This window comes from Dama dama, chromosome 22, assembly GCF_033118175.1.
Source record: "Dama dama isolate Ldn47 chromosome 22, ASM3311817v1, whole genome shotgun sequence".
Classification (NCBI taxonomy): domain Eukaryota; kingdom Metazoa; phylum Chordata; class Mammalia; order Artiodactyla; family Cervidae; genus Dama; species Dama dama.
The window spans coordinates 22296514-22527817 of NC_083702.1; the positions used below are offsets into that span (position 1 = coordinate 22296514).

Here is a 231304-nt window from a genome sequence, read left to right on the forward strand (position 1 = left end):
TCGTGTCCGACTCTTTGAGACCCCGTGGACTGTAGCCTACCAGGATCCTCCCTCCATGGGATTCTCCAGGCAAGAGTACTGGAGTGGGTTGCCATAAATGATATCACTTATATGTAGAATCTAAGATGACAAAAATGAACCTACCTATGAAACAGAATCATGGACATAGAGAAAAGAATGGTGCTTGCCAAAGGGGAGGGAGTTTAGAGAGGGGTGGAGTGGGAGCTGTAGTTAGTGGATGTAAGTTGTTATATAAAGAATGGATAAACAAGAAGATCCTACTATACAGCATAGAGAAATATATTCAATATCCTATGATAAACAATAATGGAAAAGAACATTTTTTAAAAGAATATGTATGTATAACTGAATCACTTAGCTGTACAGCAGAAATACAACATTGTAAGCAATGAAAAAATACTGATTACAAACATTTGTTTCCATTTAACCACAAACCACTTAATGTTTGAACTCAACTACTGCCAAATAAAAAAAGCCAGCTTCCTCTCTTCCTATCAATCTGTAAAAGTAGCCTTAGTTTTCAATAGTTTTTTTTCATCCACCTTTCTGAGTTCTTAGATGAGACTCCTTATAATAAAGACATATCTATAAAAAAAAAAAAGTTTACTAACAAGTACTTCTTATGTATACATAGGAGATACCCAGAGAAAAATGGGTAACTTCCTAAGGTGGTTTAGAATTCAGGCTTAGATATCACTTTAATAGGGAAAGGGGAGTGAGGATGCAGTCTCTTAAGGGAGGGTACAGGATTATTAGGAAAGATGAATGGGACCTTAAGAGAAGAGATAGGAGATATGACAGTTTGTGACAAAGTTTGTTTGGCTAGTGGGCAGGAATCCCTTAGAAGAACTGGAGTAGCCATCATAGTCAACAAGAGTCCGAAATGCAGTACTTGGATGCAATCTCAAATACGACAGAATGATCTCTTGTTCATTTCCAAGGAAAACCATTCAATATCATGGTAATCCAAGTCTATGTCCCGACCAGTAACGCTGAAGAAGCTGAATGGTTTTATTAAGACCTACAAGACCTTCTACAACTAACACCCCCCAAAAAATGCCCTTTTCATTATAGGGGACTGGAATGCAAAAGTAGGATGTCAAGATTAACACCTGGAGTAACAGGTAAATTTGGCCTTGCAGTACAGAATGAAGCAGGGAAAAGGCTAATAGAGTTCTGCCAAGAGAATGCACTGGACATGGCAAACACCCTCTTCCAACAACACAAGAGAAGACTCTTCATATGGACATCACCAGATGGTCAACACTGAAATCAGACTGATTATATTCTTTGCAGCCAAAGATGTAGAAGCTCTATACAGTCAGCAAAAACAAGACTGGGAGCTGACTGTGGTTCAGATCATGAACTCCTCATTGCCAAATACAGACTTAAATTGAAGAAAGTGAGGAAAACCACTAGACCATTCAGGTATGACCTAAATCAAATCCTTACGACGATACAGTGGAAGTGAGAAATAGATTTAAGGGACTAGATCTGATAGACAGAGTGCTTGATGAACTATGGATGGAGGATCAAGACATTGTACAGGAGACAGGAATCAACACCATCCCCAAGAAAAAGAAATGCAAAAAAGTAAAATGGCTGTCTGAGGAGGTCTTACAAATAGCTGTGAAAAGAGAAGCGAAAAGCAAAGGAGAAAATGAAAGATATACTCATTTGAATGCATAGTTCCAAAGAATAGCAAGGAGAGATAAGAAAGCCTTCCTCAGTGATCAATGCAAAGAAATAGAGGGAAGCAATAGGATGGGAAAGACTAGAGATCTCTTCAAGAAAATTAGGGATACCAAGGGAACATTTCATGCAAACATGGGCTCAATAAAGGACAGAAATGGTATGGACTAACAGAAGCAGAAGATATTAAGAAGAGGTGGCAAGAATACACAGAACAAGTATATAAAAAAGATCTTCATGACTCAGATAATCACAATGGTGTGATCACTCACACTCACCTAGAGCAAAACATCCTGGAATGTGAAGTCAAGAGGGTCTTAGGAAGCATCACTACAAACAAAACTAGTGGAGGTGATGGAATTCCAGTTGAGCTATTTCAAATTCTAAAAGATGATGCTGTCAAAGTGCTGCACTCAATATGGCAGCAAATTTGGAAAACTCAGCAGTAGCCACAGGACTGGAAAAGGTCCATTTTCATTCCAATCGCAAAGAAAGGCAAAGCCAAAGAATGTCCAAATTACCGCACAATTGCACTCATCTCACACGCTAATAAAGTAATGCTCAAAATTCTCCAAGCCAGGCTTCAGCAATACATGAAACATGAACTTCCAGATGTTCAAGCCAGTTTTAGAAAACGCAGAGGAACCAGAGATCAAATTGCCAACATCTGCTGGAACATTGAAAAAGCAAGAGAGTTCCCGAAAATAATCTATTTCTGCTTTATTGACTATGCCAAAACCTTCGACTGTGTGGATCACAATAAACTGTGGAAAATTCTCAAGGAGATGGGAATACCAGACCAACTGACCTGCCTCTTGAGAAATCTGTATGCAGGTCAGGAAGCAACAGTTAGAGCTGGACATGAAAAAACAGACTGGTTCCAGAAAGGAAAAGGAGTATGTCAAAGCTGTATATTGTCACCCTGCTTATTTAGCTTATATGCAGAGTACATCACGAGAAATGCTGGAATGGAGGAAGCAGAAGCTGGAATCAAGATTGCTGGGAGAAATATCCATAACCTCAGATATGCAGATGACACCACCCTTATGGCAGAAAGTGAAGAAGAACTAAAGAGCCTCTTGATAAGAGGAGAGTGAAAAAGTTGGCTTAAACCTCAACATTCAGAAAACTAAGATCATGGCATCCAGTCCCATCACTTCATGGCAAATAGATTGGGAAACCGTGGAAACAGTGGCTGACTTTATTTTGGGGGGCTCTAAATTCACTGCAGGTGGTGATTGCAGCCAAGAAATTAAAAGACCCTTAGTCCTTGGAAGGAAAGTTATGACCAACCTAGACGGTCTACTAAAAAGCAGAGGTGTTACTTTGTCCACAAAGGTCTGTCTAGTCAAGGCTGTGGTTTTTCCACTAGTCATGTATGGATGTGAGAGTTGGACTATAAAGAAAGCTGAGTACTGAAGAATTGGTGCTTTTGAACTGTGGTGTTGGAGAAGACCCTTGAGAGTCCCTTGGACTGCAAGGAGATCCAACCAGTCCATCCTAAAGGAGATCAGTCCTGGGTGTTCATTGGAAGGACTGATGTGGAAACTGAAACTCCAATACTTTGGTCACCTGATGTGAAGAGCTGACTCATTGGAAAAGACCCTGATGCTGGGAAAGATTGAGGGCAGGAGGAGAAGGGGATGACAGAGGATGAGATGGTTGGATGGCATCACCGACTCAATGGACATGGGTTTGGGTAGACTCTGGGAGTTGGTGATGGACAGGGAGACCTGGCGTCCTGTGGTCCATGGGGTTGCAAAGAGCTGGACACGACTGAGAGACTGAACTGAACTCCTGTGATGTCAATCTTCCCTGGTTGATGAAACTCTAGGGGGAGGGAATTTATCATTTATGACAATTTTGTTCCTTTTAGATAATCTGTCTTTAGACAGATAATGGGAATTCAGAGACAACTTTTCTCTGAATTTGATATTTTTTTAAGGGCCTACTGATCAAAATAATCAAGATGCCAAAGTAGCATATTTTGCAGTGGTATATTCTGCTACCCTTCAGTATCATCATATCCTATTGGGCTCTGCATCAGGAAAAGCAATGTTCATTTTTAAAGAGAATTTGGAGGAGGAGAAGGGGTTGGCTCAGAGCCTACATCAGGATGTCTTCCATGAATTTACTAAAAACAAAAGCATTCTGAAGCACAAATTGTGAAACTGAGCTGGACCCTGTGGGGCCCTCCTGTTTCTTGCCTGCAGAATAAGGCTTCAGTCTCCGAAATTCCTAAAGTTCCTGCTAATTAGGGAAGTGGGGGAATGCAGAAATAAGATTCATGGACCTAACATTCCAGGTTCCTATGCAATATTGCTTTTTACAGCATCAGACTTTACTTACATCGCCAGTCACATCCACAACTTGGTGTTATTTTTGCTTTAGCTGCATCTCTTCACTCTCTGGAGTTATTTTTCCACTCATCTCCAGTAGCATATTGGGCACCTAAGACCTGGGGAGTTCCTCTTTTAGTGTCACATCTTTTTGCCGATTCATAGTGTTCATGGGGTTCTCGAGGCAAGAATGCTGAAGTGGTTTGCCATTCCCTTCTCCAGTGGACCACATTCTGTCAGAACTCTCTATGGTGACCTGTTCATCTTGGGTGGCCCTACACGGCATGGCTCATGGTTTCATTGAGTGAGACAAGGCTGTGGTCCACGTGGTCAGATTGGTTAGTTTCTGTGATTGAGGTTTTCAGTGTCTGCCCTCTCATGGAGAAGGATAAGAGGCTTAGGGAAGCTTCTGGATGGGAGAGACTGATTGAGGGGGAAACTGGGTCTTGTTCTGATGGACGGGGCCATGCTCAGTAAATCTTTAATCCAATTTTCTGTTGATAGGTGGGGCCACAGGACTGGAAAAGGTCAGTTTTCATTCCAATCCCAAAGAAAAGCAATGCCAAAGAATGCTCAAACTACAGCACAATTGCACTCATCTCACATGCTAGTAAAGTAATGCTCAAAATTCTCCAAGCCAGCCTCAATAGTACGTCAACCATGAACTTCCAGATGTTCAAGCTGGTTTTAGAAAAGGCAGAGGAACCAGAAATCAAACTGCCAACAACCGCTGGATCATCAAAAAAGCAAGAGAGTTCCAGAAGAATATCTACTTTGGCTTTATTGACAATGCCAAAGCCCTTGACTGTGTGGATCACAACAATCTGTGGAAAATTCTTAAAGAGATGGGAATACCAGACCACCTGACGTGACTCTTGAGAAATCTGTATGCAGGTCAGGAAGCAATGAGATCTGGACACGGAATAACAGACTGGTTCCAAATCGGAAAAGGAGTACGTCAAGAATGTATACTGTCACCCTGCTTATTTAACTTATATGCAGAGTACATCATGCAAAATGGCGGGCTGGATGAAGAACAAGCTGGAATCAAGATTGCTGGGAGAAATATCCATAACCTCAGATATGCAAATGACACCACTCTTATGGCAGAAAGTGAAGAAGAACTAAAGAGCCACTTGATGAAAGTGAAAGAGGAGGAGAGTAAAAAAGTTGGCTTAAAGCTCAACATTCAGAAAATTAAGATCATGGCATCTGGTCCCATCACTTCCTGGCAAATAGATGGGGAAACACTGGAAACAGTGGCTGACTTTATTTTTTTGGGCTCCAAAATCACTGTAGATGGTGATTGCAGCCATGAAATTAAAAGATCCTTGCTCCTTGGAAGAAAAGTTATGACCAACCTAGACAGCATATTAAAAAGCAAAGACATTACTTTGTCAACAAAGGTCCATCTAGTCAAAGCTATGGTTTTTCCAGTAGTCATGTATAGATGTGAGAGTTGGAGTATACAGAAAGCTGAGCACCGAAGAATTGATGCTTTTGAACTGTGGTGCTGGAGAAGACTCTTCAGAGTCCCTTGGACTGCAAGGAGATCCAAACAGTCCGTCCTAAAGGAAATCAGTCCTGAATATTCATTGGATGATGCTGAAGCTGAAACTCCCAACACTTTGGTCACCTGATGCGAAGAACTGCCTCATTTGAAAAGACCCTGATGGTGGGAAAGATTGAAGGCAGGAGGAGAGGGGAACGACAGAGGATGAGATGGTTGCATGGCATCACCAATTCAATGGACATGAGTTTGAGTAAGCTCCAGGAGTTAGTGATGGACAGGGAGGCCTGGCATGCTGCAGTCCATGGGGTCGCAAAGAGTCGGACACAACTGAGCAATTGAACTGCACTGAATCAGAACAAAGTCAAGTCCTTTGCAGTTCCTATCCCAAATGTTGCCTTTAAAACACCTTTCCTGAAAGCCACTGGGGAGTTTGGGTCTTTGAGCACAAACTGCCTATTCTTCTTGTTTGGCGCCCTGCAAATGAATGCTGTGCTTTCCTTTACCACAACCTGGTGTCAATAGATTGGCTGGGCTGTGCAGAGGATAGGCCAACTCAAATCTTCCTTATTTTGTTCCCAATTCCAGGTATTGTCAACATTGCACAAAGCAAAGCCTTTCTCAAACCTCTCTTCCAAAGTTGTATTTTATTTGAAATGCAAACAATAAAGGTGAGTTCTGTTCTGTCTGAAACACAGCATTCATTTATCGTAGCAAAGCACAACCGTTTTAATTTCTTGCTGAAAAGAAATGACACTTTTATTTTCCACTGTTTTATTATAAAAATCAACATTTCATTTGTTACAACTCAACTTATTGTAATAATCAAAAAGGGGATTTATACAAGGTATTTTTTATACAGTTTAAAATTAAAGCACTTATTTTACAAAAAGGGGGAAGTGAATAGTGGACAAGGGCTGACCAAATGTTGGTCATTAAAATATAATTACATCCTTGCAAAGCACCATCGTACCAAAGTCCATGAACAAGAAACACCAGCTGACTTTAAGACAATGACGAAGATTAAAGCTTAAAAAATTTAAAAACACAGAGGATAAAACATCTGAAAGCAGCACCAGATCCTTCACTTGCAAATAAGGCTAGTCCAGCTTAAGCATCTCAGTATCCTCTTTACTCTCATTAAAATGTTCTCAACTAATCCTAGATACTCAATTTCATGTAACCTTAATCAGATTTGTTTTCCTTTTAATATTCTTACTTAGGCATTAGTATTTAGTGAGATACATATAGAGATCTCTCTCTATATATATGTATATCTATATCTATATATATATATCTTTCTATATATCTATACCCCTGCCCTGCTTATATGTGATTTTAAAAAAATTATTTCTTAAAGAATGGACAGTTAAGCAAAGCAGACTGTATAATTCTTTGGTGTTAACTTTTGGACAAACCCGAAATAATGGGAAAATTAAAAGTTATTTTTTAATTAGGTCTGTATTCCACTTCTAAGTATAATACATCACTTTCTTTATAATTGTATCTGCAAAGTCATGACGATTTTTTTTTTCAGCAGTAACTTAAGAATGGTTTGAGAATCGTTATTAAAAAAAAGAAAGAACAACAATAAAGTCTACCTGAACTGAAGAAGGATGAGGTCAGTAATTTCATTCTAAATCATCTAGATAAACTGAAGAATCTTCCTCCCTCTCCATTCAGGTATAGTATTAGTTGAAAAAGAGGCAGAATCCAGTCAAATATCCCAAGTATATGGATTCACAATTTTAAAATCATGTTATGCGTTAGGGTCCAAAATCCTTTAAAACTTCTGAGAATTTCAAAAGCTAAAGTTGGAGCCCTACTGTAAAATGATGCAATTCCAGAAGTCGTAAGCTATACATATGCTACAGTACTTTGTAAAATTATCTGTTATTTCTCTGGGTTCACTTTAGGTGTAAAATAAGGAAAGGAGTACCAAACAAAATTAAATTTCTTTTTTTTTTTTTTCTTTTCTTTTTTTTTTGTAAATTTCTTAAGTTTAAGAATTCTGAGAATATATATTAAACAGTGCTTGATTATGAACTTCTTTAAGACTTGGTCCATGTCTACACTTAGTCTGTAGTCTCATTTATTGCTCAAACATTTGTCAGCCATCTGATAATCCCAAATTCATATCCACACTCCAGGCATACTACTCGTGCCACTATTCAGAATGAAGTACTGCACATACTGAAAGTATGACATACCTGGGAGGTACAAAAAGGCCAAGGTGTTTTTGTTTTTGTTTTTTTCTGAATCTTGTTAGATGTGTAATAGTAATAACCATCATGCTGCTTTTATGACATGCAAAATCAATGAACTAACAAGTTTTCCCCTGCAAGAGATAAAGCAATTTTAAAAGCTATACTTTTTAAGAATCTAGTCTAGGCACAAAACAACAGCAGCAGGCCTATCGCAGAAAGCTAGGCTTGCTTGCTGAAGGCAGGCCTTTCCTGTACCAAAAATAGTCTCTATACTATGATTACTGATATCAGGTCACATAAATATACACAGTTCATTAATAGGTTAGATAAGACACAGCTATTAAACCTACTGGCAGTATTACTCATTAATGAGCCTTTATGGCAAAACAAAAAAAAATTTCCCTGCCAAACTGACTGCAACCTAATGCAGACAGTGGCTATTTCTTTATCTTAGTATCAAATGAGTTGGTCTTACACAAATTATTGACTTTGGAATATTTTAAAATGATGAACAAAGTCAATCCTCTGCTCAAAGCCCCATCCCAATTAATGGTCTATATTAGATAAAAATGTACTGTAAAGTCTTGATTTCTAAATACGTATGAGTCCTTCAGAACAGCTGTTCTCAAACTGACTAAAGGGTCAGATATGTTTTGGTGGTACATCATAGTATTTTTGTATTAAAATTAAAATAATGATAATTTTCTGCTAAACATGTAATATCTCATGATATGCTAGATTTACAGCAAGTGTCAGATGCATAATAAAATTTCCCAAAAGAAAAATCACTATTGAGAAAATTCTACGCCTTAACCGTTTTTTTGTTCATTGTTAATAATGCCATTATCTGATATAAGCAGCAAAATTCTTTGGGCCAGTGTTCAAAAAACCAGAGCTCTGCAGGAGCCAAGTTCAAGGTTATAAAAGTTTAGAAGTACAAAAGACCACTTCAATGAAGAAAAGCTTACTGTAGTGCACACAAAGTATGCTATGCTAAAGTTCAATTCTCAGGTTATTTTAATCACATCACTAAGTGGGCTCATTTCAAGATATACAATCACAGCAAATACTACTATATTTAAGGAATACAATGAAATTTTATTCATTGCCCCTCAGCATGGCTAATACATCTAGCAATAATCCAAATTCAAAAATTCAAAATAATACAAATTCAAAATTGTTTTCTTTCTCCCCTGATTTTTGCTCACATGTTAATTTTTTATCTTCCAATTAAAGATCTTGTGTTTAATAAACAAGATGGTCTACTTTAAAGCTTAACTGTCCATACAACCTGAGGACCAATAAATCCATCCTGAATTTTGACCATTTTCTCAAACTGTACCTTTCAAATATTCCCCAAAATGTTAAGACTCCATCCCAAATATTGAGAAAGAGGATTCTGAGACTAAGCTGAACTGCCTTCAAATAATTTCAAACAAATTGGCACACAAATTAGTATTTTGCAAGAAGAGGCCATTGCCATCGCAGTACAAGCACTTGAACTGAGATTTAACAAGGCAATATTCTTCTTAGTTCATTATAGTGCAAGTGGGAAGCCCACCAGATAAAGATGCACATTAAAAAATGTAAACATCGAGAATTCTCATATTTTAATTGATACCCAGTTATTGCCAACCTTTCCATCTTCATGTGAGCATCAAGTGCCTCTGTGTGTCACATAATGCAACTTCAATTTCCATTCTGTTAGAACTTGAGCACTTTGTTCCGTCAACAGGAAGAGTTAACGCTCGTCTGACTGAAATGCAAGACACTGATGGATTACCATTTATTTATATGCAAAATCAAGTGCACCAGATTCATATAAGGTACCCCAATAACCGATGTGATATTCTGAAACCGCATTTTTTAATTTTTTAAAAAGACTACTTAGGTATTTTTAATTGATTAAAAAGTTAGTTCACCTCCACCAAAATTATAAATCCTTTCTTCCATTGTTTTCTCTCGGGCCCTGAAATCTAGACAGGGTGGCCTCAGCAAAACAGAATTTAAAAAAAAAAAAAAAATCATCATTCATTAAGTAACTGACCAACATCTGCTAAGGTAAAAATACATTAGTTTAAAAACACATTCAATTTTAGCAGAGAAACGCTGGAAACATGTAAAAAAGCAGGAAACTGACTTCTGGCAAGATGGCAGAGCAGTGCCAGCATCGTTTCACAGGTCAGCCCCGACAGCGGAAGCAGCAGCAGCCCCAGTATCACACGGGACAGGCAGAGCATGGAAGAGCCTTCCATTATCCCTCTCGACTCAAGTTCCAACAGCTGAAAAGTTCATAGTTTTCCTTCTCATGTAAGCCATATTGTTAAATTTGTTAAATCACCTTAATCCATAATGGAGTGAGACAGAAGACACGTAAAAATATATAAGAGGTGATTATAAGAGTAATTCATGGATAATTTGAAAACAATCTAATATTCACATTAGGTTAACAGAAAGATACTGTATTCAACTCACGCCACACATTAGAAAGAAGTTATGTGTGTAGAGGTCATTCTGAGAAAAATCAGCCTAAAGAACATGAAAATGTCACCAACAACTAATAAAGGGAAAACCTAATGATAACAAAAAAAATCCTCTTTTAAAATAGATTGTCTCTAACCGAAACATATTTAAAATGTTTTACTAGGAAAAAATATATATAAAAATGATTTCATACTGTGATATTATATGCTGAAAGTACTGCAAGGATATATGATTAATTTACAACAAAAACTTAATGGTTAAATTTGTAACTCTTAAACACTTTCTATGTGTGCTGTAAAAAGACACTGTATTGAGCATTAAAACAATCTTGGAATAAAGAGGAACAGTAACTTGTCTAACCTTTGATCCTTATGCGGACACAGCAGTCCAACTGAAGAGCCAAGCTGACTGGGGAACGGAGTTAGTAGAAATATTAAAATGAAACTTTTATTTAGCAAATTCTATTTAATCAATCCCCAGATTTTATGGTGAATAAATTATGGTACCTTGGCAAAATATAATGCTGCTAAGGGAGGAAGCAAGGTGAAATCACCCGTGACAGAGGGGTGACTTTTAAGTTAGGGACAGAAGACTTGCAAACAAAACGGCCCCATACCATCTTACCAGACAGCTCATCTCTCCCACAACAGCAGCACCCTGAATGAATTTTTAGAAATATCTATCTTCCTTGCTAAAATTATTGGACCCCTAGAGAAAACAAAGCCTTTTGTCCAAAATTAGTATTCTTTTCTTTTGCCTTTCATTTCTTAAACTTGTTGGCATTCAAATGGTAGTTAATGTGAAGGCCATTGGGCTCCTTCCAAGTACATATGGTTTGCTGCTGAAATGGACTTTAATTTCTTTTGCTTTTAAAAAAAAAATTTTTTTTGGTATCAATAAAGCCCCAGACATTCCTGGTCAGTGATGCCGTTTTTTTTAATTCCTGTTTCCTTTGTATTCAGTCACTTCACTGGGTTTAAGGCATGCTTTGTGTATTTAGTTTGCAAAAATAAAACTTTTAGTACAAATTTATTATTTATACAAATTTTTATGGCACAAGCAGCAAATCTGCTATTTTAAGAAAATATATAAATATCTTTTCCTTCTGTACAAATATCTCCAGTTTCCCCTCCCCCATTTATAATTTTAACTGTACACGGCCTGCCTCGTCCTTCACTGGTAGCTCCCTCCCCCCCTCCAGATCTCAGCCGAACTCGTATTTACACTTCTGTGTTGGAGGCAGTCAGAGGAGGAGGGCCCCCCCTCAGGAGGAGTCTGTACAAGGAGAAGGTGGCGGGGGGTAGAGGTGATGGGAGTAGCTCCTCTCCGTGTACGGAGAGGGCGGGCAGCTTTCATAGTTCTCTTCTGCTGACAAGTACTGGCTTCGGGGCGTGGGAGGTGGGGGCACAGGCTCTGAGTCATAGTTCAAGTCACTCGTGTAGCCCTTGGCCGTCGCCGCTGCGGTCATCCTCCGGCTAGGAGCATAGTCACTGTCACACACGTCTGTGCTGCAGGGCGTGGTGGGGGGCGCAAAGTGCCGGTAGCTGTACGGCCTGTAGCTGACACAGGGAAGAAAGCGGGAGAAGAGGAGTTAGTTTTACGCAAGAGTGGTTTCTCTATCCAAACACAGAGGCATTAAATGTGAACCTGACCTGGAAGACAACCAACTATGACAATCTAAACTGGCACCAACCAAGAGGCAATTTTCAACGGCAGGCTGAAGTAGGAAGACAGCACCATCTTGTGAACGATGAACCCATTCTAACCTCTGGATGTATGCTTATGTACTTAAGCTGGGCTTCCCTGGTGTCTCCACAGTAAAGAATCCGCCTGCAATGCAGGAGATGCGAGTTCGATCCCTGGGTTGGGAAGATCCCCTGGAGGAGGAAACAGCAACCCACTCTAGTATTCCTGTGTGGGAAATCCCATGGACAGAGGAGCCTGGCGGACTGCAGTCCATGGGATCATAAAGAGTCAGACTAGATTTAGTGACTAAAAAACAACATCTTTAAGTAACATTGTATCAATAAGAAGGAATTATTCAAAGTTGTATTTAACGGTCATCTTTGGAAAAATCTCTCATTTTGCATTTAGTCTGTATAGTGGACATCAATTTCTGCCTTTCCATGATCTGTGAGAATGTGTCTTTATGATTTTACATTACTCAAACATGTTAGTATTCCCTGAACATTCCTCAAACGCTCTATGATTTACCTGATGAATAATTTAATGATGACCGAAGACTTCATTACTCTCTTTACTTCATTCTCTCTTGTACAAATACTGTACAAGCCAGGCTGAAGTTTGGTAGACAGCCTAAGGAACATATCTATCCCATTACTAATACTATCAGTACAGGGAAATTACCGTGATTTGGGGGAAGGAGTGTCAATTTCCTATACTGTATGTAGACAAGCATGTTGTCATAAGAGCAGCTCTAACTGAACACCAAAATGACAAATTCCAGGTATCCATACAGAACCAGTGAGTTTTCCAAAACGTATTTCAGAGACCGAATTTATTTTTGTACACCCTTTAAACTATCTTTTCAAGCAATCTATAACTGTTAAGTTTGTAGCATGGCTAACTAAAGAAAAAGGCACACTGGAAAGAGAAATGTACTAGTAAAACTAAGAGCTGACTTAAAAAGTGTTGATTTTCCCATCATTTCTACTATAACTTCTTATACCATTTTATAGTCTAAGTATAGTAAAGCTGATCTTATTTCATATTTATCCCAATCAGGATTTATTTATATGCTTTCTCATCAAATAAAATGACTGCCAACAGTGGGGCAAGAGCAAGTGTAAAACTGAAGCAACAATTTATAAAACATCTAACGATGTGCCAGGTAACACACCTCAGGATACATGCCATTTGAGGCAAGCCCTCCGTATCAAAAGAAATGGCTATAAAAGACCAAAAGTTACATGACCTGCGAAGCAGGTTCTCAAGCACTTTTACTACCAGTGTTGACATGATGTCACAGTATTTTTTAGGTCTTATCTTTCTGTCCAATCAGGTGGTGAGCCTTGGTGAAATTTCTTGGCTCAACATTTAAAAGGCCCAATACTTCCATTTCCACAGGAGAGGAGGGGAAAAAAAAAAAACACACCAGCAGAGACAAAGGAAATAGATTAACAAAATGTATCAAGTTTTGCAAAGCTTCCCCCACCCCCAAGAAAATTTAAATGATAAAAAGTTTTACTCTGAAGTAAATTAACTGGGCTTAATTTGAGATGTGGGCAACAGTTAAATAAGAACTGTTTTTCAGAGACAGACATGGAGAACGAACAGCGTTGCTGGCGGAGGTAGGGGGTTGGAGAAATACAACACAGACCATGGGAGGGAGGTAGAGATGAGGAGTTTGACATGGACGTGCACACGCTGCTATATTTAAAATGGTTAACCAAGAACCTCCTGTATAGCCCAGGGAACTCTGCTCGATGTCCCGTGGCAGCCTGGATGGGAGGGAAGTTTGGGGGAGGGTGGGAACAGGTGTGTGCACGGCCGAGTCACTCTGCCGTGCACACGACACCATCACAACGTAACACTGCTAATCAGCTATAGCCCAAGACAAAGTTTCAAAGTTTTCATAAAAAGAACTGGTTTTGATGCAATTATGTTTACCTGAATCAAACAATGTTTAATTTAAAGAAATTGTTTAAAAGTAAAATTTTAGCTCTTTCCTTTTTTTTTCAATTTTCAGGTTTCTGCCTTTCTATTTTGACTTTTTAGAACAAACCCGGGGTAGGGAAAGCAACACTTTAATTAAAACATAAAAACCAATCAGTTCAGAGTCAAACCTATCTTACCCATGAAGTGACATGAGGATTCTGAATGAGATACTGTATAAACAGTTTCCACTTCATTTCTACACTTCTATAAGGTTATACATACATCAGGGCAATCGACTGGAATGCCAGGAAACACCTTATCAAGAAGACAATGGCCACTTGAGTGAGGCCAATAAACACCGGCACTAAGTGTCTGAAGAGAATCTAGGTTTTTGACTTTCTGTTGGCCTGTCCAATCAGACCAAAGAGTAAGGATGACACACTAGGACTGAACCTGTTCACTCTGCTTCACAGAGTCACAAATCAGCACAAAGGCATACTATCTCCCCCCTTCTGGAACACACTCCAGTTTATTTTACTGAGTCATGATTTATTCCATGCAACTATATGAGAAACCTTTCACTCCAGATTGTAATAACAACATATGTAAGCAAAAGCTGAACTTAAGCTTCTTTCAGCTTCTCTCAAATTCTATGCCCTTAATACTCCTGCTATTTTAGAGCTCTCCTAATTCTCCTGACCTCCGTCTCATACCAACATTCTACTGGAGACGATCAATCAAACCTAACCTCAGCAGTAACATACTCTGAAATCAAGTCATTTTGGGGGTAACTTTTCCTTAGAATACTGCCAAAACCTGGAGGCTCTATCTTAATACTAGAAAAGCCAGCCACAAAAAAACTTGCGGCTCTCTTTAAAAAATGTAGAGTTCCCTGAAGGCCTGAACAGACATTTTTCCGAAGAGGAAATGCAGATGGCCAATAGACACATGAAAAGATGCTTGATGTGGCTATTTATCAGCAAAGTGCAAATCAAAACCACAGTGAGTTATCACCTCACACCAGTCAGAACGACTATCACCAAAAAGAACACAAATAACAAGTGCTGGCAGGATGTGGAGAAAAGGGAATCCTTTTACACTGTTAGTGGGAATGCAAACTGATGCAGCCATTGTTTCTCAAAAAACTGAAACAGAACTATCATACGACCTGACAATTCCACTCTGGGGTATATATCCAGAAAACTGAAAACACTAATTTGAGAAGATACATACCCCCCAATATTTCCAGCAATATTATTTACAATTGCCAAGATATGGACACAGCCTAAGTGTCCATCAACACATGAATAAAGAAGATGTAGTGTATATATACACACATACACACACACACAATGGACTACACTCAGCCATGAAAAAGAGTGCAATTTTGCCATTTGCAACAACATAGATGGACTTGGAGGATACACTAAGTGAAATAACTCAGACAGAGAAAGCCATATACTGTGTGATATCAATTATAAGTGGAATCCAAAAAATACAACAAACCAGTGGAAATAACAAAAAGAGAAGCAGGCCCACAGACATAGAGAACAAACTAGTGACCACCACTGGAAAGAGGGAAGTGGGAAGGAGAAATCAAAGGGCAGGGGAATGAGGTATGAACTATTAGGTGTAAAATAAGCTACAAGGATATACTGTACAACATAGAATATTGTATAGCCAATATTATGTAATAACTACAGATGGAATAAAACCTCTAAAAATTGTGAATCACTATATTACATAACTGCAACTTACATAATATTGTGCATCAATGATATGTTAATTAAAGGAAGTCTAATGCCCTGAAAGAAAAGGGTTTGTGGTAGAGGCAATACCAGCATTACCCAGACAAGATGCCTCTTCTCTCTATAAGATACCTGTTTTCTCTTGGTGACCACCAGCTACGCAGCCAGGGCCACAGCAAAGTCACAACACAAACACTTCTTTCTAATAAATATGTGGACTTACACTGGAGGAGGATGTGTATTACCTGTAGGACCTGTGAGTGGAAGGGCTGTTTGAAGAATAACCGAATTCCATGGTGTAATGTGATCGCTCTGTGGCTGGGGATGGCGGAGGGTTCAAAATCTAAAAGGAAAGAAAATCAAATGACTGAAATAAGCATAGTCTATCCAGACAGAGACTATTAGCCTTTTCTCAACTTCTCTTCCTTCATCTCTGTTCATATTCCTCTTCATTTCCTCTTTTTCAAAGAATTAACCTAAAACAGTACTTTAGGACTGTGGCTCTCCATCCCTCAAGACACACTTAGGGGTAAGTAACACAAGGTGATGAGAAGGAAATCTGCAACCTAGAAGTTACTGGTTTAAGTGTAGCACAACTGGGTTCTGATTTTTAAAACTATAAATGTTTAGAGAAAGATTACTTACTTAGGAGAAATACCACATGTACTTCCTTCCTTTGGGAGGTCATAGAATGACGGTCCTGAGCCTCTCAGGAGGTACTATTCAATAGTTCTACTTTCACCTGGTATATGAAATTAACATCCAATACTTTCAAATATGCTGGTTGCTACACAGTCAATAAGCTGAGCACATTCTAAGTGCTCACATGGTGGTGGTAAATCCTTTGGGCCTTGTATGTCTAGATTCTATATTAAAACCTTTTTATACTACCATCACTAAGTACCCATATTTAATAAATAAGTTAAACATCTAAGATCTTATTTATCTCAGCATTCAAAGTGAACAGAGGAAAACAGGCTGCTTACTGCAGGGAAGTAAGTGCCTTTGGTGCTTGATGAACTACTTGACGATGCTCCTGTGACGTGGGCTCGGTCATAAGGGGGTCCACTGCTCCCCCCCATGATACTGAGGGAACTGATCATTGATTTACCACGAGACATTCCTAAAATGAAGGATAAATACTGAAGTTGAGTAAGATCTATAGAAGGCATGAAATCATTTTATTCAGTCCTAGAAATTACAAATATCAATAGTCAAATAGCTCCATTTTCAAACAATTTATGCCCTCTTTTCCCAATAATAATGAAAATACTTAATGGAAAAGGCAAACAAATGTTCTCTAGAAGTGGGCACTTCCATTGAGAGCTGGCCTATAACACAAGGCCAAGAATAGCTCCTGGCCCTTCCTACTCGCCAGAGGGGAAGCAGAGCTCTTCAAGACAAGAGGTTTTCAGTCTCTTAGAGGACCTGAGAAAAAAAGAACTGTGAAGAGCAGAAGTGCAAAGCAGGCTAGACAAAGCAATAGATCTGCTCAAAAGAAAAGTAAACCCATTGTTAACAGCATAAATTCAACGTATGGGAAATTATTTCTTTATCTACTGGATGCAAATGTTGTTGTAATCACAACCACAATGCTAAAGAAGAAATTCTATTTTTCACAAGTGACTTCCCAAATTCCACCTTTAACAAACTAGGTATGGCAACATGGAATCATTAACAATTTAAAAACCATCTATTTCCTTACAGCTAACATCCAGAGTAAGTTATTTTCACAGGGTTTTCGGCCTGTTATCTCTTTTTCCATATTCATTACAAGAAAGGCTTCTTTTCATTAAGGATACCAAAACACATTGAAAAGAAAGCTGTACTTCCCTAGAGGAAGTCTTCCCCAAGGACAGAACATCTGGCACCCTGGCCATGCCTGAATAAACCCTCCTCCCACAGTCTTCATGTAAGTTAAAGAAAACATAAGATGATGTATTCCTCCCTGCTATCAATCAGGCATTTCTAAATCTGCAGAAAAGGAAACCTCATCTGTTTTTTCAGCCTCCTGTAATTTCTGGGCTCCGTAGTACAGGTCTCTTGGTAGTGAACCAAAAGAACTGTGGTTTATGATTCTTTTCAACAAATGGCCAGTTGATTAACTTTAGTAGAGCACATCTAGAAATGCAGTGTGCATGCGTGCTAGGTCACTTCAGTCTCTTTGTGACCCCATGGACTGTAGCCCGCCAGGTTCCTCTGTCCATGGAATTTTCTAAGCAAGAATACTGGAGTGCATTGCCATGTTCTCCTCTAGATCATCCCGACCCAGGGATCGAACCCGTGTATCCTGTGTCTCCTGCACTGGCAGGCAGGTTCTTTACCACCAGCACCACCTGGGAAGCCCAGAAATGAAGTGTGCATGCAATAACTGTATGATATATTAATGTAAATGCTTGTATGTACATGTATTCATTTTGTATCCTTTGCCAACTTCTACCAAACCATACCTAAGGTCTTCTGTGTAAAAAGAAGGTGCTAAAAGTAAGTGAACATTTGTCCTTGTAACTGTTTAAACCCAAGATAGTCTATGTTGAAGTAGACTGTAGGCAGTATTCTGTTTTCATAATGGAAGCTTGGCAATCTTGCCAAGACTTGATTCTCAGTGGGTCAGTCCTGGCTCACCTGGAAGAGATCCTGACAAAGAACTGGGGTGTGGCACGTAACCAAGGGGCACGGAAGCTGGTCCATGAACTACATAGTCGTTAGTCATGGTTTCCCCATCGCCCTTCATCCGTGGACACAACATCCTCTGGCAGATAAAGTATATGGTTCCAGACACAAAGATGGTAACAATTACTCCAATAACAGAACCCACTGTATTGGTGGCCTGTGGTGCTGGCTCCTCAGTTGGATCTAAAATGGGAATGCAGTACAGTTACATAATGGAAAAACAGCTGCAGGTTCAAAACAGTAATGGAAAGAGGGTGTGCAAGCAGAATGTGAGCCTAATGAAGACAACTCATACACGTTTTGCCTTTTTATGAATACATACACCCCATGCCCCATGGATATGTAGACATATAAATGTCATTGTTAGGAATCAAAATGAATGACTCCTAGGTGAAAACAGACATAGGACAATACACTGGAAAGTATAACTGTAAATTGATAACAAAAATGTTAAATGAATTATAGATTAAAACATCATTAAGAAGTTTAAAAACACATATAGACAAAATCTATCCTACTTCATTCTGTATATCATAAAAATCAATATTATTTGGAGATGTCTAAGAAAAGTTTAGGGTCAAATGTTTTACCTGGAATGGTAAAGAAGCCAAAATCAGCTCTGAGCTTGATTTTAGGTCTGAAAAGTGACAATTATGCCTGGTGAAGAGAAATTAGACGCTACCGATGAGCATCAGCTCTCAGGCACAACATGCTGCTGCCTTAAGGGTGAGTCTAGTTGCCTGAGGGCAAGGAATGTAAGGTCTCTGGTACTGGAGTAGCTGAGGACTCAGAGAGAAAAGTCAGAGCATGAGAGGACCATGGCAGCAACCTTCATGGGATCCCCGAGCTATCTGAGACTTTAAAAGCAGGGCATCAACATGAGAGATAGGGGAAAATACAGCAAAAGGGCTCATCAAATGCAGAGCATTACTCTTCTATTGAGAAAGAAAATCCTTCCATTGAGAATAGTTAGACTGTATTTCACAACTGCATATCTCTTAAAACCTTTCTTTTGTTCCATCTCACCTCAAAACCTCCCATCAACATAGCTAAACTCATCTTATGATTAAATCTAAGAATTGAAAGAAAACAACATCACTAAGTTACATACCATGGAGGGGCTGTGGGTCACATATTATCACCTATGGGCTCTGAGGAAGAGAGGCAACCAGCCCATCTTTCTCATTTTTTTTCCCCCAGGGCTTTGGCATTCCTTCTAACACCAACTTTCAAGAAAGAATAGTTTATACTCACTGTCTTCAATTTTTTGTCTCTGGGTCACATTTTAACTCATTGAAAGTAGACTTCTGTCCTTACTACCACAATGAAACTAGTCTGGTAAAGGTTAAAGTTCTCCTATATGCCATAGTCAATACACTCTCCATCTCACTGACAACTCTGTACATTCAGTACTGCTGGCTCCTGTTTTCCCCTCAAAAATGTCTGATCCTTTCCTTCCAGGATACCACTCTCTTAGTTTGACCATCTCTGATTATTTGTTCTGTTTCCTCTTGTTGGCTTCATTCTCTTCCCTCTGCTTCAAGTACAGGTGCTTCCTAGAGTTCTGTTTACCTCCTGCCATCTTCCTTCTCTGCTTCCTCTCCCTCAGAGATTTCATCTACTGCCTCAGCTGTAATTATCAAGAATAAACTGAAAAGCCCATCTCTCTCTCTCTTGAGCTACAGACCTACAAGAGTTATTAACAGCTTTCTGAATAGCTTCAGTGGGACACCCAAGGGGGCAGCTTCAGTGCCACGTAATCCAAACTGATCTCACAGTCACCACCATTTGTCAACATTTCCTAGATTCCAGGGACAAGGCAGATCATGAATAAATAATGGCACCTGTGGCAAATTATAAGCATTTAAATTTATATTAAAAAATAATTAAAAACCTACATCAGCTGAACACAATATCCACAGTCATGATACACAATGATATTTTGGTTTTAAGTCTCTGTCATATAATCTCGTTTATGAGTGCAATCATTCAATGAGGTAACCTGTTAATTCAACCTAAACTTATCACCTCTAGGCTAGGTTACTAAACCCTTTTCATTCTACTTCTGAAATAACTTTGAAATCTATCCGCTCCCTCCTCTCCTTCAGTGCTGCTTCCCTTGATTTAGACACCCACCATCTTCTGCTGAACTACAAGTCTCTGAAGCATTTTAAAAGTACAGGCCGCAAGTCTTTAGTTGGTAAAAACAATTTAATGTGTCAAAACCAGCATTTTTAAACAGAAAACTTCAGAATGCATTCCACACAATACAGGTAAATACTGTTGCATGACTCATTTCTTTACATGTACATCCACATCTTTGTATTCTTCTCCATGTGGTCAAAGCATTTGAAAGCAACCAAGCTAACAGATTTCTTTGTCTATCATCTTATCACCTCCAATCCATCTACTTTACTACTTTCACAATTACATAGCCATGCCAGTCCTCCACTTCAGGTTTTTAATAGCTCTCCATTATTCTGGGGGCTTCCCTTGTGGCTCAGACAGTAAAGAATCTGCCTGCAATGCGGGACACCCAGGTTCGGTCCCTGGGTTGGGAAGATCCCCTGGAGAAGGGAACAGCAACCCACTCCAGTATTCTTGCCTGGAGAATCCCACAGACAGAGGAGCCTGGCGGGCGACCATCCACGGGGTTGCAAAGAGTCAGACACGACTGAGTGACTAACACAGTAACAACGACATTATTCTGGAATACTGTCTACAGACTCTTCAGAGGGAAAGCAAAGTCCTTTGTGATCTCACCTTTATGTGTATCAGCTTCTGCCGACCCCCCTCAGGACAGCAGCCTGTGTTACGGCAGTCCAGTTTACGGGTAATTTCTCAACGGTGCCCATTTCACTCTGGTTTTGGGCAGGACAAGAGAGTCCCTCTACCTAGAATGCAATCTCTCCACTTAACTGCATAAGTAATGCTATTCACTGATCAACACCCACCCAACCTTACCACATTTTTCTAAGATGTTTTCCTTGATGAATCCCATCTTCATTTCTAAAGATCTGACCATTCTCTTCTTTGTGCTACTCCTTATACAGATCTCTATTACAGCACATTTATCATTACTCATCACACTCCTTTATCAATAACACCTACTCTGATTTAAGCTGTATCATATACATTAAATCATTTAATCCTCTCACTATCACCATACTAAATATTATCTTCATTTTAAAGATGGAGAACTTGAGGTCTAACAAGAGCAAATAATTTACTGGCGGAGTTAAAATTCAAATCTACCTCTGCCTGACCTGAAAATCCCCCTTCCTGCCCTTCTCTGATCACAGAGGACTCTTGAGAAACCTGGCACAAGGGCGAGGTACCCTCAGCACATAGCAAGTGTTCAGCACAGGTTTGCTGAATAAATGGAAACAGATCCCAATAGTCTCAGTGAGGATCCCATTTGAATTTTGTAAAAACATCAGCTTGAAGTCTTTGTTACGATTAAAAGAGTTTTAAAATGAGCTCTGTCTAAATTCCACAAAATCAGTTTCAACAGGGGAGACCTAGCTTGTGCTGAATGCCATTTGTCAATATTTGACAAATGGAGTATTTGTCAACCAGGGATACATTTCATGTTAGCACATTAGTCAATAGTTGTGTACCTTGAAGAAACAACAGGCTATTTAGCCTAAGGTCTCTAGGCTCAGGGATATATATGTGGTGGCTCAAGTATTCTCAGGCTGTGTTTTAAGGAAGCTCTTAAAGTCACTGAGAGACTGGTAGAAAATTATGCAGGGAAAAAAAATGGGAATTTTTACACATGTGTTAACGTGCAGAAGGGGCTTCCCAGGTAGCTCAGTGGTAAAGAACCCACCTGCCAATGCAGGAGACGCAGGTTCAGTTCTTGGGTTGAGAAGATACCCTGGAGAAGGAAATGGCAACCCACTCCAGTATTCCTGCCTGGGAAATCTCATGGAAAGAGGAGCCTGGTGGGCTACAGTCCATGGGATTGCAAAAAAAGTCAGATATGACTTAAGTGACTAAACAACAAATGTTCAGAAACTCTTAAGTTTAGACCACTAATTTCCACATATCGAAACTGAGAGTTTCCTAACCTTAGCTTTTGCAAAATAATATTCTTCTGATGCTTTGCTAAATGTTTCTGTGAAGATTTCTGAACATAAGAAAACTATCTTTAAGAAATTATTAAATGTAAAATGTAAGAAATCTCAGGTACAAATAACTAACTTAATATCAATAACTTGCTTCTTAATAAGAAAGCACTGGTCGTAAGTGAACCTCACAAAGAAAGAAAAGGAAAAGAACATTAAAAATTCTCCCTTATCTGCCTGCAATGTGGGAGACCTGGGTTCGATCCCTGGGTCGCAAGATCCCCTGGAGAAGGGAAAGGCTACCCACTCCAGTATTCTGGCTTGGAGAATTCCATGGACTGTATAGTACATGGGGTCACCAAGAGTCGGGCATGACTGAGCAAGCTTCACTTTCACACTTTCAAGACTAATAAAGTTATTTTTAAAAATAAAATTCTCCCTTAAGAATAATACAAGGTTTTCATCATACTTACAACAATCCAGTTCATCTGATTTGTCACTGCAATCCAAATTATGATCACATTTCTTGTGTTTTCCAATGCACTGACCATTGGCACAGCGGAATTGATCAATTAAACAGAGTACTATGGGGGAAAAAAAATGTAAATAGTTTTCTTAGTTTCGCTATCGTGTCAAGTCTGGCAGAAGTCAAAGAGAGCTTTCCAGGCACACGTGAAAAATAAATCAGACTTTTAGAGAAAACTTACAAATAATTCTCTGGGGATTTCAACTGAGAGATAGAAAAGAGAAGAAAAAGCAATCTAGCAGGAAACTTCCTATTTTTGTCCTTTATATTAAATTCCATCTTTCACTAACAATTCTGTTAAGAATTAAAGAATTCTACATGCATTTCTAGACACTAAAAATTTCCAGAGAATATTTTTGTTGTGGTTGTTTTACACTCTGTTAAAAGTTAGTGGATGAGAAGAAAACATGAAATTACTTTATGTTGTTAATAAGTGTCACGTGTGTTTGCTTAGTCATCCAGTCATGTCCAACTTTTTGCGACCCCATGGACTGTACCCCACCATGCTCCACTGTCCATGGAATTCCCCAGGCAAGAATACTGGATTGGGTAGCTATTCCCTTCTCCAGGGGATCTTCCCGACCCAGGGATCAAACCCAAGTCTCCTTTACTGGCGGGTTCTTTGCCCGCTGAGCTTCCAGGGAAGCCCCATTCAGAGCTCGCTGCAAACAAGGACCATTTTTATATACTGAAGGGCTAATCTTTTGGTGTCATTTCTCAACTGCAAAGCTTATTAAGGTGTATAAATCTTATACACATTAAGTGAATTAAGACAATTTAGAACATGCTACTATGTTTAGAAATAATAAAGTCAAACACACTTGAAAAACCCAAATCTACCACTAAATGAGCCAAAGCAAAACTGGGAATTTCAAACAACTTAATTGAAAAAGGAAATCTGTAAGCAGGCCTAGGAATTGCAGATACCTTCACAGTTCTTCTCGTCTGACTTATCCTGGCAGTTCGCATCTCCGTTGCACCGCAGGGCACCATCGATACACTGTCCACTGGCGCACTGGAACTGGGACTCTGAGCACACAGGACAATTGAGTTCATCACTGTGGTCTTCACACTCAGTAAACCCATCACACCGCCAAGCCACAGGGATACAGTCAATTTCTCCCGTGAAACAAGTAAACTGCTGAGGAGAACATGTTGGGGGTTCTTCAAATGAATAGGGGGAGGGGAATGAAAAACACAAGCATAGTCACACAGAGGTACTGACATTTACACCTGAGTGAAGCCCATTTAATGATTAACATACACAAAACACTTTATAACAGATAAAATCTATAAATTATCTTACTGAATCAGAAAAGAGATACAATTTTTACACTACTTCACTGAGATTCACTAACTTAAAAAACTACAAGGCAAAAAGAAGTTTTCTTATATATTACAATTTAAGTAGGAGTACTGAATTTGCAATCTGTTATAATCTCACATATAACCCAGGAATTACCATTATAATCATCCACCTTCAAATATTTTAAAGTTATCTTAGAATTTGTAAATATTCCAGCCCTGAGGTTCTCAAAGAATGATCTACGAACCCCTGGGGGTTCCTGACCTGTGACCTCTTTCCAGGGAACTGACAGACATTATTTTACAATACTAACGTATCACTCGCCTTTCTCACTACACTTGCACTGATGCCACGGAAGGTAAAATGCTTGGCACCTTAGCAGACTCGGGGCAAGGGCCCCAAACTGTACCAGCAGTCACCACATTCTACATAGTCATATACCATACGTACACATGGCAGTGGGGGTGGGGCAGTTTCATTCAAGAATGTTCTTGATGAATCAGTAAAAACTAGTAATTACATTAAAATCAATTCTCTGAGTACACATCTCCTCAATGCTGTTTGACAAAATGGAAAACATGCACAAAGCTCAGGCTGCAAACCTCAGCATGAAGGTTCCCAAAGGGAAAAACATTCTGAGCTGTAAACACAACCCAAAACGTGACACCCTTTTAATGTGAAAGAACAAGTGGCGTATAAACTATTGATATTTGCACTTGGGCATTTTGTGGGAAGTTTTTAAAAAATGAACCAGTGAATTCAAACAATAGCAAACCATAATGTACTTTTGTGGCAAATTATACAACACTGGAACTTTCTATCAGAAATTGTAATTTTGGAAGACCTGTATCCAACACTGTTAGCTTGACAGATTCCTAGTACTTAAATATTCTTAACGATGAGATTGGTGGTAATGTTAATGTGATTGTTTTGATACTGTATAATGAAATGCATCAAAACCTGATGATATGGGAATTTCTGAATGGAATTCTAGTATTTCCAAATGACCAAAATGCATAAGGTTACAAAATAATGCATGGATAAAATACCCATTCCCGGTACAAAATAATTAATGGATTTCAATATAACAGATTATGAAAAAAGTGAACTGATATGTTTTCAAGTTCCACAATGCAACTAACCCTATAGAAAACTATCATATGTCAAGATTTGGTGTAGAATTCAATATGCATATATATAACTATTTGAAAAGGCTATTTAATTATAGCCCTCCATTTTCCAACTACGTTATCTTTGAGGCCAAAATTCTTCATACAGTTCTATGAAGCTACATACTACATACTACATACAAGAGACTGAATGCAGTAGACAAGAGAATCCAATTCAACACTAAAAAGGTTTTTTAAAATGTAAAAACAATGCTATAGTTCTCAATAAAATTATTTTGCTTTAGAAAATACCATCAATTTTCTTAACAGTTTTAACTTGAGAACATGTAATGCTTTATTATTATTATTTTTAACAAATATTTTTAAAAGTTCTTGGTTTCAAATCCTACCACATAGATAAATATAATCTACACAAACAAAAGCTCCCCTCAAAAATTTTTTAAAATGTAAAAACATGGTAAGACCAGTTTGAAAACACATTCAGAAGTACAAAATGAGATGATGGGGAGGTAACACAGGCTCAAATGAAAACACATCTTGAGAAGGTCAAGCAGAGAAATTCAGATTGTGTATTTCTCATTTGCCTTCACTGAAAAATCTGAGCTTCCCAGGTGGCATTAGTGGTTAAGAACCTGTCTGCCAATGTAGGAGGCATAAGAGATGTAGTTCTGATCCCTGGGACAGTAAGTTTCCCTGGAGGAGGGCATGGCAACCCACTCCAGTATTCTTGCCTGGAGAATCCCAGACAGAGGAACCTAGCAGGCTACACAGTTCATGGGGTCGCAAAGAGTCAGACATGACTGAGACGACTGGCATGCATGCATGTAAAATCAACATTAAATCACAAGAAAAATCTTGTGTATAAATTCAAGATTTAATGAATCCATAATTCACTGCAATTTCACTCTTAATAACAAAAACTGAAAACATTTAAAATGTCCCTGAACACAAGAAAAATAAAACTGTGGCTTATTTGTATTGATACAATGAAACACACCACACAGCAATAAAAAGAAAACCACAGACTCTGGCACTCCACTCACTATAAGGATGAATCTCAAAATATTACAGTAAGCAAGAGAATCCAGACATAGAGTACATACATCATGATTCCTTATGTAAAGTTCAAGAACAAGTAAAGCTAAACCATGGAGATGAAAATTACTCCAGGAAGAGAACTGGCTGCCAAGACACAGGGAACTATTCTTAATGACAATACTATATATTTTGATCTGGGTGGGCTTCCCTGAGAGCTCAGTTGGTAGAGAATCCACCTGCAATACAGGAGACCTTAGTTTGATTCCTGGTTTGGGAAGATCCACTGGAGAAGGGACAGGCTACACACCCCAGTATTCTGGCCTGGAGAATTCAATGGACTGTATAGTCCATGGAGTTGCAAAGAGTCAGACACGACTGAGCGACTTTCACTTTCTTTCACTTGAAATGGGTGCTGGTAACACCACTGTACACATCTGTTAAAGCCTACTGACTATTCAGTTAAAACATACATTAAAAAGAATCACTAAATATGAAAAAAAATACTGGTCTTTTAAAAGACACTTTCTAAATGAAAGGTGATATCACTGATTGAGTTTTATCTGTGTCTACATAAAACCATATTTTTCTAAGATTTGCCTTATTGGAGCAATAATCTAGCATTCTGATATGGAAACACTTGCTTTTTTTTTTAAATTATGGCCCTGGTGGCTCAGATAGTAAAGACTCTGCCGGCAATGCGGGAGACCCAGGTTCAATCCCTGGGTCAGGAAGATCCCCTGGAGAAGGGAATGGCTACCCACTCCAGTATTCTTGCCTGGGAAATCCCATGGACAGAGGAGCCTGGTGGGCTACGGTCCTTGTGGTCAGAAAGAGTGGGACACAACTCAGCAACTAACACACACTTTAAGCAACTAGATTCTGTTTTGGGGGCTTCCCTTATGGCTCAGCGGGTAAAGAATCCGCCTGCAATGCAGGAGACCAGGGTTTGATCCCTGAATCAGGAATATCATCTGGAGGAGGAAATGGCTACCCATCCCAGTATTCTTGCTTGAAAAAAATCTCATGGACAGGAGAGCTTGGCAGGCTACAATCCAAAGGGTCATAAAGAGTTGAACACAACTGAGCAATTAAGCACACACAAAATACATGTAATAAGTTTACCATTTTAACTATTTATAAATGTACAGATCAGTGCATTAAATATATTTACATCATTGTTTAATGCCTGCTATCGGGACAGATACTTTAAGAACCAGAGCTTAACTTTCCCTGTGCACAAAGCTGATCTCCCCAACTAAACTGCATTCTCTGTGTCAAAGATCTTTACATCTCCTGCGGTCCAGAGATCCTCATAGCCACTACTCAATACATGTTATTTTTTTTTTTTAAACTTGCAAGTTAGAAGAATAAAGTATTCTTATAATAACACCTTATCAATAATTTTTACATTTTGAGTGTAAACCCTCTCAATCTTTTTTTCACAGAGGTTTATTTTTTATGTAGTTCTCATCACATAATTAAAACACCATTTTAATATTTTTTTCCCACTTGAGCCAACTTTGGGCTACATTTTTACATCAGTTTATGATCATAATTTTTAACAGCTACATAAGCTCAGTTATTTTATTAAATCATTTTCCTATCATTAGAAATTATTTTTAAATCTCCACCACTGTAGAAAACAGTCTTTTTCCTTTGGTTGAATTCACATAGAACTAACCCCAGCAGGAGAATTTCCAAATTAAGAGAATAAATATTACAATGCATTTGATGCTACCATACTATGCTTTAACAAAGGGATACACCTTTGCTGTGGTCCCATGAGCAACTGAGCCAATTTCACTACATTACTACTACTCAGTAATATCTTAAAAAAAAATTTTTTTTTTCTTTTTTATTGGCTAGAAAAAGTAAGATAAACAATAGGCAATGGCTGATAGATCTGAACAGAAGACTATTCTTTCCACTGAATACATTCGCAACAATGACACATAAACTGACAAAATTCAGTGGATAAAGATTACAGGAGGTGGAATTAATTCTTGTTACCCTTTGAGGGTGGAAAAACTACTTTATTATTGAGAAATACACTCATTTATAGTTACAAGTTTCCCCACAAAAAGGGCTCTTCTGCCTTAGGACCAGGGTCAGGTTACACCTATCTCTTGTCATGGTGAATTCAATCTTAGAATACCCCAAAGTCTAGGATAGTGCAGATGTATGAAATACCAGGGACCAATCAAGTTAGGAGAAAGCAATTTCACTGTCAAAGAATGCTAGACTAAGTTCTGGAACATGTGATTGGCATTACACTTTTAGAAGAAAATAACAACATATTTACCTCCACATAACAGCTCATCTTGAAGAAGAACCAAGTGCATGGGGCAAGAACACCTTGTGGTACCATCTCCCTTCACAAGACAGATGTGTGAACAGCCTCCATTATCCTGAGCACAAGGGTGCTGTCCTGCGTGCAAAGAGGAAAGAGAAGAGAATGAGAGAGAGAAAAGAAAGGGAAAAGAATAGCAAGGGAGGGAGGGAGGAAGAAAAGCCCAGCCAAAATCAATCATTTATGAGTTACCAAGAAAATCAAATGCAAAATTCCTTTGGACTTTATTTCCACTGAATATAATTACTCACACCATCTCTACACAATCTACAAGTAAACAAGAACAATTTAAGACACAAAATATTTATATGTAGCCACTGTCTTTACATATTTATATATAAAATATTTTAAAGTAAAGTAAGGTAATGGTATAGCTCATGTTAATTTTTGTGAATAAGAAAAGCTGATTACTCAAAGTAAAAAAATTGCTGGGGAGAACGCTGAAACCTGGATCTTATTCTCTTTAAAATATAAAAATTCTTCTAAAGATTTTTAACTCAGAAATTCTACCTTTTTGAGAGACATGATGATTTTGCGCAAAAAGTGTATTCTAAGGAGGAATCTGCTAAAAATTAAGAGCTGTTAGAAGAAAAACCAAGTTCACATGAATTCAACCACTCAGAGACCATCAAAATTATTTGCTTGGTCAACCGCAAAAGAACTTGCAATGTTACAAATGCTTGATTTCTTCCTATTTGGGTTAAATTAAATAAATACACTGTCAGGCACATTTCAAAGTCCGTCTCATAAGTTATATTTAATGAAATCATTGCTTTGACTTTTCTACTTAGCTCACGTCAAAAGCAACTTGACAGCCATCATCCCAGAATACCAACATCAAATGTGGCCACCCATTTATTATCTGACTCTTGTCAGTAACACATCAGTCCTGCTTCAGCATGTGTTGACAAGAGGGAGGGAGTCAGCTATGCACAAAAGAGCAGATGTGTAATACTAGATAGATGTCCCAAAGCAGACATCAGTCCTTGTATCAGAATGGACAACCTACACAGAAGTGTTTCTCAACCTTTTAATTCCAAGACACTCTTGATAAACAATCTCCTTTTCTTTAATGTTTTTAGAAATTTTGAAAAATAAAGTTTTTCTAAATATAAACCATATTTAAGTGTTGAACTATAAAGAGATACTCCCCCTGAAATTCTGAAAATATCCATAGATTTTCTGCCATAAAAAGCTCATGTATCAACTGAATACTTAGCCATTACATCACGTCTACCTTATTTCTATTAAGTACTCAGCATGAATTACATGTTATAACATACAATGACAATTCTAACTATTAAATCTCAGATACCTCTAATTAACTTCTAAGTTCATGAACAGTGACAACACAAGAGAGACTTGAACAACCTATGGTGTTCTCATTCCTATTTCTTTCTTAAATATTCCAATTTGATTTGAAAACATTGTGCTGAGAAGTTCAGGGGTGAATACTTCTCTCATTAGGCCTCCATTTTAACATCTGCATTCCTGATATAATTGTGTAAGATCTACAGTAGTGATGGCTGGGAGGGTACATCTGATGACAGATATAACAGTATTATGTTAACAGAGTTAACTATTAATTACTATCAATATTAACTTATTAATAATGTTGATACTAAACACTATAATAAAGATATATATAAATAATATATTTATATATACATAAATTATAATAATGTTGATACTAAAATATTAATACTAACTCTAATATTAATACTATAAAGAGTTAATAGTATTATATTAACACATATTAACTAAGCCAAGATGACTAGTCATTTTCAAGTTTTCAATAATTTATGGCCACTTTCCTAAGCTGTGAGTTGACAAACTTAACTAAAAGGGGGGAAAAAAACAAGCACTTATTAAGCATAGTCTTCTCTAAGTTTATACGCTAATTTTTAGTTTGCTTTGTTTTTGCCAAAGAATAGGTTTATTTTCATGATAACTCTATTCATCATTATATAAATGTTAACTTCGGCTTCTGTTGAAACCATGAGGATGTCTGTGAAACAAAAGAAATATTAATACAGGCTTTACACCAGTATTCTTAAAACGTTGAAGGAGAGAAAGAGAAAACATGAAGAGCAAGTCCTTGCTGTTCCTGGGTGGGGAGATTTTTGAAAATGAGACACACCATTCCTTTCTCTAACTCTTGTTTTATAGGGAAAACATGTTTAAAATAAAAAAATTTCCAGGTGAGTCTAAGGTTTTAAAAACATGGAGACTTTTTAAAAATGGCAAAACTAGAAGTATATGAAAATCTTAAAATAGAAGACACACAACATCTTAATTTTTGTCACGTCTAATAACAAACATGAATCTTGTGACTAGCAATACACCATCAGTACTTACTATACTCCTGAAGATTCAGCTCCTTTACTGCGTGAATGTCGCTAAGCTGGGCAATTCGAGCCTGGACTTTGGTTCTACCCTCTCGACCTGTCATGTCAATTTTTTCAATCATTTGCTGCTGCTTATCGATCCAGTACAGCCAGTTTTCAAACACAGTCAGTCCCACAGGCTGTAGAATGTTGGTGTCTTCTAACACTATTCGGTTGGCCCCTTGGAAAGGAAAATGTTCAACAGAAATGATTCATGTGGTCAAGTAAAAAATTCAAGAGCTATAGACTGAAAACCCATTAGGATTCTAGAAGTACTGAGAAGGAAAATATGATAAGCTCTCTAGCAGAAAACTCAAAAATCTTTCTAAGATGAAAAGATATATACATACCAGATAACAGACTAGACATTTAAGTGCAATCAAGAGCAAATAAGTGTCCAACACACAGTAAATACTGGGTTCACAGAAACGTAGAAAAGAACTTCAGAGCCATTTTCAAAAATTTTTAAACCAGTCCATTTTTTTCCAATTAAATTTTATGAGGATCTCTAATACATAAAACATACAAAACAGTGCTTCTCTATATGAAGTAGTGGTGGTGGGCAGAGCATTCTGTGTTGTTGGCCACCCACACCTGGTGAGCACACTCAAGGCATCTGTGGAGAACAACAGCCTCACTCACTCAGCCACTCAGAACACTGGGAAAGACTCATACATTACCTGGTTTAAGCTTCGCCTCAAAATAAGTATTTCTAAAATACCCCAGACACAAAGCCATCCAGCTTCTGGAAAGGCAACCAACTCTGTTACTGAACTATGAGAAAGTTTTTTCACACCATATGTTGAAATCTGTGCCCCACTCCTCACCACCCCAACTGCTTCGCCCTCATTCAAATAGAAAACATATATCCATATATCTTCTTTGGAGAAATGTCTGTTTAGTTCTTTGGCCCATTTTTTGACTGCATCATTTATTTTCCTGGAATTGAGCTGCAGGAGCTGCTTGTATATTTTTGAGATTAATCCTTTGTCTGTTGCTTCGTTTGCTATTATTTTCTCCCATTCTGAGGGCTGTCTTTTCACCTTGCTTATAGTTTCTTTCATTGTGCAAAAGCTTTTAAGTTTAATTAGGTCCCATTTGTGTATTTTTGCTTTTATTTCCAATATTCTGGGAGGTGGTTCATAGAGGATCCTGCTGTGATTTATGTCGGAGAGTGTTTTGCCTATGTTCTCTTAAGACATACAGATGGCTAACAAACACATGAAAAGATGCTCAACATCACTCATTATCAGAGAAATGCAAATCAAAACCACAACGAGGTACCATTACACATCAGTCAGGATGGCTGCTATCCAAAAGTCTACAAGCAATAAATGCTGGAGAGGGTGTGGAGAAAGGCAACCCTCTTACACTGTTGGTGGGAATGCAAACCAGTACAGCCACTATGGAGAACAGTGTGGAGATTCCTTAAAAAACTGGAAATAGAACTGCCATATGACCCAGCAATCCCACTCCTGGGCATACACACCGAGGAAAGCAGATCTGAAAGAGACACGTGCACCCCAGTGTTCATCGCAGCACTGTTTATAATTGCCAGGACATGGAAGCAACCTAGATGCCCATCAGCAGACAAATGGATAAGAAAGCTGTGATACATATACACCATGGAATATTACTCAGCCATCAAAAAGAATTCATTTGAATCAGTTCTAATGAGATGGATGAAACTGGAGCCCATTATACAGAGTGAAGTAAGCCAGAAAGATAAAGACCAATACAGTATACTAATGCATATATATGGAATTTTAAAAGATGGTAACAATAACCCAATATGCAAAACAGAAAAAGAGACACAGATGTACAGAACAGACTTTTAGACTCTGTGGGAGAAGGCGAGGGTGGGATGTTCTGAGAGAACAGCATTGAAACAGTATATTATCAAGGGTGAAACAGACCACCAGCCCAGGTTGGATGCATGAGACAAGTGCTCAGGGCTGGTGCACTGGGAAGACCCAGAGGGATGCGATGGGGAGTGAGGTGGGAGGGGAAATCGGGATGGGGAACACATGTAAATCCATGGCTGATTCATGTCAATGTATGGCAAAAACCACTACAATATTGTAATTAGCCTCCAACTAATAAAAATAAATGGAAAAAAAAAAAAAAAGAAAACATATATCCATTCGTTCCCTCTTCCTCCTAATCATCCTTCAAATATCTATAGAACTTTTCCCTGGTTCTTAGTTGATGAGTTCAGTCAAAGAAAGATACTAGCTTAATACTTTGGAAACATCAGGGGAAGTTCCAGGAAAGAGCCAAGCATAAAGCTAAGCTTAATAAATGGAGAAAGGTGGGGAGGTACATATGAGAAGGCAGTAAGTCAACATTCCGATCCATGGTGAGTTAAACACAAGTCTACTTACACTCCCTCCTAAAAATCTACTAAAATGATAGTAAACAATGAAGGCATAAGTAAGCATAAGGAAATATAGGACATGAGAGTAGAAAAGCAATATAAAATTTACAAGCTGGATAAGAGACAAGCAACAGACCTAGATTAATCTCCTATGAACTTCCTTTCAAGTAGCTAGTAGAGGATGTGATCTCTCAGGAAAAGGAAAGAACCAAACAAATAGAAACTAGCAAACAGCAGGTTCAGCACCAAGAAGACCAGCAAGTACATGTCCAGGATAACAGTGAAAGGAGGCTGGCCTAGAGCAAGCCAATTCAGACTGACTGAAACAGAATGATAAAGAGGTATGACTCCAGTGAAACAGGAAAAAAAAAAAAGATAGATTGGTTGCTGAATCTGCATATATTGAAACAATATGTAAATTAGACAAAAATAATTTCAGAGAGGAAAAAAGCTGCAGAAAGAAATGAAGGTGATGGTTATATTTCCATACGCATAAATAACAAATAATTACGAACTTAAAAATTATGGTTTAATTTGTTTAAAAAAATCATAGTTTTTAAGTTGGATGGGATAATTTAGCTGGGTGGATGACAGAAAAGTTCATATGGGTATTTTAGTGATATATCATTTAAGACAGCAAACCCTCATCTTCCATCAAAAAAAGTCAAATTGTGATGTCTAAAATTTAAACATCAAGAAGCAGCTGTTTTAAATCAGTTATTTTAAAATGACTCTTGATTAAACCATCAGAGATGCCTCTAAGAGTAGGAACTAACAGGATGAAGGAGCAGAGAAGTAAACTTGGATTTTTTTTTACAGGTCAAGTGGAATCACTTGATTTCCACATTTACATGTATTATTTTGATAAAAATTAAAATTAAATTTAAAACAGCAGCAGAAAGAATGGTAAAAAAAAAAAAAGATGAGTTGGTGGTAGTGTAAGGATGGCCTCAACTGAACAACTGGAGAAAATGAGGAGAGGTCAACAGTGTTGCTAGAGGACCCAAGATCTACTCTAAGAGCAGTTAAAATACACCAGAACCAGCAATGAAAAGACATACTTATTCAGCAAACTAAAGCATATACTAAATCTACTCTAGTATAAACGACTCTAAGCAGAAAGATAACCCATGACAAAAGTATAGGATTATCTGTGAGTATATAAAAGGAAGGGGCGAAAAAAAGAAGAAAACCCTACCAACATTAAATCAACCTTTTTCAGAAAACAGGAAAAAAGGAAATGTTTCTTATTAAGCCAATGTAACTTTGATGGCAAAACTCCAACAAGTGCATTATATTGGTAAGAAAGGAAAACCATGGGGTAATCTTTCTCATGAACACAGATATAAACATCTTAAATAAAACATTACCAAATCAAATTCAGCAATATAAAAAAAGGATAATGTATCATGCCAAGTTTGATTTATTCCACCAAACTAACAAGAGTTCAGTTCAGTCGCTCAGTCGTGTCCAACTCTTTGTGACCCCATGGACTGCAGCATGCCAGGCTTCCCTCTCCATCACCAACTCCCGGAGCTTGCTCAAACTCATGTCCACAGAGTTGGGGATGCTATCCAACCACCTCGTCCTCTGTCATCCCCTTCTCCTCCTGCCCTCAACCTTTCCCAGCATCAGGGTCTTTTCCAAAGAGTCAGCTCTTCACATCACGTGGCCAAAGTATTGGAGTTTCAGCTTCAGTCCTTCCAATGAACAAAAAGGACTGATTTTCTTTAGGATGGACTGGTTGGATCTCATTGCAGTCCAAGGGACTCTCTAGAGTCTTCTCCAATACCACAGTTCAAAAGCATCAATTCTTCAGCACTCAGCTTTCTTTATAGCCCAACTCTCACATTTATACATGACTACTGGAAAAAATCATAGCTTTGACCAGACGAACCTTTGTTGGCAAAGTAATGTCTCCGCTTTTTAGTAAGTTGTCTAGGTTGGTCATAACTTTTCTTCCAAGAAGTAAGCATGTTTCATGGCTGCAGTCACCATCTGCAGTGATTTTGGAGCCCAGAAAAATAAAGTCTGTCACTATTTCCGTTGTTTCCCCATCTATTTGCCATGAAGTGATGGGACCAGATGCCATGATCTTAGTTTTCTGAATGTTGAGCTTTAAGCCAACTTTTTCACTTTCCTCTTTCACTTTCATCAAGAGGCTCTTCAGTTTTTCTTCACTTTCTGGCATACAGGGTGTCATCTCCATCTCTGAGGCTATTGATATTCCTCCTGGCAATCTTGATTCCAGCTTGTGCTTCATCCAGCCCATCATTTCACATGATGCACTCTGCATATAAATTAAATAAACAGGGTCACAATATACAGTCTTGACATACTCCTTTCCCAATTTGGAACCAGTCTGTTGTTCCATGTCCAGTTCTAACTGTTGCCTCTTGACCTGCATACAGATTTCTCAAGTGGCAGGTAAGGTGGTCTGGTATTCCCATCTCTTGAAGAATTTTCCAGTTTGTTGTGATTCACAGTTACAGGCTTTGGTGTAGTCAATAAAGCCGATGTTTTTCTGGAACTCTCTTGTTTTTTCTATGATCCAACAGATGTTGGCAATTTGATCCCTGGTTCCTCTGCCAAGAACAGAACTTTCTTAATCTGATTTTTAAAAGTTACCTACAGAAAAACCTTAGCAAAAACCTAATAATGAAGTATCGGATGCTTTATCCTCAAATCATGGAAAGCAAATACAAAATTAAACAAAAATACCTAGGGACTCTATTATTTTGTTCAATATTGTACTGGGGCGGGGGGGCGGGGAGTAGTCCCCAGTCAATGTAGTGAGGCAACAAGGAGAAAAGGACTGAAAAAGAGAAAAAACAACTTTCCTCATTTGTAGACAAATGATTCCATAACACAGAAAATTCTATTAATAACTTAGCAAGGCGGTTGGGAACAAACTCAATGTACTAGTGTAGGAGAGGAAAAGAAAAACTGTATTTCTGTATTTCAGCCACAGCCAGAAAATGAAATAGTACATATTTAGAATACTCTTTATCACTAGCATTCAGAAGCATTAAATACCAAAGAATAACTACAATGAAAGATAGGCAACCTCGACAGAGAAAATTACAAAACACTAAGGGAAATTAAGTTTTAAATACATGGAGATATATACCATGTTCATGGTTTAGAAGACTAATATTATAAAGATAACAATTTTTCCTAAACTGCTATAAACTTAAAGCAAGGCCACTCAGAATTCTACTAGGTTTTTTGTTTTTGGTGGAAACTCAGAGGCTGATTCTAAAATGTATATGGAAATGCAAAATGTCAACAACTGCCAAGATAATCTTTGGCAAGAAATATTAAGGTAATACTAATCAAGGTAAGAAATACTAAGGACATACACTGCTAGACAAATCTGCTATAAATTAAGACAATATAAAGACAAGGTGACCAAGGGAACATTAGGGTCCAGAAATAAACTCACACAAATATAATCACTTTATTTGCAACAAATGTAACAGGAAAGAAGAGTAGGGGAAGAATGGTCTTCTCAAAAGAGATGGTCCTGAATCAGTCACACAGGAAACAAAATTAAACCCCTGTCTCACATGGTACACAAGAATAAATTCCAAATGGATTAGAGATCTAAAATAAGATAAGTTAAACAAAAAAAATGTTAGGAAAAAACAAAAGAAAATATCTTTGTAACTAAGCAGTAGGCAAAGATTTCTTAAACATAACATAAAAAGCACAAATCATACAGGGAAAAATTAATAAGCTGTGCAACGCTAAAAATATAACTTATTTTCATCTAAAGACATCACTGGGAGAGTGAAAAGGTAAATCACAAGCAAAGATTTATAGAAAACATATCTTTCTCTATAGAGGCAAGTATAAAGATGTACCAAAAATCACTACAGATGACTTTTAAATGGAAAGATACATCACAGTCATAAATGAAAAGACTGAATTCTTTAACCACAACAATTCTCCCTGAATATGTATGTAATTTAATAATGCATTAATACATTGAATAAAGAATTTCTAGAAATCAGTAATAGAAAAATGGACAAAAACTAAGAACTGCAATTCACAGAAGAAACATGAGTGCCCAATAAATTAATTTCAATATCAAACAGAAAAATTTGTATTTTATTAATAATCAGATATACCTTTAAAACTATTGGATTGGTAAAAATTCAGAAGTCTAACAGTACCAAGTACTAAAGGAGAAACTCATATACTTCTAGAGAGGATTTTAAACCGATACAATCACGTTGGAGAGCAGTGTGAACAGACATATTCAAGTTGAATATATACATACCACATTACATAGCAATCCCACTACTAGGTTTAGACTACTGCTTTTAATGGCAAAAAATTGGAACAGCAGTTTAGACAGCAGAATAGAAATAGAGAAACTGTAGAATGATCATACAACGAAACCACTATTTAGCAAAATAACTAACATAGATTTGTGGATCAATAGGGATCATCTCTGAAAAAGGCAGGTGACAAAGAAATACATGAGACTATATTAAATTTAAAAAGTAAAAAAGCTTAAATTTGTATCAGTATACACAGTAAAAAATACAGACACACAGAGTAAACCATGCACGGCAAAAAAACACATCAAAAGTTGCCTCTTAAGAAAAAGGAAGGAAAACAGAATTGGGGAAGGAGACACAAGAGCTTCAAATTCTCCCTATGTCTTTTTTCAAGAGAGGAGGAAAGGAGGTTCAAAAGCAAGTATGGTCAAACACTAAGATTTGACTAAGTTGGATGGCAGAAACTCTGTACTTTCTATATGTTAGAACCATGTCATAATTAAGAGTGGAGAAATGAAAAAAAAAAATTTTAGAAAAAAAAAGCTAATTCATTAAAGTATCAATAATGTTAGTGTTTTGGATTTTCTTTTTTATTTTCTAAACTGTCTAAAGAACATGCATCACCTCTATTAAAAAAATTATAATAATCCTAACTGAAGAAAAAAGAGAAAAGGAAAAGTAGGGGAAAAAAATCCACTGACATATTAGTAAGGGCTAAAACATGGATATAAGTAACTATTAAACAAATGAGATGGGATATAAGAGATACAGGTGATCAGTTAAAGGAAAGAATATACTATGCAAGGTGTGTGCATGACAGTTTGGAATCAAAGAAGACATAATGGAAGGGAGTCTTTTGAACCTGAAGAGAGAACTTGTTTAGTTTTTGAAAAATTACAAATACATTGAAATATATAAAACTTTAAATGATACAGAAATACTCTTAACACATTAGCATGCTGAACTTTTAAACCTTTCTCAAGATATATTTGCTTGAGTATTTTTCAAGGAATACACAAACATATATGTTTACAATAGTATATACATATATTATATGTGTAATGTATATATGTATACACATGTATGTCTCTCTCTGTATAGGATATATTGCATTTTTGGAGGCAATCTGCCAGTGTATACAGTGTATGTGCATATGCATGTGTGTGTGTGTATAATATAGTTTTAAATTTTTTTTTTCCATTTATTTTTATTAGTTGGAGGTTAATTACTTTACAATATTGTAGTGGTTTTTACCATACACCGACACGAAACAGCCATGGATTTACATGTGTTCCCCATCCCGATCCCCACTCCCACCTCCCTCTCTAACCCATCCCTCTGGGTCTTCCCAGTGCACCAGCCCTGAGCACTTGTCTCATGCATCCAACCTGGGCTGGTGATGTTTCACCCTTGATAGTTACTTGTTTCAATACTGTTCTCTCAGAACATCCCACCCTCGCCTTCTCCCACAGAGTCCAAAAGTCTGTTCTGTACATCTGTGTCTCTTTTTCTGTTTTGCATATAGGGTTATCGTTACCATCTTTTTAAATTCCATATATATGCGTTAGTATACCGTATTGGTCTTTATCTTTCTGGCTTACTTCATTCTGTATAATGGGCTCCAGTTTCATCCATCTCATTAGAACTGATTCAAATGAATTCTTTTTAATGGCTGAGTAATATTCCATGGTGTATATGTACCACAGCTTCCTTATCCATTTGTCTGCTGATGGGCATCTAGGTTGCTTCCATGTCCTGGCAATTATAAACAGTGCTGCGATGAACACTGGGGTGCACGTGTCTCTTTCAGATCTGCTTTCCTCGGTGTGTATGCCCAGAAGTGGGATTGCTGGGTCATATGGCAGTTCTATTTCCAGTTTTTTAAGGAATCTCCACACTGTTCTCCATAGTGGCTGTACTAGTTTGCATTCCCACCAACAGTGTAAGAGGGTTGCCTTTCTCCACACCCTCTCCAGCATTTATTGCTTGTAGACTTTTGGATAGCAGCCATTCTGACTGGCGTGTAATGATACCTCATTGAGGTTTTGATTTGCATTTCTCTGATAATGAGTGATGTTGAGCATCTTTTCATGTGTCTGTTAGCCATCTGTAAGTCTTCTTTGGAGAAATGTCTGTTTAGATCTTTGGCCCATTTTTTGATTGGGTCATTTATTTTTCTGGAATTGAGCTGCAGGAGTTGCTTGTATATTTTTGAGATTAATCCTTTGTCTGTTTCTTCATTTGCTATTATTTTCGCCCATTCTGAAGGCTGTCTTTTCACCTTGCTTATAGTTTCCTTTGTTGTGCAAAAGCTTTTAAGTTTCATTTGTTTATTTTTGCTTTTATTTCCAATATTCTGGGAGGTGGGTCATAGAGGATCTTGCTGTGATTTATGTCAGAGTGTTTTGCCTATGTTTAATAAAACTGTGCTTAAATAAAACTAAATCTTAATAACATTACACAATTTTAAAAAATCATCCTTCTATGTCACTACACACCTCATCTACTGAATAATATTTCACACACTTAATATACTCAGATGTATTTTTTTGTACATATTACAAAGAATGCTCAGCAAATACATCCGTTGTCTGTAAGACAGCTCTCTGAAACGGAAGTGCACCAGCACATTTCCCTCTGAAAAGGTTCTACAAATTTCACTTCACAAAAGTATATGAGAGCATGCCACTTGTTACCTTTCTGGCCAATGCTAGGAATAATCAACTTTATATTTTATGGCTCTCATATAGTGTATTATTTTAATTTCATTTCCTTGATCATCATTAAGGCCACACAGAGTATTTGGACTTCAGAAACTGGGGGTATGGGAACAACTGTGATTGTAAACAGAGGATTACAGAGAAATGAAAAAGTACATTTGAAGATCAACAAATTATTTAATTTCATTAAAACACATCAGGAATGTTAAGATCATTTGCATTTAACGATGAGTTTGTGAAAGACAAATACCAACTGAAGCATTCAACCAGACTTTTTTCTTTGGGTTATGAGACTACCCTCGAGGGTTTTTCAGTATGGCAGTGACATGATTAGAAACCATGCTTTGGAAAATTAATTCAGGAAGAGTGTGTAAACTTCCAGGGAGGAGAAATCAACAGGGAGGAGACTAATCATAGGCTGGAATTCAGGCCAGAGATGATGAGAAGTAAAGTAGAGTGGAAGAATTAGAAGAAGAGAAGAGGTGCATTAGAAACATACTATTTACAGAGCCCAAATCAAGAAAATTGGCAAGTTTTTAGATAACAGATGGAAAAATCATGTTGATGGTTAAAGAAAAAGTGCTTCCCAACCTACTTGCTGCTGACTACTCTTAGTGAATAAAACTGTAAAGAAATGTGTACAATACAACAGAAGGAAAATACAAATGCTATCAGTGAATCATCTCAAATATTGAAACAGAAATAATATTTCTTGGGTACCTGAGAGATCACTGCTTTCAATTCGCCGGAGATCTGAATCAGCCCAGAAGAGTTTGCCTAATCTGCTATCAAGAGCTAAAGCAATTGGTTTACTTAAACCACTGAAAAAGAGGACTTCCCGTTCTGTTCCATCTAAAGCAGCTCGTTCAATTTTGGGAGACCTTTCCTGAAGATTGGTAAAATACATATACCTGGAAAGAAAGAGGAAACTCTAAGTTTACTAAAATAAGAAACCACACAAAATGAGAATATTTCTGTTAAGATAAAAGGAAGTAAAATAGTACTAAGTGTAATTTTTTAAGGTTTTAGAGTATATTTTAAAGATCATGGAATACATTTCTTAATTTCAAAAATAGTAACAAAGGTTGCACAGAATTTCTTAGGGAGTTAACTTCCAGGAATTAATAAAACAAAATGTTAGACACAGGCACACTTATGCTTTTGGAATAATATGATAAATAAAAGATAATAGCAGTAATCAGATTTGGACACAAACTTTTAAATTTCTTTTCTAGTCCATTTCATAACTGAAAATAAAGTCATATATGAACTATTTCTTATATTTAACTTCTTCAGTTCATCTCTTTCCTGTAGCTCTTCTGAAGTAAGCTACTTTCCTTGCTGAATTCCTTATCATTCATTCATATTAAATTAAGTACTATTAATTGAATGCAAAGCTCTGTATTAAAGACATACTAGTTCTTACCATAAAGGAACCTAAAGCCGAGAAAATATAAGCCTGAAAATAATCAAGTATAAGGTAAACTGGAAAGGACTAAAGAGGCACAGATATAGACTAGTGGGCATTTAAGAGAGGAGGACGTCACATTTGGAGGAGGGTGGCACAGGGGAGATCAAGGGGAAATTAGTGGAGGACGACTTAGTTCCAACAGTTCTGGAGGTATGGGTAGAAACAACAGATAAAGCAGTAGTGACTAAGGAAGGACATTCTAGGCAGAAAAACAGAGAAAGCAAGAATATAAATGGGATATATAGGAAAGCTGATGAGGGTTTGAGATTCCCTGTTGGTAACATACCCTTTTTCTGGGTTTACCACAATGGCTCGAGGTCTGTCTTGCTCGCCCTTTAACACCACTCCAATTGATCTCCCATCTAATCTCGTTACATTAATGACATTGGTGGCCTCACAAGTCCAATAGATGTAGCGGCTATAAATATCAATGCTGAGGTCATAGGGCTGGATTTCTAGGTTCTGATTCGGAACTGAGCTCACAACCACAGTAAAGCCCTAAGGAGAGAAAAAGAAACATACACAGAACATGAGACTCCAAGCCAGACAGCCCTGGGATTACTCACAATAATTACACGTATGTGGTCACACACCTGAGTGGAACTCCCAAGTCTCAAGGGACATTTCTTAGTGAACATTTCAAATGTTCCCTTGGTTATTATGACATAAAGCAGAAGAGAGACAGAGGCTGTTTTAGTTGCTCTAAGAACATGAGAGTGCATTGATCAGAGATGGGAATGAGAAGGTGGCAGCTGCTTCCTATAAACTAGACACAGCTGTGGCTAGAAGAACACTCTAGAAATGCTCTAAAGCAGTGGTGCTCAACCAGGAGCAATTCTGCATTTGCAAGTGCCCCTGGAGAAGGAAATGGCAACCCACTCCAGTATTCCTGTCTGGAGAATCCCATAGACAGAGGAGCCTGGCAGGCTACAGTCTAGTCTACGGGGTCGCAAGAGTCGGACACGACTTTTCAACTATACCACCACCTACCAGGGACACCGGTCAATGTCTGGAGACATTTTTGACTGCTAAACGTAAGGGAGTATAACTGGCTTTTAAAAGGGCAGAGGCCAGTGCACGCGTGCTAGTCACTCATGTCCAGCTCTTCGCAATCCTTTGGACTGTGGCCTGCCAGGCTCCTCAGCCCATGGGATTTTTCAGGCAAGAATACTAGAACGGGTTGCCATTTCCTTCACCAGGGGATCTACCCGACCCAGGGATGGAATCCGTGTCTCCTGCATTGCGGGTGGATTCTTCACCTGCTGAACTGTCGGGGAAGCCTTGCTAAACATTCTTTAGCCTTGCTAAAATATGATGTAAAGGTCAGACCTACCCCACACAGAATTATCCAACCAAAAGTATCAATAGTGCAGAAGTTGAGAATCTCTGTTCTAGAGACAACAGCAGTTAGTCAGGGTTACAAACCACATCTATCAGTCATGTCCTCTAATCCTCAAATCTAACCCCTCAAAACAATTATTAAAAAAAAAAACAAAAAACACCCCAGCAAAAAACAGGCATTGTTCATCTGTTTTATCTGAATGAATGGTATTTTATTTACTCAGCATCTCCAAGGTAACACTCCTTAAATGAGGCTGTCTCATTTATTTGCTACGTCCCTGGCTATATAACAACGGTTACAATCTCTATCAACTAGTTATCAGCCAATCAGTCCTGGCCTACACAGTGTACAGTGCATCTGTAACACACAGCTAAAACTATACCTTAAATGATCTCTCAGCAGACCTAAATACATTATCTCCTTGCTTATTTTTGTCAGATATAAAAAAAAATTAGCAATCTAATTTTCATACATTAAAAATCTAACTTAATATTAGTGCTACAAGGAAGATGACAAATAATTATTTACAGTGATCCTGGTATAATACTGCTTGGACACAGAAAGAAAGCAAAGAATTATGGACAGTGGTGTGTGACTCATGATTAGAATGTAAGCACAGATAAGATGTGTTGATAATATTTTCATTGCTATGCCACAGACACCAAGTAATATTTACAAAACAAAAACAAAACCAAAAACCATTAGATTAATAACAACATATCTTAGATGCTTTTAATTTTACTGAGATTGTGTTTTATGTTTCCCATTCTCTAAAACTTTTAAATAATAGTTACTAGTAAAAGAACTATTATTTATAGAGTACCTACTGTGTAATAGGTAATGGGCTATGTGCTTTACATTCCTTTTACCTAAAAATTCATAAGAATCCTAGTGAGTGACAGAGCTGAGATTAGAACCAACAGTCTATTTGCTTTCAAAGTTTCCAACACTCCATGTAAATGAAACAAAAAATATAATGGAATATAAATGGATATGGGTGGCACTGACAAAGTCATTCTAATATATGAGCAGAAGTTATTTTAATACAATACAATCTTCATTTCAATGGCATTAGCAAACAACTGTTTACTCAAAGATCATTTAGGAGGGAAAAAAAGCTGCCAGGTTCAGAATTCCAGTTTTACACACACACACACATACACACAAGCAGAGTCATGACATAAGCAAAATAGGATGGTTGGTTGGTCCAATAACCACAGAAGAACTGGATTTTGAACTGAGCCCTGGATTACCTGGCTGCCATCTTCTTGTGCTTTTCGGATCATGTTTTGTCGTGAGTCAATCCAATAGAGTTGCTTGTCCAGGGGGTCATAGTCAATGGCCCGGACATTCCGAAGGCTGTGGATAGGAAGGATGATGTCAGGGCTCTGCTGTTCATCAATCACCATGCGGTTGATGGCACTCTTCTGACTGAAGAGTAGGAAAGTAGTTGGAGCTTAAAGAGAGAAAAAAGCAAATATGAAACAGTTATCCTAAGTCTCGGATCACTGAAAGATTTGATCAGCCTGTTGTCTGTATCTCACAAAAAACAGACATGTATGCTGAAGACATATATGAGACAAAGCCCTTTGGAATGCCTCCAGAACTCTTAAAGGAAACACTGATCACACTCTGGTTACTAAACCAGTTATGAATTTACGCCATGACACAGCCAACTAGCCAGTTTTTCTCTGTCTTGTCCACAGTGGCATCATCACAGGACACCTATTTCAATGAAGCATTTTTTTTTTTTAAACAAGTATGCAGATGTCATTTATTTGGTCCGCAAGTATAGTTGTATTTGAGTTTTACAAAACATCAAATATAAATGACCTGAAACTGTAACAATACACAAAAATTGGCTTCTTACACAGACATACCAGGCAGTATAAGCTGAAAACTTGAGTAAATTAACAACTGTTTTACATTAATATACATAGTGCCAGTTAACATTTAAAAACAAGTTTCAATGCATAGCACTTGATACTTCTTTGAATCTGTTTCAGTAAGTTAAGAGTATGAAAATGGTTAGATCTAGGCTAAAAATAATTCTTCTTCTAACCAGAAATAAAGGCATAATATTTATAACCAGGTATCAACTTTACTAAACCACAATATTTTAAAACTGTTAAATGATACCTAAGGGTATTTACATTAAAAAGGCAACATGCATTGTGTTGTTTCATCTCATGGACTGGTTATGCACACACTTTGTTCAAAGGGTTTTAAAACTATATTCCTACTTTCAGTACAGCAGACTGCAATGTTTCTAATAGTTCTAGCAAAACGAATGCTTTCAAAGGGAGCAGAATCATCTTCAAGTCACTGGTGTCAATTTTTTCCCTTTGGAACAAAGGACATAACAAATAACCTGGTTCTGCCCAGAAGGCCTTAATGGAGTAAGAGGTTCCGTTCAGAGGCACTTCTGTTCAAACTAATGCTATAACCTCATCAAGCTCCTCTGCCTGCTCTATGCGTGACCTTTTCGCACTGACACTCTCTCACCTAGCTTCCTCTTGCAACTTCTTTCGTCTTCACTGATATCAGCATTATTTGAGGGACCTTCTTCATCCGAATCAACTATGAGCACATCATCTTGCTCTTGTGCTGTGGATGTAGAAGGTTGAGCTCCGTCGTCGCTGCCACTGGTTATGCTTTTGGCAGCATCTTCAGCTTGCTTGGGCCCCACTTTTTCTGGGGCATCACCAACAACTTCAAATTCAACATCCTTTCCTAGGTCTTCACTGTGAAGGACGTTGATCAATAAAGTGTAGTCCTGAAGGAATGCTTGAAGTCGGCTCCCATTTCTAATTCCAAATTCTGACAATTTCTTGTGATTATTAGCTTCTGTCTCTCCCTCTTCTGAAGATATTAGGATGATTCCTTTTCCATCTTCAATTTGGACATCAGGTGCTACCATAGCAAATTTTTCTTTCACAATCTTATCTTGTAAGGTGAGAACAGTAACTTTATGAACATTCAGCCGCACAGTCACCTCTGGCTTGCTGGCACATACATAACAGTTAGGGTTGGGAGCATCCAGCGCATAAGGCACAAGAAACTTCTTTCTTGGGTTTGCTTGTTTATTCAAAAAAATTGTTCTACACTCGTCTATTTTTCCTGATAAAATCTTCAGTCCTTCCAATACTATCAACCCAGCAATCACTGCATTAGTAGTAGCGATAGCAGAAATAATGTTCCCTGCCATTGATTTGATATCGAATCTGCTCTTGATATTCATACTGAAAATATGCATCCTGAGATTTGCAACAGAGGTGACAAAATCCATTGCAGATGGGGCATCCTTGTCCCATATGAGCTCAGCTCCATCCCCCTTTTCTGCTAAATGAACTCTCAAAGTCTCAATGCTTTTTGAAAAAAGACACTCATAGCTCTTGACATCTAGAACCTGCTGGTCTTTCAGACCTAACTGGGGTTCATTTTGTTGATCTGATGCACCGGTTTCTTCTCCTTGAGTTTGCACTTCAGCCCAATCCAATGGAACTGGAGGTTTCCTTTTCCGCCATAGTCTGTCCATCGTCAATCGATACCTGATATCATCTTTAAAAAGCTTGGTAAAAAGTTTAACTGGATCATATCCAGTTGATTTAGCCCATTCCTTGGTGGAAATACGTTTAATTTCACCATCTTCACTAGATGCTCTGGCTCTGGCTTCGGCTTCCATTGGTTCCCAGGAAGCTTCAGGGTCAGTTCTGTCAGGAGATACTACTTGATCAGCATCTTCTTCTCCAAACAACTGGTTGAACAAATATTTCACCCAGACAATGCAATGAATAGATTCTGAAGGTGTGTTATGAATTGTACAGCCAGGAGAAGTTCTCTGGGTTGGTTTGGGATGACATTCGTAACACTCGGTCACACCCTTTTTGATAATGGTTACTTGCCCAAGATAACCAGCAGTTCCACTCTCAATAAGAGGGACATCAGCTGCTAGACACATTCTATTAACATGGTTGCCGGCAGCTCTGTTATCTAAAGCATTCATAACCAATATAAATTGTCGAAAAAATTCCACATTATAGTCAGGGTTCATGATGCTGTCATGGTAGGCTATGATATTAGCTTTCAGGTAAAACTGCAGTACACTCTCTTTGGCAACCTGGGCCTTTGATCTTCCAGCATGTTTCTTTCGAAACAAAAACTGCCTGTTGAGGTTGCTGACATCAATAGTATCCAGATCAATCAGGTCGATGTGGGAGAAGCCAGTGAGCACGAGGTTTTTGAGGAGCTCGCAGCCGGTGCCGCCCGCCCCCACCACCAGGACCCGGCCCCCGGCCACGGCCTCAGCCAGCTCCCGGGGCAGCCCCCGTGATAGTGCCATGGCGGGATGACCACGAGCCGTGGCGGAGGCGGAGGCGGGCTCAATGAAGCATTTGACAAACAAAATTCCCCTGTCTACCAAGTAAATAATCCTAACTCCTCCATCACCTATCTTTGTGGGTGAAAGGAAGTCTGGGTCTCCATAGGTCAGAAAAGAGACTTCAAGATTGGTTTTAGTCTCAGTTCTCATATGATTTAGTCACTTGATCTTAACTACAACCTTCAACCTCCTTGGGTCAAAATTTACTCAACTAGAAGGTTATAGTTATGCTATCCTGCTCACTGAGTTGCTACAAGAATTTTATAACATAAGTAAAAATAAAAAGGTATTATGTCAATTGTACAATGTTGTTGTTTAGTCACGAAGTTATGCCTCTTTTACAACCTCAAGGACTGTACCCGCCAGGTTCCTCCCCATGGGAATTCTCCAGGCAAGAATACTGGAGTGGGTTGCAATTTCCTTCTCCAGAGGATCTTCCTGTTCCAGGGATTGGACCCACATCTCCTGCATTGGAAGTAGGATTCTTTACTACTGAGCCACCAGGGAAGCCCCAATTGTACAATACCTGAACAAAAAAACTATAAGGCATTATACGAAAGTCAAGTAAAAATAGCTTTTGTTTCTTATTATCAGTAGTGGCAATAATAAATGTGGTGTTAGTAGGAATGAAACAAACCCTCATGGGTTGTAGATATAGGCTTTGTTTTACATTGTGGGGATGGAATGGTTGCAAGGAGAGGGAACCATTAAAAAAAAAAAGTCACATGCTAAGTTGATGCCTGACGCCTATGAAAACAGGGAAATGCAGCCGAGACATTTCCCTGTCCCACGGACTAGGCCTCTGATTACTATGCAGTCATCTTTAATGGAGGAGAGTATCTAGAAAAGAACACCATCTGACAAAGCCACCAAAAACTTCAAAGTCTAACAGTCATTTTTAAAATCTTCATTAAAATAAATGAAAAAAATCCCCAAATTATACTCTCTTCTCTTGTTGCTCAGTCATCACCTAAATCCAGCAGAATTTTGTCCTTATCAGTGATATAAACATAAATGGACAAAACAGAACTCCTTGCTTTATCTCTCCCTAAACCCCATTCTTCACAGTGCCCTTACTTGTGGTTCCCAGGTTGATGTTACACCTACACCCAAATGTACATCAGCTTAAATCTTGAAGAAATCATGGCTTCTCATAAAGAAACTTGGTATTCACAACTCTGAAATTCTGCTTTAAGCTCACCACTGGCTGAAAGTCCATTACTAGCTTGGAAGATTTAGAAAATATTTCAATGACTCCACTGAACTCTCCATTATGTAGACTCCACAGCACACTGATTTAACAGCTTTTAGCAATTTTAGTAGAAGCAACACCTTACGTAGTAAGAATACATGTCACAACAGAATAGGTAACAAGTCTCCCATTTTTAAAAAAAAAAGAATTATTCTTTGGCAGTACTACTTCCTTGTAAATCAAGAAAATAGAAAAAAAAAAGGAAAAAAAGGGAAAAAAAAAGGTCCTGAATAGTAAGCTTCCAACAAGAGAGCATATTAAGACATACAATGAAACTCAGAAGAAAGACCCCACAGTTTTAGCTACCAAATTTTCCTGCTTGGGAAATAATCAATTAAATATATATTTGGTTCCTAGTTATGTTTCACTTTGTACTGTTTTTTTTTTTTTCTTTCTGAGTCAAATTTTAACCTTTAATAAGCTTTCACGATTAGGTGTTCTAGAAACATAGATGATGACAAAGCCAAATATGGCTCCAAATAAATACTCATTTCAAAAAGTCTATGGATGACATTAATTTCAGGTGGCTAAATATTTCCAGGAGAAAGCTGATGTTTCGAGTTATTTACAAAAGGGACGAAGAATATACAGTTTTGCAAGCCTAAACCCATGCTGATTTATGTGGCCTGGAACCACCATCCCCTCATCTCCTGCAAAAGGGTTTCCAGACGGTCCTGTCGGGCTGCCTCAGTGCTGTACTCCCACATGCAGGAGCTGGAGGAGGAGGTGTAAGCAGGCAGGAGCTTTTTAGCTCTCCTCTGAAGACACAAGTTTTCGCCTGATGCTTAAAGAAAGGTTCCACTCTGGAGTAAGAACACTGTAAGTGACAAGCCCAGGCCCACGTTGGACTGTGACATCTCTGAGCTATGCCAAAGGTCTCGAGTAGGGACTGAAATCCAGGCCACACCTAGGTAGCCAAGTCAAGAACCTGGGCAGCTGCATGTGCCCAGAGGAAACACCTTTTCTCAACCTGCACAAAGCTGCCAAAGAGGCCAACTGCTTCAGTACTGAACACAGGATTACACAATGTGGCCTCCTGCTTCCTCTCTGACTTAATTTCTTTACACTCTGTTCCAGAGACACTGGCCCCCAGGTGTTTGTCCAACATGCCAGACATGTTTCCCGCAGGGCCTCTGTATTTGCTGTTCCCCTCTGCTTGACAGGTCTTCTCCCAGAGAGCCAGCACAGCTCATTTCCTCACCTCCCTCAGTTCCTGACACAGTATCACTTTTATGCCAGGACTTCTCTCATGATCCTATTTAACATCAAGATCCTCCTACTCACCCTTTCCTGCTCATAATTTTCTCCATAACACTCATCTCCATCTACCTCATGATATAGTTTACTTATTTAGTTCAATATCTATCCTGATGGACTATAACCTCCAGAAGGGCAGGGATTAATATCTGTTTCATTCAGCGATACAGTTTTCATTGGCTCAAATAATGCCCAGTGTGAATTACCTGTTCAGTAAAAATTCACTGAAAAAATACATGAGTAAACAAATGAAGAAACAAGCATGAGATGACATCAGTAAGGAGAGCCCTATAGCCATGATTTTGAAAGAAAATAAAATTATTTCCAAGAACTGGGGGAAAAAAAGAAACAAGCATTTACTTAGAACCTCCAGCATGCCACACATCATACTAAATGTCTTCTAGTCCCCCAAATAATTCCACTTTACAGGTGAGCAAACAGAATAGTTAACTAATTTTTAAAGAAAGGTTAAGTAATTGTTCCCAGGTCACAAAGCTGCTGAATGGAAAAGCACCTGTTTTTCCAAATCCTGTCTTGCTTCTTCGTTCTTCTACTGAACAATTTCTTGAATGACTACTATTTACCCGAAAACTATTTTAGGCACCTTAGATATACATCAGTTAAAAAACAGGAAAAAAAACTGCTTCATGGAATTTATATTCCAATAAACAGACAGTAAGTAATAAACATAATAAAGACGCCATAGTATATAAGTAATGAATTACATAGTATACCGGAGAGTGATTAAGAGTCATGGGAAAAGAACTGTACCTAAGGGTACTGGCAACGTGAGACTGGGTGAAGGAGGACTTGCAACTTTAAATAGGTCAGATTAGGTCTCTCTGGGGAGGTCACGATTAAGTCAAGACATGAAGGTGAAGTATATGCATGCAAATATTCGCAGGAAAACATTCCCAGTAGAGGAACTATGCAGTACCACAGTCCTGAAGTAGGACTGGCACATGTGAAAAGAGCACTGAGGCTAGTGTGGCTGCCATGGAGAGACAGAGAGAGAGAACAGTAAAAGCTGAAGTCAGAGAAGCAAGGGAGTGGGGAGGCTGTGAAGGAACAGATCATGCAGGAACTTGTAGGTCATTAGAAGAATGAGGTTTTTACTCCTTGTGAAACAGAAGATTTTGAGCAGAGAAAGGCCATGATCTGATTTAGCTTTTGAAACACAGGTCCAGGAGTAAACAACACAACGTTAGAAAACTTTCTGAGGGTAAGTACTTTGTGTTAAACTTCTCTTGTAATCTTCTTTGGGATTTAATACACCTCTGCGCAAATATTAAATAATACACATTATAAAAAAAGAATACAAGGACAGGAAGCCTCTGGAAACACTGCTGATCATCTCAGAAATGGCCCAAGACAGACATCAGGGACACTCAGCAGTGATTTCTCATAGCCTTCATTTACCAACTAGAACATTCTGGTATAAACATCCCAAACAATGACCTCAAAAGACCTTTCCATATTCTTCTATCTCCATCCTCCATCACTTCTTACCCCTATTTTCTCCTTCCAAAGTCAAACTCCTTAAAAAAAAAAAAAATCTACATGACACACACACTATCATCCCCTTTCTGGGCTCCATTCACTTGTTGATCTATTTCCATCTTTTGCTATTACTTTCCTGAAATTACTTTCTTTCAGGATTACTAACAACCACCTCACCCAAATATCCAGTGGATAATTTAGGCTTCCCTTACTCAACCTCTCAGCAGCACTCACAACACAGACCTACTCTGAAACAATCTTCTCTCCCGCCTTCTGGGTCCTATCCTTTGGCCTCTCTGGCTGCTGCTCCGCAATGTCTACTGAGAACTTTCCCTCCTCAACCAGAGCTCCTGAGGTTACCAGACCCCTTCTTTTCTCCAGACCAGGAACTGGCAAACTATGGCCCACAGGGTACATCTGGCCTGCTGCCTGTTTTTGTAACCAAGTTTATCAGAATTGATCCAATTTTAAAAACATATCATCTGTGGCTGCTTTCACATCACAGTGGACAGGGCTGAAGAGGTGTGTCAGAGACTACAGGCTTCACGAAGCCTAAATATTCACTCTCTGTCTCATTAAAGAAAAAGTTTGCTGACCCCCAGGTATATATATTCTCCCTAAGTGCCCATTTTAAATACATGCTGGCATTTCTAAAATTTATGCCTCTAACTTCACTTCTTCTCTGAGCTAGAGATTCCTCTATCCAATTACCTATTTAATGTTTCTATTTCCCACAGGAAAATCAATATAAACCTGACTAAAATTACTTCTTAATTCTTCTTGAAAATTAATCTTTCCCATTTATTATCAACTGCTCAAATAAAAAATCTAGGCATCATCCTGCTTCCTCCCTCTTCTCCTTCTTCATATACAATCCATTGACAAGTTCGGTTCATTCAAAATACACCTTGAATCCATCAACATCTCTGCACAACTTCCATCACCCCAGTTCAAACTGACCTGCATTATCACAGCAGTCTGACTGACCGACCTGCTTCCACTTATTTTCCTCCTCAAATCCATTCTCCACAGCAATCAAATCATGCTATACTTTACTCAGTTTTCATAGCAATCCTACAAGGTAATTACTATTACTATTCCCACTGTCCAAATAAGAAAAATTAAAAGGCTTAAAAAATCTGTGACTTGCTTTAGTAAAACACAAACTAATGTGTGACAGAGACTGCAGATCATTCACCTATAAACTGAAGTTCCTTCTTTTTCAGAACTCAGCCTTGTGTGAGAACACGAAATCCTTGCCTAGGTGACTCCTATACTTTCAGGCACAGAATACAGTAATTTCAGTCATTCATTATATCCAATGTCCTACAGCAGTTGTTACCTTCTAACATAGTGAACCATACCCTATCTTTCTCCTATGAATCTACATTTCCTGATCTAATTCTCTATTTCTTCATCGTATCTACCAATTTCTAATTTGTTCTCATGTATTCAAAAGACATGGACCTTCACATACACGTGAGTCACAAATCAGGATTCCCCAAGCCAACAATGTTTTGTTATACACTGTGTCCTGGTGTTCCAAGCAGAGAGAGAGAGAGAGTGTGTGTGTGTGTGTCTTTGTGCATGTGAACCCAGACTCGTGGCCTGGTGTTCCAAGCAGACTGTGTGTGTGTGTGTGTGTGTGTGTGTGTGTGTGTCTTTGTGTGTGTGTACCCAGACTCGTGGCCTGGTGTTCCAAGCAGACTCTGTGTGTGTGTGTGTGTGTGTGTGTGTGTGTGTGTGTACCCAGACTCGGGGCCTGGTGTTCCAAGCAGACTCTGTGTGTGTGTGTGTGTGTGTGTGTGTGTGTGTGTGTACCCAGACTCGGGGCCTGGTGTTCCAAGCAGACTGTGTGTGTGTGTGTGTGTGTGTGTGTGTCTTTGTGTGTGTGTCTTTGTGCTTGTGTACCCAGACTCGTGGCCTGGTGTTCCAAGCAGACTGTGTGTGTGTGTGTGTGTGTGTGTCTTTGTGCTTGTGTACCCAGACTCGTGGCCTGGTGTTCCAAGCAGACTGTGTGTGTGTGTGTGTGTGTGTGTGTGTCTTTGTGTGTGTGTACCCAGACTCGTGGCCTGGTGTTCCAAGCAGACTGTGTGTGTGTGTGTGTGTGTGTGTGTGTGTGTCTTTGTGCGTGTGTACCCAGACTCGTGGCCTGGTGTTCCAAGAAGACTGTGTGTGTGTGTGTGTGTGTGTGTGTGTGTGTCTCTGTGCGTGTGTACCCAGACTCGTGGCCTGGTGTTCCAAGCAGACTGTGTGTGTGTGTGTGTGTGTGTGTCTTTGTGCGTGTGAACCCAGACTCGTGGCCTGGTGTTCCAAGAAGACTGTGTGTGTGTGTGTGTGTGTGTGTGTGTGTGTGTGTGTGTGTGTGTGTCTTTGTGCGTGTGAACCCAGACTCGTGGCCTGGTGTTCCAAGCAGACTGTGTGTGTGTGTGTCTTTGTGCGTGTGAACCCAGACTCGTGGCCTGGTGTTCCAAGCAGACTGTGTGTGTGTGTGTGTGTGTGTGTGTGTGTCTGTGTCTTTGTGTGTGTGTACCCAGACTCGTGGCCTGGTGTTCCAAGCAGACTCTGTGTGTGTGTGTGTGTGTGTGTGTGTGTGTGTGTGTACCCAGACTCGGGGCCTGGTGTTCCAAGCAGACTGTGTGTGTGTGTGTGTGTGTGTGTGTGTCTTTGTGTGTGTGTCTTTGTGCTTGTGTACCCAGACTCGTGGCCTGGTGTTCCAAGCAGACTGTGTGTGTGTGTGTGTGTGTGTGTCTTTGTGCTTGTGTACCCAGACTCGTGGCCTGGTGTTCCAAGCAGACTGTGTGTGTGTGTGTGTGTGTGTGTGTGTGTGTCTTTGTGTGTGTGTACCCAGACTCGTGGCCTGGTGTTCCAAGCAGACTGTGTGTGTGTGTGTGTGTGTGTGTGTACCCAGACTCGTGGCCTGGTGTTCCAAGCAGACTCTGTGTGTGTGTGTGTGTGTGTGTGTGTGTGTCTTTGTGCGTGTGTACCCAGACTCGTGGCCTGGTGTTCCAAGCAGACTGTGTGTGTGTGTGTGTGTGTGTCTTTGTGCGTGTGAACCCAGACTCGTGGCCTGGTGTTCCAAGCAGACTGTGTGTGTGTGTGTGTGTGTGTGTGTGTGTGTGTGTGTGTGTCTTTGTGTGTGTGTACCCAGACTCGTGGCCTGGTGTTCCAAGCAGACTCTGTGTGTGTGTCTGTGTGTGTCTTTGTGCGTGTGTACCCAGACTTGTGGCCTGGTGTTCCAAGCAGACTCTGTGTGTGTGTCTGTGTGTGTGTCTTTGTGCATGTGTACCCAGACTCGTGGCCTGGTGTTCCAAGCAGACTCTGTGTGTGTGTGTGTGTGTGTGTGTGTGTGTGTGTGTGTCTTTGTGCGTGTGTACCCAGACTCGTGGCCTGGTGTTCCAAGCAGACTCTGTGTGTGTGTGTGTGTGTGTCTTTGTGCGTGTGTACCCAGACTCGTGGCCTGGTGTTCCAAGCAGACTCTGTGTGTGTGTGTGTGTGTGTGTGTGTGTGTGTGTGTGTCTTTGTGCGTGTGTACCCAGACTCATGGCCTGGTGTTCCAAGCAGACTCTGTGTGTGTGTGTGTGTGTGTGTGTGTGTGTGTGTGTGTGTGAACCCAGACTCGTGGCCTGGTGTTCCAAGCAGACTGTGTGTGTGTGTGTGTGTGTGTCTTTGTGTGTGTGTACCCAGACTCGTGGCCTGGTGTTCCAAGCAGACTGTGTGTGTGTGTGTGTGTGTGTGTGTGTGTGTACCCAGACTCGTGGCCTGGTGTTCCAAGCAGACTGTGTGTGTGTGTGTGTGTGTGTGTGTGTGTGTGTGTCTTTGTGCGTGTGTACCCAGACTCGTGGCCTGGTGTTCCAAGAAGACTGTGTGTGTGTGTGTGTGTGTGTGTGTGTGTGTGTGTGTGTGTGTGTGTGTGTCTCTGTGCGTGTGTACCCAGACTCGTGGCCTGGTGTTCCAAGCAGACTGTGTGTGTGTGTGTGTCTTTGTGCGTGTGAACCCAGACTCGTGGCCTGGTGTTCCAAGAAGACTGTGTGTGTGTGTGTGTGTGTGTGTGTGTGTGTGTGTGTGTGTGTGTGTGTGTGTGTGTGTGTGTGTCTTTGTGCGTGTGAACCCAGACTCGTGGCCTGGTGTTCCAAGCAGACTGTGTGTGTGTGTGTGTGTGTGTGTGTCTTTGTGTGTGTGTACCCAGACTCGTGGCCTGGTGTTCCAAGCAGACTCTGTGTGTGTGTGTGTGTGTGTGTGTGTGTGTGTGTGTGTGTGTGTGTGTGTGTGTGTGTGTGTGTACCCAGACTCGGGGCCTGGTGTTCCAAGCAGACTGTGTGTGTGTGTGTGTGTGTGTGTGTGTCTTTGTGTGTGTGTCTTTGTGCTTGTGTACCCAGACTCGTGGCCTGGTGTTCCAAGCAGACTGTGTGTGTGTGTGTGTGTGTGTGTGTGTGTGTGTGTGTGTGTGTGTGTGTGTGTACCCAGACTCGTGGCCTGGTGTTCCAAGCAGACTGTGTGTGTGTGTGTGTGTGTGTGTGTGTGTCTTTGTGCGTGTGTACCCAGACTCGTGGCCTGGTGTTCCAAGCAGACTGTGTGTGTGTGTGTGTGTGTGTCTTTGTGCGTGTGAACCCAGACTCGTGGCCTGGTGTTCCAAGCAGACTGTGTGTGTGTGTGTGTGTGTGTGTGTGTGTGTCTTTGTGTGTGTGTACCCAGACTCGTGGCCTGGTGTTCCAAGCAGACTCTGTGTGTGTGTCTGTGTGTGTGTGTGTGTCTTTGTGCGTGTGTACCCAGACTTGTGGCCTGGTGTTCCAAGCAGACTCTGTGTGTGTGTCTGTGTGTGTGTCTTTGTGCATGTGTACCCAGACTCGTGGCCTGGTGTTCCAAGCAGACTCTGTGTGTGTGTGTGTGTGTGTGTGTGTGTGTGTGTGTGTCTTTGTGCGTGTGTACCCAGACTCGTGGCCTGGTGTTCCAAGCAGACTCTGTGTGTGTGTGTGTGTGTGTCTTTGTGCGTGTGTACCCAGACTCGTGGCTTGGTGTTCCAAGCAGACTCTGTGTGTGTGTGTGTGTGTGTGTGTGTCTTTGTGCGTGTGTACCCAGACTCATGGCCTGGTGTTCCAAGCAGACTCTGTGTGTGTGTGTGTGTGTGTGTGTGTGTGTGTGTGAACCCAGACTCGTGGCCTGGTGTTCCAAGCAGACTGTGTGTGTGTGTGTGTGTGTGTGTGTGTCTTTGTGTGTGTGTACCCAGACTCGTGGCCTGGTGTTCCAAGCAGACTCTGTGTGTGTGTGTCTGTGTGTCTTTGTGCGTGTGTACCCAGACTCGTGGCCTGGTGTTCCAAGCAGACTCTGTGTGTGTGTGTGTGTGTGTGTGTCTGTGCGTGTGTACCCAGACTCGTGGCCTGGTGTTCCAAGCAGACTCTGTGTGTGTGTGTGTGTGTGTGTGTGTGTGTGAACCCAGACTCGTGGCCTGGTGTTCCAAGCAGACTCTGTGTGTGTGTGTGTGTGTGTGTGTGTGTGTGAACCCAGACTCGTGGCCTGGTGTTCCAAGCAGACTGTGTGTGTGTGTGTGTGTGTGTGTGTGTGTGTGTGTCTTTGTGTGTGTGTACCCAGACTCGTGGCCTGGTGTTCCAAGCAGACTCTGTGTGTGTGTCTGTGTGTCTTTGTGCGTGTGTACCCAGACTCGTGGCCTGGTGTTCCAAGCAGACTCTGTGTGTGTGTGTGTGTGTGTGTGTCTGTGCGTGTGTACCCAGACTCGTGGCCTGGTGTTCCAAGCAGACTCTGTGTGTGTGTGTGTGTGTGTGTGTGTGTGTGTGTGAACCCAGACTCGTGGCCTGGTGTTCCAAGCAGACTCTGTGTGTGTGTGTGTGTGTGTGTGTGTGTGTGTCTTTGTGCGTGTGAACCCAGACTCGTGGCTAGATGAGACGAGCTGGTACCATTCGCTCGAATAAGGTGGCAACCACTCAGTGTGTTCGGAGCCTGTGCTCTCTAACTTGCCTCCCCATCTACTTGCTATTGTTTCATATCGGCTACATTTACGCATAAGCCTGGCCTCTTGCACACTTACATTTTTCATCTTTAGCCTATTCTGCGAATTTTGAAGGACAAGGAGATTGTATTTTGTAGAGTCTCTTTGTTGTACTATTTGTACTGCTCTTTCCTTCACCATGAATAAATATGAATTATGTCTAGCACACGTGCATGTTCTCTCAAAGAAGCTATGCAAATTTTGCTATTCATATTTAATCCCCAAGGATAAAATACTTACTTTTCCTATAATATCAATTTTTTCGTAACATCAACCAGTTATCACCGAACAAAAGTAACAAACACTTGCACTTTTTCACTTTTAATCCTTCCCTTTTATACAAACAAATGATCAACTCTGGACTTTGACAACTTCTCACTCTACAAAGAATATGAACTACAGTGTTTTCAAAAGTCTGCTTCTTCTTCTAACTTTAGTTTGCATTGAGGGGGGGAATGCAGCTTACCACTGCAAGTCCTGTTGTCAGCATTCAGAGAGTAGTGGGCAGGGCATCCACAAACGAAACCTCCGACTGGCACAGCCAAGCAGAGGTGGGAGCAGTGCCCGTTGCTGGAAGCACACTCGTTCCATCCTGCCTGCCGTGAGGAGTGAAACACGAGGATGTCCATCACATAATCCAAGTGGCCCTGAATGATGGTGCGGTTTTGGCCACTGGTTTTGTTGGCACGCTCAATGCTGCGTCGGCTCCAGTCCGTCCAGTAGATGTAATCTTGGTACTGAGTTAAGCCAAAAGGATGAGGCAAGTCATCTGCTATAACTTCACGGTTGAGTCCTATTTTCAGAAAGGCAGCAGACAGGGGAGATGAAGAAAGATGTAATATGTGAGAAAGTGAGAGTCTTGTTGGCAAAGAAAAAGAAAAGGTAACATTTAAAACATTACTTTTGTAAGCAATTTAAAGTAGAAGAATTCCTTCAAAAGCAATTCTTAAACCAGACAAGTCTCCTGAAATCAATCCATCTGCAGTCTGAACCCATACCTCAAACTAATATTTTTTTGTTCTAAAAAATCACTGAGTTTGTTTAAACTCCTGTAGATGGTCTATTTTGATTGTGGTCTCATTTTCCCTTCATAAAGGTCTACAGTTCAACTCTTTTTCCTTCCATAAAAAGATGGAAATGTATATATTGTATTTTACTGCTACAAAAAGTCACTTCAGAAATATCCAGGGAATTATAAATTCCATTATAAGCCCAACAGTAATGAAATTCCACCTATTAAAGAGATATGAATCCAAGTACTTGACCCACTATTAATAAATAGGATACAATGTGAGACAGAGGATGAACCTAGACATTCATATGAAGTTTTATAAACAGTATCATATCTAACCTATGGTAAACAGCAGCCACTGATTTTTGCACAGAAAGGATTATATACTATCTCTCTGAACAAAAAAAAGAATACAGCTTACCAAGCATATTTGAAGACTCTATTAAGTTGGTGTCCAGGTCTGTCCAATAAAGCCTCCTTTTAGCATAATCAATAGTTAGGCCGTTTGCTCGTCCCACATTTGGAACTAGTGTAGTACGTTCACTTCCATCCATGGCAGCTCTGTCTATCTTAGGTTTTCCACCCCATTCAGTCCAATACATAAATCTAAATTCAAATCAATGGATATTTAACATTTCACTTCTGATTATTTGAGAGAAAGGATCATATTCATGTACTGAAAGTTATAGTAACTAAGTAAATTTAAAGAAAATATACACTAAATCAAGGAAATTGGCAAAGCAAAATCATAGCTATTAATTTTTTTCAATTACATTGGCAGTCTCAACTAAATATTTTTTCTCATATCCTAAAAAGGAAGTGAGTCAGCTTTCCTTAGTGTTTCCAATGAATCTGTTCCATCCAAAACCTAGGAATTGGAAACAAACCCATGGTTTCCTTACTGCAGCACTTGCATTTATAAAACTAATATTCAAGAAGAAGATAGCAAAGGATTAAAGCGCTGGTCTCAGAATTTGACTCACTTCAGAACAAAATACGTGTATTTCTGAAGACAAGTAATTGGAGTTTCTAAATTTTTAAAACTTACTTTCTGATTTGTGTAAATCACTCTCCCAAAAACCAAGTTGCAGCAGTACATCAAAGGGACAACTTAACAACTGTGAACTGAAGTTTAAAAGGAGAGTTTGAAATGCATTTGGTCACACTGTCCGAGGTAACATACCACCGAATCACACACACCCCTCAGTGTGTCAGCTGAGCAATGAACACTACTACTACAGTCCCTGTGAATGTCCTCTTTCAGGTTTTTCACGTTAACTGGAGAGCAGCCGCACAGTACAGACTTTTGCAGATGAGGAGGACAAGGCCCTACAAGAAGTGTAACTGATCTGTCTAATGTCTTCAAGCCAGTCATATGGCAGAGCTCGAACTAGAAGGTAATTCTCAGCCAAATGCCTTTTGGACTGAACCAGCAGTGCTAGTTTCAAGACACTTTGAATACTGGCTCTAGGAAAGTTCTCCGCATGCCATGTCTCATCAACTACCCAAACGAGACATTCACTCATCAGTCCATGAGCTGATGGTTGACTTGGTAGCAATGTATAAACACACTTTTCTGAAAACTCAAGTTGCCTTGGGCTTTGTTTGCATTTGTACTTGTCAGCTAACAGGCACGAGTACATCCCAAGAGCCAAAGAGAAAACAACTGTGGGAGAAATATCACAGTTGCCAGCAGCCACATAAACTAGAGTTCTTCATCCCAACTACTAAATTTATCTGTCTGGTAACTAATACCTAGAGTAAAAATCACTATAGACCAATCACAACATGTCAGCATAGAGACGGTGCCTTTGGTATGACTTTCTAACTACATGGCCAGCAAGCTGACCATGGAACTGACTGATTCAGGGAAACAACTTTTCAATATGGCCATGGTCAATGTGCTCATATGTTTACAAGGTTAACTTCTGCTTTTTAAAATGGAGTTATTCTTCAAAATCCAGCTTTCTTACATGATGGGTTGTTGTTGTTGTTCAGTCGTCCAGTTGTGTCCAATTCTTTGTGACCCCATGGACTGCAGCACACCAGGCCTCCCAGTCCCTTACCATTTCCCAAAGTTTGCCCAAGTTCACGTTCAGTGCATCAGTGATGCCATCCAGCCATCTCATCCTCTGACACCCTCCTCTCCCTCTGCCCACAGTTTTTCCCAGCATCAGGGACTTTTCCAATGAGTCAGCTCTTCACATCAGATGACCAAAATACTGGAGCTTCAGCTTCAGCATCAGTCCTTTCAATGAGTATTCAAGGTTGATTTCCCTTAAGATTGACTGGTTTGATCTCCTTGCTCTCCAAGGGACTTTCAGGAGTCTTCTCCAGCACCACAGTTTGAAGGCATCAATTCTTTGGCATTTTGCCTTCTTTACAGTCCAGCTCTCACAACCATACATGACCACTGGGAAGACCGTAGCCTTGATTATACAGATCTTTTTTTAAAACTTGCTAAATCATGTAAGAAGGATCATCTATCCTTGAAAAACATGTCACGTTGTAAATAAATTTATCAGAAAGTTCACTGTTTAATATCAAAGTTTCTCCAAGTTTATAATAATAAGTAATTATCCATTTTTGAATTAATGAACATTCTAAAGTAGAGCTTTTTAATGTAGTTATTTCTTAGCACACATTATCTCAGTGGGTTTACTTTCACAGGTTTAGAATCTGGTATAACTTGGGAGAGAGTGCAAGCAAATAGACTTCATGACACCTTTCAAAAGGCTGTGTACTTAGCATATAAATACAATCATTAATATTTCATTACTAACCCATTTCACTAATTTTTAGTCACCCAATGCTAATAATGACAAAAGTAAAATTCAGCTAATTATTAATTCTAAATCAGTGAAATCTCAACTAATGATTTTAAGATAAAACCTATCTATGATTTACCTGTCAGCTTCCTAATAAGCATGATTTAAAGACATCAAGAATATAATCCATAACTAGGCCACACACAATACAGTTGCAAAGAATGCATATGAAAAGCTGCTTACCCTTCAGCGGGGTCCAACGCAAGAGCTCTGGGACTATCTAGGTCTTTCCACACCAAAACTTGTCGGTGCTGCCCATCCAACTTTGACACCTCAATTCGATTGGTTCCCGTGTCTGCCCAGTACAAGTTCTTCCCAAGCCAGTCTACAGCCATGCCTTCTGGATAATCTAAGCCAAATTCTACCACGTGTTCCAGGGCACTGCCATTCATAAAGGCTCTGCTGATGGTCTGCAGAAATAAGATTAATAACCATGTCACAGGGCTTAGATACAAAACCCTAAGGTTTTAGGGGAAGATACAGAAGAGCCAAAGGCACAATTTCTCGATACAATTTCACAGATTTTAAGAGCACAGTTAAAAAAAAAAAATGACGTCAACCTCCAATGAAAACAACTGCAACCTCAAGTTTCACTGTCAATTCCGGGAGAAATTTTTCAAAGTCTTAATAATCAGAAATTTATTCTAGGAAAACAGTGGAGTGACTATTCTTGTAAAACTTATTAGTAATCAAGTGAAAAAGATGTGACCAGAGTATTGTAGATTTTTAACTGGTAGTCAGTTGCCTGACTTCCAGCTTCCTGACTTCCAACCTGGTGGCGCAGATGGTAAAGAATCTGCCTGCATTGCAAGGGGCCCAGGTTCGGTCTCTGGGTTGGGAAGATCCCCCGAAGAAGGGAATAGCAACTCACTCCAATCTTCTTGCCTGGAGAATTCCATGGACAGAGGAGCCTGGCGGGCTACAGTCTATGGGGTTGCAAAGAGTCAGACATGACTGAGCAACTAACAAACACACAGCTTCCTAAAGGTGCTTGAGAGTATGCAAAGTGACTGCATCAACTGAGGAAGAGCTCAACAACCTGATACCTTATAAAACGCATCTGACACTAATCATATCATGACCACTGTAGCTATGAATCCCCTAAAAATTAAAACAGTCATAATTCAAGCTACTAATAATAGCTCCTACTTCATGGCAAAGTGCCATCCTAAGTGTTTGGTGTACATATATTTTCTCATTTAATGCTCACAAAAGCACTACAAGATAGGCATTCTCTCTGCTCTCAAGATGAGGAAACTCACAAGCCCACACAATAAAGCATTTATTTACTCACTCATTTAACAGATTTTACTGACCATCATTACAGTCTAACTCTGGCTCTAATACGATTTTTGCATATTAGACAAAGTTTTACATAAGCTATCTAAAACAGGTCCAAAAGAATCTGGAAGAAGGAAGAATTATGCTCTAGATTTTCTGGTCAAGAGCTCCTCCTTACTGACTCAGTAAGCTTGTCAATATTTATTCTAGGCATGGGAGGGGCGGGGGAGAGAAGGTATGCTATAATTCATAATTGGCATTTTCTACCTCAGTCAGGTGTCCAAAAAAATTTTTTTTAATAAACTAAGAGTCAAGTTTCTATAAGCCATTTATGTGAAGAATACAAGTGCTTACTCTCTAGCTGAGGAAAATGTCACTTATGTGTTCTAATAGAATGACACAGAGGAAGATTATGTCTTGCAGATTTAGAATACTCAAACTATCTTGCACTAAAAACACTAGAGATACTTAACAAAATATTGAATGGGCCTTCTCCTTGGCTTCCTTTAAAATGTTAAGGGTTTTTTGTTGAATTCTTGCCCATTAAGTAATGAAGGAAGCTGATAACAGCATGAAGACTCAGAAAATCTTGAAGTTCTCCCCACTAGTCCCCAGTTTTAATATTCCAATTCTTTGGCTAACCTTGAGTGATATGTCAGTCCAGTAAATCCGGTTGTCTGTCACGTCAAAATCCAAAGCAGAAGCTTCTTTGACACCAGTGAGTGGAATGGCCACGTTATTATTATTAGTTTCCAAAGAAATTCTCCTGATGTCTGCTCTTCGTGAAAACAGAAGGAAAGCCTCTGGGACAATGCAGGTCTTCATGTCACTGATGAGTTCAAAGCCAATGGGGCAGGCACAGCGAAGGCCCTGGGGTCTATAGAGGCAGAGATGGCTACATCCCCCATTATCCTCAGCGCAGGGGTTGGAACCTAAAATACAAATTCATTATAAAAGGACACACAATCGACATAATCAACACATTTTCAATTTAAATGACTAGGCATCTCCTTAACAAAGAACTAGGATTATATTTGTCCCCAAATCTAAAGTTTCAGTTCTAATCTCACAAACAAGCATTATGAGGATTAACAGGGAATAAAAGGCCAGGAAAACTGGTGCAGACCTGCAGTCCCAGCTATGCCAGAGGCTGAGCAGGATGGTTCCAGCCCAGGAGTTCTGACTGGAGCTGCACTAGGCTGACTGGGTGTCTGACTAAGTTGGTGGCAGTATGGTGATGTTCCAGGAGCAGTGAATTGGCCCAAGCTGAAAATGGAGCAGGTCAGGAAGCAACAGCTGGAACTGGACATGGAACAACAGACTGGTTCCAAATAGGAAAAGGAGTATGTCAAGGCTGTATATTGTCACCCTGCTTATTTAACTTATATGCAGAGTACATCATGAGAAAACGATGGGCTGGAGGAAGCACAAGCTGTAATCAAGACTGCCGGGAGAAATATCCATAACCTCAGATATGCAGATGACACTACCCTTATGGCAGAAAGGGAAGAAGAACTAAAGGGCCTCTTGATGAAAATGAAAAAGGAGAGTGAAAAAGTTGGCTTAAAGCTCAACATTCAGAAAACTAAGATTATGGCATCCGGTCCCATCACTTCAGGGCAAATAGATGGGGAAACAGTAGAAACAGTGGCTGACTTTATTTTTCTGGGCTCCAAAATCACTGCAGATGGTGACTGCAGCCTTGAAATTAAAAGATGCTTACTCCTTGGAAGGAAAGTTATGACCAACCTAGATAGCATATTAAAAAGGAGAGACAACACTTTGTCAACAAAGGTCCGTCTAGTCAACGCTATGGTTTTTCCAGTAGTCATGTATGGATGTGAGAGCTGGACTATAAAGAAAGCTGAGTGCCGAAGAATTGATGCTTTTGAACTGTGGTGTTGGAGATGACTCTTGAGATTCCCTTGGACTGCAAGGAGATCCAACCAGTCCATCCTAAAGGAGATCAGTCCTGGGTGTTCATTGGAAGGACTGATGTTGAAGCTGAAACTCCAATACTTCGGCCACCTGATGAGACAAGCTGACTCATCGGAAAAGACCTGATGCTGGGAAAGACTGAAGGCGGGAGAAAAAGGGGACGACAGAAGATGAGACGGTTGGATGGCATCACCGACTCAATAGACATGAGTTTGAGTAAACTCCAGGAGTTGGTGATGGACAGGGAAGCCTGGCGTGCTGCGGTTCATGGGGTTGCAGAGAGTCAGACACGACTGAGCGACTGAAGTGAAAACAGAGCAGGTCAAAACTCTTGTGCTGATCAACTGGGAATAAACGTATGACAAAATTACTTTCCTGTGTACCCAAAAGAAGCTTTAAGCAAACTGCATTATTCATACGATAGAAGTTCTTCTTTTGACAGAGTGTGTGGGTGTTAAGTTTAGCCCTTCAATTCAAACTATGCAGTCAGTATTGAACCAACATTTAAAGGTCCATCCCTGCCAATCGATCCAATGACTTGAGTTCTCATTTGTCCCTGGGTAAACACCTTTAAAGAAATTTCTTGATTCAAAAATTATTCATGGATACCTAGATGGTACCCAGCACTGGGTCATCCACAAGTATCACTGAACTTGGCGATATGCTGAAAACTGGTCTGGAGGTTTCAGGAACCAGAAGAAAGTGATTTGGAGTATTTTCTCCTGGGACATCTATCTGGGTTTGACCGTGGGAAGTGGAAGGAAGTTGACTGATATACCCTTGGAAAGAAGGTAATTGTCTAAAAACTGTTCACTGTCTTCCTTGACTTAGCCACTATGAAACACCATGGGCTATGAAGTAAAAGGCAACAAATTTTTAAGAAAAATGTAAAATGTACTTGTACCACAAAGAATATATTAACTTTGTGAGCTTCAACAAATTAAATAATCTCCTTAAAAAGAAAAAAAAAAAAAAAAAAGGGTCCATCTCTCATTACAGAAGGCTTAACAGACGATTTTTACATCCTATCAAAACATCAACAATTTACACTGCTGACTTTATAAGCTGCTAACCATATCTTTTCTCATTCCTGGTTCATCCTCTAAGAGTGCTGTGGAATTACCTACCAATGACTCGATGAACATTTGTGGCCTTCAGGCCCATGAGGTCAGGGAGCTGATCTATGATGACCTCCCGCTCTGCACTGCGTTTGTGCACTCTTTCGATGCTCCGCCTCTGCCAGTCAGTCCAGTAGACATAGTCACCCAACAAGGTAAACCCAAATATGTGGGGGATTTTGTCTTCCACGAGCACTCGTCTCCCAGTCCCATCGGTATTCATAACCTTCAAGTTTAAGTTTAAAGAGAAGGAAGAGGAAAAGATGTGTACTTATTCTTCATATATATGCAAAAAACAACAAAAACCAACCATGCTTTAATCAAAATCCAAAAGATTTTAGTTATTTCTATTACAATGCTTTCACAAAATGACAACATGCTGATTTAACAAGAATGATTTCAAAGACTCAATATAGGCTTATATTTAACTTCTATTTCTCCATTCTCTTATTAACCTTCCTTCTAAAAATTCTGACATTAGATTTAGTATGCATCTCCTATATTAAATGACCAAATAAAAATTAAAAGTACAATATTATCACCTTAAGTTTGCTCATCCATCTGTCTTCAAATTAGTGTACCTTTGCACACATTATACCAGTATATATTTTGTTTTATGACACATTTTATTTTATCCTGAAAGCTTTGCTTTTTTAATATCTAAGGAAACAGATTCAAATAAGGTCACACAGCTTGTAAATAGAATTGGTGTCTTTTTTAGGACTCCTTCTACTTAGTATATTTTTTATTTCATTGTTCGAAGATTTTTTTAAAACTACACGTTAACAGGGTTCTCAATAATCTCTCAGTCCTCTAAGGTTCTAATCACAAAACTGTCAGGTGGCTGACACTCTAGATACTCTCTCCACAACTAAGGTTCGAATAACTAGGCTGTATCTACAGTAACATGATTAAATTCACCCTGACACTTTCATTACAACAGAAGCAATTTCTCTAGAAGTGGCAAAGGCGTCTAACCTGTCTCTGACACTGCAGAAACACGTACTAATCTTCTGTTCTAAAAGACAGGAAGTCTTCCAAAGCACCAACTTTCAAGTTCCCAAATGAGAACATTTCTACCATTTAAAGTGGCCTGGGGGGAAAAAATAAAATAAAATAAAAATGAAATTAAAAAAATAAATAAAGTGGCCTGAGGGATCTCCCTGGTGGTCCTCTGGCTAAGATTACGATCTCCCAAATAAAGGCGACCTGGATTCAATCCCTGGTCAGGGAACTAAATTCCACATGCTTCAACTAAAAATCCCATTAGAAATAACAAAGACTCAGTGCAGCCAAATAAATAAATAAATAAATAAATATTTTATTTTAAAAAGTAGTCTGGGTGCCAGGCAAATCAGCCTTCAGAAATGTCATTCTGTGGCTAAAAACCTGTACATATAAACATCTGCCACCCACTCACCTAAAAAGAAGTATCAGGTATAATCTTAGGCAAGTACTAATTTTTTATCCATAAATTATATTCCATGTAAATCAATACTATGATGCCTAGATGGAATGACAAGCAAATACTATCTTTCTCTCTCCTCTCTAAAAATTTTAAAATACTTGCTGACCTTTCCAAAACAGCCAACTCTTTGAAATAAAATATTTAAAAACTGAGCAAAATTGTGCTATATCCTTATATCTTCAACTGCAAATATTGATTTATATCTGATGGAAGACAGATTATGTTAGTTAAATGTTCGTATCTGATACAACAGGACTTCTATTAATCCAACTGAATAAATCTGTCTTTAAACAGAATGTTTCTAAAAGTAAAAAAACATAGTTTAAAATAATTAACTACTACTCCAACCCCTAATATTAAACACTTTTTAAGGTTAATAATTTCTCCTTAATTTGAGACATGAGTTTAGATTTTTTTTATATTCACATTTTCCTGCAACAGACCATTCCTAGATATATTTCATTATGTCTACGGTTTATCCTGAAGTTATTTTGGTATTTAATAAAAGTAAAATGACTAAGTGGTCACTTTACTGAAGAGAGAACACAGGCTGATAATCTGTTTACCTATCTAACTAGAAAGTCATCTCAAGAAAACCAGGAACCTAATTCATTCACTTCCTATTACATCATTCATAGCTACCACTAGAGTCTGATGAAGAACTCAATAAATATTTTTAAAACAATTTTTAAAAGGAAAGCAGTTTCCTAAGACACTCAAGAAACCTTCTTAAAAATGGAAATGAAAATGTATAGAACAGTTCTCATCCTCAGACCCTAGTCTGGCCATGTGCATGAATAAACATTATCCTTGCTCAAATTTTAAATTCATATAAAAATGCACACTACCGTCTACTTTTGGAAAATGAACATATTCCTGATTCCCTCCTATAACCAGAGCTCCAAGAAAGAATTTCTGGCCCCATTTTACTACTTACTGCCTGGAAACTCTAATCAGGGTGAAAATCTTTCCTATATAGGATCTAATTTTAAAAAAGACTAGCATTTTGAAGGAAGGCTTATGCGTGTGTATTTAAAAGAAGTATATGTGAAATTTTATAGATTTTAATAAAGTATATTAGCATATTTTTTGTTGTTTAGTCACTAGTTGTATCTGACTCTTTGCAACCCTGCCAGGTTCCTCCGTCCATGGGATTATCCAGGCAAGAATACTGGAGTGGACTGCCATTTCCTTCTCCAAGGAATCCTCCCAACCCAGGGATCGAACCATGTCTCCTGCAATGGCAGGCAGATTCCTCACCGCTGAGCCACCAGGGAAGCCCTATTAAGATACTAAAAAACATAATTTAGAAGAATCTTTACTGTAGGTAGGAGAAGCTTATTTTAAAACTTGGTCTTTTTGCTTTCATCATAATATGGAGATTATCTCTTGACTCTGGTATCTTCCTCTACCCTCCTTGCAAGAATTTCCTCCCAATACTATTTCCTTCCTTACCAGTAGCTCCAATTTCTCCTTCTCTATAAAGTCCTTTTTTTTTTTTTGTCTTTAACACAACAGTTTCCACCATCTTAGAAAGACGTTTAAAAGCTGAAAGATTCCGTTTTTATTCTTTGACAGTGATCTGTAACCGCTGCCTCCACCTAACACCACTCAGTCCCTTCACTTCCTACAACCAGCTGACAACCTGTGCCTCAAAGTAGCTACTGAAAACGATCAATGACTACTTCCTTGTTTTTCTCAGCTTTTCTTAACGTTTGCCTCTTTTGACTGATTGAAACCCTAAACTGTGTTTTCATGGCCGGGATCTGATGTTACTTCTTTTTCTATACAAAGACTGCTTTCTATCTCTTCATTTCACTGGTTCCTCCTTCCTTTTTCAAACTTGGCTGGGTATTTTCCAAGATTTCCTGAGTTGTTCTCTGTAAAACATCCTTTAACAAGCCTATCAAGTCTTATGCCTTTACTATTACCTTCTGCAGAAAAATTACAAATATGGCAAGCTCTGGTCTAAGGTCTCATTAGTCTCTGCTGCAGTATTTCCAAAGGCATCTCCCAGAAAAGATACTGTTACCTCACCCAAAATGTCATATACGGAACAGGAAACCTATCTCCTCCATTAGGGGCAGGAGTTCATCATCCTATTAGATAGCATCTAACACAGACTGCTGAATAGTCTGTATTAAAGAACCCTAAAGTAATAGTTTCTTATAAGTGTACAGTACATTAAGACATGTTTGATTGTACTTTATTCCTAGATTCAGTATTATCTTGCATCAGCTATTTTACTTTTAATAAATTAACACTAATTTTGCTGATTACTATGCTCAAATACTGACCTTCCTGTTAAAATTTACTTGTTGATCTAAATGCATACACCAGTTGCCCAATACTGAACTTGTTTTTAAAAATAAAACCTAAATTTCTACTTCAAAAATACTACAGTATTAATCAACTCTCCTTTTTCAGTTATGTGTCCTGCAACATTCCTGATGGTTTATTTTAATAAATTAGCAATTTAAACACAAGATAGCTGATTAAATATGAATTCAGATAACAGGCAAAGAATAAAACTGAAAATCACAGTTAGAAATATAACAAAGAAACAATTCCAAAAGATTCTCCTGGTTCACAAAACCCAGCATTTTCTCTTTAGTATTTACTTTTCATTCTTTTGCTCTCTAAAAATCTCTTATGGGGAAATTCACTGGTGATCCAGAGGTTAGGACTCTGCTTCCACTTCAGGGGGCACAGGTTCGATACTTGGTTGGGGAACTAAGATCCCACGCATGCCTCATGATTCAGCCAAATGCAACAAAACAGAACATCTCTTATGATTATCTAACAATATTCTGGAAGAATTCAACAGATTTGGATTTTAAATATAAACTTTATCACTCATTAGATAAGGCAATTTCTCACACAAAAAACAGGAGAACATATCATGCTAAATTATTTAATGAATAAAGAATGTTTACTTATTAGCACGGTATCAGATGTGTAGTAGATGTTTACTAAATGCTGTTTTTCCCCTTCGTTGTTTTTAGTAAAATGCTTTAGTCCCTAAAAGTAAATAGCTACACTTAAATGACTACATTTAATTTAGCAAAATATAGCACTTCAAAATAAAAATTAATAAATAAATATAAAAGGTATGTGGAAATAAAAAACCAAACCATCACACACTTTTAAACAGAATAAAAGCAACACAGACCTTTCTGTATCCTGGCAACTGGTGGGAAACTGCAAGGCTGCAGCCTTATTCTCATTTGTAACGCCCATTTTTACTGTTTGCTTATGCAACTTAGATGCACATTAACTAAAACAGTAAGCACAAAGGAGCAAACAGTTGGACAATTTAGTTGGAATATACTTTTGCTGTTCTATCAGACCCTCACTTCAATCCCCAGAATCAATGACCATACTTACTAAATGCAAATCACATGAAAAACACGATGAATGCTGAGAAGTTTACAACAGGGCCCCTTCTAGCTAAGGGTTACAATCCAATTGAGGAGGTAATCTACATTTATATTAAAACCACACACATACACCCTTCTCTGGTCTACAGCTGATCAGAAAAAACTTGAGCAAGAAGTAGTGATTCAAATCCACCTTCAAGAATTAGAAGAATTTTGACAAAGAGAAAAAGAAAATGATTTTTCAGAATAGAAAAAGTACACACGTTAAGATGCAGTCCAGAATGTCTTGTTTGATTAAAAGAAGCGCTTTGAGGTAAAAAGAATACAAAAGGGACTCAAAGAGACAGCTTTAGGCAGATATCACCTGATAGCCAGATATGAAATTCCAGGTAAGAAAAACTATAGAAAACAAGAAACTTATGAAAGCCACCTTAAGGAGTATGACATAACACAGCTGTGTGTCAGGAAGACCTCATGTACCTCTATCACTGTGTCCTGACTGTGCCGAAGAGAACTATCTCAAGCGCAGACTTATGGTTAATAGGGCATTCCTAGTGGCTCAATAGTAAAGAATTTGCTTGCCAGTGCAGGAGACAAGGGTTCAATCCCTGGCCCAGAACCCCACATGCCACAGAGCCGCTAAGCCCATGCATCCCAACTCTGGAGCCTGTGCTTAGAGCCCGGGAGCCCCAACTACGGAGCCCATGTGCCCTAGAGCCCATGCTCCAGAAGAGAAGGCACCACAGTGAGAGGCCCGCGCACCGCACCTGGAGAGTAGGCCACGCTCATCACAACTAGAGAAACGCCTGCGCAGCAACAAAGACCCAGCTCAGCCCCCTCCCCCAAAATTAAGTATTATAGTTAACAAAATATTTTCAGTTTTCATGGGATGATAATGTGTCTGTGTGTGTGGGTCTGACTCTCTGCGATTCCATGGACTGCAGCCCACCAGGCTCCCCCATCCATGGGATTTCCCAGGCAACAAAACTGGAGTGGGTTGTCGTTTCCTTCTCCAGGGGCTTGTCCCCACCCAGGGATCAAACCCAAGTCTCCTGTATTGGCAGGCAGATTCCTTACCACTCTGCCACCTAGGAAACCACAGATAATAGAGGTCCAAAAAAATCCCTTTTCTGAAAGCCTTAGGGTTAATTAGCCCTGTTTCAGAATTCAGACTTTTTTCCTGAAATATAGAAAGGTTAACACAATGCATACTGCATATCACCTCTACCTGGGTCCGGGGCAACACTTCATTGCCAAGCATGATAATATTTTTGCTGAAAGACATACACATATTCCCACAAAGGGGCATAAACAGAGACTACAATTAGTCTTACACCGCTTCAAGTCAGGGTCGTTACCAACTGAATTAACAAAAACAACTTTCGGTTTAGAGAGCTTTTTAGATTTCAGAACTGCACATAAGGACTGCAGGTTAGGAGTGCTTTGCTGACCTTTACACTGATCCCCTGACAAAACCGGGGCTTAGATCAGTGTTAATGCTGCTCTAAGTGCAAGCAAGGGTCTCAGAAAAAAGAAAAAAAAACATGCAAAGGACATGCTTAAATGGTAAGGTAACTTTTAGCAACATCTGGCAAAACAACAACAAATGATAATCTTTAGAATAGCAGAGTCCAAGGACTGAAATACAGTTCCCTAAAAGCCACAGCTAAGGATTCTATATAGCTTTGCACACTGGAACATTAGTATCTTCTAGCTAGCTATTCCTTCTTCTCTCACTTGAAAGGCAAAACTAAAAGTCTTTTTTTTTTTTTTTTTGGGGGGGGGAGTAGTGGAGTAAATACAGTACACACTTAAAGCTAGATGTAGCATCTCAATTTCAAATTCAACGAGGTAACTAAGATATGCTAAAGACACTTTCAATGTAACTTTGTAAGAACACCTGTCCCCTTAACTATCTTCCCATTCTTGACTGCTACAGCTTTTTACAACAGAGTTGAGTCTAAAATAGTGCTGTCCGAACAAAGTATAACACAAGTCACAAATGTGAGTCCTGTGTAATTTAAAATTTTCTAGAAGCCAGATGTTTTTTAAGTTTAAAAATAGATATACTTAATTTATTCAAATATATCCAAAATATTTTTACTTCAAAATGTAATCTTTAGAACTGTACTGCTGAGATTTTAATACTAAGATTTACAGTCTTCTCAGTATGCATTTAACCTTTAAGCATCTCAATTCAGAGTAACTGCACTGTAGGTGCTCTGTGGACATATGTGGCCACTGACTACCACAGTGGGCTGTGCAGGATTAGAATTTAATGGTGGTGACTATACAGCCCACAACAAAGTTAATTTAATCCTGTTTTACATTGGACCTCCATCCCCTCTCAAACCTGCCTGCCACCTTCGAGGCTGCCCTAGACTCACAGGCTCGGTAGAACCACAAACAAATGTTTTCCATTTGAGCTTTCTTCCCTCCCCAGCTAAACTAAATTCTAATACAGGTTAAAATTACTTCAAAAAGTGGTTTCTCATGAAAAGAATGAACAAAACTCTACTTGTTTCATCTTTTATCACATTTGCAAGTTTACATTTCAAAGTACCAGCCGAGATTTGTTAAGAATAAGGACAAAGGCCTGATTTCATTTCTTTTTGCTTATCTCAAAATACAAGTATTAAAACCACATTTATATTAATAAGATCACTGCAGATGGTGATTGCAGCCGTGAAATTAAAAGACACTTACTCCTTGGAAGGAAAGTTATGACCAACCTAGACAGCATAGTAAAGAGCAGAGACATCACTTTGTCAACAAAGGTCCGTCCAGTCAATGTTATGGTTTTTCCAGTGGTCATGTACGGATGTGAGAGTTGGACTATAAAGAAAGCTGAGTGCTGAAGAACTGATGCTTTTGAACTGTGGTGTTGGAGATGACTCTTGAGAGTCCCTTGGACTGCAAGGAGATCCAATCAGCCCATCATAAAGGAGATCAGTCCTGGGTGTTCATTGGCAGGACTGATGTTGAAGCTGAAACTCCAATACTTCGGCCACCTGATGTGACGAGCTGACTCAATAGAAAAGACCCTGATGCTGGGAAAGATTGAGGGCAGGAGGAGAAGGGGACGACAGAGGATGAGATGGTTGGATGGCATCACCGACTCCATGGACATGGGTTTGGGTAGACTCTGGGAGTTGGTGATGGACAGGGAGGCCTGGTGTGCTGCAGTCCATGGGGTCGCAAAGAGTCGGACACAACTGAGCAACTGAACTGAACTGAACCTGCCATTACATTTATATCTGCCATCACCAAGGAGATGGGGCGAGCCTTGAGCTCTCACCAGGAGAAGCTGGGTGGTTCCCGAGTATCTTTACTCCACTTTACTATGTGCCTGAAATTTTCCATAAGTAAAAAAAAAAAAAGGAGAAAAAAAAAAAAAAATGGAGGTAAGATAATAGTCCAAGGGCATGTAAATAATGATAATAATATTATTAAAAAATGCTATCATTTTTGTTATTCATACGATGTAGGAAGCAATTTATAAGAATAGTCTGAAAAAAAAAAAAAAAAGAATAGTCTGAAGAGATTAAGGGATCGAAAGTTTAAACTAAACGTGGCTGTGGGACCTCACAGCTGAAGAACTATGTATTTCCCCTTACACGGAGTCTAAGGATTACTTTGTGAAATCTGTTTCCTTCCATTACTTTTGCAGAGTTGACACTTCTTAGCAAATTGGCTTCTACCCTAAACATTTCTTTTATCAACCACACAATCTCTCTTCTAGGCAAAAGCAACACAGTAAAACAAGAACATGTTGCTTTGTCTCAAAGAAAATTACTATTACATTCTCATACCCAAGGAGTAACAGTTTTGGACAGGTTACTAGGTTTGTAAATACCATTTTAAGCCTCTTTATGTTTAAAATAACAACCCAAATCCCGGTAAAAGACTGCTTGTACACTGTGAACCCAGAACAAATGCACCACTTTAGCCAATTCTAAAAGATTACCCTTATGCTTTAAAAGTTGAGCCAACACTAATTAAATCTTCTGGCAACTCTTGAGGTTGTGCTTCATCGTATTACCTCAGAGTGGTTTAATTAAACAGAAATTAGGCTTCTGTCACTCCTAAAATCTACCTCCAAATCTGAACCAGAGTCTCCAGTGGTTTCAGCTGCTTCAACCGCATTGTGGTACGGATTTAACATTCTGAGGCATTCCCAAATATTACAAACCACACTTAGAACACGGACTACAACAAGAAACAGATGTGGGTTAACCAGAACATTATCTTCACAGATAGGAGGTAATGGCAAACCTTCTGTAGACATGACATCCGTTTTTGAGCAGTTTCGTCAGCTCATTAAATGTCAACACAGGATTACCCATCTTGGAATGCAGCCAGTCTGCTACCAAACTTGCTGCTATGCAACTTCTCTTGACTAGACATGTTCAAGAAATAGATGACAACAGGACAATCAGGCACCCATCATGAAATGAACTGGGAATACTATCAAGTTCCAAAAGAAAATTCAAACAAACCATTCCTTTTATAAAAGCCCAGCCAATATTCAAAACAAGCAGTGAATTATTAGTTTATATATTACATATATAAATAATTATATATTGCATATATTAACATATAATTAATATATTTATAATTTTATATATATATATGACAAATAGGTATCATTGGGACTGATTCATATACTCCATAGGGTAAAAAGTATAATTTCACAGAAATGGCCTTTTTGGAAAACAGAAGACAGTATTTATTGATGGCAATAACATTTCAGTCATGCAGAATCTCACTGGAGTGAGAAGTGAAGAGAAATGCTTTGCACCCAGTAAGGGAAACAGAGGGATACTCTGCATCTGTTTAAGAGAGCAGTAAGAGCAAATCCAGTGCTGCATTTAAAGACTTTAACCTACTTCAAGACATTCTATGTCTGAGTAAATACAAGTGATTTTCAATACGGAAAAAGAAAGTGTCACACTTGCACTAGGTAGTTTTATAGTATTTTTACAAGAAGTCATGTTTAGAATACCAAACATTTGCAGTTACTACGCTCTTTTACAGACAAGAGCTACAAATTGCGATTGTGACCAAAGCATTCTAAAACAAGAATTACTCAGCAAAACTATAAAATTGAGAACAGATTTTCAACTGAAGGTATCGAAAATCAACCCCACCTTAGTCAATTTACTCAACTGCTTCATGAGACACCTCTGAGAACCCCACTGTCCTAGAACCTTTAATGACCCTACTGGGAGAACCATTAGCACATTAACAAGGGAATACTGATCCCTTTCCTCTCGCTCAAGAACAACTTATGTACACTCTATTTGGAGTCTTAGCATGGAAAATTGACTCTAACATCTTAGTAATTAAGGCAAATTACTCCAGTACCAATGAGCACGCCTCATGTCCGGATTCTGGTTTTAAATACTATTCATTAAAAAGAACCATGGCTCCTTGGCAGGGGAAATAAAAGAGAAAGCTGGACTATACCGTTGTTCCAAAAAGTGTTTTTAAAATGATGGGGACTCCTTACAAAAGTAAAATTAAATTCCCATATGATCCAGCAATCCTACTTCTGGTACAGATTGAAAAATGGGATCCCAAAGAGGTATTTGCACCTCATATTCATTGTGGCACGGTTATTCACAATAGCCCAGAGGTGGAACCAAATTAAATGGCCATCAAAAGATGAATGGTTAGAGAAAATGTAGTATATGCATAAAATGGAATATTATTCAGCCTAAAAAAAGATGGGAATCCTATCACATGACACAAACATGGATGAACCTTGAGGACATTATGCTACGTGAGATACAGCCAGTCACAAAAAGGTAATACCACATAATTCCACTTAGATGAGTTATCTAAAGTGATCAAATCCTGAGAATCAGAAAGTAAAATGGTGTTCGCCAGAAGTTGTTCAATAGGAATGGAGATTCAGTTTTGCAAGATAAAAAAGTTCGCAAGATCTTGAACAATAATGCACATATAATTAACACCACTGTATGTTTTAAAATGGTTAAGGTGGTAGCTTTTATGTTATGTGTTTTTCACCACAATTTAAAAAAAAAAAAGGACACATGTGAAAAGAATATGGAATCACCTTGATGGTACCCCTATTGCCAATTCTGGGATAATCTTTGCAACAATATAATGATGACAATGCAAGGTAACCTGTGGAATAAATTGAACATCCATGGGTTCATATATATAAAAATATGTATGTACAAATATACATGAATAATTGAATAAATAGGCAAGGGGACATCTCTTCCTTATGAGAGAATTCCAATTAATATAATAGGAATAATGGAAATGGTATAAATGTTCATTTCCTGGTGATCACTATTCTCTGAGTACGTAAAACAAATCTGGGTGAAAGTTTTACGACTCTTGCCAATTTTTTGTTGAAGTCTGAAATTACTTCAAAAAGAAAGAGGCAGCAGAACTCAACACAAAAAGTACCGTACAGGAAACTTGAATTCCATTCTTTTCTTTCTAAGTAGAAAGTTCTATGACCTTTGGCAAATAAAAAAAGCTAAGCAGAAAGCACCAAGCACTGCTCCATTTTAAGAAACAAAACCCGGGTTAGAAAAAATACATGTTTGCTTGAGTACAGGACCTATCCAGAAACCATCTGATGATAACATCTGAACTGTCTGAACATGGCTTTTTCCCCCAAAGATAATGATACTCTGAAAACACATGAAATACCGTTTCCTTACTATCTGCAGACTAATGAAATCCACTGTGACCCAGAAGAGTTTGGGGTTTTCGCCCCCATATTTTAAGAATAACACTGTAACTAACACAAAAATAGTATTATAAATCTCAACCAGACATAAAAGCCAATCAATCCAAAATCAAAAATGAATGAACAACAAAACTAAATAACTCTGAACAAGGACTAGATTAATAGCAAAGCCTCTAATTTCAATCCTACTTACTAACTACAAGCCTGGCAGATTTCAGAAGCTCAAAATAATAAATGAAATGACAAAACACTAGTCTACTGAAAATCTCAGCACAATAAAAGGGATTCTAACTCCTTCCCTGAGATTATTATTTTAGATCATATCTATCAAAAACAATCACAGTACAATGAATGAAGAGTTTGGGAACTCAAGAGTTCAACAAAAAAATTAACAGGGCCTGCATTATAACATTCTTAACATTTTAAAACTGAAAACTACATTTAAAGTGGGGGAAAAAAAGACTGAAGGTGAATCCTTTGCTCATTATGGATAACTTTAGGAATGACTATTACACAGAATCCTTAAATAGCTGGTGATAAGGTGAAAATACTTGTCATTGTTAACATGGTTCAATGTTTTGCAAATTCCCTCCCAAGAAGTCCCAAAATTGTGGTCCTTGCCATTTATATGACTGTTTACCCTTTCCAAATCTAATAACAATAAAAATAAAATCTCTGTGACCCCTTTAAAAGTATATATAATAGCTTCCAAGCTACAGGGAAATAACCGCCTGAAAAATGTTTTACATGGACTCTATTAACATCTACATGTTTGGCAAGCTTCAAACAACAGCTTTCAACATTTATTTAAACCCATCACATATGTTAATAATGAAGTAGTCTGCATAGAGGTCAGTGCAAAATCTAAATGAATAGCTTACCAGAAGTTAATATCAGTAAAACTGAGTTACAAAGATACTGAACCTCCAATATGCCAAGTTTTCTTTAGATGAGAGGAATTACAGGCACAGTATATAAGGAAAAATTTAAAGGAAAAAAAAAACAAGTCATGTCATCTGTGATATACATTCCTTCTTAGCAATTCTCCCATGATATGCATCCCATGATACTCTATGATATGCAATTAGTATAAAAAGCATCAGAAAACGTTAAAGCTGGAAGGAACGTCAAGATCATCAGGTTCAAATGATCTCAGTGGTCAAAATACAAAAATCAGCAATTATGTGAATTATCTATAGTCACCCCCAGTTAAATGGCAAAATCATGAGAACTAGGTCCAATATCACAAAATGATTCAATAAAGATCTAGAGATTACCTCCATAAGAACTAAAAACTGTTATAAATTGTAAAGAGGTTGACTTCTCTTCTCAAGAAAGTAGGACACAGAAAGTCAGCACTCCTACTTCGGGGGTAGAAAAACCAAAGGAACAAAACAGGTACTTCTAAAATAATCAGACTGTAACTAAAAACAGCTCCCCACATATTAAATGGCTGAATACTAAAACATGAGATGGAAACGTATAATACGATAATATTTAAAAAATGATACAAGTGCAAGTTCAAACTTGGTCCCTAAAATGCTTTCTAAGTACCAATGTGTATCAGATTATCCTAATTTACACAGATAAAATTATTATAACTCCAAAGCGAGGTAAATGCATCTTGCCTGGTGAGGCTCACGGGTTTGTTGTGGCAGTTCAGGAAAAGTATGATTACACCTATCATCAAGCAAGTTTCTCTCATCATAAATACGTGCAATAATTCTTTTAGAGCCAAAGTAGAGTGGATAATGAGATGACAGAGCTTATAATTGGATGATGTACTACTCTGCCTACTGCAGATTGCAGTAACAAGTTTAAAAATGTTGTTAGAACTGTACATCAACTTTCATATAGGTATGAAACAGATAACTTTCATACAGGAGCTTAAAGATGTATATAATCATTAAGATACATCCCAAACAGAAATAAGAAATATAATGGGAGAGCATCATGTTTACAACTCAATGAATACAGGCCCCAGATCCAGGTGTTCTGTTGAGCTGAGGAATCTAACAGTGGAATTTATCAGTATTTTTCTGTTATAATATGTCAAGAATACACAGGGGGAAAATATATATATTCACATACATATACTGTGGTAAAGTAGTAGGAATGGGCAAAGATTCAGATTATTTAAGTTCATTATCTTGAACCTTTCTCTAAAACTAAAAGTAAAATCAATTTTACGAGATAGTGTTATAAACTGGCAAAGATTTAAAAGGAAGAACTTGTTGGTACTTGTCACATACTCAGGAGTGCTTTACCTCAACAGATGAGATGATTACCCCAATAATGATTACATTATTATAATTTCTTAAGGAGGAATTAATCTTAGAAACAAACAATAAGGAAAACCATCATAAATGGGTCCTTGTGTGTTTCAACAGACTTTCACAATACTCAGGCTAAAGATGCCAGACAAAGAAATTACTTTAAAAAGAAATCTCAATACTTGGGAAACAGATTTCTTTATAAGAGTACTGATTAAACAGAGGAAGCTGTCATGAGAGGAAAATGTAGCCCTGCAATTTCAGGCTTAGACTATGAAACAGAACATTCACCAAAAGCCAAGTTTTCAGTACACATCCTACACAATAATACCCTCTTTATTCAAAAATTCCTTGGTACTCAAAGTTCTAATAATTTCTGTTTCTCTTTCCCAACAGAACTGTGCCAGGAATACCTAGATTTTGGAGAAACTATCTACGGATGCTGTATTCTCTAAAATAGGGAAATTTACAATAAAAGAGATTTGAAAAAAATTCTATATGTCTGACAAAGATCAGAAAATCTTTATCTCCACTAGCTCTTGCTGCATTTGTCAGCATAAGCTCTGAAATAAAAAGGGGAAAAAAAACAAATAACAAGTATATACTAAGAAAATTAATTGTGAGAAAATCTCAGAGATTTTAATACTAAAATCTCTATGATAGTATTACTATTTTCAATAAAACCAGTGATTGAAATCACATTAATAATGTCAAGTTAAACTGGTATGTAAAAATCATCCTCAAGAAAATACAAGCTAACAGTATATTCTTAGCTTTATATAAATATTTTAAACTTATAAATTATCTATGATATGTCTTCACTATTGGTAAGCAATACTGCAGGCCAATAGTGCTACAAATGCTTAACGCTTTTGGTGTTGAGAGTGGATCAAGAAACATGAAAATACTGTTAAGACACCATGTGCTTCTGCCTACTGTAAGGCCTTATAAAACAGAAATAAAGGCTTATTTAATGTCACCTACCAGAAAAAAGAAACAACCTTTCCGGCTAATGCGTTAGTATTTATTATCAGAAAGTATTTTAGTATTTATTATTTTAACACCTGAGTGGAGGGTAGAGGGGACTCCAGTGCAGACAAGTAAACTAGAAGCTTGTGTGTAAAAGGTGATGAAATGATTTCAGCATAATGAAGAAACATAAACAAGTACCTACAGTTAAGTGGCCCCTATCAGTTCACAAATATGAAAATCAGACATACACTCACAGAAACATTCTTATATTAAAGCACCAGTCAATACGATGATCATCTTTAAAAAAAAAAAAAAAGACATCATTAGCACTTCACTATACAGCATTGCTCTCTGTGGAAGTTGGTTGTAAATCTCAGGTAAACCTATTTATTTTTTCTTGCAACTCTGGACAACAAAAATGAAGTCTGAAACCCAAAGCTCCCTATTAATTTTCTCTGGTTTCCCCCAATCCTCAGACCTAGCTCCCCAACATATCCAGCATCTGGTTACATCACCACTTATCAAAAGAAGTGAGTGAGAACCTGATCTAAGTAATCTCCACTGAGGGAGCAGAGCGCATAACCGAATGAACACTTTGAGCTCTTCGCATAAGATCCACCCAAAACACAAGAGCTTACTATGCCTTACAGTGCTACATGACCATTTACCAAACCCCTATTTTTAATTCCCAAATGTACTGGAAACATACAACCCAGGTAAACTTGAAGTCTTCCAGAAGAGACAGGGCCACAACAACTGTAATTTAGTATTTTCTTATAGTCCCAGGAAAAAGCACCTTTCATTCTTGGGCATGACAAAAGAAGCGGGGAAGCTTTCTAAAGAGAAGGGGACTAGCAAGGAGCATGTGACATAGACTAGGTCAGATGAGCACTAAGAGTAAGTTGATTACTTGCTAGCCAGCAAGTAATCTAAGAAAAGAGAGCATTTTTTAAATTATGTATCTTCCCAAAAGTTTTGGTCGACCTACTATCAAGTAAGGCAAGAAGACAAGCTGGGGTCACAGCTGCTCCTATAATCACTACTTGTCTCAGAGTAGGAACCTAACAGTTTTTCTTCCTCCCTTATGCAAGACTGATTTAGATGGAGAGCTGTGCTCCTTCCTTAGCTTGTCATATATCAGCAGTTTTAGATTACAGTAGCAGCTCTATTTCCCAGATGAATCTGTAAAAAAAAAAAAAATTTTTTATACTATAATTATAATTCAAATTACAAATGCTTTGAATGCCCAATTTGGGAAACTTCATCAGAGTCTCCAGAGGAAAAAACAAGGGGAGGTCTTTGTGTGTAGGATTTGGTAGAAGCAGATATATCACCAACCCTAAACAATCTGTCAAAAAGAGAACAAAGAACAAACAGCAGTTGTGTTCCAATAAACCTGGAAGAAAGGTGAGTGCCAAAGAATTGATGCTTTTGAACTATGGGGTTGGAGAAGACTCTTAAGAATCCCTTGGACTGCAAGGAGGTCCAAACAGTTCATCCTAAAGAAACCAGTCCTGGATATTCATTGGAAGAACTGATGCTGAAGCTGAAACTCCAATACTTTGGCCACCTGATGTGAAGAGCTAACTCACTGGAAAAGACCCTGATGCTGGGAAAGATTGAGAGCAGGAGGAGAAGGGGATGACAGAGGATGAGATGGGTGGATGGCATCACCAACTCGACGGACATGAGTTTGAGTAAACTCCGGGAGATGATGATGGACAGGGAGGCCTGGCGTGCTGCAGTCCATGGGGTCACAAAGAGTCTGACACGACTGAGCAACTAAACTGAACTGACTGAAACCTGGAAGAAGAGAAGCAGATCTGAAAGGAAAGTTTAAGGATGACGGTACAAGTCAAGAAAGAAAAAAGAAGTGAGAAAGCAAATGACATCACATATATTAATACGTATACACAGCTCAAGAGGCCAGAATTAACCCTAATTTTTAGACCTACTGCATTTCCTACAAAATAAGAAAATAAATCCTGTAGAATATTCTATATTGTGCATTTTTATTCTTAAACACTGTCATTCAGAACCTCCATAAATTCCCATTTCTCTACCCAAATCTCTCCTCGACTTCTTGTGATTCCTAATAAATTTCTCTAAATAAAATGACCTAATGTAGATAAGACTTGAAAAATTCCTAGAAAGAAACCAATGTTTTATTTACAATCTAAACGGTCATAGCAAGCTAAGAAAGATAAGATCATATACAGAATTTTTTAAATCCCTATGAAATAAAAAATCACGTTCTCTTCTCTGATGTAAACTATGTGCTCCTGCCTTATGTGCAGACAGTCCTCTGGGACACACGGGCCACAACTGTTTTTCTAAGAGTAGTAACACATATACATTCATGGAGAGTCCAGGGCGGATCAACAATTGGCAATTCGTGAACTGGAGGGGAATGGTGTGTGATCTGTACCCCAGTGATGCTCACGGCCTGTCTGAAAAGTAAACTCACAACCTCTGTCTCAACAGCACTGCACTCCAGCTGCTAAAAATTCCAACACTAACGTGGATTTAGCGAGGGTGGGGGCAGTGAAACACTAACAACAGGGAAGACATTTGTACAGTCAAGTCTATGCAGTTTTCTATTAATGGAAACCAGCTGCAAGAGCAGAAGATGGTTTTCAGGATTTAAGCCCAGTGGAATACTAATAGGTTTTTTTTTTCTATTCCAAGATTCCAATCTGAAACAAGACCCTTTATCTCATTATTCCCTGAGAGTCCCTGTCACTCCCAAGAATTACCTTTCTAAAGTAACTGCTCTATAGCCCAAATTATCTATTACAAGATGCGTGTCATGGCTCTGAAGAGCCATTCAAACCTACTCCTTATATGAGAAATCATGTGATCTCCAAAGAAATACTGTGATCAAAACTCTGTTTTAACTGCGTGACCCACAAGACCTCTGGCAGAGCCCAATTTAAAGTTGTAGAATTCAGACTTCACATCCATTATCAGGGATTTTCACCCTTTACAAAACAAAGTAATAAAATATTCACATATGGTGGCTGTTTCCACCATAATTCTATTCTGACTGCCCCAACTTAGTTCTATGATTTAAATATTTTCTCTCAAGCCCTGGCTAATTAATTTTTCTCCCACACAGCTCATAAATCAATTGAAAAACTGTTTGCATGTAACCATCTTAATAGTTAATATATACCACCACCTTCCCCAACACCAACAAAAAGTATGTATGTATGCTCTGTTTTCCTGACAATGATTACCAGCGCTTCCAGTATCAAGCTTATTTAACATCTGATTTGTGCAAACTGCCCCTAGGAAATTCAGGCAGTGGTTTTACCCATAATGAGAAAAATCATTCACATAAGCTTTTAAGAATAGAAATAGATGAACACCTATTTCTCATGCAAGATTAACTCAGAAATCTTGTGGTGAGTTGGAAGAAAAGATGTTAATTCCTAGAATCCTAAAGGTTGATTAAAATACAAGACGCCTCTGGCATCCCATTGAAGAGACAAGTATATCTGGATCATATCACCATCAACTCAAAAACCGTTATAAAAGTGGTTTTAAAGTGAAAAAGCAAGAAACAAACCTCAATTTTGTCTGTTTTGGCATCTCCCCAGTATATTTTGCCTTCATCATAATCCAAGGCTAAACCATTGGGCCAACCAAGAGAAGTGTTAACCAATACGACTCGATCAGAACCATCCAAAGCTGCTCGCTCAATTTTCGGGATTTCTCCCCAGTCAGTCCAATACATGTACCTACAGAAGTATACAGAGTATGAGCTAAAAACGGATAATGAACTGTAAATTTCAGATATCCTAAAGGTGAGACCCAACCCTCTTTTACATTGGTTACCAGTTAACACCTACAGAAGGAAAAACAGGTTAAGACTTAAAACATACAAAGAGTCCATTTAAGACATTTATAATTGCAGTGTATAAACTTGTAAAAAATTTTTTTCAGATGAAACAGTGTTTTCTAGGAGTGATAATGAAAAATGCCTTCCAATAATGAGACTCTATGTTTAGATTTTTTCCCCCCAAGATATTTTGTGTTCCTTACCAGCAACAATCTTCTCTCTCTTGCTAGCTTATCATCTGACAGAAAAAGGTTATCCCAGTAGTAATATTCAGATGGAAAACAGATTTCCCCAAATAACTAACTCTTCTCGTACCGCTGATTCTTGTGGCTCCTGAGAGTTTAAGGGGCTCAAAGGCATTGGTATGCACTGAAGTGTAATAATTTGTCATTATGTTCACCCTCAGGATGACTCTCATAATAACAATTAATGTTGATGAGCATGTAGAAAGCTGTGTTTCCCTGGATCATGATCAGGGTGTAATAGCCAAAAAAAAAAAAAAGGAAGATAGACCAGGCATATAGCTGCATGTCCTGACCAAGTTTTAGAAATCAGGCCATTCATATATTTAGGTACATTTAAAAAGAAACATATTCTTTACCAAATCATCCTAGAAGTACTGAAAATGAGATGAAATTAAATTTTCTAGGGGAACAGAAAGAGTTCTGAAAACAAGTTCTCTCCATATTTTTCATGGTCATGATGCAACCTCGGCAAAATCTGCAGCCAACACCCAAAGTCAGCAAGTATGGACTTAATTTAGAAAGAAAACGTATTCAAAACATTCAAGGAAAAAAACTAGCAAGTCATTAACTTGAGGTTTTATTCCAATCACTATATTCTAAAAATGCACAGTCATTAAAGAACTATTTATTGGAAAGCAACGTATACTTCATGTTGTTTTTGTCAATGTTTTGGGTACCTGCAGAAATAGAAACCCCTGGCAAAATTTTCTGTCAGCAGAGCCTCTTACCCAACCATGGGATCTAGCACAATAGCCCGGGGTTCCTCTAAGTCCTCTGAAATCAAGATCTTCCTCATGGTCCCGTTGAGCCTCGTCACTTCTATCCGATCAGTGCCAGTGTCTGTCCAATAGAGATTTCGGGCAACCCAATCAACAGCAATACCATCAGGATGGGCAATTTGAGCAGTGACCACAAACTGACTGCCAGATCCATCTATGAAGGAGCGGCGGATGGCCCTCACTTCATCATCAGTCCAGTAGATATAGCCTTCCACGGGGTCATAATCTATGGCAATGGCATGGCGGATGTCTTCTAACTGTAGAACAATGTCAGTAAAATCTGGTGTATCCAAAGAAATGCGTCTCAAGTCTGTCCTTCGGGCTAAAAGCAGTAATTCAGTGGCACCTAGAACGACAAAGTGAAAAACAATGAAGAAAAAATGGAAACCCACAGGCCAAATTTAGTCTCTAAATAAAGAATGCAGAACTTCTTCAGGAACTGAAAAGCAAGGAGTATAAAAGGATACTAGGGTCTATTTAGGGTAGAATAGAAAGTAATGCAGTAAAACAGGAGTAGCTGGACTAAGCGGTCATGCTCTGTAATGGCTGAACTCTCCAAATCAACTTCTGATTCTCTGTCTGGCTTCATTCATTATATAGCCCCTGGAATTAAGAACAGCCACTTAAAGATGAAATGAATATAACTAAGTAATGACTAAGAAGCTAAGTAGCTAAACATTAGAGGAAGTATAGGATATAGGTCCTTTGTTCAAGAAGGATGTTTAAAAAGGTAAGGAATCCAGGACAAGGATCTTTTGTGATTAATGAGAATATTCTAAAACTGGATGGATTGTGATGGTTACACAACTTTGTAAATTGACTAAAAATCACTGAACTGTACACTTGAAAAGGCTAACTTTTATGATATGTAAATTACCTCAGTCAAGTTGTTTTAACAAAAAGAACTATAGGGCAACGTCTGACAGAACTGGGGACAAAAGAGGCTATGGAGGAGGAAACAGCAGCAGAAAAGAGAGGGAATGTGAGGGGAGGTAACCAAATAAATGTGACCCCGTGGGTAAAGGAGAGAGCTGTGCGCGTAACAGAACTGGATTCAAGCGGTTACACAAAGTCAGGCAAAATAGCTCATCTCTCTAAGCCTGACATCTTCACCGATATCTCATAGGGTTGCTGAGAGTCTTAGAGGAAATAAACACAAAACTCAGAAATGTACCAAATATATAAGTACTCAATAAATACTAGCTGATACATTATTTTCTAATAAACTCTTAAATTTTTATTTCACTGAGTTTTAAATCAGATGTATTTATGAAGTGTTTTAAACCCAAAACAGCAATCAATAAAAATACAGTTGAGAATGAGAACATTAACTCAATCTTGTTTGTTTTGATTTTAAATGCTCAAGTAAACCACTAGCAAAAAATCATCTAACATTATATAAAAGCTAATAAAAAGATAGCAAGCAAGTTGACATCTGAAAGAGTGAAAAAAGATTCCCAACCAAAGAAATGAGCCTGAAAGAAAATACTGATATTAAACTTCAAGCATTAATCTGGAATTATAGTAGAAAAAACTGAGGAGAGAAGAAGCTCTCAGCATCAGCTTTTTGACTCATGGATTAATTATAAATAAACCCTACCTTGGGGAGAATACAGCCCTAAATGCCACAGTGGGCACCAAGCAGGAGTAACTTTATACAGTTCACTGCCTCCGCTACCTACCAAAAGGAGCCAGCCACAAACTCTTCAAACAAAGAAGTCTTAGAAAGTGAAGCTGTTATTCTGGCAAGGTGATCGAAACAAAATAGTTAACTTAAGGCTGCTGCTGCTGCTAAGTCGCTTCAGTCGTGTCCGACTCTGTGCGACCCCATAGACGGCAGCCCATCAGGTGCCCGTCCCTGGGATTCTCCAGGCCAAGAATACTGGAGTGGGTTGCCATTTCCCCCTCCAATGCATGGAAGTGAAAAGTGAAAGTGAAGTCGCTCAGTCGTGGCCGACTCTTAGCGACCCCATGGACTGCAACCCACCAGGCTTCTCCATCCATGGGATTTTCCAAGCAAGAGTACTGGAGTGGGGTGCCACTGCCTTCTCCGAACTTAAGGCTACTACATGCCAAATGTATATCTGAAATTAAAATGCTCGTTAAACAGGTACATTTGCACTGCTCTAAGGCTGTCAACCTAGACAGCTTATTAAAAAGCAGAGACATTACTTTGTCAACAAAGGTCCATCTAGTCAAGGCTATGGTTTTTCCAGTGGTCATGTATGGATGTGAGAGTTGGACTATAATGAAAGCTGAGCGCCAAAGAATTGATGCTTTTGAACTGTGGTGTTGGAGAAGACTCTTGAGAGTCTCTTGGACTGCAAGGAGATCCAACCGGTCCATCCTAGAGGAGATCAGTCCTGGGTGTTCATTGGAAGGACTGATGCTGAAGCTGAAACTCCAATACTTTGGTCACCTCTTGCGAAGAGTTGACTCATTGGAAAAGACCCTGATGCTGGGAGGCATTGAGGGCAGGAGGAGAAGGGGACGACAGAGGATGTGAGATGGTTGGATGGCATCACTGACTCAATGGACATGGGTTTGGGTGGACTCCGGGAGTTGGTGATGGACAGGGAGGCCTGGCGTGCTGCAGTTCATGAGGTCACAGAGAGTCGTCGGACATGACTGAGCGACTGAACTGAACTGAAGGCTGTAAGCAGACCACTATGGCTAAAATAAATCCTCTATTTTAAAGTCAGGCTACATTTTTTAACATAAAAGCAACATCACAAAAACCTTTTGTTTTAAATTGAAACCAAATTATTGTTTGCCATGGAAACGTCTCACAAGAATCAGCCAGTTTCACCTCTGACTAGGAGGATAATTTATCAATGCCAAGTCATGACAAATATCCTGTACACCAACTCAATCCCATCTCTCTGACTCCCTGATCCCCCTTCCAGGAACTCTAACCCACTCCTAAATAAAGGCTTCTACTTTTCAGAGTTAGATAAAGAAGCCACTGCTAAATATAACAATTTTCTTACCAGGTCGTGCTGGTGGCTAGAGAACCAGATGGTGATCCATAGGGTTAAGAATGAAGAACAACATTCTCATTAAAAAGAAAAAGAGAACTGGCATTCTCCCAAACCAATGTTACCTTGAAATGTCCTAAATCAGAGCATTTCTCCAACATGCCCTCTCTCTACAGGGAACTGAGAGTAAGGAGAAGAGGCAGTGTGCTGGTTAAGTATAGCAACAGGCTGCTTTGAGCAGAACAATAAGGAATTCTTTTCTTCTTCTGAAGGCACTTCTCTGTTGTTAAAAGGTAATTAAAAATATCATTCAATCATTTTTCAGAAAATGTATCTATCCCATGATAGTCTTTATAATTAAAAGTTTAATAAACATCTTTTCCTTGCAGAGGTTCTTTATTTACAAATGCTACCTGTTAAAAATATATTCTTTATGAGAATATTCATTTCTGCAAGAATCAACTGTGATATTCATGACTTTGAGATCTGACAGAGAAGAGAAATAGCACCTATTTTTCCCCCAAAAAAGTGCATGTTATAAAAATAAGTGAAAAAAAAACAAAACAAACAAACAAAAAAACTTTATGTTAAAAATTCAGCTAAAATACTAAAATAATTTATAAAATAATATTCAAGAGATGCCATAAAACACAAAACACTCCCATTATATAAGCAACTGTGAAGACTGAGGGATTAAGTGACTAGTCTCCCAAAGCACTGTAACTTGCAGAGCTTATTACAGACAAATGAAATAAATCATATAGAGTCCCAATTGCTATCTAAAATTCTTCCTTCGTGGCAACCAACTTCTTACCATCTTTGCAGGTTTTTCCATTCTCCAGGAGTGTGACCCCAGTTGGGCAAGCACACTGATAAAAAGGCTTGACTGGAGACATCAAACACAAGTGGGAACAACCACCATTATCAATTCCACATGGATTTGTAGCTGTCAAATGTAAATCACACTGATTAATACCAACGATTATGGATGACCTCCCCCACTCTAGGTACACAAAGGTTAACGACCATACATGAGCACCTCTGATAAACCAAATTATTACCAAATGTCATCTGGGTGCTTGACGACCAGACCATCTGCAAGGAAGGGAATTAAACAGTGAAAAATCTACTTGGCATTCTGTATCCAAAGAGGAATACACAAGAAGTAAAGGAGACTGTCCCTGCCCCAAAAAAGCTTGCAATCTAGCCAGTAAGCCAAAATTCATGAACAGTAATAATGGAAAACAGTACAGAACAATGAAATTGAGATCGTGCACATTCAGACTGTAAATAAGTATAGAGTCAAATGGGAAGTAAATCACTAAAGGATTGAAGAACTGAAGAAAAGCTTCATGGTAGATACAGGACATGGCAGAAGCCTTGAAAGACCGGAAGGACAGATAGGAGGACATTCAAGTGTGGTAAAACCACATGAATGAAAGCTTGGAGGCTGTACACTGCGTGAGACAGTAAGGTGATCAGAGTAACTGAAGATTAAAGATTTGACTAACAACAATAAAAGCTGAAGAAGCACAGAGAAGGGAATGTCTGTGGTGGAGGCACTGAGAGTCAAGAAGAGCCACACTGTGGAAAGATTTACGTGGAAAAGGTAAGCATGATGGATTTTAAAAGGGGAAACTGAGAAGCAGAGATTAATTAGAAAATCTGAAGAAACAATAGAAGAGGATGGATATAAACAATACTCATAGAGAAAAATCAACATGGAAACAAAAAATATCAAAGACAAAAGGCAGTATCACAGATAACTGCAAATTCTCAAACAAGTGAAACATAAAGGATCAACAGTGTCATTAAAAAGCCGAGAGTAAAACATTTATACAAGTGACTAAACGTTCTTTTTTTTTTTTTTTTTACAAAAGAGTAACACAAACATTTTAAAACATTTTTATGAACTCATGATCACTGAATTCCAATATGACATATTCAATATTTGACTATTTCCCCGTAAATGGAAGGAGCTAATACAAAGTAATGCATAATCCAAAAGCCCTGCATTTTTGGTTCTGAATACACTCAGACACATGTCAGACATTTATTTACACACAAGTGCCAAACACTTAACATTCTCTTGCAAGAAACTGTTGTCAGCTGTCACAGTCCAAATCATTATGAAGGGTGACCAGAAACAGGAGAAAAAGGAGGGGGAGATATACACAGAAAAGGGGTAAGCAAGTACTTTACTGAAGCAACCTGAGGTATGTAAATGACCAGTTACATTAATAATTACATTAATTAATAATGAAGGTTTCCATTCAAGGAGAGTGTCTGTTTCTAAACATACAATGGATGAAATCACTCATTAGTGAGAAATAATATGAATACGAAATGTATTTGCACAGAATTTTAACATATGAGCTATCTCAATTTCTTTTTTTGTCTCTCTTCTCTACCTTCATAACCCTAGACTAAAACAAAGCGCTGAGGTGCTGTGCAGCGATAGATACTAAACTACAAATGGTTTAGACTACTGTCTACCTTGAATTTTGACATTTTCTCAATTTTTTATTCCTTCCCACTCTGAATACATCCTCTCTCTTCTTGCCCCCTCACTAAAGCCAAACATCAGAGTGCTACAAAGCTATTCCAACTTGCAATTTAAAAATCAAGATCACTTACCATTTGGCTGCCTCTGTTGGCTGAAGACATGTATATCCATGGGAGAGAAGATGTTAGAATGGATTTCACGCAGTCCCTCGCCAGTGTACTTGTTGCAAGCCAAAATGGAATGTGTATTCCAGTCAGTCCAGTACAATGTGTCCTCAAATAACGTCAGGGCAAAAGGATGTGGAAGGGAACCTTTAACCACCGCCTGCCTAGTAACCCAAAGAGAAAAGCGCAAACATTTCTAAATTTTCTTTTTTAATCAAAACTTTATCACTCCCATTGAAATGGTCTTGTAGTCCACATTAACACATATAAATCCTGGATAACACGTACCTTAAGGTCAAATATACCTATGAAAAATAGTCACAGAGTAAATTCAAACTTATTTGAATTCATGGTGTCCAAATTCCCCAACCAAGAATGGTTTCTAACTTGGCATCAGGCGCCAGCTAGCAAAGTGAACGCTAATGTACTAGCGCTGCTGTCAATTCCCATCTCACGTCCTTCCACATAATTCATGTCATCAGAAGGAGAAAGGCCGGCAAAATGACAAATCCCAGGGTGTAGATTGTCACTGGAAAGTAGTTTTAATTAGCAGTACGTTTCTCCCTTCTTCATGTGGAGGAACAAAGAATCTGAGCCTGTTTCTTTGGTCACTTTTTATGGCTTTCATAAATGAAAAGTAAAAACATGCACATGAGGCTAGAAAGTCATTCTGGGAGAGCTCTCTCTGCAAACCCCATATTAGCTTCAGCAAATGATCATCTTAGCTGGCTTTCTGCTGTATGGTTACTTCATCTCCACAAGCCAGGGGGCAAAGAGGAAGCCCAACCACTGGCAGAATGTGTTCAAGAGACAAAGCAGATCCCCAAATTTACAAGCAATCCTAACTATATGGAAGGAGAGGTAGAGAGCCTGACCAGTACTCAAGACACAGAACTTTGCAGTCTCATGGAGAGTTATATGAGTAGTAAATAAGAAAATTCTTGAATAATGAATAAATTACATTTAAGCCACAGTAATAAATCAAGAAAATAAATGCTTTGATATTTTCATAATACCAAATCTTAATATTTTCATAAATCACTCAGCGAGGAGAGAAAGAGGAAAATGTAAGCAATTAAAGAGAAATAAAGGATAACACACTCAAAGACAATCCAACTTTTAGGTCCGTAAGGTTATCTGATGATCTCTAATACCTAACAGACCACCTATACTAAATTAAAGAGCAGTAAGATCATTTTCATCTAAGCAGAATTAGCATGTGTTATTAATACATGGAATGGTTCTAGCCTAAGGTGCTTAAAATTTGAGCCAGATTTTTAAATAACTTTATTCAAGATTAGAATGCCTAGTTTCACAAACTTTCTATTTTAAAGCCTCACAACTATGCCACCCATCACCACAATTTTCTCCTCTCATTTTTCTTAATTCTGACTTCCCTAGCATATTACTTTCTCTCTCATTTCCCAATAACAACAGTCACAATGTCTACTTCCAAAGTGGTTTCTTTCACTTTTTAAATGAACAGCTTGATAACGTTTACTAAAATGACTGCTACTATGTGAGTGATATCATAGTTCAAGTTCAAATTTAAATAGGCCTGCATATTTTACACCTAAGTATCCCAAAATTCATTAAGGTAAAACATAAACAGAGAGAGTTCTGAGAAGCTGCCAAGAAAGTAAAGTAACATGATTGAGAAATATAAGTAATACTAAAGATGAAATTACTTAGGCTTTCATTAGACATCTTAAAGTATCAGAAATTACATAATCAGTTCTCTGAAAGACTTTGGGGAGGAAAAAAAAGTCTAAGTCCTTTGTATTTAAATAAAAAATTAAAATTCACTCTAATGAACTTAACACAGAAGAATAAACAGATAGCAATAGCCAAAATCGTTCTCTAAAAGATATACGCATTTTACAACCTGACTGAAAGCATTTATGTACTGATAAGAAATGAGCCTGGCGTGCTGTGGTCTGCTGGGTTGTAAAGAGTTGGACTTGACCCGGCAACTGAACAACAAGAAATGAGACAGAACTAAGTTCAAATGTCCCCCTGCACTTACAGTAACTTATTTCCACAAATTCTGTTTTCCTCACCTGTTATTAAAAAATGATAATCTAACCTGAATTACTGTGAAGATTAAATCATAATATATGAAAAAGCATTTAGGCATTATGCTTGGTACTTAATAAACATTTCATAAATGGCTCCTCAACTTTAGGATGTCTGTTTTCAATATTTTAGTATTTCTGATACAGGGATAATATTTTACAATTTTAGTAAACATTTCATGCGTTAGTTTTTGAGTCAATAAAAAGCTTACTAGAATCAAGTAAATACTAGACTTTGGCTTGTTTATATTCCCAGGATCTCACACAATACAGTATGTATGAATTAGTTAGATTTATCACTCAGTGAATGCCTGATAAAATGAAACATTTTTAATGAAATATGAAATTAACAAAAAGCACAGCTAAGATGGCTATCACTCATTGTCATATTCTTTGGTAATTTGTCTAGCCAATGGTAATCTGTTCCTGAAAGTACAGATTAGTGTACACTGTCTTCACCTGTCTTCCCTCTGGTTGGGATTACTCCCCTCGAAATTCAAGTGAAAAGAAGGAGTTGATCATGGATACTGAGAACAAACGTGGCAGGCAAGATTGAAGCCCGGTTCTTCAGTAGTGCGCCTCAACCGTAACAGGAATTAACAAGTGGATCACTACAATGGGCACCAAAAGAAAGAAACCAAGACCCCAAGTGATGTTGTGCTTCAGTGCTGGCAACCTCTAAGCATCGTCTCCTCCACTTGTCCATCATTTTCTTAAGAGTTCATTCTCACCAGTATCCCAAATACAGGTGTGCACTTGCTATCTATTTCAGATTCCACGGCTGACAGGTGCCTCTTTCAAATTCTGCACCAACCAGACTTGCCCTTTATAAAACACTTGTGCACTTGTATTCACTTTCTGTTTCTGGACCTCCTCCCAGAAAGTTGTCCTCTGCCCCTGACTCAGAACTCCCCATCTGTGTCGGAAACAAATCTACTTAATCACACCAAAGCGCTACTATGATAAATTCTGACATCTGAACCTAACCTTAGAGGAGAGTTTCTCCACATCACAGTGAGGTTTTCATAACACCTAAAAATATGACAACAGTGGGAGCAGCATAGTATTTGAAAAAATCTCTACAAGTCTTTGACAGGAAAACAGAACAACTAGGAGGGAAAACCAAAACCTCATGGACCACACCTACAACGAAGACAGGTAAGAAGGTATTACCACAAAACCCTAGACACAGAAAGGAAAACTACCAACAGCTGTAAGATCTGATTAGCATCAGCACTTCTGCAAGGGAAGTGCAGAAGGAAAAAAATAGGGCATTTGGCAGATCCAGGCCCAGGAGAACACACAAACAGATAGCAATGGAAAGCTTCACAAAACAATCTGCGAATAGCAGCTGACAAGGAATGGCTCTGGCCACTCGGAGAGGGAGTGAATACAAAGACTGGATGGATGGTATGGAGGGGACTGGCATACTAACAAGCAACTCTCTCACTGACCCAACAGAGCTCCCTTCCAGACAAAGGCCCCAATCTGACCATACACCACTGGGAACAGAATGAAAGTGAGGATGACAGTGCAAGAGAAATAATGGAAAATAAGGTGCAGAAGAAAGTGGCAGAAGGGAACAGAGCCAGGAGTTCTCACAAAGCAAGCTGCCAACTTTTCAAACACACATACTCAAGACTTCCGTGAAGTGAAAGAAGTTATGATAAATTCTAACTTCTTCAACAAGTTCCGGAAAAACAATTTCATGTAAAAATATAAAAATATAATAAGATCAAGTCTCATTTTAAAAGTTAATATTAAAGGGACCTCCCTGGAGGCCCAGTGGTTAAGACTTTGCACATCTAGTGGAGGGGGCACAGGTTCAATCACCGGTCAGGGAACTGACATCCCATAGGCCACAGATGTGGCTAAAGAAATAAAATAAAAAGTTAATATTAAAAACAAAAAAGAATAAAGAAAATAACATCCCTAAAGACAATACAAATATGCCAGAAAAACTGGCTCTAGAACAAATAGTTTATTTTACCACCTATTGCAAAAATATTTTAAATGCTCTAAAAGTAGTATACTAGTGATAACAAAAAATTAAAATTTAAAACCTCAAATTGAGGTGAAAGAACTAATGAAAGAGTCAGAAGTCACTTCAATGAATTCTAAACTAGAAATGACACAAGAGTGAATAAACAGAACAGATAAGGAAACAGAAACAGCTGGTGAAGAGAAAGAATTTTTTTTTTCGTGATTTTTCTGTTTTATTAAGAAATAATTAACATATTGGGTTAACCAAAAACTTCATTTGGGTTTTTCTGCAAGATGTTACAGAAAACATCTTATATATTATTATACATATTATATGTGTGTGCATATATGTTTATAAAAGGTTGTTAAACTGGGTAAAACTAAACAAGATTCAACTGTATGCTATCTACAAGAGACACACATACCCAAAGACCCAAATTTACTGAAAGCCAACAGTAGCCCTAAGTGAGATGAAGTGGTCTATCAGACAAAACATACTTTCAGACAAAAAAATATTACCAGAGATAAAGCAGCATGTTTTATAATGACAATCAAATCATCATGAAGATATAGCGATTATAAACATACACAATCAAAAACAGCCCCAAACAAATGAAGCAAAACCTGACAGAACTGAAGGAAAAAATAAGACAACAGTAACAGTCTGAGATCTCAAAATCCTATTCTCATTAAAAGGTAGGACAACTAAACAGAAAATCATCAAGGATATGGAACTTTGAACATTAGGACAAGTATCAATTCATTTTAAAAGACTGAAATCATACAAAGTATATTCTCCAAGATCCTGTTCAATGGCAAAAAAAAAAAAAGAAATCACTGCTTTTTCCCCAAAGATCAGGAACAAAGCAAGAATGTCTTCTATTCAGCAGAGGGTCTAGTGAGTATTATGAATTAAGACTAAAAGGCAACCAGATGGGAAAGGAAGAAATAAAACTGTCATTATTCACAGATGACATGATTCTGTATGCAGAGAACACTAAAGAATTTAAAAGAAAAAAAAAGCCTCAGACGTACTTAATTCAACAAGGTTGCAGCATACACAATCAATATACAGAAATAAATTTCTACAGACTAGCAGTGAAAAATACAAAAAGTGATACAGCCAACTAATATTTAGCAAGGGAACCAAGAACAGCCAATGGAGAAAAAGCAGTTTCTTTAATAAATGGTGCTGATTCATATCAATGTATGACAAAACCCACTGAAATGCTGTGAAATAATTAGCCTCCAACTAATAAAAAAATAAATAAATAAATGGTGCTGAGAAAAATGGCAAAATTGAAATTTATTAAATAATTTGCTCATAACACCATAAAAAAACACAAATATTTGGAAATGAATTAATAAAAGAGTGTAAGACATCATACATAAAGTGGATCACAGATCTAAATGTAAGGAATTAAAACAGTAAAACTCTTAGAAGAGAAAAGCATCAATCCTTGTGACTTTGGTTTAAGCAAAGATTTCTCAGTATTTCAAAAACACTTTTAACAACAACCAAAAAAAGCTAATAGATTGAACTTTTATTTCTAAATAATATATCCAATGAAGAACTCATATCTAGAATATATAAAATTCTTACAGCTCAATAATAAGAGAAATAACTGAATTTAACGGTGTGCAATTGACTTGACTAGGATCTTAATACTTAACTGAGCCTCATGTGAAGGAAGACCAAACTAAACTGTATTCAAGAAGATTATAGGCAAAACAGATTGAAGTAAAGTTATTAATGTATCTTCTGGAGTAGAGGCAAAAGAGAAGCATAAAAGAAACTGTAAACCACACTGGCAAAATCTGGTATTACTTTTTCCAAAGTAATCATTTTCTCCTAATTACATGAGGAATACATATATGTTCACTAGAAAAAAAAACTGGAAATAGAAATACAAAGTGTATCTTTCCATTCCTTTATTAGGTGCACATGTACAATGTGTACATGTATACACACAAATACAAGCGATTTCCAATGGTCAAGGCATGGAAAACTGGTTTCTGTTATAAAGAGCTAAGGCAGAACATGAAACCAACTAAGATAGAAAAGGAAACCAACTAACCAATGGAATTTACAATTAATAATTTGGTAAAAATTCATTGGCTCTAAATCACAGCCCCCAACAGGACAAAACAAAACAGCTGAGCCAAACAATTGACGTGCTGCACCAAACCATGAATAAAGAGCATTTACCACCCATCATTGTTGCATGTTAATAATGATTAATATGCCCTGAGGAAAAATGGTTAATTTATGTATTCTGAATGACTTCAATGCATCCTGTCATCTTATTTAAACAACATCTGACTGTAACTTTTTCTTTTTTTAACAAAAAATGAATTTCTGTAAATGCCCAGTATTTAGTGCATCATAATGACCTGTCTTCATTTCATAATGTATTGTAAAGATTTTCATCATATTATTAAATATTGGTTTCATATTTTTTATATTCATTTTAAAGGCTATAAAACACTTCACTAAAAAAAAAAAAAAAACACTTCACTGAATGTGCTATAATTAAAAAACCCATATTGCCAACATTATATATTAAATAAAGCATCTTTAAACATAAACATATATTTTAAAAATTATATAATCATCGGCTGACACAAATTTTTTGACCACAGTCTAGCGGGAACCTAATTCTGTATTTCTCCTGAGAGTGTGGTTCATTACTCACTGAATTGCAGTGTTCTGCTAACACCAAGAACTCTGCTGATACCATGATCCTGCTTATTCTCTGGCACCACTGAACTCATTCACAGCCAGCTTTAACTACACCTCTGATCTTTGCCTAACATGTTCAATCATGTCAAGTTGGGTTGCCATAAGGTGCGTGTCCTTTAGTGTCTGGTATATTCAGTATTTCCCAGAGGTGCTAAGAGAATCCAGATGAGGCCCATCTTCTACCCTATCCCACCTCCCTCTCACCAGCCTCACCTTCAGCCCTCCATCTCTAGAATTGTGGTTATTACTGTTTATGTGGGTAAATCTCTTCAATTTGCTTCTGTGGGAAGCAGATTCTTCACAAGATCAGTAGATGACCAACCATGCTGATCTGCCTGGGTCTGAGGGTGTTCCTGGAAGCCAGGCAAACGGGGATGGCTGATCAGGAGCAGCTCAGACTGGGACATCCCTCAGTCTTGAAGAAATTCTTCAACATATCTGGTATGTGGTTATCTCTGCCTAAGTCTCTAGCACTGATGCAAAATACCCCTATGTTTACAGTCCATGGCTTTAACAACCATTAACTTGATAATGGCTATAAATCTAAGTCTCCCTCAGAGACTACTCTGCCGAGCTGCAGGCTCATACATCCAAAGCGCCCCAGACTTCATCACCATAGTTTTCCATAAGCAACTCAAATGCAAATGCAAACATGTCCAAATTTGAATTCAATCTCATTCTCTTTCTACATCAAAAAAAAAAGGAAGGAAGGAAAAAGAATCTATCCTCCTTTCCTGAATCTTCTATCTCACTGAATGGCATTTCCATTGAATAAGCCATTCAAAGCAGAAACCTAGGAGCCATCATAAACACCATCAGGGACCCACAAGCGGTTTGACAGGATTGGGGCATAGCAGACAAGGGCGGAAGTGGTAAGAATATTGTCTAAAACAAGGTAAATAAATGAGATCATGTAAATTATAGTGACGAGATTGTACTTTTCTGGAGAATGATGATGACTAACTGGAAGACTTAAGGAAATGAAATCATTAGTTTTCATTCTCTACACAACTACCAAAAGTATTTCTAAAAGACAAATCCATCCATGTCAATCTGCAACTTGAAGACTTCCAATGACTCTCAACACCTACAGGCTAAAATTCAAATGCCTCATTTTAGAATACTAGACCCTGTGTGATCCGGCTCTTAGTCAATTCTCTACACTTGCCTCCAACCATCCCTCACATTTCCAACTGCAGCTGAACAGGAACACTGAAAAACCAAAGCGTTCTTTATAACTTTAATAACCATAACTTGAAAACCTGACTCTGGTCATTAGGAATTTAAAATTTTTCACAGAGCTTTTATATTCCTCCCAGTTTTTAAAGTTTATTATTTTTCTTCAGTGTCTGTCAAGGCCGATTAAAAGTGTGTATTTACATCCAAGATATCTATGTCACAAAGTCAACTAACCATATACAAGTACACTATCTTCTGAACCCTATTCTGTTCCACTGACATCTATCTATGCTCAGATTTAGTACCTCATTGTTTCAACTACTCTGGCTTTACAGGAAGCCCTGAAATCAAGTGCAAAGTCACAGTACCTGAAGTCAACAGTTTAAAGATCAGTCTTGGTGGTGGTGTACATTCTATGGGTCTGGACACATATACCTATCATTATACTACCATACAAGTTTTTTCACTGTCCTAAATTTAAATCCTCTGTGCCTATTCACGCCTTCACCCACCCTCTTTTCAGTCTCTCTTTTTAACTGAAATATTAATACAGCTGATTTACAATGTCTTGCTAGTTTCAGGTGTATAGCAAAGTGATTCAATTATATATATATGTAAGATATATGTATATATGCTCTTTTCAAGATTCTTTCCCACTATAAGTTATTACAAAATACTGAATACAGTTCCCTATGCTATATAGTAAGTCCTTGTTAGGTATCTATTTTACATACAGTAGTATGCATATTTTAATCCCAAACTCCTAATTTATCCCTCCTTTCCCCTTTAGTAACGTAAATTTCTTTTCTATGTCTGTTTTAATCTCTAAGTTCCCTTATCATCTTTGCAGTTTATCTATTCAACAACCCATATTATTTGACCTATGTCTGAATCTGCTGATGCATACCCACGGTGCAGGTCAAGGTTTCCCTGTCCTCTACTTTTCCCGCAAATTTCCTGCAAATTCCAAGGCTGATCAGACTTCTAATGAATTGATCCTTTTGGCAAGATAAAAGGGGCTGACACTCTTTTCTTCCATCAGGTGGCAAACAGGGTCTGTTCTTTTCCTTATCATGATGAAGCAGCCACTGATGTTCAATGCCTAGATTGAACAGTTCACAAAGTAATAAAATGCTGATATTCTAATTATTTCTCATTTACTAGCTGGAATAGCTTTTTTGTATCTACTAATTTGTTAGCTACTGGTAGATTCCTATAGAAAAGGGGGGATAAATTGCTTGATTCTTTCTCTTTATTACCAAGCTAATGAATTGGTTGGTTCCCTTTCATCCTCTGAAAGTAACTTACTTCTTTTTCTTAAAAAAAAAAAAAAAGAAAGAAAGAAAATCAGTATGAACTCAAGGATTTAAACAAACTTGGTGGGTTTCAATCAATCTCTGACCAGAGAGAGGCTTTTCAAGTTATTTCTCTGGGCTTTATGAAATGACGCTAATAGCCTATTAATAGCTTCCATGCTATCCACTATGACATAACGTCCCAGCTCAACTTGGATATTTCCTGTAAGAGACTTAGGGTTAACCTGAAAGGTATGATTTCTTTTAAGGTGGAACAGTTTTCCAAGAATACAATCTGGGTGGTTTTTTTTTTCCCCCAGTCCTCATCAGTGGTCATAAGAAATAAACATACATATTTGTGTGTATTTTTATAACTTACAATGACTAATGAGCTCACACCAGTATTCTCAATTAAAACTCAGAATTATCAATTTCTCTTAAACTCCATAATACTACATCTATACATCTTTTCTTCCATACGGAGAGTTCTACATATTCATGGGCAACTAAATTAATATATCCAAAAATTGCTCACTTATTTGATGCAAAATTAAAAACATTAATACTAATACACCAATGTAATCACCATAAAGAGTTAAAGAAAATCTCTGTATATAGTACCTGTAACTCTCACTCTGATTTTTATTTTACTCTATTTTTTCTTTTTCAGCTATGCTGCAAAGCCTACAGGATCTTAGTGTCCCAACCAAGAATCGAACTCATATCCCCTGCAGTAGAAGCTGTGGCACCTTAATTAACCAATGGATGGCAAAGGAAGTCCCTTCATTCCACTTTTTCAGAATGGTGCTTTATTTATGTTATCTAAACATACAGTCATTACATACCATACTCTGCATTTTAATCATCCTTTAATTTTCATACAAGTTAATTATATGTTTACTGCGCTTCACCAAGCCTTATTTTGTTATCTTGCTCATCACTGTGATTATCTAAAGCTCAGCCACTAGTCCATTTTCACAATGACTCAAGGAAATAGTATTTCTTGATTTCTTTCATGTTCATAACAGTCCATCTATAGCTTTGTATAAACAAAGTCAATTTTGCTGGGAGGAAAAAATCATTGGCTCACACTCTCTCTGAATATCTTTTAAAAATACTATTTCACTTAATTCTGACAGGGAGTGTTGCTGTGAGAAAGCCTAATGTGAATCTAATTTTCTTTTCCATTTAAAAAATCATTTATTTTACTCTTAAAGGCCCAGAAAATATTCTCCTTTTTCTACAGGGTAACTTTACTAAAATATATCTTGGTGCTGTTTGCTTTAACTTGTATTACCAAGTACATAATGTTCTCTTACCAATCTGTAGATTCGAATCTCCTTTTAAGAAACTTTTCCTGAATTACAGTTTCTCATATTTGTTCTCTTACTTTGCTTAGGTTATCTTCCTAACAGGGTTTTTTTTTATCTAGGTGTTTTTTCTTCTTTGCCTATCTTTGTCACTTTCTCTCAAATTCTTTTTATCTTTTTACATTTCTTTTTAGTCCTTAATTTTTTCCCCTTTTCAACTTCAATTTAAAATCTTTTCGGTTTAGTCACTCTTGTGTCCCTTCTAGTTTAGTTGGCTTTTCTGAAATTAGTTTTTTCTTTTATTTATAATTCTTTCCTCAGTTCTGGCATCTCATCTCTGAACTTACTCATTTTAATTTATGTTGGTCTTTGATATGTAATATTGGTGTCTCAATTAGTGATAGTGCATTTCAAAGTGGAGGTTTGATCTGTTCTGGGCTTCCCTGGTAGCACAGTTGGTAAAGAATCCGTCTGCAATGCAGGAGACCCCGGTTCCATTCCTGGGCCGGGAAGATCTGCTGGAGAAGGGACAGGCTATCCATTCCAGTATTCTTTGGTTTCCCTGGTGGCTCAGCTTCTAAAGAATCCACCAGCAATGTGGGAGACCTGGGTTCAATACCTGGGTTGGGAAGATCCCCTGGAGAAGGGAACTGCTACCTACTCAGGATTCTGGCCTGGAGAATTCCATGGACTGTTTAGTCCATGAGGTTACAAAGAGTTGGACACGACTGAGCACCTTTGGAACAACAGACTGGTTCCAAATAGGAAAAAGAGTACGTCAAGATTGTATATTGTCACCCCGCTTATTTAACTTATATACAGAGTACATCATGAGAAACATTGGGCTGGATGAAGCACACTGGAATCAAGGTTGCTGGGAGAAATATCAATAACCTCAGATATGCAGATGACACCACCCTTATGGCAGAAAACGAAGAGGAACTAAAGACCCTCCTGATGAAAATGAAAGAGGAGAATGAAAAAGTTGGCTTAAAACTCAACACTCAAAAAATTAAGATCAAGGCTTCCGGTTCCATCACTGCATGGCAAACAGATGGGGAAACAATGGAGACAGAGACTTTCTTTTTTAGAGCTCCAAAATCACTGCATGGTGACTGCAGCCATGAAATTAAAAGATGCTTGCTTCTTGAAAGAAAAGTTATGATCAACCTAGACAGCATATTAAAAAGGAGAGACATTACTTTGCCACCAAAGGTCCCTCTAGTCAAGGCTATGGTTTTTCCAGTGGTCATATATGGATGTGAGAGTTGGATTACAAAGAAAGCTGAGCTCCAAAGAATTGATACTTTCCAACTGTGGTGCTGGAGAAGACTCCTGAGAGTCCCTTGACTGCAGGGATATCCAACCAGTCAATCCTGAAGGAAATCAATCCTGAATATTCATTAGAAGGACTGATGCAGAAGCTAAAGCTCCAATACTTTGGCCACCTGATGCAAAGAACTGAGTCATCTGATAAGACTTTGATGCTGGGAAATATTGAAGGCAGGAGGAGAAGGGGACAATGGAGGATGAAATGGTTGGATTGCATCATCGACTCAATGGACATGAATCTGAGTAGGCTCTGGGAGTTGGTGATGGACAGGGAAGGCTTGCATGCTGCAGTCCATGGTGTCGCAGAGTTGGACACGACTGAGCAACTGAACTGAACTGAGCGCCTTTCACTTGATCTGTTCTATAATCATATTTTTCTGGCGAGTTTTCTACCTGAAAACATTATTCTGTTTTTCATTCCTTTTTTTCCCCAGCTTTACCAGGTATAATAGACAAACAAATCTGAATGATAAACTGTGCACAGTGATGATATGATACATATATGCAAGAATACTCACCCAGCTATTCATTGTATCTCACACACTGACAGGGGTTTCCTTTTCAGGGTTTTTTAAATGGGAACATCTATTCCCTCCAACTCCTTGACAGCCAGTTTTCTTTTGTTTCTATGAGTTTGTGACATTTTTTAAGATTCCACATACACGTGAAATCACACAATATTTCCCTTCCTTTATCTGGCTCATTTCACTGAGCTTTATGGCCTCAGAGTCATGCACGTGACCACAAACAGCAGGATGTCCTTTCTTCTCACGGCTGAACAATATTCTACTGAATGCGTATATACCACATCTTCTTTACCCATTCATCCACTGACAAGACATTTTGATTGTTTCATGTACTAGATACTGTGAATAATGCCACTATGAACATGGAAGTGCAGAGATTGCTTCAAGATTGTTTTCAATATCCTCTGGATAAGAATTCCAAAAGTGGGATTACTGGATCATATGGAAGTAATATTTTTAATTTTTTGAGGAGGCACCATACTGTTTGCTTGAGGTTTCAAACACATGCTCACAAAATCATAACCAATAACAATGTCAAGAAGATTATCTCTTGTTTCTTCTCTACAAAATTTTATGGTCTCAGATCTTATACTGAAGTCTTTAATTCATTTTTAGTTGATTTTGTGTGTGGTATAAGACAGGGATCTAGTTTCATCCTTTTGGGTGTGGATATCCAGTTTTCTCACACTATTTGCTGAAGGTACTACAGCAACTGTAATGAAGATACTACAGTAACTGTAACAAAGACATTAGTTTCCCCACTGAACATTCTTGGCTCCTCTGTCATAAACTGATTGACCAAATACGCATGGGTTTGCTTCTGGGCTCTCTACTCCATCCTGGTGATCTAGTGTCTGTCTTTATGCCAATACCATACCACTTTGAGTAATACAGTTTACAAATATAGTTTGAAGTTAGAAAGTGTAATGCCTCCAGCTTTATTCTTTCTCAAGATTCCTTTGGCTATTTGTGTTTTTTGCAGTTCCACACAAATTTTAGAATTGTTTGTTCTACTTCTGTGAAAAGTGCACTGGAACTTTGATATGGACTGCACTACATTTGTAGATGGATTTCCATAGTATGAATGTTTTAATAAATTAATTTTTCTAATCTGTGAGCATGAACTATCTTTCAATTTATTTATGTCTTCTTCAATATCTCTCATCAGCATCATAGTTCTCAGTGCATAGGTCTTTTACTTCCTTGGTTACACTTATTAGGTATTTTTTTTGTATGATACAATAAATAAGATTATTTTCTTAATTTCTCTGACAGTTTGTTATTAACATACAGAAATACAGGTGATTTTTGTATATTGATTTTGTATCCAGCAATGTAACTGAATCTGTTTATTACTTAGAACAGTTTTGTGGTGGAGTTTCCAGGATTTCCTATGTATAACATGAGACCATCTGCAAATAGTTTTACTTCTTCCTTTTTACTGAGATGCATTTTCTTTCTTTTCCTTGCCTAATTACTTTGGTTAGAACCTCTAGCATCATGCTGATTAAAAATGGCAAGAGTAAATATCCTTATCTTACTCTGACCTTAGATGAAAAACTTACAGTTTTCCATTTTTGAATATATTATTAGTTGTGGGTTTGTCATACATAGCTTTCACTGTTGAGGTATGTTCCCTCCATACCCACTTTGCTGAGAATCATGAATGGATGTTGAGTTTTATCAAATGCTTTTTCTGTAACTATTGAGATGATCACATGATTCTCATTCTTTATTTTGTTAATGTGCTGAATCACAGTAATTTGCATATACTGAACAATCCTTGTATCCACTTGATCGTGGAGTATGATCCTTTTAATGTGCTGCTGAATTCAGTTTGCTAGTTCTCAGTTGAGAACTTCTGCAGCTATATTCATTACAAATATTGGCCTGTAGTTTTCTTTTCTTGTAGGTTTCTTGTTTGGTTTTGGTATCAAGGTAATGCTAGCCACATAAAATGAGTTTTTAAGAATTCCCTCCTCTTCTGTTTTTCAGGAGACTTTGAGAAAGACTGGTAATAATTCTTTTTCAAATGTTTGGTAGAATTTGCCAATGAAGCCTTCTGGTCCTCTGCTTGTTTTGGGGAGGTTTTTGATTACTGATTTAATCTCCTTATAAATAATTGGTTTGTTCAAATATTCTATTTCCTCATGATTCAATCATGATCCCTTTCTTCTAAGCTGTTCAATTTGATGGCACATATTGTTGACAGTAGTCCCTTATGATCCTTTGTATTTATAGTTGTAATGTCTCCTCTTTCTGATTTTGTCTCCTCTCTTTCTTATTAAGTTGAGCTAAAGGTTTGTGTATTTTGTTTCTCTTCAAAAAACCAACTCTTGCTTTTTCACTGATCTTTCCTACTGTATTTTTAATCTTTATTTCATTTATTTCCACACTGATTTGTTATTCCCTTCTTTCTAGCAACTGTGGGCTTGGTTTGTCCTCCTTTATCTAGCTCTTTGAGGTTTAAAGTCAGGTTGTTTATTTGAGACTTTTCTTATTTCAAACGTAAGCATTTATCACTATGAACTTCTCACTTAGAAACGCATAAGTTTTGGTATGTTGTATTTCTATTTTCATTTGTCTCCAGATATTTTTTAATTTCCTTTGACAGCTTCCTTCAACCACAGGTTGTTTAAGAGAATCTTGTTTAATCCCCCATGTAATTTTGATTTTTCTAATTTTCTTTTGTTCTTAATTAAGGTATAATTGACATACAACATTAGTTTCAGGTTTACAGCATAATAATTTGATACTTGTATATAACTGTATAATGATTACAACAAGTCTAGTTAACAACCACGGCATACCCTGCTAACTTGAAAAGATACATGCATCCCTATGTTCACTCAACCTAATTCACAACAGGAACTGAAAAGGAAACAACCCGAGTGTCACTGATGGTGAGATGGATAAAGAAGATATGCTATATACATACAACAGAGTATTACTCAGCCATACAAAAGAATGAAGTATTGCGAGTTGTGACAACATGAATAGACTTTGAGGGCATCACGCTAAGTGAAATAAGAGAAACAGGAATACTGTATGATCTCACTTATATGTCGAATCTAAACAACAAACAAATGAACTAAAAACCAAGCTCACAGATACAGAGAACAGATTGGTGGTTGCCACAGGCAAGGTATGGAGGCTAGTGAAATGGCTAATGGGGGTCAAAAAGATACAAACTTCTAGGTATTAAAAAAAAAAAAAAGTTGAGTCCTGAGAATGTAATCCACAGCATTGCAAGTATAGTTAATAATACTGTCTTACATATTTCAAAGTTCAGTTCACTTCAGTCACTCAGTCATGTCTGACCCTTTGCGACCCCATGAACTGCAGCACGCCAGGCTTCCCTGTCCATCACCAACTCAGAGAGTCCACCCAAACCCATGTCCATTGAGTCAGTGATGCCATCCAACAATCACATCCTCTGTCATCCCCTTCTCCTCCTGCCCTCAATCTTTTTCAGCATCAGGGTCTTTTCAAATGAGTCAGCTCGTCGTATCAGGTGGCCAAAGTATTGGAGTTTCAGCTTCAGCATCAGTCCTTCCAATGAACACTCAGGACTGATCTCCTTTAGGATGGACTGGGTGGATATCCTTGCTGTCCAAGGGACTCTCAAGAGTCTTCTCCAACACCACAGTTCAAAACCATCAATTCTTCAGCGCTCAGCTTTCTTTATAGTCCAACTCTCACATCCATACATGACCACTGGAAAAACCATAGCCTTGTAACATTCTAAAGTTACTAAAACAGTAAGTCTTTAAGGTTCTCATCACAAGAAAAAAATAAAAATAGTGCAACTATCTACGGCAACAGATCTTTTCACTTTGACAGATTCTTTCAATTATCTAAGGCTTTCTGTTTCTGATGGGGTCTTAGAATGAGACCACTAGAAACCCAAATAATCTTCCAAACACAAGGACATCAAGGGTCCTTAAAAATATGAACATAACAACCTTGTAAATCAACTACTCTTCAATTAAAAAATTAATTAATTAAATTAAAAAATCTGAACATTATCTGAGTAGGAATTCCATGTTTATATATTATATCTTTGTCTTCTGTGGATACCAGGATACAGCGAACATGCAGGAGGTTTTCTCCTGATCTAGAGGTCAGCAAACCAGAGTCCACTGGCTCAAAAATGTTTTCCAGGAACAAAACCATGCCCATACCCTTAAGTATTCCATATACCTTCTTTCACACCACAACAGCAGAGGTAAATAGTTGCAACAGAGATATGGCCCACAAAGCATATAATGACCTGGCTCTTCACAGGAAAAACTGGCCAACCCTGTCCTGGTTTACAGGTTTATCAAATAAGCTTCCACAAACAGCTTGTAAGCTCTGTGGGCAATTCTGAAGGATGAACTCTTTGTCTTATTAGGAGTCTAGCACATTACAGAATGTTTAGTATCCCTCGCCCGCCAGGGAACTAAAATGCTAGCAATACTCCCAGTCTCTGTGTCAACCAAAATTCCCCGCACATTTCGAAACACTCTGGAAGAGAGTGGAAGTACTATCCCTGATTGAGAACCACTGAAGAACTAAATTAGCTCGAGTAAAGGAGGAGCAAATACAGTCCATAAATTCTAAATGCCACCAAGACAGATGAGAAATGTCATTCCCTTTTTAGAAAGTAAACTAAACATCTATTCTTCTTCCCTGTTGACACTTAAGCCAGAAATATGTTAACAACTTCTTGATAAAATTAGGCTTTATAATTTGATTACTCTATCATGGGGCTGACTTAAAAGTTTAAAAATAAATTTATAAGGCAATCTTACCGATTCGTTCCATCCAGATTTGATCTGTGAATGAAATTAAGTTTTGCATCTGCCCAATAAAGCTTCCGTTCCTCATAATCCAAAGTCAGTCCATTTGGCCAGTAAATTTCAGTGTTTATTATGACGAAGCGATCTGAACCATCCATTCCAGCACGTTCTATCTTTGGTACTTCTCCCCAATCTGTCCAGTACATGAACCTAAAAAAACATATGAAAAGTAAACCCATGACATAAGCAGGTTAACTACCAAGTATCTTACAATCATCACTACTGGATAAAGAAAGCGCTCTCAGAAACACTAAAACTGAAATTCCTAGAAATTGTTACTAAAATTTTAATCATCTTTTTCCTTCCATGATGGTAATAACTGATTCAAGTCCAGCATCATCCAGGACAAGAAAACCATGTGATCAAAGCTTTTAGGGAGAAAGGGTATTTACACTGTCTCAGTGTCAATCCTGAAAGATGATGCTGTGAAAGTGCTGCACTCAATATGCCAGCAAAGTTAGAAAACTCAGCAGTGGCCACAGGACGGGAAAAAGCCAGTTTTCATTCCAATCCCAAAGAAAGGCAATCCCAAAGAATGTTCAAACTACCGCACAACTGCACTCATCTCACACGTTAGTAAAGTAACGTTCAAAATTCTCCCAGCCAGGCTTCAACATTATGTGAACTGTGAACAAGTGTTCAAGAAAAGGTTGTTTTAGAAAAGGCAGAGGAACCAGAGATCTAACTGCCAACATCCATTGGATCACTGAAAAAGCAAGAGAGTTCCAAAGAAACATCTGCTTCTGCTTTACTGGCTATGCCAAAGCCTTTGACTGTGTGGACCACCACAAACTGTGGAAAGTTCTTCAAGAGATGGAAATACCTACCAGACCACTTGACCGGCCTCTTGAGAAACCTGTATGCAGGTCAGGAAGCAACAGTTAGAACTGGACATGGAACAACAGACTGGTTCCAAATAGGAAAAGGAGTAGTCAAGGCTGTATATTGTCAACCTGCTTATTTAACTTATATGCAGAGTATATCATGAGAAACTCTGGGCTGGAAGAAGGACAAGCTGGAATCAAGATTGCCAGGAGAAATATCAATAACTTCAGATATGCAGATGACACCACCCTTACAGCAGAAAGCGAAGAACTAAAGAGCCTCCTAATGAAAGTGAAAGAGGAGAGTGAAAAAGTTGGCTTAAAGCTCAACATTCAGAAAACTAAGATCATGGTATCTGTCCGACCATCACTTCATGGCAAATAGATGGGGAAACAGTAGAGACAATGACAGACTTTATTTTTCTGGGCTCCAAAATCACGGCAGATGGTGACTGTAGCCATGAAATTAAAAGACGCTTACACCTTGGAAGGAAAGTTATGACCAACCTAGACAGCATATTAAAAAGCAGAGACATCACTTTGCCAAGAAAGGTCCATCTAGTCAAGGCTATGGTTTTTCCAATAGTCATGTATGGATATAAGAGTTGAACTATAAGGAAAGCTGAGCGCCGAAGAACTGATGCTTTTGAACTGTGGTGTTGGAGAAGACTCTTGAAGAGTCCCTTGGACAGCAAGGAGATCCAACCAGTCCATCCTAAAGGAGATCAGTCCTGGGTGTTCATTGGAAGGACTGATGTTGAAGCTGAAATTCCAGTACTTTGGCCACCTGATGGGAAGAACTGACTCACTGGAAAAGACCCTGATGTTGGGAAAGATTAAAGGTGGAAGGAGAAGGGGATGACAGAGGATGTGATGGTTGGATGGCATCACTGACTCAATGGACGTGAGTATGAGTAAACTCCGGGAGTTGGTGATGGACAGGGAAGCCTGTTGTGCTGAAGTCCATGGGGTCGCAAAGAGTCAGACACGACTGAGCAAATGAACTGAAGGAAAACAAAATGGCAGACATAACTACATACAAGTAAATAACAAAAATAAAATGTAAATGGATTAAATATTCCATTCAAAAAAGTAATTGTAGAGGGTAAAGCCAACAGGTATTTGGGAAGAAAAAACTGACAGGATTTGGCTTGAGGAGGAATGAAGAGCAGGAACTAAAGAATGTTTCTAGGTCTCTTGTCAAAAAAGGGATGCCTTAAAAGAGGTAAATATTAATACACATTAAAATAAATACACAGCTATTAAAGTAAAAGATGTTTAGCCATATACCACCAAGCAGTATGATGTCATATTTGAGATATCACTGTTTAACAGAGAACTGTTCTTTTGTTTGAACTCTTCAATTATCAATCATATAATTTATAACTACAAGTCCTTTAAGTGTGGAAAAGTTGGATTATAAAAGATAATGTAGCGGTGATATAAAGCAGAGATTCCAGAGCTAGGGTGCTCAGTCCTGCCACTCCCAGACACATGATTTTGAGCAAGTTACTTCACCTTTCTGTCCCTCATATTCCTTATAACAGAAGGATTAAAAACAGATGCATGTCAAATGGTTTCAGCCAGAATTAAAGCAGTCAATATATGCAAAGCACTTATAAGCTCTATCTATGCTCTAGCTATTGTTTTTTACATCATAAATCTCTTGTTCATGGTTTCACTTTTGGAAAGAATAGCAAAGTTATTAACATAATCTTCATACTATCTGGCTCCTACCCATCTCTTCAGCTTTAATTAACACCACTCTACACTTCATATGGGCTTCCCAGGTGACGCAGTGGTAAAGAATACACCTGTCAATGCATGAGATGAAGGAGATGCAGCTTTGATCCCTGGGTGGCAAAGATTCCCTGGAGTAGGAAATGGCAACCCACTCCAGTATTCTTGCCTGGAAAATTCTATCGACAGACGAGCATGGTGGGCTATAGTCCATGAGGTTGCAAAGAGTCAGACAGACACACACACACACACACGCCCTTATTCATTATATGCCAGGTACCAGACTCCCTGGCAGTACAGGGCTTTCCCTTTACCTATTATCTTCTCTTTCAGAGCTCAACTGAAATCACGTTTTCTCTAACAGGCCTTCTTTAAATCACAAATCAGGTTACACTGTCCCATATGAGCTCTCAGAGCACCTTACATTCATAGCATTACAACTATACTTGATCATTTGCTTAATGTTTATTACCTCTAACTTACACATTTATGTTTTAGGCAATTTCTGGATTAAGAAAAAAAATTTTTTAAGTAAATGAGGAAAAAATTTTCCATTTGCTGATTTGGTAAAGTATTCCTTTTGCAGAGGCATACAAATACCTCTTTCTTAATAATGCTATTACATGAAAGAACTCTTGTCTACCACAGCCAGCAGAAAAGAAAACAACACATTAGAAGAATAAGCTGGCAGAGAAACTGACTAGCGATTTCCCATGATCACAGACTGAATCTGGGGGCAGTATTTCTTCATGTACTTTGACATGCTAATTTCATGCCTTAGAGCCAACTGTTCAAAGGTCATTCTATCAGTAAATATTTTAGTAATGTTCTAGCTAACAGCTCATCTCCGTTTATATCTCATAAAGTCAAACATAAGAAAGATAGAATGCAATTATCCTAAGAATTCAGATCTCTCACCATAAGAGTTTTAATAAGAAAGCAACCAGTCAATGACAAAATACTAAATCAACCCATGTATTATTTGTTCTTTTATTACTATACAATCCAGGTCCAAAGTCTTCCTATCCTAAATGTTTTGTCCTTCTTTAAACTGAAATATAACTGACACATAACATCATGTGAGTTTAAGATGTACAACATGTTGGCTTGATACTTATATACTGAAATATGACTACCATAGCGTTAGCTAACACATTTACCATTCCACATAATTACTTTCTTTTCTTCAGTGGGAACAATTAAGATCTCGTTGTTTATAATATAGTATTGTTGACTATAATCACTACATTGTGCATTAGATCTCAAGGACTTATTTATCTAATAGTTCTAGGTTTGTACCCTTAAACAACATATTCCCAACTGCTCCAACTCCCAGCTTCTGCTAACCACCAGTCTACGTTGTTTTTGTAAGTTTGGCTCTTTTAGATTCCACATGTAAGTGATGCTATATAATATTTGTCTTTCTCTGACCGACTTATCTCACTTAGCATAATGCCCTCCAGGCCCACCTATGTTTCCACACACGGCAGATTATTTTTTCTCAATGGTTAATATTCCATTGTGCATATATACTGCAACTTCTTTATCCATTCATCTACTGAAGAACATGTAGGTTGTTTCTGTATCTTAGCTATTGTGAATAACCTAACAATGAATTGAGGAGTACATACATCTCTTCAATTCCTGTTTTCATTTCCTTTGGGTATACAGCTAAGCTGTGAACAACAGAAATTGAAACTGCACAGGTCCACACACAAATTTTCTTTTCAACAATAAAATACTAGAGTACCACACAATCCAGTCAATTTTAAGAGAAATCAACCATGAATACTTGTTGGAAGGACTGACGCTGAAGCTCCAGTATTTTGGTCATCTGATGAGAACAGACAACTCATTGGAAAAGCCCCAGACGCTGAGGAAGACTGAAGGCAGAAGGAGAGGAGGGCGTCAGAGGATGAGATGGCTGGATGGCACCACCACTGCAACAGACTCTAATGAATGTGGGCAAACTTCGGGACCTGGTGAGGGACAGGGAGGCCTGGCGGGCTGCAGTCCACAGGGTCCCAAAGCATCAGACACAACCGGGTGACTGAACAGCAACCACAGGGACAACAACATAATCCATGGCAGGTTAAATCCACAAATGTAGCACCTCAGATACAGAGCTACCATGTACATACAAAGGGAAGACCGTAAGTTACAAGTGGATTTTCAACTGTACCGAGGGTCGGCACCCCTAACCCACATTGTTCAAACTCAACTATAGGACTGCCCTGGTGGTACAGTGGTAAGAATCCACCTGCCAGTGCAGGGGTCAAGGGTTCAATCCTGTTCCAGGAAGATTCCACATGCCATGGAGCAACTAAGCCCAAGCACCCTACAGTCTGTACGCCGCAGCTACTGAACCTGTGCACCTAGGGCCCCTACTCCACAACAAAAGAAGCCATAGCAATGAGAACCCCAAACACCAAGAGGAAGAACAGCCCCCACTTGCCAAAACTAGAGAAAGCCTGCATGCAGCAACAAAGACCCAACACAAACAAGATAAATTAAAAGTAATAATAAGCTCAACTGTATATCCAGAAGTAGAATTGCTGAATCATAAGGCAGTTGCATTTTTAATTTTTTAAAGACTTCCATACTGGTTTCCATAGGAACTAAACCAATTTACATGCCTAACAACAGTGTACAAGAATTCCCTTATCTCCACATCCTCAGCATCACTTACCTTTTGTCTTCTTGATAATAAACTTTCTAACAGGTGAGAGGTGATATCTCATTGTGGTTTTGCCTTGCATTTCCCTAATGATTAGCAATACGGAGCACCTTTTCATGTAGCTACTGGCCATTTAGGTTTATTTTCTTTTGAAAAATATCTATTTAGTTCCTCTGCCCATTTTTTTAAATGGACTGGTTTAAGTTGTATAAGTTCTTACTATATTTTGGATACTAACCCTTATCTAATATATGGCTTACAAATATTTTCTCCCACTCTGTAGGGCTTGGCAGGGGGACTATTTCCTTCACTGTGCAGAAACTTTAGTATGATGTTGTCCCACTTGCTGATTTTTGCTGTTGTTGCTTGTGCTGATCTAATTTTTTTCACTTTTACCTGTGAGATTTTTGACTGTTCTGGATCTCAATAAGGTGTAGGAAAAAGAGGCAGGTGGGAAGATAAACTGAATATCTATGTTTATCTTTTCCCAATCAGTTATTATCTCCATAAATTAAGTGCTTTGGCTAAGAAGTAGTCTTATGTATATGGACAACAACATAAAAATGGCAAAATAATATAGAAGCTTTCTTCAAAAAAAAAATTGAAATTTAAACTCTATATGTACCAAACTACACAATTTCTCAAACTTTCTTTAGTTCATCATTGTATATAGCATGTAACAACGCAGAAGCAGATTTACCATAAATGAAGCATAAGCAAACGCCAGGATCCCTCATGGAGGTTCATTACAGTACCTGCCTTTAATTTTGAACAGGCAGTCACTGCTTTGCAAGTGACTAAGGTTCCACCATAGATTAATTTCAGTTAAATAACATCACCCCACACACACACAACATGGTCAAATTTCAGTTATCATGATAACCACAAATTTCACTACCAGCCCCACAACTCACCGTGTAAATAACAGATGTGTTTCATGATCTGTCATCAATCCCACTCCTCTTTCAAAGCCTATGACTGGTCTCCACTGAACTGCTATTCAGCTCACACAGACAGCAAAGTGTACACTCCTGCTGTCTCTTTGTGCTGATAAACCTATGACAGTCTGTGAAAACATCATCAAAAGGAAACTGGCCAAGAAAGATGAAAGTGCAGCAAAGAAACGAAAAGTGATAAATATAGGAAATGAAATCTGAACTGAATATAAATGGAGCTAGAGAAGGAACAGTTGACAATGGGAATGTTGACACCACTGTCATTCAAGATGCTAGACAGATGCGCAGCCAGGAGAACTTAGTCAAAGCCAGCTTACCAACATAAAAGAGCAAAGTGGTTGTGCCCAAAAGGATAAACACATCCCAGAGTGATGCCACCAAAACTAACTCCACACTGAAGGAACTCTCTCAGATAACTCACAACACTGAAAACACAAAAGATTAAACATTTTGAAAGCTTGATCCAAACACAGAGAGGTATATTACAATTCACCAGGGCATAGAAAAGATGCTTGCTCTGTATAGTAAGTTATACAGTGAGAAGAGAATAGCATTCTCTGCTCAAACTATTTTTAATGATATTTCTAATATTTTAAATTATAGTATGTAAAGACATACTAGTTTTACTGTTTTTCTACTTCCCTATACATTTACATCAGACAGTAACAATATTTAATATTCTGATGAAAAATTTTAAAGTCACAAAAGAACTGTAATTTATATACTAATTAGTAAGACTGTTTTATGTAGTTTTGGCTTTGCATGGTGTTCCCCCCCCTTTTTTTTAAGAGATTTTTTTTTAATAACTTATTTTGGTCTCCCCTGCTAGGCTTCCCAGGCTTTTCTCTAGTTGCGGTGCACCAGCCTCTCACTGTTGTGGTTTCTCTTGTTACAGAGCACAAGCTCTAAGGAATGAGAGCTTCAGCAGCTACAGCACAGAGGCTCAGTAACTGTGGTTCCTGGGCTCAAGAGCACAGGTTTAGCTGTTCTGAGGCATGTGGGATCTTCCCGGACCAGGGATGGAACCCATGTCCCGTGCATTGGCAGATGTATTCTTTACCACTGAGCCACCAGGGAAGCCCAGTGTTGCAACTTTAGTGTTTGTCTCCATACAAAAAGCTTTTTTAAAAAATTAATCTTTGTTTCATTTTCATCAGTTCAGTTCAATGCAGTGGGATTAACAGTGAGCACTCAGTACAGTTCAGTTCAGTGCAGTCACTCAGTCGTGTCCAACTCTTTGCAACCGCATGGACTGCAACACGCCAGGTCTCGCTGTCCATCACCAACTCCTGGAGTTTACTCAAACTCATGTCCATTGAGTCGGTGATGCCATCCAACCATCTCGTCCTCTGTCATCCCCTTCTCCTTCTGCCTTCCATCTTTCCCAGCATCAGGGTCTTTCCAAATGAGTCAGTTCTTCCCACCAGGTGGCCAAAGTATTGGAGTTTCAGCTTCAACATCAGTCCTTCCAATGAACACCCAGGACTTATCTCCTTTAGGATGGACTGGTTGGATCTCTTTGCAGTCCAAGAAAATCTCAAGAGTCTTCTCCAACACCACAGTTCAAAACCATCAATTCTCCAGCGCTCAGCTTTCTTTATAGTCCAACTCTCACATTCATACATGACCACTGGAAAAACCACAGCCTTGACTAGACGGACCTTTGTTGACAAACCGATGTCTCTGCTTTTTAATATGCTGTCTATGTTGGTCATAACTTCCCTTCCAAGGAGTAAGCATCTTTTAATTTCATGGCTGCAGTCACCATCTGCAGTGATTTTGGAGCCCCAAAAATTAAAGTCAGCCACTGTTTTCCCATTTATTTGCCATGAAGTGATGGGACCAGATACCATGATCTTAGTTATCCTAATGTTAAGCTTTAAGCCAACTTTTTCACTCTCTTTCACTTTCATCAAGAGACTCTTTAGTTCTTCTTCACTTTCTGCCATAAGGGTGGTGTCATCTGCATATCTGAGGTTACTGATACTTCTCCCGGCAATCCTGATTCCAGCTTGTGCTTCGTCCAGTCCACAGTTTCTCATGATGTACTCTGCATATAAGTTAAATAAGCAGGGTGACAATATACAGCCTTGACTACTCCTTTTCCTATTTGGAACCAGTCTGTTGTTCCATGCCCAGTTTTAACTGTTGCTTCCTGACCTGCATACAGATTTCTCAAGAGGCAGGTAGGTGGTCTGGTATTCCCATCTCTTGAAGAATTTTCCACTGTTTGCGGTGATCCACAGAGTCAAAGGCTTTGGCATAGTCAATAAAGCAGAAATAGATGTTTTTCTGGAACTCTCTTGCTTTTTTAATAATCCAATGGATGTTGGCAATTAGATCTCTGGTTCCTCTGCCTTTTCTAAAACCAGCTTGAACATCTGGAAATTCACGGTTCACGTACTGTTGAAGCCTGGCTTGGAGACTTTTGAGCATTACTTTACTGACATGTGAGGAGAGTGCAACTGCACAGTAGTTTGAGCATTCTTTGGCATTGCCTTTCTTGGCGACTGGAATGAAAACTGACCTTTTCCAGTCCTGTGGCTACTGCTGAGTTTTCCAAATTTGCTGGCATATTGAGTGCAGCACTTTCACAGCATCATCTTTCAGGATTTGAAATAGCTCAACTGGAATTAAATCACCTCTACTGGCTTTGTTCGTAGTGATGCTTCTTAAGGCCCACTTGACTTCACATTCCAGGATGTCTGGCTCTAGGTGAGTGATCACACCATCATGATTAACTCGGTTGTGAAGATCTTTTTGCATAGTTGTTCTGTGTATTCTTGCCACCTCTGTCCTTTACTGAACCCATCTTTGCATGAAATGTTCCCTTGGTATCTCTAATTTTCTTGAAGAGATGTTTAGTCTTTCCCATTCTATTGTTTTCCTCTATTTCTTTGCACAGATCATCGAGGAAGGCTTTCTTATCTCTACTTGCTATTCTTTGGAATTCTGAATTAAAATAGGTGTATCGTTCCTTTTCTCCTTGGCTTTTCACTTCTCTTCACAGCTATTTTGAGACGTTCTCAGACAGCCATTTTGCTTTTCTGCATTTCTTTTTCTTGGGGATGGTCTTGATCGCTGTCTCCTGTACAATGTCTCAAACCTCAATCCATAGTTCATCAGGCTCTCTATCAGGTCTAGTCACTTAAATCTATTTGTCACTTCCACTGTACAATGGTAAGGGATGAGCACCTACCAAGTGACAAACACCTCTTGAGGGATGGTCCTGGCATTCAAGGAGTTCTCAGACTAGACAGTTTTCAAATATCATAGGGCTATAAGACAGCTAAGTGTGACCTCTCTACTCTGACAGCAACAGAAGAGTGGCCACGAGGCCAATCAAGAGGTAATGACACCTGAGCTGAGCCTTGAAGGAGAAGCAGGATGGATTATAAGAAATTAGAATGAAAAAACATACAGTGAAGCACAAATTTTATGTGAGAAGAACTACATGCATTCCAATACTACTACAACATAAAATGAAAAGTCTGAGGTCAGGGATGAAATCTACTCCAAGACCCTGAGCAAAGTGGTAAATGGAAAAAAGTATTACAAAAGCCCTCTTTCCACTGCCTTACACATGCTATTTTACTGTGAATAGTATTATGGTTCCAAATAAATTGAGGCATTATTTTGAGACCAATCACTCGGAGTTTAAAGAAAAATGAACTGCCTAGGTCAAATGTAAACATGACTTCATTAAAAGCCAAACAATGCTTATTACAGCTTTCCAGGTGAAGGAAGACACGAAAACTGGGAGACTAATAAAGCTTTCTCCAGTCAACATCACTGAATTCCTCCCACAAGAAAAGTTGATAAAAGAAATCATAGCACCACCAATTTCCAAAGATACAGTAAAACAAAACTTAAAATTTAGCTGCAAACACAAACACAGAAGGTCATCTAAGAAACTGTGCTTTCACCTTGGTGGTGGTGGTGGTGTAGTCGGCAAGTTGTGTATGACTCTTGCGACCCCATGGACTGTAGCCCACCAGGCTCCTCCGTCCTCCATATAGGGGATTTTCCAAGCAAGAATACTAGAGTGGGTTGCCATTTCATTCTCCAAGGGATCTTCCTGACCCAGGGGTCAAACCGGGGTCTCCTCCAGTGCAGGCAGATTCTTTACCAACTGAGCCACCAGGAAAGCCCCACCTTACATAAGACTAAATCTAAGGAGATGGCCAGACTTATGTTTTGTTTGTTCATCAGGTGTCAGTACCAACTAATCATCAAATATCCTCTATGTGAATGTACAGATCAATCAACATTAGTAATGTGGAAATATTCAAAGTGTTGAATAACTCTGTTGAATTGCACAGATTGCCCTGAATGAACTGTCTTTATTGTTGTTATTCAGTCGCTCAGTTGTATCCGACTCTTTGCGACCCCATGGACTGCAGCACACCAGGCTTCACCATCTCCCGGAGCTTGCTCACACTCATATCCATTTAGTCAATGATGCCTTCCAGCCATCTCATCCTCTGTTGTCCCCTTCTCTTCCTGCCTTCAATCTTTCCCAGCATCAAGGTCTTTTCAAATGAGTGAGCTCTTTGCATCAAGTGGCCAAAGTATTGGAATTTCAGCATCAGTCCTTCCAATGAATATTCAGGGTTGATTTCCTTTAGGATTGACTAGTTTGATCTCTTTGCAGTCCAAGCAACTCTCAAGAGTCTTCTCCAACACAATTCAAAAGCGTAAATTCTTCAGCAAGCAGCCTTCTTTATGGTCCAACTCTCACCTTCATATATGACTACTGGAAAAACCATAGCTTTGACTAGACGGGCCTTTGTGGGCAGAGTAATGTCTCTACTTTTTAATATGCTGTTGTGGTTGGTCATAGCGTTTCTTCCAAGGAGTAAGCGTCTTTTAATTTCATGGCTGCAGTCACCATCTGCAGTGATTTTGTAGCCCAAGAAAAGAAAGTATGTCACTGTTTCCAGTTTCCCCATCTATTTGCCATGAAGTGATGGGACTGGATAACACGATCTTAGTTTTGTGAATGTTGAGTTTTAAGCCAGCTTTTTCACTCTCCTCTTTCACTTTCATCAAGAGTTCCTCCTCACTTTCTGCTATAAAGGTGGTGTCATCTGCATATCTGAGGTTATTGATATTTCTCCCAGCAATCTTGATTCCAGCTTGTGCTTCACCCAGCCCAGCATTTCTCATGATGTACTCTGCATATAAATTAAATAAGCAGGGTGACAATATACAGCCTTGACGTACTCCTTTCCCAATTTTCAACCAGTCCATTATTCCACGTCCGATTCTAACTGCTGCTTCGTGATCTACATACAGGTTTCTCTGGAGGCAGGTAAGGTGGTCTGGTATTCCCATCTCTTTAAGAACTTTTCACAGTTTGTTGTGATCCACACAATCAAAGGTTTTAACATAGTCACTGAAGCAGAAGCTTTTCTGGAATTCTCTTGCTTTTTCTATGATCCAACAGATGTTAGCAATTTGATCTCTGGTTCCTCTACGTTTTCTAAATCCAGCTTAAATATCTGGGAGTTCTTTGTTCACATACTGTTGAAGCCTAGCTTGGAGAATTCTGAGTATTACTCTGCTAGCATGTGAAATCAGTGTAATTGTGTGGCAGTCTGAACATTCTTTAGCATTGCCCTTCTTTGGGATTGGAATGAAAACTGACCTTTACCAGTCCTGTGGCCACTGCTGAGTTTTCCAGATTTCCCGGGCAAGAATAGTAGAGTGGGTTGCTATTTTCTTTTCCGGGGGATGTTGCCGACCCGGGAACTGGCCCCACGTCTGCTGCACTGGCAGGCAGAGTCTTCACCACTGAGCCATGTGGGAGGCTCCCTGAAGTGCCTACCTGTGCGGATATTTGCTCTGATGAAAAAGCAGTGACGGGTAAAACTTCAGGGGGCAACAATTAACTGTACCAACAGTCACTGCATTTATTCTTCACCATATACAAAAGAAAAGCCAGTCTCAATGAATACTGGCATTGGTAAGGTAGACAATTATTAATTCCATTAAGTCTTCACCTTTGACTATGCATTTAATATTCTGTGTGACAAAATGCAATCTACAGAGAAAGGACTTCTGCTGTACATGAAAGGAGAATGGCTGTCTTGAGAAAAAGCACCTTGTCAACTGAGATAGATGTTTTCATGGAATGCAATTTCTCACTTTAAAAAAAATAATGATAAACCATGATTAATAAAACTTAGGTATCAGGCAGACACTTTTGTGGAAATAGATGAAATGACCTTGTCACTTCAATTTGTTGCCAGTAACAAAATCTGAGCTTTCTGCATTCAATCTGTTGCAGTACATTACATATATCTGACAAAGGACTTACGTCTACAATGTATGAAGAACCCCTAAAATTCAACAGAAGACAACCAACCAAATTAAAAACTGAGCAAAAGATCTGGATAGACAGATCAACAAGACATACAAATGGCAAAGAATCACACAAAAAAAGGAGTCAACATAATTATTCATCTCAAAAATGAAAATTTAAACTATAATGAGGTATCACTATGTATCTATCAAGATGGATAAACTTTAAAAAAATAGACAATACAAAGTACTAGCAAAGATGCAGAGCAACTGAAACTCTTATACACCGCTAGTGTTAATGCAAAATGATACATCCACTTTGGAAAACTGTTTCCTATGTTAAGTAAACATTCCCATAAGATCTAGTAACCCCATTCCTCTTTTCAAGAGAAATTAAATATGTATTCACACAAAAATCTGTATAATATTTATAGCAGATGTATTCAGTCACCAAAAATTACACAATGTTCTTCAAATGGGGATAGACAAACTGTGACACATTCGAACAATACTCTAAGCAATGAAAAGAAAACCACTGTAATAAAAATAAAATTAAAAAAGACATAAGGAAAACCATTTTAGCTGTTAGAAGTCAAAATAATGGTTATTTCTGGGGAAGGAATGGAACATGGGAGGCACTTCAAGAATGCTGGCATTGTACTGTTTTTTACCTATATGCTGCTCACATTGGTGTGATCACATTTATAAACTTAATTTGCTCTCTTAATATGATGTGTACATTTTCTGTATCTGTGTTATAATAAATGTTTATAGTTTTAGGGAAAAGAACCACCAACACACACAACAACATATATAAACTTCAAAAGAGAGAGTAGCTGGAGTCAAACACTAGAAGATACATGATTCCATTTATGTTACTTTCTAGAAAAAACAAAACTGTGTAGAGTCAGAAAACAAATCAGTGGTTGCCTAGAGCTGCAGGTAGAGGAAAAGGTTGATGACAAAAAGAAAAAATTTGGGGAGCTCATGAATTACTATTTTAATTATGTCAGTAATTACCCGAATGTAAGTGTGTGCCCTCAGCTGTGTCCGACTCTGAGACCCATGGACGGTAGCCCACCAGGTCCCTCTCTGTCCATGGAATTCTCCAGGCAAGAATACTGGAGTGGGTTGCCACTTCCTACTCCAGGGCATCTTCCCGACCCAGAGATGGAACCAGCATCTCTTGCATTGGCAGGGGGATTCTGAACCAATGGGGATCAACACCCAAATGTATACATTTGTCTAAATTCAGGAACAGCCACCAGAGAGCATAAATTTAACGTATACAAATTTTACTCTTTTTTAATGGGTAGAAGACTTCACTAAATACTTCACACAAGAAGATGCATGAATGGCCAGCTGGCACATAAAAAGATGCTCAATCTCAACCATCACGAAAGTAGAATAAGATTCCACTTCACAACCACTAAAATGGCTAACATTAAAAAGACCAAAAATTCCAAGTGTTGGGAAGGACGGAGCAAATGAAACTCTCATACACAACTAGTATAAACTTTGAAAACTAGTTTGGCAGTTTCTTAGAAAGTTAAATGCACACTTAACCCTATGAACCAGTAATTCTAGTTTTAGGTATTTACTCAAAAGAAATTAAAACATATCCACACAATGATCTCTACATATAAGTTCAAAGAAGTTTTATTCATAATAACCAAAAACTGGAAATAACACAAATGCCCATCAAGAGGATGATAAACCAACTCTGGCATATTCATACAACAGAACACTACTCGGCAATGTAAAAGACATAATCAACAATAAGGATGTCTTTTTAAAATTATGGTAAACAAAAGAATTCAGCCTCAAAAGAGTACCTACACAAGGACTCCATTATATCAAGTTCTAGATTCAGCAAAACTAACCTACAGTGATAGAAGTTAGAGCAGTCGTTGTGGCAGTAGGAGTAGGAATTCACTTGAAACAGACTCCGGCAGTTTTCTGGACTGATATGATAAAACAGTTTTGTTTGTTGTATTTTTTTTAAGGGGGTAATGGTAGATACACACATATAAGAAAACTCATCAAGCTTTAAATATTAATATATATATATTTTATACATAAATTTTATCTCAAAAATGTTGCTTAAAACACAAACAGGAAACAGACGATTTTTAGAGTTACGCAAAGATAACTTCTTCCCTACAGAAGCTTTTCCCAGCTTGTCCAGACAAAGCAGAGTTACTCTCTCACGTGTTCCTATAGCTTGTTTTGCTAAGTCAGAATGTTAACACTTACCATGGTTTGTAGATACACTATGAAGAACTCACATAGGCAGACCATAAGCAATTTGCACACAACCAAAATGCAGATAGCAAGTAAGCACTATTGTCCTTGTATAATTTACAGAGGTCTCACAACTGTCACTAAGCTTGTCTAAAGAAGCACTAAATTTATAAGAACTCAGTGTTTAGTTTATGACATAATAAAAAGTTGCCACAATGAACTACTCAGCTCAAGAAAAATTTTAGCAATAAATAAAATTATCTGCACGCCACTGCTCATTAAAACTAATAAATAATACTTCTATTACTTAACACTAAGAAATATATCTTGTCATGTTACTTCACAGATCACATTCATATAAAGGCTTCAATGAAACTGAGGCATTTGTCAAGTGAAAATTTGATAAAAATTTAGAATTTTTAAATGAAGCTTGCTGGTATTTTCATTTGTTCAAATGTTTCAAATTTAAAGTAATACATTTCATCTATAAATACTAAACACTTCCAGATGTAATTTGATTAACTTTTAAGTTAGAAACTCATTACAAACTTAATAGGGAAAGGGAAAGAGGAACAGCGGCAGAAAAAGACAATTTTATAAGTTACTAAGGTATTAATTTTTTTTAATGTATTGAGCATCTATTAGCTTATTGGCATCATGCCTGACATGGTAATACAAAAACAAGCAAGGGAAAACTATTGGTAAAATTATCCTTTTACAAAATCACTGCTGATTACATTCAGGTCCTAGCTAGAGGGAGAGGCAACTAGAGAAAGAGAAGGCACAGAACTTCTCAAATATTTCAAATGAGAACTGATGAAGATAAAAGTTGAGGGATGGATCCATGTGAGAGAAGAAAGATAAAGGACAGAGTAGGCTGGCAGTCCATATTGGTGTCATTCAACAAATATGCAATATAGACAGAGATTAGGAGGCAACGTATCAAGTTCAGATAAAGATGAAATAAGCACACTGACCTCACTGTTCTTCCTTCTATTAATATATTCAAAGAACAAGCAGAAAGAGTAACAAACAAACAACAAAAAGTGCAAAAATTAAGGAAGGGCTGGACTGAAAAAGCAAATAAAATAAAAAGTAGTTAAGTCATTGAAGTTGAACTATAGTATTAACAAGGCAAAAGAAACAATTAAGAGTTGCATACAAAACCAAGTGAACTCCAAAGTGTAAGAGTTAGGCCACCTTTTAAGGACACAATGTAATAGATATAAGGTAAAAATCTAACTATAAAGAGCCATGAGGGCCTCAAGAACATTCTTCTACTATAAAATCTGTTTTGAGAAAATTTCTAAAATCACATCCATAATTAATCACACGGGGACTAAAGCCAGTGAAAAAAATTCTGACCTAATGAGAGTGAAAATAAAAGGGGCATGCAGAATTCACACAGCCTTCGTCTTCATCCCTGAAGCAGTTCTGTTATACTTTGGTTAGGTAGCCATCTCTTTTCAGTGAAATTTTTACAGAGAATATATAGTATTTTTTTAAAGATTTTTTTTTTTAAAAGATTCTATTACTGAGGCACAGGAAAGAACATGGGTTCTATTAAACACAATCCTTGCTCTGAAAATATGTATGCATCATAATGGAATTCTGCATGTATAAACTGATTACCCTGGAGACAAATGATCCTCAGGCACCCAGTCTGGCTGACAAACTTAAGAGTGAGTGGACACAATACAAATAATATATTTAATTCAGAAATAACATCGATGTAACACTACTGGAAAATAAAGCTTATAAATCTGATTTAAATAACAGACCAAATCAATTTAATTCCCTACTCTTATCAAAGAAAATGTTAACTACAGCAATTCTACCAAACTGCTGTTATCCACACTCCTCTTTCTGAAGAAAACAAGGGGATGCATTTTGAGCTCCTTTAAATACAATAAAAATGATACATTAACGTCTGGAATGTAACCCTCCTCCTCCTAGACACTCACAAATATCCTGATTCTTCAGGACAGTTCAAATATCACCACACCTAAGTGAGAGCATTTCATGAGTTCCTCAAGCACACCCTCCTCTGTACTCCTCCAGCGCTGTGTACATTTCAAACACGTATGGTATTAGGATCGTTTTCACATTTCCTACCCCTCTATACTTCAGGGCTTTGTTTCATTCATAACTGTATCCCCTATCCTAAAGCCATCTAATATAACGGCAAGCATACTTATATCAGCACTCAAATGTCTAATAATGGTCTGCACTCCTCAGCTCTTGGACCATCTTGTATATGGGTCTCATTAGAGATGATATTCTTGAAAAATACAGGTAGGATTTTATTTTAATGAATACCATTATTCCTCTACTATGCTCCAGGAACAACAAGCTGTTTGTTATTCCTTGAATGTATAATGAATGGCATGACAAAAGTCTGGTACATAACGTTCCTACTGACTAAAAGCTATTAGTCATTTCCACACCTTGTCCCTCTTGGCCAACAACTGCTCACCTAGAAAGCACAACCTGAAATAGCCTCCTGAGTAACTGATTACTGTCTCCACTGTACAGATTCCCAAAGCAACACCTACACAGCTGTATTACACACATTACTTCTCTAAATTTAAAACTAGTCATACCTAATAAATCTATGTAATTAGTCTCGTCTCTGTGCACATTTTGTTACTAGGTCACCTCAGAGAGTGTATTGAAATATCTCATTGCTCAAACCTAAAAACTATACATATAGCTTCACTGACTGCTTTTTTAACGGCCTGGTGAAGAGAACAAAGGTAAAATTATTTCAGTCATGCCCTGTGAGGACTTCAACTACATGTCTGATGTACTATAGGAATCCCACAATTAAGTTTCTGGGAGAATCTTGCCCTTGCCCTTGAGTGCTCAGTTACCTTTCTAGCTCCCCTGACCTGCTTTTACTGAACTGCACTGTGCCCTGATGCTGGAAAACACTGAAGGCAGGAGGAGAAGGGGACGGATGACAGAGGATGAGATTGTTGGATGGCATCACCGACTCAATGGACACGAGTTTGAGCAAGCTCCGGGAGTTGGAGATGGACAGGGAAGCCTGGCATGCTGCAGTCCGTGGGGTCGCACAGAGTCAGACGTGACTGAGGGACTGAACTGACCTGACCTACTTTCACTAGACTGCACCGTGCACTGATGCTGCAGGACAAAGGCCACACAATGCGTCACTGGTGATACTACAAGGGTGCTGTTCACTCCTTTATCCAGCAGCTTCTTTATGAGGACTACTTGGGGGACAGAAACTGGTTTCAATAATATGAGTAAAGATGATTTCTCACTGAATGTTATTCCTCTTATAATCAGTAGTCTATTCTTTATATTGGCTTAGATAATTCCTAAGGCCTAGTCCACTTCCAAATTTTATATTTCTATTAAATTCTTATTCCTTTATATCTATCATCACACTCAATTCATTCTTTCAACATTAGAAAGGAAAATAAAGACAATATTCAAGGCATGGGACACATACAGACAAATCCTAGGACCATTCACTTACAAAATGTGCTAGCGTGGATAGTCAGCATCTAAACTACCCTCCTATGGCAGAAGAATCCTCACCTTATGAGGCAGAACCACTAACTGCAACTAAAGAAACTGAAAACACCAGCTACTTGCCTTCCAAACCTTCCTTGCAATTGGGACAGGTGCATGAGATCTGGGTTGACCTGTCAGACAAACCCAGGACAGGAGGAGGAAACAGCTGCAGGAGCACCAGGGACCACAGCCACCCATTCTGGTGAGGCTGTGGCTAAGAGCAAAGACTAGTTAAATCCAGTTTAAGCTAACTCATTCAGCTAACTCATCCAGGGGCTTCCCTCCTATTTCAGTTGGTAAAGAATCTGCCTGCAATGCAGGAGACCTGGGTTCGATTCCTGGGTTGGGAAGATCCCCTGGAGAAGGAAACGGCAACCCCCTCCAGTATTCTTGCCTGGAGAATCCCAAGGACAGAAGAGCCTGGCGGGCTACAGTCCATGAGGTCTCAAGAGTCGGACACAACTGAGCGACTAAACCACCACCACCATCCTTCTTTTATCCAATTTTTCAGGGGAACACTGGCATCAGTTTAAGGCGTACCTGTTGCCTCAGGTCAGAGAGAGAGTATAAAGAGTGGTGAGTATGCCATCCAACAGTGGAGCCTTCACCACACCAGGTATGTGCTATGATACATAGCTCCTGGATGCGGATTCCAAGCCTGGTTCTTACTACCATTTAGGAAATTCTATGAGTAACCCAGTATCTTCTTCAAAAAAACTTTCTCTGTTTAAATTAGAGAAACCTTCCATCTGTACCCTGAAACAGCTTAATGAAAACTGATGAAAAAGCAACAATTTGGAAAAGCCAACTTAACATTAAAACATGGTATATATGTCACCATAAATAATGCAACAATAAGGCAAAAGACAAAATTTAACTGAACTGTTTGCTTTATCTACATGTTTATAACTCCCAAAATCCAATAATCACCAATATATAATGACCATGAGATAATCAGTTCTTGAATATTCAGAAACCAGAACTGTATATTTAACAGTTCTTATATGTACATATAACATATAACAGTCATGCTATGGCCTGAATGTCCCCCCACCCTTTACAACCACATGTTAAAATCCGAACTCTCAAGGTAACGGTTATTAGGAGGTATGGCCTCTGGGGTGAAACCCTCATGAATGGAATTAATACTTTTATTTAAAAGGTCCCATCAAGTTCCCCTGCCCCCTCTACCATGTGCAGTCAGAGTGGAAAAAAAAAAAAAGAAGCCGACTAGGAAGCCGACTCTCACCTGACACCAACCCTGCCAGCACCTTGACCCTGGACTTCCCAGCCCCCAGAACCGTGAGAAATAAACTTCTGTTGTTTATAAGCCACCAGTTATGGTATATTGTTACAGAAGCCCAAACATACTAATACAAGTTATCTTGAGCACCATATTTCTTAGATTATGCACCCCCTTCCCCACACAGACACAACAATAATAAAAATAACAGTAACACGAATACCACTACCAACAACAGTAGCAGCAACAGCACGATATACCTAATGCATAAATTTTTAAACTCTGGTAGCATTTGAGAATGACCTGAAAAACTCATTAAAAATACAGACTAACTTGGGTTCCTCCAACAGAGATTCTGATTAAATTGGTCTGAGTTGGGGGCCAGGCATCAATATTGTCTAAAAGCGTCCAAAGCAATGTTAGTACACTCAGACGGGTTTGGAAACAGTGAAGAGGAATCTGGCTTTCCCATCCGCCTGTTTATCCATAGCGCCCTGTTCTCAGATAGGTGGCGTTGATATGTTTAATTCATTAACCAGCTGACCCTGAATATTAGCTAATAACTAGCCCCAGATGGTGCTCAACTCAAGCTGTGGAAGACTATTAACGGGAAACAAAATACCAAATTCCTTCCCACACAATAGCTTTCCATGTTTCTTTCAGAAGTTTTATAATTTAAGAACTGGGATTTTGAAAGTTCACAATTACTGTTTAAATTCTACTAAGAATAAATATACAAATATCTGTGAGGATAAAAAATGAGTTTTCAAATTTCTTCTAAAACTTTTCAAGCTTTTGGTATCCAGTTCTTTATATATACACTGGCAATTCTTCACTGGAGGTTTAAATTTGCTAATTCATTCAATATTACACACAACATGGTCTCTTTCTACTTATAAGATATGAAAAGTATGGAGGTTCCCAAAAAGTTTCTTAAAAACAGAAAACAGAGCTATCATATGATCCAGCAATCCCATTCTTGGGCATACATCCAGAGAAAAACACAGTCTGAGAAGATACATGTGCCCCCAGTGTTCATTTCAGCACTCATTACAACACCTAAAAGATGGAAGCAACCTAAATTTATTCATCACAGAGGACTAGATAAAGAAGATTTGGTACATATATACAATGGAATACTACTCAGCCATAAGAAAGAATGAAATAATGCCATTTGCAGCAACATAGATGAACTTGAAGATTATTATACTAAGTGAAGCAAGTCAGAGAAAGACAAATAGCATATGCTATTGCTTATATGTGGAATCTAAAACTAAAAAATAATACAAATGAACTTAGTCACAAAACAGAAACAGACTTAAGAACAAACTTATGGTTACCAGGGGGGAGAAACAGATTGGGACTTTAGGACTGACATGTACACACTGCTATTCTTTCTTTTTTGTGTGTGGGTTTTGTCATACATTGATATGAATAAGCCACAGATTTAGATGTATTCCCCATCCCGATCCCCCCTCCCACCTCCCTCTCCACCCGATTCCTCTGGGTCTTCCCAGTGCACCAGGCCCGAGCACTTGTCTCATGCATCCCACCTGGGCTGGTGATCTGTTTCACCATAGATAGTATACATGCTGTTCTTTTGAAACATCCCACCCTCACATTCTCCCACAGAGTTCAAAAGTCTGTTCTGTATTTCTGTGTCTCTTTTTCTGTTTTGCATATAGGGTTATCGTTACCATCTTTCTAAATTCCATATATATATGTTAGTATGCTGTAATGTTCTTTATCTTTCTGGCTTACTTCACTCTGTATAATGGGCTCCAGTTTCATCCATCTCATTAGGACTGATTCAAATGAATTCTTTTTAACGGCTGAGTAATATTCCATGGTGTATATGTACCACAGCTATTCTTAAAACAAATAACCAGCAAGGACCTACTGTATAGCACAGGAAACTCTGCTCAATATTTTGTTATAACCTAAATGGGAAAAGAACTTCAAAAAGAATAGACACACACATACATGTAAATGAATCACTTCGCTGCACACCTGAAATAACCCAACATTGTTAAGTCAACTATGCTCCAATATAAAATAATTTTAAATAAATAAAAAGTTGCCACACCTTAAACAAAACTGCATTGTGTTCAAAAAACATTTGGTAATTCTGAATTTGATATGCCCCAAAGCTAACCCCTTCTTTTATGTATGTGTGAAGGCATCATCAAAATTCTTTGACTAGATCAGAAACAATTTCTGTCCAAGAACCCAAGAATCAGAGTGAAACAGCATCGAGAGGATCTACAGCTGTCTGATACATGTCAGTTTTAGAGCTACCTGGCTACTACCTAGCGCTAAGAGTTACCTCCAACTTCACCTTGAGGTCAAGCAAGTCCAGAGAATAAACATCAAACCACCAAAAACACAACAGAAATATTTATCTAAAAAATAAAAATAAAACCCACCAAAACATGTATTTTAGATTTATTCTCCAGTTAGAAAAGGAACTAAGTAAAAAGATTATTATTTTAAATAGCTGCAAAATAATTTACAAAGTACTGCGTGAAAAATTAGTTAATAAACTCTACACAAATATTACTTAAAAAGACGAACAATATGTTTGATTAGGCAATTCATTAATCTACCAGAGGTGGAAAGCAGGTGAAAGAGAAAAAGGGTAAAATCATCTGAAAGCTACCAGAATAAACTTTTTCCTTAAATGAAATTAACTGAGAAAAGGAAAATGGCACTAGATTAGGAATTAATTTCTAATCCAAGTCTCGAATTTATTCAAATTAAAAAATTAAAATTAAAAATAAAAAATAATATGTATTTTAAAAGCTCTTGGTTGGAGCAGCTATTTATAGTCTCACTCTACTTCATATTCCCCAAAACAAGGAAGTGATGAATGATATACAGGAGGCAACCAGTACAGGGAGCAAACTGCACTGGTAATGTTCTATTGCTTAGCTGATATAGTAGGCACAGTGCTCATTATGTTATTTTTATCTTCTTGTATATATGAAATATGTGAATGGTTTATGAGGTTGGTACAAACATAACTGCAGTTTGAGATCATAAATTTTAAACAATCATTACCAGGGTCAAACAAATCTTAATTAACCAAAATAGGAACCATTACAGTCAACACAATCTTGCCGATAATAAGTAAGTTTGTTTATTCCTGCAGCATAAAAATTTGTGCTTTGGGATTCAATGAACTCTTGGAAAGCACTTTCTGCCTCCTGCTGACTGTGGAAGCACTTTTCCTGCAAAAAGCTGTCGACGTGCTTGAAGTGGTAGTCGGTTGGCAAGAGGTCACATGAATATGGCTGATGAGGCAAAAGTTCGTAGCCCAATTCATTCAACCTTTTGAAGCACTGGTTGTGTGACATGCACTCAGATGTTGTCAAGCATGCGTGCACGCGCACACACACACAGGTTGATGGGGAGGGAAATGGTAGGAATACATTACTGTATGGAGAGATAATTAATGAAGATGAAGATAATTCTGGATAATCTCTTTAGTGCTAAATACAAATGGGAAAAAATGGATTTGTAAAAGACAGGTCATCATAAAAAAATACATGGAAGAGTAAGGAAAACATACATCTACTTAAGAGTTCTAAAAGAAAATAATGGGAGAAAGGCAGTATTTGAAGAGAATTTCTAACAGTTAATGAAAGACATCAGCCCACAGAATCAAGAAACCCAACAAATTCCAAGCAGCAAAATAAGAAATAAAAATCTAGACAAACTATATGAAACTGTAATCTGTAAGAACAGATTATTTTTTAAAAGAAAAATTACAAACTATTTCAACAATAACGAAGAATGCCAATAAACAGTAGAATGCTGCCATCAACGTGGTAAAAAAAAAATAATAATCTACTGACTTGGAGTGAGGGCATATCAGACAGACCAAACCTGAAGAAAGCCAGCCACCAACATACCTTTACTAATGTAAATTCTAAAGATTCAGAAAAAATTATCTCAACTGAAGGCCTAATGTGCAAAATGACATGATAAATCTAAATGTTAACAATGTCTAGTGAGTTATAAACATGAAAGCAGAACTTAAATGCATGCTAATGACATTATATAAGACAGGAAGGTGAACAACAGAGATCAAGTGTACTAAGAATTCATAAGTATCAGTTCAGTTCAGTCGCTCAGTCCTGTCCGACTCTTTGCGACCCCATGAATCGCAGCATGCCAGGCCTCCCTGTCCATCACCAACTCTCGGAGTTTACTCAAACTCATGCCCATCGAGTCGGTGATGCCATCCAGCCATCTCATCCTCTGTCGTCCCCTTCTCCTCCTGCTCCCAATCCCTCCCAGCATCAGGGTCTTTTCCAATGAGTCAACACTTCTCATGAGGTGGCCAAAGTATTGGAGTTTCAGCTTCAGCATCAGTCCTTCCAATGAACACCCAGGACTGATCTCCTTTAGGATGGACTAGTTGGATCTCCTTGCAGTCCAAGGGACTCTCAAGAGTCTTCTCCAACACCATAGTTCATAAGTATATAAGTGAATAATTCCCAGAGTATCTTCAAAAAGAACAGAATGCGTACAATTGGCAAGAGAGTAGAGGGGGAATACTGAATGACAAAATGTAATCAATATGAAAGAAGCCACGGAAAAACAGAAAAAGAAACAGAAATGGACAGGACAAACAGAAAGTTCAAAATAACATATCAGACATTAACCCAAATACATTAGTAACTATAATAAGCATAAATGGACTAAAAGCTTCAGCAGAAGACAAACTGTAATGAACTTAAAAATCAAACCACAAGCTACATAATAAAGAAATACCAGGAAAACAAAGGCACAGAAAATTTAAAAGCAGGTAACTATTTATCAGGCAAAATGAACTGAAAGAAACTACATGTAGTTAACAGAACTAAACAAAATAGACCTTAAGTCAAAATGCATTAGTAATAAAGTCAGCCACTAAATAATAGTATGTAGTACATAAGAAAATACTACCTACACTAATCTACCTACACTTCAAAACAGCGTCAAAGCACACTTTTAAAAAGCAAAATAGGCAGATCTACAGATAGAAATAGTCAGATCAAGATTTTTAACACATTTCTCTCAGCAACAGATAAATCAATCATACCAGTCAGACAATTTCAACACAATTCAACACAACAAACATGCTTGCCTTAATGAATACACCCAGAACACTGCAGTCAAAAACTGTAGTACAATCTTTTCAAGCACACATGGACTATTTTAAAAGTCTAACCACACACTGGGCCATAACGCAAATCCTAAAAATTAGATGACTGATATACGTCACACAGGATGACTGCAATGTAATTAAGCAAGAAATAATAACTAAGGGGAAAAAAATTCATGTATGTCAGAAAATTTAAAATCACATTTCTAAAATAACAGAGTTCAAAGAGATAAATCTTAATGGGAACGATAACAAGATACTAAATTATCAGATGCAGACAATAAAACCCATGAGGTACAGGTAAAACAGCACTCGTGTGTGCTCAGTTGCTCAGTCGTGTACAACTCTTTGTGACTTCATGGACTGCAGCCCGTCAGGGTCCTCTGTCCATTGGATTATTCCAGCAAGAATACTGGAGTAAGTCGCTGTTTACTCCTCCAGAGGAGCCAGGGATCGAACCCATGTCTCCTGCGACTCCTGCATTGGTAGGCAGATTCTTTACCACTGAGCCACCCAGGAAGCCTTAATATAGCACTGACGATGTTTAAACTGGAAAAGCTGAAAGGATAAAAACAACTAAGCCAAAGAAAGTGTACGAAAAATAAAGAAGGGAGAAGAAATCCTTAAAGTTTAAGAAAAAACAAAAACAAAAAAGGAAAAGCACCACAGAGAAAAGTGAAAGGGAAAAAATGTGCTAAAAAAAACTGTGTCAAAATAAAAGTTTTAAAAACCTGAATAGAGCCTACTTGGAGAAGGCGATGGCACCCCACTCCAGTACTCTTGCCTGGAAAATCCCATGGACAGAGGAGCCTGGGAGGCTGCAGTCCATGGGATCGTGAAGAGTCGGACACAACTGAGTGGCTTCACTTTAACTTTCATGCATTGGAGAAGGACATGGCAACCCACTCCAGTGTTCTTGCCTGGAGAATCCCAGGGACGGGGGAGCCTGGTGGGCTGCCATCTATGGGGTCACACAGAGTCAGACACTGAAGCGACTTAGCAGCAGCAGCAGCATAGAGCCTACTAAGAGGGAGGTTCATCTTTTCCAGAGGGGGAGAAACAGGGAAAACAAAGCCCAAATATTTACTGGTAAATTCTATAAAAATTTGAAGGACCAAATAACTTAAAAATATGTCAGTGTACAGGAAAGGAAGACACCCCAAAACAGCAGAATAAACAGTCTTCTCAAGCACATACGGAATATTCAAAGACATGAGGCATACAACTAAAAAGAATTAAATTCATTGAAGTATATTCTCTGGCCACAATTATGTAGAATTGATCTCGGCAAGAGAAAGATTATCTACAGAAACATTAAAATTTCAAACTTAACCACTATACTCTTCTGAACACATGTAGGCAGTAAATTATTAACCTTGTCTTTGGCCCACAGCTACTGGCAGGTAACGTCTACACTGCTGGACTGTCCTGCCCGTAAGAGTGCTTTGGCTCACCTGGAGCCCTGGGCCAGCACAGACAGTCTATGCTAACAACGTGATTCATGCTGGGTGCTTTGGGCCACTCAGTATCAGCTCACTCTCTTGGAGGGGCTGGAGGAGACGAAAAGGTCAGTCAAGCAAGCAGTCTGCCCCAAGAAAAACTGCACTAGAAGCCTCAGGTGAGCTTCTCTCCTATGCATTACTCTGCGTGAGGTCACACAACTCCACTGAGAGAAGGCAACTGGAGGCTCTGTTCCTCTGGGTGACTTATTTGAATCCTTTCATTGAAATAAACCAGAACACGCATATTACAATTTCAAGTGATTCTACGAGTTATTCTAATTCTCCAGTGAATTACTGAACCTAAGAGTAGCCTTGAGGACTCCAAATTTGCATCTGGTATCAAAAGTGAGAGTTGCTTGGGGGACTTCCTCCAACTTCTCAGAATCAAAATAAAGGAAATTAGAAAATATTTATAATTTAATGCAACCAGAAACACATATCAAAATAATATGGTGCAACTAAACACGTTCAAAGTAAAAAAAACAAAAAAAAAAAAAAGAATAAAGTTTCTCAATTAATGACCTAGTCTTCTACCTTAAGGAACTAGAAAAAAATTAGAATTGAAGCATAAGGAAGGAAATAAAGATAACATAAATCAATGCAATTGAAAACAGAAAAAGAAAATCAATAAAACAAAAAACCAAGGCATTTGAAACTATCAGTAAACTTGATAAAACTTGAACTAACCAAGAAAAAAAAGCAACATTCCTACTAATGTCAGGAACAAAAGAACCATACAACACACCATATAAACATTAAACAGCTATCAGTTACAACTTAATTACCCCAAGTTTGACAAACTGAAGACACAAACTATGAAAACTCTCCTATGAACATTTAATATGCCTATTAAAGAAAAGAGCTTCATAATTTAAATTCTTACAGTAAAGAAAACTCAAAGACGGTCTAGATGGCTGAATTGTTGAATTCCACCACAGATTTCAAGACTAAATAATACCAATTTGACACAAATTTGCCCCAAAACAGGAGGGAAAAACAAATATCCAATGTATTTTATGAAGTCAGCATTACCCTGATCTCCAAATCTGAAAATTACTTTACAGGAGAAAAAAAACCTATAAACTAGAATCTGTCATGAAGACACACACAAAAAGGCTCAACAAAATTTTAGCAAATCAACCTAATATACAAGAAGGGTAACTGTCGTTGTTTACTAAGTTGTGTCCAACTCTTTTGTGACCCCGTGGCCTGAAGCCTGCCAGGCTCCTTTGTCCATGGAACTTCCCAGGCAAGAACATTGGAATGGGTTGCCATCTCCTCAAGGGGATCTTCCCAACCCAGGGATTGAACCTGATCCCCTGCACTGGTAGATGGATTCTTTACCACTAAGCCATCAGGGAAACCCCTATAAAAAGTTTCAAATCTCTAGACCCAGTATGTGAGTTGAGCAAGATCTCATAATAGAAAAGTTAATTTAAAAATCAATTTATTCTATACAAAAGCAATGAACAATTAGAAATTAAAATTTCTAAACAATATCATTTACAGTAGAATCATAAAACATAAAATTTTTTAGCAAAAATGTAACATTGTGTATGATCTATGTGCTGAAAACTACAAAATAGTGATAAAAAAATCAAAGACCTAAATAAAGACATCCATGTTCATGGATGGTGGTGGTGAATATGTCAATTCTCCCAAAACTAATTAGGGTTTACAATCAAAATCCCAGCAAGATTTAATTAGAGTTTGACAAGCTGATACTAATATTCATTCAAAATATCAAAGACTAGAGTTGCCACAACAATTCTGAAGATGAAAACAATCTTGGAGAACTCATAATAACTGCTTTCAAGACTTACTATCTTGACTACAGTATTCAAGAGAGCATGCTATTGACAAAACAATGGATGCAAAGATCAAATGAGCAGAGTCCAGAAATAGACTCACATATTTGGTTTCCAATAAAGATACAAAGACAGTTTAATGGAAGACAGTCTTTTCAACAAATGATGCTAGAACAACTGGATATTCACATGGCAAAAGATGTACTTCAATCGTACCACAAATCATATACAAAAGTTAAGTCAAAATGGGTCATAGAGTTAAATGCAAAATCTAAAACTTCTAGAAGAAAACACAGGAGAAAACTGTTGTGACCCTAGATTAGGCAAAGGTTTCCAAGACTGGGGGTGTGTGTGTGTGTGTCTGCATGTGCGTGCTCAGTCATGTCTGACTCTTTGCAACCCCGTGGACTACAGCCTACTAAGCTCCTCTATCCAAGGGATTTCCCAGGCAAGAATACTGGAGTAGGTTGCCATTTCCTCCTCCAGGGGATCTCCTCAACTCAGGATCAAACCCACGTATCCTGCACTAGCAGGCAGATTCTTTACCACTAGTGTCACCTGGAAAGCCTCTAAGACTTGGTACTGGAAGCCAAAAGCAATCCCTCAAAGGAAAAAAAACAAACAAACAAACACCCTGATAATCAAAATACAAAATGTATGCTCTTGCAAAGATGCTATTAAGACAGTAAAAAGACAAGCCACAGACTAGGAGAAAAGATTTATCAAATGTATCTGATAAAGGATGTGTATCAAGACTATGGATCAACAACTATCAAAACTCAACAATAATTAAGAAAAACAATATAAAACTTGGCAAAACATCTGACAGATATTTCACCAAAGATATACAGTTAAGTTCAGTTGCTCAGTCGTGTCTGACTCTTTGCGACCCCATGGACTGCAGCACAATAGGCCTCCCTGTCTATCACCAACTCCCAGAATTTACTCAAACTCATGTCCATTGAGATCGTGATGCCATCCAAACACCTCATCATCTGTCGTCCCCTTCTCCTTCTGCCTTCAATCTTTCCCAACATCAGGGTCTTTTCAAATGAGTCAGCTCTTTGCATCAGGTGGCCAAAGTATTGGGAGTTTCAGCTTCAACATTAGTCCTTCCAATGAACACCCAGGACTGATTTCCTTTAGGACGGACTGTTTGGATCTCCTTGCACCAAGGGACTCTCAGGAGTCTTCTCCAACACCACAGTTCAAAAGCATCAGTTCTTCGGGACTCAGCCTTCTTTTGGTCCAACTCTCACATCCATACATGACCACTAGAAAAACCATAGCCTTGACTAGACAGACCTTGATTGGCAAAGTAATGTCTCTGCTTTATAATATGCTGTCTAGGTTGGTCATAACCTTCCTTCCAAGGAGTAAGCGGCTTTTAATTTCATGGCTGCACTCACCATTTGCAGCGACTTTGGAGCCCCAAAAAATAAAGTTTGTTACTGTCTCCACTGTTTCCCCATCTATTTCCCATGAAGTGATGGGACCAGATGCCATGATCTTAGTTTTCTGAATGTTGAGCTTTAAGCCAACTTTTTCACTCTCCTCGTTCACTTTCATCAAGAGGCTCTTTAGTTCTTCTTCGCTTTCTGCCATAAGGGTGATGTTATCTGCATATCTGAGGTTATTGGTATTTCTCCCGCCAATCTTGATTCCAGCTCATGCTTCTCTCCAGCCCTGAGTTTCTCATGATGTACTCTGCATATAAGTTAAATAAGCAGAGTGGCAATATACAGCCTTGAGGTACTCCTTTCCCGATTTAGAACCAGTCTGTTGTTCCATGCCCAGTTCTAACTGTTGCTTCCTGACCTACATACAGATTTCTCAAGTGGCCGGTCAGGTGGTCTGGTATTCCCATCTCTTGAAGAATTTTCCACATTTTGTTGTGACCCACACAGTCAAAGGCTTTGGCACAGTCAATAAAGCAGAAGTAGATGCTTTTCTGTAACACTCTTGCTTTTTCGATGATCCAATGGATGTTGGCAATTTGATCCCAATCAAATTGGGCAATCTGGTTCCTCTGCCTTTTCTAAAACCAGCTTGAACATCTGGAAGTTCACATTTCTCATACTGTTGAAGCCTGGCTTGGAGAATTTTGAGCATTACTTTACTAGCGTGTGAGATGAGTGCAATTGTGCGGTAGTCTGAGCATTCTTTGGCACTGCCTTTCTTTGGGATTGGAATGAAAACTGACCTTTTCCAGTCCTGTGGCTACTGCTGAGTTTTCCAAATTTGCTGGCATATAGAGTGCAGCACTTTCACAGCATCATCTTTTAGAATTTGAAATAGCTCAACTGAAATTCCACCACCTCCACTAGCTTTGTTTGCAGTGATGCTTCCTAAGGCCCACTCAACTTCGTACTCCAGGATGTATGGCTCTAGGTGAGTGATCATACCATCGTGATTATCTGGGCATGAAGATCATTTTTGTATAGTTGTTGTGTGTATTCTTGCCACCTCTTTTAATATCTTCTGCTTCTGTTAGGTCCATACCATTTCTGTCCTTGATTGTGCCCATCTTGGCATGAAATGTTCCCTTGGTATCTCTAATTTTTTGAGGATATCTCTAGTCTTTCCCATTCTATTGTTTTCCTCTATTTGTTTGCATTGATCACTGAGGAAGGCTTTCTTATCTCTCCTTGTTATTCTTGCTAGCAAAGATATACAAGTAACATTAAACATATAAAGACAAGCTCACCATCATTAGCTATTAGAGAAATACAAATTAAAACAACAATGAGATCACAAAATACATATAAGAATAGCTCAGTTGGTAAAGAATCCACCTGCAATGCAGGAGACCCCGATTTGATTCCTGGGTCAGGAAGATCCGCTGGAGAAGAGATAGGCTACCCACTCCAGCATTCTTGGGCTTCCCTTGTGGCTCAGCTGGTAAAGAATTCGTCTGCAATGTGGGAGACCTGGGTTCAATCCCTGGGTTGGGAAGACCCCCTGGAGAAGGGAAAAGCTATCCACTCCATTATTATGGACTGGAGAATTCCATAGACTGTATAGTCCATGGAGACACAAAGAGTTGGACATGACTGAGCGACTTTCACTTCACAAAGGAAATTGACATTACAAATGCCAATGAGGCTGCAGAACAACTGAAACTTTCAAAGACTGCTAGTGGGAATAAAATACAATATAATCACTTCAGGAAATTTTCAATTTCTTATGAAGTTATTCACAGTTACCACAGAATCCAACAATCTGACTTCTAGGCATTACCCAAGAGGAGGAAGAGACATGAAAACTAATGTTCACACAAAAACCTGTACGTGAACGTTTACAATGGATTTGTAATTACCAAAACTGGAAACAACTCAAAAATCCTTGAACTGATTAATGGACAAACTAATAGATCAATACCACAGGCTACTACTCAGCTACAACAACAACAAAAACTACGGCTACTCACAACAACATAGATGAATCTCAAATGTATTATGCTGAGTCAAAGAAGCCAGTCTCAAAAATCTGTATCATTTTATTTACATCATTTCATTTACATGACAGTCTGGAAATGACAGAATAACAGGAACAGAGAACAAATCCGTAATTGCCAAGAGCTGAGGATGGGACGAGAAGGTAAGTACAAAGAGCACATGGAAATTTGAGGCGGGGAGCGGAGGTGCGGGATGATGTTCGAACATTTCTACATCTTGACTGTGGCAGTGATATGACAAAGACTCTAAACTCTAGCCGGCTCCGAGTCCTTTCTCAACTATGCCTGTTAAGGCTTATGTCTTTATGGCCGATAAAAACTTGCATAAAACGCTAACACAGTTACATGGCTGCATCCCTAGGATGCCCCAGCTCCTCTTAAAGCACCTGCCTGAAAACACTCAAAGCTGCCACAAGAATTTACTGTCTGTTCAGGCAAACACCTGAGCTTCTGTCTGGCAGGATGTGTGGGATGGGGAGAGCTTTTGATGAGCAGCAATTAACCAATCCAGGTAGTTTCACATGAACCAATAACAAAAAGCTCCTCTTCCAGTCTTTTGTTATTTATCAGTTCCCTGACTCCACTGAACCCCAATAATCCCTTCTCAACTGAATCATTCTTCCTTTAAAACCCCAAGTCACTGCTGTGCAAATCAAAGTCCAGCCCCATTCCCGCTGCAGTCTCTTCCATACGCAATGACGGATTACTGACTAAAATCTGTCCCTACGATTTTAACTAGGGTCCAGCTTTGTTCATATTGAACAGTACACAACTATATTCATTCGTTACAATTCCTAATACCATACAATAAAAATGAGAATTTTATTATATGTAACATTATATCCCTATTAAAATAAGAGAAACTTTTGTAAACAACAAAGAGCTTCCGAACCATCAGCAATAATTCACCTCAATAGTAGGTCAAAGAAAAACTGTATAATCATATGAAATGCTGAAAACTCATGACAAACACCAATGCTAGAACTTTTATTTCTATCAAGGTAAATGCATATGCCCTTTCTCTAAAACAAGAATAGCCAAACTATGGCCAAGGGTTCAAATCTAACCCACTTCTTTTTGTGTGGCCCCATGAGCCAAGAATGGTTTTTATATTTTTAAACGGTTGTTAAGAAAAAGAGAAAGAAAAGAGGAAGATGCAACAGAGACTGTGTGTGGCCCAAAAGACTAAAACGTTTACTAACTGGGCCTTTATAGAAAACATTTGCCCACCCCTTGCTCTAACGCCTTGTAAATGTGGTCCACAGACCAACAGCCTCAGCAAAATCTCAGGCTCCATCCAAAACTACTAAATCAGAATCTGTGCTGTAATAAGAGAATGAAACCACAGTATTATCTTTCCTTATATATGTATTTTTGCAACATCAGAAAATACATAGTAAAACATAGTAATAGGAGTACACACAACTCTAGAAAACACTAAGCAATATTCCTAGGATAAATCTATAAAGCATTTGGCAAAATGCTCCTTGGTTAATTTGGAAAAACCATCCATTAAATTTCAATCATATTGTGACTATTTTCTGAACCCAAAATTATAGCTGACACAGTCCAACACCAAGATAAAATATTTTAAATCATTCTTCCCAAAAATGTGGTTAAGTATTCATGCCATTAGCTAAGCATAAAAATTATAAAGACACTCCAAGGTTTTAAAGAAATATTTCCCCAGTCGTTTCATTCAAACCCCTCCTTTCATCAAAAGAAAAAACTGAACCTGAATTTTCCCAAATCTTTATATGCATGTTATAGCCATTTATCTCAGCCTCCCAGAATGACTGGGAAATGGCCATTCTACAGTCTTTCCACAAACTGTTTAACTGAAAATTACATGCAAGTATTAGCTCCATTCAAACACCGTTGCTGTGTTTCCCCCTAGGAATGACAGAGAGAGAAGGAAGGAGCATGTCACATGTATTTAACAATGATTCATATAAAATTACAAATACTGCAACATACAATCATAATTGTGATCAAGGGATTTGTATTTGTATCTATACAAATCCCCAAGAGATCATTCAAGAATATGGCAATAGTACTGGCAACACTTAGGTCTGGATTTAGGACTCTCTAATTCTGTAAGATGTGAAAAATCCCACAATACTTATTGAGGCAAACACCTAAAATATTAGCTACAATATACTTTTCAACTACTCCCACCTTGACTATAAAAAACCATTCATTCTAGGAATGAAATTTTTGCTTTTGATTGCTCTGAGGCTAATGAATCAAACTCATATATGATATATACTTGTATCAACATTGTTAAATATGAGCTCATGCTAATGTCTCCAATTCTAATCCATGACCACATGGATCACAGTAGCCTCCTTCCCTTGCTTGTCTGTAACCTCCGACTCCAACACTGAGAAACCTTATTCCCACCACCGACCACCTATCTTCCTGATTTGGTGAATTCTAGTATAGAATCAGAACTGTTAACTGTTCCTCTGTGGGAAGAAACATATTCAACCTGAGGACACTACTTAGGTGCAGTTCCTTTTGCCTTCAGTCTAACAGGTCCCGTGCATTTCCAAAGTTACTTAGGTGACTCCCTTTCCTTCCCCATTCTACTCAGATTTTTTTCATACATGTCTAATAGAATTAGATTTGTTTGGCTCCATCTGCATTTTAGCCTGGGATCCTCCTAACACCTACAAGGTTTTTTTTTTTTTTCTTTTCAATTTGCATACATCAAGGTTCACTTTCTGCTGTAGAGTTCTGACAAATTAACAGTGTGCTCTTTGACGATGCTTCTCATCTTCTATATACATACAACAGCTTACAATTTTACTACTTATTCTTCAGGCAAACACACAAATTTCCAGAGTCCTCTTTATTCTACTAAACAGAGTATAGGGTCTTCATGTTGCAGGCGTATCTCCATCCATATACCACTGTTTTCACTCTTGGAGGAGATATTTCAGAAAACTTAACTTTCAGATTACAAACAGTTGTCTGCTCATGATTAGGCTTCAAATGAAAATGTTACAGAGTTGTAAGAAAACAGATTTCATATCTTATTTTACAACCAAGTTCTGAGAGTTTCACTTAAGCCTCTATCATTAATAAATTAATGAAAACTTTAAAAGACAGTTATGAATTCCTTTCACTGCTTTCATTTCCACTTCGGTTTTCCTACATATAAACAGATGATATGGGTTCACTTCCTTAGTTCAGTCTCACTGTAAGGATTCTTAAACAAAGTCAGTCTACTCTAAAAAGTATGTTTACTGTAGATAAACAGTATGTAACAAAGCAAAGTTATCATCAGACCCATTATCAATGGCTTAGGGAACTAGACCAAGACTAAGAATATAAATAAGATATAAAAGCATATAGGTTCTATTCCTTGGATGCCTGCCCCAATCCAAATTAAAACTTCTGAACATGTCTGAAACTCATCTATCAAAATTAAGACTCTAGATTATATTATGTAACATTCTTCCAGTTAATAAATACTGTATTACTTAAGACTTATGTCTTTGGATTTTTAATACAAAAAAGCAAAGTCCTAACTTTCAATTTCTCGTACAGCATGTAAGAAGCTTAGAACTCATTACTCCATCCTAATGACAAGCAAAACCCTTAACAAACTGAAAAAAAAGTCAACAATTCTTAGATCCATCAGAGAACTGGGTTACAGAACAAACTGCTGATCCAAAAACTGGAGAGACAAGCAGATACAGAGACTAATAATTTAGCAGAGCAGAAACCCAAAAGCAGAAACCTACATGGGAACCAGAACCAAGGTAGTGAAATCTAAACTGTTAACTGATGAATTGCTAGAGGCTTGGTATAAACAAATCTCAAAGTTAAAAACTCCAGAGAACCAGTCATGAGGTGAACCTCACACTTTCGAGAGTTCTTTCTACAGTAACTCGACCAGATGCTCACTGTGAAGATAGAAGGGAAAAAAAACTCTCACCCTTCCAGCAATGGCAAAGACAAAAATAATAACTTTTGAACTACATCAGAGTATGCTATTCTTCTTAATAAGGCCTGTCCTCAAGAGAGACTATCCTAACCTATTGGGTGCTTCATCAGAGCCTTCCAAACCTGAGAGAAGGGGAAACCAAACTCAGCCCCCTCCAGCTATCCCACTGCTCCTAAGGGGATGAAAAACACCTGAGATGTATTTGTGGTGCTACCAGCCCAGCAACTAAAAAGACTCGCTAAAAGACTGAGACCTACTCACAGAACTATAGAACACATTCCCTCTCCTAACACTTCAACACATTACTAAACACTTATTTACTGCAGTTCTTTTTGCCCACTATATAATGTTCAGTTTTCAACAAAAAAATTTTAAGTCTTACTAAAAGGGGGGAAAAAAAATTGAACAGACAGAGCAAGCATCAGAACCAGACTTAGATATGACAGTTAATACTGGAATTAAAAGACCAGGAATTACAAACAACCATGATTAATATGCTAAGGACTCAAATGGAAAACACAGGCAACATGCAAGAACAGATGGATAATATAACCAGAAAGATTCTAAGAAATTCTAAGAAAGACCCAAAAAGAATCACTGGACATCAAAAACATTGTAACAGAAACAAAGTGTCTTCAATGGGCTCATTAGTAGACTGGACAGAGCTGAAGAAAGAATCTAAGAAATTCTAAGAAAGACTCAAAGAATCACTGGACATCAAAAACATTGTAACAGAAACAAAGTGTCTTCAATGGACTCATTAGTAGACTGGACAGAGCTGAAGAAGGAATCTCTGCTTTTGTGAAATGTCCACAGAAACTTCCAAACTAAAAAGCAAAGAAAGAAGAAAAAGACTGAGGGGGCTGGGGGGAATAGAACACAATATTCAAGAACTGTGGGACAACCACAAAAGGTATGCCATATGCAGGGCTTCCCTGGTGGCTCAGCTGGTAAAGAATCCACCTGCAATGCGGGATATCTGGGTTCGATCCCTGGGTTGGGAAGATCCCCTGGAGAAGGGAACAGCTACCCACTCCAGTATTCTGGCCTGGAGAATTCCATGGACTGTATAGTCCATGGAGTCACAAAGAGTTGAACCTGACTGGGCAACTTTCACCTTTCACTTTCATACCATATGCATAATGGGAATTCTAGGAAGAAAAGAAAAAGAACTATTTGAAACATATTCTAATTTGAAGAAAATTCTAATAACTTAGAATTTTCCCAAATTAGTATCAGATACCAAATCACAGAAGCTCAGAGAAGAGCAAGCAGAAAAAATGAATTGAGAGGGGAAAACCTACCAATCTAGAACTCTCTACCCTGCAAAATTATCCTTCAAAAGTAAAAGAGAAATAAAGACTTTCTCAGAAAAACAAAACTCTTTGTAAGAAAAGATATTCTTTCAGAGAGAAGGAAAATGATACAGGTAAGAAACTCAGATCTACATCTTTAAAAAAGGAAGCGTATTAGAGAAGAAATGAATATTAAAAAAACTTTTCATTTTTCTTATTCTTAATTGATCAAACAGATAGCAATTTGTTCAAAATAACAATAGCAACAATGTATTTGATAATTTTATATGTATGTGTGTATGTGTGTGAAACAAATGACAGCAGTAATGTAAGGTACAAAAGGAAGGAACTAGAAATATTTGTCCCCGTCAATTCTGCTGTGAACCTAAAACAGCTATAAAAATAAAAGTCTATTAAAAAAAAAAAAGGCAAAGCTGTTTCTGCTTCAGTTTACTGTTCCATAAACCCTGGCACTCATTTTTGGTGGTAAGACAGGAACCAAATCTTCATTCTGTGCATCTCTCTCCAAAGGCAGCTAAATTATGTATCTAAAGGAAAGAATAAGAAAGAGACTGAAGAGATTATATGTTATTCCTAAAATGTCTCCAGTCAATGCAGTGACCTTTCTGCAGAATGAGGCTCTCTGATGGGTCTTCTCCTCAATACAGTTTTTCCTGGGTTTCAGCCTCAGAATCTGCTTTATCAGACTTTGTCCTTCTCCAGGGAGTGCAGGGAAAAAATGGCAATGGGCCCTAGTGAGCCAGGAAAGCGGCATTCAGGGCACTTGGAGATGAAGCACTGCAGCTGATTCAAATGAATGGAAGCTACTGAACCCTGTACTCAAGCCCCTTGCACAGGTATATGATGTTGGACAGCTACAACAGCTTATCTCGTCCCCAGGAATTCCATTTCTGTAAACCCAAACTCATCATTCAATATGAGGGGAGGAGAAAAATCCTTGGGCGGCAGGGGGGAGGGGGGGACCCACTGGTATTTTCCTCCAAAATCAAAGTATCCTCTCTATCCAAAGTAGATACAGAGGATTTACTACTCTGTATTTTGAGTTTGATTACCTAAGAGCATTATCTGGTCCAGGTAAGGGGACAAAGTTGAGTTACAACATTTTAACACTGTCAAATGAATATCAATTTATATCCCTTAGTACAAGCGTAACACAAGACTAGTATGCTCTGCTTTCAAATATATGTAATCCAGACATGGCATAAATATACAATATCCCTATAAATATAATAGACTCAAGTATTCTAGGTACTGGAAGAAACTTAAGGTTTATTCTATGTATCAGAAAGATTATGTAATCTAGAAAAATTCCAAGTAAACTATACAAAAGAGATTTAAAATTTACCAGTTAATTTTAACTTTATGATTTTTCACATTAATTTATTATATAGTATATAATTAAAAACAAAATTGAACCCTTTACAAGTTTGTTGTTTTTCAAGATGATTCTGATTCAAAATTCCCAGAAACTTCACACAGCTTGAAGAGAGCTGCCAACAGAAAGCATCATGGGGGTACTGAATGCCAAATAAGTCATCAAGAGTTGTACCTGCATTGGAGAATTAAGGGAATGTCATTTCCAGGACTAAAATATGTAACATGAATACAGACTCTCGCTCTAGCTATTAAGCTGCATAAAACAATATGAAGAAATTAGGTTGATATGGTAAAGGGCACCTTCTAAAAGCTTGAATGTCATAGATACTAGATTTAATAAAGGCATTAGATTTAATAAAGAACAATATTTAGAGGCTACTTCTTCTAAGACAATTACTCCTTAAAGGGGTGTGGGCACCAGCCAGTAATAGAAAGGCACAAACTTTTTATCTGAGGAGCAGCTAGTAGAGTGGAGAACATCAAGACTGCTAGCAGAGTAGAGACTTCATGATGCAGAGAAAAAAGAAAATTCCTGAAGAAGAAGAAAAAACAATTCTCCAGATTATCTAGAGGATATGATATAAACAGTTTCTACTATTAGAATGAATAATATTTAACACTGGGGCCTGAAAACCTCCACTTTTAACCCAGGTGCCTAAAAATCAGACTATTAGGTAAACTCCTGGACTACCTCATTTTATTTTGGACTCTTTCCAAAAATAAAAAATAATTGGGGTACACATATTAACTAGTCAGTTTGGTTTTGCTTGTTTTGTTTTTGTTTGGATAGTTAACCTGGCTTAGTAACCTAGGGTTACCTAAAAGCACTTAACAGTAAAGCTGCTAAATTTAATTAGCTGTGTAATATATTCCACAAACACTTTTTTATCAGCATATTTAAAAGCCAAAAGGACACTTAAAGTATTCTCTAGGAAATGCGTAAGTGTTTGATAAATATCTCCCATGGCTTCCTAAAAGCCAAGTTACAGGCTCATCCATATAAGAGAAATCTTTCTTCAGCAACAATTATCACTAACTTTCCAATTATGTAGCCTATTTGGCCTCTTATTTTGGCTTATGGGTTCTATCTTGGCTTTGAATTAAGAGAATATAAATGTGTTTACTTGATACTAAAGAATTAAATATATGTGGTTACAACTCCACTTTGCAGTAGTATGGACATCTGCTATTCATCAAAAATCATGAAAACCAGTACTAGGTTGTTATGTTCACTAGTTTCCACACAAATGTAATTTTATTGCTGTATCTGGCATGATACCCATTTGCAATGCTTTCTGGAAAATAATTTTTAAATGGAGTGAAGGGTAGAAGATAGGGTTTAATTAGGAAATAACTAATGTAAGTAAACACTGACCTTTCAAGATACCAAGATTTCTTATGCCAATAAAAAATACCTCAAATGTCAATCAGACTAGATAGCAGCCATTTTATACAAATTTATTACAATCCCAAGCATGTAACTTCTAAATTACGTAAGGAAAAAACAATAAATTTTCCAAAATATTCACAAACTCCTAATCTAGTATGTATACTTAATCTGAATCTAGCTTCCCCTAACAAAAATACTTAGAAATGTTCACTTTCAATAAAGCTAAACAGAAGGGATAAATTTTCATCCTTTACAAGATGTAATTACAAAGGTGGCTAATTAAGACAACATTTAGAATTGAGTCATAAAAACTAAGTGAACCAGATCTATATTAGGTCATAAATCACTCCATGATCCTTGAAGTTACTTATATAATCCTACCTATAATTAAAAGACGTCATTAGCACAGATATTACTAAGTATGAATAATGCCCAACTATCAGGCACATATATTCCCAAGAAGAAAAGGTAATATTTAAAAATATAAAAGTTACGAGTTTCTATTTCTGGTAGTTTGTTAACAACATAACCAGAAAACCTTCCTTTTCTAGAATCAGTGGCAAGTCTTTTGATTAATACATTGCTATGGTCTGAATGTTTATGTTTCTTCAAAATTCCTATGTTGAAATCCTCAAAGATGATACTATTAGAATGTGGGGCCTCTGGGAGGTGCTTAGTTGTAAGGGCAGAGCTCAGGAGTGGGATTAGCGCCTTTGTAAAAGAGAGATCCCCTAGGCTCTTCCACCATGTGAGGACGCAGAAAGAAGGGGCATGAACCAGGAGGAGGGCCCTCACCAGAAGGGGACCAGGCTGGCACCCTGACTTTGGACTTTCCAGCCTCCAGAACTATAAGCAGCAAAATCTCTGTTGTTATAAGCTACTCAGTTACTAAGTAGCTTATGGTGTGTTACAAAAGCAGGTCAAATGGACTTGATACATATATATGTGTGTGTGTATATATATATATACACATATACAAAATAAAAATACATAAACACTACTTTAAATGTACAACTAAGGTATGAAAGCAGGGGAAATCAAATTTCTAAAGAGCCAAAAGTTAACAGGGAAGTAAAAAGAAGTACTTAGCAACTAAACAATAACAACGACAAAGCAGTACACGCTTGATGCTCCAGCCACCCGGAAGGATACTCTCAACGCAGAAACTCTTGTTTCAAAGGCAAAGCAGGAAAATAAGGCCCTGACACACAAGAAGCACTGTGTTATAAGTAAGATTTTCGCACAAAGCACAGATCTTCAGGGAACAGTCAAGTAGAAAAACCTGCCACTGGTAGAAGGAGGCGAAGAAATTTTCTGCCTTGGCCTAAGCTCTGAAAAGGTGGGAAAATCTACCAAAAGCTTTGTAATCACAATGTCCTCACATAGGTTTAAGCGTCTGAATTTATTCTATCTACACGGTACGGAAACTCCTAACTCCAAAATTAAATACAAAAAACCACCTCTGCTTGAACTGGGTGGTAACACAGGTATATACATATGTCAAAACAGCTCAGAAAACCTGTGCATTAGTACACATAAGTTATACTTCAGTTTAAAAATAAAGTGGTCCCTGGAAACACCTGTAGTGTGTTTCTCTTCCTCCGGAGAGAGGGTTGTTTTTAATGACCCCTACCTGAAGCCACTCAGGAGTCACACAAACAACCCCTCTGAATATCAACTCACCATTTAAAACTATAAAACACCTAAGGAAACAGTTCACCGTAAGAATCAGGAAATATAACAAAGAACAGAAGTGGATTTCTAAGAACTTTCAGACAACTGAATAATCTGAATAGAGACTGTAACTATTTTAAATTTCCAAAACACATAAAAGATAGACTAAAACACATGGGACAGACATCATAAAAAAGTAACAGACATCTTAACAAAACAAGAGGTGATCATCAATGGATGTTAAAATAATCAGTAGATGAGGAACTGGACATTGGCATTGTACAAAAGGATCATTCCACAGATTACTTGAAGGATATAGAAGGAAAAGCTCAATATTATAATAAAAATACAAGCTTTCGTCATCTATTGAGCCATCTTAACATCGCTATAGGTAGAACAAAATACTATGCGCTTTCTGATGTGATAAATACAAAGTACTCAATGCTACCTATCTATGAAGCACTTGTGCCAAGACACTGAATTTGCTAACCAAGTCTCCTATCATAAGTTTTAATTTTTACAAGAAACGTAAAGGAGTAGAAATAAATCAAACAGCCCAAGTATTTCTTAGAAAACCCCAAATCCGTAACATTCTACAAGACAACTATAGACTCTCCTCAATAAAAGCATGAGAAAAAAACAGATGGGCAGGGACTATTCCAGAGAAATTTAAGAGACATCATCAAGTGCAATCTGTGAACCTTGTTTTAAATCCTAATTCAAGTATACCAGCTATAAAATAGCATTTCTGAGGCTATGACAGATATCAGAATATGGACTGAGTCATCTGTAACATTAAAGACTTGTTCATTTGGGGTGCATGGAAGAAGATGGTATTGTGGTTATGGAGGAAAATATCCACTTTTCAGAGTGAGATGTCACTGTGTGGATTTGCTTTAAAACACCTCAGCTAACAAAACAGGAGAGTAGCTGAATACATTATGCTATAATCACACAATGGAATACTAGGCAATCGCAAAAAAAAAAAAACCACAAGGAAGATCTCTACGAAGTGATATGGAGTAATATTCAGGATACAATGTTAGTTAAAAAAAAAAGTGCAAGAGAGCATCTTTAGTATGTTCCTCTTTCATGTAAAACAAATATTAAAAAATTTATATGTATCAGCTCATCTGTGCAAAAAGGAATTCAATTAGATAAAACTAGAAATAAATAATAAGATATCCTAGGGGGTAAATGGGGAGGGACAAGCTGGAAAGAAAGGAGAAATGGGACCATCACAGAAGGATCAGGAGGAAGGACACTACTGAGCAAAGCTTTTTCTGTAATTTCTAACTGTAGGAAACATGGCTATTGCTTCACACAATCCAAAAATAAACTGATAATTAAAATCAACCAGGATACAGGCAGATATTCCAAACGGAACACAAACAGTAATATATTACAAATGCCACACTGTAACCGATGGTAAAGAAAAATTACCTAAATACATTTGGAAGACAGCATTCTGACTGACAGGATTTTCACAGTAGTATATTCCAGACAAAAAATTTGTTTCTCACAAGAGTAGAGGTTAGCAATTCTGAAATTTGTACACTAGGATTGAGGAAATAAGAAAATATATTGTGGACAATGAGAATCCTGTTTCTCACTATCATAAACTGGAATAAAAAAGGTGTTGGGGAAAAAGGGGAGAAGACTGTAACATAATTTTGTAAGTGGTGGGCTGGAACTGGAGATAAACACAAGCTTATTTTTTTAATATGTAGATACAGATATACACACATGAACTAGGTGTATATATATATACACACACATGTATACACAGGTATATATACATGTATCTCTCAACTAATCACTGCAGTGAAAATCCAGTGTGAACACACCCAGCTCCCAGATCTTAGTTTCTCAATACCATTTTCCAATAATGGAGACAGAGCTCCTTGGAGAAAGGGTTGAGTCTAAGGGTGAAGCAAAAGGACAAGGTGAATGTGGAACATCTTGTGCTTTGCAAATAGTAAATAAGTGTTTAAAAATGATGAGGGCCTGTCAAAAGAACACAGAAGCAAACCTGAAGGAACTCCCAATGGCAAAATCTAGGACAACCTGAGCAAGAATTAATGACAGTAATGGATTATAACTTATAGAATAAACAAATGCCCCTGAGTCCATACTCACAAATTATTGGATAAATGCCTAAGTAGGAAAGACAGGACAGTTCTTCCTTGAGGTGGAATTCTAACTAATAATGCATGTTTAAGAGGAACAATGGAACTACAAGTATCACCATTTGGCAGAAAACCACAGTATTAATTGTTGCAGGCAAAAACCAACAAAGGTTGCTTAAAAGTAATGTAAGAAGTGGACTTCTCAGGTGGCTCAGTACTAAAGAATCTGCCTACCAATGCAGGAGACTTTGGAGATTTGGGTTCGATGTCTGGGTAGGGAAGATCCCTTGGAGGAGGAAATGACAACCCACTCCAGTATCCTTCCCTAGAAAATTCCATGGACAGGGGAGCCTGGCGGGCTACGGGTCATGGGGTCACAAAGAGTTAGAAATGACTGAGGATGCAGGCTGTAGCTGTATGGTAAGAAGCAAGACAGTGGCCCAGTTTCAGACAGTTATTATAAGGCGGGGGGGGGGGGGGGGGGGGGGCGGGATGTAAACACACATACACAGAACCTGGCAGAGAAAGCCATAAGCAAGTGATCAAATGATACATCACCAGTAGCCACATCACATATCTGCTGATACGATGCCCTGAAGGGAGAACATGACCTCTGCTATGCCAAAAACATATAATTGATCATAGGAAAACCTCAGACAAATCCTCAATGAGGGACATTCTGCAAATTGATTGGCCAGTAACCTTCAAAAGGTCATGGTGATGAAGACAAAGACAGGTAAAATGTCCCAGATTAGAAAACACTAAGGAAATAACAACTAAATGCAACATGGGACCCTCGACCACAAAAAGGACCCTCGTGGGAAAATTAGAGAAATTCAAGTATGGTCTAGAGATTAGTTAACCATATCGTATCAACATTAATTTCCTGATCTAGATAACTCTTCTATGATTACATAAAATATAATATTAAGGGAAGCAAGGTAAAGATTATGGGTTTCCTAAGTGGCTCAGTCCATTTTAGTTCGTTTATTCCTAGAATGTTGATGTTCACTCTTGCCATCTCCTGTTTGACCACTTCCAATTTGCCTTGATTCATGGACCTAACATTCCAGGTTCCTATGCAATATTGCTCTTTACAGCATCGGACCTTGCTTCTATCACCAGTCACATCCACAACCGTTTTTGCTTTGGCTCCATCCATCCCTTCATTCTTTCTGGAGTTATTTCTCCACTGATCTCCAGTAGCACATTGGCCACCTACCAACCTGGGGAGTTCCTCTTTCAGTATCCTATCATTTTGCCTTTTCATACTGCTCATGGGGTTCTCAAGGCAAGAATACTGAAGTGGTTTGCCATTCCCTTCTCCAGTGGGCCACATTCTGTCAGACCTCTCCACCATGACCCGTCCATCTTGGGTGGTCCCACACAGCATGGCTTAGTTTCATTGAGTTAGACAAGGCTGTGGTCCTGTGATCAGATTGGCTAGTTTTCTGTGATTATGGTTTCAGCGTGTCTGCCCTCTGATGCCCTCTCGCTGTCAGTTTTCATTCCAATCCCAAAGAAAGGCAATCCCAAAGAATGCTCAAACTACCGCACAATTGCACTCATCTCACACGCTAGTAAAGTAATGCCCAAAATTATCCAAGCCAGGCTTCAGCAATACATGAACCATTAACTTCTAGACGTTCAAGCTGGTTTTAGAAAAGGCAGAGGAACCAGAGATCTAATTGCCAACATCCACTGGATCATCAAAAAAGCAAGAGAGTTCCAGAAAAACATCTATTTCTGCTTTATTGACTATACCAAAGACTTTGACTGTGTGGATCACAACAAACTGTGGAAAGTTCTGAAACAGATGGGAATACCAGACCACCTGACCTGTCTCCTGAAAAACCTGTATGCGGGTCAGGAAGCAACATCTAGAACTGGACATGGAACAACAGACTGGTTCCAAATAGGAAAAGGAGTACGTCAAGGCTGTATATTGTCACCCTACTTATTTAACTTATATGCAGAGTACATCATGAGAAACGCTGGGCTGGAAGAAGCACCAGCTGCAATCAAGATTGCCAGGAGAAATATCCATAACCTCAGATATGCAGATGACACCACCCTTATGGCAGAAAGTGAAGAGGAACTAAAAAGTCTCTTGATGAAAGTGAACGTAGAGAGTGAAAAAATTGGTTTAAAGCTCAACATTCAGAAAACTAAGATCATGGCATCTGGTCCCATCACTTCATGGCAAATAGATGGGGAAACACTGGAAACAGTGGCAGACTTTATTTTGGGGGGCTCCAAAATTACTGCGGATGGTGACTGCAGCCATGAAATTAAAAGACGCTTACTCCTTGGAAGGAAAGTTATGACCAACCTAGATAGCATATTAAAATGCAGAGACATTACTTTGCCAACAAAGGTCCGTCTAGTCAAGGCTATGGTTTTTCCAGTGGTCATGTATGGATGTGAGAGTTGAACTGTGAAGAAAGCTGAGTGCCGAAGAATTGATGCTTTTGAACTGTGGTGTTGGAGAAGACCCTTGAGAGTCCCTTGGACTGCAAGGAGATCCAACCAGTCCATCCTAAAGGAGATCAGTCCTGGGTGTTCACTGGAAGGACTGGTGCTGAAGCTGAAACTCCAGTACTTTGGCCACTTCATGCAAAGAGTTGACTCACTGGAAAAGACCCTGATGCTGGGAGAGATTGGGAGCAGGAGGAGAAGGGGATGACAGAGGATGAGATGGCTGGATGGCATCACCAACTCGATGGACATGAGTCTGAGTTAACTCCGGGAGTTGGTGATGGACAGGGAGCCCTGGCATGCCGCGATTCATGGGGTCGCAAAGAGTCGGACACGACTGAGCAACTGAACTGAACTGAACTAAAGTGATGTGGCTCAGGGATAAAGAATCCACCTGTCAATGCAGAAGCCACGGGAGATTCAAGTTCGATCCCTGGATCAGGATGGTCCCCTGGAGAAGAAATGACAACGCATTCCAGTACTCCTGCCAGGAAAATCCCAAGGACAGAGGAACTACAGGTTGACGGGCTACAGCCCATGAAGGTCACAGAGAGTTAGACAAGACTGAAGGACTGTGCATGCAGATAAAAGTTATACAAGAACTATGGACTATTTTTGTAACATTTTGTAAGTCTAATATATTGATACAATATTTCTTCTTTTATGTAGGGTAACATGATCTCATAATAAGTCTTAAATGAAGGGCATAAAGAAATTCTACAAAAGCAAAATACACTCACTGATACTAAGCTGCAAAATTAGGCACAGCTGAACAAAGAATTATCTGGAAGACAGGTGCAAAAAATAACCAGAAGCCCAGAGAGAAAGAGTGAGAGAAGATATGAAAGCAAGATTAAGGGGCATGGAGCAGAAAATCAGATGGTCCACATACAATCAAACAGGAGTTCCAAAGAAGACTAAAGAGAATAAAGGAAAAGTAAGAAAATGATGGATAACTTTCTAGAATAAAGAACAATGATGATTATATTCTAGAAACAAGGGTTCTCAGCAGGATAAATAAAACACAGCCACATCTGGACACAAAGTGAACAAAGCTGCAAAGCACCAAAAATTTAGGAATGCTACAGGCTGCTTTTAAGTAACCAGAAAAAAATTAATTACAAAGGAACAATAACTAGAAAACAGACTTCTCACAGCAACAATTAAAGTCATAATACCCTCGAAGGACTCAGTGAAAATAACAATCACAGAGAATTCTATAATCAAATAATTATCTTTCCAAGAATGAGGACAAAATAAATATATTTGCAGATAAACTCCAGGAGCTTACCATTAACAGACTTCTGCTGAAATATTAAAGAACATACTGCAAGCAGAAGGAAGCTAAAACCAACTGGATTAAGTGGGATGCAGAAAAATAAGAATTCAGTACAGTGAGTAAATCTGAAACACAGAATTTATAAAATCCTCTTTTAAATAAAACAACCAGGTTGCATTTTTTAAGTAATTCAATGTGCAAAAAAAGAGAAAAAAAAAAAACAAAAAACCATAGCTTCAGCAAGACACTTTTCATGGAAAAAAAAAAAAAAAAAAAGGACCAAACGTGGAATTGGAAAATATCAACCAAGAATCTGACTTTCTCTTATTTTAGCCAAAGGACTAGGTTTGTTCAGCCAAAAAGTAAAGGTCATTTATCAAGAAGATCCTTAAAATTCTCTACCACTCCCAGGATTTAATTGGCAGAAAACAGGCTTCCCCAACTGACCAAGAGGACACCTTTCAAAATTGTACGTTATTAAGAGTTCAGACAGACCAGGAGCTTTCAAACACAGAACCAGTGCTTCAGGATATGGAGCATTGTGGATATCGCTATCTGCTTCTATGCAAAAGCTGCTTCTATATGATCTTAGGGAAAGAATAAACGATATACTTTTAAACTTAAGAGTTATTAAGAAAGGAAAAGGGTGGTCCAAGAGGTAGGAAAGCCAACAGTATAAAAATCAGAAAATCTTGAGAAGAATTTCTAAAAGGACTATGTTATGAATAGCAAATGCTACCAAAAAAAATACTAAAGACAATGATTTCATTTCTACTTCACAAATTAGCTGTCACATACTCCTACTTCCAAAATCTTAAAGATTCAATAACACAAATATCAGGTGTGATCAAACTAATTTGCTAAAATTTCTAAAGAGCCAGTCACACTGGAATATAGCAAGGATAAATAACAGCACCAAAATGCAGAGAACTCAGCTAAAGGTATCCTATATTCATTACTCTCATAAAATATCATTCTTCTCTTTGCTAGGATAAATTGAAAGGTCACTGTGCAAGCAAGGAAAGCTTTTATTTATTGACAAAAGGCAAAGAAAGCTATTAAAAGACTAGGCTCCTTATAGTCATTTAGTCATACTGCACATACTCCCTTTTAATATTCCCTCAGTAAAAGTAGGCCTGGAGATACAGAACATAAAAATAGTAAACCACACAATCGAAACTCAATGAGATGTGATATGTATCACTAGATATAAAGGATTAAAAGCTGGATGAGAGTTAAGACACTCGTAAGAGGAAAGATAGATACTAACATTTGAGAATACATACAATTAAATACACACGTTTATTTATTAATTCTTAAAAAAAAATTTTTAACTTCCATGGGCCTTGATTTCTATCCCAGAAGCTAGTAAAGTAAACCTATTAATACAGGTTTCCTGGACTAGTGGCTTTCCAACACACACTTTTTAGATAATTTCAAAAACACCTATCTCCAAGCATATCTGAATATATACATAACCTGCCTGAAAGTAATGGGCCACATTTTCCATTCTTCATACAAAACATATCCTTTGATATTTTTAAGTACTTTTCAGTTTATATCGAGTGGAACTGTAAAAAAGGTTTAAGCTAGTTTTAGAGGTGAAACAGCCCTAAAAAAAAGGAGGCTGAATGTGACAGCATGTGCAATAAGGGCAGTGGAAACAAAATCTAAAGAATCTGTTCTGAGAAACACAATTATAAGTATAAAATACCTAAATTAGACTGAATGTGTAACCGTAAAAGACAATTTTTAAGATGAGATAGAATACTTTCTTTAAAATCTGGCTTTTAAAGCTTAAATAATGTCTTTAAAATGAGACAGAGAAAAAAATAAAATAAAAAAATAAAAATGAGATAAGAGTACTTTTTTTAAATGTCTGGCTTTTAAAGTTCAAAACTGAAAGGAACTCAATTTAGAAATGAGGAAACTGATATCCAAGAAAACAAAGGAACTTGCTTGGTAATTAACAAACCTAGATGTGACATGAAACATGCTCCAATGAGTGTATCTTTAAAATATGATCTTGATAACTTCTAATGAAAAGACTAAAAATCTTAACCATGTTTCAAATTAACAACTGCAATCAAAGCCAAACTGACTTAGAATTGACAAGACCACATTAAAAAGTTTACATTGCTTAGAAAACAAATGTCCCTCTCAAGGACAATTAATAGGATTATAAAAGAAATATTTACTGAACATCTACTATGTGGCAGCAACTATTTTAGTCATCTGGGATATACCAGTATAGAAAATACTTTTAAACATACTCAAGTTATGACAACTACACGTACTTAACTGACAGGGAAATTATAAATCATTCTCCTTCCACTGAACTAGTTCTGCAGCTCCTCAACATCTCTAAGATTAGAACAGTTGCTGTGGATCAGATTCAGGAGCTCTACCATCAGGAGCAGACACATAGGAATCACCTCTCATCATAAAGCAAGGATACTGCTTTCTGTAACTACGATTGTTCACTTCTGGAACCATTTCCATACACATGTTTTTCCCGTTCCTTATTCGGAATTCTACACTGCCAGTCACTCAAAGAAGAAAAAAAAAAAATCTCAGGCTAATAGAAGCCAAATTTAGAGAGGGAAATAAAAATCTTCCTTCAGTCTAGGCTAAATGAACTGACTGCACAAAGAACTCCATACATCCGAAAGCACACAGATGTCTGCACCAGTTCCCAGGGCTTAAACAATGCCAGTCATTCAAGAGCTTTCCTTTTACATAAGCTGATGTGAGAGCGCTCAGTCAGCTCTTCTGAACCTCATAACCCAGGATCCCGGAACTCTGATACAGCCACCATTTTCCTCAGCTCTGTTTTCATGTACTTTCTCTGGTAAGCAAACTTCATTTTTTCCCTAAAAAATAAATCTGGAAATCATCTCTCCTGTTTGCTACAATTGATATGAGTGATATAATTCAATCCAAAATTACTATTCCATTAAAACTAAAAGTGTTAACACAAATCTAAGGTCAATACTGAAAAAACTGTTCGATAAAATATATTTTTAAATGCAGAAGTTTAAAATATAATTTTAAACACGCCTCATCATGCTAAGTATGAAATGACACCATCTGGCTGCATTTTATCTGCTTCCAGTTGCACAATGTAAAAAACAGTCATACAACACGAAATAACTTTCCAAAAATTAAAAGAAACTTTCGGAGAACTGATAAAGAGTTCAAAAAGTGAATTTACACATGCATACTCACACACATGCAACACTAACTGCAGACATCACAAATATTGAAAGGTATTTGAGTGTTTGACCAAAACCCCACGCAGGCCTCAGGAAAAATATTCTTCAGTGAATGTCCCTCAGAAGCTTAAATAACAGTACTGTCACCTCCAAAGTACATTATTATTGATTCTTCCAACAATATCCTTTACTTGCTAAGTCTGGCAAATTCGAGATTCAAACATTAGTAAATATTTAAGCCACATAAACACTAATGTACTTTTTCATCACATGGGAAACTTACTTCCTAAGACACTTATCAGACCTACCAGCAAGAAGTAAAGCTGAAGTTTTAAGGGACAAAATGAGAATGACTCATTTAGTTATTAAATTATTAGATCCTGAATAGTCAAAAGAGTTGCCTGTAAATTCACCTCCCGTAACTATGTACTATCCTTAAGAGATTTGTGGCTCTTCTAATTTAACACTTTCCCTCTCCACATACACACTACATAATGCAAATAAACATGCTCTGAAGAAGGAAAAGTTCTCTCCTAAGTTTTCTCTCCTTAAATAGTAACTCCTTAAAGATATTCCCCATCTCTCCCCAAGAACACAAAAAAGCAGAGCTCTGAACATACTAACCATTTAATAGATATTTGGGAAAATTTCCATCATCCTTAGAGTTATAAGATTGAATCTGTCAAAAAGGAGAGGGGGAGAACTATTTATCTTTTCATCAAAGTATTACTTCCTAATAAGCACGGAAGGCAACAAAACCCTGTATGTTCTACAAAGCAGTAGCCTCAGAGACATTTCATCACTCCCTGAGACTTAACAAACTTTGCTGGCAAAACAGACTGCATTTCTCAAAAACACCTTGCACGTTCTCAAGAACCAGATTCTTCAATCAGGACAGTTTACCATACATTCAACATCTATGACCTACTCCTTGGAACACACAACCCTGTTTCCTACCACTAGGGTCATTATAATATTTTCTGATGCTTTACTAAAAGAACATCTGACTTTAGCAAACACCTCTTAGCGCTTCTCTAAAAATACATTTTTATATATTATATCAAGTATATATATATGCTTTCTAGAACTTCTCACTCTAAAATTTCACTCACTATTGCCCGTGTTATCTTTTATAGTCAGACAAAGCTTTTCATTTTCCTGTAATACGGCATTGTCTTAAGACTTTGTCACCAAAAGGATCTGATACCGAGACAAAAGAACAGACATAAACTTTTCTTTCATTTTTTCCCAAATTTTAACTTATTACATAGTATTAATCCACTCCTTCCTATAAATGAGTTTTAAAGCATTCCAATATACTTGAAAGTCAAAGAAGAAGTACTAAAAGAGCTATTCACAGGTACTTATCTTTAGATTTTAACCAATTAATAATAGTTCATTTCAGGTTCACGTTTTATTATCTACACCTGGCTATGACAGACTCTGGCATGACAACGTGTTCAACAGAGACACAGCAAGGAATCATAGAGGCAGGACTGAAACACGGTGAGAGAGAAGCACCTGGGGACCAGTTCACATTCTACACAGTAAGATTTGCCCAGTTTCAAGTTTCTCTTATTAGAAAATAAACTTTATGATAAATACATGTTTAGTGAACTAGATATGAGTTAACAACTTAATTTTTTTCATTCAACACTGACATACTAAAAAATCAGCTTAATTAAAAAAACACTAGTATTACAAAATGGTGTATATAATAAAAGGTATAAGATTCAGAAGATTTGCGACTAATAAAAATAAATGAAAAAAAGAAGATTTGCGCTATCATATACCACTCGTTATCATTCCTTCTTCTCTGCCTTCTAATTATTCTCTCATAATTATAAAATATGCAGAAGATAAAACAAGAATTATAAACATGGCTATCCCCTAAGTGATACTAGAAACACAAAACTATTTATAGACACACCTTACTTTAAGAACATGACCTAACTTAACTTCCCGCATTCAAGTCTACTTGACAAAGAAGTCCAAAGAACCTAGAAGTGGGGTTCGGTGTTTATTTTCTCTTGGAAGTGAGGGGTGTCTATGCTAATGGAAAGAAAACAGCCAGGAGGAGATACAATAACCTTTGTACATTATGCAAAACTTACCCACTTGAAGGATCTAAGGCAATAGCTCTAGGTTGATCCAACTCTTGCCAAAATAAAACTTTTCGTAAAGATCCATCTAAATTAGAAACTTCAATACGATTAGTTTCAGAATCTGTCCAGTACAATTTTTCTCCAAGCCAATCACATGCCAGCCCATCAGGGGACAATAATCCAGAAACAACAACATTCTGTACACTCTCAGTTTTGTTGAACTCTATTCGTTTAATGGCTTCTTCGCTGACATCACTCCAGTATATCAAGCCATGACTAAACACAAAGTCCAACGCAGCTGCATCCTCCAAGCCTCCAACTACAATCGTAGCATTCTCTTTGCCATTTGCAGCATCAACCAATCGCAAGTCCCGTCTGTTTGCATAAAGCAACAAAGGGGCCGCTAGAACGAAAAGAGAAAAGTACGTAAGTCAAAATGAACAAAATGCATCGATTCCATAAATTGAGTTTCAAATCAACAATGGTGAACAAATACTATCAAAGAGTAAATAAATGTATAGGAAACTGTCGCAATCTTTTCACAAACAAAGCATTATTTCTGCAGCGTTTTAAATACAAAAGACTTGCAAGAGGGGAAAATCAATTCCACCAGGATAGTCTTTTCTTATTAAAATAGTCTGTCAGATAAAACAAAAAAGTTTGATCATTTCAAGAATTTGACAAGGAAAAAAAAAAAGAATTTGACAAGGATATAGAGCCAGTGGACCACTCATACTTTATTGAGGGTGGGCCTGTAAAATGGTGCAGCATTTTTGGAAAGCAGCTTGGCAGTTTCTTAAGAATGAATAAACAACCTACTATATGATCCAGCCATTCCATGTCTAGATATTTACATCAGAGAAGTAAAAGTATAATGTCAATACAAAGACCTATGTATAATGTTCATAGCAGCTTATTTGTAATAACCCAAGCTGGAACCAACCCAAATGTCATCAACAGACTAATGGATGAATAAACTGTGATATATCCACAGGATAAAAAGTAATGAACTATTGGGACTTCCCAGGCAGTTCAGTAATCAAGACTGAGCCTCCACTGAAGGGAGGCTGGGTTCAATCCCTGGTGGACTACTGATAAAACCCCACATGCTGCACCACATAGCCCCCTCCTCCCAAACAAATGACTATCTGTTCATGTAACTTGAGTGAATCTCAAAACAGTTATGTAGAATGAAAGAAGTCAGAGAAAAGTATATACTGCATACTCTGTTTATACAAAATTTTAGAAAATTCAGATTAATCTATTATGACAAAAAGCAGTTCAGTGGTTATCTGAAGGTGGGGAGAGAAAGTGGAAAAGGAAAGGAAGGAGGAATGATAAAGGGGCATGAGGAAACCTTTGTAGGTGATGACTATATTGTAGTGACTGATGATGGTTCCAGAAGTGTACACGTATGTCAAAACTCATTAAACTTTACTTATGTGTAATTTATTGCATTATCAAGTATACCTTAAAAACTGTTCAGTCTAGCAGACATAGTTCTTAATACAACTATTTTTTATTGCTTTATATTATTATTAGAATGATCTTCAAATAAGACTTAATACTAAAATTATACATAAAGCCTATCCTAGAAAAATTAAAGTGTTCAAAAAGAGTAAAGAAAAAAAGTGATGTTTAAGCCAGTTTATGGGCTGTGCTGGCCAAACAGATTTATGAGGTCCACTATTTTCATCAGTAAGCACAACATGAACTTTCCTTCTAAGTAAGTCTAAATCCAACTTTCTTAGTTAAAAACAAATTGGCGGATAGCTTTTTCAAAAAGTGACAGCCCTTTCTGTTTGTGTACCTACAGCTGCTATTGGCAAATTAGTAAACTTCCATCACAGATTCACTTTTGGCTCCTTTCAGCCCTTAATGTGTGTTAATTGCTTAGCCTCGTCCGACTCTTTGCAACCCCACAGACTGTAGCCCACCAGGCCCCTCCGTCTATGGGATTCTCCAAGCAAGAACACTGGAGTGGGTTGCCATTTCCTCCTCCAAAAGGAACTATAGAAAGTGAAGTCACTCAGTCGTGTCCAACTCTTTGCAACCCCATGGACTGTAGTCTACCAGGCTCCTCCATCCATGGAATTTTCCAGGCAAGAGTACTGAATTGGGTTGCCAGTTACTTCTCCACTTCAGCCCTTAATACATCACACTGATTTATCAGTCGGCATTGTGTTCACTGCACTATCTAAAACTGAGTCCCTCATACTATGCGTCCACTGTAAAAATCAGGAAAAAGGTCATATTAGTTAAGGATAAACTGCTAAGTGCTGCATAAGGCTAAGAAATAGCCCCAAAACATTTACTATTTAAAATGCAAGGGTGGTAATAATCTGATATTTATTGGGCACCTTTATGGTACTTTCCTTGGAAAACTATACAAAACCTGCATATGGCATTAAGTGGCAGCTAAGTGTCTTTTATGACTTTCAAGTCAAACGTTATCATTTCTACTAAACATCTGGTCTACAAAATCCAAAGATCCTTTCTGGTCATTTAAGTCCTCACAAACCCTAAGAGTAACCAAAAAAAAAGGAGGCGAAGGGAGGAGTGAACAAGTCAATTTAAGTTAGCAACACCGATTACAACTGAGGACTTCTAAAGGACTATGCACAAACCTATGTACACTATTAAAAAGAAATCCCAGAGTTCATCCTGTCCAAACATCCTTGATACTTGAATACTTTCTACAGTATTGTCACCAATATCTATTTAGCATGGGATATCTAAAAGGTGTAATTTGATTGCTAATACTGTTTTAATCTACTAAAGAAATACGCTGGATCCCCACACACTTTCCCTGAGTTATAGCATATATGCCATGCATTCAGTATTTTCATTCCAAGAAGCTTACCTTCAGACTTCCTAACTCAAATAATCACCAACGTATCTCTTTAGTGAACCCTCACAAGAACTTAGAAATCCTTATTTTCCTTTATTAACTTCCTACCAATCTTTCTCTAGTGCCATTCTAACCTTTTTCTGCTTTCCTGAAGACAAATTCCATGCTCTGAATCCTTCATCCCACATCATCTCACAAAGTAATCTCAGTGAAGCAGGAAGTGAAGGAAATATTATACATCCCAACATCTAAAACCTCTCAAAAATCTCTTTATATCCCATCCATCCTCCTCAACATTGTCGTCAATGACAACCTTCTCAAATGACAACCTTCCCCTCCTCCCTTCTCAGTCTATGCCTCTATTTGAAACTAAAAGGCAGGTTGAGCATCATCATCAGAATTAACTCTATATTACAAAGAGACCATTCTACATAGGTGGGGATACGGTCAACATTTTTTTTCCAACTGGAAATAGACCTTTTACGAAGCTCAATGATCTCAACCTCTCATATACCCTCTCGTTTGAATGGTATACATATATTGGTCATTCTGTGAAATCTTATTTCTTTTGTATATAAGTTACATTATCATTTATATTCAATAAAATGCACATATACATATTTAAAGTGTACAGGTCAATAAACTTTAATAAGTGTATGCAACTGTGACAACCACTCCAATCAGGACACAGAATATTTCTATCCCTCCCCAAGTTCTCTGTTCCTTTGCCGTACATCCCGGTTACTCCTGGCTCCAGCAACCCCTGATCTGCTTTCTGTTGCTATTGATTAGCTTTGCCTGTTATCTAGATTTCTGTGGACTCTTGTAGTGTCTAATTGTTTGTTGGCATATTTTTGAGATTCATCCATTTTGTTGTATGTATCAACATTATTGTTGAGCAGAATTCCATTGTATGTATATACTAAAATTTGTTTATCCATTTTCCAGTGTGTAGACATTCAGACTGTTTACAGTTTTTAGCTATTATTAGTAAAGGTGCTATAACAATTCATGTACAAATTTCTGTGGAGTCATACACTCCATTTCTCTTGAATAAACAACTAGGAGTGGGACTGCTGGGTCACATAGGAAGTTTGTATGTTGGTCAACATTTTTGAATGCTGCAAAAAAGTCAAGAATTAAGGACAGATAAGGCAAGTTGGATCTGGTTATGAAAACTTGGAGAAAGCAGTTTCAGTTGAGTGAAAGGTGGGAAGTTGGACTAAAACAGTCAATAGCTAACAGATGGTTAAATGAAGTGTACATCAATATTGTAAGATTTTGTGGTTAATTATTCTTTTGGTGATAGAAAGGTTAGCTTTATTAAAAAAAATTTTTTTTGATAGCAGGGACCTGGCAGGAACCACTGCAGATATAAGAAACAGGATGGTGAGATGGCCAACAAGAAGTTATATGAGTAGAACTGAAACTCAGGCTGGAGATGACTTGAAAATTACTGGACTAGAGCTGCTTATGATCAGGTAAACTCAGATAATCTCTTCTATACTTTCTTACTTAGAGAACAGAGTATGGACAAGAAAATTATACAAGTTGGCCATCTCTCCCTGCCATAAAATTAAATTCATCACCTTTCTCCCACAGGAAACCCTCAAGAGGCAATGGTACCACAATTTCCCTAATTCCTCTATTGTGTCATGGAGCCATCCTTGACACCTCCCTTTCCCCCTTCTCTCCATCCCCTCCCGCCGTCTGCCAATTACAATCTTGTTGATTCTTCTTTAGCAGGTCCTTATCTCTGCCTCTTGTTTTGCACTTTTTAGACCACTACCCTACTCTAGCCCTTCATTACCCCATGCTAAACTACCTCAATAGTAAAAGATCTCAACACTCTCTCCCTTCCCTTTTCTACTTCATGTGTGTGTGTTAGTTGCTCAGTCGTGTCTGACTCTTTGTGACCCCATGGACGGGGTCCTGCCAGGATCCTCTGTCCATAGCATTCTCCAGGCAGGAATACTAGAGAGGGTTGCCATTCCCTTCTGCAGGGGATCTTCCGAACCCAGGGATTGAACCTGAGTCTCCTGCATTGAAGGCAGATTCTTTACCATCTGAGTCACCAGGAAGCCTATTTCTAATACTTGCTATTTTATCTAATTCAAAAAGGTTTCTGATTTCCTTTGCCTAAAATCAAAAAGCCTCAATACCTCTGGGCTCCATGGGTGACTTCTACCTGTGACTCTACCTTACCCTGCATAGTCTCTGAATGGTACACACTAGTTTTTAACGCATCAACTGTGAGCACATCATACCTCATCACCACAGTGTACTCACATTCCTGCTCACTTCATACCTCTCCCACCTCACAAAGCAAGCAAGTCCTGATTCAAACCTTATCTATTCCAAGGATCTTTCCAATTGACTCAATTTCCTTCGTTGTACGCTTACAGTCTTTACAACTTATTTGATAACGAAAGTTTTAAAGTTTATTTCCTTCTTCAACTAGGATCTCTGCCACTTGGGAAGAAGAGCCATATCTTTTAACTAATTTGGGGAATGCCTACGAACACAGTTCACTGTATGACAGTCATACAAAAAAACATATTTACTAATATTTCAAAGGAATTTTTCAGAACCTGATCTAAAAATATACTTCCTAAAATCCCAGAAGGATTTTGCATTAAGTACTGGGCAAATGCACACAAATGCCCAGCTGACACCCTGACTTGGTCTGACCAGTAGTCAGGCTTCTCTGTTCCCCACGAACCCCTGAGCTTTGGCGAGCTCTGAGCTTATTAAGCAAGCCAATCCAGAACACCCTCTCCTAAGCACTCACCTGAAGTATCAGCTGACCACACACACACACCCCTCCTGTTAAAACTGCCCGGGTCATGTCATCCATTAACCTCTACCCACTTGTCCCACTTTCCCACAAAGACCCTGCTGGTACTATGCACTGAAAGCCCTTTCTGTGTTTGATTCTGAGATACCTGCATACCTTGTGGTCAGAGCAATCTCCTTATTGCAAAAGCCTTTTCAAATAAAATCTCTCCTTGCCAAGTAGGAATTTATTTTTATTTGACATCTGTATAGTGACATGACTTGGATAAAGATTGGACCTCAGCTATGGACCCGTGCCATCCCCACCTCAATAATTACATTTCGAGAGTCATTTCAACTCCTCTCCTGCTAAGATTCAGGGATCTGTCCCTGAGTTTAAATCCTGAACCAGTGCTATAGCCATCTTATCTGCTACAACATGGTAAGCTGCTACTTTAATATTTTCCAGCAAAGAATTTTTTTGACTCTCTGACCCCAACACACCTCAACCATCACATTCCAACTATTGAGTGGGAATATTCCCAGCTCTTCTGTGAGGCCTCTTTCCCAACTCCTACAGTGGAGATGATAGAAGGGCATTTCCTAGGGTCCTCACAAAGGAATACTCTTTCCCAGCTCTTTCAAAGTCTCATGTCTGGTTTAACTATCTAATCCCATAGGTAATTCTCACTCCATTGAGCACCCTTCCATCTTATCTGACATGCTTCACCATTACAGCACTAATTCAGTCCAGTATCTTCAAAAACGGCAAACTTTTACTAAGACAATTTAGAACTTCCATATCCTCCTTGAGAAACAGGATGGATCTCCCTAAAACCTCCCCTTTTCCATCATCCTCTCTCTTTCTCCTTTTTACCACCCTCAAGCTTCCCTTCAGTTCCCCATGAATCCTTAACTGTCCTCCTTTAACACCCCAATCTCCTCCACCCCTCTATCCACTCTTCTCACACCAACCCTCAGCTCCCTATAGTCACTATGACTTTAAGGCTCCCTTTAACCCACTAGGGCAGAGAAGGCAATGGCAACCCGCTCCAGTCCTCTTGCCTGGAAAATCCCATGGACGGAGGGGCCTGGTGGGCTGCAGCCCATGGGGTCGCTAAGAGTCGGACACGACTGAGCGACTTCACTTTCACGCACTGGAGAAGGAAATGGCAACCCACTCCAGTGTTCTTGCCTGGAGAATCCCAGGGACGGCGGAGCCTGTTGGGCTGCCTTCTATGGGGTCGCACAGAGTCGGACACGACTGAAGCGACTTAGCAGCAGCAGCAGCAACCCACTAGGGACTCTCGGACCTGGAATCAAAAAAACAAATTGGAAACAGACTGGATATTTTTATCCACTCAAACGAGCCTCTGAGACACCCAGACAGCCTGTGGTCTCTCTTCCATCCCTCACTCAAAATGTCGTCCACAGTTTCCATGAGATTACATGTCAGGGCAAAGAAAATCCAAAAGGTCTCCTTCACAAATCATGGTGGGAAGATGGTAGACTTCACAGTGACTGAGTAGGAACCTCAACGTGCCCTATCTGCCAGCAACACAATTAAAAATAAAGGAAGGAAGAGAACAAGCTCTTCTATACAAACCATCAGTGAGCTGAAACTTTAAACTGAAGCTGTAGCAAGCTATTTAAGTGTTCCTATGTGTACATGTAACTCAGATAACCATTATATCTACTACTGTGGGCAGGAATCACTTAGAAGAAATGGAGTAGCCATCACAGTCAACAAAAGAGTCCGAAATGCAGTACTTGGATGCAATCTCAAAAACGACAGCATGATCTCTGTTCATTTCCAAGGCAAACCATTCAATATCACGGTAATCCAAGCCTATGCCCCAACCAGTAACGCTGAAGAAGCTGAACGGTTCTATGAAGACCTACAAGACCTTATGGAACTAACACCCAAAAAAGATGTCCTTCTCATTATAGGGGACTGGAATGCAAAAGTAGGAAGTCAAGAAACACCTGGAGTAACAGGCAAATTTGGCCTTGGAGTACAGAATGAAGCAGGGCAAAGGCTAACAGAGTTTTGCCAAGAGAACGCACTGGACATAGCAAACACCCTCTTCCAACAACACAAGAGAATGCTCTACACATGGACATCACCAGATGACCAACACCAAAATCAGACTGATTATATTCTTTGCAGCCAAAGATGGAGAAGCTCTATACAGTCAGCAAAAACAACACCTGGAGCTGACTGTGGCTCAGATCACGAACTCCTTATTGCCAAATTCAGACTTAAACTGAAGAGAGTAGGGATAACCATTAGACCACTCAGGTATGACCTAAATCAAATCCCTTATGATTATACAGTGGAAGTGAGAAATAGATTTAAGGGACTAGATCTGATAGACAGAGTGCCTGATGAACTATTGCTGGAGGTTCGTGACACTGTACAGGAGACAGGGATCAAGCCCATCCCCATGGAAAAGAAAGGCAAAATGGTTGCCTGAGGAGGCCTTACAAACAGCTGTAAAAAGAAGAGAAGCAAAAAGCAAAGGAGAAAAGGGAAGATATTCCCATTTGAATGCAGAGTTCCAAAGAATAGCCAGGAGAGATAAGGCCTTCCTCAGCGATCAATGCAAAGAAATAGAAGAAAACAACAGAATAGGAAAGACTAGAGATCTCTTCAAGAAAATTAGACATACAAAGGGAACATTTCATGCAAAAATGGGCTCAATAAAGGACAGAAATGGTATGGACCTAACAGAAGCAGAAGATATTAAGAAGAAGTGGCAAGAATACACAGAAGAAATGTACAAAAAAGATCTTCATGACTGAGATAATCACAGTGGTGTGATCACTCACCTAGAGCCAGACATCCTGGAATGTGAAGTCAAGTGGGCCTTAAGAAGCATCACTACGAACAAAGCTAGTGGATGTGATGGAATTTCAGTTGAGCTATTTCAAATCCTGAAAGATGATGCTGTGAAAGTGCTACATTCAATATGCCAGCAAATTTGGAAAACTCAGCAGTGGCCACAGGACTGGAAAAGGTCCGTTTTCATTCCAATCCCTAAGAAAGGCAATCCCAAAGAATGCTCAAACTACCGCACAATTGCACTCATCTCACATGCTAGTAAAGTAATGCTCAAAATTCTCCAAGCCAGGCTTCAGCAATATATGAACCGAGAACTTCCAGGTAGTCAAGCCGGTTTTAGAAAAGGTAGAGGAACCAGAGATCAAATTGCCAATATCCACTGGATCATCGAAAAAGCAAGAGAGTTCCAGAAAAACATCTATTTCTGCTTTATTGACTACGCCAAAGCCTTCGACTGTGTGGATCACAATAAACTGTGGAAAATTCTGAAAGAGATGGGAATACCAGACCACCTGACCTGCCTCTTGAGAAACCTGTATGCAGGTCAGGAAGCAACAGTTAGAACTGCACATGGACCAACAGACTGGTTCCAAATAGGAAAAGGAGTACGTCAAGGCTGTATACTGTCACCCTGCTTATTTAACTTATATGCAGAGTACATCATGAGAAACGCTGGGCTGGATGAAGCACAAGCTGGAATCAAGATTGCTGGGAGAAATATCAATAATCTCAGATATGCAGATGACACCACCCTTATGTCAGAAGGCGAAGAAGAACTAAAGAGCCTCTGGATGAAAGTGAAAGAGGAGAGTGGAAAAAGTTGGCTTAAAACTCAACATTCAGAAAACTAAGATCATGGCATCTGGTCCCATCACTTCATGGCAAATAGATGGGGAAACAGTGGAAACAGTGACAGACTTTATTTTTTGAGGCTCCAAAATCACTGCAAATGGTGACTGCAGCCATGAAATTAAAAGACGCTTGCTCCTTGGAAGAAAAGTTTTGACCAATCTAGATAGCATATTAAAAAGCAGAGACATTACTTTGTCAACAAAGGTCCATCTAGTCAAAGCTATGGTTTTTCCAGTAGTCATGTATGGATATGAGGGTTGGACTGTAAAGAGAGCTGAGCGCCAAAAAATTGATGCTTTTGAACTGTGGTGTTGGAGAAGACTCTTGAGAGTCCCTTGGACTGCAAGGAGATCCAACCAGTCCATCCTAAAGGAGATAAGTCCTGGGTGTTCATTGGAAGGACTGATGCTGAAACTCCAATACTTTGGCCACCTCATGCGAAGAGTTGACTCACTGGAAAAGGCCCTGATGCTTGGATGGATTGGGGGCAGGAGGAGAAGGGGACGAGACCTCTCCTTGAGGTCTGGATGAGCCATCTCCGATGGCATCACCAACTCGATGCGCATGAGTTTGAGTAAACTCCCAGAGTTTGTGATGGACAGAGAAGCCTGGCGTGCTGTGATTCATGGGGTCGCAAAGAGTCAGACATGACTGAGCAACTGAACTGAACTGACTGAACTGATGTGTACATGTGTATGCATCTTACATATATAGACAGACACATATATACATACACACACACACACACATATATATATATATGTATCTATATATATATGTATACATGTATATATGTGTGTATATACATATGTATCTATATATACATATGTATCTATATATATGATGTGTCTATACATATAAAATTACTTCCCTACCTTCAGTTGGTATTGCCAAGTTTAATTTTACATTATGAAAGTCCTTAAGGGAGTTCTATCCTGAGTAGAACTGATGGTGGTAGTGCTGGCACAATTCTGTGAAACAACTAAAAACTACTGAATTACACACTTGAATTGTATGGTGTGTGACTAAAGCTGTTAAGATAAAAACAACAAAAAGTGCTAATAGAAGAGATTTTCAGGAGTTAAGGAAATAGTTTCACAACTTTAATTATAGAAACTAACCCAAATGTTTTAAGAATCCAAATTAAAAAACATTTAGGCAAATCTTTGGTATGTGAGACCATAGTTTCATATCATAGGTTTAATAAAAACAGCTACGTCTTCGGAGTTACAGGCATTAAGTATAACACAAGCACATTTTTATTCTACTTGAAAACTCTCTTCCTAAACTTTTACAGGTTTATTGACAGAATAAACTAGCATTATATCTGTATGTGTATTTAGCCAAGTTGAGTCATTATTCTGATAAACTGCATTTTGAAAGTAATTATGTCTTGTGATAGGCCAACTTGAAGATCATTTCCAAAATCTTTCAGCATTAAGTCTAAGGCTTTAAGTTACTAAGTTAGTTCATGAATATTCATTACATACCTAGGTCATTTCTATATAAGACAGAACACTGAGGCATAAGCATTTCAAGTTTATATAGGCTTCTGTTTCTTATTTTCATGGCACCAAGAAGCTATGTATATTTGAGTCTATTAATAAATATATTCACTTCTGCCACATTGAGAAGTTGTACTATTTGGAAGAATATGACTATAAGAAGTTGTAAGATATATATTCATAAGCTCTGCCAGGCTACTACAAAATGTTGGTAGTACAATTCTCTACCTCATAGTTTTCTCTGTAAAATACTAGTTACTGTAATTATAAGTTACAATCTTGTATGTAAAGGAGACTCTAATAGGATAGAAAGGAACAGCTCTGTATACAAGTTATGCAAGATGTGCTTTTAAGGAAAAAGAAAACAATACTAAAGTAAAATGACTAAAAGTGTTTCAGAATGAGAGAAAGGAACATGTATAGAACAAAACCTGAATAGAAACAAATACAAATTTGTATAACAAAGAATACAAAGCTGTATAACAAGTTCCTGAAAAAAAATAATTTTGTCATCAAAGCCAGGTAAGACTTGACAGGTTTATTTGTAAGATTTTCAGAAAATGCTTCACTATCAAATATTATACTTGTATAAAACTAAAATCTGATTTTCTACTAAAGTGATAAAAATTTCTTGGGTTACTGAGCTGCTCTTAAAGAGGTTATAAAAGGTTTTTCTTTGCCTCTGAGTAACCAATCTCCCTGGAACCAAAAATCCAGTGTCTTTTCAGAATTTCCTGTAATTGATCTTAACTTTATCATGTCTTACTATTTTAAAAAGTCTTCTCACTTTTGAAAGAGCTAAGGTTGCTTCCTATGTTCACTTTCAAAAAAATTTCTTGACACTGATCCAAGATCCTATTTAATCTAATGTTCAAATTTCCTGACAGGTTTTGACATTCTGTCTTTTCAAAATAAAATACTAAATGATGTATTTTGCACCTATAACTCTTTAGAATTTCCTAAAGGGCCCCTGGAAGTTCACAAAGGATTAATCCTTTCACCTTGTAAAAAAAGAGGCATTAAAAATAATTGGTTTACTTGATCAATGTTATGCTTTGTATAGGAAGCACAGTCAAGTTAGAAGACATGCTTACCCTCCCTAGATTAAATCTGAATGGGTAAAATGATTATTATCATTTGATCAATATGATTATTGATCAATATGATTATTTCAAAAGTTGCAGGACGTTCCTAGAAATTTATCATTAGTCTCAGTGTTCACAACATGTTTCTGTTGATCAACAGACTGAGTGGTGCTTCCTCCAACATTAGACAACAGTACAGTGTCAATTATAATTTTCATTACTCTTTATTCTTTTATGATTTTTTTAGTGTTATCTTGGTCATAATTTCATTTCTTTAATTTCAATATAGTATATTCTTCGTAGACCAGTGAGGGTTGTCCATCAGGGATTCACACAACTTACTTATGGAATTTTATTAGACAGATGTTCAGGACTTACTCCAGACTTAACTAAAAAATTTTACTTGATAAACTTGATATTACTCTTCATATGCTCTAAATATATGCTTCAAGACACACTATGTCTCAGGATTACTACATATTTTTAAGTCTTCTTCTCTGCAAAGATTCTTATTCATTTAAACTCATGAATCAACGTAATATCTACTTTTTAAAAATAAGATTAATCATTATGTTTACACTTTATGTTTACATTTTTCCTAAAACTTCTCTGAACTTATTTTGGTGTGCATGCCATAGAAACAACCAAACTTATTTATCAACTGCATTATTTTCTATAACAAACTCTCATCAGATCTTTCAGTTTTGAAATTATCCATAATAAACTATCACCACCATTTTAAGTCTTGTGTTAAAACAGAGTGTTTTACTTTGATGCCTCTCTGAAAGCACCTGCAAATCAGCTACAGGCCAAGCTTTTGTCTTCAACAACAAAACAAGTATTGTTGAAAGAGGACTGTACTCTTGGACACAAGCTTCTGATGGCATCACTTAAGTAACTGAGACTATACTGAGTCAGGATTCCCAAAAACCTAGTAAAGAAGCAAATGGATCCATGAGACTGCTAACCCAAGATCTAGCAGAACAAGAATCTCTCAGGACTGAATAAACTGACAAACAGTGACTGTGGGTTTTAAAATACTGCTGATGCTTTAATGTCCTATTCTCTAGATAATAGCAATTTGTTTCTCTTTTCTCTTATGCCACCTGTATTTCAATGACAATGTAAGTAACCTACAATGCAAGTTTACTTCTGTAAATGGAAATAAGACACTGATCTTTATCTCGCTGACTCCATCATTCAAAAACAAAACTCAGGTATTAACTAAGTTTTTTTTATTTTCATGGCAATATAGTTATTTGCATAAGTTCAATAAGAGTCTGTCCTCCCGGCTGGAAACATTATTATGCAACCAAGGCTCTGACTGGATGTCATGTTTGAAAGTCATGTTCCTTTAATCTAATACCACCAGACACTTTTAAGGAGCTGTGGTTGATTTTATTGAGCAATGCTTACAGTCCTCTTGGGAAAACCAATCCGGTACTTGGCTTACAGAGTTCTCAGACTTAAAGGTAAAGTAAGCAAAGTTAATTTCAGGCAGGCCCAGAAACCCCAGGATATTTTGGGGACTTGAAGAATTCACCCAAATCTGTAAGTACTGCAAGTGAAATCCAACTGGCTTTCTTGGCCTCAAAAGGCTTTTAAAGTTCATTCCAAAATTCCTTATAAAAAAATCCCACTGAAGCAAACTTAAAATGCCTACACCTACATAAATAATCATAGAAAAAGCAAAAGAGTTCCAGAAAAACATCTATTTCTGCTTTATTGACTACGCCAAAGCCTTTGACTGTGTGGATCACAATAAACTGTGGAAAATTCTGAAAGAGATGGGAATACCAGACCAACTGACCTGCCTCTTGAAAAACCTGTATGCAGGTCAGGAAGCAACAGTTAGAACTGGACATGGGTGCTCGCTTTGGCAGCACATATACTAAAATTGGAACGATACAGAGAAGATTAGCATGGCCCCTGCGCAAGGATGACACGCAAATTCGTGAAGCGTTCCATATTTTTAGACACAGAAATACAGAACAGACTTTTGAACTTTGTGGGAGAATGTGAGGGTGGGATGTTTCAAAAGAACAGCATGTATGCTATCTATGGTGAAACAGATCACCAGCCCAGGTGGGATGCACGAGACAAGTGCTCCGGCCTGGTGCACTGGGAAGACCTAGAGGAATCGGGTGGAGAGGGAGGTGGGAGGGGGGATCGGGATTGGGAATACATGTAAATCCATGGCTGATTCATATCAATGTATGACAAAACCCACTGGAAAAATAAAAATAAAAAAAAAAAAAAAAAAAGAACTGGACATGGAACAACAGACTGGTTCCAAATAGGAAAAGAAGTACGTCAAGGTTGTATACTGTCACCCTGCTTATTTAACTTATATGCAGAGTACATCATGAGAAACACTGGGCTGGAGGAAGCACAAGCTGGAATCAAGACTGCCAGGAGAAATATCAATAACCTTAGATATGCAGATGACACCACTCTTATGGCAGAAAGTGAAGAAGAACTAAAGAGCCTCTGGATGAAAGTGAAAGAGGAGAGTGGAAAAAGTTGGCTTAAAACTCAACATTCAGAAAAGTAAGATCATGGCATCTGGTCCCATCACTTCATGGCAAATAGATGGGGAAACAGTAGAAACAGTGGCTGACTGTTTTCCTGGGCTCCAAAATCACTGCAGATGGTGACTGCAGCCATGAAATTAAAAGATGCTTACTCCGTGGAAGGAACGTTATGACCAACCTAGACAGCATACTAAAAAGCAGAGACAAAGGTCCATCTAGTCAAGGCTGTGGTTTTTCCAGTAGTCATGTATGGATGTGAGAGTTGGACTATAAAGCAAGCTGAGCACAGAAGAATTGATGCTTTTGAACTGTGGTGTTGAAGAAGACTCTTGAGAGTCCCTTGGACTGCAAGGAGATCCAACCAGTCCATCCTAAAGGAAATCAGTCCTGGGTGTTCATTGGAAGGACTAATGTTGAAGCTGAAACTCCCAATACTTTGGCCACCTGATGCAAAGAGCTGACTCATTTGAAAAGACCCTGATGTTGGGAAAGACTGAAGGCAGGAGGAGAAGGGGACAACAGAGGATGAGATGGTTAGATGGCATCACCGACTCAATGGACATGAGTTTGGGTAAACTCCGGGAGTTGGTGATGGACAGGGAGGCCTGGCGTGCTGGGGTTCATGGGATCGCAGTAAGTCGGACACAACTGAGCAACTGAACTGAACATAAATAATCAGACCAAACTCACAATGACTTTAGCCTACCTTGTTGTGGACTGAACATTTCTGCCCCTCAAAATTCACATGCTGAAACCCTACACTCCCCCCTCAAATGAATGTTATCAGGAGGTGGGTCCCTGGGGAGGTCATAAGGGTGAAATCCTCATAAATGGGATCAATACCCTTGTAAGATTCCAGGAAGAGCTCTCTTCTCTCTGCCCTGAGAGGATACAAAGAGAGGTCTTAGCTATCTGCAACCTGAAGAGCGTGCTCACCAGAATCTTACCATACTGAGACCCTGCTGCTGGGCTATCAGCCTCCAGACTGTGATAAATGAAGTTCTGTTGTTTATAAGCCATCCAGTCTATATTTTGTTATAGAAGCCTAAATGGACTAAAACATATTCCTAAGACTGACAAATTTTGTTGTAAACAGTAGGACTGACCAAGTGGTCACAATTGCCCTTGCTTAGCCACTGACTTGGCACAACCAAAAAGTCTAACTTCAGTCAGACTTTTCTCTTTCCTACAAGCCCCTAAAGTTTGGTTAGCTCTAAACTTAAGCAAGCTGATGTTAGGTCCCCTAACAGCTCTTTCCAAGCCATCAACTGACTGCAGGAAATTAGAAACTCCAGTTTCACTTTCCTGATCGTGAATCTGCTTACCACCACCCACTCAGCTCACACTCCTACAAAGTTCCTGCTAGACTGCTCACCCTTCTCCATAAAAGTCTTTTTGTGTTTTATTCTGAAATGCCTGCAGACAGTGCAGTCAGAGCATTCTCCCTGTTGCAATTATCTTTTTGAATAAAGTCCTTACCCAAATCTGCATTGGCTTTTACTTAACAGTAATATGACAAACCATATACATGCAAACTCTAAAATTTAGTTCAGTTCAGTCGCTCAGTCATGTCTGAGTCTTCATGACCCCATGTACTGCAGCCCATCCGGCCTCCCTGTCCATCACCAACTCCCGGAGTTTACTCAAACTCATGCCCATTGAGTCAGTGATGCCATCCAACCATCTCATCCTCTGTCTTCCTCTTCTCCTTCTGCCTTCAATCCTTCCCAGCATCAGGGTCTTTTCAAATGAGTCAGTTCTTCACATCAGGTGGCCAAAGTATTGGGAATTTCAGCTTCAGCATCAGTCCTTCCAATGAATATTCAGGACTGATTTCACTTAGGACTGACTGGCTGGATCTCCCTGCAGTCCAAATGACTCTCAAGAGTCTTCTCCAACACCACAGTTCAAAAGCATCAGTTTTTTGGCGCTCAGCTCTCTTTACAGTCCAACCCTCATATCCATACATGACTACTGGAAAAACCATAGCTTTGACTAGACGGACCTTTGTTGACAAAGTAACGTCTCTGCTTTTTAATATGCTATCTAGATTGGTCAAAACTTTTCTTCCAAGGAGCAAGCGTCTTTTAATTTCATGGCTGCAGTCACCATTTGCAGTGATTTTGGAGCCTCAAAAAATAAAGTCTGTCACTGTTTCCACTGTTTCCCCATCTATTTGCCATGAAGTGATGGGACCAGATGCCATGATCTTAGTTTTCTGAATGTTGAGTTTTAAGCCAACTTTTTCCACTCTCCTCTTTCACTTTCATCCAGAGGCTCTTTAGTTCTTCTTCGCCTTCTGACATAAGGGTGGTGTCATCTGCATATCTGAGATTATTGATATTCAGTATATCCAGTACGTACATACAGCACATCAAGGCTGTATATTGTCACCCTGCTTATTTAACTTATGCGCAGAGTACATCACGCAAAATGCCGGGCTGGATGAAGCACAAGCTGGAATCAAGATTGCCGGGGGAAATATCAATAACCTCAGATATGCAGATGACACCACCCTTATGGCAGAAAGCGAATAACTAAAGAGCCTCCTGACCTCCAAAATTACAGTGGTATTTATTTCCTCATATCAGAAGTAATTGGTATCACTTTCAAAACCATAATAAGGTACAGGTGAATTCAAGTGAACACAGAAGGCACTGTGTGGAAAATTACTGTCTGGAGGACATGCAATCAGGCGTTAGGTCAGTCATTCACCTTTCTAGTCAATTAGCAACTTAAAAATTCACTTTTTTTTTTGCCTAAAAATATGATTTCACTTCACATCCCCAAGCTCCTGGCCCTTCCAAGCAAGGTGTTACAGAAACAAAAATTAGCACTGAATTACTTGCAATTTTCACCAAATTGAGCCCAGGCACATTTCAGAATTTTCCAGTCTCTCATGTGAATGACTTAAACCTTTTGTGAGAACAGTCACTACTGCCCCAAATAACACTAACAGCTTGAGAAACAAAAGCAAGTACTAATAATAATAACAGTTTTCCTTGTATTTATGATGAATTATGTTTTAAATGAATCATTTCAAAGGCAAATATTCTATTCTTTAGGTTGCCTAGTCCAGGTATCTGACTAAATTTCCAAGTTGTTCACATGAAGCAGAATTCTATTCTTTAAGGGGAGGCTCCTTTTACAGAAGAAACATAAAGACTCTCACATAAAGCATGAAACATACAAGGCAGGAGCACAGTATAGTATTTACCCACCCTACAGGAAGAAGTCCATGAATCGAATTATTTTAATCATTATAAACAAATAATACAATGACAAAATTTTCTATTAGAAATACTTTATTTTGTCCATAAATATGGGCAATTTTAAAATAAGTATCATAATCAACTATTCTTATTTATAATAATCACATAAAAGGTTCAAGTTGTAATCCCTTAAAAGGTAAATTAAATTAAGTAGATAGAGGCCATGTTGTTTATATAAAATAAAATAGAAAATATCAAAGTATTTCATGTAGTTCCAGTTGCAGAATAATCAAGTTCAAAAACTACTGGCCTAAAACAGTGCCCAGAACATGTTTTATTTGTCTTTCATGAGCACTAATATTTCTTTTAAATTAGCCATCTTAACAATAATAGCTCTTCACTCAAAGTCTACTACTGACCACGCCTTTGCAAACAAACCATGAGTTCTCACAGAAATCCTGGAAGATACTACCCCATCTAATAGCAGGAACTAAAGCTAAGTAACCCGTCCAAGGGTGCCATAAAGCGGTAGATGACTTGGACTTGGTTTGTCAGCAAAGCCCACAGCTTTCTGCTACAGCTCCCCTCCTTATAGTCTTCTCAGAATATAAGTCTGCAATAAAATGTCCATGATAAAAATCAATTTTCTCAGAGTACTTACCCATGGCCTAAACATGACTATAACCTGTGTTACTTATTTTTCCATTATGTTCAATTTATAAATTCACATAGAATATTTTCCGTTTCTATACTCCTTCAAAGAACCTTCCTTGATACTCAAAAAAAAAGACTAACCTTTCTGATAGTCAAAGCACATACAACTAACTATACAGAAAAGTATTTCAGTTCAGCAAATGGAAAATTTTCAATTAAAGAAAAATTATCTGAAAAACTGAACCATGGGAAATTAGTTAGGCCTGATGAAAACAATGAATTGAAACCCAAAAGTTTCATAACCAGTCAAATTATTTCCTAGCCAGATGAGCAAATCTAAAGCCAAGTAAGTAAGCAGCGATTAAAGTATCAAATTTAATTATATGAAACTGTCATCAAATATCAATTCACATGACTCACCCTAATGCTTAAAAGGCTACCTAGCTCAGGTTCTCTCTACATGTGTTCCTGGAACACAGGTTCAGCAGAATGTTACAAAATTTACAAAATTACAGACATCACCAAAGAAAGTTCATTGGTGAGTTTGGGAAACAGTAAATTTCAACAAAGTTAAAACTGGTCTCTACCTCAGAACTTCTCAGAGCCCTTAGTGTGTTAATATGAAGTAAGAACCTGCAAAAGAAGGATTCATTATCCTAATGAAGCTAATGAAGGTGTACGAAGATTAAATGACCTATCCAAGGTCACACAGCTAGCTAGCTACTGGCAAACTTAGAATGAGAATCAAATTCTGATTACCACTCCAAAATTCATTCTATCCTCCTAAGATCTAATCATACTTGATGTTAAGCAATTTTCCAAGGACAACTCCTATAAAAATTTGAGATGGTAAACACTAGCGGCTTGTGCTTACAGTATTTACCACCACCCCACCAAAACAAATTAACAGTAACAAAAAAAGTAGCAAAGAATTCTTACAAAACAAAACCTTCTCAAGATATGCTGGGACACAGTATTTATAAAATTTACACACCAAAACTTATATTCTTATACAAAAAAATTTCCTCTAGGAAATCAGAGGTATAATCTTTTCTAATCAGTAACTGGATGGAAGTTAAGGATGGCAACCTAGATGGTGAGGTCCATCAGAGCAGGGCCCATTTTGATTTTGCTCACCAATGTACCATCAGAGTCTGATACACAGTAGGTATTCCATAGCTAACTGCTGAAAGAATGAACAATAAATCCATGCTCTAATATTAATCACTTGTAAGATTTTGATCAAGTTATAATCTCTCTGAATGTGAGTTTCCCCACTTACAAATGAAGTGGTTAGACCAGAAGGATCAAAATCTTTAAGAACTTGTGAATCTCATAGAAATTAAATCTCAAATCCCCAACATTTGAGGATATGTCCACCATCGAAAATTGTAACAAAAAATAACATTTGCAAATCACTTTATATTCAGTATTTCATTTAACATGCCTAACAAATGTGCAAACTAGCTTGGTAATACTACCCACATTTTACAGATAAAGAAACTGGAGCCCAGAAAAACTGACTAGATCAGAATCACAAGGTTATTTGGTAGTGAAGCACGGACTTTTTTTTTTTTGTTTTTGTTTATAAACAACAGAAATTTATTTCTCACAGTTTGGAAGCTAAATGTTTGCAATCAGGGTGCCAGCATGGATAGGTTTTGGTGAGCGGCCTCTGCCAAGTTGCAGACTGCTGTCTTTTTAGTGTATTCTCCCATGGCAGAGAGGATGAGAGAATTCTCTGGAGTCCCTTTTATAAGTATGATATAGAGAGGACTGCACCATCATGACTTAATTACCTCCCAGAGGTCCCACCTCCTAACACTGTCACATTTAGGGTTAGGATTTCAACATGTTTTGGGTGGGGGTAGACACAGACTTCCAGAAACACGGACTTTAAACTCAAGGTTTGGGTGCTGAAATCCCCCAATCTTTCCATCACACCTTGCCCTCTGATGACAGGGATGAGGACACAGTCCAGATAATGACAGCATTATTTCCCGGCTTTCAACTATTGATTTAACTGGGCCAGAGGACCAAAGGTCTCCCACACTCTCCCATCATCCCATCTTCCCAATGTTAAACTTCCAACTCTTCTGTGAAGAAAAGTGATCTTAATACAACAAATTAATCACGTTTCTCTTGGTGTCCAAGATGAACTAGTTACAATTTTAACAGATGATGACATTATCAAGGAATGAGAAGAACCTAAATTATGAATAAAAATCTTTCACAGTAAAACGAGTTTTAGTTCAAATATATACCCATAGTTAAGTATGTTAAATTCAAAGGTCACCTTAAACCATGATTAGATTACATTTAAAATAAGAGCTTCACTTTTGGAAACTCTGCTGGTGGAAATGAGGCAATTTGAACTATTAACTTTTCTAGGTCTTCTTACATAATATCATACTTCACAATATTATTTCAAGTGTAACTTCTCTTAACTCCAATAACGAATAAACCCAATTCTGGGCTCAATCCTGGTGTTAAACAAGTGGCATTTACAACATAACCTTCTCTTCCAAGAAATACAATTGGGCAACCAGAAGCATTTGGGTAATGGAATGCAATTTCACCAAGGCTTTATTTAACTCAACAGTGGACTCTATTTGTTAATTCTATTAACCGTCTGTCTTAAAATATATCCATATTCTATGTCAAATAAAATTGTTTCTCACAACTATAGCAAATTCCCCCTTCAATAGGGACTATATCATACTAAAATAAACATATACTTACTAGACCTCTCAAGTACATAGCACTGCATTCAATTCTCTGCCAAGAAAATGAAATAAGCACTAGCTTTCTGAAGTTTACACGTGGAAATAGTTTAGAATATGCTTACAGTGAGTTGTAATTAAGTATAAGTAAATAAAACAGGCAGACCTAATAATCCTGCTGTTGCGGCTGCTGTTTAGTCACTTCAGTCGTGTCTCAGTTAAATCAATAGTTCTTTTGCGCTCCTCGGTCCATGGGATTTCCCAGGCAAGAACACTGGAGTGGGTTGCCATTTCCTCCTCCAGGGGATCTCCCTGAATAATCCTGAAGTGTAACTAAAGAAAAAATTTCCTCCTCCAAAACAATGTCAATCATGCTCATCCAATAAATATATACTCAGAAATGGCATATCTGGCTCATTTATAACACAAGACTGTTACTATTGTGTTCTGGAAACTTCAGTAAGTGTGCACACTGAACATAAATTTAGCCTATTAAATTAACAGCTAAAAATCTCCTTACACCCAAGAGGTCCCATACCTGCAAAGAACTGACCGTGAACACAACTGAGAATTGTTAACTGAAACCAAAGCTTCAAGTCATTGCATCAATTGGTACCTAAATTCCTCTGCTGGTAAATGCCCCATAGCATCCGAGTCATCACCACTTCACCACTGATGTGAGAAGAGCTGTTGAAATCTTACGGGCCAGTGAAAAACCTCAGTGAACTGTCACAAAATAAAAGTCGCAGCATATGTGACAGCTTCGCAGGCCAATCTAAAAACTAAAACCTAGGACCATCGAATTTAGGCGATGCTCGGGGAAGAGTACCTAGAAGAGCCTATGTTATTTCCCAACGTGCCACGCAGTCTCCAGGGGAGCGCAGCAGACGATAACTTAGGTCCCAGGACAGGCTCCTCTCCACCAAGGATGACTTTCCTAATTGGTGCCAACTGTACACTTGCATGCTCCGAAAATAGGGGCAAGTCCTGAATGCCAGAGGTTGCAAGGGCAACGTTTCTATTTTATTATGGGCTGGAGCCCAGGCGATTCCCCAAGGCTGAAAACACTCGACCTATAACCTCGGAGTCCTTTTCCAACTGTGCTCTCACCCACGATCATTACACCCTCCACGGAAACCGGTTATTAGTTGTTACAAGGCCTGGAAAAAATAGTAAGAGGGCTCTAAAAGTTCACGGGACCCACAGGGAAAAGGTGGGGGCTTGGAGGGAGAAATCCAAACGCTGAAGCATCTTGGGCTCCAACGTCCCCGAGAGCCAAGATCCATACAAAGCCCCTCGTCCCCGGTGACTGCAGTCACTCGGACAGGATGGGGCTCCGGGGGGAGGTCACCCCGCCAGGACGCCCGGACGAACGCTCTGTCCGGACGCGGTGGGCCACGCGAGGCGGGGGCTGCGGCGTGGCCGGGCGGAGCGCGCAGCCCCTTCTCCCGGGCCCCTTGCTCCCTCCTTCCCCACGACCAGGCCTCTCCCGACTCCTCTTCCCCAGCTTCGCCTCCCCGCCTCCCCTGCCCCCCCCGCAGACACAGCAGAACAAGACCCCCTCCTTCCCCCCGCAAGCCCCACCAACTTTCCCGTCCCCCCGCTTTCTCTCCCACCTCTCAGGAGCACGCAGAAACTGCAGGCCAGGAGGCTCCTCAGGACAGCCCCCATCTTCCCTTCTCGCGCTCGCTTCTCTCACCGGCGAGGGGCGGCCCGAAGAGGGGGAGGCGAGGAGCCGGGGCGGCCGCCGCAGCGGCAGGGCTGCACGCTCATGCTTCCCAGCTTTCCAGAGAGAGAAGAAAGAAAGGGGGGCCCGTCACGGCTCCGCGCGCGCCGCCGCCGCCGCCGCCGCCCTCTCTACCGCGCCGCTCCGCCCGGAGCTCGCGCGACGCCAGCGTCTGCTTCCATCCCGCCGCCTCCTCCCCCGGCGCCCCGCTTCCCCCGCGCAGCTCCTCATTCAGCCTCTTCCTCTCACGCAGCGGCGCAGGGATACGCCTCCCGCCGTCACGGCTAGCCGCCGAGGTCTCCCTGCGCGCGGCGAGCCCTCCCCGCCCTCGGCGCCGCCTCCCGGGCAGGTTAGAAAAGGAGAAGAGGCCGTGCGCACAGCCTCGGCGAGGAGACCCCGGGAGATCGGCGGGGCCAGCAGAGGCGGCCCGGAGGGGAAAGGCCGCCCGGCGGCGCATTCCGAAGGGATTCTTTCCCGGGCCGGCCCCTTCGGCCCTCCCCGCGGAGGGCGTGAAGCGACGTCGAACAACATCGGGAGCCGGCGTGGTCGGGACTACTTTCTGCGGCTCGGCCCGGCAGCCGCCTGCACCGCTCTTTGTGCGGCCGCCGCCGGCCGAGCCAGGTGGGGCTCCCGGTCCACACCGGCCGCCACCTGGGCCGGGGCCACGGTGGGCGGCAGGAGACGGCTGGCTGGGCCCGCAGAGCCGCAGGTCCACGCTCGGGGAGCCACCTGGATCCCGATGCGAGGCATGAGTTTAGTCCCAGGGTTGGAAATCTGTTTAAGCATCTTTTTCTTTTTCTTTTTCTAAGGAAAATAAAAACTAATGTTGCTTCCACCGGCTTTGAACATGGGTATGGTGAAGGGTATTCAAACGCCAACAGAAAACTGAAATTTTTAACATTTTCTCCCGGTTTCCCAGAACTACAGATTGCTCCCCAAAATTAAGTCCGACAAGGACTAAAGGATTTCTAAACGGGCAGATAAAATTCTAAGATAAATGCGTCAGCACCTAACAGAGCAAAGGGACGGTGCTAGAATTTTGCAAACTGCGTTTAGTGATAAATGTCTGGCATGTTTTGACGATCCGCTCTCAGATTGAAGAGGAAAAGATTCCTCGGAATCTCACACTCTGGATTTTTGCACAGCATCTGGCCGGCTGCTCGCCGCCTTGCACTGGGCGTTCAAGAGTAACGGCCCAGAGGCCCTTGGAATCACGTGGCAGCTTGGGGGGGTGGGGGGTGAAGTAAGGGGGATGGCACCACTGAGAGTTAACCTAAAGGAGCCATCAGCAGCATTCTACCCACCTGTCAGTCACCCTTACCTGTGAGCAGGTGGCGCAGAGCCGGAGCTACTCCAGCAGTAACATTGAAATTCACTAAGTGCTGCTCACACTCAGATCTGACACTCCTAACTACCCTGGGGTAAGACAGGTTGTGTCACTTGGCATCCTCATTGCATCAGAGGGGGAGAATGGGAACCTAGGGGACTCAATGACTTTCCCAAGGCCACTCACGTAGACCACAGCAAGTCCCAACCTAACCCAGGTCTTCCGACCACAGAATGGAAATAGACATGGAACTAAGGTGATGCGTGTCTGTAAGCGGATTGTTTAGCGAATCAGTCGTGTCCGACTCTTTTGCGACCCCGCAGACTGTAGCCCGGCAGGCTCCTCTGTCCATGGGATTTCCAGGCAGGCTAGAAAGAGCCAAATCTCTCTCCTCAATTCACCTGTGAAAGGCTAGCCACAACTGATCTAAATTATCTTCTTCCATGAATCGTGTCAGGATTCTGCAAGTTTTGTATTCTGTCATCCTCAAATCACTAGGAACCGGTTTTCAACAATAACCCAGAAAACATTACCTCGAAGCTATGAGGCTGTGGAGACACCATGATGTAGTCAGGAAGGTATGAGCTTTGGAATAAGACCAGAAGGATCCAACCCTTCCAGTCACTAGATGTGTAACTCTGAGGATGCGATTTAAGCGCACTGCACCTCGGTTTTCTCATCCTTAACATGGAGATTTTCGTTTTCAGGCTTGTGGTAGGAATTAAATTTGAAAATATATAGAAACTGGTCAAAAAAAAAAAGAAACTGGTCACTATGTAATAGGTGCTCAATAAATGACCATTTCCTTTCCCAACTCCCGCAAGGCAAATGGGATCCTGATAACTGGGAATCCTTTAGACATCATGGAAACAAAGGGGAAAAAAAAAATCATGCTCAAAATGTTTAGTCCAGGATTATTTCTAGTTGGAGGTCGATAACTGCAAAGCCAATGAAAATTAACCTTCAGGACTCCCTTCCCACTTTCACAGGCCCCTGTGAAACACAATGTGTTCACATGGTCCTATTTGCAAAAGTAAGATGATTTTGTGTTCTTTTTCTGAAAACATCACTCAAAATTGTATAAATTTCAGGTTCACAAAACCTGGATCTGTTCCTATTTATAACAGAAAACTGGGTATAACCTAAGTCTCATTTAGACTATCAACCATAGTAGGGAATTGAGATATTTGTGGTCCTGGAAAATAATAATTTGGAGGACTATAAAACTGTTAGAAAAATGTTTACAGTTCGTTAAGCTTGAAAACTTATAAAAATGCACATATTTTTTAAAAAAATATTTATTTATTTGCCTGCACAGGGTCTTAGTACAGCTTGTAGGATCTTTAGTTGTGGCATGCAAAGTTTTAGTTGCAGCATGTGGGATCTAGTTCCCAACAAGGGATTGAACTGGGGTCCCCTGCATTGAGATCACAGAATCTCAGCCACTGGACCACCAAGGAAATCCCAAAGTGCATGTAGATTTTAATTACAGCTATATAAAATATAAATATATACATACATGTTTAAATATAAACATATATATATTAATATCACATGTTTGAGAAAAGACCAAAACTGCACTAAAACAGTGATTAGGGTAGTGAAATAATAGGAAATTTACTTTAGTTTTCTGTTCTTAAATTTGCTTTAATGTATTATTTATTTTTTTGCAATTTCTTTAAAGCTACTCAGGTGAAAATCTATAGCTTAAGTTCAGTCAGGTTGCTGGTCTTCTTAATAATTTGTTTCACGTGCATTCAAGTGCCTATTAAGAATATTCAAGGCCAGTCTCAGTAAAGCGCTGGGCATGCAAAGATAAGATTAATCATATAGTCCCTACCCTCTAGAAGCTTACGACCTGGTTTAAAAAATCCAATTAATGAAACAAAAATAAATAAATAGTTAAAATTACTGTAGTGCATGTTTGTACCATACCAACAAGGAACTCAAGTACAGAGCACTTATGGCTAACTGAACAATTTAAAGAAGGGAAAATAACCCTGCAGTTGAGTCTTGAAATTTAAGTCAGAGTTTGTCAAGCCAACATGACTGACAAGGAATTCCAAGCAGAAGGAGAGCAGGTGCAAAGACACTGAATTATTAGAGAGAGAGCTTGGCATGTTGGGAATCTGAAAGTAGATCCATATATCTGAAGCCTAGGGCGCTTTCAGAGAATATCAGGAAATGAGGCAAGACCGTTAAGTAGGTATTGGATAATAAAGAGCTTTTAAAGTCATGCTAAGAAGTTTAGATTTTCACCTCTTGACAGTGTGGATATTGAAGGATTTTTCTCATGGTGAGAATTGATTTGCATGTTAAATAATTTCTCTGGCAGCAGCGTGGGTAACAGAAGGGAGGCAAGGCAAAAAAAAAAAAAAAAGGTAGGAAGACCAGTGATGAAGTTATTTTTAGTCTATGAAAGAGATGGTCAGGATAGCAGCAGTGGAATTGGAAAAGGGGTGGTAGATTTCAGGAACATGAGATCAAAACTGCAGGACTTGGTGACCCATCAGATGTGAATTGAGAGAGACAGAAGTAGACTAGGATGAATTTCCAGGTTTCTAAATTATGCATCCCAGTGAATGGCAGTCTTCTTTACCAAGAAAAGAAATGCATAAGGAGCAATTCAAGAGGGGCTGATGGTAAGTTCAACAATGGGCCTTTTATACTGGCGGTGTTTGTAAAACACCAAGCTGCGGCTATCCAGGAGAATGTGTTGTTCTATTTTTCTTAAATTTTTATTGGAGTATAGTTGGTTTACATGTAATGTAATGTTAGTTTCAGGTATACCGCAAAGTCAATCAGTTATACATATATCTACTCTTTTTTAGATTCTTTTCCTTTATCGGCAATTACAGAGTATTGAGTAGAGTTCCCTGTGCTATACAGTAGGTTCTTATTAGTTATTTATTTTATATAATAGTGTGTATATGTCCATCCCAGTCTCCCAGTTTATCCCCCCACATACCTCCTGGTAACCATAAGTTGGTTTCTACATCTATAGTTCTGTTTCTGTTTCTTTCTTTTTTTTTTTAAATAGATTCCACGTATAAGCCATCAGTTCAGTTGCTCCGTCATGCAATATCATATGATATTTGTCTTTGTCTGATTTAATTCACTCAGTATGGCAATCCCTAGGTCCATCCATGTTGCTGCAAATGGCATTGTTTCATTCTTTTTTTTTTTAGGACTTCCTAATGGTAAAGACAGTAAAGAATTTTCCTGCATTGCAGGAGACCTGAGTTCAATCCCTGGGTCGGGAAGATCCCCTGGAGAAGGGAATGGGAACCCACTCCAGTATTCTTGCCTGGAGAATTCCATGGAGCCTGGTGGGCTACAGTCCATGGGGTTGCAAAGTCGGCTAAGTAATATTCCGTTGTATATATGTACCACATCTTCTTTATCTACTCCTCTGAACATTTAGTTTGTTTCCGTGTCTTGGCTATTGTAAATAGTGCTTCAGTGAACATTGGGCTGCCCGTATCTTTTCAAATTATGCTTTTCTCTGGATATATGTCCAGGAGTGGGACTGTAGGATCATTTTGTAGCTCTATTTTTTTATTTTGAAGAACCTCCATGCTGTTCTCCATAGTGGCTGCACTAACTTACATTTCTGCCAACAGTACAGGAGGGCTCCTTTTTCGCCACGCCCTCCAGGAGACTATTTTGATATAGAAGTTTAGACTTGGGAGAGGAATGGAGAACACAGCTATCAATGGTGATTGTGGAGCGTGTACACCACACAATCCAGGGGACACACTATAGAATATTAAATAGTAATCAAGAAGTTATTACCACAATTTTCTGGATAATGATTGTAAGACATCTTCAGGAAGGGAAATTCTTTTCCAGTTCAGGTGAAGTCAACTTCGGGTCAACTCATTGGCAGGCTGAGTGTAGAGATGATATAGTTGAAACCATAAACTTCCCTAAGGAGAGAACAGAACATTTAGTGTGACTAGAAAAGTAAATCTTGGCAGAACCATGGCAGATCTTGGAAGCTAAGCAGAGTTAGGCCTGGTTAATACTTGGATGGGAGAGGTTAGGGCAAGAGACAGAAAGAGGCAAGTGGAAAGCTGGTTGGAAATGATGCCAGGTGCTCACTTCGGCAGCACATATACTAAAATTGGAATGATACAGAGAAGATTTGCATGGCCCCTGCACAAGGATGACATGCAAATTCGTGAAGCGTTCCATATTTAAAAAAAAAAAAAAAAAGTGATGCCAGGATAAAAAGTGATTAACAATAGCAAACACAGTGGTGGTTTAGTCACCACATTGTGCCTGACTCTTGTGACCCCGTGGACTATAGCCCACCAGGTTCTTCTGTCCATGGGATTAGAATTTTCCAGGCAAGAATACTGGAGTGGGTTGCCATTTCCTTCTCCAGGGGATCTTCCTGACCCAGGGATTGAACCCTGGTCTGCATTGCAGGCAGGTTCTTTACCGACTGAGCCACTAGGGAAGCCCATTTGGCCTTCTGTATTCTGGGCTCTGCATCCAGATTGAACCAACCCTGCAGAGGACGGTGAAGCAGAACCAGGGATGTGGAAGGCTGACAGTACTACACCACTTTATATAATGGACTTGAGCACACCAAGGTTTTGGTGTCCAGGGGGATCCTAGGATCAACCCCTGCAGATACCAAGGGCCGACTGTACAGTTTACTGTGAAGTCTGCTAAGAGAAGCACTGAAAAGAGGTCATTGTGACATATAACTTCCCAAAAGGTTGTTGATGGGAACATACATTATGTCACCATTTTAGGGAAGCAATCTAGGAGTAAAATATATACACCTTTAACACTACAGTTCCACTTATTGGAATTTATCGGCAGAAAGAAAAGATCATAGAGAAACACACAAATAGATATTTATTATAACATTGTATGTAATAGGAAAAAAAAAAAAGCCTACAAAAGTGGCACTTTTATATGCTTCAGCCTAGTCAAGAGAACCTGAATGCACTCCGACAGAGTATAGTTGAATTAACAACAGTATATCCTGGGACTTCTCTGATGGTACAGTGGTTTAAAATCTGCCTTATAATGCAGGAGACATAGGTTTGATCCCTGGTCGGGGAACTAAGATCCCACATGCTGTGGGGCAACTAAGCCCATACACCATCACAACTACTAAGCCGGTATGTTACAACTAAGACCTGACTTGGCTAAATAAATAAATATTTTTTAAAAAGACAAAACAGTGTATCTTTAGTGTGGGGTACTATACAACCATCAAAAAGAATTCTGTAAACAGATGGAGAAACATACCGTGTTCATGGATTGGAAGAATTAATATTGTCAAAATGGCTATTCTACCCAAAGCAGTCTATAGATTCAATGCAATCCCTATCAAGCTACCAACGGTATTTTTCACAGAACTAGACCAAAGAATTTCACAATTTGTATGGAAATACAAAAAACCTCGAATAGCCAAAGTAATCTTGAGAAAGAAGAATGGAACTGGAGGAATCAACCTGCCTGACTTCAGACTCTACTACAAAGCCACAGTCATCAAGACAGTATGGTACTGGCACAAAGACAGAAATATAGATCAATGGAACAGAATAGAAAGCCCAGAGATAAATCCACGAACCTATGGACACCTTATTTTTGACAAAGGAGGCAAGGATATACAATGGAAAAAAGACAACCTCTTTAACAAGTGGTGCTGGGAAAACTGGTCAACCACTTGTAAAAGAATGAAACTAGAACACTTTCTAACACCATACACAAAAATAAACTCAAAATGGATTAAAGATCTAAATGTAAGACCAGAAACTATAAAACTCCTAGAGGAGAACATAGGCAAAACACTCTCCGACATAAATCAAAGCAAGATCCTCTATGACCCACCTCCCAGAATATTGGAAATAAAAGCAAAACTAAACAAATGGGACCTAATGAAACTTAAAAGCTTTTGCACTACAAAGGAAACTATAAGTAAGGTGAAAAGACAGCCCTCAGATTGGGAGAAAATAATAGCAAATGAAGAAACAGACAAAGGATTAATCTCAAAAATATACAAGCAACTCCTGCAGCTCAATTCCAGAAAAATAAATGACCCAATCAAAAAATGGGCCAAAGAACTAAACAGACATTTCTCCAAAGAAGACATACAGATGGCTAACAAACACATGAAAAGATGCTCAACATCACTCATTATTAGAGAAATGCAAATCAAAACCACAATGAGGTACCATTACACGCCAGTCAGGATGGCTGCTATCCAAAAGTCTACAAGCAATAAATGCTGGAGAGGGTGTGGAGAAAAGGGAACCCTCTTACACTGTTGGTGGGAATGCAAACTAGTACAGCCGCTATGGAAAACAGTGTGGAGATTTCTTAAAAAACTGGAAATAGAACTGCCATATGACCCAGCAATCCCACTTCTGGGCATACACACTGAGGAAACCAGATCTGAAAGAGACACGTGCACCCCAATGTTCATCGCAGCACTGTTTATAATAGCCAGGACATGGAAGCAACCTAGATGCCCATCAGCAGATGAATGGATAAGGAAGCTGTGGTACATATACACCATGGAATATTACTCAGCCATTAAAAAGAATTCATTTGAACCAGTCCTAATGAGATGGATGAAGCTGGAGCCCATTATACAGAGTGAAGTAAGCCAGAAAGATAAAGAACATTACAGCATACTGACACATGTATATGGAATTTAGAAAGGTGATAACGATAACCCTATATGCAGAACAGAAAAAGAGACACAGAAACACAGAACAGACTTTTGAACTTTGTGGGAGAATGTGAGGGTGGGAGATTTGAAAAGAACAGCATGTATACTATCTATGGTGAAACAGATCACCAGCCCAGGTGGGATGCACGAGACAAGTGCTCGGGCCTGGTGCACTGGGAAGACCCAGAGGAATCGGGTGGAGAGGGAGGTGGGAGGGGGGATCGGGATTGGGAATACATGTAAATCCATGGCTGATTCATATCAATGTATGACAAAACCCACTGGGAAAAAAAAATAATAATAATAAAAAAAAAAAAGAATTCTGTAGATTTGTATCTGTTGGTTTGTAAGTGTAGCTGTGATATATTATTAATTGTAGAGAAAGAATAGAAGATTCAACACGATGGGATTTATGTTCTGAAGAAAAGAAGGAATGGAGGGAAGGAGAAAGGGAAAGGAGAGAGAGAGACAAATCCTATGTAATTGTATATGTGTTTGCTTTAGATATGGATGAACAAAGCAAAAAGTAAGGAGAAGTAACAATTTCTAAACATGAAATTATTTAGAGTAGGCATTCCAAGGCATGTACTTAGTGGAGGTAATGGGAAACTTAATTCTATTTTAGACACTTCACTGTTTGAGATACTAGGAGGACCATTACTTCTTTAATTCTACTGCTTGGGTTGTTGTTGTTTTTTTTAATCACTAATAAACTTAAAGTGAACAAAATAGTCATTGATGACTTTACCCAAACCTATTTCAGCCAAGTTATGAGAGCCAAAGGAAGAGTGCCATGAATTGGGAAACGAATGGGGAACAGGGAGAGAGGCCAGTGGTTTTCCCAGAATTTTGTTGTTAAAGGCAAGGGAGCAAATTGGGTGGCTAGAAAGGAATTTGGAGATGGAGAAACTGGGGGCGTGGGGGGGCCAGTGGGGGTGGCTAGGGGTGGTTGACACTGTTAGGATTGATTGGCTACTTTGTTTTTAAGTTTGAGAGGAACAGGGTCACATTTATAACCTGAAGTGGGTGATTCAATAAAGAAGGAGGAAAAGAGTGAATCAGAGGCTTCCCAGAAGATCTGGAGCTTGACAGGGTGGGTGGCCCTGGGATGGAAGGAGGACCAGGAGGAGGATGGGGAAGAAGGGAAGGTAAAGGGGTTGGCGGAGGGGGAGAGGAAAGAGGAAGGGGGGGGGGATGGGGAGGGAAGGAGGAGGGGAGAGGGGGAAGGGGAAGGGAGGAGGAAGGGAGGGGAAGATGGGAAAGGAAAGAGGGGGAGGGGAAAGGGGAGGAGGGAGGAGGGGGAGGAGGGGTGAGGAGGAGGGCCACTTCTGGGTAAAAGAATCCAGGGGAGAATGTATGTGCCTATCTAAGGCTGCTGAAGCCCCAGCTCCCCTCCTCCCACATCCATTTTCTATAGACGTCTTCCAGAGGCCCTCGGAGGGACCCTGGCAAAGATTTAACATGCTCACGTGTATTTACAAACTTTGCAAAGGTAACTATTTTTGCATCCGTGTTTTTTAAAAGTTCTCCCTTCTCCAGTTGTATCTGCTCAGCCACCACAAAACTTCAGTCTGCCCCTGGTGGCTCTTACTAGGTTTACGGGAACACTGAGAGAAGTTGACATTTGTTTGCCTGTATTTGCTTAACAAACAAAAAGCAAAGTTAATCTTTTTTTTTTTTTTTTTTTGCAAAGTTAATCTCTTCAGAGTAAAGTTAGAAAGAATATAGTGGGGGCTTGAGGAAAGTAATGAAGATCTGGGAAAACTGCTGAAGACATGGACGAGAATGCTGACCAAGAATTCCCCAACACCACAGAGGGTGCTGCTGCAACTGGGTCTCATAAATTTTGTGGGTACCATGGTGAGTGGCCTTCTTCCTGTATTTTCCTGTCACTCAATGGAAATCATATTTGTTCCTAGCTATACCATAAGAGCACTGGGGGCATACCTAAGAGGAATTCATGAGAATTTGGAAAGAATTATACTTTGTTTCTAGTAGTAGTTTTTCTTATTTCAAGATCAGCTATATAAACCCCAATAAAACTAATAAAATGAAAACATGAACAGTGAATAAAGTACTTAGTCCCAGCAGAAGCAGACGACATCTGCAGTAGAGGGTACCCCGGCCATAGGGAACCAGAGTCAGAGCAGAGAAGAGGATGTTCACACAGGGATGGGGATAACGGTGAAGTTAGAACCCTGGGTACACACAGAGGAATTGGTGCTTCCCAGGTGGTGCTGGTGATAAAGATCCCGCCTGCCTAAACAGGAGACATAAGAGATACAGTTTGAATCCCTGGGTCCGGAAGATCCCCTGGAGGAGAGTAGGGCAACCCACTGTAGTATTCTCACCTGGAGAATCCCATGGATAGAGGAGCCTGGCAGGCTATAGTCCATGGGGTTGCAAAGAATCGGACATGACTGAAGTCACTTAAGCATACATGCACAGAGGAATTGATCAAGTAAGTAAACACATTAAGGACAGTGGAAGCCACATTTCTAACGACTGGAAAAGGAGTTACAAACGCAAGGGAGATGTACTGCTGCCAAAGTCAATGAAAATGGTAGAGTCATTCTCTTAGGGTCCTGTCTCTTTCCAGACCCACTGAAAAAACCTGGCAGAAACTGTCAGAAGCAACTTCATCAGAACTTTAGGAGGTCGTTGGGGGTTTACAGCAACTGAGCAAATGCTTAAGCAGGAAAAGGGCCCCTGAAACGTGGGAGAGGAGTGGCATTTGTCACGTTCCACTTTACCCTTGCCCCACCTTGCCTCCTTGCTAGCATTCTAGAAATCAGCACCCAATGTTCCCCGAGTGGGTTCCTTGTTTTGAAGAGCCCAGAGGGTACCCTGTGCCCTAGGAACTGTGTTTTTTCTGTTTTGACCTGTTTGGAGGTTCCCTGAAGGACTGAAGCAAAGGGCTTGCCTTTGCACCACCTATCTCAGGACCCTCTTAATGAAGAGAAGTGGTTGTCTGGAGGAGATTCTTCAAAAACATGCAAAGATGGGACAAACCATGGACATGTAGAAACCTGGGAGGAAAAACTGAGGATTGATATACTTGGGGAATAATAGTTTGAAAAGCTTCTGTATATTCAGGGGAATCGGGAACACTCTACGCATGCTCAGGACGTGTCCTCGGGAAAGACCTGGTAAGGCCACACAGTTTCACCTCTGGCTGACCTTCAGGCTTAGCACAAGCGAGAGTGAAGGCTAAAGCCAAGTTACAAATGGCCTGGCTAAGCACTGAAGCATTGGCTGCAACACACAGCCAATTTGCAAAGACCTGGAGAGGACTTATTTATTTATTTTGACTCCAGGAGTTTAAGAAAGTCTGTTAACCCATCAGTTGACCAACAGGATAAAGAAACAGAGACTTCAGAGACCCCGCAAGACAAAGAAAATGAGCTTTACAAAAATAGTTTAGGAAAGTCACTCAACAAACAACTGTGACCCACAGCAAGCAACAACAACAAAACCTGGGAAAGAGGAGAATTTGATTTCCGGAGTAGTTGGGAGGGTCAGTCAAGTATGCTTCCCGTAGCAGGAGATCGAGTGACACGTATTTATAGCCATCACAGCAGACCTGGGAGCAGTGAGAGTCTAGTAGAAATGAGCACAGTTAGTGTCAAGATCTTGGCATCTAAATCACAATTTTCCTTTAAAAGGAACCAAAGCTTCCTAGAGAAATGACTGATCTCACATTTGAGGCAGGGAAAGTGTGAGTCTGGAACATCTTGTTGGGACAGAAAGCAAGGAAGGGCTTAAGGAATGATGTCAAATGAACATGTCAAAAGGACAGGGATACCAGCTTGAAGAGACTTCCACTGGTGGCATCAACAATTTAAGCATCAGAATTTAAAATGACAGGGAAACTTCCCTGAGAGTCCAGTGAATAACACCCTAAGCTTCCAATGCAGAGAACATGGGTTTGAGCCCTAGCTGGGGAACTAAGTTCCCACATGCTATGTAGTGTGTTAGTCATTCAGTCATGTCCAACTCTTTGCGACCCCATGGACTGTAGCCCACCAGGCTCCTCTGTCCATGGGATTCTCCAGGCACATGGGTGTAGCTAAAATTTTTTTTTAATTTTTTAAAGGACAGAAAATATTATCAGTCATTAATAAAATAAGAAAATTTAAGAACAGACATAAATAAACGAATACAGCAATATTTGATGAAGAATGGGATGTTTACAGGTTTCAAGAAAAAAAAGAATATATTCACAGAGAATATGCCTGGCAGAGACCACCTTAATCAAAGGATCAAAGGAAATATCATTAGAGGTGGGACAAATTGAAATCGTGAGCCACCCGACAGGATATAATGGGAAGAAAGCGGCATCACTCGTACGATATACCTGGGAAACACCAGTAAAGCTCCAAACTAAGGGACAAGTTACAAAAGAGCTAGCCCATTTTCTTCACAAGTCCCAAGGTCAAGAAGGTCAACGAAAGTCCAGGGAATTATTCCAGGGAGACACGAGAGACATGACAATTCAACGCCATGTGTGATTCTGAACCAGATCTTGTTGCTAGAAAAGATTTTATTGAGATATTTGGTGACACTTGTGTGGACATGGAGAATTAGGCAGTAGTCATGTTTTAAGTTGTAAAGATCCACCTACGGGGACTTCCCTGGCAGTCCAGTGGCTAAGACTTCACCTTCCAATGCAGAGGGTGCAGGTTCGATCCCTGGTTGGGGAGCTAAGATCCCGCATGTCTCACAGACAAAAGACCAAAACATAAAACAGAAGCAATATTGTAACAAATTCAATAAAGACTTAAAAAAAAAAAAAAAAGAATCCACCTACCAATGCAGGAGATGCTGGAGACTCTGGTTCAATCCCTGGGTTGGGAAAATCCCCTGGAGGAGGAAATGGCAACCCACTCTAGTATTCTTGCCTGGGAAATCCCATGGACAGAGGAATCTGGTGGGATACAGTCCATGGGGTCACAAAGGGTTGGACTCAATTGAGCAAGCACACATGTATCAGCGTTAATTTTCTGGTTTTAATGGTTGCCTTGCAGTTATGTAGGAGAGAGTCCTTATTTGTAGGAAATAACACGAAAAAGTATTCAGGGATGTTGGGGCATCAGACCCATACTTCCTTTCAAATGGTGAAGGATGAAACGTTCTTTGTATTGTGCTGTGTTGTATTAATTGCTCAGTCATGTCTGACTCTTTGCAACCCCATGGACCATAGGCCACCAGGCTCCTCTGTCCGTGGGATTCTCCAGGCAGGAACACCAGAGTGGGTAACCTATCCCTTCTCCAGGAGATCTTCCTGACCCAGAAATCGAACTGGGGTCTTCTGCACTGCAGGTGGATTCTTTACCAGCTGAGTTACCAGGGAAGCCCCTCTTTGTATTGTACTTAACTTTTATTTAAAACTTTTTGGATGTTTCAAAATAAAAAAGAAATAAAAGTACTTACACTATTTGAAAGATAAATGTGTTATAAATATAATGTGTCATAAATATAAGGTTTCATTATTTAAATCCAAAGAGCCCTTGAACATTTTTTAACGTGATGAATAACTACCCTCTTTCTTTTCTCCTCATCCTAGATTACTGCAGTTCATTTACGAGACTGAATGGAATCTCAACATTTAAATACCTAATCGCTTGCTTTCATCTCTGGCACAGGTGAACTGGATTTCCCCACACGTATGAATCACCTGATAACAAATTTCCCGGCTTAAATAGCTTTAAAATGGCACTATTAGTTATGCAGCATTATGAACTGTGTCTCAGAGTCAAGGATTTATAGGAACAATGTGTTTTTAGCATTCATGTTCTTTTTCAACATAAGCGTTTTTCTTTCATGCAGTAAAAAAGTTTTTCTGATGCTGAAAAGTGTTTTCTGCAACTATTTCAGAATGAAGCCCCTCTCCTTCTTCTGGTTTCCAGAAAAATCAGACAGCCTGATGTGTTTTTTGCTTTAATCTGAATTGTAAAACACTGCATTCTTGCAGTTTTCCCACAAACTGAAGTGAAAGAAATATGCACTTGCTATTTTGGAGGGGCATATATCTGGGTAAATAAAACAGGCTCCCAACCTCCTTTCCACCTTTGTGCCATTTCAGAGAGTGAGAAGAGGGAAGAATTCTGTCTTCAGGGAAGGACAAATTCTCCTTCACCATTGTTAGACTCTATCCCCTTTGGAGGCATATCAACCAGCTTTTTGCCTTGGAGATAAAGAGAGAAAAATCAGGCTACCAAAATTTGCTATATCTGAAAATGTTTCCCAAGATCAGTCGTTCTCAATGGCAGGGAAAGGAAATAGGTTCCACTCCCCCTCCAAGCTTTCAGCACTGCCTAGAGACATTGTAGGTTGTCAAAACCAAGGGTGGCAGATGCTACCGGAATTTCGTGGGTAGAAGCCAGGGATGTTGCTAAATATCTACGGTCACAGGACAGTCTCCACAACAAAGAATTGTTACTGCTGGCTTGAGAAACACTACCCAAAATGAATACAGAGAAGACAAAGGAGGGACAAGATATCAAGAAACACAAACACAAAACAATTTAAAACTCATATGCAAAATCTACCATATGACCCAGCAACCCCACTACTGGGCATATACCCAAGAAAAACCACAATTCTAGAAGACACATGTACCCCAACGTTCATTGCAGCACCACTTATAATAGCCAGAACGCGGAAGAAACCTACATGTCCATTGACAGATGAATGGATAAAGACGATGTAGTGCATATATACAGTGGAATATTACTCAGCCATAAAAAGGAATGAATTAGAGTCAGTTCTAATGAAGTGGATGAACCTAGAGCCTGTTATACAGAGTGAAGTAAGTCAGAAAGAGAAAAACAAATATCATATATTAACATGTATATATGGAGTCTAGAAAAATGGTATTGATGAACCTATTTGCAGGGAAGGAACGGAGACCCAGATATAGAGAAGGGACAGTGGGGGAGGGAGAGCATGGGACAAATGGAGAAAGTAACATCAACATACATACACTATCTCGTGTGAAATGGATAACTGGTGAGACGTTGCTGTATCATACACAGAGCTCAGTCTGGTGCTCTGTGATGACCTGGAGGAGTGGGATGGGAGAGGGGAGGGAGGCCCCAGAGAGAGGGGACCTATGTATAACTATGGCTGATGCATGTTGTCATTTGTCAAAAACCAATACTATATTGTAAAAATTTAAAAAACAAAAAAATACATATTCAAACTATGACTTGCACACAGCTTCATAAAGACACAGATTTTTAGGGATTAAATGACTATTTTGTGACCTTTCTGGATATAACTAAGAGGCCATTAAAACTCTTTTGAGTTTTCCCATATATTTTTATCAATTCATTGGCCAAACATTTCTTGAGCATCTAGTGTGCATCAGATGCTAAGAACACAATGGATGAAGCTTTCTCTTTCCTGGAGAAGCTAAGAGATTTTAGTGGTTGAAATAAAGCATTATAATACAAATGGCAAGATCCAAAAGGGCAAGTAACAGATTTATCGAGCATCTTCTCTAAGCCAAGCACTTCTGCTTATCCTGGGTAATTCCCATATCCACTCTCTCCAGTGAGTTTTATCCCCATTTCACAAGGAAGAGAGTGTGAGATTAATAGCAAGAGCTAACAAGTATGTGGCAGGTGCTGTTCTCTGTGTGTTTTTTTCCTCTGTGTTTTTTTAATGCATGAATTCACTTTATCCCCATGACTGCCCTATGATATGATTACTGATACTGTCATCCCCATTTTACATATGTGCATACTGAGAGACCAAGAGTTTGGTTCGAGGTCCTGCCACCAGGTCATTTGGCTCCAGAATCTATATAGCCAATTCTTTGTGTGGCTATATAGCCACATCTTTATAGCTATATATAATCTATATATAGATTTCACAACCCACTCCAGGGTATCTCTTGTGCCTTGCCACAAATGGTTCATCAGGGTGTAAAAGCCAGAGTGACAGAAAGCGCAATGCTCTCATCTACCCTCCCCTGTACTAGCAGAGCACCCAAGGTCATACAGGGTCACTGATGCTTGACTTTGCCTGGGGAAACCAAGGAGGACTTCACGCTGGAAGCAGCATGTGAACCCATATTGGAAGTCAAGGAGGAAAGTCAGGGAGAGAGACAGCACAAGGACAGCACAAGCCAGAAGAAACCAGGAGGGATTTCACTGTGTTTAGCAGTTGCTTGTGGTTGGAATGTAGTACATGGAGGAAGGACTAAAGAGAACCTGGAGAGGTAAATAGGGGCCAGATCAAGAAATGAGGGACTTCCCTCATGGTCCAGCAGTTAAGACCCCGTGCTTCCACTGCAGGGGGCATGGGTTGGATCCATGCTTGGGGAACTGATATTCCACATGCTGCACGGTGCGGCAAAAAAAAAAAAAAGTGAACTTTGTCCCATAGGCACAAGGGAATATTTAAAAGGCCATAAGCAGGGTGTGATCTGACTTGACGTCAATTTGCTATCAACCCTTAGAATGGTATTTGGAGATCTAGAACAAATCTCTTCCATTCCTTTCTCTCCCCACACCCCACTCTTGCTCTTTCTTTTTTTTTAATTGAAGTATAGTTGCTGTGGGTTTTCCAGGTGGCACTAGTGGTAAAGAACCTGTTGGCCAATGCAGGAGACATAAAGAGACATGGGTTCAATCCCTTTAGGTCGGGAAGATTCCCTGGAGGAAGGCATGGCAACCCACTCCAGTATTCTTGCCTGGAGCATCCCATGGACAGAGAAACGTTAGTGGGCTATAGTCCACAGAGTCACAAAGAGTCAGACACGACTGAAGTGACTTAGCATGCATAGTTGCTGTACAAAATTATACAAGTTACAGGTGTACAATATCGTGATTCACAATTTTTAAAGGTTACATTCTATTTATGGTTATTATAAAATTTTGGCTGTATTTCCTGAGTTGTACAAGATATCCTTGTAGTTTATTTCATACCTAAGTTTCCACCTCTAATTTCCCTACCCCTATGCTGCACCTCCCCTTCTCCCTCCCCACATTGCTAATCACTAGTTTGTTCTCTGTCTCTGGGAGTCTGCTTCCTTTTTGTCACATTCACCAGTCTGTTCTATTTTTTATATCCCACATATATGTGATATATACAGTATTTGTCTTTCTCTGAGCTTTCACTTAGCATAACGCCCTCCAAGTCTTATGTTGCTGCAAATGGCAAAATTTCATTCTCTTAAATGGCTGAGTAGTAATTCACTGTCTATATATATCTCATCTTTTTTTTAAATTGAAGGATAATTGCTTTACAGAATTTTGTGGTTTTCTGTCATATATCAAGAAGAATCATCCATAGGTACACCCATGTCCCCTCCTTCGCAAGCCTCCCTCCCACCACCCGCCCCTTCTAGATTGTCACAGATCTTCATCCAGTCTATATACCATATCTTTATCCATTCAAGTGTTGATGGATTGCTTGGGTTGCTTCCGTATCTTGGCTATTATAAATAGTGCTGCTATGAACATTGGGGTGCACGTATCTTTTTGAATGCCATTCTTGTCCTTTTTAATTGAACTTTACCAGGTTTGAATGTTTATTGTTGGAGGAAGAACAGAAAGAATCTGAACTACTTCTTCAGCAATTCTCCCCATCAACTCTCAACCCCTCTGAAGCCAGCTGACTTACAAGACCTGTTGATGATGACTCAGTGCTGGGGAATAGCAGGAAGCAAGGCGATGCAATTACAACCAAAATCACACTCTCAGGGTTGATGTGGTTGGACACATTGTGAGTATGATAGCAGTCCTATTAGTAATACTCGTATAGTGCTTTATAGCTTACCAAACCTTTTCATACACACTCTTTTGTTTGATCATCAAAACAAAACAAGGAGGTAGGTATTATCCCATTTCATAGATGTAGAAACTGGAAGCTCACAGAGCTGGTCTGAGTAAGTGGAAACAATGAACTCCCAACTCCAGAATTCAAGTCTTATGCTCCCTCCCTGGCTTCCTGCCTTTTCTCCCTTGTCTTTAACAATGTCTCTTTACGTGTGTGTTGATTTTCCCATTTGTGTGGGACAGCCAAAGCCAGGAATCTTGAGTTTACTTGCCCTTCCCTGCGGAGGGTTAGCCCACTTGGGCCCCGTTCTTGTAAATGCAGACCTATAAAGTGACAGTCACTCAGTCATGTCAGACTCTTTGTGACCCCACAGACTATAGCCCGCCAGGCTCCTCTGTCCATGGGATTCTCCAGGCAAGAATACTGGAGTGGGTAGCCATTCCCTCCTCCAGGGGATCTTCCCGACCCAGGGTCGAACCCAGGTCTCCTGCCTTGCAGGCAGATTCTTTACTGTCCGAGCCCCCAGAAGATGTTCCCAAGCATATCCTCTTGCCTCCAGTGACTGTTCCATCCTGATGGATCAAGTGTGAATTCCTTTTCGGGATCTTCTGCTTTCTGGCTCCATCCTACTGTGAACACCCACCCTGGTTTGCCCAGAAGTGAGGCAGCAGGGACTTTCTGTGCTGAAACTGAGTTCTGGGGAAAGCCAGATGGCCAGTCACCCACCAGCTCCGTCATCAGCTCCCTGATCTGCCACTCCCCACTCCAGCTTCAGAGAATCTCTGTGTCCTGTCTCTGCTGTCTTGTTTTCACCCCCTATCTTCGACAATGCTATCCTTTAGTCAGAAACACATACCTCTACCTTTTGTTTTTTCTAAGCTACTTCCTACTTTTCCTTCAAGATTATGTTCTAAAGTATAGGTACAAGTTTCAAAATTGATGCTTTTTAACTGTGATGTTGGAGAAGACTCTTGAGAGTCCCTTGGACTGCAAGAAGATCAAACCAGTCCACCCTAAAGGAAATCAGTCCTGAATACTCATTGGAAGGACTCATGCTGAAGTTGAAGCTCCAATACTTTGGCCACCTGATGAGAAGAACTAATTCATTGGAAAAGACCTTGATGCTGGGAAAGACTGAAGGCAGGAAGAGAAGGGATGACAGAGAATGAGACGGTTGGATGGCATCACCAACCTGATGGACATGAGCCTGAGCAAGCTCCAGGAGTTGGTGATGGACAGGGAAACCTGGTGTGCTGTGGTCCACGGGGTCACAAAGAGTCAGACACGACTGAGAGACTGAATTGAACTAAACCAGTTTTTCTAGGAAACCTTCCTTGACTTAAACATCTTTGTTTGTTCTTCTACATCACCCCACCCAGACTTTTGTCATAGCATTTACCTTTACTGTATTTAGGGACTTCCCTGGTGGTCTAGAGGCTAAGACTCCTCGCTCCCAATGCAGGAGGCCTGGGTTCAATCCCTGGTCAGGGAACTAGATCCCACATACTGCAACCAAGTGTTTGTATGCTACAACTAAAGATCCTGCAGGTTGCAGGATCTGGTGCTGCCAAAAAATAAAAATAAAAAATTACTGTATTTAAACTACCTGTGTCGTTGGTCATCTCTTCCAGAATATATTTTACTCCTCTATAAAGCATCTTTTTATCCCTATACCTAATAGAGTTCCTGGCTTACGGTAGGCAGGTTATAAAGGTCTACGAGCAGATCAAATGGTACTAGGACTCTGTAAGAAATTTTGTCAGTTCCTTCCACATACTTCTTGCCAAACAGAAGAGGTTCCCCTCAGGATCTGTGCTTCCACTGCAGGGGGTGCAGGTTCAATCCCTGCTCAGGGAACTAAGATCCCACATGTAGTGTGGTGGGGCCAAAAAGAAAAAAAGAGTGTGACCTTTGTCCCATAGGCACAAGGGACATTAAAAGGCTATAAGTGGGGTGTGATCTGACTTGGCAAATAGTCAAGAAGTGGGCAGAGGCAAAGTCTCAGGAGTCTTGACCTTCCATTCTCAGGAGTACAGACTTTCATGGTTTAGCAATGGAGACTCATTCATGGAACCGAGATGCACATAACACAATCAGTGAGCTTTTCTCTCTAAACCCAAGAAGGGCCTGAGTAAGAATAAAGGAAACATGGGTAACCAGCCCAGCTGGAACAGAAACAAAGATGCTACATGGAAGACTCCCTAGTCTATCCGGAGTTCTGCACACCCTCCTCAGGGGCAGAAGAACCTCAGAGTGTGTCTACCTGGGCCCACAGGTATACCTGGCTGGAGTGAGCAGTGAAGAATAAAGGGGGAAACATTTCCCGACAGGAAGATCTCAAATAGTTCAGTTGCAGAGGCACGCAGAAGGCAGATACTGTATAAACAATTCCCTGGCACGGTGGTTCTCAAACTCCAAGCGTGCATCAGAGTCACCTGTGGAGTGTGTTAACACAGAGATGGCTGAGCCCATCCCTGAAGATTCTGAGTGGGTAGGTCTGAGGTGTGGCCAGTGAATTTGCCCTTCTAAGTTCCCAGGAGGTGCTGCAAATCCGAGGACAGCACCTTGAGGACCACCACCCTAGCATCCACTCCACGTCTCTTTTCTCAACAGGCCTGTCCTTTCACAGAGGCAAGCAAGGTCTCCTGTGAGCCAAGACTAAACCTCTGTCTTTGCTAACAATCTCCATCATTTTCACTGACTCATTCTCCTCTCCACAGTATCAGATCTCTGCTATGGGGGTTGAGGGGGCAGGGGACAGACAAGAGCACCTTCCCTCGATAGAAGGGATGGACAGTTACTTTTTGACTGTCACTCTGTTCCTCTCTCCTTTCCTTGCAAACTTTTTTTTTTTTTGGCCATGCCACATGGCTTGCAGGATCCCAGCTCCCCACCCAAGGATTGAACTTGGACCATAGCAGTGAAAGTCCAGAATCCTAACCACTTGGCCACAAGGAACTCTCTTTTGCAAACTTTTAAAATTGTTTACAGCAGCTATTTTTATTTCCTCACCCTTCATTCTCTCTTTAATGTCCTATAATCTTTCTCCTGCTCACATCCCACACTTTACTGATCATCAGGATTATTTGTAACCTTATGATCACCAGATTCAGTTGTTGTTTTTCAAATGTGTTACATGATACAGATTTGATTTTATCGCCCACTCCTCAATATTTATAAGAAAAAGCTCCATGTTTAGAACTTTCCCCATATGCCTCCATCCCTTCATTAACTCATGTTACTTCTGCCTACTAATACTACTTGCTTCCCTGAAATATAATTGGTTAGTACTTACCAGAGGCTTCCCAGGTGGCTCAGTGGTAAAGTATCCACCTGCCAATGCAAGAGATGTGGGTTCGATGCCTGGGTCTGGAAGTTCATCTGAAGGAGGGGGTGGCAACCCACTCTAGTATTCCCACCTGGGGATCCCATGGACAGAGGACCCTGGCGATGTTATGGTTCACGGGGTCTCAAAAGAGTTGGAGACAACTTGTGACAAAACAACAAGAACAAGATGCTTACCTGACACAGATGAATGCTCCTTGATAAGAGAACCCCAATTGGGTTCAGGTATCGAGATGAGAAAAGTTCCCCTATCTCCAGGGGATAAACCATGATTGAGCTAAGCCACCACATTAATGGCTTTGCCCACTACCAGTGATTACTTGATCATTCTGCTCTGGCCAATGAGACAAAGGAGAAGCATGGTGCGGAACTCCTGGGAAATATATTTTTTCTTTTAAAAAAAAAAAGCACAAGGAGAGATTACTTTTCAAGGAGTCGTGATGGAGCTGCAGCACCCATTCTGCTACAATGAATGAAGGGTTACATCGGAGGGCAACAGAGAACACATGGAAGATGTGAAAGCAGAAAGTTGGAAAGCGTGTGGGTTATCAGCAACATCATTTTGCAAGTGAATTCACAAACCCCAGAATTATCTATCTCCAGATGTCTGCTATGAGAAATAATAAACCCCTCTTTGGTCTGAGCAAGTGCTTCTCAAACTTTAATGTGCATATGAGTCATCTGGGGTCTTGGTAAAATGCACTTTCTGATTTAGTAGGACTGGGGTGGAGCCTAGCTTCTGCAGTTCCATTAAATGGCCAAGTGATGCCTCAAGGACCACACTTTTGAGTGGCAAGGATCTAAGGTGTTATTCTCAAGCATTCTGTTACTTGCCACACAATGCATACTGATCTCTTAGGAAATCTGAGTATTTGTTTACAAATGCAGTTGAAGTGCTCCTCAGGGAATTCATTAAAAAAAAAAAAAAAGCTTAAAGCCCCAAATCAAAGGAAAGGAAAAGAAAAAAGAATTTTGAAGGCCATAAGATCCAGGATATTTCAGTCCTGGGTATATGTTAGTCAGACACAGACGATTGTATCATTGTATTTGGGGTGACCATGAATGAGGTTAAGGACTAATTTTTTTTCTCATTGCTTAGGCAGACTTCTGAGAAACCTTTCTCTTCCTGTTTTCACATAGAGAAACCTAATTTCTCCGTGCCTTTTTCTTCTCCCCACTGGAGTTAAAAATAGCATGAATCTATTTATTTTGTGCCAATTTCCCTTAGGATGTCTGCAGATGGTAGCAGATACTTCAAAGTTGATAAAGGAACCTCAGATTTTCACACTGGAGTGGGTGGAGAATGGAAGCCCTTGATCCCTATTAATTAATCTAGCTGGGTGCCACCATCGTTTTCACTGCTAAGAAATTTTTCTTTAATGAAAATATGAATATTTAAATTTTAATGGCAGTTTTATATCTACAGTAAACTTATAGGCATTATGTATATTTTCTCTGAAATGTATATTTCTCAGAACCAAGACACACAGGCCATTGAACAGGATACATTTAACATAAGAATAAATTAGACAAGCAGGAAAAATGAAAATTACATCCTTCTAGAACTGCAGAAAGGACTTCAAATCACCAGATTGAATGTTACTGCCAATTTTTTTTAACATTAAAATAAAATACTTTTATTTATATATTTATTTTTGGTTGTGCTGGGTCTTTGTTGCTGCAAAGGCCTTTCCCTGGTTATGAAGAGTGGAGGCTACTCTCTAGTTGCAGTCCACGGGCTTCTCATTGCAGTGGCTTCTCTTGTTGTGGAGCATGGGCTTCAGGGTTCTCCGGCTTCAGGAGTTGTGGCTACCAGGTTCTAGAACACAGGCTCAATAGTCGTGGTGCACGGGCTTACTTGCTCCATGGAATGTGGTATCTTCCCAGATCAGGGATCGAACTCATGCCTCCTGCATCGGAAGGCAGATTCTTTACCACCAAGCCACCAGGGAAGCCCACCAATTCTTGATTAGTGATATTCGTGCAGTCAATTCATTTATTGATTCATTAAAATCCTAACTGAGCACCTCTTTGTACACAGAACTTAGGTAATATAGATGAATACAAAAAAAAAACAGAGTTTGAAGTCAATTACATTTAAGAGAAGTATAGTGTAGTTGAAGACATTTGACATATGCGTAGGAAAAACCAATTAATAATTCACAGTGGAAAACAATCATATAAGACATTTTGAGAAGCAGTGTGCCAACTGAGGGATGAGGACAGTCAGTGCTTAGAAATCATAGGCATTAGCTCCTTCATGAGTTCATGAAGTAGGTGAGATTCTTTCATAGGAAATAGAGGGGGAAATGGAAAATATCTAAGATTTCATCAACCAGATCCCTGGAAGAAATCAAGATTGGAAGGTTAGTGTGATTGATCAGCATGTAGTTAAGAGGAAAATGCACGTCTCATAGGTACTGGTCAGCGTCTTGGCACAAAAAATGTGCCCTCAGCCTGGGTCTTTGCGGAGAGTTTAAAGAAAGGACTCTTTACAGGGACTTCTCTGGTGGTCCAGTGGTCACTTTGTGCTTCCACTGCAGGGGACATGGGTTCGATCCCTAGTCAGGGAACTAAGATCCTGCATGCTGCACTCAGCCAAAAAAAAAAAAAAGATTATTTACAGACACAGGAATAGGGTTAATGGAAACTTTAAAAAGCAATAGTAAGGTACTAACAGTGGGGAGTTTGGGGAACTTCATTGCTGCCCTTAGGCCTGCAGGGACAAAGAAAGGAGTATCACCAGATCCAGGCCCCAAGAGGCAGCGGCCTTGGGGAGCCGCAGGGAGGAGAATGCTGTCCATTTACAGACATCCAGCAGGAGGGAAGCCAGGAGGATAAATGCTCAGATCTCACTTTGCTCTTCACCCACCCTGCTTTCCTGATGATATTGCCCACTAGCCAAATGGCCAACAGGAAGCCGGAAAGGAAAGGGAATTCACTGATGCAATCCATAGAGGTCAGCGCACGTGGAGGAGAGAGTGGCTCTGAGGGGCAAATGGAAATACCATGCGACCCACAATGCCCACATGACCCAGGTTTACACCCTATAGAAAGTCTTCCAACATGTGTACAAAAGGACATGCACAGATATTGTCTTGAAGAATTGTTCACAATATACAGAGAGGAAACCTGAATGTTCATTAATAAATGGCCAGATAAACTGAGATATTTTCATTGGCTGAAATATCATGAAGCCATTAAAATGAATGGACTATATATACATATATACACGTAAATATGTATGTACAAGCTCATGTATATGTATTATAGAGAGATACATGCACTATGATAAATAACTGTATACAAATACTTAAGTAAAGAAGGCAGATGTTTACACCTACATATATGTAATAGGTTTTCCCTGGTAGCTCAGTGGTAAAGAATCCACCTGCAATGCAGAAAGCTCAGTTTCGATCCCTGGGTCGGGAAGATCCCCTGAAGAAGGAAATGGGGGGATCGGGATAGGGAATACATGTAAATCCATGGCTGATTCATGTCAATGTATGACAAAAACCACTACAATATTGTAAAGTAATTAGCCTCCAACTAATAAAAATAAATGAAAAAAAAAAAAAAAAGAAAGAAAAAAAGATGGAAAAAAAAAAAAAGAAGAAGGAAATGGCAACTCCAAAATTCTTGCCCGGGAAATCCCATGGACAGAGGAGACTGGAGGGGCTACGGTCAATGGGGTCACAAAAGAGTCGGACACAACTTAGTGACTAACCAACAACAATAAGTAATAGAAGTACAAAAACAATGAGTAGAAGAAATGAGTAGAAGAATATGTGAAGTCAGAGAGACCAGAGTTGGTTTCCTTTGGTAGAGGAGGAAAAGGGAATGATACTGGGGGAAGATGGACGAAAGGACCTTCGTCTATATTCTTTATTTTAGAAAGATCCAAAGCAAATATGGCAAATATGATAACTTCCAGGAAGGGCAGAGAAAAAACAAACAGAGAAATAAGACAGAGAAGGATGGTGGGTAACACTTAAAATGTAGATAGAATGATTACAAAAGGCCCCTCTGGGAGGTGGCATTGGAGGGGAGATGCAAATGAAGGGAAGGAGAAGCAGGCAAACACCCAGGGCAGGCATGCTGCAGGCTGAGAGAACAGCAAGTGCAAACACTGAGGGGGCAACGGGTTTGGCCTGCTCAAGTTCAAGGCCAAGGTCAAATTTTTATAGTCACTTTATTCATTACAGACAAAAGATGGAAACAACCCAAATGTTCATCAGCTGGCAAATGGTTAAAGAAAACGTGGTCTGTCTGTTAGTTGCTGTCGTTGATCAGTCGCTAAGCTGCATCTGATTCTTTGTGACCCCACGGATTGCAGCACACCAGGCTCCCCTCACTCACTGTCTCCCAGAGTTTGCTCAAATTCATGGTCTGTCCATAAATGAATATTCAGTTCAGTTCAGTTCAGTCGCTCAGTCGTATTATTCAACCATAAAAAGGAATAAAGTATTGATACTTGCTACAAGATGAATAAATCTTGAAAACATACTAAGTGGAAGAAGCCAGTCACAAAAACTGTGCAACATATGATTCCATCCACATGAAATTTCCGGAGCAGGGAGATCTACAGAGACTGGAAGCAAATTAGCAGCTGAGGAGACCCAGGTGGCGCTAGTGGTAAAGAATCTGCCGGCCAATGGCAGGAGATGTAACAGACGCGGGTTCTATCCCTAGGTCAGGAAGATCCCCTGGAGAAGGAAATGGCAACCCACTCTGGTATTCTTGCCTGGAGAATCCCATGGACAGAGGAGCCTGGTGGGCTACAGTCCATGGGGTCACAAAGAGTCGGACACGACTGAGCGACTTAACACACAGCACAAGGCTGAGGGTGCCGGGGATATATGGAAGTGACAGTCAAAGGGCATGGGTTTAATCCAGTGATGATAAAAATGTTTAAAAACTGACTATGGTGATGGTTGCACATGTTTATGAATACATGAAAAACCATAGAATTATCCACTTCAAATGGGTGTATTGTATAGCCTGTGAAATATATGTTAGAGTTGTTTTTAAAAGAGAGGGGAGAGATGTTAGAAAACAGAACTTTGAATTCATGAGTGACTAGTTACGGGGCTAGAGAAAAAGGAGACAGAAAATGCCTAGTACCAATCCATAATGACAGGGAGAATGTGATAGAAATAGGACAGTGTAGAAACAGAGGGAAATAAAAAATGCAGTTAGGAAGAAGAGCTCTAATAAGGTTAAGGAAAAATATCAGCACACTCTAAGTTATTTTTAGGTTGATTTGAATTTTCCTAGCTTCTTTCCCAGAAGCTCCCAGAAAATGTCTTTTTCATATATTTTTATACTGCATGGGCCTATGTTAAGTCATGGCCCTGGACCAACCATCAAATCAATCTAGGTGTGACTCAGTTGCCACACTTCCCTTTTTCCACTTAACAGAACCATCACTTGCTCCAGTTTTAGCTGAGGGCATGGCCATTTCCCAGCTTCTCTTTCACCTGTGACTGAGTTCAGAAGAGAAAATGATATGTACAAGTTCTACATCATCTCCTTAAGAACAAAAAAAAACTGCTGGCAGGGAACTCTCTCTGCTCTTCCTGCAGACTGGAACATGGACACCAGCCTCCCTTGCAGTATATGTGGTTTTATGGAGAAAGGAGAACATTTGAATGGAAAATCGAGTTCCTTTTCCAAAGAAGAATAGGGGATGGACACTAAGCCACCAAAAGCAGAAACTGTTTACTAAACTCTAGATCAGGCTTTCTTAGCTTTGGCGCTGTCATCATTTGGGGCTAGATAATTGGGCTTCCCTGGTGGCTCAGACGGTCAAGTGTCTGCCTGCAATGTGGGAGACCTGGGTTTGATCCATGGGTCAGGAAGATCCCCTGAAGAAGGAAATGGCAATCCACTCCAGTACTCTTGCCTGGAAAATGCCATGGATGGAGGAGCCTGGTAGGCTACAGGTTGCAAAGAGCTGGACATGACTGAGCAACTTTACTGGTTCACTGGAATTCTTTTTTAATTGGGTTGTAGTTGCTTTACAATATTGTGCCAGTTTCTGCTGTACAATGAAGTAACTCAGCTATCAGTATACATGTATCCCCTCCCTCTTGGACCTCCCTCCCACCTCCCCCATCCCACCCATCTAGGTTATCACAGAGCACCAAGCTGAGTTCCATATGGTATACAGCGGCTTCCCACTAGCTACCTATTATTAATGTGTATATGTGAAATCTAGAAAAATAGTACAGATGAACCTATTTGCAGGGCAGGAACAGAGTCACAGACACAAGAGAACAGACAGGTAGACATGAGGAGCGGTGAGGAGGGGTAGGATGAATTTGGAGATTGGGATTGATGTAGGTAGCAGCAGACTGTTGATGCTGCTAAGTCGCTTCAGTCGTGTCCGACTCTGTGCGACCCCATAGACAGCAGCCCAACAGGCTCCCCCGTCCCTGGGATTCTCCAGGCAAGAATACTGGAGTGGGTTGCCATTTCCTTCTCCAATGCATGAAAGTGAAAAGTGAAAGCGAAGCCACTCAGTCATGTCCAACTCCTAGCGACCCCATGGACTGCAGCCTACCAGACCCCTCTGTCCATGGGGTTTTCCAGGCAAGAGTACTGGAGTGGGTTGCCATTGCCTTCGCTGGTATATACACTTCCATGTGTAAAATGGAAAATTCCTTATTGGGGCTCTTTATTGCCCTGTACCTTGTAAAATGTGAGCTGTACCATTGGCCTCTACCCACGATAAAACGTGTCTCCAGATACTGCCAAATGTCCCCTGGGATGGGGTGGGGGGCAAAAATCTCCCCTGGTTGAGAATCACAACTCTAGAAAGAGTCTTGAAGCTGGCTTTTCTGTCTCTCATCTCTAGTCTTTTTCTTCTACGCCTGGTAGATAAACATGTCATGCTTGGAAATGATTTTTTTCTGTGTGCTCATAGCACAAAATCTAAACTTTCAAGCAAGGCTTACAAAAACGCTTCCCCCAAAACTAGCTTGCTAGTCTTATGTACAATTTTATTCCCACATACTCATTGCTCTGGGGCTTTCCAGGTGGCTCGGTGGTAAAGAATCTGCCTGCCAATTCAGGAGATGCAGGGGACTCAGGTTCGATCCCTGGGTAGGGAAGATCCCCTGGAGGAGGGCATGGCAACCCACTCCAGTATTCTTGCCTGGGAAATCCCATGGACAGAGGAGCCTGGCGGGCTACAGTCCATGAGGTTGCAAAAGAGTTGGACACGGCTTAGCAACTAAACAAGAACACGCATTGCTCTAGTGATATTGAATTTCTCACTATTCTCAGAGTTGCCCTGCTTTTTCTTTCTTTCTTTCTTTCTTTTTAACTCATATGCCTTTGTATATCGAATTCTTTCTGCCTAGAGTACCACTCTCCACTTTTCTCTTAGGGGAACTCCCCTATACTCTTCAAGACCCAACATGAACATGCTTCCTGTGTTCAAAAAAAAGTCTAATTTTTTAAGAAAACTGTCTCTCTGCACAGCTTTGTTCCTCCCTCTAGGGTCATGTATGGCACAATTGGTTGTAATTGTTCATTCACTGTGTTTTTTTTATTTTGGGGGGGTGGGGTTCTGGCCACACCACAAAGCATGCTGGATCTTGAGTTCCCCGAACAGGGCTTGAACCCACGCCCCCTGCAGAGGAAGTGCGGTCTTAACCTCTGGCCCTCCAGGAAGTCCCCATTCCTTGCATTTGAATCTCTGGTTCCTCACACAGTGCCTGAGAGAAGGGGCTCCATCACTGCTTGGTAAATGGATGCATGAAGTGTGGAAAACTGTCTGAGGTCCCTTCGGATTTCACCAATACAAACGGCAGCTTGGCCAGATATCACTGGTTTTTTGGAACTCAGAGGTTTACAACAGGCGTCTCTGCCACGGGAAAGCAAGTGGGAGGCAAACCTCAGGATGGGGAATTAAATACTTTCTGCCATGTGCCTTGGTAGCCAATGGACCAGTGAGCATGAAATGTGCAAGCAGGCATTTCCAGCGGCTGCTGCCAGGGAGATAGTGAACGATGTTCCCCAGCGAAGACCATGGTCTAGTTTGTTACGGGGGAATCTCTGTGAGACAAAACTGGGCATGGTGCGTGCATTCCAGAGCATGGGCTCAAACAAATCCATGTGTCCATTATCTTTTAAAGTCTTGATTTATTGATATTTAATTATTTGGCTGTGCTGGGTCTTAGCTGCGGCATGCGCAATCTTTAGTTACATGCAGCATGTGGGATCTGGTTCCCTGACCAGGGACTGAACCCAGGCCCCCTGCATAGGGAGTCTTAGCCACTGGACCACCAAATCTTGATTTACAGAATTTAAAATATATGTTTTGGAGATAGGACAAGAGGAGTCCTACATCAGAATCTGAATCATAATTCTAGTGTCCATGTAGCTCTATAAGTCCAAGAGTATGCCTTTTCACATACTCACAGGGCTGGTTTTAAAATTATTGCCTCTCAGGTCTGTCTCGACTATAGGAGAGGTTTCCTAGTAGAAGGTCCCATGACAACCTAGAAACAGCCTCCGAACTGCCTTTGCTGCTTCTCATCACTAGTCTTCTCGCCAAGCTGGCAGAATAACCTTCCCGTTAACACAAATATGTCATGTTTGGGAACTGCAGAGTCTGTTTAGGCTAACACAAACCCAAGTTGGGTCTGAGAATAATAAAAATGTCACAAGTGATTCACCAACTCTGGTAAGTTTTTTTTAAAAACTAAAAATCTTAATTCCATAGAACTTTACAGCACAGCTTTCCACTTTATAACATGGATAAGCCAGATGGAAATTCACCAGCGAGAAGATGGAGAATGGGCAGGGGGTAGGAGAGTCCCTTGAGTTGGTGAGAGATAGGCAATCCCAGGGTCCCACTGTCACAGCTTGATTGTCCTGTCTAGTGGATCTCAACCTGCCTTCTGCATACTAGGACTGCCCGGGGAACCTAAAAAATAATGATGCTCCTACCCCCATTGAATGAGAATCTCAGGCCATGGTGAGTATAGCCACTGCTTAAATGTCCAATCATATAGTATCTAGAGTCTGAAAAGTCTTCTGTTTCATAAGCAGAGTACTGTGAGAGTTTCACTAAGACTACATGGGGCCAAGGAGGCATTGACTCTCTGACCCCACTCTCTCTGATCCCCCAAGCTCACCAAAAAAAAAAAAAAGATAGTGTTACCCAAGAAGTAGAAGGAATGCTGGGCAAGGAAAAAAAAGAAAACTTATTACTAAAGATTTTATAATTTTTCTAGGGTGTAAAGTTCATACACTGGGCCCAAGCAGAAATTAATTACTAGCTTCCTGAGTCCTGGTGGCTCAGTGGCAAAGAATCCATCTGCCAATGCAGGAGACACAGGAGACAGGGGTTGGATCACTGAGTCAGGAAGATCCTCTGGAGAGGGAAATGGCAACCCATTCCAGTTACTCTTGCCTGGAGAATCCCATGGACAGAGGAGCCTGGTGGACTACAGTCCAAAGGGTTGCAAAGAGTCGGGCACAACTTAGCGACTAAACAACAAGAAGTCCCATTTTATTTTATTTTGTTTAAGAAGTCCTATTTTAAAATGGTTCCAAACTTGCATGGATTTGACCCTGAGCCTCTAAGAAAACAAGACTGGGAAGCAGAATCTGATACAGGTAACAGCAAAAGGTGTGGGCTTATTTTCTTAACTTTGAGTGAAGGGCATAGAAATCGGCAGGGGAAATTCCCCCCCTTTTTTTTTCTTTGTTATGGTTCTCTCTTATAGTGTTGGAAATTTGAAGGTAAACATTTATAACACCTCAAAAAATGTTATACAAGGTCGTCAACTGGATTAAGGTGTGATTCATAACTTACATGTGTAATTCTGTTTCTTAACGCAAAAAGGCATGATGTTTGTCAGCGTTATAACTTCAAGCTTAAGAGAAGAAAGTGAATGCTGCTTTGGCTCCCTCCTATTCCAGAGATACAATAATGAAGGCGGTAAAGCTTCCTGTTGTAGGCTGTGTATACGAGTGTGATGCAGAGACGGTGCTGACGCTCCACATGAGAAGATTGATAACCAGCGATCTTACCATTCCCTTGACCTAGGTTCCTGTCTGGACGCCACCTGGATGATATTTTTTAAATTTTTAATTTTTATTTATTTTATTATTATTATTGGCTGCAATGGGTCTTTGCAAGCTGCACGTGGGCTTTCTTTAGTTACAGTGCAAGGGCATCTCACTGTGGTGGCTTCTCTTGTTGCAGCTCATGGGTTTAGGATCCCACAGCACATGGGATCTTCCTGGACCAGGATTGAACCCGGGTGCCCTGCCTTGGAAGGTGGCTTTTTAACCTCTGGACTACCAGGAAAGTCCGCACCCAAGTGGTCTTCAATGAAGAATGTCTAGGCTTTGTCTATTAGGCAAAGTGTCACCTGAGGAACCGTGATTCTTACTCACATATGCCCAAGCCCATTTTATGAGAGTCAAGAAAGGCAGAACAACAACAATTATAAATATAACAACAATAATGAATATAAACAGTAATGTGCCTTGGATTTAGTTGTACTATGGGGGCTCTCTGCTGAATATTTCACCTGTCATATTTCATCTAATCCCCACAATAACCCTATGAAGCATAAATTAGATCCAGGTCACTGGGCTGAATTGGGTATGTCTGAGCGAGGTCTTTCAAATGTATCTCTGAAACCAGGCTTTCCCACTTTTATCCACGGCCCCTTGAATTGGGGACCGTGGTGCTGGCTCCTTAAATGCCTCAGCTCACCCCTGGGATCGATGCCTGATGCCCTATCACCATATCTCCCTGTTGCCGATGGCCTCTTTGGCCTTCTTCCAATCACCTGCCATTGCCTGTCCCACCCCAGCTCTGGCTGACTCTCAGATTCTACAGGGACTTAGCTTATAGAAGTGAAAGTCTGTCTATCTTTTCCCCTTAGGCTTATCTTTTCATTTTGGCATTTTCTCCAAAGCCTATGTCTTTAGTCATACATCTATACTGAGGCCAATGACCCCTGCCTGTTCCCCCTGGTGTGACAGATTTCTGGACTATCCCATGGTAGTTTACAAAAGAGGTGTTTTATGAAAGAGATGACTTTTCAGACTCCAGGCACATGATTGTATATTTAAGCAGTGGTTATATATGCTTTTGGCTTCCCTGGTGGCTCAGTGGTAAAGAAACTGCCTGCAATGCAGGAGACGCAAGTTCAATCCCTGGCCTGGATCAGGAAGATTCCCCTAGAAAAGGGAATGGCAACCCACTCCAGTATTCTTGCCTGGAAAATCCCATTGATAGAAAAGCCTGGTGGGCTACAGTCCATGGGGTTGCAATGAGTCAGACTCAACTGAGCTACTAACACACACACATACACATACACGCTTTCACGCTTATTGTAGCAAATGCTTCTTCTCCCCAAAAACATAAATTATGGATCCTTGTCCTTTGGGAAGGTTAGATGCTTCTGTATTAAAAATATAAATGTGATGTTATAAGTGTTTTCAAAAATAACTTCTGCATTTTTAAATTATGTTGTTATAATTATAACAACATTATAACCTCAGATATGCAGATGACACCACACTTACAGCAGAAAGTGAAGAAGAGCTAAAGAGCCTCTTGAAAGCAAAAGAGGAGAGTCCAAAAGTTGGCTTAAAATTTAACATTCAGAAAACTAAGATCATGACATCCGGTCCAATCACTTCACGCCAAATAGATGGGGAAACAATGGAAACAGTGACAGACTTTTCTTGGGTTCCAAAATCACTGCAGATGGTGACTGCAGCCATGAAATTAAAAGACGCTTGCTCCTTGGAAGAAAAGCTATGATCAACCTAGATAACACATTAAAAAGCAGAGACATTATTTTGCCGACAAAGATCCATCTAGTCAAAGCTATGGTTTTTCTAATAGTCATGTATGGACGGAGAAGCACATGGCAACCCACTCCAGTACTCTTGCCTGGAAAATCCCATGGATGGAGGAGCCTGGTAGGCTACAGTCCACGGGGTCGCTAAGAGTTGGACATGACTGAGCAATTTCACTTTCACTTTTCACTTTCAGGCATTGGAGAAGGAAATGGTAACCCACTCCAGTGTTCTTACCTGGAGAATCCAAGGGATGGGGGAGCCTATTGGGCTGCCATCCCCTGTTGGGCAGCCGTCTATGGGGTCACACAGAGTCAGACACAACTGAAGTGATTTAGCAGCAGCAGCAGCAGCATGTATGGATGTGAGAATTGGACCATAAAGAAGCTGAGCACCAAAGAACTGATGCTTTTGGACTGTGGTGTTGGAGAAGACCCTTGAGAGTCCCTTGGACTGCAAGGAGATCCAACCAGTCCATCCTAAAGGAAATCAGTCTTGAATATTTATTGGAAGGACTGATGCTGAAGCTGAAACTCCAATACTTTGGCCACCTGATGTGAAGAGCCAAATCCCTAGAAAAGACCCTGATGCTGGGAAAGATTGAAGGCAGGAGAAGGGGACAACAGAGGATGAGATGGTAGATGGATGGCATCACCGACTCGATGGACATGAGCTTGAGTAAACTGTGGGAGTTGGTGATGGACAGGGAGGCCTGGCGTGCTGCAGTCATGGGGTCACAAAGAGTTGGACACAACTGAGTGACTGAACTGAATTATAACATGATATTTTTAGTTTTTTATAGAAATTTGTAAAATACAGGTAAATGTAATGAAACAAAATCACCTGAAGTCCAATGACCCAAAGATGGATAATCACTGTTAAGTTTGGTTTATCTGGTAAATTGTCTTTAAGCCTTTACACACCCATAAAACAACATATATACAAGATCGGGATTATACCTAATATAGTTTCATATTTCATTTAATATCAATATTATCCTGCTAGCATTTACCCCTGTCATTAACATTCTCTTTCCCAGATTTCTTGAGGGACAATTAACAAATAAAATTATATTAAAAATGTACAATGTGATGCTTTCACATAGATACACATTGTAAAATTATCACTATGAACTGAATTTCCCTGGTGGTCCAGTGGTTAAGAGTCTGCCTTACAATGCAGGGGACTCAGGTTCCATCCCTGGTCAGGGAACTAAAACTTCCACATGCCTCAGAGTTACTAAGCCTGCGGGCTGCAATTACTGAGCCCGCAAGCCACAACTAGAGAGTCCCTGCACTGCAAGGAAAGATCCCCTGTGCTGCAATTGAGACCCAATGTACACAAATAAATATTTTAAAAGTATATTACTACGATCAAGGTAATTTACACATTCCCCACTTCACAGTTACCTTTTGAATGTGTGTGAGAATGCTTAAGATCCACCGTCCTAGCAAATTTCAAGAGTACAAATTTAGTTGTAGCATTCAGTATCTTCGATCTTCATTGTGCCAGGTAGGTTCTTTCCTTGGGGCATAGGAATTATTAGCTGTGGCATATAATATCTGTAGTTTCTTGACCAGGGATCCAACCCTGGCCCCCTGCATTGGAACACAGAGTCTTAGCCACTGGACCACCAGGGAAGTCCTCAAGAGTACAAATATTATTAATTATAGTCACTATGCTACACATTGGAGAAGGCAATGGCAACCCACTCCAGTACTCTTGCCTGGAAAATCCCATGGACAGAGGAGCCTGGTGAGCTGCAGTCCATGGAGTGGCAAAGAGTCAGACATGACTGAGCGACTTCACTTTCACTTTTCACTTTCGTGCATTGGAGAAGGATATTGAAACCCACTCCAGTGTTCTTGCCGGGAAAATCCCAGGGACGGAGGAGCCTGGTGGGCTGCCGTCTATGGGGTCGCACAGAGTCGGACACGACTGAAGCGACTTAGCAGCAGCAGCAGCAACATGCTACACATTAGATCTTCAGAATGTATCCACCTTACATTTGAAATTTGTTCCCCCCACCCCCGACTGGCTTTTTTGGTCACACCACGCAGCTTGCTCAGATCATAGTTTCTGGACCAGGGATCAAACCCATACCCTCTGCAGTGGAATCATGGAGTCCACTACTGGATTGCCAGGGAATTCCTTGAAATTTGTACCCTTTGACCAACATCTCCCTGTTCCCCAAATGCCCCTAACTTCTGGCACTACCATTCTGCTTTGCTTCTATGAGTTCAACTCTGTTTTTTTAACGGTCCATATATAAGTAGTAGCATACAGTATTTGTCTTTCTCTATCTGACTTATTTCACTAAGCACAATATCTTTCAGGTTCATCCATGCTGTTGCAGATAGCAGGATTTCCTTTTTTTCTATGTCTATGCAATATTTTATTATAGATGGATAGATAGGTATTAATAGATACCACATCTTCTTTTTCCATACATCTGTTGATGGACATTTAAGTTGTTTCCGTATCTTGGCTATTGGAAATAATGCTGTAATGAACATGGGGGTACAGATATCTCTTTAAGACTGTGATTTCACTTCCTTTGGATGAAAACCTATAAGTGGAATTGCTAGATCAAATGGTAGTTTTATTTTTAATTTTTTTTTTAAATTTTTTGAGAAACTTCCGCACAAGTTTCCGTTATGGCTGTACCAGTTTACATTCCCACCAACAGTGTACAAAGATTCCCTTTTCTCTGTACATCCTTACCAGCACTTATCATTTGTCTTTCCAGTAATAAACTCCCTAGCTGGTGTGAGCTGATACCTCATTGCAGTTTTTATTTGCATTTCCCTAATTAGTGATTCTGAGCATATTTTCATGTGCCTGTTGACCATCTATATATCTTCTTTGGAAAAATGTCTATTCAGGTTCTCTACCCATTTTTTAATCTGATTGCTTATCTTTTAATTTTGAGCTATATTAATTCTTTGAATTCTTTGAATTTTGAATATTAACCCCTTATTGGATATACCATTTGCAAATATTATACTCCCATTCAGTAGACTGCATTTTCATTTAGTTGATGATTTCCTTCTCTGTGCAAAAGCTTTTTAGTTTGATGTAGTCCCACTTATTTATTTTTGCTTTTGTTGCCCTTGCCTGAGGAGACAGATCAAAAAAGATACTGCTGAGACTGATATCAAAGAGTTTACTGCCTGTGTTTTCTTCTAGGAGTTTTATGTCTTCATATCTTAAATTTAAGTCTTTAATCCATTTTGTGTTGATTTTCTTGTACAGCGTAAGATGAGGGTCCAATTTCATTCTTTTGCATGTGGATATTCAATTTTTCCAACACCATTTATTGAAGAGATAGACCTTTTCCCATTGTATATTCTTGGCACCTTTGTTGAAAATTAGTTATTTCTATCAATAAAATTCTTTGCATGTTCACTAACTATATAATATTCTACCTTATAAATGTACTATGAATTATTTAATCATATTCAGAGTCTTAGGTTGATTCTACTGATAAATGTGCTGCAAGAAACAAACTGTGCATAAATTTTTATGTACAATTCTATGTCCTTAGAATGGAATCCTAGGTGTAGAATCATTAGATGAAACAAAGGATAAGGTTATCTAAAACAGTGGTTAATGGATATTTTGGTCTCAGGGTACCTTTGCACTCTTAACTATTGTTGATCTATAGAGATTTTGTTTATATTGGTTATAACTACCAATATTATATAAGAAATTTTAATGAGAAATTAAAGATTTATTACTTCATTTAAAACTAAGAACAAGGTCTTCCCGGGTGGTCTAGTGGTTAAGAATCCGCCTGCCAATGCAGCAGACACGGGTTCAATCCCTGGCCCGGGAAGATCCCACACACTGAGCGGCAACTAAGCCCATGCACCACAACTAGTGTGGACCCCTGTACGCCCTAGAGCCCAAGTTGCGCAATAAGAGAAGCCACCACAATGATAAGCCTGAGCACTGCAACTAGAGAAATCCCTCACGAAGCAGTGAAGACCCAGCATAGCGGAAAGAAATGTTTAAAAAAAACCCAAGACTTTACGATAAGACACCCATTCTTTTTGAACAAATGGATGAATCATTGGAGGTACAAGTCAAGCATGCAACTTGCCTGCAAGGAACTAAAGAAATTCTTAAGTTTCTAGTGATCCTATGCACAAAGATGGAAAATGGAGGTGCGGGGAATTCCCTGGTGGTCCCAGTGGTTAGGACTCCGAGCTGCCAATGAAGAGAGCACCAGCTCAGTCCCTGGTCAGGGAACTAAGATCCTGGAAGCCGAATGGCGTGGCAAAAAGAAAAAAGAAAACGGAGGCACAGAGGTATGGGGATGAGGCAGCCCTAATGGAGGCAGAGGTGGGACAGGTGGGGCGTCTGAGGGAGAGTTAGCCTGTCTTCCCACAGGACACACAGAAAATTTTCAAGACTCCAGCCCATGCAGTGAAACTTCAAAGGCTTAAGTCACAGTCTTCCTTCTCAAACTTCTAAAATGCCTTATAAAATACCTCCTTTACAGAGTTTTAAATACCTGCTTTATGGGATTCTTTTACAAACATGAAGCCACTTATTCTCAAAACCCAACAATGAGATAGGCTAGACAGATAGGAATTCCCTCCCAATTCACAAGAAAACTGAAGCCCTGAGAGGTTACCTGACTTGGCTCAGGTCACTGGGGTGTTTTGGGGGGAGGACTAGAGTCACCACCCACCCATCCGCCCTCCCCACCCACCTCATTGTTCACCCAGCCATAGAAAGAAAGTGAAAGTGAAGTCACTCAGTCGTGTCCAGACTCTTTGCGACCCCATGGACTGTAGCCCACCAGGCTCCTCCATCCATGGAATTTTCTAGGCAAGAGTACTGGAGTGGGTTGCCATTTCCTTCTCTGGGGATCTTCCCAACCCAGGGATCGAACCTGGGTCTCTCGCATTGCGGGCAGACGCTTCACTGTCTGAGCTACCAGGGAATCCCAGCCATGGTGCCCATTGATCTCACAGAGTGAAACTGTTGGCTCATCAGTCTGGCTTCTCAATCTGCTGCTTCTAAAAGTGAAGAAAAGGTACAAAAAGTACAAGTTATTCCCTAGGCTACTAGACAGGTGTCTAGTTTTGATCCGGGCTGATCAGACCCCTCTCACCTTCTATTTCCCACTGAGAGACCGAACATACAAATAGACAATGGCCAAACCGTCTAAGACAATAGAACTCTAACTCACAACTTCCACCACAACTAGCTCAAGAAACCAAACCAGTCGGCTTCCAACTCAGGAGCCCCAGTACCAACCTGAGAAAGCCAAAGATGCCCCCCAAACCAATCACACAAGATGCCTCACTTTTTGGTAGCCCGCGTCCATCCTCCCCATGCCAAGAACCTCCAACCAGGGCACCTCCAAAGCCTTCCCTTTTTCTCATTATGAAGCTTCCCCTCTCTCTCTCTGCCCTGAGGCTCTGCCTAATGCAAGTGGCGGTGGCTGCCTCCTTCCCCAAAGCAAGCTCCAAATAAATAGCCTCTGTGCTCATTTGGCTCCTCAGCTTATTTCCACACCACCGAATGGGTAATGAAGGATGTTACAAAGCCCAGTTATGAAAAAAGCATCAGTTCTTCAATTTGTAAAGCGCTTTATAGTCGTCTTAGTATGACTTATAAAAACCCTTTGTGAAGTCCTCCTAGCCCCATTTTAGAGCTGAGAAAATTGAGAAGGAACCAGAAGATTAAGCCCTTTGCCTGATTTGGCAGAGCTGGGATCAGAACAGAACACCCCCTACCTCCCCACCCCCACTGTTGTTTGAGGTCTGTTGTTTATCCACCCAGCTCAGCCTGCACTTTGGGATCATTACCATTTTAAAGCATTTTACTCTGGGTTGAGTGAATATTAAGAAGTAGATCACATTTCAGCCTGGCAGGCGCTAAAGTATTGTTTTTAGTTTGTTTTTCTAAGTCTTAGTAGACGCCATATGGGCTCCATTAACTTTACTATGTAGCACAATTTGGAAGATCGTTTCTTTTCCAAAATATTTTTCACCGTCATTTAGCATTTTAAAGTTCAGCACACACATCAACCCTTGATACTTGTTTTTCTCAAAGCTGTGCCCTTTTTCTCTCCTCAGCAAGGGGGGAGCAAGGGAGGCCATAAATCCAGCCAAGGGTATATTGTGTTATTGCGGCTGGGTGGGGTGATGGGGGTGGGGGGGAGTGTAACCTGCCCTTGCAGGACAAAGTCCTCCTAATGCAAAGGCTTTCCTTTTTTAAAAAAGAGAGCAGCTTTTGGCTTCCCCTCTCCCCTGCTCCTGCTTCAAGGCCAAAGATTGCTGATGATGTTGACTGAAGGAGATGAGAAGAAAGCCAAGATGCTCAGAAAACTGACTTGAGTTCCGAGAAGGCCTGCCTGGAAGGCCGGGGCAGGAGGGACTGGATAATTGTAGTTCCATGCCAGCTCCCCAAAATGCAAGAGCCCCTGTTCCTCTTCACCCTGGGGCATCCAAAAAGAATGTTGTGTGGCGGCAGTGTTTGGTCTGCATTGCCGCTGCACCTGGTGGGCCCAGCAAGGGACACTGTAAGTGCTTTGTTACGGACACGGGCTGAGGCTGATTTTGCACCATGTATAGTTTCATTAGGGCTTCCCTGATAGCTCAGCCGGCAAAGAATCTGCCCACAATGCAAGAGACCCTGGTTCGATTCCTGGATCAGGAAGATCCACTGGAGAAGGGATAGGTTACCCACTCCAGTGTTCTTGGGCTTCTCTTGTGGCTCAGCTGGTAAAGAATCCACCTGCAATGCGGGAGACATGGGTTCAATCCCTGGGTTGGGAAGACCCCCTGGAGAAGGGAAAGGCTACCCTCCCCAGTATTCTGGCCTGGAGAATTCCATGGACTGTATAGTCCATGGGGTCACAAAGAGAGACTTTCACTTTCACTTTTTGCTTTCATAGTTTCATTAAATATTAAACAATGACATCATTTGTGGGCTAATAGTTCATCTGGAATCATCTCATTCACCTATGCACCCCCGTTCTCTCCCTGGCCACATCTTAGTTGTTACATGTGGGATCTAGTCCCCTGACAAGGGATTAAGCCCAAGCCCCCTGCATTGGGAAGGTAGAGCCTTAACCATTGGACTACCAGGGAAGTCCCCTTCATTTCTTCACTTCTTATATGATAGCTCCTAATTCTATTTTTTTATATTATCATTTTAGATTTCTTAGGTTTTGGTTTTTTTTTTATTATTATTAATATGTATAAAAATGCATCAAGGGAATTCACTGGTGGTCTGGTGGTTAAGACTATGCTTCCACTGGAGGGGGTGCAGGTTCCATCCCTGGTCAGGGATCTAAGATCTTACAAACCATAAGGTGTGGCCAATAAAATAAAATGTCTGCAAATGTGTGTGGTCAGGTGTGTATTGTGATGGCTAGTCAGGGCTTCCTTTTACCTCTGATGGTGGGAGTGAGTTTTCAGCAACTGTGAGAACAGGCCAAACACTAAGGTAACACAGTGGTAAAGAATCCACCTGCCAATGCAGGAGACGCGAGAGACTTGGGTTTGATTCCTGGGTCGGGAAGAACCCCTGGAGAAGGGAATGGTTACCCACTCCAGGATTCTCGCCTGGAAATCCCATGGACAGAGGAGCCTGGCAGGCTATAGTCTATGGGGTCACAAAGAGTCAGATACTACCCTGACTGAGCATGCACACACACACCCACCCAGATCAAAATCAATGAAAAGTCCAGAAGAGGTTCAAACTAACAGACATTTACTGGCAACTTATTCAATGCACGAGCTGGCAATACTTGTCACAGCAACAAAAGCAAGGATGGAGAGGCAGAGGAGACAGGGCAAGGCCTTCCATTCTCTGAGCTGTATCTTTCTTATCCCTCACTGCACTGTAGTTAGGACTGATGAGAAAAAAATAGGCGTGAGCACTAGCCACAGGTAGCAAACAATAAGTGTCTCTAGCAGATAAAAAGAAGAGTGAGATGGAGTGCTAATTTTCCAGTATTTCTCAGTATTGCTGGGAAAACTGACTGTCCATACAAAAAGGTGAATACAAATACAATCTTACAGAATCATGCTGCTGGCTCTTAACAAAGACAGCTTTTGCATATAAGCACTGACACAGAATTTAGACTTTAACCAGTCCTATGCGTCCTCATTTTCGAATATTTAATCGTAAATGGATATTTCTCTTTGAGAACAGATGAAAAACAAAGGCTTACTGGGATTTCCCTGTTAGTCCAGTGGTTAAGACTCTACGCTTCTACTGCAAGGGGCCTGGGTTCAATTCCTGGTCGGGGAACCAAGGTCCCACATGCTATACATGCGCACATGCTGGGTCGCTCATTCGTGTCCGACTCTTTGTGACCCTATGGACTGTAGCCCACCAGGCTCCTCTGTCCATGGGATTCTCCAGGCAACAATACTAGAGTGGGTTGCCATTCCCTTCTCCAGGGCATCTTGCCCTTCATTGCAGGCAGATTCTTTACCGTCTCAGCCACCAGAGAAGCCCATGAGGCATAGCCAAAAAAAAAAAAAACAATGTTTACTAAAGATATTATAAATTACATAGGATATAATGAGATTGAAACTCAAAATTAAACACCTCCTTCCCCAATGTCTGGGTATGTGTATTACAAGATGTGCTATTTCAATAGAGACACAGTCCTGCTCACAGTAGGACAGCTTGGTGGAAAGAATATGAATCAGAAGGTTTTAGTTTTGACTCTTTTTTTAACCAACATCATAATCTGGGGACAGATAACTTAGATTCTGGGCTTTATTTTGGCAATAAATGTGCTTTAAAAGTTGCCTTAAAATTAAACAAAAATGTAGACACTGTGGAAAAGAGTATGGAGGTTCGTCAGAGAGCTAAAAATAAAGCCGCCAATGATCCAACAGTCCCACTCATGGGCAGATATCTGGACAAAATTATAATTCAAAAATATACATATACATGCATGCTTATGGTCACAGCAGCATTATTCACAATGGCCAAGAAATGGAAACAACCTAAATGTCCACCAACAGATGAGTGGATAAAGATACAGTATATATATATGTGTGTATACATATATATACACATAAAGGAATATTACTCAGCCAAAAAGAAGGCAGTAATGCTATTTGCAGCAACATGGATGGACCTAGAGATGATCATACTAAGTAAAGTAAGTCAGAAAGACAAATATTACATCACTTACATGTGAAATCTAAAATATGACACAGATGAATTTATCTATGAGACAGAAACAGACTCACAGACATGGAGAACAGATCAGCAGTTGCCACAACACTGTAAATCAACTGTTCTTAAATAAAATAAACTTTAAAAAATTAACCAAAAATATAAAAGTGCCCACAAAAACCCATTCTGGCCGCTCACCTTCTCTGAAGTCTAAGTAAATGGTACTACTTTAACTCTAAGAAGAGAAATAAACAAAATCAAAATGCTTATCTACTGATTCTTCAGCACATGGTCTTCATTAAAATAAGAGTACACATTTCATCACTATGCACCTGGATTGTATTCCATTCTCCTAAATACTATGCATAGAAGTGCGGTCTTCCTGGATTTTCTCTTCATGATATAGAAGCTGTTACACATCCAGTCGATTACATTACTGCCGGCTGCTGAAAGGCATGAACTTCAACGAACAGGTTTTAAAATTCACTTGTGATCATTTATTGAGTGTAGTGAGTTCCAGGCACACAATGAATGTGAAAGAATCAGAGGAGTATTGCTCTCAAACACAATATTATATATAAACTGATACACACAAAGAGACCATGGAAATGTCCTGCTGATGGCATAAATCAAGAACTGTGCCAGAAATCCAGGAGGGAAAATACCTCTCCTGGGGGATGCTGGGAAGACTGCGGTGGAGGTGATGTTTGAGTTGAGTCTTGAAAGAAGAGTGGAAATTTGCCAGGTGAAGGGGGGCTATTTACAAGCAGAAGGAATAGGACATCTCATGAAGTGCCTGGCACTTTTGTGAAAGAGTGAGAAGGTGTGTGTAGCTGCAGCCCAGGTTTTATGGGAGGGAAGGCAGCCGGAGGACAGTTAGGTTGGGGCTAGAACATGGGGGCCTTGTTAGGCTACATTCAGTGGGTGATCGCCCCTACAGGTAATGGGGCACAGAGGTGTAATGCATGACATACTGTGTGTGTCGTGCTTTTAAGGGAACTGGAGGTTGAATGGAGGGAGTATGTAATTTGGGAGCAGAGGAAGGAGAAACAATTTAGGGAGACCAAACAGGAGGAGGCAGTGGGAAGGGTCGATTTTGAGAAGCATTTTTGAAAGAGAATAGATGACACACGGTAAACACTGGCTCTTGAGGTTGAGGGACAGGGAGAAGCTTAGTGTGACTCTGAAGCTGCTCAGTATAGGGAAGACTGGGAGGCTGGTGACAATATTAACCCAGATGCGAGAACATGGACACGATGGATTCTCTACTCAAGAGTGTGGCCCCCACTAAAGAGTGACCACTAACTTTGGCACAGGTGGCCAGTGACCGATCAGGAAAATAGGACAACAGCAGCTGAGAAGTCTGCTCCAGAATGAGACCTCTGATCTCTTAATTTCCATGCTCTGACTCATGGTATCTATCATTTGGTTCAACACTATTTGAAAGCTATTGTTTAGAATACATCTGATCTACTACAAACTTCTTTTGTTGTTATTGTTACATTGCTTATCTTTCCAGTTATAAGACTGTAAGAGTGGGAACTCTGGAGCCAGATCACCCAGCAAGTTGTTGTTGTCTTAGTCGATAAGTTGTGCCCGACTCTTTGTGAGCCCATGGACTGTAGCCTGCCAGATTCCTCTGTCCGTGGAATTTTCCAGGCAGGAATACTGAAATGGGTTGCCAATCCCTTCTCCAGGGGATCTTCCCAACCCAGGGATCAAACCCAGGTCCTCTGCGTTGCAGGCAGATTCTTTACCATCTGAGCCACCAGGGAAGACCTCACCCAGCAAGTAAGCTCAGGCAAATCAGTTAAGCCTTTCTGTGCCTCAGTTTCCTCATCTGCAAAATGAGGATAAAAATTCCTCATGAGGTTGTTACAGGAACAAAGTGAGTTAATATACATAAAAGGGCACCTCGCATACAGTCTAAGTATCTTGTGAGTGTTTGCTATCCTTATTAATAAGTAATGGAATATTTGACTGGAAGTAATACATATCGGTTCAGTTCAGTTCAGTTGCTCAGTCATGTCCAACTCTTTGTGACTCCTTGAACCACAGAACACCAGGCCTCCCTGTCCATCACCAACTCCTGGAGTTTACCAAACTCATGTCCATTAAGTTGGTGATGCCATCCAACCATCTCATCCTCTGTCATCCCCTTCTCCTCCTGCCCTCAATCATATTAGAGATTTATTTTCACAGAATAAGATTGGAAGTGGGCAGTTACATGTCGGTGCTGTTGCTTCACCAACTCATCAAGGACCAGACTCTTTCCACTCTTCACTGTCAGTTTGTTAGTGATTGCTTCCTCATGGTGGCAGGAAGGCTGCAGTAGCTCCAAGTAGTAAGTCCTCACATGAGCATCATTCCTAGCAGGAAATAGGGGCTTTTTACTTTGTGCAGGCCATACTTACCAAGGAGGATAACCTTCCCTAGAAGCCCCCAGTAGGTTTCCTTTCAGCTAGAAGGGTCACAGGCCTATCCGTAACTGCAAGAGGGGCTGGGAAAGAATCTGGCACTTCCAACCAATAAACAAATGAGGCAAAAGTGGAGCTGGGCTGCCTGCTGCAAGGAAAATCCATAGTGCCCACCCCCCGCTCCCAGTCTGGAAGCCAAAGATTTCAAGGCTGCCTCACTCAGGTGAGCAGGAATTGAGAAACAAGAGCATAGCAGTGTCCATCCAGAGGGAATAAGCTTCATAGGCTTTATCTTCAGGCTTACCCTTTATTCCTTTATCCTTAAGCTTTCTTTTTTAAAGTAACTGTTGTTTATTTATCTACTTATGGCTGTGCTGGGTCTTCATTGCTGCGTGGACTTTTCTCTAGTTGTGGTGAGCGGGCTTCTCACTGCAGTGGCTTCTCTGATTGCAGAGCATGAGCTCTAGGATGCCCAGGCTTCAGTAGTTGGGCTCCAGGGCATGGCAGAGTCGTCATGGTGCACCGGATTCGTTGCTCCACGGCATGCAGGATCTTTCCAGACTAGGGATGGAACCCATGTCTCCTGGGTTGGCAGGTGGATTCTTTACCACTGAGCCACCAGAGAAGCCCTGGTCGTTAGCTTTTGTAAGAGTTTGCTTTTTGACCTAGGTGAGTAACTTGATGAAATATGAAGAGAGGGTATCTTTGAGCTGGGGGACCTTCCTCGTCTCCTCATCTGTTCTAGGCTGTCACTTTCCTTCCCTTGAACCAAAGGAAGCGGTACATAAATTTAGTTCACTTGGTCGAGAAGCTTGGATAGGCCAGTCACTCTGAAAGTTATTTCAAAGGAAACAGATGCAGGCTTCTCCCCCTTTGACTGCCCCGTGCAGCATCTCACCCACAGTGATGGGTTAATAAGCAGAGAATGATGTCAGAAGAGCTACTCTTTCTCCCAGGAAAGGACGTCTCTGCTCAGTGGTTCCCTTCAGTCCAAACCCTCACAGTCACAGCCAGAGGTGCGGCCCATAGCATCTCTTGTCCAGGTTCCCAATTCAGGTTCTCCATCACAAGAAAGACTACAAGCTGGGTGGAGAACTACAGAAGAACCAGGAGAAGGCCTTTATAAAAGCCACTGAAAGCCTTATTTTCACTATCCAATTCTGTTAACAAAAAGAGGAGAAATGTTCAAATTCCAAGGCACTTAGTTACTAATCTGATTCTGGTCTACATGTGGATATTCAATAAATACTTGTTAAATTAAATTGAGTCAAGGTTTTATTTATTCAACCTACTTAAAGCTTATGTAAACCCCTTGGAGATTTGTGTCAAGCTGTTAAGTTGGAAAATATATGAAAAGTAGTATTTTCAATAGGTCAGCTTTCCTCTTAATGAGCTTTATGAGCTTAGTGTAAACCAGGGAGGAGGCGAGGGGGTACCAGGCAAGGGGATGGGAAGGAGGGATGAGAAAAGGCAAGCCTGTTTCTGTCTTTGTCTGCATTTGCCTTTCTGGTCTCTACTTATTAACCAGCTACTGCCCTCTAGTGGTCACTGTATAAATTCTCACATGAATCCCACTTTTGTCTTTGAAAACCCTGATGACACCAGGAAAGGACCCAATCTCTTGCTTTGCAAATAAGTAAATTAAAGTCCAGAGGTGAGGTGTCAAAGTGACCCAGGCAGCCTCCTGGATTCCCAGTTACCCCAGTTTCACTTTAGACGCTGTCATAACTAATCAAAATTACAGCATACTAATCAAAGGTCCGTATAGTCAAAGCTATAATTTTTCCAGTAATCATGTACGGATGTGAGAGCTGGACCATAAAGAAGAGTGAATGCCAAAGAATTCATGCTTTCAGATTGTGGTACTGGAGAAGACTCTTGAGAGTCCCTTGGACTGCAAGGAGATCAAACCAGTTGATACTAAAGGAAATCAACCCTGAATATTCATTGGAAGGACTGATGCTGAAGCTAAGGCACCAATACTTTGGCCACCTGAATTAAAGAGCTGACTCATTGGAAAAGACCCTGATGCTGGAAAAGATAGATTGAAGGCAAAAGGAGAAGGGGAAGATGAGATGGTTAGATAGCACCACTGACTCAATGGATGTGAATTTGAGCAAACTCCAGGAGATAGTGGAGGACAGAGAGGCCTGGTGTGCTACAGTCCATGGGTTCACAAAAGAGTCGGACATGACTTAGCGGCTGAACAACAAAATCATTCAACAATACAGGCAGACCTCAGAGAAGCTGTGGGTTCAGTTCGAGATCACTGCAATAAAGCGATTACAGCAAGAAAGTGAGTCACACAAATTTTTTTGTTTCCCAAAGCCTACAGAGTTACGTTTATACCATACTGAATAGTAAGTGTAACAGAACTGTCTAAAAAAAAAGTATATACCTTAATATTAAAATATTGCTAAAAAGAATGCTAACCATCATCTGAGCCTTCAGCAGTTCATAGCAGTAACATTAAAGATCATTGATTACAGATCCCGAGAACCAATACAATAATTATGAAAAAGCTTGAAATATCGTGAGAATTAACAAAAATGTGACACAGAGACATGAATTGAACAAAGGCTGTTGAAAAATGGTGCCAACAAACTTGCTTGAAGCCGAGTTGTCATAAATCTTCAATTTGTAAAAAATGCAGTATCTGCAAAGCGTGATAAAGTGAAGAACAATAAAATGGTGTATGCCTGTCATTTTAAGTGTTATCTGTTATTTCCATTGTTATTCCAAGTAAAGCCAAAACTGACTATTGGTCAAGTTTAGATAAGGAATTATAAATCATACTGTTACATTTTAAACTTACTTAAGTTTAGAAAACGCCTATTGTATTTTATTTTTTTGAAAAAAAAAAAAAATAGTTAGCTAGAACAGACCCAAAGTAGATTTGGCCATGTATCAGAACTCACTTATCATTGTCTCCTTGCAGGCTAATATTCTGCTAGAATTCTCCCTAAGGACTCCCTTTTGCTCACTGATGGGAAAAGGGGGGGTTGTCATTTTAACTTAGAACACATATTTTCATCATTTAATCATTTTGCTGGTGGGAATAAATTTAAAGTTATCCAACTGGATGTGCC

General features: G+C 39.3%; 2 protein-coding genes and 2 non-coding genes across 6 annotated transcripts; 2 read left to right on the plus strand and 2 right to left on the minus strand.

Moving 5' to 3' along the window:
- Nucleotides 1-6192: 6192 nt before the first annotated feature.
- Nucleotides 6193-183758, minus strand: LRP6 (LDL receptor related protein 6). 3 transcript variants are annotated; one of them, XM_061125031.1, is made up of 23 exons: nucleotides 183522-183758; nucleotides 160879-161272; nucleotides 108452-108649; nucleotides 91179-91375; nucleotides 89356-89487; nucleotides 85513-85909; nucleotides 84267-84438; nucleotides 65879-66095; nucleotides 63456-63745; nucleotides 61716-61942; nucleotides 59126-59310; nucleotides 58159-58485; nucleotides 44552-44754; nucleotides 42243-42454; nucleotides 41206-41396; nucleotides 31071-31280; nucleotides 28665-28790; nucleotides 23816-23917; nucleotides 22836-22946; nucleotides 18245-18475; nucleotides 16606-16742; nucleotides 15865-15962; nucleotides 6193-11812 (listed from the first exon to the last, which is right to left on the minus strand). In XM_061125031.1, the coding sequence occupies exons 1-23, from the start codon at nucleotides 183574-183576 to the stop codon at nucleotides 11518-11520; spliced, it is 4707 nt and encodes a 1568-aa protein (XP_060981014.1). In that variant the 5' UTR covers nucleotides 183577-183758; the 3' UTR covers nucleotides 6193-11517. The 3 variants fall into 3 exon arrangements, with proteins under 3 accessions (XP_060981014.1, XP_060981013.1, XP_060981012.1); XM_061125030.1 differs by having other exon boundaries at nucleotides 6193-11806; nucleotides 23816-24052; XM_061125029.1 differs by having other exon boundaries at nucleotides 23816-24052.
- Nucleotides 45370-47673, minus strand: LOC133043280 (SUMO-activating enzyme subunit 2-like). Its single transcript, XM_061124110.1, has one exon. The coding sequence runs from the start codon at nucleotides 47638-47640 to the stop codon at nucleotides 45769-45771; it is 1872 nt and encodes a 623-aa protein (XP_060980093.1). The 5' UTR covers nucleotides 47641-47673; the 3' UTR covers nucleotides 45370-45768.
- Nucleotides 174650-174756, plus strand: LOC133044122 (U6 spliceosomal RNA). Its single transcript, XR_009689865.1, has one exon. It is a non-coding gene; the product is annotated as a U6 spliceosomal RNA (small nuclear RNA).
- A 5296-nt stretch (nucleotides 183759-189054) lies between the features above and the next one.
- On the plus strand, nucleotides 189055-189161 carry LOC133044147 (U6 spliceosomal RNA). The gene has a single exon (XR_009689889.1). It is a non-coding gene; the product is annotated as a U6 spliceosomal RNA (small nuclear RNA).
- Nucleotides 189162-231304: the final 42143 nt, after the last annotated feature.

Bases quoted from the DNA above. Each gene is read 5' to 3' on its own strand.
- LOC133043280 (XM_061124110.1), bottom strand. From the start codon at position 47,640: ATGGCACTATCACGGGGGCTGCCCCGGGAGCTGGCTGAGGCCGTGGCC.
- LRP6 (XM_061125029.1), bottom strand. From the start codon at position 183,576: ATGGGGGCTGTCCTGAGGAGCCTCCTGGCCTGCAGTTTCTGCGTGCTC. The intron at 85,910-89,355 runs GTAAGAAGTTGG...TTGTCGTTCTAG, and splicing joins TGGAAAAACCTGCAAAGATG to GTGCCACTGAATTACTGCTT. The intron at 42,455-44,551 runs GTAATCCAGGGC...TTCTCTCCTTAG, and splicing joins CACAAGAAGATGGCAGCCAG to GGCTTTACTGTGGTTGTGAG.